A 266359-nucleotide genomic window follows, 5' to 3' on the forward strand; every position below is an offset into this window, starting at 1 on the left:
ATTTGTTTAATTTGAGCGTCAATGGTCTTAATTTTGTCAACCTCAGATGATGTTTTAGTTCATATTTATACAAAAATGTCAAAAATCAACCAACATTAAAGGACTTGATGACTTCCTCTATGATGAATCAGAAATATTTTTTTTTTCTTGCACAGTTTTATTGTTCCTTTTTAACATGTGTGCATCAGATGGTTCACACATGAGCCGCTGCTGATCCGAACCAAATTACTTTACAGATTTTCTGATAATTGCTCACAAGAGAAAGCCGAGTGACAAGGAAACACAAAACCCATTGATGGCGCTTCGGTGCGGTAAAAAAAAGCGCGTTTGTTTGTGTCTTCTGTGCGCCAGCTGAGGATTTACGAGCCAAACAACAAAAGAAAACATTCTCAGGTGCTCCTATTAGCAGTGTTGATTGCAAGGTCTTGAAAAATGGACAATTACTGGAAAAATGTGACCAGATAAATTTAAGCACATGTGATGCACATATGGGACAGCAGTAAGAAAATAAAGGGGGAGGGGACCGGAGCTTAATCAATGGGTTTTAGTGAACAATACTGGAAGGAAAACAATGCAGATTTGGTTTCTTTAAAACAAAGACTGGAAGGCAATCCACAAACATCCAGTAGTTAAAACAACTGAGTTGAGGAAGGAGGGAGAAGATGGGATGGCGTTAGTCCTCAAGGAGGTTCCTGGTATCTCCTGATAGGACTCCCCGCCTACAGGCAGAAAAATAAACTCTGAGTTAGGATGAGAGCAGAAGATAAAAGTCCTCCAGGAAAAATGTTTGGGCTAGATAAATCCAATAAATGATGTATGTAGTGTCAGTGTTTAAACTGTAAATTAAGACTAATTTAATTTGTTTTAATCTGGTGTTTAAAGTGATATTTCAGAAAGACAACATAGATGTAGATAAATGGAAGTGAAAGTGGTTGACATGAATGTTTTGGCTCATATGAACTGGTGATGCAACAGAAGTTCCCAATAAATAACTATTATTTAAGAAAACTGATTAATTGTGGGTAATCCATTGAAAGCACCCCATAAAATTCACATTAACAACAACGACTTTCAAAATATTCTACATTTTGTCACATAACTACAAACTACAATGTATTTTATGGGGATTTTATGAGACCATCAATGTTATGCATAATTATGTAGAAGTAAGATGATACATTGTTTTCATTTTTCACTAATACAAATCTGGACAGTGTGGCATGCATTATAGTCTCCTGATTCATTTGGCTGCAAACAAATGCACAATTATGCAATCGTATATTTTTGAAAAGCAGGAGTAGAGCCTCCTGCACAGGCAGCAACTGGTTTCTGGATGGTAAATCAACAACAAAAAAACTTCTCCTTTCCAGAAACCATTGTACAGTAGTAAAACAAGCTGATCAAATGTGCTGGAGCTCAGCTTTGGTTGCTAGGCAATGGACTGGGCTTTGCTTGGGTTGCTAGGTAACGGGGCTGGGCTCAGGTGAGTTTGCTAGGTAACGGGGCAGGGACGTAACAACTCTAGACACCAGAAAACATGAACTTATTGGCAAAAAATGGTTGGGTGTGTTTTTAAGTACCTGGGCTGTTTTTAGACGCAGTAAAAACCCAAATTGAAGTGTAAAAATGTCCAAAATTTTAATTTTGCATAATAGGTCCCCTTTAAGGCTCTTCTAAAGGAGGAAGGGGGTCTGCAAATGAGCATGTGCTTTCAAAGAAAACGTCCCTACCGCACCTCTTAACCATAAAATATATATTTTAGGCTACGTCTGGGCTGTTCTTAGAAAAGTGATTCAGTCTAATGACTTGAGTCTCGTCCTAATCCTAAAAGTGCATCCAAACAGCTCTGTTAATACTTAAAACAAATCTGTCTGCCTGACAATTCTCAGACACAGTTGAGCTCCATGCATGCCAGACCAGGACTTATTGTGACAGCAGACCTCAAAGATGGCATTGCACAATCTGGCACTGGTAACCAAAACCATCAGGGCTCACATAACTGTCACAGTCGGAGTCAGCAAAATTCTTTAGCCTGGTTGGAGTTTTTAAAAATATTCACTTTCAGGAGCCAAAGAAGTGTGATTGCATGTGGAGGACATCTTATGGAAAAGCACCAGGGGGTAATTCAAACATGACCCCAACAAGTTCAGTTTAATATAAAGCAGCAAATGTCTGAAAGGGGCTTCTGTCATGTCCAGACAATGTGAATCTGTGGTTTCCATAAATCATGTCGAAGCTGGTAATGTGTTTTATCGAGGCTGTTTCCTCCGTGTTTTTGACAGTCACTGCTCCTCCGGAGAAATTTCCGCCCTCGTTCAACTCTGCAGGAATTGAAAGGGGGGGAAAACAGTCTGCATCATCTGCTCTTAATCAGAATAATTATCCTAAGAAATGCAATGCAGAGCCTGAGCGAGGTGAGGGGAATGAAGCACAGAGGCTCTTGGCAAGCGCCTCCTCCAGTCATTATTAGTCATTTCTTTGCTGTTTTGGAAGCGGACTGGGAGGAGGCCCAGCGCATCCAGCAGACAGACAGAGAAAAAGCACAATGAGACTCCGATGCTAAGAGAAGATCAGCCGTCTCTGACGTCTCTGGAAGCCATGAGCATTAGCATTATGTTCAGAATCGCAGGGTTTCTCTTATCCAGGATTTGGTAAAACACTGAACAAATCATATAACCAAGAATAAAGTCATAGTATTATGGAAATAAACTAGTATAAGAATAAAGTAAATTCATGATGAAGTCGCAACGTTATGAGAATAAACTCATATGACAATAAAGTGATAATATTACCAGAATAAAGTCGAAATAGTTAGAGAATAAGGTATAGTTTTACAAGAATACACTTGCATGAGAGCAGTTGTATATTGAGGATAAAGTTGTATTATTATAAGAACATAGTTATAGTGGTACTAGAAAAAACTTGTTTGAGAATAACGCGTCGCGTTTTGTTATTTTGTTAATATTACTGTATTTTGGTAATATGTTTATTCTCTTATTATGACTTCATTCTTGATATATTGACTTTATTCCGTTATTATCATGACTTTATTCTCATACTATTGTAACTTTATTCCTCATTATTTTGTCTTTATTTAATTTCCTTTTGGATCACTACAGTATTTTTAAATTAGATTTTTGTATGACTTTATTCTCGTATGATTTTATTTGTGTAAATTTTATGACTTTATTCTGTAATAGCCCGTCATAAGGAAGATTTGAAGGCTTTTCCCAGAGTTGTCAGAAAACTCCTTTGAATATCAAACCCTGCAGGAGGATGAAGTGTTGAGATCCTGTCAGGATTTGTGAAAACTTCCTGCAAGAGTTTCTTGGACTTTATTTTTTCCGGCTTAATTGCAAAACAGCTTTTAAACTGAACCCTCAAATATTTTACAATGAACAAAAGACAAATAAAAAACTGAAACAATTATGGGCCTCTGTTGCCTATTAAGTTTTCATTTTAAGAGCATTTTGGCAGAAATACAACTCCACTTGGGACTGGAAATCACCCTGAGTGAAAAATGATGTTCTGAATTTCTGGTTCAACCCTGAAACTTTAACTAGTCTGAAAGATCTGGAACGATTAGACTGGCCTGTTTTATAAGGACGAATAGCTGCTGCACGTTCTCCATAAACTATAAACATTGATAGTTGGAAATTAGGTGGAAATATGGTGTGTTTTAGTTTGTCTTTACATACAGGTCATCCGAGTTCTGTTTGCTCACATTTAGAATAATTAAAACGTCTATCAGAATGAACTCACTATTTTGATGGTCTTAGGTCTTAGGTCTTAGCGAGTTGAGTTTATTGATTTGATTTGAATCATCATTATTCTAATTAGGTCCAGATATGACAAACTACTGTCAGTCCAAATTTAAATGAGGTCATAGGCTGATTTTTTTTATCTAAATTGAATTCAAACATGACAGCAACTGTTAACCAGAAAATAAGGAACCAAGTTGAAGCAACCACAGAAAAAAGGCTAATACTCAATTTATTACTTGATTATTACTCAATTTATTTACAAATACAATATGCTTTAGCTGTTTTATAAGCTCAGAAAATGACTCAAATAAGTAAAGCTTCAACTTGTGTATCTGTTAAGATAACCTTTAAGCTATGAAGAAAACATGTTATCATTTCTAACGGTTTGTGATAAACATAAACTAGTAAAATAAATATTATATTATGAATACTTCAGCTTTATTGTATTTGTTTCAGTGGTAAATATTACTTATTTCGTTTTATCTGTGAACTTCACTGGCTTTGATAGAGAGAAGAAAGGCACAACATTGTCTATATAAACTGTTGTCAACTATTTCTTCCTCAAATTCTGCCTATTTGAAGATGTTTTTACTCTAACTCTTAAAAAAGCCATGAAACTGCAGCTGAGTTCGGTTTTGTGTCATTTAAGAAAAATTGTTTTGCTTATGAAAAGATTAAAAATCTCTCCCAGAAAAATAACAGCACGTTAATCAAACAAGATCAGTCCCTGAAATGATATAAAGATACAGTGTATGATCTTCAGATTACCTGTGCAATGAGCTCCTCATACAACATGTTTGAGTTTTCCACCTGGGAACCCAGATCTGTCACCGTGTCTGCATCCAATGATGTTACACTGCATACAAAAACTGATTTTAGATGTGGCTAAAGGGAAAAAAATAATTGCATTTTTTATTAACGGCTTAGTGGATTCATATCCACCCACCTGCCAGGCCTCTCTGCTTCCTCTAGAGGGCGCAGAAGACTTTGTGTTGAACTGACGTCATGTGAGCTCTTCTTCTGTTCCCCAACCTTCTTCTCCAAAGTGCTGACCTGATGCAGCAGAGTTTGTCTCTCCTCCATCAGACAGTCTTTGAATCTGTGGAAGACAAAAACAAAAAAAATCCACCAATCTTTGGTCACTGACCAGATTAACTACTTTTACAATACTTTCCAGAAAGTTAAAGGTCACTTTTGCGAATGCATAGATAACTTTTTTTTTTCTTTCCATGTAGATTTGCTTTTGGTGAAACAAGCAGTGACATGCAGTCAGGGACGGCAGATGAGGCACCTGTAATCCTGATAAGTAAAAATAAGACCATGCAAAGTAAAATAGATGCTAGCAATGAGGAGAGTCCACTTGAATTGTCTATACATTGATTTTATTATTGGTAATTTCAACATTTTTATGGCCAAAATCACTGAATTTACGCACTGGCTGCTGAAATACAAGGCCAGGTTGAAACATTTAGTGCATGTCCATTGCTGTCTGTCTTTATAGCACCAAAGTACTTGTTTAATTACACATTTCCTACATATGTTGACGTTACACAGTCTGTTTGATATATTTAATGAATATGAACGACTTATTTAGTCTTTCTGATTGGCTATAAATGCGCAGTGAAATGGCGGCTGAGACAGAAAGTACCATGCCTCCCTGATAGGGGGCAGTGTAGATACAACAAGTGCTCTTCTTCAATGCATTGAAAAGAATGAAAACAGTCGGGGATGAAAAATACAGACGGAGCAAAACCATTCTGGGTCGTCGCTCTCTTTGGCTGCCAGATTTTTGAAAATTAAAGGAAAATGAGAAACAACAAAATGACAGAGATATTTGTAGAGAAGGATGGGTGCATGAACATCATATGACATAAAGGTAAGATCACACACAATTTTCAATTTTAATCAGAAAAGTGAGAAATCTGCCAAGGGAAACATTGAAAAAAAATTTTAAAATGTGACCTTGTTAAATATTCTTTAATCTTTTCTTGCTGATATAATTAGTTATGGTTAAAATATAGCTTCTATATTAAATTTTGGATTTGTACATCCGACTTTGGTGGAGTCTGTGCCTCACCAGTCATACACGTCACCGTACATCACTGGAAACAAGTCACTTAAAGGAGTACCAGTAAAGTAGGAGATTATAAGTCAATTCATAATAAAGCCCAATCCTTCAGCCCAATCCTTCTGGAATTTTCTACAAAATTCTAGAAAAATGTTCTGTAGGTTCTGCAAAGTTCTATGTACCAGGAAAGATTTGAGAAGCAAAATTTGAAAGAGCGCTTTAAGGTTCTGTTCAGTCCCATGAAAGTTCTAGCATTCTTGTTTTTCTGCAACTTGCAATAAACCAAAGATTGTACCACATCACAGAAATTTATGTAAGCTCTTAATATTTATAAAAAATGTTTGACAAATTACATGTAAAGCTTTATCTTTATTTCACATATTCCAATTTTTTAACTGCGCCTTTAAAGCGCATGAACTCGCCTTTGTTTCCCTCCAGCTCCTTCATTGTTGTGGTTTACTCTCTCCACTGTCATTAATTTTGTTTACAGGCAGCAGGTTTCTGCTTTTATTAGCCAGGAGAGCGCTGCCCAACTCCCAGCTCAGAGGAATGGATTTATTTTCAGAGGTTTGGGAAAGTTAAGAAGGAACACAGTGAAATTAATAACAATCTGAAGGAAATAGAAGGATTTAGTCAGTAATGCTTCTCTAAATCTGCACATTGTTAGCATGTGCTTTTTCAGCATAATGTGTTGTCAAGACCTCTAGTCTTTAAACAAACTAAAGCATGTGTTTGCCCAACAGTTTTTTCTTACGTTAGATACAAATAATATAACATTTGTGAACTGATATTGGAAATAATCATGCTTTTGGCAGCAATTTTACATAAAATAATATGAGAATCGCAGGATTTAATTGTGTTGCCATGTTTGTTTTATTCATGTAAACAATCCCACCTTTTGACACAACGCATCCAGTACTTCTGTTGCTGACAGAGCCACTCGAACTGCTCTGCCGTCTCCTGCAACTTACTCAGGCTCCCTTTATTCTCCTGCTGCAGTTCCTTCACCTTTAAAATACATTTTAAATAAATAAATGAGATCATTTTTATTTCCCCCTGATACCAGGATGTGATCAAAACAATAAACTCAGGAAGCAGTGATTATTGCAAACTGCAAATATAGATTAGAATAACGACTTGTTATGCAGAAAGATGAGTGAGAGCGGCAGAGTCTGACATAATCTTCAATTCCCAGGGCTTTTGCAATATTTCCCTGGCTTGATCCCCTGCTAATAAATGATCTCATTAAGTTTTCACTGACTCTGCGGTCTGCTCCGCTGTTCTCCTGGCCATCTGCAGATGTCTCAAAGGAAAGTTAATTACATAACTGGATTGTTTGCTGCTTGATGGACTGGTTGCAGCCGAGGCCAACATGGGGCCGGTCTTTGAAGCTCACAGTAAATAACAAAAACCATAAATCTTCATGCTCCACAAATATACAGATGCACTAAAGCAAACCCAACACCAGTAAAGTCTGGTAAGTTGACTTTTTTTTTTTTAAATATATGTCTGTGGTATAAATTTGAGTCCTGAGCATACAGGTTTCATTAGAATTACTTCCTCCATAAAACAGTCTAAATTAACTGAAAAATTGTTATTCTGCTAATTTCTGATTGTTTCATGTTGAATAACGTGTCCCTGTTCTGACATCTGCAGGGCAAGAATGGCATTGCAACTCCCACATTGATAATCCAAGATTTTCTTTTCACAAAACGTGGCTTTGTTTATACAGTAAACTATTGAAACTCAATGCACTGCAAAAATACAAAATGTTAGTTTAGTTTAGTGTTTAGTTTCTAGAGAGAATATCAGTGCACTTGAAGACAAAACTAACTTACAAGTAACTTTTAAGATACATCAGGTGGTTTTAAGTTAATAATTTCTTAGTATTAATTTTGAAAAGTATTTGTTCCATTGACAGATTATTTCAGGGAAAATCTTGTTATAAGTGAAATATCTGGCAGTGGGCCTAGTTCTGTTTTAAGAAATTATTAACTTTGTGTCACTTGTAAGCTAGTTTAGTCTTATTTCAACTGTACTAAAATATCTGCACTAGAAATTAGATTAAAAATACTTGGTAGGGTTTCATGTTTTTGCAGTGTGTAAAGACTCCTAGTCTTCCTCTAAGAATCATTTCTTTAGATTTTGTTTCCAAAGATAAAGACTTTTTTGGGGGAAAAACCTCACTGTTTAGAAAGATATACAGAAAGGATCTCACCTCCTCCAGATGAGTTTTGCGGAGGTCCTTCAGCTCTTCTGTCAGACAATCGTTGGTTTCCTGCAGCTCCTTCAGCTGCACCAGCTTACTGCTCATGACAACCACAAAACACAGATATATTTGTTTTTCAGCTATGGTACCGAAGCTTCTTGTTTTCAGTTAAATACAATGAAAAAATAAATTAAATTTAACATACACACTGCTAATGTTCAATAGCTAGGAGCTAGCAGAATTTGATGAAACATAAAAACAGTATTACGTGAACTGAAGTTTATTAACAGTTGCAGGTTTTTATTACTATTTTTATTTAAAGTCAAGTAAATCAATAAGAAAGGTGACAACGGAGAGTGTAAGAAGTCCAAAATGTTTTTCTTAGGGCTGGACAATATGTCTGCAAAACATATTATAATAAAATCGTTTCATATCAATCGACGTTGATAATTATTTATTTGTTTTTTGTTTTAAATATCTGAAATACTGGTGGCGTAACCTCGTTTTCATTCCACGCCATTGTTTTTTTAGTTTTTAAGCAGGTATGAGGCACAGTGGTGAACCCTTAAATTGCTACATGTTACTCAAAAGGTTGTTGCTAGGTAACCAGAGTGAGTGAGTTAGTTGATTCCACCAACCTTAGTTCGCTAGCCGTGAAAGGTTGAGCAGCTAAAGCCTGTCCTCTGCCTACATCTCCCAGAATGCTGTGCAGTTCTTGATCAGTGTTCATTGAAATAATTGAATATTGTATGAAATGTATTATCTTTGGATATCGATCACATATCTACTGTGACTTATGTAGTTATTGATTTATTTTCTAATCCTAGTTTTTCTGAAGGTTTTTTTAAACCTGCAGTCTGGTTTTCAACTTGAATAAAGATGATCCAACCAAATCAGATAAAAGAACAAAACCACTGTGATCAGAAAGCAGTTCTTCAACTTTAAGTTAGGTACTGTTGGATCCCCCATAGAGAAGAAAACAAAGAATTGAACATTTGTATCAAAACATGTGGTCTCTCCATTCCTGTTGGATATCATTACCGATCACATCAAAGGCATTTGAAAACCAGGGATGAACAGTTTGTTTTCAGAATTAAGAATAAATGCTGAAAGGCTGCTGAATAAACTCTTACAGGAGCAGCATTAGAGTTCAACATGAGGCAGCAAAGAAGGCGTAAGCAAAGCAGCCTGAGGTTGAACTAAAAAAAAAACAAAAACAAATCCTGAGGTCAAACTAAAGCCTCAACATCTTGACATCAAACAAGGTTTTTAATTAATGTTTGTTGTGTTTTTAATCAGATTACTTCTACATAAAATTCTTGACCAGAACTTCCTGGCAGGAGAGATACTGCACTATATAGAGATACTGAGATACTGATTTCTGGTTAAATAAAATAAAAAAGGTAAGAAAGACAAGTCAGAAACTGCAAAGAGTTGCAAACACATTTCTGACAGTGTCTGAATGCCTATGACACCCACAGTCTGGGAATAACACGCTCCAGCTAGGGATTTAAGAATCACAATGCATCATTAAAAGCAAAAATAAATCTAAACATTAAACCTTTTGCAGATGATAGTGTCTCTTTCATCTGTATTCCCAAAAATATCATGCTATGAAAAAAATGTGACACAAATCAAACTGCAGGACTTAATTAGACAAAGCAAATGACAGCCATTTTATCTGACAATTTTACATTTTATAGTTTGTTTTAATTTATTTGAAAATTAAAGAGTGTTTTAAAGCCTGTAGTTTTTTAGGGTAGCTGATTTACAGCTTGATTCAGTTTCAGTTTTCACTAAGTGGATGCGTTTTTCTCCAGCTGTTTGATCTTGTTTAGTTAAAACAGCTGGAGAGACACACAGGAATGTGCTGGAATCAAGCTGTGAAAATTCAATATTTGGATGAACAGTAACAAAATGATGAAGTACTGGAGAATATATAAAAGAGAGCCAAATTTACTTTTCTAAAAACAAAATAGCAGCTTTATCTTCTCTTAGCTCTCCTGTAATAAACTCTGGTGTAAAAGTGATTATAGAGCAGATTAAAGGTGATTAAGGGTGTTTTCATCATCCCTGTTAGTACAGAAGTACTAACTGGGGACGTTTGAACCAGCTGCTGTGGTTCACTTTGACACTGCACTGTCAAACCAACCAAACTCTTTGAAAAACCTGTTCATCTCCTCGCCTGTGGCGGCGCTGCACCAACAACCTCTGAAGGAAACAACACAAAAATGTCAGAAGAAGACTTGAGCGTAACTTCTTTTTTTGCAAAATGTAAACAAAAATGGAGTAGTGTCAGATTTTAGAGATTGTAGGATTTCTCTTTTGTCTTTGGCAGAAGACCACGAGTCATTACTCTCGATTTAGTTGTATTTACCCAGAATGCCCTGCGCTGTGTCCATTTCCTGCTTTTGGAGAGGTCTCCGGCCTGCTTGGTGTTCACATATGCATTTGAACTGCTGTAACCGAACACAGACCTCGGTTTTTAGGCTGACCAAAGTTTGCTTTTTTGGTCCGCATCAGAGTTTGGTTGTGCATTGACACTTCCCCAAACAAACTGGTATTTCTAGACAAACGAACCAGAGTTCGGTTAAAACAGACTAAACTAGGCTGGTGTGAATGCACCCTAAGCTTACCTGTGCTTACAACCAAATTTCAGAAGCAAACGGAGCTGAAATGCGTCTACCTGCGCAGCTCTGCATGCAGTCTGTCTGACAGCGCTGCTCGACGCTGGGCCTCAGCATGCAGCTCCTCCACCAGGCCCTCCAGCTGCACCTCGGAGCTTTGCAGACACACCAACTCTAAGTTGACCTGCTGCAGCAGCTCCACATCCCGACGACTCTCCTCTGCCAGCAGGACCATCCGTTGCTGCAGGACGTCCACCAAGATCTGCAGGAGACACTGAAGGACATGAGTAACACTCATTCCTGCAGCGTATTCAGCAGATTTAATTGAGATTCAGTGGAGACTTTGAGATTTCACTAAAATATCATCACAACTAATTAAACAAGTGGCATAGAAGAACCTTAAAGTCTAACTGAATGGGACACGCCTCAACATGATGTAGAGTTTGTTTAGAATGTTATAGTCACACTTTCCAAAGTAAAAGATTTTGTTTTTTCTGCATGACTTCTTCACAAGAATTTTCTATGTATTTAGTGCAAACTTTGATGCTTTGTAGAATGTTACGGATATTTGAAATAATGAGACCAAAACTGTAAGATTTTACTGCATTAACATCCTAATCTACTGTGATAAAATGAAATAAAAATAAAATTCAATTATAAAATTCAAAGAAAGATTTATGCTTAAAACAGTGAGAAAATTTCTTTATAAGGAACTTTTAATTAACGTTGTTGCTAATTTCATTGAAAAAAAAAGCTGATTTCTTCAGTTTCATCTTTTTTTGTCATACTTATATGTTTTAGATCATAAGATTAACTTTAATATTAGACACAGATAACCTAATTAAACTCAAAATGAAGTTTTCAGATGATCTGTTCACATATTCAAGAAAAAACAGCCACCTTGTTCTGTAATTTTTTACCAGGGATGCCAACAAGTGTGAAGGAGACTAAATATCTCTAAAAATACAGGTAGAGTGAATGAATATTTTCTTCAATTAATAAGTTTTTCTTAAAGTTCATCTAGACTTTTATTGTAACTTGATCACAAGTTTGGGCTTCAATAAGAGCAAAGACCCCCCAAACAAACTTAAAAATCAGGGCAATATTTGGTATGAAGGTTTAAAATGAATGCTGCATCATCTAGAACTTCATGAGTCCACCTGCTGCTGACGGATCCTGCAGATGAGCCGGTCCTGGTTTATCCTGAGCTCAAGGTTCAGCTGCTCCTGCTGCAGGAGACGAGAGGTCACAGCTTCCAGTTCATTCTGCAGCTTCCTCTCCTTCTCTCTGGACACCAGAAATTCTCTTTCCAGCACTGCTGCAGCCAAAGAAAGACAAAACCACAGTCAGTTTAACACAGCGAAAGATTCTGCAAGTAAGCAACTTTATTGTTCTTAAAAAGTAGCTCAAGACAAGACAAGGCAAGTTTGTTGCTTTTCAAGGCATTTTACAAAGAGACTGACATTTTATTATGATGAAATGTGAGATGTAGACGTAAATGTGAAAAAATAAGACGCTTGATTCAGTGTAATCCACAGTCGCCACATGCTTATTGAGGAAGAGGAATTCCCTGAAAGGTTAGCAACAACAAAAAAAATGTACAGGTAAACATTTCTAACATTCCTAGAAAATGTTCTTCATTTAAAACTGTAATTTGTTTTAAACTTCTTAATTTGTGTTATCAGATTGTAGTGTGTTGCAAATTTCTGAAAATGGGATCTGGATCTCAGCGGGGGGTTTACCTGCTTAAATAAAGGGGGGGAAAAAACAGCTTTTCAGCTATATATGTTTTAAGTAAATAATCTCTCACTATTGATGAAAAAGTACAGATTATCTCGCTTAGTGAAAAAAATCTACAAGTGCTTTTCCACCAATATTAAGGAATTATTGAGTTAAAATAAGCTCCTATTGCTGAAAAGTTACTTGTAAGTTTGTGTGCTTTATTTCAAGTGTACTAAGATATTTGCAATAGAAACTCGACTAAAAATACGTGGTAAGATTTTGTATTTTTGCATTCTACACTTTACATTGAGGAAACTAAGTAGGCAGTTTTCATCTGAAAGTCTTGACCTGCATGACTTACCCTTGTCATGAGCCAGGCGGGTGCATTTGGCGGTCAGGTACTGGATCTGACTGTAGTCCTCGTCCCTCTGGGCTCTGAAAAACCTCTTCATTGCTTGTCTGTCCGTTCCCGACTGCTCCAGATCTAAAACTCTCCCATTCTGATCCTTTCGGGTTGCGAGATGTGGGTGTGCCGCGTGGTCAGGAAGGACACGGTGTGCACATTTCCAGCAATGTTTAACTCCCTCACAGCTCTTAAAAGAAGCTCGTACCTGCAGCGGACGGGTTGCTGCAAACGCTGTGTTTTGTCTCCGTTAATGCTTGAATCACGAGAAAGCCACACCGTCACTTGTTTCAATCCTACAATTATAGACGTGATTCGATGCTACATGCAAATCTGTGGAGAAACTGTTGCCCCGGGCAGAGAAAGGGCTGAAAGAGTCGGGCAAGTTGTGTCTAGCAGCAGGTTTGAAAGCTGCAGCCTCAGGTCAGAGCGTCATGATATGGGATTTAACAAAAAAAAACTAAACATACACTGAAAAAAAATGTAAAAATGTATTACAGGTAAACATTTGCACCTTCCTGCATATGTCGAGATTTGTTTCTTTTTTCACCATTTTAGCAGCAGATGTTTTGCTATAATTCAAGCCCTGATGTAAATATTTCATACCTTACTGCCACTAAAATATGTCTCTGTGACGTGAATCCTTGTTATCTGCAGTCGGGGAGAACATTTCTAGGAATGGTTTAACCTTCTGGCACTTATTCACTTCAACACCGGGTCATTATAGTGAGAAAATGTGGAGATTTTGGATTTTTCTGAGAAAACACAGAGAAAATCCTGATCAGTCCATTGAAAATAAGTTTTAAAAAAATAATGATATTTATAATGATAAATGTTTTATTTTTCTATACTTTTTTGTAGTCTGTGGACAAAAAATAAGTTTTTATTCAAGATTAATGGTCGTCATTTGAGGTTATTGTGGATTGCAGGCAGGCTGAATACTGAATCGCATAGAAAAGTATTTTTTCTCAGTAATTAAGAGAAACTCATAAATCATAGATAAATTCTTAAAGTGGTTATTTATGTTCATTTTGTTGATTTATGGCTTAAAGATAAGAAAAACATAACATTTAAATTCCCTGAAAAATTTAATATAATATAAAAACAATAAATAAAACCTGTAGTAAAGTAATAACCCCATGCATAATTATTTAAAGGTGTATTATTTTTTACAAAACACATAATTTCGAGGGGCAAAATCTTGAGTCACAGAAAATATGAATAAAACAAATACTGAAATAATACCTGATTTTAACATATGAAGATCACATATTACATACACTTTTTACATACATGTGTTTAAGAGGTTATGGACATTGTTTATTTTTTATTTGTTGGAACATTTTAACATGAAATCTATAAATATTTATTAGACAACTTATGTATTTGCTGGAATGTGATGCTTTTGGGCCCTACATTTCTTAATTTTCTTTTGTGAAGTTCACAAACTTTGCAATATCTTTCTATTTATTGATAAAGCTGCATAACTGTGAATCTCTGCGTATAGGCTGTAGCATAAAACATTGTGAAACTAAATTTACCAGCACAAAAAGTTCATTATTTCAATTTACATGAGTAGTTAGGTTTTGGATTTGCAGTCATAATTTAGTTTTGGTTTGATGAAGTTTAACAAATGTATGAAATCACAATAACTTAAAATTTAAAGTGTCTGGAAAGAATGAAATATGTTGATTTAAGACGCTGAATGCCTGATGTAATTCCTATTTCCTGCCTGTAGAGGGAGACAAAACTCATTCAATGAGAAACTTAACTTCATTATTACTTACGTTTCACTGTCATGTATCTTTTTGAGTGAAATTAATAGGCTTTTTAATATAATTGCCAATTTACTCTGTGAACGTGCAGCTTAATATCATTGATCTAATGGCTCCAACACACCTGTCTCAAATGCCACTGGCTGTCTCAGCTCTAAAGTGTCTGTAGCGATTTAGAAATTATTTCTGACATAAGAAGCTTTGAAACAATAAGAAATCTCTAATCTATCCCTCTAAATGAAGTAATAAACTCTGGTAAGATATGGAAAGCACTCTGTGGTTAGTAGAGCATGAAAACTAGCCAGCTATCCAGTTTCTGTGTCTATATGAGTAAAACTACCGGTAATCACTTTTTCCCTTAAGATTCCATTAAAGGCTGATCAAATCAGAACTTTTCCTCAAATGCTTATAGCTTGTAATGTCACAAAATGTGAGTGAATGTAGCGCATCTGAAATCTTGTGTGATGGTATATTTAGTCGGATTTTCAGATTACTTAGTAATAAATGCTGCAAAGTTGGACGCATTATTAGTCATTCAACAGAGCGGATGTTCAAAAATGGCATTTATTAAAAATAAAAAAAGGAGAAAAAAAAGGAAATCACCATGCAGACCGTCGTTCTTTCAACACAAGTGTTGTAGATAAAAAAAAAAGGAACTGAGCGTTCATTCGACAAAATAAATAAATACAATATCCTCTCATCATCATGAGCAACAGAAACAAACAGAAAAACACAGAAACCCATCCCAGAGCTTCACACCAGCCTCTGTCACATCAAAGGGCTTTCACAGCAGACTATGAAACAAAATGAACTTGAGAACATTTAACTTATTGAGCTTAAAACTGGAAACATACAGATGTTCACACCTCTGGAGGTCATCCTGCAGATGGACTTGCATACAACCAAACATTGTTATAGTCACATAAAAGTCAGTAGCAGCTTTTTTTATTCAATGTTTTTAACAGAAACTATTAAGATTGTGTGAAGTTAAGCTTTTAATATGATCAATGCCTTTGATCGGGTCGTGTAAAAAAACAGAGAAAAAAGCAATACATTTTAATTAGCAGTTCTGAAAATGGAGGCTAAATGTTTTTGGTCAATCATATTTTGATTTCTGTAAAAGCTAAATACCATGTGGCATCTAGTTTTGATTGAAACTGGTTGATTAGTCCTGGCCTTCACTGAATGTATCAAAAATCCCAATTTTACGGATCTGTAAATGCATCAGTGAACATCTGGGTTGTTGATGCGCTTTGTTTTTAATTTAGTAAAAAGTTTATCAATGAAAGTTTTTCATTATTAAATTCAAATTTACACATTTAAGTTTTACAGTCCTTACAACAAAAACCTGAATTGGCAGTTTGGAACAAAAGAAAACAAAAAACTGGTATCAGTCAATAAAATCCAGATCAACTCTAGTAAAAAAAAACAAAAAAAAATGACGTAAAACAAACTCATGTTCTTAATTTGATCTGAGCAAAGTGGATTGGTTGCTAAAATGTACTTTTAACTGAATGACTAAAGATTTAACCTCAAGAAAATATGTAACCCTGTCTTTTTAGAAAGCAAATAAAGCCCTGAAGAGAGAGACAGTGGAAAAATGCAGCTACAGTTTTTATATCTACTGACAAAATGAGGTGATCTAAAAACCAATACATTCTCTGCAAGAACAGAGGAATTAGTTATTATACTGGAGGCTGAAAGAACAGGAATAAAGGTATTTTATACTTCTGCAGCACATCCATCTCATATTTTTCAGACAGCATGCATAAAAAGCATTCTGCCCAGAATAAGAAACAAAAGCTATAATTTTATTCCCTCAGGATGAACACTGTTATTTATCTTTACAGTTTTTAGATTTTGTGCTGTTTTAACTAGTTCTATATAAATCTCCGAGTCTGATAACTAATTCAGAATTTCTGATCAGTTTAGAATTTTTAGAAAGAATAATTAAAATCCGCTGACAGATCTATTATGTTGGTAACCATTAAAATCATTCAGCCCTTTTTATAGCTTGTTTAATCTTCACTATATGAAGTGTCAAGTTGGGGTCCGAGGAATTAAAAATTGTATTATTTAACAGAAACTCCTCCATACATTGTCTGTCTTTTGTGGTAATTTGGTGATTTTGAGTTGCTACGAAAAACATTACAATAAATAATACAACAGTATTAAGTCTGAAGAACAAACTGTGATTGTGAGATAATATGTCTGGGAATCTGCCAGAGGAAGAGGCACCATCAGGGCTCGACACATAATGGAGAAAACGTAAATAAACGATGCAACCTGAAGATCTAAACCTTCCCCTCAGAGAAGAGCTGCATTCAGGCTGCAGCTTAACTCCACGTTTAGATCCTAAAGCAGTTTAACGGCCTCAAGCTGCATGCTAGAGCAAAATGTCGTAGACCTCAGAGACAACCTCCAGAGTTAAAGCAGTGAATGCGCTGGAGTTTTTACCCTGGAAACGGAGCAAATGTGCTTAATTAACACATATGCAGGTTCATTGATACGATTAAGGAGTCAAATTGCAAAGTTTAAAGGCTGTTAATGATAATTAGGCGCCGTTTATGTGATTTTTCTAACAGCGCTGCTGTCCTGAAGCTAAGCTAGCTGCTGAAAAAAGCAAGGTTTTTCTTGCTTTCTGGGCGTTACAGTGTAGATGTCTCACACAGGGTATAATCAGAGCAAATGGATGCTAAGTAAGATGGTAATAAAATCTGATGTCTGGGTGCGTGCCAGCCTGCTGTTTTCTCCTGGTGTTATTTACTAATCAAAAAAAGGTTTAAATGTCATATGTAATCATATTTTACAGGCAGTATGAAACGTTAAGTTTCTGTTGACTTTCAAAGCAAATTTAAAAAGTAATGAGTGTGTTTGCGAGCATAACGTTTATTATGAGGGAAAATACATTGTTAGTAGTTATTTTATCTTTTAATGCCAGTACTGAATATCTGCTGATGCCTGCATATTGCATTAAAACAATCCTCTGAAATGTTTTTCCATGACAATTAGATAAAAGAGTATTGTTTTTTTCCTTGGTGTCTGAGCCAAATGAAGGAGAGAACATCTGTTTGCAGAGATACAAGCCTGAACCCAAGTGAAAAGGAAAAGCCACATATGACTTCTTCAAAAGACGCTCATTATTGATTCCTGCCCTAACAGTCAGGTTCTCACCAAGTGTCGAAGAGCAATGTAGGTCACTTTACATTTACAGAAGATGTCAAAATCTGCGCTATTTTAGCAAAATGTCACCCTTTAATACCAACGGCAACTTGCCATGTTGTTCTTTATGACTTAAGCAGTAGGTCAAATAACGACAAGAAATCTTGTCGTTATTTGAGAACAAAACCTAAAACAAAATTTAAAAAATAAAATCATAGTACAAGTCAGCATTTTCCATCTTTCTTGTGTCAGTTCAACATAAAGCAGGCAATTTAAAAATAAAACAAAGTATTGCACTGGTCTGGTGTAAGTCTATGGATGGGTGGTCATCATATGAATAACAACAACAACCAAACAGTAATACTATAATAATAATTGTAATGCTAATAAAAACAGTTCAGACTAAGGTCCCCCTTCCCCTGCCGCTCTCCTTCATTTGGCCGTTTTACCACTGCTGCCAACTGAAGTCGTCGTTGGAGCCGAAGACCAGGAAGAAGCCCAGGATGGTCCCGAAGATGACTACATTACCTGTTAACACGAGCGCGCACGCCCCCCAGGCGATCTGCAAAAAACCAGCGCATTCACAACTCAGGTCAGACCAGCAGAGCGAATAAACAGAAACATTTAAAGGGACCTATTATGCAAAATTCACCTTTTGCACATTTTTGTACTTCCATTTGGGTTACAAAAAAACACCCAGGTATTTTTTGCCAATACTTTAATGAGAGGAGTGCCTACCTGAACTAAAGTTCGGAGGGTTTTATGCTTCCGTTTGGGTTTCTACTGCTTCTATAAACATTTCAAGCACTTAAATGACACCCAGATGGTTTTTGTTTTTGGTAATAAGTTTATGTTTTTTGGTGTCTGGAAAATGAGCCGTTTCAAAAACCTTCAGAATATAACGTCACAAATCAGCAGGTACTGCACAGTAACCCCAGCAAAACCCAGCCGGTTACCTAGAAACCCAAGCTGAGCTCCAGCACATTTGGTCAGCTGGTTTTACTGCTGTAGGCTCCGTACAAACAAGTGATTTGCTGTTGACCTACCATGCAGAAACAACTTGTTACATTCTTATTGGTTGTGCAGGAGGCTCTACTTCTGCTTTTCAAAGATGCACGGTTGTATAATTGCGTATCTGTTTGGATCCATTTTTATGTGCAAGTGTAAATGTTGAGTTGGGGGCGTGGCCAGCAGCAGTGTATTTGATTTTAAAGTGACAAGATGCCATTTATAGCTCATTCTGAAAGGAACTATAGATTTGTAGAACTGAACAGACTAAAATTATATTATCTAAGAATGATTTTGTGCAAAAAATTTAATGAACACGTTTTTATAGCCCATAGACTAATCCTAACCTGTTTAAGAAAGCATAATAGGTTACCTTTAAAATTATTCTGAGAACCATTTTCTTTCCACTTTACTGTTTTGCAGTACTTTGTATCAAATAAAATCCTTAAGAAATAGACAAAACTGAACAGACTGAAATCTCACTATCAAAGAGTGATTTTGTACAAAAAATGTAATGAACATGTTTTGTGTAGCCCATTATCAAAGAAGCACAATAGGTCACCGCTAAGGTTTATCTCTGGAAGAAAACCAACATGAAAACATTTAGTAACAACCAAGTCTCCATGACTTACCACTTCAGCTCTAGCAAAGACGATGGGCAGGCCAAAGGCTGAGATGACGATGCCCGTTGTGAGGAAGATGGCCAGCTCTTTGCAGGCGTTGCTAGCGGAGTCTGTGTCATCAACCACCCGCCGTGAGATGCAGTAAGGGATGGGCGAGAGGATATAGAAGAAGAGGAGGAACAAAGGCCAGTATTTGCTGCATAAAAAAAGGAAGCGGGACAAATGAAGGCGACATAAATACACACATGCTGTGGTGGTGTAGGTCAGGGATTGAATTACCAATATTTTTCCCTTATTAGAATATTTTAACTTCCTCTGTTAAGAACTGAAGTGTTGTTAAGAGTTTCATCAGTACATGATTTGTGTACATGGTTTGCTATCCAGTTCATGTCAGGACAGTTTGTTGAAAATCCTCAAGTCCAACCTTCTACTACTGCTAGATGAAGAGAGAAAGGCTTTTTATTATTATTCTCTAGCAAACAGCAGACAGATTGAATTACTGGGATGTGCGTCTATTGATAATATTGCACAGATCTGCAGTAAATTCTTTATTGCAGGAACATATTTTAAAATGTGTTCTGTGATCTGTCCTTGGAACTGCAACCTCCAGGGTTTCTGCCCATTTTTCCTGTAAACTCAATTTTTGAGACTTTTTAGTCCTCTATGATCACTTTAAAATATAAAATATCAACATTCATAATTAGTTTGTGGCACATGTTTCCAGAGTGTGCAGACTTTACATATAGCACAGCAAAAACCAGAATGAAAGAAGAGAGGATTAGAAAAAAAGGACAAAAGATAGGGAAGGACCGATAGACAGAAGGAAGGAAATAAAAAAGGACAGAAAGAAGGGAAGCAGAACAAGAAAGGAATAAAGGTAGAAACAATGGGAAAAACAAATAAAAGAAGAAAAAGAATCAAAAAGGAGACAGAAATTAAGGAGGACAAGTGATGAATAAAAGGACACAATGAAGGAAAGAATGAAGAACACAAGTAAGATATGGAAAAGACAAAAAAGAAACAACGACGGCAGACAGGACAGGAGAAAGACTGAAAGAATGCACAAAGGAAAGAAAGAAGACAGACTGAAAACTAAAGGAAAAACAAAAGGAGGGACAGAAGTAAGGCCATGAGGAAGAGAGAAAGGAAAGAAGAAATGTTATAAGGGCGTAAAGAACGGAGACATGAGAAAGGAAGAATTAAGAGGACACAAAGAAGGAAGAAAAGTAGGACTATAGGAAGGAAACAAGAAAGGATTTAATGGAGGGAGAAATGTATAAAGGAAGGACAAAACTTTTAGACAATGGAATAGTGAATAGTCTGGACATAAATATATTCATTCAGACGTGGAAAATGTGAAATCAAAATTTCGAGACTAAATGTCCTCATTCTGTCCGGGGCATCCGGAGGGCATTTACACACAAACTATAAAACGACTGAGTGAGAGTTCATCTATTGAATTGATTGACTGACTTTGTGATATCATATTATTACAGATAAAAAAAATTTTGTGAGTAATTTTTGTCGAGTATAACTGAAAAAGTTACCTATTGCTACGTATTACTTTTCTAATACATTGTTTCTATTATCATTTATATCAGGATATCTTAAAGTGACTTTTGCACTTGGTGACTTATGAAATGTAATGAACTATCCCTTCTAACCACATACAGAAGGAACACTTTAAATATGCAACAATCAAAAGTCTAATTAAGTAAACAGAGTATGATTGAAGTGTTTTCAGGACTGTTACTACTTTATTTGGAAATCAAAATCTGGTCACCCTAACAAAATCAATACTTTTCCAGGCTGAACCCTGACCCTCATTAAAGGCTGCACTGGGATCACACATTGATTCCCACACACCCTAACACAGTGTGTGATGGTTGTACTCACTCATATACTGGTAGGGCACATCCAAGCATGAGGAACATGAGGCCGATGGCCCCTCCGAAGGAGAGGCTGATGAGAGCTGTAAAAGAAACAGAGAATTTCAGACTCAGTTAGCATCATAGTGACACCACAGAACCGGCTGAGGACCGAGGCTTTTATCGAGTGATGGTCCGGCTGATTTCACGTGGAACCGCTTGTCGTGCTATTGGGAGCTGCTGGCTAACAACAGCCGTTAATCCGAGCAACGAAATTAGCAACAAGAGCAGCTCAGGGGAAAACACGGGCTAACAAGAGAGACATTAACTGCGATGTTACACGTTATTTACTACACATCAATAACCGTGGAAGCTGGAAAACAGACGCTTCAAAACACTGCGGGTGATTCAGCTAGATTCAGTGAACGGCGGAACCGTTGCTAATATACACCCTCCGTTAGCTGGATGGGTGTTTTAAACGCACCACTCTTCTCCTGCGCATTTTAAAGCCGCTTCCACTTAAATAAAAAGGAATCGTCAAGGAGAGCTGGGACGTTTTTTATACCTTTGATCCCGGCCATTTCTCCTGGACAAAAGCTCGACACACTGCCCTGACGGATGATAACAGTACCCCCTCTTCTTCTCCTCCCCCTTCCTCCCTCCTCTACGGATGAGGAGTTCCGAATATGGGGCTTTCGCGTGTTACTGCTACAATCGGAATTTTACATTTTCACATGAAAACTAGCGGATCGACCTCTTTATTCTTAAACTTAATTACACTTTTTTTTTTTTTAGAAATATTCAATCAAGCAAGGTTCATTAGCACACTTAAGTCCACGGTTACACATTTATCTTATGTATTTCACGCATCTTAAATTTAATATACAATAAATACAAATATATTATTACACATAGCTAGTGGGTAACTAGTTACATTTACGTGCGTAACTTTGGGGAGAAAATACTTTTAGCAGTAGTTTAACTCCACTGTACTTTTTATTTTTACTTGAGTAGCTTCACTGAATGACTGTAATTTTTTAAAGCACTTTAAAAGTACAAACACCCACATTTGACTGGAATTCACTAATTATACAATCTGTTGAAAAAATATTTACCTTTTGTTCTTATTCATATTTTTTTCTACATTGTGACTACAAACTTTAATATGATATGATATGCCAGCTCTAAGTAGAGTTAACTTTTGTGGTAACACTTTATTTGACCGGTTGTGAATAAGACTGTCATGACACCGTCATAAACATGGCATAACAGCTGTCATGAACATGAGTAAGTCTTCATGACTATTTATGACTGTTGTCATAAATTGTCATTTGGTAAATCATGACACTTTTAATACAAAACTGACATTATTCAAAATGTCTTTGTTATGACAACTTGACATTAACCAAGAAATCATGATCTGACATAAATTTGTTATAAAAGTATTACTGATTAAACTTTAAAAATTAACTTTAAAATAGCTTTATGTTATTAAAGCTAAAGTTTAATCAGTAATACTTTTATAACAAATTTATGTCAGATCATGATTTCTTGGTTAATGTCAAGTTGTCTTAAAGAAGACATTTTGAATGACTACAGACACTTTATGACAACAGTTGTAAATATTCATGAAGACTTACTCATGTTCATGACAGGTGTTATGTCTTGTTTATGACAGTGTCATGACAGTCTTATTCGCAACCCGCCAAATAAGGTGTTACCGATTTTGTTGTTGTAAACAAGCCTTTGTGTTCTGCCTCTTGAGTCAAGAGCTGAACATTAAAAGTTCACATTTGGAGCTCCCTGTTTGAAAGACAGCTCGGCCTGCTGTCTTTTTTCACATTCTGAAATGTGTATTCCGATTTAAATCGGTGGCTATGAAGGCGTCATGTGACTGCGACAATTTCAAATGAAAAATGTTAAAGAAAAATGCTATTTGCTTCACCAAGATGAACCTACATCAAATATCAAGGCCGTATTATGTTCTCTCTTTAATGTGTAAATGTTGATTTTTTTTTTTAATACTTTGTTTCTAGCCCGGAAGTAACACATTCTACTTCCGCCTACCTTGTCGGTCCATTCAGCAAAGATGGCGAGTGGAGGGGTGGCCGTGGCTTCGCTGTGGACCGAAGTGAACCGCTGTGGACAGAATGGCGATTACACCCGAGCTCTGAAGGCGCTTTCCAAGAGTAAGAGTCGATTCTTGGCAGGGCTGTCTTTAAAACCCGAGCCGCGGTCGCTGTTAGCGACATACTGTGCTGGGGATCATTGCTACTTATTAGCATGTTGCTAAGCTAAAACTGACAACTCTGTAAAGAGAGACACAGCTTTCCATTTTTTTGTGGTTTGATATCCTCAGTGTTTTAGTTTATGAAACAGACGAGGAAGATGTGTTATGTATCATGTTAGGTCACTATTGATTTAAATTTTCTCTCTAGATTTTGCACCGGTGTATTCTGACCAATGACGTGTCCCTGACCTACAGTTGAGCTAAGAGGAGTTGATTACCACTTCATCTCTCATATTTTGATTTCAAATCAAAATAGTCAGATCCGTAAAATCTAAAATAATAAATACGCATATTCAACATTGACATTTCGTTGTTTTGCATAAGTAGCAAAAAAACATGATACTGCATTGCATCCATTATATCTCGTAATAGTGAATAAAATAAAATAAAAAATAGTGCACTTATAATTATTAATCAGGTCTTCAGAATATTAGGATATTATGTTGTTGTGATGTAGTGTTCATAGCTGTGCATCCCTAGTTGTTTACAAACTAAAACTGGGTTGATTATTCAGATGTCATTTGATCATTTTCTTGCTTTTATTATTTATTCAATAACTTGTTTACCTTTCTCTGCCTCTGCTATAGTACTGCATGAGAACAGGGACGATGTGACGGCCCTTCACTGTAAGATTGTTTGCCTTGTTCAGAATGGGAGCTTCAAGGAGGCGCTGAACGTCATGAACACTCACACCAAAGTGCTTGGGAGGTAAACAACTACCAAAATATTAAATTGTTTATGTTTCACATGGGCTACAACTAACGATGGTTTTAGTATTCTGTTAATTTAAAAATTAATTGCCACATCTTGCAGATTTTTCATTTAAACACGTAAGCCCTTTTAATACAATATTAGAAATACAATAAAAGATGCAAATAAACATTTTATTAACTAAAATGGAATAAAAATGTGTTTTTTCCACACTTGATCTTTTGTAGCTCCAGTTAAAAAATACTTCAACATGAGAAACTCATCCCACTGTGCTTGACTTAACATCAGTACAGTGTAGGACTAATCTGTGGAACATATTTTCAATTAACTGATTAATAATTTGATAGCAAAAGGTACTTAATCTGAGATTCTTCTTATACATAATTTGAACCAGGTGAAGTTACAACAATGTCACTTGAGGAGCATAACATATTTACAGACGGGGGTTTTTATATCTTAAGAGCAAAATGTATATATTTTGTACAGTTTTGACTTAATTACTGCTCTGATTATGTAATTTCAGCAAATTAACTTTTTTGAGTCTGGGTGCTCCATTTAACGATAAATTAATTACTACATTAGTTGGCGATTATTTCAATAATCAATTCATAGCGATTAACAAAATTAATTGTTTTGTGATGCTTTAAAAAGTAAACATAATCACAAAAACCTTCAGTTTGTGGAACAAAACAAGAAACAATTTGATTAGAGTTTAAACTGAGATTTTGAAACTGTCTGAATCTGGGAAGTGTAATTGTCTCTTTTTTTTCTCTTTTTTTATATATTAGTGAGGTTGTATTTGAGAAGGCGTACTGTGAGTATCGGCTGAACAGAGTGGAAAGTGCACTGAAGACCATTGAAAATGCTCCTGACCAGACAGACAAGCTGAAGGAACTTTATGGTCAAGTGGTGAGACTGTTTAATGTTTCTACTGTTGTCTTTTCTTGGAGAAAATTGTACTTATTGTTGTTGTTCATGTAGTTTGTATTTCTTGTATGCATCATTTTTACATAATTACACCCACTAATGTCCTGGTATAACTTTCTACTAAATCTCAGTAATGGCGTCATGGAGACAGAGATTAAGCTTTTATTGTTCAGTGTAATGACTTTTCCTGGTACAATGTGGCTTCATTCTTCCTGTTCAGATGCTATTAGTGTGTCAGATGATCTGAACTCTTCTCTTTGTGTAGCTGTACAGACTGGAGCGCTACGATGAGTGCAAGACCATCTACACAGACCTAATCAGGAACTCTCAGGATGAGTACGAGGAGGAGAGGAAGACCAACCTGGCTGCCGTAGTGGCTGCGATGAGTCAGTGGGAGAAAGCGCCGATGGTAATGCTCAAACACACACAAAGATCACATTTCATCTTTTTCCCTCTTTTCACTACAAAACATGTAAAATTAACAATTATCTACAATTTTGATGAGTTCAGTATTTTAAAAAACTTTTTTTCATATTGGATCGATTCAGCTTTCTTTTCTCAGTTTATATTTTTATTTATGTTTTATTTTGTTTGTGACACAAGACAAAGCTACGAGAATGCTATATAAAGTGAATAATAGAGAACATACTTATTGTTTATTCAATAAAATATCTTGAAACTAAGAGATTTGGTTAAAGAGATTGTTGCCAATTCATTTACAGAAGTTCTTTGTCTTAAACTCAAGTAACAGAAATAATAGACGGAAGTATGATTTCAAAAATAAAACTGTGTGTACTACTTTAAAACAGTTGTGTATGGAGCGAAATTATGGAATAGTTTGAATGAGAAGTTGAAAAAATGCTCTAGTATGAGCCAATTCAAAACACTTTATAAGAAAAAATAATTAAGTCTTATACACTTTAGAGTCAACAATGAAGGGAATGATATACGGTCTGCAACTTATATTGTTAACTTAATGTGAAATTTTATTTTGTAAATATTGAGAAAGGGCTTATGCAAGATGTTTCTTCTTCCTGCTCACTCGAGCATAGTTAGTGTTGTAAGGTAGTAAAATGTAAATTACTGATGAAATTTGTAAAATTGAGTGAATAAACTCACTATTTGTTTTATAATCATTCATTTTTGAGAAAAGCTGAACACTAAACGTTCATCAATGGTCAGAACCGAATTAAACACCCAAAAATTCACAATAACTGAAATATTGTTGCTGACATCAGAACTTTAAGTTGCATGAGTGTGATTTTATTATTGTTGTTCTTTTGTAAAAACTGATCTAGAGTCAATCTTTATTTCCTTTGTAGGAGGATCTGGGTCTTTCCGAGTCGACGTATGAGCTCTGTTACAACACTGCCTGCGCTCTGATTGGTCAAGGACAGCTGACGGAGGCCTTCAACACACTACGGCAAGCAGAAGGTCAGCATGTTTATCATTACTCACCTAGTCGAACTTTTACGTTTCCATTCATCTTTAAATCAAGTGTTTGATATTAACAGGTTAATATTTTTCTGTTTTTGGCAGAACTTTGTAGAGTCTCATTGGCAGAGGATTCTGTAAGTCATTGCTTTTATTTTGTTTATAAAAAAAAAAAATCCCAGACTCTATCAATGGCTGTTGTTATCCTGTGAGTTTGTAAAGTTGCAGATTATTGAGAAAATAATAGGTGTGAGAAGATTATGAGAGCTGTTGCTCATTATTCTTGAAGAGTTTGTTATTATACTAAAAGTACATGAGAGGGCATATCATGTATTGTAAATTTATAATGTTTGTTTTTGCAAATATATAAAGTATTTTTCAGATAATTGCACACAGAATCTATTTGCTCAAATAAAAGATTTCCAGGCTTTAATTTCTTATTGGAGAATTTTACCCAATTAATTCCTTTCAGTACAGATCATGTGATGAAACATTTGCTTTAGATATATAAATTGATCAAAATAAAAGCAAATGTCAATCATTTGCCATTTGCTTGGAAATGCAATGGAAACATTATTATTAGAAATCAATTGTCAATGTGGACAATTTTTAAATGAGATCTTTGCTTCAACCAGCTTTATTCCTTAATTCCTCTTATTAATCTATTGTTTGGTGTAATTTTAAATCAGATTCCTCCAAGGAAGCTCATTCACTTATATATTTTATTACATTGAAGTTTTGTATTTATTCCACAATCACAAAATAAATTGCACACAAAGATTTGTTTTATCAAACTATGAATTGATTGTATGCAAAATGTTTCACATCCAACAGGACAGAAATAAATAAAATAACATTAAGCTTTTTTTTTGTTTTTACAGGTTTTTAGAATGTGAAATGCAAGTTTAAACTGGAAATTAATAAATTAGACCTCTCTATAATCATTTTACACCCTCAAAATGTTATAACTGTTATAACTGAAACTTTTTGAGCTAACTTTGAAACCTTTGTTCTGTTTAATAACTGTACAATCAAGACTATTACAATATTTGGATTATTTATAAAATTTTGAATTCATTTGGTCATTCGCTTTTGAGGCATTTGACTTAAAACCAGCTATTGTTTTTGTGGTGTTTAGATCATTTAGTTTGCCACCAGACAGCTATCATTTGTCTGTCTGTTTCAGGACGTAACTGAGGAAGACATTGAGTCGGAGCTGGCGGTCATCCATTCTCAGATGGCGTACATCATGCAGCTGCAGGGCCGAACAGATGAGGCTTTGCAACTCTACAACCAGGTCATCAAGCTCAAGTGAGTCCAGACTTTGCACAAGATGTGTTACGGAAATGATAATAGTGTTAAAAATATTTAACTTGGGATGCAAACAATTAATTGACTTACGAGTGTTGATTAATGGTTTATTTGATTAAAATTAGTTCCAAACAATTAGACCTTATTTCGGTGTTGTAGTTTGGCCGCCATCCAGCAGAGGGCGCCGCTGGTCATCCTTAAGCGGCTAACCCTAACCCAGAAACAAGATGGCATCTGCACCAGAATGGGGAAGAGAAACGGAGTCCGGTGTGGGTTTAAAAACTCACTTTATGCGGTTCTGTTTAGAAATATAAAAGCTCAACAAGCTAATTAAGTTTTATCCTAATGGCTCTCTTTCAGCCGACATGAATCAGCAACTTGTCAATAAAAATGACTAATATGAAGATGAGGATGTGATAAAATAAAAGCTGAGGGTTTAGCGGAGAAAATTTGTATCATGATGGAAAAAACATGATTTTGATGGAGCAAAGTTTTAAAATTCCTTCAAGAGCTACAGACGGTACTCCTGTGTGAATATCTGTATGTTCAAGAAGAATTAAGTGTTTCATGCTTTATTCTTTTAATCTTTTGTTTTTCTATTCAGCATCCTGAGAGGTTCCTGTTTTGTTATATCTTTAATGTGTGATAAACAGAATGTTCTGCTTTTTCAGTATTTAACACAGCTGATACAAAATAATGTCAAAAGAAAATGCTTTTTGTTTTTAACTCCACATATTATAAAAACAATTAGCCCTTTATGTAATGAAAATGCAGATTTTTAAGAACATAGCCACTTCAGATCAGCTCATTTTAAACACAGTATTTCTCGTTTTAGGGTTAGGGCTAGAATGGCTAACAAATTGAATGACTGATCCAAGGTAATCTGATCTGGTTCCAGGCCTTCTGACGTCGGGCTTCTGGCTGTGACTGCCAACAACATCATCACAATCAATAAGGTAGGGCAAGAGCTAGCCCTCCTAAAGTGAAACCTCCTCAACTAAAAACGCCTGATGATAATGCCCTTTCTCTTCTTTTAGGATCAAAACGTGTTTGACTCTAAGAAAAAAGTGAAGCTGACAAACGCAGAAGGTGTGGAATACAAACTGGCAAAGAAGCAGCTGCAGGCCATCGAGTTCAACAAAGCGCTGCTGGCCATGTACACTAATCAGGTGAGAAAAATGCTCTGATTTCATCCACTTCTTCTGCATTTTATGGATCTGTTGTAATCCGGTTTGGCTTTGTGGTCTGGATGCAAACAGGCCGACCAGTGCAGGAAACTCTCGTCCAGTCTTCAGTCTCAGAACCCGGGTCACCCTCGACCCGTCCTCATCCAGGCGGCTCAGCTGTGCAGGGAGAAGCAGCACAGCAAGGCGGTGGAGCTCCTGCAGGTGAGCATCCTGATTCACTTCCGTCACGTCTGGATGAAATGCTGCATCATTAAATGCTGCAACATTCAGATCAATAGTAGGCCTGAAACGATTAATGGTGATGAATCAGTTATTGAAATAATTGTAAACTAATTTAGTATATAGACTCAAAAAAGGGAGTTTGCTGAAAAAACACCATCAGAGCAGAAATTAAGTCAAAACAAGATAAAATATATATTTTTTACATCTAAGATAATGAGAAAAACATCTTTGTTTGTAAATATGTTCAACCCAGAACTCCTCAAATGGAAATTTTAGCTTCATCCCCTTCGAATTCTGTAAAAATCTCCTATTTAATACTTAATCAGTTTCTCCGAAAAGTCAGATTACTGATAAATATACTGTTTATTTACACAGAGACGATGTACAATATTTCATTAACTTTTTAAAAAGAGACATGCATGGTACCAGATTTTGGCATAAAAATGCTAATTTCCACCTGTTGTCTCTGGATGGGTTGATGCAACAAAGTATCATTTAACAGATCAATAGTTGATGAAAATCCTGTATAATACTTAATTGCATAATTGTCTGATAATTCATTATTCAGATCCCACTAAAACCAAGAAACTACAAACAGACAATTCCTAAAACTACTTTTTTTTTTGCCTTCATTAATAATGAGTATAAATCGTATTTATTTTTGCCAAATGTGGAAATCATTTAAAACGATGTCATAATCTCACGTGGAAACATTAAGATGACTGTAATTATTTTTCTACTGTTCTTGGAAATATCTGCTTGTGTTTGAGGATCAATGATTTAAACCTTTTTTGTTTGTTTTTGTTTTTGCAGCAATTCTCAGAACAAAACCCAGAAAGTGCATCTGGCATTAAACTAACAATGGCACAACTGTATTTAGTACAAGGTACTGACCCACTCCAGACAAAATTTCCTTTTATTTTACATTTATGTGTTAAACATAGGTATGGTAGTCATTCAGCTTTAATGTGTTTAACTCATAGCAAGAAGACAAACCGCAAAAATCAACCCGTTTTTAATGTTTTTACTGTTCAGGTCACGTTACAAAAGCCTGTGACGTCCTCCGATCCATTGAAGAGTTCAAGCACAAAGCAGGAATGGTGAGAATATTAAATATTTACTCTTTTTGGGACTGCTAGATTATTAAGGGTTTCTGTAAAATCAGAGTAATCTGGTAGTTTTGTATTTCACTTGAAATGTGTTTATTGTTGTAGGTTTCAGCTCTGGTAACCATGTACTCCCATGAAGAGGATATCGACAGCGCTATCGACGTTTTCAAGCAAGCTATAGAGTATTATCAAGCTGAACAGGTTAGTAGGTTTGTTAGCTTTGTTTCCTTAATGTTGCCTCGGAAACACAATCTTACAAAGTATTTTTGTCTAGTTTCTAATACAGATACACTAGTACACTTGAAGTGGGAAAAATTTACATTTCAGCAACATATAGGAGCTTGTTTTAAGTAATTAATAATTCCTTAATATTGATTAAAAAGTATGATAAGAAGACATATCCCTCATGTTGTTGGTGGAAAAATTTCCCAGTGGAACTAATACTTTTTTTAATCAAAACACTGTTAAGTATGAACAGTAGAAGTACCACTAATAATGATGTCTTTAGTATTTATAAAACATTTATTCCATAAAATTGTAATTTATTCAATGTAAAAAAAAATTAAAGGTTGGATTTCTGTCCAGTTTTCAGTGTAATTTTATGTCTGTGATATAAAATGAAATTGTTTAAGGCTTTTCCATAGCTTTTCTATTTCTTTATTTTTTTCCCTTAATATCCCAGTTGTTTCTCTGTGTTACCACTATACTTTTTATATTTATTGAGATATATGTATTTATAATTATTTTATTCAATTATTTAACTTGCCTTCGAGAGTTTCTGTTTTTTAAATTTCACAATGCTTTCCTTCGTGCCCAATGTAATAAAATAAATTCTGATTCTGATCCGATATCGTTGAAGGAGGCTGTAGATATTTGATGTCAGGATCATGTTTGAGTTGGTTTACGGTAAAGTGGTTTTATAAAAGTCTCAGCAGACTTTCTTCTTCTTCTTCACAGCCCGGATCTGCTGCACATCTGGCTCTGGTGCGAGAAGCTGCTAACTTCAAACTGAAGCATGGACGTAAAAAAGAAGCCATCAGCGACCTGGAGCAACTGTGGAAGTGAGTCCTGCAGAAACGCTTCCAGATTTTCTTCCAGATGTAAGTTTTTTACAGCAGCAAAACTTACATTTTCTTCTTTTCAACACAGACAAAACACAAACGACGTTCACACGCTGGCACAACTGATCTCTGCTTATTCTCTGGTGGACACGGATAAAGCCAAATCGTATCCTTTGAAAGTTATTTCACTCATGTTTACTTGATGTTGTAAACAAAAATCTAGCATTCTTGGGTTTTTGCTGCTTAAAATCATTTTTACTGTTTTTTCTGACAAGAATATTTTTTTTAGCTGTAGAGTAGTATAATGAAACAAGTTATTAAAACATTTGAATGATGATTATAGATGATGATTATCCTTGAAATTAAACTCGCCGTTTTCAAGTTTTGGAAAGTGCTTGGTTTCTGGATAAAGTCCTTGAAAGTGCTTGATATTTAAACTGCACAGTTTTGCAATTGAAAGCCCAAATTTGGAAAACGCTAACAGTTTAAACCAGATATTTTTTTAACTGTTAAAAAATATCAGTTATTTTTTTTAACTCTTATTAAAAATAAAATAACTGTGTGTTGATTCACAGTTGAGTAACTTTTTTGAGAAAATTTACTTTTACTGTGCTGTACTTTTTACTTGAGTAATTTTATTATGAAGTATTTCTACTTTTACTTGAGGAAAATTTCTGGATTTTCTACCCACTGAGTGAAAAACAAACATGTTTTAACTAAAGATTCACTCAGACACACACCTGCAGTTTTTGTTAAAGTTTCATAAGTTTTTATTGAAAGAAACTGATTTAAAAATTTTACTTTCGCCTGATTTTATTTTTTGTTACTTATATGAATTATTGACATTTTTGTCAATAATTTCCTCTTAACTTTACATTCTAGATCATCTGATGATGTAATTTTTAAGTAATAGATGAATGATAATTTAACCAATTACCCAGTACTTGACCAGACCTTTTACCTATTACCAATTATGTTTTTACTCTTAAGTAATTTCTCGAATGGATGCTTTTCACCTTTATGTGAGTAAAAATATGTTGAAGTAATGCTACTGTTGAGTAGATTTTTTGGGAACTCTGCCCACCTCTGATTATATTGAATTGAAACTGTCTTTTTTTTTAGTTCATTTGTATTGTTTTTATTTCAAGTGTGGTGCTGGAAAAATTTTAAAACGTCCCTGAAAAGTGCTTGAATTTTACTGGTTGCAGGTCAAACAAGCTGAAGGGTTTTGTTGAGGTTTGCAGTGAGGCACTGCAGCACAGGTTTGTTGAGCGTCTTTAACATTTGTCTCCAGTCTGAGCAAACACCTGCCGTCTGCAGACACCATGTCCTTCAACGTGGACGTGGACGAACTGGAGAACTCTCACGGCGCCACTTATGTCAGGAAAAAAGCCGGCAAAGTGGTCGGAGAAAACCTTCCCAAGGAAATTGGGTAAAGTTTTTACATCAAAGAGTAATGCTTGATTTGTAATAATCAGTAAATACTGATCATTTATTTTTCTTTCAGCCAAGGTGAAGTCAAAAAGAAGAGAAAAAAGAAGAAAGGTATGCCGATGTTCATATTTCCTACTTCTTTTGAAGACAGAACCGATTCCACGTCATTTCTTCTTCGTTTTTTTAAGGTAAACTTCCTAAAAATTGCGATCCCAAAGCGACGCCGGACCTGGAGAGGTGGCTTCCAATGAAGGAGCGCTCCTACTACAGAGGCAAGAAGAAGGGGAAGAAGAAGGAGGCGATAGGAAAAGGCACACAGGGAGCAACGGCAGCAGCTTCAGCCGAGTTGTGAGTGAATGAACCTGCATACGGTTTTATAAAACATCAAAACAGAAACAGAACTGCTGGAGGTTCTGCCTGCTGTTTAGTCCTTTTATAATGTAGATCTGGTCTGAGTCTTCTTACACTAAATAAGAAATTAGCATTAAATAAAACATTTCAGGTAACTTATTCTAGAAGTTCCCCAGGCCTTAAAAAATTATATAAACAAATTTGAAAATATTTTTACTTTTACCCCTCCAGTCCGCATGTTCAGTATCTTTTTGATTTGCTTTGTTTTGGAACATTTAATGGCTTTTGGTCCTTTTTATTAAAAAGGTTACCTAAAACAGAACTAATCTGAGGTGCTGAACCTTAGATTACAGTGCAAAGCCACCAATCCTGTTGTCAGAATGCCATCTGGAGGTCAGACCTTTCAGTCTGTGTGACCTCTGTCTGACTACAGTGCGGTTCTTTTTTTCTTTCCAGTGACGCCAGTAAAACCGCCACTAGCCCCCCGACGTCTCCCAGACCCGGGTCGGCGACCGGCTCATCCACAGTCCCCAGCGGCGTCGTCCCTCCACGACAGCAGAAGCCTTCATCTGGAGCCACACGCAAAAAGGCACCACAGAAGAAGAAGAAGGGCGGCAAAGGAGGCTGGTAGTGTTGTTTGTGAACAACAGAGAGACGTCTGGAGGTTTTCATTTCAAGTTATTTAGTTATCCCCCCACGCCCCTCTTTTCTGGTAATTTATCCAGATGTGCAACCAAAACTTGCTCTTTGCTCTCCTGCAGCTGTATCTTATTTTGATGATAGATGATGAAATTACAGTGAGTAATTAAAGGACACTCAATAAAAATGCTTTTTATTGTTTGGAAACAGTGTTTATGCTTTTGTTTAGCTCAGAACAAGAAAACTACAAACACAGCTGAACTGTATATTTGCATCGACTGCAAAGAATGGTATTTTTCTAACCCTGTAAGAAAGATGAACTGTATTTTACAGCTTCAGAAAAAGTCAGAATGGACCTTTACTGTCACTTTGATAACCTTAAAATTGTCTTTGCTGTTTTTTTTGTTGTTTTTTTTTACTATTACTAAGAGCCATTTTATGACCTGCGCTGTCTGGAAGCTCAAAGAACGATTTATTTCCACACAATAAGTTGTGGTTTTTATTTCACTGTTATCCTTAGGGATTTCACACACACCCACACACAATTTGTTTCTTCATATATCTCTTCAATTTTAGTCTGCTGCAGGGAAGCATGTTTTTTTTTTTAAGTGTTGCAGTGGATAATAACTTATGATTCACTTGCATGCTAAAATACGACTATTTTGGCCCAACAGGCGTCCATTTTGTTAAGTCTTAATAAATCTCTGAACAACGAGTCTGTTTGCTTTTGTTTTAAACATTTTTGTTTTCCATATTTTTAAAAAACCATGAAAAAAGGTTTTTAAAAATCACTTTAAAAAGTGAAACTAAATTTATTTTACATAGTGAAATACTTTTATGACTATGGCTTACAAAGAATGGAAACCCTGAACTCTGTCTCGGAATGTACATATTACATAAAATTGATTTTAAATCACTTTCACTTCTCAATAGTAGATTCACTTCAATTTTTAGGATACGTGTGTATGATTTGTACTTAAAATTATATATATTTAAAGTTGCATAGTGGCTTTATTCCAAATCCAAATGTCTTATCCTGGGTTCCAATTATTCGTTTAAATCCAAGAATTTGTTTTGAAAACTGTACAATATCTTGTGGCCCAAATTCTTTTCGACAATGATCTAAAGTAATTTTCTATTTTAAATTTTTCTGTTAGGAATTTATGTCACTCCAATGAATATTGTCTACCTTAAGGAACTAGATCAGAGAAAATGTTTTTATAGTTGTGTTTTATAATTGTTGACTCTCCCAAAGGGCACACATATTCAATTCATTTCAAAAGTAAGATTCGAGCACTTCAATGGCTATCTTAATAATTAATACAAATATTTAACTACAAGCAAGAGTGATCTGATGGAAATCATAGTAACTTGTGCTTTAATTAAAATCAGATAACTGCAACTGGGAGCTGAGTTTGACGTCAGACCGAGGTGGTCGTTTTAAGATGTCCGAATTTCAACATGGCGATGCCTATAAGCATTTTGTGCAATACATAATTTTAAGCTTTATTTTCCATAAGCAAACCAATTTTAACTTGTTCAGTCAGTTTAAAGTATCATACGTCTTATAAAATACACACCTTGGAACCGTTGATGCGAGTAGCGGCCATATTGAAGCGGGAAGTCCACCTTACTGTGGGTCATATGAATTGCTCCCAGTTTCCCAGTGGAAAATATGACTTAGAACGGCGTTGATGTTTCCCAGTTCCGACTACAACTGGAACGCATAATTAGTGGGTATGAAACGGAAGTAAAAGGTAACAAAATAGTTATTTTAGCCACTAGAGGGCAGTGTTGTTCGATAATTAGTCACTAATAAGAAACACCTGTCTTAAAGCAGGTAACTGCTTTGACGTTTGCCGTGGAGTTTCTCTGGACACTATGCCATCTTCCTACACGGATTTCTTCCACGAACCGCTGACTGAGGACGTGGAGGAGCTGCTGTCCCGCTTCCAGAGCACGGACTCGGTCAGGTATGGCGCTTTCTCGGCCATCTGGAGGGAAATGAAGTTTTCTGACATCTTCCTCGGTATCACCAACAACTCTGAAATGAAGAGGTTCTGCCGGGTCGCTCTGGCCACAGCTGTGAAGTACTTCTTACCTCCCCACAGCTACCATATCCGGGTGGGAGGTTTGTATCTGATGTTCGCCTTCTATCACACGCAGCCGGCCTCCACACCCGTCCGCATCAGGCTAGCGCTGAAGGACTGGCGCTATATTCAGAGGTTTCTCACGGAGTCTAAGGACGCAGAGCACCATGATGTTCTTTACATCTATCACAAGCTTGCTGCGACCAAAGTTTTCCACTACACAGCTATGCCGCATTTTCTGACCTTCCAGAAGCAGAAAGCAAAACCGGAAGTTCAATGCAAGGAGTTCCTAAGCAAGGCGTCGTCACTTCAGGAGCTCCAATCGACAGAGATCTTGGAAGAAATGGCCGACATCCAGAGCCACTATGAGAAGCTGAAGGAGGCCACGCAAGTCCGTGTTCATGTCAATATGACTCATCCGGACTTCAATTCCCGCCTAAAACAGTGTATGAATGAGTTCTTCTCATGGCAGCAGCAGAGGGTTTTACCCAAAGAGAAGAATGTTGGAGGTGAAGTCTATGATCCGGAGGAAGATTGCAGCAGCAGAGCCAGACTTCTCTCCTCTATCAAGCAGAAGAGCTACAGCAATGTCCACACGACATCCAAATCCCGGAGACACAGAGAGGTGGAGAAGGCGGAGTCCTCCAGCTCAGATGGGGAGCAGGTCCAGAAACCTCCAAGAAGGAAGACGCATACCTCTCTGCGGGCCCGGACCTGGAAGAACCTGGGGAAGACAGACGAGAAAAGCAACACCAAGATCTGGCTGCTGAGCACCCCTGAGCAGCGGCATGGAGTTCCTCTGAGGAAGATGAGCCAGGCTGCAGCATACACAGAGTACAAAGTGATGAAGGAAGCGGGATAACCCTGAACTCTAAAAAGGTTCTGTTAGTTTTCAAGGAAGTACTTTAAGAAGTTCGTAGCACTTTGAATTTTTTTCTTTGTTTTTTGGCTAAAGGCTATTAAGAATTGTTGATGAAACGTTGATGAGTTAAAGGCTTTTTGTTTGTTATAAGCAAATAAAACAAGGTTAATAAAGTTGCAAAAAATATGTGATAAAAGTTGTTTATTTACTCTTCAATTGAGCAAAATTGGCTGCAAGAAAAATTGATCAATGAGGAAAATAATTGTAAGTCAACTTTAAACATTTAAGAACTTGATGGCTAGATGTTAAGCTCAAAAATTCTGAGGCACAGCATTATGAAGCTTACCTGGAATTTTAAAACATTTGCACACAACATAATGCAAATTCTTGAATATATCACAATATTGAATTTATGCTAATACTCATGTTTTTTTTAACAGCAGAAGTGTATCAAAGGATTTATAACAAGCTCATGCACTGTTTCAACATAATTGAAATCAGGAACAGCAGCGACCCCCGCTGGTCAGACTTCACTTTATCATCCGCAAACAGATTTGCTCCATCTGGCGGCCACTTCTTGAAACTGCATCAACAGAATCTGTTTCACCCGGATATATGGCATGGAGAAGTTCATCCGGAGCTTCCTGTGACTTAATCCACTTGTTGAGAAGTGTTGCATGGAGTAGCATAGACAAACTCCGTTTTTTTGTTATAATTTAGATAATGTCTTCTTCATACGCTAACCGGCGCCCACTACGCAGCAGTTAAGCTGACAGTTGAGCACCATGGTCGGTCTGAGGAATGCGGGAGTCCTCGGCGCCTCCGCCGTTCTCGCAGGCGGAGTCGCTTATCTTATTTGGAGCTACGGTTCATCCCGGAAGGAGAAGAAGCTCGAAACTCGACCGGGAGAGGATGGCAGAAACGGCAGGGAGGAGGAGGACGAGGTGGAGGTGGGAAGGGAGAAGGAAGCTCCGGTTGAAGAAACTGTTGTTCCCGCTAAGGCTGCGACAACAGCAGCGGTAAGTGAGTTTTTCTAACTGTTCAGGAGTTAGAAATATTCACTCCAGATAACTTCAGGAATATTTTTACTTGTTTAAACGACCTCCAAGATGATAGCGCACTTTTAGTTTTTAATTTTAAACCTCCATATTGTATGTTGGAGCACGTACTCTGGAAGTTACTGAGAGTTGTATTCTGGGAAATGTATTTCATTATTTATCCATGGTTCGTTAACTAGTTACTAAATGCATATCTATCTATTAAAATGTAATATTTATCGGGTCATGGTGGCAGCCTGTTGGAGTAATTAGTTTTTGTAGCCTTTGTTCATATTTTTTTGTTTGTTTTTATTACTTGGAGCAGCTATTTAGCATCCCAAACTCTGAAATAATATCTGAACTTTGACCCCAAATTCCAAAGAAGTTGTTAAAAAAAGTTTTATGGATGCTGAGATAGGTAGAAGTTCAAATCATCTCTTCCATTTCTCATTGTTTATATCCCCTACTCCAACATCTCTCTGTCCAACCTTCTAACAACCAGGGAGAGATTTAATGGAGCGGCTAAAGCAAATGAGTTGGATTAGCAGAGATTGTCAACAACTGATACCCTGTTCCCTGCTGAAATTCACAGCATGACCCACATGAATTTAAATAGCTAGAGGGAGGAGTAAATACTTTTGGGAACATGGTGCAGAAGAAGTAAAAAAATCATGGTAAAAAGCCTTTTTTTACTTTCAAAAATAAGATAAAGACTTTGTATATCTGTCTGCAAGAACCGTAGAATACTAGTGCAGGTTTGTTGTGTAAATGTAAAAAAAAAAAAATCTGTGTAACCTATTTTTTGTGTTTTAAAGAATGAAAAACTTTGCCTTTGTTGAGACTGGGATGCTTGCTATTTCGTTTTACATTATTATACATGTTTTTGAAACAGTTTAAAAGTTTTTTCAAATGAGAGTTCATTCAAAAATGTGAAAAGGAAGGCAGTAAAAATAATTAAGCATGAAAAGAAAAAAGGAAATTAAGCAGGAAAAGAAGAAAGGTCTCAGAGGTCCTGGATTGGGGGGTCCGTCGGATAGTCGAACCTCTGATTCAGGAAGAGCAATGTGTTTTCGTCCTGGTTGTGGAACACTGGACCAGCTCTACACCCTCAGCAGGGGCCTGGAGTTCGCCCAACCGGTCTACATGTGTTTTGTGGACTTGGAGAAGGCATTCAACCGTGTCCCTTGGAGAGCCCTGGCCTGCCCCAAGTGGAGGAGTTCAAGTATCTCGGGATCTTGTTCACGAATGAGGGAAGAAGGGAGCTGGAGATCGACGGGCGGATTGGCACAGCGTCTGGAACAAGTGGCTCAGGAGAGAGAAGTCTGGGCCTCCCTTCTGAAGCTGCTGCCACCGCAACCTGACCCTGGATAAAGCGGAAGAAAATGGATGAATGGATGAAAAGAAAAAAAGGATGACACATTTTGTTAGTGTTTACTAAACAATATCAGCCAAAATGTAACAAATAAGAATAAAAATAATTATTCTGATTCTAATTATAAGATCCATAACTCTGTAATTAACAATTGTTGAAAGTCTTAAACATCTATTTTAATTTTTTCTGCCACACATCCTCCATCTTTCAGCTCATTTTCTCTCCCCACTTGTGCAGATTTGATTTCATTAATAATGCAGAACTCGGCTACAGCTGTGTTTTGTGTTCCAGGCCCGTCCTGTGGAGTCAGAGGGAACCCAGGTTCTGGTCCTGGGTCTGGACGGAGCCGGGAAAACGAGCCTGCTGCACTGTTTTTCCAGCGGCAGTCTGGAGCAGGACGTGGAGCCGACGCAGGGCCTTAACGCCATCTCCATCAGCAAAGATGACATGGACATCGAGTTTCTAGAAAGTGAGTCTGAACTTGTTCTCGGCTTTGCCTCGACGCAGAGATTTAAAATGCCCCGAGACGTTTTCACTGATTTATTGTTCTTGTCTTGGTTCTGTAGAGAGTTTATGGCTGAAGTTATTAATAGCTTAAACATGAAACAACAGTAGAGCAGAATTTTACTCTACATCTTCAAAACATGGTTTTTAAATCTTTTAGGGTTACAACAAATTATTATTTTAGTTATTGATTAATCGGATAAAACAAAATGGCACATCTGGCAGAAATTTCATTTAAACCTTTTTAATACAGTATTAGAAATACATAAAAATATTAAAGTAAACAAATAGTCCAACCCCTTTTTTAACATTTTATTGCCTAAAACAACATAGTATTTTAGTGTTTTTGGTTTAGCTTCTACTGCAAATATCTTGTTGAGATCAACTTAAAAAGTAACTTTTCAGTAAGAAATATGAGCTTGTTAAGTCAATAATTTAATATCGATGAAAAGAACTAGTTCCATTAGCTTATTGTCATTTATTACGTGGGAAAAACAGTGAAATAATCTGTTACTGTAACAAGCACTGTTGTATTTCTTTCTGTAATGTTACTTCTAAGTTAGTTTTTCAAGTGTACCAAGATATTTGAACTAGAAACTAGAACAAAAATACTTGCAAGATTTTGTATTTTTGCAGTGTAATATCTGTTTCCTTGATTATTTTTTGGAATGTTTATCTATTTTGTGCAGCATTTGCTTAATTACTGCTAAGAGTGTATTATCTTTCAGAAAATAGCTTTTTCTTGAGTCTGTTTGCTCTGTGCACTTTCCTGAATGAAAAAGCTGCATTTTGTGTTTAAAACAAAGAAATCAGTATGAGGGCAAATAGGTTTTTGCAGCACAGTACACTTTATCTCACACATGATCAATGAAACACTGTAAACCAAAACTCATTAGCCAAAAATGTTGGTTTGTTTGTTTGTTTGTCTGTTTTAAAGTGGAATTGGTCAAAATAAAACAATTTCTCTGTCATAATTTATTGCTTCATTTTAATTAGTTGTAGTCTCATTGTTGCATTGAATTATATATTTTCATTCCAGTGCCAAGTAGGTGACTTTGTACTTTTATATTTTGAGTCTCTTTTATTTTACTTTAAATGTAAATAATTCAAGACATTTAGATGTTGAAACATTTGAACTAAGGTCGGTTTGTGTCTGTTTCAGTCGGCGGTGGGGAGAATCTGCGGCCATACTGGCAGAAGTACACGCCCAAAGCTCTGCTGCTGGTGTTTGTGGTCGACTCTGCCAACCCAGAGCTTTTTCCAGTCACCAAGAAACATTTACACGAGCTGCTGGTCCTTCACCCCCATCTGCCTTTAATGGTGCTGGCCAACAAACAGGTGAGAAGAAAAAGCAATCCTGGATGTCACAGATTTTAAAGTTGCTTGCTTGAACAGGTTAGAATAGATCTGTGGGCGATACAAAACATGTTCATTACATTTTCTGCACAAAATTATTAGATGATCAGATTTTAGTTACGTCAGTTCTGCCTATTTTGAACTCCTGCTTTAGTATGTCTGCATATCAGGGCCATTGTAGATGGATAAAGGGAGTAAATTTCTGCCAAAAAAAACATAGAAAATTTGATATTAATCTCAGAATTCTTTTTGAAAAAAACTTGAAAATTTCTGAGTTCTAATAGTCAAACATTTACAAGAAAAAAACTCAAATTTTCAATTTTCAACAACTTCAATTTTTGACTTCAACAAGCTCAGAAAAATTCCAAGTATTTTTGAGAAGATTTCTCATATTAATCTCAATTTATACAATTTTTGGCAGCAATTTACAATGGTCCTAATGCGACGTTGTAGTTTTAGGGCCTCTTTAAATCAAAATAAGCTGCTTCTGGACACACCTCCTAACACTTGTATGTGAAAATGGCTGCAAACAGGTGCATTATTATACAACCGTACATCTTTGAATAGCAGAAGTAGAGCCTCCTGTACAACCAATAAGAATGCTACAAGTGGTTTCTGGATTGTAAGTCAACAACAAAACTGTTGGCTTTTCCAGCAGCTATTGCACGGCTCATACGCATACAGCCAGATGAACAAACGTGCTGGAGCTCAGCTTGAGTTACTAGGTAACTTGCTGGACTTAGCTGGGGTTGCTAGGTAACGGACAGTGGCTGCTGCTTTGTTACATTCCGAATGTTTCTAAAACAAGTCATTTTCAACTTATTGTCAAAAAACGGCTAAGTGGTTTTGTTTTTTCAGTGCTTGGGCTGTTTTTAGGAGCTGTAGAAACCCAAATGGTAGTACAAACATGTGGAAACTTTGCATAGAAAGTCCTCTTTTAATAAAAGTTAAAAGCTAACTATGAGTTTTACTGCTAATGAAGTCAAAAGAGTTCCTTTATTTATGTGGAGCCAGGTGTGTCGTCATGATTATTTTCTGTTTCCAGGATCTTCCCACATCCTGTAACATCACTGACCTCCATGACGCTTTGTCACTGTCTGAAGCCGGGGACCGCCGGCTGTTCCTCATCGGTACCCATGTGAGGAAGGGCGACTCGGAGCTCTGCTCAGGGGTCCAGGATGCTCGGGACCTGATCTTCCAGATGGTTTCTGGAGACAGATAAATCATGGAGGTTTAGAAATGATGCAGTGTTGCTGAGCCAATGCAACAAATCCTTTATTTTTTTCATTTGCATTCTTATTTAAAGAAATGGGAGGACATCAAAGGTTTTAAGTTCATGGCGATTTTGTTACATGCTTTAGGTGTTTTAAAGCTTTAAAACATTTATTGTTAATTAATGTGCTTTAAGAAAAGAATAAATAACAGACAGAAAAAAACCCCATTAAAGTCTCTTGGCGGGAAAAAGCAAGTCTGCACTTTTAATTTTATACATGTGAGTAACAAAATTATATTTGGTTATTGGTCAAGTTTAGAGCAGTTACGTTTTTCAGCCACTTGGAGCCGCCAATGAGCCGATTCATTTATATTTAAACTTTTCTGTTAATTTCAAATTAAAAACCTGCAGCAGAAACACTACACACCACTGTTTTATTTTACTGTGCAAAAACAGTTTTCTGTTCCAAATGTTTATTTTGATCGTAAGTTGACAGGATTTTGTTTTTTTAAGCTGTTAAGCAGGTGGATGTTTTTATTTTACCCATTTCATTTTCTGTTTCTTTTCCTTTCTTTATTAAATCTGTGGAAATCTGTTTAGTTCACTTGGCTTACAAATGTTTCATAAAGCTGAGCAAAACTAAAAGTCTCAATAAAAAAAGACAATTATTTGTTCAATATTCTTTTTTGCACTAAAAATAAATTTTTTACAAAACTTTCTGGTTGATTTTTGGATGACTATATGTCATTTGGATGACATATCGGTGACATAAAAATTCCCCACATTATAATGGAAAATAAAGCTGAATAATTCCTGACTTCTACCTCCAGTGTGAAAAAACTATAAGAAAATAACTAACTTTAACCTTTCAGGGAGAAACTAAGTGTTCACATCCTTTATTACCTTTAGATTTCAACATGGGGAATATCGTGGCCTCATTTTGTGATGATTTGGTAGCACATTTTTATTTTTAGCTTATAAAGAGAAGCAAATATTTTGGAGTTATGGTCAAAAAGTTTCACCCAAGATAACACATTTTATTGTTCATTACATAAAATGGACATTTTCAGCAGGTAGCAAGAAAAGATGAAACAAGAGAAAGTCTGTTGTCCCCAAATAGCTTCACTTCTTGAACTTTTATTGGTTTAAAACTGACCTTTTGTACAATCTAATAAGCGCCTTCTATAGAACATAGCACATGTTTGATATTGCTCTAATAATGCTCAGTTTCTGAAATGATTTACCTCAGATTTAACAAGTCACAATTTTTAGAAAGTTTCACTTTTGTCTTGTCAATCAGGAGAATGTTTTGCCAAAAGTCGTCAGGATCATCAAGGTGTTCCTTATAAATAACTTTGTAGACTGAAAAATGTTAAAGACTTTCTCATCTGTTTTTTTTATTTATTTGAATCTTTTACCTGACTTCATGCTTGAGAGATTTCTTAATTCTGCTGTTCTGGTAAAATCAGATCTGGATGTGACTTGTGCAGGCTTCTGGTAAATCAATATGAGTTTTTCATGAGTTTTTTCCCATTACAACCAGGTTGATTTGGATGGCTTTTTTTTCTTTCAGTAAATTAAATCATTTAAAAACTACATTTTGTATTTATTCAAAGTTATCAGACCAGGTGCAGAAAGTATTTATTTTTTATTTGGCATCTTAGTATGGATGCAAACTTTAGGTCCAGATGTTCAGACATGTTCAAATGAAGTCCTGAATCGGTAACAGAAGATCATCCTTCTTTGCTCACTGACCCATTTGTATCACTTTCAACATCCTGAGACGGTAACAAAGCAGACTCCAGTTTCAAGGACTCATCAGCTGGTTGCTAGGGACTCATGGCTCCATAGCAACAGCAGCAGATTATTGTGACATGTCCAGCAGAGACGGTGAAGATGGTGTCTGGAAAACAAGGTAAGTTTTTCCTTGTTGCATCATCAAATCAATTCAGTTTGATAATTCTGATGCATTTAAACCTGCAGGTGTCCGACCAAGATTTGATCCCTCAAAGAGGTGCTGCTGTTCTATCGTTCATGTATCTATGAGTTTGTTATGAGTTATAATATCGGCTGTAGTTATGGTGGTGATTGCATGTTGAATCTGATCCCAGATTTCCTTAAATTCCCCTCATATTTAACGTGGATGCATGTCTTGTGGATTGTGTGTGATTTGGCAGAATCTTGGAACTGGCGCAGCATAAAACCTCAAAAACAGTCTGGGAGACGACTCCTTGGTGAGCAGCTCGAGCTTTTCTTTCCTGAAACCACAGAAAGCCCCACAGTGACCTCTGCAGATCTGGTTAAGAGCTTAAAAATGTTCGGCTTTGAGACATTCAGTCACTGATCCAACCTGAAACTGAATCCAAATAAAGCTAAACTCAGTCTGGTTATTGATACAACTGTTTAACTATTCTTTTAGATTTAAAATATAAAATTTCTTCCTCCTGTTGTGTGTTTATTTTAACTTCACAGCTGTGTTTCATTGCAAAAACTCAAAATCGTAAGTATTTTTGGTCTACTTTTGAGAGTACTCTTGAAATAAGACAAAACTAACTTTTCAACTTTTCATCAACATATAAGAGTTTGTTTTAAGTCAATAACTCAAGTACTCATTGTACTGGCAGATTATTTTATGACTTTTTTTCCCATAAGGGAAATAATCTGCCAGTGGAACTAATACTTTTTCATTCATTTTAAAGGTGACCTATTATGCCTCTTTTCTTGAACAGGTTAAGATGGGTTTATGGTCATGAGTTCAACAGAAGATCTCTAGCAAATCACATTTGATATGCTGTAATCTAAACCACCAACAAAGTAGTTAGTGATTTAGAACTACTAAACCTGTTTATTGCTGTTTTTTGCACAAAATTATTCTTAGAGAGATTTTAGTCTCCTCAGTTCTGCTTATTTTGAGCTCCGTTCTTAATGGGCTGTTTTAGGGCCTCTGTTGCTTTAAATCCAAATAATCAGCAGATGACCACAAACCTCTGACTCAACATTTACATTCACATGTGAAAATGGCTGCAAACAGGTACGCATTTTACAACTACACATCTTTGAAAAGCAGAAATGTAGCCTCCTGCACAACCAACAAAAGTGCAGCAAGTGGTTTCTGGATGTTAAGTCAACAACAAAACACCTACAGTGGTAAAACCAGTTAAAAAATGTGCTGGATTTCCGCTTGGGTTGCTAGGTAATAGGCTGGGCTTTGCTGGGGTTGCTAGGTAACAGCGCTCTGTGACTCAACAATCAGGAGGATTTTGAAAATTGTTTTCAAGACACCAAAAAACATTAACGCATTGCCAAAACTCAACAGTGATTTTTTTTAAGCACTTAGACTGTTTTTAGGAACAGAAATGGAAGTATGAAAATGTATAAAAAGTGATTTTCCATTATAGGTCCCTTTAACTATTTAGGTTTATTGATTTACTTACAAGCTAATATATCTCACTTGCAAGTTAGTTTTATCTAATTCCAAGTGTACTAATATATTTGCACTAGAAACTAGAACAAAAGTACTTTGTAAGATTTTGTGTTTTTGCAGTGTAAAAGTAGTTTTCGATTTCAAATGTCAATTTTCTTCCCCCTTTAGTGCATTTTTGAAACTTTATAGCTGTGTTGGAAACTTTTTGTCCCTTTATTGATCAGTGAGAAGGTGAGCTGGGGCAACCAGGAGCCGATATGGCCCATCTCCACCGCCGCGCTCAAAGCTACTCCGACTGCAAGAATCCAATACCTGGCTCAACACAAAAGAGACTTCTCAGCAAGGGAGGACCCCCGGAGGCAAGAAAAGCACCTGCAGACCTCCAGACAGTCATTATTGATGACTGTCTGGAAAACTATAGAAAGGAAGGACTGCTTGTGATTTGCTGACAGGCTTTCAGTGTTGCAGTAAATCAACATATTTGTGTGGGGAGTTTTTCACAAAGTGGATGTAAGAGGCTGCAAAGTGATGTTCAGGACCGACGCCAGGTCGGAGGCGATCTCCCCGGAGAGCTGTCAGGCTCAGCCGGATGGTGATAAGTGAGGATTGTAGGTAGAGTTTGTTGTTTCTCTGCCTCAGCGATATTCAAGGTAATTTAATCAGAGGCCCACACAGGAAGGACCCCTGATAATGATAATTACACTGGAGCAGAAGATAATAGGAGTCATCAGCTGGTTTGGCTTCAAGTGTGGAGATGAAAACATTTAGAGGGTTTTTTTTCTGTTGAGACTTATTTATAAAACTCTGTTTGCTAAAGGTCAGAGATACAGCCACAATTTCCCCATGTTATAAGTGAAATAATTACTTTTTCATTAATATTAACAAAATATTTACCGAAAACAAGCTCATGTTTCTTGCTGAAAGTTTATTTGTAAGTTATTTTTCTCTTAATTTAAGTGTACTAAGATATTTACACTACAAGCTAGAAAAAAATTACTTGGTATAATTTATGTCTTTGCAGAGTTGTAGCTATTTTATGCATGTATTGCATAAAAACATACATAACAATTGTTTAAACCACCCTTCTTATAAAGTCTTTATGATTAAAATAAGTTCTTTTTTGAGTTAAAGAGAATTTTCACATCATGTGTCATGATATAGTCCTTGGTGTTTATGAAAATGTAAATATTTCCTGCCTTCAGGTGGTTTTCCACTCATGCATCCAACATCCAGGAGTTACATTCCACCATTGTTCTGTCTGCCTCCACCTTCTTCCTTCTCGCTCTTTTGTCTGAGATGTGCAACATATAATGGCTGCCATTTTCCTGCAGGAAACATGAGGAGGAAGAGGCGAGCGTCTTCAGGAAGACCAGGCATCCTTCCTCCAAGACGTCTCAGTACGAAAACACTCTGCGATTGTCAGCGCCCAGAACGAGGAGCCGCGGCCCTCAGGAGCCGGGGTAAAAACTCAAACACAAACATAACGGAATGTTTTTACGATTCGAGGTCATGTGAATGTCACTGATCTGGTTTACATGATGTGATTTGAGGAGCTTTAAAGTAACAGAGAGAGTAAATGAAATAATTGATTTTATATCTTTATTAAAATATAACACATTGACTTTAAAAACCATCAAACTTTGACATATGAGAGTTTTTTTTTACAGAATTAATAACATATTAGAGGATTAGCAGAAATGTTGTTGATGTTTTGAGTCACCCATAGTAAGGAAATAAGGAAGCATGGACCTTTACAAAAAGAGAATATATTTACCAATGAGTAAATATATTGCAGAGTTGTATATATTGAAATATAATGGAATATATTCTAATATATTATTTTCTCTATACATTTTTTAACATACAAAATATGTATTAAAAATGTATGTATCTATATAATCAAGTAATATATTGAAATAAAGGGAAAAATAAACTGCTGCTTTCCATACATTGCAATATATAATATAATAAATCTCAAAACATATGTGCTTTTATTTTTATCAATATCCACTATCATGTATAACAAATTATATGTATTGGTAATGATTAATAATTTTAAGTTTATCAAATAAGCTTGATAAATCCAATTAATATATGCAAAGATGTAGTGTCATTCAATTTATGGTAAATGTATTTTACTTAAAAATGATTTAGAAATGTATTTGTTTATGTTTTCCAAAATCTATCTAGCATTAATATACAACAAATGTAATTTCATGGCACTTTACAAGAAAATAATTTCAGTTCAATCACACAGTAAAAACACAAAATAACAAGTATAGCAACTGTAAATATCTTAATACACCTGAAATAAGGCAAAACCTTTTTTCAAGTAACTTTTCTGCAAAATACAGGAGCCTGTTTTAAGTCAGTAATTCCTTAATATGATAAAATTGTTCCTTTTTCCATTCAAGTTTATTGTATTTTAGTCCTGTGTTTAGGCTGTGTTTGTTCTTTGTTATCGTTCTTCCTTTATTAATTATAATGTATTTTAATTGGGTTTTGCAATCAGTAGTTTTGATTTGTAGTTATTGGTGTGTTGCTGCTTACCCAGGTCTTTCTCAAATATGAGATTTTTAATCTCAACGAGACATTCCTGGTTAAATAAATGTTACATAGATCATCTTAACAGCACATTTAAGCAAAGAGGCAGTTCGAAGTACTTTACATAATAAAAACACAAAAATAAAAAGTTATAAAAACATAATACAGTCTCCAATTGGGAGACCAGTATCTAAATATTATAAAAATATTGCATGTTTAATTAAAAAAAAATTAAGATTTACAATAAAATTGCAAAAGAATATGGACCCTGATTGCTTACAAAAAAAGTTTGGATTAGGTCGTATTGAGGTCATTTTGAAGGGAGCTGTAGAAAATAAACTGTAATCTATAGGTGAAAGGTCAAATTAGCATTTTCTGACGATTAAAGAGCAACGCAGCAGGACATATTTATGACATTTCCTGTTTTATCTTTATATCATGTTCCCTACAGAGTTCATGTATGTCCAAATTGTGGCGGCCACAATCCAAACCAAAGTCTTGATTTTAATCGCAGTCAAACGCAGCATATCATGTTGTTTAAACATATAAAGATGAAGAAAAGGCTCAGGTCCGACACAAGCGTTCGGACATCTGTTATTTCAGTGTCAGGCTGTGGGAGACGAGACAATGGAGCTTATTGTACACAGTTCAGACCCCCGGGATGTTCGTGGAACAACCACGGAAATCTTTTTATAAATCATGAACTCGGTGTTGCTGGATTTGGAGGCTGCGTTCATATTTTCAGTTACAAAAACTTCAGAGGCTCAACTTTAAATGTGATGGGAATGAAAACCCTTAGTTATAATTTAGTCATCCCCAGCGGGGAGATAAATAAAGTGGAAAAATAACTTTGTGCAGAATGGAAATATATACTACAGCCTTAAAGGGAAATATGACTGGAAAAAAGCATATATAGCTTAAATTGGAATAAATAAACTGGATATCATAAACTGCCAGGAGAAATGTCACCAACACTGTAGAGTAGTATGTCATACACAAATTTATGAGAATGGGGGGGAAAAAATCCATTTGAGAAATTACTCAAGTAAGAGTAAAAAGTATTTGGTAAAAAAATAAAATTCTAAGTACTGAGTCATTTCAGATTTAATGTTTTCAAAATATGTAATCAGACAGACTAAAACATAAAGTTAGGTTTTAGGTATTTAAAAGTCCATAATGAAAGTAATTATTGTAGTAATAATTGTAACATAATTACAAAATACAATTCAAGAAGAAGAAACCCTTTTTAAATGCAGCTTTTGTCACTCCATGTAAACAGGCCCTGTACTTTCAAATTAAAAGTTCCCAGAAACGGACCGATGCTAAAAAGTAGCATTTCAAATTAAAAGAAAAATCACTGCAGTAAAAACAAATTAAGTGCTTTCTGTTTGAACTTAATTTCAAATTATGGTATTTTAATTTGGAATTTCTCAAATTATCCATTGGTCAAAGAGGAAGAGTACAAACAGCTTGTGCTGCAAAAACAGAAAATTTTACCAAGTAATTTTCGTTGAGTTTCTAGTGAAAATATCTCAGTACATTTCAAATAACACAAGTAACTTTTCAGTAAGACACAGGAAGTAAATAATTCCTTAATATTAATTTTAAAAAAATACTAGTTCCATTGGCAGATTATTTCACTTATAAAAAGATATTTTTCCCATAAGTGGAACAAATCTGCCAGCAGAACTAATACTTTTTAATTAATATTATGAAAGTTTTGACTTGAAACAATCTCCCATATCTTTTTGAAAAGTTACTTATAAATTAGTCTTGTTTTATTTCAAGTGTAATGCAATATTTGCACTAAAAACTAAACCAAAATTACTTGGTAAGATTTTGTGTTTTTGCAGTGTAGATGATCCCCGGTTTATGAGGTGGAGCGGCTGTTGCAGTGGTGCAGGGAGAACAATCTGCTCCTCAACAACTCAAAGACAAAAGAACTCATAATAGATTACAGGAGGAATAAAACGGACATTACCCCACTAACCATTGGGGGAAAATGTGTGGAGAGGGTAGCTGATTTCCGTTTCCTGGGGGTCCACATTGAGCAGGGCCTCATATGGAACATGAACACCTTCGAGCTGATAAAAAAGGCCCAGCAAAGACTGTACTTCCTGAGGGTTCTCAGGAGGAACAGCATCAAGGAGAAGCTGCTGGTGTCCTTCTACAAGTGCTCCATAGAGAGCATACTGACTTACTGTATCTGCGTATGGTATAACAGCAGCACTACGGCTCAAAGGAAAGCTCTCCAAAGGGTTGTGAATACAGCCCAAAAAATCATTGGCTGCCCTCTCCCCTCACTGGAGGACCTGCACAGCAACCGCTGTCTAAGAAAAGCACAACATATCAGGACACTTCTCACCCCGGACATTCTCTGTTCACACTGCTGCCTTCAGGCAGAAGATACAGAGCAACCAGAACCAGAACCAACCGTCTCAGAGACAGTTTCTACCCGATAGCAATAACAAAACTAAATGCAATCAAAAACAACCATTAATCATCATAAATGATGTATGTGAGAATGTGGCTGTTCTTATTTATTTATTTTTTTGCCAGTTGTTTGTTGATTCTTACGTTGTGTGTGAATTGTGAGACAGTTATTTTTTGTTTTTGGGCATGTGCACTGACTGATGGCACCCTTTGAATTTCGTTGTCCTTGTGACAATGACAATAAAGATTTATCTTATCTTATCTTATCTTATCTTATCTCTATCTTATCTATTCCAGGTAAGATGTTAAAAGTGTCCCTTCATTGTCCCACAGGTCCCTTCACACACCTCTGTGTGAGAACAACTGTCCCATTTGGCACGTTGATCCCCGAGTCAGAAACGTCATCATCACCGCTCGATTGCTGCAGCTCTCACAGCCCAAAAAACCCCATCCTGACTACTGCAGCAACAGGGAGGTACGACACTGGAAAACCTCACATTCAGTTTGGAGAAACTTTACTGGAACAATTGCTAAGCTAAAGCTGCTTAAACTTTGTTTTGTTGTATCATTTGGCTCTGTTAACATAAAGAAAAACAGAACTTTCTCCATTTTTGTCCCACAGAGTGCTGCTTCCATCGTCTCCTTAGCATCCAGAACAGCTCGGATATCTCAGCGACTCGCCCAGTTGTCGCTGCCCAAACTGAAGCAGAGCAACATCTGCTACCAGCTGGGGCGCTTCGAGGAACCAATCTGGATTGTAAGAAAGCAAAATCCGTCTGTAAAGTGTCATCTCATTAAGCTTTTTAAATATTAAGTGGCTGCTTAGGGCCCCCAAGAGCACCAACATATAGGTATGGGAGACCCAAAATGAAAATCTGCTTAGGGCCCCAAAAAGGTTTGGGCCGGCCCTGCTCCAAAGCCTCCTTGGTTCGAACAAACTCAAAGCTATTTGCTAATTATAACAGAAGTTTTATCTCAACTTACTCAGCTGTCTAATTCCAGGTAAATTGTTTTTATTAATCATCAGCTAGAGGTATATTTTTTATGTTCTTTTTTCTTTTGTCTCATGCTAAATTTTAAACAGGTCTCAAGAGCAGCAAAAAAGGGTTCAGCAAGTGTTCGAGTTGAGACGCTGGCAGCACCAAAGCAGCTTCATAAAGACTACATTCCTCCACAAGAGCCAGAGTGGAGCCTGAGAGATGCTAAGACCAATAAGCTTCTGTGGAAATACTAAGAAAATTCTCTATTTCTGAAAATTGTTCCCAAATTGTTTGTTTCTTCAGAGTTTTGCCTTTATTTCTGATTATATAGCACTGTGAAAGTGTTTACCTGATGACAGCCATCTTCTGTTCTTTTGGCTTTTTTGTCACACTTAAATGTTTCACATCATCAAACAAATTGCTAGTATTGGATAAAGTTAAATACAAGTAAATACAAAAGTGTGAAAAAGTAATGCCCCTTTTTTAAAGTCCTAAATTAACTGTGGATAAAGAGGACTTATTATGCAAAATTCACATTTTTCATGTTTTATACTTGGATTTGGATCTCTGCTGCTTCTAAAAACAACCCAAGCACTTAAAAAAATAAAACATCCACCAATTTTTTGGCAATAAGTTAATATTTTTTGGTGACTGGAAACTGAGCCGTTTCCAAAACCTCCCAACTGTTCAGTCACATTCAACAAACACTGTACCGTTACCTAACAACCCCAGAAAATTCCAGCATGTTACCTAGCAACCCAAGCTGAGTTCTACCCCATTTGTTCAGCTGGTTTTCAAAATTCAAATTCCAAACTACTTTATTAATCCCAAAGGGAAATTAAATATCACTGAATGAGGTGTACAATGGCTGCTGGAAAAGACAAGTATTTTATTGTTAATGATTCAGAAATCATAGTTTGTACAGTCAAAAGGTCACCTGTAAATTGTATCAGAGTTTTAGAGTTTTACAATAATTCCCACACAATAAATCTCATGCATCCATTTCTGGGAATGAAACTTTGAATTGCTGTAATTTCATGATTGAAAAATATTGCCGTTTTAAATTTCTGAGCTTCTAGCAGAGAAATCAAACCCCTCAGAAATAAAACATGTCTCTCACTGCAAGCTGGAAGCAGGGATCCACGTGGTTTTCTCTCCGCTGCTGAGTTTTTATTAAAACCATGTGTTTCAGACTTTGCACAATGTCGTGGTTCTTTCTGAGTATGTGATTTAGTCTCGATTGAATGCACAACAGTTTGTGTCGCTTTACATTTTGTTTTTCCTTTCATTTCCTTTTTTTAGCTGTAAAAGTGAGGCTGCACAATTTGAAAAAAAAAAATCCAGTCTGATTTCATCTAGATCTATATTTGTTAATCTATTATACTCATACAACTGAAATTAGTTGCAATTTACACCACATCTAGTTTTTTAGAGTTGTTTATGAATGAACTCTGTTTTTATCCTTCCTTATAATTCAGCAAACCTTTTAAGTTACTATTACAACAACAAACCCAGAACATTTTCACTATCCAGGCCAAACAAAATGAAATCAATACCACCAGGTTGTTGTTGTAGCTGCAGTCACCACAAAGCTGGAAACTTGACTGAGACTCTTAACTTCTTGAGTTATTTAGATTTTGTTCCTTAAAGTTGTGTGTGTGGGCTGCTAGAGATGTTTTCTGGTCATTTCTTAATTACATTTTTCAATGTCTAAAATTAATTTTATTGAAAAGTGTTTTAGCAATCTTTCTTTCATTGCCATCTTGCGTAAGCCAGACAGTATCTGGGTTTAAATTTAATAATAATAAAATTATTATTCATTTTATTATTATTATTATTAAATTTGCATATGCAAATATGCATTTGCATATTTTTGTGCAAACACATTTGCAACTTGTTGGAAGAAATAAGAAAACGGTTTTTTGCTGTGCACAAGTGACAATGATTAGAAGATTGAACAAGCAGTTTTGATCTTTCTAATTGTGAGACAGGAGAAAATCTATGACACAGAATGACATAGATGTGCACCAGAAAGCAGAGCTTTTGAGAAAATAAGTCCCTACATTTGAGGGCATATCAGCTCCGTTAGGGTGGAGAAACAGGAACTTTCTCCCAACAAAAGGGCCTTCAGTAAATTTTCCCAGAGCACTGAGAAACTGGCAGCAGCAGCTCCACATGATGCTGCTGCTGTGAGTTTGGACTAATAAATCTGCCGGGTTTCACCTTCTAAACTCGAGTGAGTTTTTTCAATCAGCCACTGTTTGTGTTGTAAATTAAGGAAGAGTAATTTGATGTAATGGATGTTATGGGAAGATTTCTGAACACAGTAGGTGGGGGATTGCTGGTGATAAAATAAAGCAGGAAAAGTGCCAACTGGGTTGTTAGCAGCTTATTCATCCATTCATTCTCTTCCTGATATCTTGGATGATTTCTTTCGACCTTCCCATTGTGTCAAACAAGAAAGCAGTGAGTATTTCAGGTGTGGCCTTAAAGTACACCCACAAGTGTGACTCAAATTAACTCAAATGTTTTATTTAACCTATCAGGCGTTTGTAAAAGGAAACCAAAAGGTTTGATGTGTGTTTAAAAGTCAGTTATCTCTGTTTCTAAAGAAAATTCTCACTAGGATTTCTGGCATTTCGTAAATAGAAATTAGAAGGAGAATTTGGTCTGATTTAATGTCAATTTTCTGTCTTTTTTTCAGTGTATGTGAATATCTGGTTTAGCCATTAGCATAAACATACAAACCAATCATACTATTGTTTTACAGCCTGTGTTTGTGGAGTTTCTGGTTATCTGATCATAATCAAACTCTGCTCAGCTAAAACAGAACAGTAGCTTTGTTAAGGTCTGAAACCCAACCAGCTGCAGAAAATAACTCGATGAGAAATCAGGAAATTCACAGATTAAATTTAGTCTGTGTACAAAGCGGTCTTTTCTGTGAAGTCAGGCGGAAAGTGGGTGATGCAGGCTGAATTCAGTAGATTCCTTGCTGCTCTGCAGAAATCTCTTAGCAGCAGACAAAAACAATCCATTCCTATTCTGTTCACACTCATCACATCTTAGTCAAGTTGCATGGATATTTTAACATGTTGGACCAAATCTGTCTCAGCTTTATGACCTCTGGTGTTTAGACATTTAAAAAGGGGTTGTCAAAACACAATTACTTTTCATTCATGATACAATTTTAAGTGACTCAGCTCTAAAAACTCCCACTTTAAACAACCCATCACTTCTACGTCTTTTACTTTTGGGTAAATTTATCTTTGAGAGTAAATCTGGAAATTAGTTTCACGTTGTGCCCTGTTTGCTAACTGCATTATAATCTTCACAGGGACATTTGCCTGCTAAATCAATATTCTATTTACAGCGACTTTCTTGAACATTTCAAGTTTGTCACATTACAACTACAAATTTTGTGTATTTTGTTACCATTTAAATAACTCATGCTCAGCCAGGTTGAACCGTGAGCATCTATGAACATTAATATTCAAGTTCTGTCACAGATTTTCTATTGGATTTAGGTCTGAATGGATCTTTCTAATACATAAATACACTTTATTCTGCCAGATGTTAATGTGTCAGAGGAAAAGGTGAAAGGAGGGGAAGGGAAAGTTTAGAGAAGTGCGATGATGAATGTTTTGGAAACAGTGGCGCTACAAAAAGAGAACATGCTCAGAATTGGACATGAGAACACCAGAGGGACGGATAGTGTTGACTCATTTAAAAAATACTCAAGAGAGGCTGAAACAGATTGTGTAGAGGATGGAAATATGTTGTAAAGGAGAAAATAGGAAAGGAGGAAAATCCTTTAAAGATAAGGTGAAATTAATGCGTTCAACTCCACAACAGCAAAATATGTTTGCTGTTGTGGAGAAATGCAGCTGCAGTTTTTATCTGCAGGGCATAATGTGTGTTCACTGCTTTGATTACATGCAGTACACCAAACCTGCAGCATGCTACTGATATACTGTATTGGGCTCTTCTTTATTTCTTCTTAAATTTAAGTGTCAAGGTGAAGCCTAACAGATTTACCTTCACAAGTGGAGCATTACGGCTTTCTCTATAATGTTCCTCTTAATATATATAACTCTACAATAAATTTCTTTTGGTTTATTTCAAATGAAACTGAAAAAAGAGAAAAAAGCAACCTAAAAAGGAAAGAAAGGAAAGGGAACCACAATGACACATAACATACATATAGCATCAACTAAGTCACTGAAAAGCACAAGGTATTAATAAATACAAGATATTTAGCGGCAACCGCAGAAGAAAAATATTCCATTTAACCCTGAAAGCTTTTAGTGATGTTAAGCAATCTAAACTGTGAGATTAAATCTATGATTTATGAGACAGCAGAGGGGTGTGGGGGGTCTTGAGATAAATAATGTGTGTTTTCAGCAGGGAATATAAAAATGTGCTTGTTCTTCAGTGGGTGTGACTTTTCTACACTTGGTTGAAGAGGAAGAATCCCCTGGGCTCACTAAACATCACACTGTGTGTTCTGCATGAGCAAAGAGGGGCTGCAGTCAAAATGAGGAGTAAAAGCCTATATAATATGAGAGCGGATGAGTGCAAATAAGCTCATAACACCTTTGAAAAAGCTGCTCTGTGAACAGATCTGTTACACGTTGGTCGTTTGTTTTATTCAAGCAGTTTCCCACGATCAGCGAGTGCGTGTTTGTTTTTCTGCTTTACTCCAGGCTTGTTCGCTGGAAAGATCATTCTCTCTTACATCACCGCCTGGCTCTTGAGAGAACAGTCGAGGCTTTATAGTGGATTGTCTGCATTTGAAACCTCTAATTTTCTCTTTAAAGTGGACCTATTATGCCAAATTTTACATTTTGCACATTTTTGTACTTACATTTCGGTTTCTTCCGCTGCTAAAAGCAGCTAAAGAGCTTTAAAAACACCCAGCAGTTTTTGCCAATAAGTTAATGTTTTTCCTTTTGGTATCTGGAAAATTAATTGTTTCAAAATCCTCTGGAATGTAATGTCACAAAGCAAAGCCCAGCCCGTTGCCTAGAACCCAAACTGAGCTCCAGAACATTTTGTCAGCTAGTTTTACCTTTGTATTCACTGTACAATGGCTGCTGGAAAACAGTGTTTTGGCTGCATTCTTGTTGATTGTGCAGGAGACTCTACTTCTGCTTTTCAAAGCTGTGTTACTGTATAACTGATCATCTGTTTGCAGTTATTTTCACATGTGATTGTAAATCTTGAGTTGGGGTGGCGTGACCAGCAGCAGCTTATTGGGACTTAAAGTGATATAATGTACATATTTTATTGTATTTTGATTGATATGTATTTTCATGTATAGAAATGTTTTTCAAGGACTGGAGTTGCGAATCAGCTGCAGCTATATGCTCTTGGTGGAATGCATCAGTTACAGACTTATTCTGTCCTGTTTGTGTGCATTGTCCCGGTTAAATAAATGAGTAAATAAAATTAAATGAAACAGCTCAAAATAGGCAGAACTGACCTAAGAATGATAAATATTTAATGAACATTTCCATATCCTTTTTTACAGTATTCAGACTTTTCCATACTTTATTTCTAAAGCACTTAAAATACAACATAGCAATAACATGTACAGCTGACCAAAGAGCTGTACAAAAATAAAAACTAAAAACAGCAATAAAAAAGGAATCAAAACATAACAAATATGAGGAAGGAGTGCAACATTAAGACACAGATGCTAGCTTTAGGGAATAAAGGGAACAAATTACATCACCTGCACTGGTTTAACCCATTGTTTCCCTCACTGTCTCCATGGTAACATTCCAGATTAAACCACATATGTTTCATATCTATTGTAAAGCAGAGATTCTCTGACGTCGTTTTACTGCTGAGACCAACTAAAAAACAAAAGCAAGCACTTCATCCACCCTCCATTGTATAATCTTGCTACATCCTGTCAAATGTAAAAGCAAATTCCTTCCACTTACAATAACATCATGTTTATTTATGTAAACAAGGCAGTTACAATGGCACACCAACAACTTCATATTCTGCAAAGACAAAGGAGCTTCGTAGATACAAAAAGGAGGGATGGACACATGGTGAGGCGAAGAGAAAAGGTTGGTCAGCCCGTTTAGGAGGAAGAAGGTCAGCTAAGAAGAGTTTGTGCATCAGAAGGAGGTCAGAAAATCTCAGTCCAACACTGATCCAATTGTTGGTGGTAGACCCTGCTCTTTCCTCCATTTTGCCATGCGCAGCCTGAACCATTTCTGTGGGAGAGAAACAGAGTGAGGACGTTGTTAAAGCAGGTTGCAGTGTTTTTTCCAAGGGTGCTAAGGCTGCAGAGCCTGAACAGCCAGAACAAGGACGTAACTCTTCACACTGAAATCTATAGCAATGACATGATAGCTACACGATTGGACTTGATGTGCTGCCAACTAATGAATTTAGGTTTTTTCTAAACTGATTTTTATCCAGAGGCCTCATGCTGCTTTTGAACGCAAACAATAATAATCGAACCTGAGAACAAGGTGAATACGATTCCCAAACTGGAAACCTAATCAGTTTGTTTCTGATTCAGCCATTGAAGAAAGTCACATGAACTAAGCAAACACTACACAGGAAACATAAAGCTGCAAAATATTTGTTTAAATGACTGAAAAACATGCCTTTAATTTGAACACGGTTGCCCTTGATTGAAAATAAAACAAAAAGTTTTGATAGCCAGTTTGTGTTTAGTCTTTATTAAGTTATATCATAATTGCAACAATCTGAGTACATTAACATGGTGAGAAATAGCCTATCAACATCTTAGTCATTGCATTTTACGCTCACATTAAAATATTGTTTGTTGAAAATTGCCATTAGGCTAATGCTAAAAATAGCCTCTTTTTAGTACGCTAATGTTAGCATAGTAACATTCATGTTATGGAAAGGTTTTAATTAGCACTTAGGTTTTAGCATGTTAGCACTGTAGAAATAGTCATATTTATGGGCAGCAGGTTCATCCTGTGCATGTTAGCTTGATAACATTTAGATTTATGTTAAGGAAATGAGACAGTTAGCGGTAAAAGTTTGGTATGGTAATATTTGCATTGAATTTGTGGTCAATTTGTTCAAAGATGACATTAAACATTTACATTTTTGCATAACTTAGCATTAACAATTATCACATTTATGTTACAACAATGTAACTTTTTTCTTTTGCATTTTATTTTCCATTTGCTTTAGCTAACAGTACATTTTGTGTTTTTTATGTGTTAGTTTACTGACAAACTGACATCTGCAAAATTTACAGTATTCTGTTAAGGAAATATGATTATTTTTAATGCTTAATACAGTTAATCTTAAAAGATATATGGAACACTCTTATTTTGAACAGGTTTGTGTTAAGCATTTAAAACTAAACCAGATGGGTAAGTATTCAGAGACACAGGAACCAAATGCAGATTAAGGGAGATCTCTCAATGGGACCCCCACTGTGAGGCCGGGCCACAGGCGAAACCATAAAATTAGCATTTTCCTTGGGAGACAGGGACGTTAGATTTCTCAGGTATCTGTGAGGTCTTATCTCAGGATCGTTCTGTACTCAGAATGACCGTGGGAGCCACGGGGGGTCAGAGCGGTCAGAGCGCAGAAATCAGCTATCCGCTCTTTTGTTTTGGTAGAAGGCAGATGGTCCTTTGATCTTTGCGTAGATTGAGGGGAGTGTCCAAGTTTCTCTGGGAGTTTCCAGTTGGCCAACAAGAGGAACGCCTAGAATGCATAAATTAAATAGGAAAACACCCACTCAGTATAAAATTTAGTGTCATCACTAAATTGTCAGAAAGTTGCCATCTTTTTGCTTTTTTGCATTGGCTCTCTCTCCAAAGACGTCTTTGCTGTTTGTCTTTGTTTCGTGTTTGTTTTGTCTCCCCTTGTGTGTCTTTATTTTATGAGAAAAATGCATATCTCTGTTCCTCTGCAGCTTTGTTGTCGATTGCTTTGTATGAGATTAAACTCTGTGATCTGTGACGTCAACGCGCAGTGTGGTGGTTCCACTTTCTAGCGGCTGCCCTGCCCGCTGAGAGGACCTGGGTTTTAAGGAAGAAGACGAGCCAAACGATTTGTCTAAAGTTTTTAATAATTATTCTTCCTTTACAATTCCTACATTTATGTTTTGTTTTGTTTTTTTTACTGAATATTTAACATAGTATGTTCATCAGTATGGCATTAATATTCACAAATGTATACAAATTTAATAGTCGCTTGTACTGAACTCAGGAAACTGGTGTTCCATTTGTTGAATCTAAAATGCGTTGTAAACTGCAGATTGTGAGCTTTAGTCCAACAGTTGTTGCACTCTGACCACTCAGCCAGTAAGTGTCCCATTAAACTCTGACCAGAGGATGATTGTGCAGAGCCTCAACATACACCCTTGACCTACTGCATTGCTATTCTGCAGTTCACGTTGTCAAGGGATTCAAAGCACCGCTGACGTAATCTTGATAACGCCAAGAGGAAAGGAGGGATACAGCTCTCTGACAGAAGACTGGTTGTTTGAGCTGTGCGTCTCACAGGCGGGACATTTTCCACGTTTTGTACTGAAAACACACAAAGTTCTCTTTTGAAAGTCACTTGGGAATAACACTAACGCAAGCCCCCAAAGCAATTCCCGAATAGTCTCCAACTGTGCAGTCCTGCTCTTTCAAGTGCAAATAGCTGCCTTCGCACTTTACTTTACTTTTTATAAACTCCAGCAGCAAACTTTAGCCTTGAAGTAGTGATTTTGGATTTTTTTTTTTTTTTTTTTGCTACATGGTTTGCACTGAATTACATAAGTCAACTCTAATGCTGCAGCAAACAAGAAGATTTGTGCCAGAGTTTAAACATTGCACCACAGAGGCCAGAACACGTAAATATAATTAATGTGAAATGGGAGTGGTGGTTGGGTTGGGTTCCTTTAGCTAAACCTTCCCCAAATGCTTGCTTTGTTAACAAACACAAAACCCTGTACAGGAGGGGTGGCAGGAGGAAAAGAGGAGTTAAGTCGGGTCTTTTGATGACGGGCCAGACCTTTACCTCATCCTGCCTGGACCGGGCTTCCCCGTCAGCTCAGCCTCCCACCTTTGTGTACAGTGAATGGAAACACAGAAAGGGTTGGATTACAAGCCTCCCTGGCCACATAATTAAATGTTTCTGATGTAATAGGTTGAAGATTAGGCCTGGTAGTATTAGTGGTTTTAAGTTTTCCGTGTTATGTTTTTTTAAATTTTCTAAGCTTTTCCTTTCTTACATTTATCTTTTTTTAAAGGGATCGCAGCTAATCAATACCAGACTTTTCATTTATGCAACAGTGATACTGTATTGTAATTGGATAATGGAAATATCCTTCCTTACCTAAATGTATTGATTCATTAGAGAAAAGAGAAAACTGCAACAAAACAAACCTTTATATTTACATTTTTGTGCCAATCCTGCAGCAGTTTTCTTATTAGTGTTTTCCCTAGTGGCTCAAAAATAAAACTAAATGTGTCACAGAGCTGTATTTTTTTCTTAAATTACTTATTTTTATGACTTTAGAAAGATATTCTAGAACACATCATAGGGCATGCTCGTGTAAAAAGGAAGTCAACTGCTGCAATAAAATGTCACAACGATGACCAAACCAGCTCTTGATTTCAAAAACACAAAATCTCACCAAGTATTTTTGGTCTAGTTTCTAGTGAAAATGTCTTAGTACAATAGAAATAAGACAAAACTAACTTACAAGTATTCAGTGAGACATAGCAGTTTGTTTTAAGTCAATAATTCCTTAATATTGAGGAAAACGTATTAGTTCCATTGGCAGATTATTTCACTTATAACATGGGATAAATGTTTTGTTACAGGAGAAATAATCTGCCAGGGGAAGTAAGAAACTGTTTACTTAAAACAAGCTCCTATATCTTGCTGAAAAGCTACTTTTAATTTAGTTTTGTCTTATTTCAAGCATACTAAGATACTTGCACTAAAAAATAGAAAAAAAACTTGCTAAGATTTTGTGTTTTTTAACTTCATCATATAAATACTTCACAGATGCACAACAGCAAAAGACTAAATTAAGATTATTTAGAGCCGAGAAAACTTATTTTTTTACTCTCTCAACCGATCTAGTAGGTTTCCTTGGCAACACAAAACTGATTAAATCAGTGTTTTTTCAACTCATTTATGCAAATTGAGTCTCTGCAGCTGACTTCCTTCAAGGCGTCAGGAAGTGCATTATTTATGCAGGTTTCCAGGATCTCCCTCTGTGGGTCACAGTTTACATTTTATGACTACAGGTGAGGTAAAATATGAATAAAATAAGAAAAAAACGAGTGATGTCAGGAATAATGTCTGTATAAGCAATAAATCAATTAACTACATAATAGATTAAAATGAGCTTGATAATCCCAAAAGTCCTCACTGGAATTTTTGCCTAATCATTCATATTTTTTGAAGAACCTATGAAGCAAATGCTTCATAATCAAACATATTTATGGTTTCATTTGTGTTTGGTTTTGGTTTTTATTTTATTTATTGCTTTTTTAAATTATTATTATTATTATTATTATTTTATTTTGGATATTGCCGCCTTCCTAAAATGACAACTTATGTCATTTTTTTGGCAAATTAGATTTTTTCTTTGGCAAAAAAGAGATGGTGATTTTATTTTTGTTGGAGCTCTGCTTGGTTGCTAGGTGACGGGCTGGGCTTGCCTGGGGTTGCTAGGTAACAATGCAGTTTCCGTTGATTGTGACTTAAAAATCATGAGGTTTTTAAAACGGCACCAAAAAACGCTCACTTATTATAAAAAGAACAGATGGATGTTTTTTAAGGCTTTTTTTTTTGGGCTGTTTTTACAACTTGTTGAGATTCAAATGGATGTTAAAAAAGTGAAAAATGTGAATTTGAATTTAAGCTGTTGGCTGATATTTGATCTTAGGGGCGCACTGTGACCAAACCAAATCTAGACCAAACCAGATGTGGAAAAACAAGCCGTAGCTCCTCCATTATAAAGTCTTTCCAGAACTTTGAATGAACAGAAAAATAACAACATGCTGAAATATGCTTGTTTGTCTTTCTGCTTATATAAACCACACCATAACTAAAGCTGGTGCAACTGGTTTGTTGGGTTGACGTACAAAGACATCACGCCTGAAGTATGCAAGTGATTGTTTGGTGAAACACTCGTTTAGTTGCCATGTCAGAGTTGTGTCTCTTCAACTACAGGCAGAAATTTGCCTGAAACACACCTGAACCTGGGTCAGCTCAATCAGACGGATTCCCAATAGTTATTCTATGATTCATCTGAGGTTTTCTTCACTGTGCTCTAACTGAGGCTCTGAAACTTCACATCTGGGAACTGATAAGACAGATGCAAAGGCTTGACAGAAAGCTGAAGGAATTTCTCAGATGGGTGGGAGATGGGAGGGTTCGCATGTTGGAGAAGGAGGTAATAAAGTGACATGTTATTTCTGATATTCACTTTGTGCCTAACAAACTATTTAAAAAATGTTTCATTCTTTGAATCATCATTTATTCTTTGAATAAATTGCTCTGTTTTTAAAAGTATATCTAGAGATGAATTTGACACTACTGATTTTTTATTATGCTTCTCTGTTGAACAGAAAAATCTATGCCTGCTTACGAATTTTGCGTCAGAGTATATCAGGGTTTAAACTGTTCAAAACCCTGAAAATGTTACTATTCTTATCATGAATGGACTTTGATCTGGCTGTAGGGAGCATTAAGTGACAGCACAGCTACGTTACTGTGTGTGTGATTAATGTACGTCAGCACAGCAGTGGCCTGTGACTGAAAGTCATAATGCAGTCAACCAAAACAATGTAGACACACCCTCAGTGACAGCTAACTCTGTTTGACAAGTTTCTTAAACCCGAATCCACCCTACAAATTAATATGCTTTAGCAGGATATTCAACTCTGCTGTGACCAAATGGCAAACAAATCAACTTGACAAGTGTAGTAGTCTCATTTTATACAAGAAAAACAAAAGTCAAAACTTCTCACGTGAAGCTTTGATATGCTTATGCTTGTCTCAGAATGCTCATCGACTTCACTTCAAAGGTTCAACAACATGACATAGTGACATTAACTCCTTTAAACATTTCAGCTCATATTTAATTTGAAGATCAAATACCAAAAAATGTGATATTAACATCCAGAAATTCTGCCTTTATTTACTCAGTTTTACAGATTTTTTCATGTATTGTATATGTGTGCTAAACTGGTTCAGGTTCTATTTGATAATAATATGTTTTGTCATTATGTTGTAATTTTAACTTAGGGAGAACATTAATCAGTTGTGGAGTTCCTCAAGGGTATGTTCTCGGGTCACTTTGTATTTAGCATATCCACTTAATAAAACAAGTTGACTACATACACTGTATATGCCGATGATACAACTTTATACTACAACAGGCATAGTACCTGCAAAAGGTCAGAATTTCCTCCAGCTTAATCCCAAAAAGTAGAAGTTGTTGCTTCTGTTCCCAACTAGAATCAGGTAGAATTGGAAATCTTGCTATATTGGTCTAAACGTACGGATCTTAGTTTAAAATATATTTCAGAAGTGCTTGGGAAGTGTAAGCCTGGGGTTTAGCATCTAGATCATCAGAGACCTGCTTACTCTCTTTTCTCAGAACCAGAAACAAGGTGTGGCAGCATTTAGTTTCTGTGTTTCTCAGCTCTGAAAGCCTAAGATGTGCAGACACTTTCAGGTTATTTAATTCAGCGCTAAACCAGCTGTTTACTGCAGCTCTCAATCACAGACTTTCCACAAATGAACAACTGGAAGGTGAAGTTAAAGATTACATTTGCATCTTAATATTTGCATCTTAATGTTTCATATGTTTGTCTGCATTTTTAAGGAAAGCTTAAAACTTCCTTAAAAATTAATCTATCAGTCTGAAAACTCTTAGTGCCAACAAAAAAGTACTTAAAAGATACCCTATGAATCAGTAGCACTTTTTTTATTCTGTTGTTATAAAATGGAGATATACACGGTTTAAACAAATAGATTATAATATATTTGCATTGAAGTTGAAACGTAAGTCTCACCTCTACGTCCTCCTCTGACACTCCGACCTCTGCAGCGATCAGCATGAGGCTCGTCCCCTCTGGATGTCTGTTGGTTCTGAAATTTTCCTCCAGTATTCGGAGTTGGTCATCGGACAGTCCAGAGCTCTCTTTATGTTCAGAAGCCATGTTTCTCTCTTTTTCTCCCCGGTTCGTGGTCCCCGGTCAGTTCTGTACCGGCTTTTAAAGGCTCCGGTCCCGGATCAGATGCGAGCGCAGCTGGACGCGCAGCGTGAAGCGGCGTTTCCAGTGACAGCTCAGCGGGAAGCAGCGTGTGGATGTGGGAGTGGATGGTGAGTGTGTGGAGACTTTATTTACAACAGAGGAGGCGAGTCATAAAGCCAATCCCACCAACCAACCAACCCGCCCACAGAAGAGGAGGAGGAGGAGGAGGATGAAGAGTACACAACATTGGAGGGACAAAAAAAGCAACACAACATAATATTTAAATACGTAAATAACTTTTTTGTACATATTATAAAAAATAAAATAAAGTTATGCAAATATTTTTAATAATCTACTAAATATTTATGCAAAAAAGTCATAAAAAGCACAGCTATAGTTAAAATAAGAAATGGTTTCAACATAAGTGCAATTTAGTAATTATTTTATAACCCTTTGTTGCAGCACAACAATAAGTTATTTTATTTATTCATCCCATTTAGATGACATAGCCTCACATCTTATTCCTAGTAAACAATTGTTTGCTGTTTATTATATTTCTGAATAGCTAGCTTTATGGAAGCCGAAGAATATATATAAATAGTAAAATAATACAGGAATATATATTGTGTTTTACTATGTAAGAGGGGTGGAGATTAAAAAAAGTGTAAACTTCTCACTTCTTTCTCAACAAATACAGCAGCTAAATTGACTGATTCTTATGTTGCAAAATATTTTTCAAAATTAATTTTAATTTGTACATGTACGTATGCATTCTCGTTTTTGTTTTCTTTGTTTTGTTCTAAATAAAGAGAGCATATCATGTTTAATTAACTCTAACAATTATCCCATTTGCAGGTTAACCTTCATTCTGTGATTTAAGCTTTTTAATGGATCCTTGTTCATAGTGTTGACCCAAAGGATTTCTTAATAAAGTCACAATAGCTTTGCTCTGCCAAAACGATGCATCCAGAACAATATTAACATCTCATCACAGTCTTTAAAAAGAGCAAGAAAAGACAAAGGTCTAAGCCATCAAATCTGTGGATAGTCAATGTATCCATTTAAATAAATTTATTTGACATACGTAGGTCAAGAACAGTAATTTTTAAGAATATATTTAGTTCTGCTGTAAAGACGTTAATCAGGGAATGTTTCCGTTTATGATCAAGAACAATGCTGATATTGTTCTTCTTTGTCTTGCAGGTAAAGATTTATTAAACTAGCATGTGATAAACTTTTCTGGTTTCATAACTGTGAACTTCTGTTAAATTTGGTCACATTTTATTTAAAAATATCAGTTTTTCAGGGTTAAAATTTGATGAGAAGCAATAAAAAAATGACAAAAGGCATTGCAGCAACATATGCAACAACAGAACAACCTCGGCGAGTTTGTTAGATTTTGCATTTTAGACTCGGTAAATGCAGCCATGAGCACACATGCAGCTTCATGTGATGCTATCTTTGGACTTTGATTAGACCTGTAATTATGGGTACTCTCACTGCAAATGCTTGACTTTAGGCAACTGTAAAGCCATGCTGTCTGATTTTCCTCTTTAGGGCACTAATTCATGTCTCTCTTTATTCTGATTCGAGCTGCAAACCAAGACACGCCTGAACAAATTCAGCTGTAAGACTTTTTGAAATCTTTCTCAATAGCCACATTTTAATGTTGAAGGTTTAAGGTGGAAGGTACACCTAAACTTTAACTTTACTCAGTCCTTTGAAGGGAGGGATTTTGATAGAAGTAGGCAAGGGTGGATGCAACGAGTTTTCATTTTTTGTAAGATTTTGCAAATATTTGTTCATCAGACATGATGCCATACACATAATGAGGCTTGGAAATATGAGGAAAAAAGCCAGAAAACAGTAGAAATATTGGATTAAATTAGATAAATACAATCCTTAAACACTGCAGTAGAAATAAAATGTGACTTTATTTTAAAATCCACTATGAAAGACAACATCCTGCTGCTGCATCTGTTGGGAGAGCAGATAAGCTGCTGGTTTATGGTCTGTAAATACAGCATAATGTTCTCTGGAAACTCCAGCTTACATGATTGTTTTACAGCTGACCGGCTGCTGCTGAGCAGTCAGAGTGATAAAAGAGTAAAATTTAATATGATCCAAAGTTCACTCTATGAATGGTGATATTTACTGTGTGCTGTTGTTAATAACCCAAAGAAAGAACATGTTTGTCTTCACAATATGCACAAGTTAGCAAATTCTATATTCAAACAGCACAGGGCAGGGGTGTCCAAAGTGTGGCCCGGGGGCCATTTGTGTCCTTTGAAAGGATTTTGTTCGGCCCCTGGTTACAAGTCAGGAATAGTAAAAACCGTGCCAACAAAACCGAAAACAATTTGAAATTGTTTGTTTTTCTAACATGGCATACAGTACAGACCAAAGGTTTGGACACACAGTCATGTCCAAACGTTTGGTCTGTACTGTACATATTTCATAAATAAAAAAAAGTTTATTGTTGAGCAGAAAATCACAGTAAACAAATTTTAGCATTTTTTATTTATTGAATTTTGTGGCCCTCCAGAAGCTTATATGTGCCAGTTTTGGCCCCAGAGGCAAAAAGTTTGGATACCACTGGCATCATGCAAATCTTTGATTATTCTTTAATATTTTAAGGTCTTCCATGCAGCATAGAAACTTTTAATTAGTTATCTGTAACTTAATGTTTCCCAGGCACATAAATGTGACACGATTCTTCTTTTGTTCGATTTTATTTTAAGTTTATTTTCTTTGTATAACATTTTTTTGTTTTTAGTCATATCACAGTCAATAAAGTCAGACTAAATCTTATTGGTCTAAAATTAATTTAGACATCATTTAAACTTCTTCTTTAACCCATCAGATTGGGATTAAATGTCTTTTGCCCCCTTATGAGCCAACTTTACTTCTGACTCTGTCTGAATCATGATGACCCTCTGCAACATTCCTGCTGCAGGACATCGGATCACTGCTGCTGCATACAAGTGAGACAGGTAATTTTAACACAGCAGCTCATAAAACAGTTGTTTTTCCGCCTAATGACAGACAGAAGTGCCAAGGTCTCGACATGAGCGCCGGTTGTTTCTCACCATCTGAGTGACTCTTGAACTGGTTACACACGCAGCTGTTTACTGCTGAGTCATGATAAAACCTTCATTAATGCACAATTACAGCATGATGTCACAGTGAAAAAGTGTCCGTAAGAGCAGGAAGCACTTTGCAAAGACATGTAAAACTTGTATTTTGCATTTAATATACCTGCTTAACTTTCAGATTTGCTGCAGTTTCAGTGCCACAGTGCAAAAATCTTATGAACAAGCTTTTTGTTTTAGGAACAATATTAATATTTTCAAATTTATTTAATCAAATTGAATAATCTCCAATTGAGTAATTTGCTAAAATTGAATGTTTAGTTTATAGTTTTTTTAATTGGTTGACAGAGGTTCTGATAACTGCTGATAGAAGTTACTGTAAATAAAAAAGACAAATTATTTAAGAAATACAGCCTTTCTTATTTAGCAGTAAGAAAGGTTTGAAAACATTGGTTTGTGTGTAATTAAACTATATAATGTGTTTCACAATTGAGTTACTGAAAAACATTTTAAATATTCCAATTGATTGAATATGACTATATGTGGTGAGACTTTATTACAGGTGTACCCCAAGGCTTGGTTCTTCTCCCACTTCTGTTCAGTTTATATGAATAAACAATTTGACACATTTATGTCCAAATGCAGGTTTTCAGATGTATGCTGATGACTCTGTTTTATATGTAGCTGGTAAGAACATTAGATATTTTCCAGCACAAGCATTCTGGTATTTGGAGTCTGTTGCAGCATAGTTTTCATAAAAACATTTTTAAAAGGGTTAATTTGGTTTCCCTCTTTTATTGGATATTTGCTAGACAGGAATGATTTAAATATTTAAAAGGCAACTTATTAAAACTATCCAGCATTATCTTTTGATATCTCACATTTGTTCCTGTACAAACAAAACTCAACTTTCTGAAAGTCTTCAAATGTTTATGATTGGGGAGCTTTTAGGAGGCTGTTTCACTGTTTCTGTATGCTCCATATCAGGATATTGTGTGTTTAACAAAATAAAGAAAGCAGAGGTGAAAAGAAGAAGTATTAGGCCTAAAAAAAACTTTCTCTGACACATTATCAGTATTGGAAAGTCATATCTTTATGAAACATAAAAAAAATCCCATAAAGACCCAAAACAGAACCTTAGTTGAGAAAAACAGCAAGGGAAAACTTGGAAAGACAATCGGAGAGGACGGAAACCTTTAATCAAGACCAGCTTAAAAGACTACAGGAAAGTTTAGCTGTGACGAAAGAAAATGTACAGAAATAAGGGTGTGACTCGAGAAATTTGCACAATGGTGATTCATGGAGGAATGAAATCAGGGTATAGAGTATCGGCCTATTTACAGTCTTCCTGTCAACATCAAGCAGCTATTCAAAAGGAGGATGTTTAGGCAACAACCTACTAAAAAGGAAGGAGAAAACCTGGAATCGTACCAAAGCAATCACTGAGTTCAACATCCAGAAAAGAGCCTCCTCCTCCTCTTGAGATAACAAATCTGAGAAAAATCAGATACATATAGCAGCTTTCTATTAATAACTCTCTGCTGGAAGCAAGAAAAACAGATCTGTGGTCTCCTGTAAATCAAAGCGGCTCGTTTTCATCACAGACAGGCTGCAGGTCGTTACTGACGCCTGGAGGAGGCAGTTCGCTGCTGGCCAAGGTTAGCGCTCAACACGTGGCCCTTACATAAGGGAGCCACTCCTTCATCAAACAAAAACATCTGGGGATGAAGAATCTAATTCAAAGTGATCCAGGAGAGGCAGAGACGTGTCTGCTGACTTCCTGGCCGCTTATGATCAATCACTGCATGGATATTAGGTTGTTAGTTGTGAACAATGCATAGATTAGACTATTTCAAACAGCAAATTAGTGAAATATTAAAGCTACAGCATCCAGTCCGAAGCAGTAAGGATTTATTTTGGTATATTTGACTGGATTCAATTCTCTAGAAGTCTGTCTGAAGAATGTGTGGAGGATTAGATTCAGACTTACACAGACTGAGTTTATAATAGACAAAACAGAATTAGCAGGCCAACTAAAATATAAAAATCTGAAACACATGGACAGTATAATGAGAGATTCTCTAATGGAAATTCATTTGTTCAAAAAAATCTCTGGTGTTGGAGCTAAAAGGTTTGACATGGTTCTTAGTCACTTTTTAAACTCAAGACAAAAACTCTGCGACAAATGAACAAGAGAAACATTTCTCCAAATTCCAGGATTTAAATGTGCAACCTGGAAAAAGACTGGACGGACGGACAGACGGACGGATGGATGGTTAATAAATCTAGAATATTTTAAAATCCCTGCAGCTCACCAACTCTGGTTAATGTATAATCTGGGTGGATTCACACCTGCCATGTTTAATTCACTTTAGTTGAACTGTAGTTCATTTGTCTATAAAGTTCGCTTGGGGAGGTGTGAATGTGCAATCAAACTCTGATAGGGACCAAAGAAGTGAAATCTGGTCCGCCTACCGGTCTCTTGGTGCTGTTCAGACATGAACGCCAATCAGACTGGAGACCGCTCCAAAAGCAGGAAGCGGACAACAGCGCAGGGCATTCTGGGTAAATGTAACCAATACAAATGCACAATTCTAGCACTAAAGGGAGAAATGGCTCATGGTTTTTTACCAGAGACAAAAAAGAGAAATCCTACAACCAATAAAATCTGATGCCGCTCCATTTTTGTTTATATTTTGTGAAGAAGGAAGTTGAACTCATGTCATCTTCGCGAGTGTTCATGTTGTTTCCTTCTTGACTTTCTTGGTGCAGCCAAGGTGAGGTGAGGAGGTGAAACAATTTTTCATTAGTTTGGTTTGTTTCACACAGTCCAGTATAAAAGTGAACTGCATTAGCTGAAAATGTAACAAATGTTGCAATTTTGGTTCTCAGTTGACCCGAATCTACCAGGCTACCAGGTGTGAAAACTCCCTAGCACTCCAACAGGAATATGAATAAAGACAAGAAGCCTCAGCATGTTTTTGTTTGGTTCTTTCTGAAACTCATGCAAGTCTCTTTTGAGGGGTTTCTTAAGACAGTTAGGAAGGGGAAACCACAGCTTGTCCACAGGAAACTGAGTCAGTCTGGAGGTCCAACCAACCCAGAGGCTCCAGAAATCTTGCAGGAACTGTATGCCAGGTTCTCTTATGCAACGCTGTGGTTCTGCATGTTTAACTTCAAACACTGAGGCCCCTCACAAGGTAACTACTGTTGGGAAGCAGTAAAACTCCACCGATGCTGCGGGCCAAGTACAACAAACAAAAGATTTTTACTAAACAGCTTATCTGAAGGCTGATAGATGAAAAGACTCCAATCCAGTTTTCTGAACTCTGACCTGAAAAGCAGAATGAAAATTCAATTCGTTGATACCAAAAAGCTTTACAGTGATGAAGTTTTATCCACTTGATTTCTTGTAACATTTCACAACTTTTAGATTACTCTGCACCATGATCAGCTATATATAGAGTACATTGGAAGACTGAGAAATGTTTTTAACAATAATAATATCTCCCTTACACAAAATTATACGCCAGAGTAACTTGTTACATTTACTCAGTTATATCTATTTGAGTAACTTTTTGAAAAAATGTACTTTTAAGAGGCTTTTTTTTCTTTTTTTAGTTTGTCTTTTGCTACTCTTGTTTGAATACAATTTTTGGAGACTCTACTCACTGCGAGTAACTTCACTGAATGAAAAACCAAAAACAAGCTTGGGGTTTCTTTTTAATGAAACAAAACAAAGAGACAAACACCAAAGAAACTACATTAAAGGAATATAACAATGAAAGTGCCACAATCCAGTAAAATGATCATTTATTGCATCACTTATGCAAAACGTTACTCCGAAATATCTAAATATATACAATAATACATTTATTTTTTAATAAATGAAAAAAAATTATAATAATTGTATTATTTACATTTTTAGAAGAAAAAAATTGTATATTAAATAATTTCATTCAGTGTAGAAAGCTACATATTTTTATGAGCTTTCATTTGATGGTTCTTGGTTTTCACCAAACTCTCATTTTGAATGAATAAATAAACCTGCATCTGATTGGTTGATCTGACAGGACGTTAACTGCAGACCAATCATCTGGACTTTAGCAGAGTTAGCCCCGCCCACCAACTTTAAAGCACAAGACTGACAGATATGAAGAACACCATAAAATGATCAATTTGTGAAATAATTAAATGTAATTTTTGTAAATATGAATTGCAGCTAATGTAATTGTTGTATAGACAATAAATTAAGGATGATGTTTTTATTTCAATTTTGATAAATGGCACATTTAAGTACTCATAAACTGAGCCACGTTTGACCCTCCCTGTTATAAAACACAGCAGATGACGTTGAAGGAAACATTTTTAGTATTTACATCCTTTCTGCAGTAGTGTGAGCTTTTCTCCATGAAATAAATTGGCCGAGGCTCTGGGACGATGTGATCTTGGCTTGACTAAAAAGCAGCTTCTATGTTCGTCCAGTAAGCAAACAATGAGGTATTGTTGTACCGGATATACCTCAGATACTTGAGGCCAGAAGTCAAAATAGGGAGAAAAGTTCTTTTTGTAGTTGGGGAGGGAAACTATTTGAGTCTGTGGACAGATAAGAACCTCATGTGCCTTGTTTTTAACCCTGCACTGTTCCTACTGAGCACCAAGACTTGCTGATGAGGGTCTGTGTTTTGTCTTTATTCTGAAGATTCAATTAGCAGAGTACATTTTTCGCGGCTGAACCACAAAGTTTGACATTTCCGTTAGTGCAGACAAAAGCCTGGCTTCCTGACACCTGTCTGCGAAAGCATAATGAATGTCCCCAGCTGTCAGCGTCTCTCTTTGTGACGAACAAACAGTCTCGTTTGTTCAGCTTTCCAGAGAAACACGGCGGCCTCCTCCGACCGTCAGGCTTTTCAACTTTCAGGAAAAAAGGAGTCCAGCTGAGTTTATTTTGAGAAAAATTCCTCAGCTGAAGGATCTTCAACTTGACCCGTGTGAAAAACAACTTCAGAGACTAAATTTAGTCCTTCAGTTGCTTTGATTTCCTCTTTAACTGTTTATAGTGAAAGTCTTAATTTTAACATAACTATACATAAAAAAAGTAAAATAAAAACTAAAAAATGATCTCCTCACACTCCCAAAGAGTCAAGACAGACAAGAATGTCCTGTGCAGGATGGAAACTGCTTTGTCCACCTTTGAATTGTTGAAATGTTCATATTTTGGACCGTATATTGAGTTTATTTTTACAGCGCCAAATCAGAACTGCAACAGGAGCCTGTCATCTTCTTAAACCTTTATACAATCAAACCACATAGTATTTAAATTTCAGTAGGGTCAGATTTGTGCTGTGTGTGTTTAAAAAATGAGGAAGAGGGAGGCCAAAAGAAGAAGAATGGGGGCTAAAAAGTTATCTGCAGCAGATGATAAGTACATGGGAGGTACATTTTTTAAGAAACATGCCTTGGGAATCCAATCCTGTTGATGAAATATTAATGATGTCTCAGTTTCCCAGTAGGAAATCCGACTTCGGAGTACATTCCAGTTGATATTCCACTTTTTTCCACTAATCTTCTACCAAGATTGGTAGAAGGCCTTTTCTACCAATCTTGGTTAGAATAGCTGAGTGTTGCGTTTACAAAGTTGGTTTTTGTGCTTTTTGACTTGAAACTCTTTTATATGTTTTTTTTAAATGTATTTAGTGTTCTTATTGTTTTTTTTAGATAGATATTTCTTTGTTTTCCACATTAAAAATCCCCAAAACAATGGCTCCTTTTGTTGCTTGCTTGTTATACAACAAATCTCTCCTGGTCAAATACAAAGACTAGACTGAGAATAAAAAACATCAAAGGTCCAAAGAGAAAATTTGAAAAGGCCTTAAGAAACCCTAAATAGTTTGTATAAAACATAACAGACAAACAATTGATTTTTTACCATTTATCCGTGGCTGAACTGCAGTTAGGAAAGTGTTTTTGCATTAAAAAATGGCACAAAGGTCCTCAAATATGATAACTTTTCTTAATACAATCATCTAAGATCAGGATTTTGGTGCTATATTTCTGTTTTATTTTAAAACAATGAGTCTCATGGCTAAACTTCAGTAAAATGAGGCAAGTTATAAAAATAAATGTGTGTTTCAATGTTAAATAAGCACATTGAAGGTAGAACTGAATGAAATGCGTCCTGTTTATGTTTGTTTTTGCAGTGACTGAATGTACAGCTGTGACTTCCCAGATCAGATCAGAGGAAGGATCATTTGGGGTGAAGGGTGTGTTTATGGCTGGACCAGTAAAAAACAGTTTAAATTTAGCTGCAAGAACAGTTCTCAATTATTTGCTGTTTAAAATGAGGTTCAAACCAAGTTGTTGATGCATTTAACTCTGAGTTTGGCTTCTGGAATGTCACAATACACATCTGGAAGAAAGTAAATTATGAGCTGACACAACTGGATCTGATCTGATTTTCCCCTTCAACATGTTTACCCATACGTTTATCTGAACTTCATTTCATAAAACACGAACACACACACAGGATTTTCTAGACTGCTGGAAACAATCATAATCATGCCAAATGTCATATTTTTTAATAAAAAAGTAAGAAATCCAGTCAAAACATGAGAAGGATAAATTTCTGTTGCTACCTGATTGTTTTTGCAGAAGCCCTGTGTGAGAACCAACTCTTGTTTCTGTAACTGAGTGTGTTTGCTTCAGAAGGAGCTGCTAAGCCCTGTAAATATAAAAGTCTGCAGTAAACACACAAACAGATCTGGCTCCCATATGGTCTGTCTGCTGCTGTTCGCATGGAAAACTGCTGCCTGGGAATCTCAAATATTTCCTCCAGTCACGCTCTTGGTGCCAGCCCCTGCAGAAGTGGCAGAAGTAGACATTTTGTGAGTGTGTGTATTTTAAAAGGATTTCAGCATTTAAGCAAAAGGTGACATCCTAAAACTCTTCATATTGTATTTGCATTTCATGCTCCGCTTCCTTCCAAAAGCAAAGGATGTCGATATAAGAGCAACATCTGAGGCACTGCGGTCCTCAAACATGAATGTTTGGAATTCATTAAACTCCTGAGTCCCGAGAGATGTTAAGGGTTTCCAACTGTTTCATATTAAACCACAAGATGGAAAATTATGAAAACGGAAGAAGAGCAACGGAAGCCCTTCCACCAGGAAGAGTTTAACCTGCTGCTGCTGGATCGTAAAATTGCTTTATTGCTACCTGGAAGCACCTTGTCGTAGTTCGTTAACACTTTCCTGTCGGGGCGTCACTAAAACCTCGAGTAAAAATAATACAACTTAAATCTGGGGAGTTCAGATGCTCCTGCTGATGTTACATTTCTTTTTAAAGGCGACATATTATGAAAGGTTCACTTTTTTTGGGGGGGAGAAAATTAGCCGTTTCAAACTCCAATGGGAGCTACACCGTTACCTAGCAACTCCAGACGATACCTAGCAACTGAAGCGAAGCTCCAGCATGTTTGGGCAGCTAATTTTGCCTCTGTATGATGAGAGTAAGAGTAGCACTACTTCAACATATTGTTACTCGAGTAAAAGTAAAAAGTAGTTGTCTAAGAAATTAAGAGGAAGAAAGTATTTGGTAAAAAGTCTGCTCAATTACTGAGTAACTGATCAAATTATCAATCATTTAACATTTAAAAATTTCATCATCGGACAGATCAAAATATAAAGTTAAGTGGACATTTTCGGTATTTTAAGGACAAAAATGTCAACAATTCATATAAGCAACAAAATTAACAAAATCAAGCAAAAGAACATTTAGTTCCAAATCAAATCAAATTTCTTTCAATATTTTTTTTATAAACATATGAAACCTTAACAAAAACTGCAGGTGTGTTTCTGTGTCTGGTGAATTTTTGGTTGAAATTTGTTTGTTCTTTATTCAGTGGGTAGAGAACCCAGAAATTTTGCACAAGAGTAGCAATACTTCATAATAATATTCAAGTAAAATTAAAAAGTATAGCATAGTAAAAATAATCCTAAAAGTGACTCAAGTAAATGTAATTGAGTAAATGCAACTTGTTACTAACTCTATGCATGCCTGCACAATGGCTGCTGGATGAGAAATGCTTCCCATTCAGAAACCATAGTCAGCAGCAGCTTATTTGAATTTAGAGGCTAAAAGTTGGAATTGTCTTTAAGCAAATTAAACTTTACTGCAACAAAGTTGATCTACAAAGCTAAATTAGAACAGAACAAATTGGCTCTAGGATTAAATATTTTGGTTTTACAGATTTTGTAAAGCAATTTTTGACTCAAAATACAAACATTGCTTAAAAATGTAGAGCTGGCTGTACACAAAAGATTAACAATATGCAAGGTGTAGCTATTAGATGCAATACTCAATGTCACAATTAACAGCTATAATTATTTATTTTCTGAATTGAATTAAGTTAAGCTAATTTCAAAAATTAGAAAAATGAGAAAAAGTAATTAAAGATCAGAAAGAAACTCATGAGATGAGAAAGAAGACAATGAAAAACTGTTTTCTTTAGTCTGGGATCAACTTTAAGTAATTAAACCTAAATAAGTAATTTTAAAAACTACACATTAAGTCAACGTCTTTTTTTCTTTTTATTTAATAAGCTGGTTCATAAATTATCACACATAAAAGATTCTTTTCAGTAGTTACAAAGTGGATATCGATCTTAGCGCTTTCAAAAATAAAATCAATGAGAAGGAAATTGCAGACGGCTGGAAGATTATGATGTTTGATGTATCCAACGTCCTCTCAGCGGACCAGGCGGACCAAAAGTTTAAGGAAAACTAAACATCCAACCCAGTCATGTTCCCAAGATGGCCGTCGCTTAGCAGCAGACAAAACCAAGACATGCTGTTTGCATTTCTAAGCACATGCCAGATTCTTGTTCTATGTTCTCCAGTGTGTTCAAAACAGGGGAAAGGTAGAACACAGAGGGCGAGTTTCAGGATACATTTCAACCAAAGAACAAAACAAAAATGAAAAAATAGCACGGGCTACATGTGAGGCTCACAAAAACAAACTGAACTAAGGAAGTGGCATCTTCATGGCTCGACTTTGATTCCTCTTCTCTGGATTGAACCGGCTCAATCTTCACCCGGTTGCTCAATCAAATCCATATAACATCTTAAATCTTCTCTTTCTGACAAAACTTTTGATTCACAAACTTCCATGATGGATTTATTCACCGAGTCCGTCTGAAGAATGGAGAGGAAACTCATCTGGCTAAAACTGGCCTAGCACTAGTTCACACTCAACGAGGCCAGAGACCCCTTTCCCATCGGCTTGCGGAACGTCTCAACGTCTTTCTGGGCGATACGGGAGCCTACTTGGACATTTGTTGCTGAATGTGCTGCAGAAACTCGTGGTAGGATGACGCCGACTCAGACCGGTCCTCCACCAGGTGCTGGAACAAGGTGGCCTTCGCTGACGCGTCGTCTCTGCGAGAAAAAAAATTAAAGATTGATTCACGCATATTCATACCATACCAGAATTATTGGCATGCGTTGTTGCAATATTGTACAAAAAGGCTAAAATGAAAAATTTGCTAAATGTGGCAGTTTATCTGATTAATCATCAGAATAATTGCTAGATTATATTGATGATTAAGAATAATTATTCAATTTATTGATCATGAAAGTAATTGTTGGTTGCAGCACTACATTTTGTACAAAAACCCCCCAACAAAGTAACATATACCAGAATTATTAGCATTCTGAATATTTACAATAAAATATTAATGAATGATTTATCAATTCACACTTTAAAGCATTGGTCAGGGTGCTTTGAAACCTTTAATAGGTAATCATGACTTCCTACTTTGCTCTAGAATAGGTATGACATGAAACAGAGGCCCAATACCCAAATAATGATACAAAACATTTAATCAAATCCACAGAGAAATGATTCCCCAGACAGTCAATCCAACGTTCATCCATGTGTGTTGAAGCTAAGTCCTACAGAAAACCTCAGGTTAAAACACATAGATCTATTTTGTTGTATAGTTCAACCTTTTCAAGTGTTATATGAGAGTGCAATATATTTCTGATACACATGATTTCATGTAAATAATCCATATAATGGGACATTTTTTCTGTCTGTATGGACTTGATTTGATCACACAGTTTGTTATTCTTCTCTACTTTATTTGCTGGTATCTAAAGTAAAACATACTTTTGTTTCAAAAGAAGATCTGAGGTGCTTTAAGGTGGGTTTTAATGGGCCTCCATCTGTTTTTGACATTAATTTTAGGGAAATGAATGTCAGCTCTGCTGTCATTTTACATTACCACACAAGCAGCCATTGAAATACCACTCAGCCCATTCGTCCCGACATCAGTGGCGTAAACATGTGGTTGAGTAACAATGCCGCACCACAAGAAGCTTAGGAAATTGAAACAATGCGTTCCCAGTAGATGCCATTACCACGACTCCCAACCAGTGACCTCACTGTGTTTTTACTCTGGAAATAGTCTCCAGTTGACCTCAGACCCGTCTCTTCTACAAGAAACCGTCTCCACCCGGTTTCTGTTTGTCATTCTGTTGTTTCATCATAACAATAAAATGAGGCTGAACATTTCTAACCGAATCCAATTACAACAACTTTTACAACAAAGCTTCATTATCTATAGTTTTGGTTCATTTATTGCTCTGAATATGTTTTTTCATCAAATGAATTATGTTTTTGAGTCTGCATAGATTGATCAACCACCATATTAGTTGATGATTATTTCAATAATCGATTAATTATGATTAATCGTTTCAGTCCTACAATGGAAGGTGGTTCTATACAGTGCAGGGGTCACTTTTTAGAAACAAGATCTTTTCCTTCTACTTTCCAAACATGCATTAATTTTTGTGCATAATGGGATGAGGCTTGTGATTGTAACAAAAACTTTAAGACATTTGAGAGGTATGAATACTTTTGCACTTTGGTCAAGAGGTGATACAAAATACAGTTTGAAATAACAATTAAAAATAAAGCCAAATAAAAACACATTTAATGGAAAAAAAGTTTTTAATAAACACCCTCATTTATGGGGGGCGGACTGTTCAAAAAGTAGCATCAGGTAGAGAGTGGGATGTGAGTCCGGTTCTGCTTACTTGACGATGTGGATCGGAGAGCTGAACGCTCTGTTGTCCTGCAGCCAGTCGAGAAACGCTCGGACTCTTTCCGACAGAGGAGTCTGCAGCTCTGGAATGTGACTCTGAGCGTGACAGGGACAGAAAGAGGACAACTGAAACATCAGCCAACACTGTTCTTACTATGTTTCAGACAATGTGGATTCCCTCTGTCATCCAAGTTACACAATGGAGTCAACAGACACATTCCTGTGGATGGAAGTGCGGGTGTGTAGGTAGCGCTGGGAGTAATCGCTCCATTGTTACAGAAATAAAAAACGCAGCGCAAACAAGAGGCTGACATTTGTTGTTTATTCTGGGTGTTTCCATCACACCCACCATGCAGTGATGGTTGAACTTTCTAGGTAGTTTAAAACAAAATCTGAAAAGCTTCACCAGCTAATCTGTTTTGCTGTATGAGTTGTTTTATTTTACAAGGCAAACAGAAAAAAAGCAAATCAATCATTTTAGAGAAATGATGAATTGCACCAGTGAGCTGCAGAAAGAGTTCATGCGATGCTGATATTCTGCAGTTTTTGTGTGTATTTTGCTTGTCCAGCTCATACTGACCATGTTGGGGGGAATTGAAGCGTAGCTGGAGCAGCCCAGAACATCACAGATAAACGTTTCGTTGCAGCATTTGCTGATCCAGAGATACAAAACCTGGAGAGACAGGAGGTCATCGACAAAAATCAGAACTAATCATAACTAATGTGGAGCTGCAATTAACAGTTATTTAAGTTATTGATTAATCGGTTAGGCTGCACAGTGGCGCAGTTGGTAGCACTGTTGCCTTGCAGCAAGAAGGTCCTGGGTTCGATTCCCGGCCGGGGTCTTTCTGCATGGAGTTTGCATGTTCTCCCTGTGCATGCGTGGGTTCTCTCCGGGTACTCCGGCTTCCTCCCACAGTCCAAAAACTTGACTGTCAGGTCAATTGGTTTCTCTAAATTCTCCCTAGGTGTGAGTGTGTGTGTGCATGGTTGTTTGTCCTGTATGTCTCTGTGTTGCCCTGCGACAGACTGGCGACCTGTCCAGGGTGTACCCCGCCTCTCGCCCGGAACGTAGCTGGAGATGGGCACCAGCAACCCTCCCGACCCCATTAGGGACAAGGGTGAACAGAAAATGGATGGATGGATGGATGGATTAATCGGTTATTCTGATGATTAATCTGATAAAAAAAAAACGGCACATTCTGCAGGCTTTATAAAATATGTGCAAGCAAGAAATGAGAAAATAAGAAAAACTAGAAAAGAAAAGCCAAAACTAGAGAGCCTAACTAAATGTGAGGTGGTTGAAGATACAACTCAGAAGATGGATTCCCATTTGCTGTACAGAGAAACAACCTTTACTTACGTTGCCACAGTCCATGAGGAACGCTCCATCTCTGCTGAGCCTCTCAGCAGAAAGATGCAGCAGGTGAGGCTGAGGAACTACAGTATCATTCAGATGGAGCGCCCCCTGCAGGACACACAAAAAGGTTTCACTCAATGTAACAGAATACAGAGACTACAAGTCTACAATCATAATGACAAATGTATAAGATAAAGACTGACTTCTCTGAGTGAAAACATGTATTTAACAGTTTGTCAACTTTCCACTTTTTGTGTAGCAAACAACCTGAATCACGGGAATACAAATTTTTAAACATGGCGATATGTGAATATGTTTTAGTTAGTTAAACATCCCACCTGGTCAGACATGTTGTCCACCCGGTACAGGTCAGGATGAAGCATCCGCATCAGCTGTGGCAGCGGCTGCGTCTTGAACTCACACATGGCGAAGATGCGCTCATCGAGTCGCGTGCTCGTTCCTGTCCGCAGCGCTTTCTGGAACAAACCCGAAAATATCTTCAGCAATTCATTTCTCTGATGTTGGTAATGTTTAGGATTGATGGAAGGATGATTGGCGAGAAGAGTGGAAAGTCGTCTGGATGGATGAACAGATGTGTGCGTTTAACAAATGGATGGATGGAAGGACTGATTGAAAGATAAGACAGCTGGATCAATGGATGTATTGAAGGATATTGGATTGATAGAGGGGCGTATTGAAAGATGGAGATATTCAATGGATAAATTGAAAAATTTGATAGATTCATCAAGGACTGGACTGACTGATGAAGGGGTTTGTCTGGTTTAAGTGGTGGATCCACAGATTACATATCTGTCATGATGGGTAAATTGATAGATTGATTGACAAAGGAGAAATAAAGACGTTTAATCAGCATCTTGTTGAACATTTTCATTTTAGAAACATAATATGCTACCCATAGCAAAGGGAACAGACTTTTTGATATTTTTTATGACGATGCCGTATGTTTCCAGGCTTGTGTAGGAACCAAATCTGTTTATTATTTGCAAAATTCCACTTTCTCTGTTTTTGTTTTTCTGAATTTCACTTTTTCTATTTTAACCATATTTATTAAAGCAAAAAGCATGTAATTATCATGTGAATCAGGAGCCAAAAAATCCAGATTTACTGTTTAGGTTCTACAGCTATAACAGAGCTGAATGATTTTACAAAAAGTGTTTAAAAGCATTTCCCCATAATTGTTTTAAAGAACTCAAAAATTATCTGCAAAACAAGCTTTTCACGTTTTATAAAAGAAAATCTATCTTTAAATAATGCTCCAGAGTTCAACTACTTTTAATAATTGATTAATCTATCAATTATTTTGATGATTAACCGAATAAAAACAATGGGACATTTTGCAGATTTGTCATTTAACCATTCATATCAGTTATTTAATTTTTAAAGGTTTTGTTGGCTCTAGTGGCCTTTATTTGAAAGTAGTTTGACAGGAAACAAGGTAATCAGAGAGGGGGAAGACATGCGGCAAATATCGCCAGGCTGAGAATCGAACCTGCGACCACCGCCACGAGGACTAAGTCCGCACGATACGTGGATCGTGCTTTGCCCCTGCGTCACCACAGCACCCCTAAATCAGTTTTTATAAAATATTAGAAATACATTAAAAGATGCAAATAAATACTTCAATTCATTTCTAAATAAGAAAAACATTTTCCTTTAGTCAATTTGAACCAGCGGAAGCTAAAACTGTGCTACTTTAGGAGTTCTGGTGAAAACAATGCGAAATGTATATATTTTTGCTTAATTACTGCTCCAGTTATGTTTTTTTCAGCAAATTGCCTTTTCTGAGTCTGTATTGTCCAGTTAATAATTAATTGATTAGTAAATTTGGTGACGGTTACTTCAGTAATCAATTAATCACGATTAATCGTATTAATCGTGATTAATCGTTTCTGCTCTAACTCCCACCTGTTTGAGAAGAGCCAGGATGTAGAGGGGGAAAAGTCGCATGGCTGCAGGGACGACGACCCCAGACTGCTGCAGGTTCGACACGCTGCTTTTGTAGGCGCTCACAAAGTCCACAACGGCGTTCACCAGAGCATCACGAGCATCTGACAGGCTGGAAGATATCGATCGATCGATGGCTGGAACACACAGCAAAGATCACTTATAAAACTGGAGGGGAACAAACACCTGCAATAATGACTGATTGTAACAGAGTTCGTAGAAAATTGCCACTGCAAAATTCGAGCAATTTCAAGTTTTCACACTATGGAGACAAAACATGCAATACAGATCATATAATTTATTACTGTTATTAATAATGTCTTGTGATAAAATTCGAAATTCTACTACGGGACAATGTGAACTAAAATATAGCAAATTTTTGTGTTTCTAACAAATTTAACAAAAAATATTCCACAATTTCAATGACTTTGTTGAACTTCTAAAAAAATAAGGCAATCTTTACTTCAGTTACACAAATGAAAAAGACACTGAGCCATTAGAAATAATAAATATTCAAAAATAAAGTCAAAAATGTTCCTGCTAAGTTTTCTGGCATTTAGCAATTAGAAATAATTTTTGTAATTCTAACTGACCCAAAGCCAGAGAAGTTTAGTCTGATTTCACTTCAGGTAGTGAGAAAAAAAATTAAAGGTGTCTTTTTGTTAAGTGTATAAAATTACCTGGTTTTAACTGTAAATAACACTTTCCAAATTTAGGTTTTAATCAAGTATTAGACTGCACCTTATTATGTAAGTTTATGTAAGTTAAAGTGGTAAAAGTTGTGAACTCACCCATGTTGGCTAGCAGACATGTGATAGCCTGAACATCAGCTCCGGCGTAAACATCGCTCAGCTGACTGACCACTGGCAGACACAGAGTGTGGACTCTGATCCGCCTTTTCCCTACACACCGACAAATTAGAAACATTACTTTTATTTCTATTATTTATTGTATAAGAGAATAATCAGTCTTTTCAGGTGCTGAATTTGGGTTTACCTTTACTGGACGTGTAGAGCAGAGCAGCCTGAAAACAGGCCAGAGACGAATCAGCAAGAGAGTCTTCGATGGACATCTGGACAGCGAAGGCAGAGTCTGGGTTCACATTAGCCAGGGACAGCAGGTCGGTGGAGCGCACAAAGAAGTTACCGTGGAACGTGTGGATGGATAAACCTGAAACCACATTATCCAGGTTTAAGAATGGCTTCAGAGGAACATCTGAAAATACAAAACGAGTGTCACATTTTGTTGAGGATACCTTTAGTGCATCGTATTCTCATGACGGCCTCGAAGCCGACCTTCCTGGTGAGGTAGCGATCAAGGTCCCTTTGAAACTTCTCCAGCTGCGCCGGGTTGTGGATGCAATGAAAGGAGGGGTAGTAAAAGACGCTGCCCGCCGAGTACTTGGAGACACAAGCTGAAAGAAATTATATATTTTTAGGCTTCAAATGTGAAAAGGATTGATTTAAAAAAATAATAAAACTCAAAACATTCTTATAATAAGGGGACTTATTATGCAAAATTCACATTTTCTACTTTCATTTGAGTTTCCACATCTGTAAATAAAAGAAAACACCCAGCTGCTTATTTGGCAATAAGTTAATGTTTTTTCGTGTCTGGAAGATGAGTCATTTCAAAAACCTCAGGAATGTAATGTCGCATACCAGCAGGCACAGCCTGTTACCTAGCAACCCCAACAGAACTCCGCCCATCACCTAGCAACCCAAGTGGAGCTCGAGCATGTTTGGTCAGCTGTGTGCGCTGTACAAAGGCTTTGGGATCAATAAAGTATTCCTGAATTTGAATTGAGTTTGAATTTTTGAAAAAATGATCAAGAATAAAAATAAATTGGTTGCTCAGGTTGAACAGATCTGGAGGAACATTTGAATTTCTTTATAATTGGAAATCCAAAAGCTTTTATCCTATAGAAGAATGAGAACCCAGACGTTTCAAGCCGGTTCTTACCCAGTGATGAAAGGTCGGCGTACTGTGAGCTGAGCAGGAACAGATCCACTCCAATCTGCTGCCCTGAGCAGTCCAGCGCAAGCTTCTTATAGAAATCTGTGGCAGGACCCAGGTGCTGTGCTCCCTGAAGAGTTATCAGTCAAATGTAAAACAAAAAGAGAGAACAATTTGAGAACATTTCCAAAAAGTAGATTATTAATAATTAATTTAGTTTTGCCATTTGAGATTTTTAGAAACCCAAATTCAGAACCTAAGACAGCAACGTGATGTCAAACGTAACTGAAAATATAAATATTACCCATACTGATAATATTATGCTACTTCGTACAATTCTGCAGGTTTCAGCAACTTAAATTTAAAATCTATATCACAGCAGAAATGTACAAAATAAAATTTACCATTTTATATATCATTAGCGCCATGTTTCTTTGGGCACAAAATGCACAAATATTCAACTGATGATGAATTTATAGTTTCCCATGATAGACCCAAAAAAGCTAATTAGCCAGCAAGGATATGTTAGCAGCAAGTTGGTGGTAGCCTCAACTGGCTCAAGTTACAGAACTCAACGAAGACATCTGCACGCAACTCAAATATTTGATAGAAAGTCCCACGATGAAAAATAAACAAATGAGATTTAAAAGTCCTGTCATGAGAAAATTTAAGACATATAGTGAACTTATTTTAGACCAACTAACATTGTTTTTAATGAATTTTAAATACAGGAAATTCCTTTTAGATACAGGAATTTAAGGCTGTCTGTAGTTAAGGCTAGGCTAAATTAATCACAATAAATAAAAATTTGAAATAACATTTCTAATTTTGCTTAACAGAAACACGCCAATTTTGGGAAAAAAAGAAGTTTTTTGATCAAAAGTTTTGTCGCTAGGATGAGGTTTCACATTTTTTGCATCACAAACCGGATGTTGCCACAGCGCAAACCACGAAGAAGACAACGACAGGAAGCAGCTGTTGTATCGTGACGCATGATACAACAACTTTTTGAATGATTTATTCACATGCTTTTAATTGCGACTCTTATTTAATGGAAACTGCCAAATTGTTGCTTTTACATTAGCGGAATACTGACGTAGTTTTGCACACATTTGTAATGGAAGGACAAAGCCATTTTTGGACATGAAAAATGTTTTCAGCCAAAACTGACAGGATCCAAACTCTATGGTGAAGTCTCCAGCCACACTTGAAGTGCTAACTAATAAACAGCTTCATAAGTAGATTAACGCAGCCTTCATTAAGGTCATTCAGTTGTTTCTTAGCACTTCAAATCTTGTCAGTCTCTACGGCATCAGATCCTTTGGTTCCAGAAACGTTTCCAAACTCTTCCATAATCAAAATCTATGAACCTTGGTGCTGGAACGCTGGTTCGGATCCTCTCTTGACTGCAGCTTCCCTGCTCCCAGAGTCGGAAGTTGAGTCTGGAACAGCGTGACGCGACCGCCGGTCGGCGACATGAGCTTGAAGGCGGCCTGTAAGGCGGGACCGAGAGCACTGTGCGTCTCTCTGCTCTGGCTGAACATGGCCGGCAGCGACGTCAACAGCTCCTTCACAAGCTGAGGAAGGAAGATCAATTTTAAAATCCTCACACATGGCGTGAACATTAGTCAAAATGTTCTTATGTTTTATGCCACTGCTAGAAGGCAAGTACCTCTTTACTCTCCTTTAGGTTCACCATCAGACTGTCATGTGACGGTATAAAAACATCTGCAAAAACAGTTATAGTGACATTAAAAGCAAAGAGTTTTACTATTATTTCTCACAAAATAGCATCTGGAAATGTTAAAACTTCTCCTTAAATCAAATCTTGGATCTCAAATTCCTCTTTCCAGGAGAAGTTGGCTGGTAGTAATTTAGCTTTTACCTCAAACTGCATGATAGAATTTAAATTCCAGAAAAGGGGTTATTTTTTTTTCTGTCCATAAAAAAATGTCCAGATATCTAAAATAAATTTAAATACTTTAAACAGATGGAATAACAGAAAAACATTAAAGATTAATCATAAAAATGGATGTAAAATGGGTGAAAATTGATTCAAAACAATAAACAAGTCAGAAAAATGCAGACCAATTACCTTGTTAGAAGCCATTAGCCCCACTCAGGTAATTTTATAAAAGATCAAAAAAATAATAATTTCTGATCTGCTGCAACATAGGATTTAAATATTCTTAAATAAAAATATTTTCTAAAAATCCTGAATTATTTTTTAAAAATCTGATTATTTTAACATGTGATGAATACACTTTGATCCAATTATTTAATTCAGAATTTTATAAAAGTATTGAAAAATGTATACATTTATTTATAACATAAACTTATATATAATTAAGTAAATTATTTTAATATAAATCTAAAATATTTAATCTATGTATTTACAATTTTAATTAAATTGTTACATACATAAATAAGCATATAATAACTTATTTAAGTATTAAAGTATGGAACATTTGGTCTTTATCAACTTAATTCACTAAATTCAACACACATTTTTCTCATCAAGTCAAATAAAAACATTACCAATCTTTTATAAATAAACTATTATTTGCAGTAATTACACAAAACCAACCAGCGGTTAAAACAGAGTTTCTCCACGTTTTTTTTTTTCTAATGGGAGCGAAGAGACGTACCGTCGATGTCTGACACCACCAGCATCTGTGGCTGAGACAGTCCCTCCTGGAGGTTGTAAAAATGGACGGTGTTGTCAAAGGTAAGGAAACCCACCTTGGTGCGCGCGTCTCCGGGCAACCTGAAACGCAAAACAAGCATCTGTCAGTGATCGTTTAGGCGGGAAAACGTCAACAAAACAAATGTTCAGGAAAAAACCTCCAATATGAGCTTTCTATGGTAAGGGTGCATTCACACCAGCCATGTTTAATCCGCTTTAGTTGAACTCTGGTTTGTTTGGGGAGGAGTAAATACATAATTAAACTCTGATGTGGACCAAAAACCAAAATTTTAGTTTGGTCTCGGTTCAGTTGAAGTGAACTTGAATCCATATGTGAACGCCTAGCAGAATGGAAACCGCTTCAAAAGCAGAAAGTAGACTAAAGGGAAATCTGGGTAAATAAAACCAAAATAAAAGTGCTAGATAGAGCTAACTAGCTGGAGAAATGACTCATTATCTTCAACTAAAGACAAAAGAGTACACTTTTGTGTACAAAAACATTCCTGTTTATGTTTTGTGAAAAAGGAAGTTGTCTTCTTCAGAGGTTTTTGTGTCGTTTCCTTCAGTGATTCTTGATGCAGCGCCACCACTGGCAAGGAAGGGAACAAGTTTTGGTTCATTTGACTCAGTGCAGTGTAAAAGCAAACTACACCAGCTGAAAATGTAACAAATGTTGCTATTTTTATCTCCAAATGAACAAGAATGTACCAGACTATGAAGTGGGAGAACACCTCAATGTAATGTTTTTTAAAAGACCACAAAAATAACCTGAGTCAAAGGAAAATGCAGTTTTCAAACTATGATTTCATTTAGTTGTCCAAACTCACTTGTCCAGGTTCTCCAGAAGTGATTCACAGAAGTACTTCAGGTATCCTGCCTCCAAGGCATTGTGAGACACGTCGAGCACAAACAGGTAGACTGCCGGCTGTGGGGGTCGCAGCTGACATCAGAGACAGAGACAGAAAGTAAGGTGTCGCGTCAAATGCTTAGATCCTTCTGTGTTTCCAATGTTATTTAAAGAAAAATACAACACCTCCCTCTAGTGGACAAGCAACCACATTGCAACAACAGGAAGTTGTGGAGAATTTTACCATATAGTCTGAGGAAGCGATGAACTCTACCGTTGAGTTTTGGACCTCTGGTCTCTTGTGAGGCTCTCCATATGACCTCGTTACCGGGTTGTACATAAACTCATCTGGAACTAAACAAAACATTTTTAAAAAGTCTTAGATTTTAATCAAATTATATAAAAGGATGAAGAAATCAGTACTTAAAAGTTTCCTACCATCGTTGACTCGATAACAGAGGTTACACTTCCACCTGCGCTGGTCCAGGAAGGTGACGAACGGGTTGATGTACGTCCGACACGAGCGACACCGCACTATTGTGTTGGATGTGATCACTGGTAGCTGCTGCAGAGAGGAGCAGAGAAAGAGTTAAACTCAAGTTCTGGCCTCTCAACTTGTTTTCTCCATTTTGAATCTTTTAGGAAAACAGTCCCTGATTTCTGCATGAGCAGGCGACCAAAACAGGCTTTTATTTCCACGTCCAATGGAACGTGGATGAATGCATACGGTTCTTAGACCCATTTATTTGTTTCAGGCAAAAGAAGAATTTTTCCAAATCAGTTTCTTTCACTATAAAACTTTAACAAAAACTGCAGGTGTGTGTCTGTATCTGGTGAATTTTTGATTAAAATGTGTTTGGTTTTCATTCAGTATGTAGAAAATCCAGTAAGAGTTGCAATACTTCATAATAAAATAAAAAGTAAAAAGTTAATTTTCTCAAAAAGGTTACTCTGGTAAATGTAACTGAGTAAATGTAACTAATTACTTCCCAGCTCAGAGTAAGAGCGGCTACCTGTAAATCTCTGAAGGGGTGAAGGAGGAGGCCCAGAGGGAGGCGGGCCTTGTTGAGTAGCGCCTGGGTTTGAGGGATGCTCGTCAAGGTGCACCTGAATGTTCTGGAGAGCAGAGGAACAGAAAATCAGGATCATAAGAAGAAAAAGTGTTGCACGACGAAGGCGTGTGACCAACTTACTGTGGGCTGCAGTTGACCTTCTTCAGATCGGGGCTGAGGTTCGGCTCAGGAGCCTCCAAGGGCCTGGAAGGGAGCAGGTTCCTCTCCTGCAGCAGGTTGACCGGCCTCAGGGTCTCCATCTCCAGCTCTGGGACGCCGCTCAACCCACCCAGAGCTGCAGAGAGCTGGGACAGGTTGGGGAAAGGCTGCAGAAGAAGAAATGGTTAGGAAAAAGAAAAAGTTTCTTTCTGCACAGCAGTTCTGTTCTGTTACCTGGGAGTACTGCTGGTAACCCGGCTGACTGTACACGCTGTGGGACGGGGAAGCATCAGGGCGGGAAGCCGGTCCGTGCTGATAGGCCGTCTGCATGCCATGGTAACCAAAGCTACCAAAGGGCGGAGCCTGATTGGTCATGTTGTTGGAGGGCGGCATGGAATCTGTGCAAAAGACATTTCAGCATCGATATCATCATTAAAACAGGAACGTTTCAGTGTTTTGGGATTTTACTTTAACTATGCCACTTTAGGAAGCTGGGATGTTTAATTTAATTTAAAAAGTGTACGGTGTAAATCATTCAATCTGCTCCTTCACAACTACTTAACATTAGGGCTGCTGTAAACAACGTTTTTATTAATCAAGTAATCTGTCAATTATTCGATAAAGTAATCGAATAAAATAAAATATTGATGACCACTGTCATAACAGCAGTATTAACTCAAGTCAAGTTCCTTTTTAAAGTGTATTTCAGCAAAAAGGAAATTCGAAGTACATCATAAAACTACACAAAGCCATCAATTATGAAACAAGCAGTAAACATTACATTTTGTCAAATGTTAAACATGTTGATCAATGTTTAACTTACTATTAATCAAAAGCAGCTCTAAACAGGTGAGGAACTCAGAGTTTCAGCTGTTTTGTAGTTTTCTGTAAGTTTATTCCAATATCAGTTTGTTTAATGTCATTAATAAATATTGGCCTAAATTTTCATATCTGTGCCTCCCTAATAAGCTTAGAAAGTTAACCTGTAGTTAACATGGACAAAACGTATACAAAAATCTGAAATTCTATTTAATAATCATAATAAATTGTGTATTCTCCAATTTTCAGTTTACGTATTCATCTCATTCATATTTCGCTAATGTTGGGGGAAAAAAAACACAATCTCTTATTTGCGATATTTCCATTAAACAAGAAATTATCTTTGTTCACAAAGTAAATCATTAAAAAACACGCTGCACCATCATTATCCTACAACTTCCTGTCATCTTCTTGCTGGTTGTTGATCATGTGACTCGTTTGATGCAAAAAAAAATGTTTCCATTCCAGTTTTGTGAAATAATAAAATAATTTTAATGCAGCTGAAAAACCAGTTCACTCTAGCACAAAAACACGTTTTGTTCTACATTGGTGTGTTTTGATTGAGCAAACTTATTTTCACAATTCCAAGTTGTGTAATTTTAAAGTCAATGGGAATGCAGTTTGTGGTGATGAGGTACCTGGATAGCTGCCGCCTTCGAGGGAATCATAGTTGTTGGGAACTGGAGAGGCGCTGCCGGTACTGGAGGAGGAAGTGTCGCCGCCTGTGAGAGACAAAAAAAAACAAGCAGGAAGGATTTAAACATTTATATAAATATTACTCAGGAGGGACCAAGAATACTGGGTTGAAAGAGAACAAAGAAACAACAAACACGGTTAAAACAAGACATTAAATCCATGTTGAGAGAACATTAAAGAAGAGCTTAAAGTGTCAGTAGTAGGTAGAGGCATATAAAAATCAGTCAATGGGAAGCACAAGTACAAAATCAAAGAAATCAAAGTGTGGATTTTTGTTTGGTGAATGCAATACTTTAACTCCCTCGGGCCTCTGAGAAACAGAATGAGAAGAGCCAGAGGAGCAGCTTGAAGCAAACATGAAAGCCTGTCTTTAAGTCCTGAAGGACTCGTTGTGCTGATGTTGTTTTGTGGGAAGCAGAGGCTTCAGAGGATTGGAAAAATGTAGAGAGAGACAGAAACAGAGATTTTTACCAGCACCAGAACCTTCTGAGCTGAACTGTACCACACTCAGAAGCCCAAGTTAATCAATTTAAGGTGCTAAAAAAAGGCTAATAAATACAGAACTGAAAAATAACCTATACAACATTCAGGGTTAAACCACTTTTTATGGTTTAATCTTCTTAAAAAACAGAAAAATAATAATCCGCAGCAAGTTTGACTCATCATAGACAAACTCTGCCTAGTGAACGCAGACGAGAGTTTCTGATTGGCTTGTATAAAAATCACAATTAGACGCCGATTTTTGACAGAAGAATGAAAATCAAACTCGATTTGCATTGTTATTTTACAGAAAAGCTTTACACTGATCATTTAAATGTATTTAGAATAAGTGGTGTCATTTAATTTTTTCATATTGTTATTTTTTGTGTGTTTCTGGGAAGACTTGGGAACTTTTCTGAATCCTGTTATTCGTTTCTGGATGTGAACTGAACTTGTTTCTGTGTTGTAGAATGTCTTCGGATTATGTTTTTGTGAGCTGGTACTAAATTAATTTAACTGAATTAAAGTAATTAGATGAAACATGGAAGTGGATTAGACATCCACTTCAGACATCCAGGGCTTTTTATGCAGTTTGTAGTGATGATGAAGTGATTTTTCTGGATGAACAAACAGAAAAGTCAGACATGGACAATAAAGTTCTTAATCTGATCAAATTTTAGTCATGAGCCTTATTCTAATCTTTAATCAAGTTAATTGAAGGGTTTGTAAGAAATTATTTGCATTTTAATTGAAAAGCCTACAGTAAACATTTTTAATTAAGCATTTTTGTTGAATAAAATTATTGAACAAATAAGACATATGAGCTCAACAACAAATATGTTTATTGTTTTTAATCTGTTATTCAGGCTATTCAGCCATTAGATTGGTGCAAAGTGCTGCTATGTCCATTCAGCTGTTTGCGAATGTCGCTTGTGCATCAGTCCTCTGGCTACAAATACGCAAGCTTCACATTAGGGCAAAGTGTGAAACTTTGTCTCTAAAAATAGTATGTTGCTTCAGATAAACAAAAACACAGTTTTACAGTGTGCAAAATATATTATTAAATTAACAAATCTGCTCCTGATGGCACTGTTCAAACACTTATAGTAAAATGTTCATGATTTAAAGAATTTGTGATGTAGAGGAAGCAAGTGTATATGTTTTTTTATAATTTAATATTGTTCAGCAAGCTAAATATTAAATATTTGAATATTTTGCTAAAAGTAAAACAAATTGAGCCCATCTTATTTACCAGGAATAATAACAGTAAATTTCCTTTCTTTTTGTCCTCCACTTTAATATTTATAGAGGACAAAATGCTCAAATATAATTTTATTGAGTGCAAACAGAGTACACACGTTTCCCCAACGCATGTCCAACTCTGGGCAGGATTTCCATAAGGATTAGGTGGACAGAATATTTGAATGAAGTCATTAATCCATGTGGGTCAAAGGGAGAGATCAGCAGCAAACCAACACACAGCAGGCCTGAAGCTGGGAGCTCATTGGACAGAACTGGATCCAATTATCTAGCAGTAAATCTGAGCAGCAGACGCCGGGATTATGAGCTCTGAGAGAAGCGGACAGCTAAGCATTCTCAGAGACACTTGTTACACCTTTTCCTACAACGCTCAGCTCAGTGAGAAATCTCTTCTCATGTAGCAAGACTTTACATCAACCTGGTTCCATCACAGATTATTCATGATAAAAACACTTTTCAAAGTGTTTGATGTGCTTTTAAAAGTCACACTAATATTATCTAGTTAGTGCTGAGAAGAAAAGGAAGATTCACAGAATCTGAAATGCAGGAAGCAACATGTGCTAAAGTAGTACAGACTAATAAAAGAAAAATTATATATATTTTTCAAAGTATACAGATTTTGCAAAGAAAGAAACACTGGATTTGGTTTTTAACATGCAAATATGGAAAAAATCTGAAGTTAAATCAAGGAAATCCACATTAGTTTCTTTACATTGCAAACTCAATCTACAATGTATTTTGGTAGGATTTTATGATCAACAGGAAATAATGCAATATTATAAAGAGGGAGGTTAGTAATAGAGATTTTTTTCTGAAAAGTATTGTGCACATCTGGATCCAGTCTCCTGACTGACAAATTAAGGTTTTTTTGGATGTTTCAGCAGCTTTGCGTCATTATTTTAGGAAGGCAATTATTATTATTTTTTACCTTGGCCTCTAAGACTCAATGTTTGAACAACTTTAGAGAAGTTAATTTTCATAGAAACATTTATGAATGGATTTTATTTTATTTTACAAACTCTAAAACTATTTTAGCAAGCAAAACAAAAAGAATATAAGATTATTTTTATATATTTCGTACCAACTTTGTACAAAACAAGTTGTCTAAACTCCCTCAAAATAAAGACTAAAATTATTTTGTCTATAATTTAGCACAAAACAACAATTTCAATGTTTTCTGCTGAGAGCTGTTTTAAAATAAAAAAAAATATTATAATTGTGTAAACAACAGATTTATATGGCAGAATATTTTCCAATCTGTCTAGCTTAATTTAGAGAGATAAATTGATGTTTTGCACAAAGACACAAAGCGTGTTGCACCGAGAGGATCTGAGAAAATCCTACGGGACAAACAGTAAGCTAAAACAAGCCAAGCTTTTTATTAAGGGACATGCTAATGCCTGCTACCCAGACTCTCCAGTGAGGAACAAGACAGTCAGTAAACAAGCTGAGAGAGAGGCTATATTTAAACACATGTTAACCTCTGGCTGATAAAGCTACAGAGGAGTTGCTACAGACAGAACACCAGGAAGACTGACTAACGGCACCATTTACATCCCTAACATGCACAAATTCGGGAATACAACATTATTTCTTAAATGTAATAGGTTGGTACTGATTTTAGGTTTTGCAATCTAGCGGATTTCAGATTAAATATTATATAAACAGGAAAATATATATATAAAAGTAAGAGATTCCCAAATCAAATATTGAGAAAATCATAATAATAATCAATAATCTAGGTCAACTCAAGCACAAGAATAAAAATGTGACACTTTCTTATTCCTTTAAATGCAAATACACGACATTATGGAAATTACAGAAAAACTATCGACTTACTTCTAGCACAAGTTAATTGTTTGCATTTCAAATCCAAATACATAAATGACATTTGAGCATGAATGGAAAACATTAAAATGAAGGATTGCTGTAGCAGCAGCGGCATTTAAACCGCATTTCCAGTGAACCATGAATGATGCAAAACACTGTTAGTTCAGAGGTCAACTGTTGCCTATAAGCTGTAAACATTCTGCATACATAATGCAAAATGATGCAGCTCATGCCTAAAGCTCACTGAAAACACTAATGGACTAAATAATTCGTTTTCCAGTGCGTCTTAGGGACCATCACTTCAGAAGATCTGGGCTAAACATATTTACAGAATTCTTTTCTATATCTTAAATGCAAAATGTAGATTTTTCTTTTTACAATTTTGGCTTAATTCCTGTTCTGAGTGTGTTGTTCTTTCAGCAAAAAACCTTTTTAAAGTCTGTACTCCACTTAACAATCGATTACTAAATTAGTTGACAATTATTACAATAAATGATTCATTATAATTAATTGTTTTACCCAACCTAAATCTTTACATCCCAACAGCATCAAAATGACAGATTTTAATTTTTTTGTGATCTTTCTAAAAGGAAAAACAAGACAAACAACAGAAAGGTTATATTTCAAAGAATACATCTGCATAAAGTATGAGAACTGTTGATTTAGACAAAGAAGGAGGGATCTGATTAGGCAGTAAATTGATTAAAGAGGATTTGCTTGAATAAGATAATTTACTCAACAGGAACAGAACCGTGTACAGGACAGGACATTTCAGGGAATGGTGATGCTTAAAGGAGCTGATGGGGATAAAAAAAGCAGAAACAGGCGGGAGAGGGGTGAAGTTTGGAGGTAAAAGCTAAAGCAGACCTGCTTCCTCATCCTCATCCTCCTCCTCATCATCATCATCAGTGCTGGATGACGAGGGGGCTGCAGCTGCGCCTGAGGTGGTGGCAGAGGCTGAGCTAGCTCCACTATTAGCAACATATCCGTACTGCAGGCCTGTTGGAAGGGGGATTGGGAGAGGATCATCAGAAAACTATCAGGACTGAGCGACTAACAGCACAGTGGCTCGGAGTGTGTGTGTGTGTGTGTGTAATGTTTATGAAAACAATCTGCATTTCCCCTCAGTCTGTTTTCCTTCAGTATGGAACAAAACTGCTTTTACCTTTAGAAGAACATTCATTGTTGTTTTTTTCCTAAATAATATTATCTAAGAACTTTTAAAACGAATAGTAGTCGACCTTTTTTGCTTATATATCTAGGGCTGGACAATACGGCTGAAAATCTTAACAGAGTAAAAGCGTTTCACATCAGTCGATATTCATAATTATTAGTTTATTTGTTTTAAATATCTGAAATAATTTGAAACTTGTGGTGTGGGATTTTCTGCTTTATCCACAGTTTTCACTCCATGGCGTTGCTTTTTTATTTTTAAGCAGTAATAAGGGACAGTGAAACATTCAACTGCTGCTGCAGCAGTTAATCTACAGGTTGTTGCTAGGTAACCAGAGCGTGAGTTGCTAGGTAACCAATGAATGAGCAAGTTTGTTGATTCCACAGTTGGTTTTTTTTGCCCCACATCCTCCAGAATGCTGTGCTGTTAAGGATCGGAGTTCGGTGAATAGTCTATATATTGAATATTCTATCTGATATATTATCTATTGATAATGATCACGCGTCTATTGGAATATACATTGCTATTGATTTATTGTCCAGCCCAACAAAACCAGAGTTAAAAGAACGGCAAAATGACAATTAAAAGAATGAGGTCCTCCCCAATTATGAGGCAAAATACAATTCAAATATCCCAGATGATAAACATGTATTAATTTTCTTTATATATCACAAGCAAGAGGAAAACGTCATGAGCTCCCATGTATTCCTTATTCTTTTATCCAATTTTCTTTTCTAAGGTTGACAGTTTGAATCAGAAGAAAACAATTATTTAAAACAGACAAATAATGTGGAACCAAGCTAACATTAAGCATAAAGAACGGCCCAGACATCAGTGTTGGGGGGGGGGGGGAAATCATATGAAGTTGACAGGAAACCTGCCAAATTAAATGAAGAGTGGGCAAATATGCAGTCAAAAGTATATCAAATATTAAAAACCAGAACTCAATATGATATCCAAGTACCTGATTGTACACACATTGTATTACTGAAACAAACTGAAATGTTTGTGCCAATAAGCAGCCCTCTGTCTAAAGTCTGAGGCTGTGCAGGTGGGGTTTCAGAAACTAAAAAAGAAAATACAAGTGCAACTGGTGCAGGTTTTCTGCTGTACTACTGATAGTATCAGCAGAGAAAATTATGGATCAGACATAAATAAACTAGCAGCACATTTCTGACCCTAAAGATTTGCATCGAGGCTCAGACACCTGCAGATCTGAAAGCGTTTGGTGTGCACAGTAGATTACATGCGTGCTGAACTAAAAGTGCAGCTGTGATCATCTAAACCAGCGGTGTCAAACTCTTTTTCGTTTTGGGCCAAATCAAGATCACGAGTACTCTTAAAGAGCCGGTTGTGCCAGAATCTATTGATAAAACCTGTTCACAAACTGTTAAAATATCAATGAATTCTTAAGATTAAATAATATTATTGAACATCTTTTCAGTCCCTCCAGGATTTCGCAATATTTTTTTTTTTTTGCAATTTTTGCAATAAAAAGTGTTAGTGGCACTAATTTGGAAATATTTGCACTTGTTTATGATGGTAAATTTGACTTTTTATTACTCGCTGTATAGATCATGGACTATAATCTGACATCAATTAGGGTTGAGGCAGCTGTTTAGTACAAGTACAATGTTTTTAACAATTTTTTAGAAAGATCTGCAATAAACTCCCAATAATTAGCTAAGAAAAGTGCTGGGATTTGTTGATTTTGCGTGAATTTCCACAATAATTCTCAAGAAACTGGAGGGATGATTGATATAATTTTGCAGTAAACAGACAATAACTGCATTAATTTGATTGATAACATTATATTTAAGCACACTTAGCGTGTAGTCTAGAATCTAGAGGGCCACACAAAAAACCTACAGCGGGCCGGATTTGGCCCACGGGCCTTGAGTTTGACACATGTGATAAACCTTTCACAACCCTTCCACGTTGGCTTAACGCAGGTTTCACTGTCAGAGCTAAGCTAAAAGAAACAAAACAAAAACGCTAGTCTCTGTGACTTTAAAATAAAGTCTCAGATTTTTTTATACAGATCAGAAAATCTTGATTTTTAACAAATTAAATCTTCAAAACACCAAAAACCTGATTAATCGATTTATTGCTCAGGTCTAAAAGAAAATAAAGAAATGATACGATGCGCAATTCTGTCTGTGAGCAAAAGATCTTCAAACACAAACATGCATCTTGTTTGTGAAGCTCCATTTTTGCACTTTTGTAAATAAACAGGCAGACGTCTACCATTTTTCAATATAAAACAGAAAAAGAAGCATTTATTTACCTTGGTGGCGGCTTGGGGAGGAATGGACTGAAGTGGAGGGGGTTCCTGAGGGCGGGCGGTCTCCATCCGCACCTCCGCTGCTTTGTGTCACCCCACTGTAGGAGTTGTAGTTGTGAGGGGCCTGATTGCTTTGGTCATAGTGTTGGTGGATGTTGTTTTGGACTGCAGCTTATCAAAGACAAACAAAGAATCTGGTTATAGGATGACTAATCTAAGACAGAACCATTAAAGTTTGGAAAATAGAATTAGTTAAGAGTCAGAAATTGGCAAGACACAATCTGTCAGTTAATTGAGTGGGTTTGGCAACAACTGACCAATCAGCGGTCACAATTTGATCCAAAGTGAAACGCCCTTAACCTGGAGGAACTGAACCCGCTTTACCTGCAACAAATTTGTTGCGGTCAAAGAGATTTGGTGAAAAAAATTTAATAAGTCTGAAAAATCGTAAATGTTCACATGCAATTAGAGATCATAAGGAAAACCAAAAGCTTTAGCATTGTGCCATGTTATTTAATAAACAAAAAATAAATATTAAAGTTCAGTATGTAACCTTTATAAAAAATCAGTTTTTTCCACATTGCCATGGCGTCATGTCAATTGGCGAAGAAAAACAACAACAACCCACATGATGGAACTTTCTCCCTACCTGTGCTTCCTTTGCCATTCACTGTCGCTGCCGTTTGATGCCCCGTGCCGTACCCCGGCTGCACAGCCGTCGAGGCTGGAGGCAGGGCGCTGAACTGATGCAAGGGCGCGCCCATCTGGGTGGACATGACTCCAGCTGTGGAGGTGTTGGAGGAAGTGTGGGGAACATACTGGCTGCTCGCTGGGCCAGATGGGTATGAAACATTTGGGTAGACAGGAATGCCAGCTGGCGATGAAACCAAACTAGGATGATGCTGCTGCTGCTGCTGATGGTGATGATGATGATGGCGGGGCTGTGCTGGAGACGCTCTGTATGATTGTTGACCATAGTAGGGCCTGGAAGTGGTGTAGAGTGCTTGCTGCTGCTGGAAAGCCTGTTGGTTGAACTGGGCATTTGAAGGTGGAGGTGCTAAAGATGGGAGGGTGGCATATGGCTGAGAGGGAGGTGGAGCAGAGTATGGAGACAGTGCTACTTGATGCTGAGGGAGTTGTGTTTGCTGCTGCTGCTGTTGGTGGTTGTTTTGGTAGTAGTTCTGACTGTGGGCACTGCTTGCGATTGATGCTTTGCTGGGAGCGGAAGTGGCATGGCTGGGGATGGAGAGGTAGCTCTGTTGTGGAGGCGGGACACCATAGTAACCTGCAGGAGGGTACATGGATGGGTGGGTTGGTAGTGGACCTGTAGAGAAAAAGAACAGATGTCAAAACAAGGCGGTCTACCTTTCAGGCCTGAAATCTGAATGAGCCTTCAGAGCCACATAAAGACAGTTACAAAGTCAGCCTTTTATCACCTGAAGAACATTTCTAGGATTAAATGACTAATGACTCACTAAAACCAGGAGAATATAGCAGTTCTAAAGTCCTTACTCTGGCTCCTTGTAGCTCAAAGAACAGACTTTAAAATACTGTTCTTAGTTTATAAATCACTGAACGGTTTAGCACCATAGTACATAAAAAACTATTGTATCAACCTTTCAGACCACTGAGGTCTACTTTGCATCCCCAGAACCAGAATTAAACATGAAAAAGCAGCATTCAGCTTCCACACACTTCTCAACTTCCATAAAACTGCAAAACTGCTGAAACACTGAGTGTCTTTAAATAAATATTAAAAATCCACTTGTTTGGAGTCGCTTTTAATTTATAGTAAGTAGAACATTGAGTAGCATATTTTATGTGTATTTCGATTATGGCGTTTGACAAAATGTAATGTTTATTGCTTGTTTTATAATTGATGACTGTATGATGTTTTTTATGATGTAAAGCACCTTGTTACTGAAATGTGCTATACAACTAACTTCAGATGTCGTTGTGTATGTAAACAGATTAAAAACTCCCATAATTACATAGAATACCCTTCAAGAAAACATTTAAATTGTCAATCAAATTGAGGTGTCAAGTGCAGCACTAGCCATGTTCAGCTTATTCCTGTTGCCATAAGTTTCCAAATTTTCTTTCATTTTCATATTATTTTTTAATATTGTCCTAATGAAAATATACTGTATTGGAGCATATATTATAACTTTATTCTTTCTGCTCCTTTTCATTCATTATTTACTTAGTTGTTACATGAACTTTTCATATTTATTATTGAACGAATGGAATACAAAAATAAAATGAAGACAAATGAGAAAATCTGTGTTTTTATTTGATCATTTTTAGGGGTTTTAATATTTTAAAGCATTTAGCATCAAGCCACTTTTAATCATGTTATGTTTTTGTGTTATGGCAAGTTTTGAGTTTGGCAGGAAAATTGATTCATCTCACTGTAACTAAGCTACCTAATGGCATCAATAAATTTGATTGATTAATTTGAAATACAGCTATTTAAAAATCAACTTCTGCAATAAGACCTACTTTTATAAAACTACACTATTTTTAGTCTCTAAACAGGAATAATATGTTTTCACAACTGTTACAGCAGAATAAAGACTGGAGAGATTATACAGCATCAGGTTACCAGCAGTGCAACTACCACAGAGAGGAAGAAAGCTCAAATTGATGATTTATTTCTGAATAACCCTGAGGAAAGCCCCGAATCCCACAAGAGATGTTGGTAGCCTTTCTGCTGGTTCGCAGGTTCTCGAGTGAGAGTACTCTCACATCCCTCGGCATCATGGTGCCTCAGCTAGACTACAGCAGACAGGAACGCTCTTCAACTGACATCCCAAATGAACAAACATAAAATCAAATCACCTGGACTGAGGTTGCAGCACTTGGAAGCGCCTCAAGAAACAACCAGACTGCACGCATCAGTACCACCAGGTAGATATTACGAAGCCTGCTGCACACCAACAAATCTGATCTAAACACTAAATTCAATTATACTTAAAACTGCAACTATAATTTACAATAATTACAGCACTCTGCATTTATATATCATGTGTATAGCCGTGATTTATACTCTCATTTCAAATCCCATCTATATTTACAGTGTTAACAACAGGCTAATATAAAACTATAAACTTGCTCAATCATATACAGAAAGGTACGTTGTTACACAAACGTTTATAAACAGACATATTTTTGAACAGTATCGCTGTTTCTCTTGCACAGATCTTTCACCATCTGTCACCGTTTTATCTTACATAAGACCCTCTAAGATTTAATACTTTACCTATTTTTTGGTCCTTAATACTTTATCTTTGTTATTTGTAGAACTTCAAACCTAATGACACTGTATAGTCTTGTGGGTAGCAGAGTTTATTATTTTATCAGAAAAAGGAATACAAAAATCAATTGGACTCAAAAGTATCAAACTTTCTTTATCTTTCATATTTGCAATAAAAGATGAAGCCATAAAGTTAAAGTACATACAATCCTAGGGATTAGGTAGGAAAACTTTAAATGATAATAATCTGTAAACACTGCATAGCGACTGACCTGTAAAATTAGTTAAAGTTTTACCTCATTTTCTTATATCTGCTAAACATTTATACATATTCAACATATTCAACACTCAGGATTTGTCGCATTTTAAATACGCGCTCATCAGACAACATAAAAATACATGTAAAAGCTAGTCGTACCTGCAATTTGAAATTAATAGTTGTTTTCGGGACTTTTGCTATTAAGAGTGAAATGATTGCGCACAATCTGTCTCACTTGCTAACACTTGGCTAACTTCAACCCCGTTATCTCCATTGGACTGCATTAGCTTCGAGTTAGCAGGTCTTAGCATTTAGCTTTACCGCGAGATTGAATCATCACTTCTCTCAAATAAAAAAAAGGGCTTCCTCTTTTAAATCAAATTAAATCCCTTCAAAGTAACAGTGGCGAAATAAAAGGCATAACGAAGAAACAGAAGGCAGAGTACAAACAACAAGCCTCCACGGCGCTAACATGCTAACACCAGCAGGCTGGCTAAGCGCATCCTCCCGGCCTGTTACCGTTCTGACAGGGGGGCGCAGCTCCACCGTTCGGCGTTGGGTTCTGGTTGAATCCCGCAGAACTGTCGAGGTTTGTGAACCCCGACGCAGACATCGCGCGGTCCTCCCGTTTTCACGTCCGGAAACACAAGAGTGAGTAAACACACATGAGCGTCTGTGTCCCGAAGCCTGGGTACCCCCCACCCGCCACAGAAGCGGCAGCCGCTGATGGTCGATGAAGACCCGGGCAGCAAAGCCAGGGAGGTACGCTCAACTAGTGAGGATGCTTAGCGGCTTAGATGACACCTGCTAGCGTTCATGTCACTCCCTCTGCTGGATTTTCTATGCAAGTGTTTATTTTTTCACATAACAGGTTGGGGATTCATTCACTGATCATGTTTAATAAAATATTTAAACATAATAGCGTTAAAATATCCACGAAATTAGACCATGTTAGCAACTTTTTTTCATGTACAATGTCCCATGAATTTTTAATTTCTATTTGCTTAACAAATACTTTCATAAGTCTTGATATGCAAATTGATTTCCAGGAAAAAAGGAGTTTCAAATAACCAGCTGGTGCGCCTCTCAACATAAGAGGTGCACCAGCTGGTGCCCAGCTGTCCAGATTTTTTTTTTTTTTTTGTCTAAATCTGGACAAAAAAAAGGAAGCACATATCAGGTGTCACTGAAATGCTTTTAATTATTTTGGGGTTTTTGCATTATTACTGGGCCACAGTTCTTCTGCATTATTATAATTTTTGATAAACAGTTGCAACATTAAAACATATTAAATGGCCCTATTTACTGAACAAAAGCACCTGCTAGATAAAATCCTTCAGGCCAGTTGGACTATCTAAGCCGAAATAGGTATATGTCAAAATGGCCTAACTCAAGCCATTCTAGTGGATGTAATTCTTGTGGCTGCTGAAGCTGTTCTGATAGTTACAGAAATTGTAAGTCTGAGAACATAATTAAAATGAAAGGTTTAAAACAAATCTGTTTTGTAAATAATGGACCTTTCCTCTGCTTTTTGAGTTTTCGTTAAATACTGAAACAGAAATATTTGTAGCTTTTGCATTTTATATGAATAGTCATAACTTTCCTTTCATTCACTTTTTCTATTTCAACAATGTCTCTTTTCTCCTAAAAGAAAAATATAAACAGTAACCAACTATTATTGTTTTGCATTTTAAAAAGTTCAACCACCTTTAGTTTATTCAAATCAACACAAGTCAGTTTATTTTAGCACTAGTTGCTCAGAAAGGTCATCTCATTCCTCCACATTAAGTTGACAATACACAATATACAAAATTAAGTTCAACACTTCAATAAAAATGTTGTCCCTTACTTGATTTGGCTTTTAAAAAAGTGCATTTCCAAGCTGTATGTCACAATCATGCATTCCTGGTTGTGGTTTGTTTATGAAACACCTGCAGCTTCCCTAACTGACACAATAAGCGACTGCAAGGCTTGCATTACACACAGTGCATGTGAAATATTCTGCATATTCTTTTGTTAAAGAGGCTTATCTGTTACTGGTTTGTACTTAAATATTGTTTATCCAGAGTTTGGAGCTGCAATATGAAAACAAAATGGGGAAAACAAAACAAAACATATCTGAAAATTTTTAATTACCGACTGTACATTCTGAAAATTTACATCATAAAATAAGAATACAATTCATAGATCCAGGAGAGACTTTTATGATTTCTCATTAGATTTTGATTAAAAGGTATCAGTAATTGATACATTTAGTTGTTTCTTATTTAATTTTCAACATTCTTATAATTTTTTGTATAAGTTTGCTCAGAATTTTCCATAGTTTTCATTCTATTAATTAATTAAGACACTTTAAATCCAGATCTTATGTTGTTAAACATCCTGAGGGATTCTGGCCCGTGTGTCGGTGCACTCGCATTCTTCTTTGGGGTGCTGAACATCAGAGGCCTCCTTGTCTTGAGTCTCTCCTTTCCTTTGGCAAGATGGGCAGCAGGCAGTGCATCCTTTCTTTCTGCAGCTGGGACAGGACAACACCAGCTGGCAGCAGAACTGGGTGCTGCAAAGCTCATACTGGTCCCATGGAAGGCCGCAATACCTGCAATCTAATTACAGACACCAAGGCTTAAAAAACTCCAATGGAAAATTACTAACTTCCTGACAGTACAAGCTTTTCTTTAAGTTTGCGCTTAAGGTACAGGTAATGTAGTTTAATTAACACTGCAACCTGAGATGACATCATTGTTGGAGGAGATGGTGTAGCGTTCATCGAACACGAAAAGTTTCCCTCGATAGAAACCTTCAGGGAAACGCTCCAAGTACTTATGGATTCCCCCTTTCAGCTGGTAAACCTCTTTACACACATCCTGCAACACAGTAGATTTACAGGTTAGATAAGAACAAAAATGTATTATAAAACACGGAAAATGTTTAAAACATGAATTTCTACTAAACAGATTATGACTAAACACCTTTTGTAAAGGAGAATAATGAGCTTCATGGGAGTGTTATTATGCACCAAGTCTGCTTGATAACATATTGCTGGACAATCAATTGTCCCAGTAATTATTGCAATAAATGATAATATTATTTTGAGATTATTTTCAAGTAATACATTGATAATTGCATAATAATGAAAGTTAATCCTCTCAAACAAACGCTTAACACTGGGAGACATATCCAATATCCAAAATGAAACACAACAACCAAAAACAATAAATAAAACTCCTAAGGGAAACTTTAAATAAAACTAAGATTTTGCTTACTTTAGAGCAGAGGTAGGCAGATCCACGTTCACAGCGGATCCCTCCTGTGCAGTACATCAGAACCTTTTTGTTCCGGAACAGCTCCAGGTTCTGGTCGATGTAGTCTGGGAAATAACTGAACTTACGGATGTTTGGGGCCAGACATCGAGTGAACTGGCCCTGAGGGAAATAAAAATTCAAATCATTCGCTAGACTTACTTCTACATCTTGCAGATTTAACAACCAGAACAACTGCACATACTTTATTGTTTTCAACTAATTTTCTGCTCAGTATGCCTGGCAATTATAACCATCAATACTTACAATTTTGCTCTCGTAAAAGTTGCGGCAGTCGAGGAGGATGGTATCGTCGCTAGAATCTCCGTTAGCCAAAAGAGCTTCCACTTCCTTATGAAACTCTTCAGGGTCCAGATGAGTTCCTGGGAGGCCAAACAGACATTTAGCAGTTTTCACTCATCTTCCATCCAGTAACCAACTATTTTCAGAATTTTTTTTGTTTGATATTGCAATTAACCTTCAAGTTCGAATTATTCAGGCATAAAAATAGACATAAATTCCAGGGATGAACCAGTGTTCTTTCCACACTAAAGAGAAAACGTAGCAAAGAACCAATTATTATGTTCCAACTGATATGGATGGATATAACTGAAACTGGCAAAGAAAAGACAATTAAAGAACATTATGTTGATGAGAATTTAAAATAATTTTACATGCTTAAATAACATAGCAGGTCGGTTCTGTTTTTACTCTTTTTCATCCTCTCTTTCCTACAATAAAGGTTTTTTTCCCAACTGAAAAAAATGTAAAGATTCGTCAGCCTTTCAACATTTTTTATGACCCGGAGGTTGTAACTCACTCACTCACTGCAAAGTGTTACCATATTTGTCAGCATTTGAGCTTACTTGCCATTCTCTTTGTTGGCATGAAAAACACAATTTAATGCCCTACCGCTGTGTTATTGCACTGGTAAAGAGTTTTATGATGCAATATAAACAGGTATTTGCAAGATTGTTATGATCAGAAATAAATGGTTAGGCCCTCGAGTTCGTCACTTTTTCAGATTTGAATAATTTATAATTTAATAACATTTATAGAAAACTTGTCAGAAAACAATTATGTCACCATCATCAGCTTTATTAAAGACATCAATAGGTCCACATGAGAAAAAAAAGAAAATAATAATAATTAAAGCTGCAAGCAGCCTCGGGCGGCCCTCGCAGCAAGCGCCGCTCCGGCCTATTGGCCACCGCGGGGATTCCGGCCACCGCAGAAGCTCTCGCTCGGTTTCCAGAGCCGCAGCCCGCTCCCCACCGCGGAAGCTCTGCCGCAGTTTCCAGCACCGCCGCCCGCCAGCCGCCGCAGAAGCTGTCGCGCATTTTCCCCGCCCGTCCACCGGGCGATACGCGTGAATGTGTTCGGCGACGCTGCCCGACGACTGTCGAAAAATCTGGCGCAGATCGGTCGATGCGTCGAGGAGATACAACCTATGTATTAACTTAGGGGGCGCAGTGGAGCCAAATTACATTTCAAACCCGTTGGGCTCTTTAGAGGTGAGCAAAGGTCATACATATACAGTTTGGCGCCAATCGGATGATCTATGCCTGAATAAGAGCCAAACGTATGCATATGGCGAGGGACTGATATTCGCCATTTGGCCACGGCCACACGGTTCAGCCAGCAGCGAGCATTGACAGAGTTTATCATCCAAATCATCTTGATTAGGTCAAGAGAGCCATAAACGGAGCTTTCCAAGTAAAAAAACGGCACTTCCTGTTCTGAGGGGGCGGGGCTTAGATGACGTCATAATATGATGACATAGGGTCGTCAAGGATCCCACCAGGGTCACTCGTGCAAAGTTTGGTGCAGAAGCTATCGACCGTTCACAGTAAAATACAAGACTTCCTGTTGTCAGAGGGCGTGGCCTACGTGATGTCATCATTTGACCATTGGATATTATTCTACACAAGAGGATGATCAATAACTCAAACTTTGGTGTCTCTGTGAGTTTTTGTGTTAGAATTACAAATTATTTAATTTTTTCCTCTTTAATTCAACATTGAACTGTCATTCCGTAGGGCAATGCTGCCCTCTGGTGTCGAATTACTGAAATAATGAAACTATTTCAGTAATTTCAGTAATTCGACACCAGAGGGCAGCATTGCCCTACGGAATGACAAAGGATCCCCTTTGTAATTACATATTACACAGTCGATCACAGGGGAACTTTGAGCCCTGCTAACCCTGCTTCAACATGGTCAAGACTCACCATATTGATAACTTTAAATCAAACATGCCTTATGATCAGACTGACCGAGTTTGAAGCCGATCAATCGAAATCCCTAGGAGGAGTTCGATCAAATGCAAAGGCTGTAAACGGCCACAACAGGGCCCAAAATGGACCTTCAATCCAAAATGGCCGACTTCCTGTTGGGTTTAGAGCATGGCTCCAAGAGACTTTTTTGTACGTCCTGACAAGATACACATGTGTACCAAGTTTCGTAATTCTAAGTTAAAGCATGGCTTGGGGCTGATTTTTTAAAATATTCTAGGGGGCAGTATAGAGAAATTAGGCCACGCCCACCAAATATCCTATGGATTCCTGTTGGCGGGTGGATAAGGATCCATCCTAGTGAGTTTGGAGCAGCTCACCCCGAAACTGTGGAATTCAGAGCCAAACGAAATTCGACGGCGTTCGCAACGCCGCCACGCCCACCTGCTTCATCGCAGCCAGTCGGGGTTGGAATCCACAACACACCAACATGTCTTCTGTCTCTGGACACAGTTTCATGTTGATTAGGTCAAAGGGCTAAGATAGCGACCGTTCACAGTAAAACATTACACTTCCTGCTCTCAGGGGGCGTGGCCTACGTAAAAAAAAAATTTCACTGCAGAGTATTATAGGACACCCGATGACGATCAATCACTGAAAGTTTGGTCCCTCTATGTGTTTTTGTATAGGAAATATAAGAGGTTTTTGTTTCATGGCGTATAGGTGAACTTTGACCCCTGGTAACCCCCCTTCAACATGCTCCAAAACTCACCAATTTGATAACTTTAAATCAGACATGCCTTATGATCAGACTGACCGAGTTTGAAGTCGATCAATCGAAATCCCTAGGAGGAGTTTGATCAAATACGAAGGCTGTAAACGTCAAAATCGAGGTAAAAAATGGACCTTCAATACAAAATGGCCGACTTCCTGCGATACTTGCACTATGACATTACTTGTAAATTCTGAGCGTCTTAGTGAGCTCTACAACTGTACCGAATTTCAAGTCTCTACGATGAAGTAAGTGAATAGCAATGGGTCTGTTGAAAATTGCTAGTTGCCGGCGTTGAGCAATTTTTTTTGCGATTTTTGTGGCAACCTTAAAATTCAAAATTTTTAAACCGCCTAGTCGCTTCCGCCAAGTTTGGTGAGTTTTTGAATATGATAAAGCCCCCAAAAAGGCACACGAAGAGGGGGGCAGAATCGTAAGAATAATTAAAGCTGCAAGCAGCCTCGGGCGGCCCTCGCAGCAAGCGCCGCTCCGGCCTATTGGCCACCGCTGGGGTTCCGGCCACCGCAGAAGCTCTCGCACGATTTCCAGAGCCGCAGCCAACTCCCCACCGCAGAAGCTCCGCCGCAGTTTCCGGCACCGCCGCCCGCTAGCCGCCACAGGAGCTGTCGCGCATTTTCCCCGCCCGTCCACCGGGCCACACGCGTGAATGCGTTCGGCGGCGCTCCCCGACGACTGTCAAAAAATCTGGTGCAGATCGGTTGATGCATCGAGGAGATACAGCCGATGTATTAGCTTAGTGGGCGCAGTGGAGTCAAATTACATTTCAAACCCGTTGGGCTCTTTAGAGGTGAACAAAGGTCATACTTATCCAGTTTGGCGTCAATCGGATGATCTATGTGTGAATTAGAGCCGAACGTATGTATATGGCGAGGGACTGATATTCGCCATTTGGCCACGCCCTCACGGTTCAGCCAGCAGCGAGCATTGACAGAGTTTATTATCCGAATCATCTTGATTAGGTCAAAAGAGCCATAAACAGAGCTTTCCAAGGAAAAAAACGGCACTTCCTGTTCCGAGGGGGCGGGGCTTAGATGACGTCATAATATGATGACGTAGGATCGACAGGCATCCCACCAGCATCACTCAAGCCAAGTTTGGTGCAGAAGCTATCGACCGTTCACAGTAAAATATGAGACTTCCTGTTGTCAGGGGGCGTGGCCTAAGTGATGTCATCATTTGACCATTGGATATTATTGGACACCCGATGATGATCCATAACTGAAAGTTTGGTGTCTCTGTGAGTTTTTGTGTTAGAATTACAAATTTTTTATTTTTTCCTCTTTGTTACAAAATTGAACTCTGTCATTCCGTAGGGCAATGCTGCCCTCTGGTGTCGAATTACTGAAATAATGAAACTATTTCAGTGGACAGCAGAGGGCAGCATTGGCCTACAAATGACGAACATGGACTGTTTCATATTTAATTACACAGAAGATCTCTCTCATTCATTCTGAGGGGGCGGGGCTAAGATGACGTCATAATATGATGACATAGTATTGTCGGGCATCACAACAGGATCAATCAGGCCAAGTTTGGTGCAGCTCGGTCGAAACATGTGGAATCTAGAAGCAAACGTATGGCATCGGCGTTGCCGCCATTGAAAAGTCTTGGCACTTTAAAGCAAGTGAGAGCAACTTCCTGTGCCTTTGTTGCCAGGCCTCAGCTTCTCTACTTTTGCACATTTGAGTTTGTCTTTGTTTTTGCACTTCAACTGTTCCATTTGCACTCATACAACACATCCAAGCATCAGCATTACATCACTGATACTGACATCCACAATCCATTGTTGTTTTTGTTAATAAATATTCCTTTTTATGCACTTTTATCACTGCATGGTCTCCTGTTTTCTTTTGACTTTTAGCCAGTCGTGACAGACTGAAAGTGCTGTGAAATTGCATTTATATTAATCACTGAAATTTAGTAGTTTTAACATGAATTTACAGAAAAAAAAGATTAGAGCAAGATTTCTATTTAAAATCATACAAAGTTGCAATGTAGTGTCCAATTCTGGATTTATTCTGTCATGTTTAACCTGCTATGAACATTATTATTATTATTAGTAGTAGTAGTGGTAGTAGTGTTGTAATCACTTATGAGATAGGTGAAGTATAAAACAGTAGATTGTATGACGTGGGTTTTCTTGTAGAAGCCTGAAACATCCAGAAAAGCGGCAGTCACAATTGCATTACACAGTCGAGCTCTCATTTGTAAAGCAATGCTGCGCTCTAGTGTCCAATTACTGAAATAGTTTAATTATTTCAGTAATTCGACAGCAGCATTGCCTTACAAATGACATAGATGTACTATTTAATGTGAAATTAAACAGACAATGTCTCTCATTTGTTGTGAGGGGGCGGGGCTTAGATGATGTCATACTATGATGACATAGGATCGTCCAGCATCCCACCAGCAACACTAAGGCCAATTTTGGTGCAGCTCGATCAAAATATGTGGAATCTAGAGGCAAACGTATGCCAACGGCGTTGCCGCCATTGAAAAGTCTTGGCACTTTAAAGCAAGTGAGAGCAACTTCCTGTGCCTTTGTTCCCAGGCCTCAGCTTCTCTACTTTTGCACATTTGAGTTTGTCTTTGTTTTTGCACTTCAACTGTTCCATATGCACTCATACAACACATCCAAGCATCAGCATTACATCACTGATACTGACATCCACAATCCATTGTTGTTTTTGTTAATAAATATTCCTTTTTATGCACTTTTATCACTGCACTTTTATCGCTGCATGGTCTCCTATTATGGTTCACAGTAAAATACAAGACTTCCTGTTGTTCAGTGGACAGCAGAGGGCAGCATTGCCCTACAAACAAAGAACATGGACTGTTTATTATGTAATTACACAGAAGATCTCTCTAATTCATTCTGAGAGGGCGGGGCTTAGATGATGTCATAATATGATTACATAGCATTGTCAGGCATCACACCAGGATGAGTCAGGCCAAGTTTGGTGCAGCTCGGTCGAAACATGTGGAATCTAGAAGCAAACGTATGGCATCGGCGTTACAGGTCACTTCGCCACGCCGCCACACCCAGCTGCTTCATCGCAGCCGGTCAGGGCTTGGATCCACAACACACCAACATGTCTTCTGTCTCTGGACACAGTTTCATGTTGATTAGGTCAAAGGGCTAAGATAGCGACCGTTCACAGTAAAACATGACACTTCCTGTTCTCAGGGGGCGTGGCCTAAGCGATGTCATAATTTCACCACAGGGTATTTTAGGACACCTATTGATGATCAATCACTGAACGTTTGGTGTCTCTGTGAGTTTCTGTGCAGGATATATAAGAGTTTCGTGTTTCATGGCGAGTAGGTGAACTTTGACCCCTGGTAACCCCCCTTCACCAAGCTCATACAGTCACCAATTTGATAACTTTAAATCAAACATGCCTTATGATCAGACTGACCGAGTTTGAAGCCGATCAATCGAAATCCCTAGGAGGAGTTCGATCAAATGCAAAGGCTGTAAACGTCAAAATCGAGGTCCAAAATGGACCTTCAATCCAAAATGGCCGACTTCCTGTTGGGTTTAGAGCATGGCTCCAAGAGACTTTTTTGTACGTCCTGACAAGATACACATGTGTACCAAGTTTCGTAATTCTAAGTTAAAGCATGGCGTGGGGCTGATTTTTTAAAATATTCTAGGGGGCGATGTAGAGAAATTAGGCCACGCCCACCAAATATCGCTATGGATTTCTGTTGGCGGGTGGACAAGGATCCATCCTAGTGAGTTTGGAGCAGCTCACCCCGAAACTGTGGAATTCAGAGCCAAACGAAATTCGACGGCGTTCGCAACGCCGCCACGCCCACCTGCTTCATCGCAGCCGGTCGGGGTTGGAATCCACAACACACCAATATGTTTTCTGTCTCTGGACACTGTTTCATGTTGATTAGGTCAAAGGGCTAAGATAGCGACCGTTCACAGTAAAACATGACACTTCCTGCTCTCAGGGGGCGTGGCCTACGTAAAAAAAAAATTTCACTGCAGGGTATTATAGGACACCCGATGACGATCAATCACTGAAAGTTTGGTCCCTCTATGTGTTTTTGTATAGGAAATATAAGAGGTTTTTGTTTCATGGCGTGTAGGTGAACTTTGACCCCTGGTAACCCCCCTTCAACATGCTCCAAAACTCACCAATTTGATAACTTTAAATCAGACATGCCTTATGATCAGACTGACCGAGTTTGAAGCCGATCAATCGAAATCCCTAGGAGGAGTTCGATCAAATACGAAGGCTGTAAACGTCAAAATCGAGGTAAAAAATGGACCTTCAATACAAAATGGCCGACTTCCTGCGATACTTGCACTATGACATTACTTGTAAATTCTGAGCGTCTTAGTGAGCTCTACAACTGTACCGAATTTCAAGTCTCTACGATGAAGTAAGTGAATAGCAATGGGTCTGTTGAAAATTGCTAGTTGCCGGCGTTGAGCAATTTTTTTTGCGATTTTTGCAACGACCTTAAAATTCAAAATTTTTAAACCGCCTAGACGCCTCCGCCAAGTTGGTGAGTTTTTGAATATGATAAAGCCCCCAAAAAGGCACACGAAGAGGTGGGAAGAATAATAATAATTAAAGCTGCAAGCAGCCTCGGGCGGCCCTCGCAGCAAGCGCCGCTCCGGCCTATTGGCCACCGCGGGGGTTCCGGCCACCGCAGAAGCTCTCGCTCGGTTTCCAGAGCCGCAGCCCGCTCCCCACCGCGGAAGCTCTGCCGCAGTTTCCAGCACCGCCGCCCTCTAGCCGCCGCAGAAGCTGTCGCGCATTTCCCCCGCCCGTCCACCAGGCGATACGAGTTAATGCGTTCGGCGGCGCTCCCCGACGACTGTCAAAAAATCTGGTGCAGATCGGTCGATGCGTCGAGGAGATACAGCCCATGTATTAACTTAGGGGGCGCAGTGGAGTCAAATTACATTTCAACCTCGTTGGGCTCTTTAGAGGTGAACAAAGGTCGTATATATCCAGTTTGGCGTCAATCGGATGATCCATGTGTGATTTAGAGCCAAACGTATGTATATGGCGAGGGACTGATATTCGCCATTTGGCCACGCCCACACGGTTCAGCCAGCAGCGAGCATTGACAGAGTTTATCATCCGAATCATCTTGATTAGGTCAAGAGAGCCATAAACAGAGCTTTCCAAGGAAAAAAATGGCACTTCCTGTTCCGAGGGGGCGGGGCTTAGATGACGTCATAATATGATGACGTAGGATCGTCAGGAATCCCACCAGAATCACTCATGCCAAGTTTGGTGCAGCTCGGTCAAAACATGTGGAATCTAGAGGCAAACGTATGCCAACGGCGTTGCCGCCATTGAAAACTCTTGGCACTTTAAAACAAGTGAGACCAACTTCCTATCTGTCATCCAACACAGAATCACCTTGATTAGGTCAAGAGAGCCATAAATGGAACTTTACAAGTTAAAAAAATAGCACTTCCTTTTCTGAGGGGGCGGGGCTTAGATGACATCATAATATGCTGACATATGATCGACTGGCATCCCACCAGGATGCCAGTTTTTCTGTTAGAATTACAAATTTTTAATTTTTTCCTCTTCCTCACAAAATTGAACTCTATCATTCCGTAGGGCAATGCTGCCCTCTGGTGTCGAATTACTGAAATTACTGAAATAGTTTCATTATTTCAGTAATTCGACACCAGAGGGCAGCATTGCCCTACACAGGACAAAGGATCCCCTTTGTATTACACAGTCGATCACAGGGGAACTTTGAGCCCTGCTAACCCTGCTTCAACATGGTCAAGACTCACCATATTGATAACTTTGAATCAGACATGCCTTATGATCAGACTGACCGAGTTTGAAGCCGATCAATCGAAATCCCTAGGAGGAGTTCGATCAAATGCAAAGGCTGTAAACGGCCACAACAGGGCCCAAAATGGACCTTCAATACAAAATGGCCGACTTCCTGTTGGGTTTAGAGCATGGCTCCAAGAGACTTTTTTGTACGTCCTGACAAGATACACATGTGTACCAAGTTTCGTAATTCTAAGTTAAAGCATGGCTTGGGGCTGATTTTTTAAAATATTCTAGGGGGCAGTATAGAGAAATTAGGCCACGCCCACCAAATATCGCTATGGATTCCTGTTGGCGGGTGGATAAGGATCCATCCTAGTGAGTTTGGAGCAGCTCACCCTGAAACTGTGGAATTCAGAGCCAAACGAAATTCGACGGCGTTCGCAACGCCGCCACGCCCACCTGCTTCATCGCAGCCGGTCGGGGTTGGAATCCACAACACACCAACATTTCTTCTGTCTCTGGACACAGTTTCATGTTGATTAGGTCAAAGGGCTAAGATAGCGACCGTTCACAGTAAAACATGACACTTCCTGTTCTCAGGGGGCGTGGCCTACGAAAAAATAAAATTTCACCACAGGGTATTTTAGGACACCCGATGACGATCAATAACTGAACGTTTGGTCCCTCTATTTGTTTTTGTATAGGAAATATAAGAGTTTCGTGTTTCATGGCGAGTAGGTGAACTTTGACCCCTGGTAACCCCCCTTCAGCAAGCTCATACAGTCACCAATTTGATAACTTTAAATCAGACATGCCTTATGATCAGACTGACCGAGTTTGAAGCCGATCAATCGAAATCCCTAGGAGGAGTTCGATCAAATGCAAAGGCTGTAAACGTCAAACTCGAGGTCCAAAATGGACCTTCAATACAAAATGGCCGACTTCCTGTTGGGTTCCGACCATGGCTCTAATAGACTTTTTTGTACGTCCTGACAAGATACACATATGTACCAAGTTTCGTAATTCTAGGATAAAGCATGGCCTGGGGCTGTTCATTTAAAATACTCTAGGGGTCGATATAGAGAAATTAGGCCACGCCCACCAAATTTTGTTATGAATTCCTGTCGGAGGGTGGATAAGGATCCATCCTAGTGAGTTTGGAGCAGCTGGGCCCGAAATTGTGGAATTCAGAGCCAAACGAAATTTGACGGCGTTCGCAACGCCGCCACGCCCACCTGCTTCATCGCAGCCGGTCGGGGTTGGAATACTCAACACACCAACATGTCTTCTGTCTCTGGACACAGGTTCATGTTGATTAGGTCAAAGGGCTAAGATAGCGACCGTTCACAGTAAAACATGACACTTCCTGTTCTCAGGGGGCGTGGCCTACGAAAAAATAAAATTTCACCACAGGGTATTTTAGGACACCCGATGACGATCAATAACTGAACGTTTGGTCCCTCTATGTGCTTTTGTATAGGAAATATAAGAGTTTCGTGTTTCATGGCGAGTAGGTGAACTTTGACCCCTGCTAACACCCCTTCAACATGCTCCAAAACTCACCAATTTGATAACTTTAAATCAAACATGCCTTATGATCAGACTGACCAAGTTTGAAGCCGATCAATCGAAATCCCTAGGAGGAGTTCGATCAAATACGACGGCTGTAAACGTCAAAATCGAGGTAAAAAATGGACTTTCAATACAAAATGGCCGACTTCCTGTGATAGTTGGCTTATAACATTAAATGTAAGTTCTGAGTCTTTTGGTGAGCTCTACAAGTCTACCAAATTTCATGTCTCTACGATGAAATACGTTCATACCATTGTGTCAACAAAAAATTGCTAGTTGCCGGCGTTGAGCAATTTTCTTTGCGATTTTTGCGACAACCTTAAAATTCAAAATTTTGAATTTTTCTAGTCGCGACCGCCAAGTTTGGTGAGTTTTTGAATATGATAAAGCCCCCAAAAAGGCGCCTCTTTGGGGGGGCAGAATAATAATAATAATAATAATAATAATAATAATAATAATAATAATAAACACTACAGATACAATAGGCCTTCGCAGCGCTTTGCTGCTCGGGCCTAATAAACAACACAGATACAATAGGCCTTCGCAGCGCTTTGCTGCTCGGGCCTAATAATAAACAGTACAGATACAATAGGCCTTCGCAGCGCTTTGCTGCTCGGGCCTAATAACTAAAAAATAATAATACACTTTTTGAATCTATAAATTATTAAAAAACAAGCAAACAAAATATGCACTTAATGTCCAAAGATAAACTTTGGACATATTCAGAAACCTGAGAGAAATATTGATTAAATCACATAAATGATTAAAAAAAGTCTGGCTACTTTCGTTAAGAAATAATGCATGTGTTATTTATCATACCAGCTCTATTTATAAAGTATTTGAAAGTAATTACTGGAAATAATTGCCTAATAAAAATGTGTATCAACAGTAAAACTAACTATTGGTAATGGTTTAAAGATGAGTTGTAAAAGCTGACAATGAAAAAGCCTCTCTAATGAACAGTAGAGTTTCCTATGATAATTGTAGTTTATATATAGCAGCAGCAGAATTCTAGAAGTAAAATTAGTAGAATGTATCAGTACCTGCCAGCTTGTAGGATACAGCATCAGGATCCATTCCCATTGGGACAATCTCCTTAAAGACTCCAACCTTCAAGTCTGTAAAACACTCAGAACCTCCATCGCTGGTCTAGACAAACGCCAAGGAGAGAAATATTACAAATATTTCTACTAATCTGCAAGGCTAGAGGTTTAATTAGCAAAACAAAGTCCTAAAATACAACTGTTTTTCCATCTGCTTCTGACCTTAAAATCTTCTTTTTCCATCTTGAAGACAGTATGTGAGAGCATTGCACTGATATAAATATCAGTGGCCACATTGGTACCTCCAACTGTCCCATTGATGCCTTCTGCTGCCACCCTAATCTGAAGAAAATGACCAATACATTTAAAAAAAAATTTAATTTCATGAAGTATTTATCTTTTTTCAGTATTTTAACATTCAGCAGTACAGTGATAGAGTTCATTCACCTTGCCTGTTAAGTGAAGCTTTTCACATAAAGCTTTCTGCCAAGCACAGATAACATGGGGATCATCCAGTTGACAGTAATGATAATAAAGGAGAACTTTTCCAGGGCCGCTATATGTAAACAAAAGATAAACATGGATAAAATCTAAAATGACAGATAGCATAAAAACTGCCGCAAACAGGAGAATATCTAATATCTGTTTACTTTCTCAGGTTCTCCTCAGAGACTTGGCTGATATCTGGTATCCATACAGAAATGTCTGCTACTTCAGCTTTGCATTCCTTTGGTGGCTCAGCCTCTTGCTCCAGCTGTTTTAGTAGATGCTCATACGCAGCCTCAGTGAGCTGCTGTACTTCAGAATTATGACTTTTAGCCACGTGTTTGTGGATGGCAGAGTGTTCGCTGAAGGTCTGGCCACAGCAGCACCAGGACGCTCTTCCTTTAACTTGACAACCATTCTGCACGGATGCTACGAAGGCGGCAAATGACTGCGAAGAAGAGAAAAATGTGACATGGGAAATGTTTTTAAAAATGTAATCCTTGAAGATCAGTGTGGTTAATTAGCTGGTAACTGGATCTAGACTCAGGGGTAAAAGTTTTATAGTGATCCAAATGTGGTTTTTGCCTTTTTCTTTAAAAAGTTAATCATAATAATAACAAACAAAACCATTTTATACATTTTAAAAGATATGAATAAGTACATCAATTAAATGCATGAGGATAAGCCTTCATAATGTCGGTAATTCTTCAACATTTGGACCAAATGTTGAAAGACTGTATAAGATATATTAAGATCCATACATATTTCAGATTATTAACGTTATTGACTTTAACATTTTTTATTTCATACAATTCATACATGACTTCCAATACAATTTTCTGTCTATAATTTTAGATAATTATACATTTAATTCCTCAATACAATACAATCCAGTTCTGTTCCCAAAGGGTAAAAAGTATTTTTTCAATAGCAAATTATTTTTAGTCAGTATACTCTAATATTTACATTTATATAGTAGAGAATCCACTAATTTTACTTGACAAAATTTGGGATCAATTGGGTACACAATAATGTATTGTGTATAAGGTTATTTGTAGATTTAGCACAACTTTGCGAGATCTTTCAAAGTAAAAGCTGTATTTTTTACAGCTATATTTTAATGTCCGCCCGCTAATAGGTAGATACAACATTCTAGTATTTGTCACTGTTTTATGTCTAAAACTCATCGAGATCTGATGCGGAATTTCAAAATTAAAGCTCCTCAAAATTAAACATTTTAATGTGTTGACAAATTTCACTTCAGATCTTAAAGAAATTTGCCAAGTGTTATCTAGAGGTATTCCTTTATCATTCTTAAATGGGAGGAATAACTAGAAGCAGAGTTTTGTAGCAATAAGCACAACAAATAACACCAAGAAGCCGCAGACAGTATATTCTCACCTTCCTCCTACAGAAGCTGTAGCATCTTCTTTGCGAGGCAGACAGCTGTTTCTCTTGTTTTAATTCATTACAAACTGAACTTTCAACCTCCCAGTTCAGGAACTCCGAGCAAGATGTTTCCACTGCCGCCGCCATTGTTGTTTCTTGGCCCTTAAAAACAGCTTCGAGACAAGACTATATAGCATCTAGCGTCTTCTTAATTCAGCATTTTTAAATCATCGTGGTTTAAATATGTTATATTATTGTTATGGCATCCCAAAAGATGACAGAGGACACATTTATTACAAACGTGCCGCTCTGTAGGTCGGACGAGAAAAGACGGTGGACGTTCCGTTTGAACCCAGAAAATCCCGGATGTGCTTCACTCGAATCAGACTTGCTATTTCCCTGCTGCGCTAGCATCGGTGCTCAGAGCTGAACGAACAGAAAAGCAGCTTGTTTAATCGACTTTTTGCTTGTTTATCGTCGCCGTTTTCCGTGGAGTATTTTTGCCTTTATAATAGGTATTACAAATAATGTCCAGGAGGCGACATAGCGATGAGAACGACGGTAAGTCTGGACGTTCAATGCAGCCGTTAGGCTAATAACGACAGCGCGTTTTCGCTTCATTCACGCATGCTGCAGGGTTGCATGTTATGTGATTCTATCTGTGGGTTTTCATTGATATGTCGAGCGATTAAAACGCATTTAAACAAATATCAGTTTGTCTACTCAGTGATATTGAATTATGAGTTGCTAGCTCATACTAAGAGCCGCGGCGGTTTTAACTGGTTTTCGGACCGTTAGCTAGCTAACTGCTGAAATAGCTGTATTTAATATAGGGGCGGTAACTCTAATCAGTTGTATAGTAATCTGTGTTTTTGTGTGATTTAATGTGTAGTCACAAATTCAAATGGTTCAAAGACAAAAGATTTCTCAGTACAAAATTATAAACATTAATGTTAGCTAAATTGTTAATATGAAATGAAATGCTTGTTTGTGTTAAATGTATCCTTTCCTCGTAGTTTTAGTGAATGAAACAATATTCGGAAGCTGCTCAAATAACTTATTGTTTGCTGTTCTGACACATAACAATATAAATACATTTAAAAAATAAATACTCCGTTAAAACCCTAGGCATCGTTTGTGAAGTTATTCGCAAAAGTTGTAAATTATTTTTTAGAAATTGCGTTTAAATTTTATTTATTTACGTACATCTCCACAACTTTGATTTAGGTTCAAGACTTAAATAAATCAGTAAGTTTTTAACAGCTTACATGCACAAGTCGAACACAAAGTGTTTTAAATAAAATAAAATCTAGAAAACAAATAGGCAAAGCATTGAAACATAGACACTATTAAGAGTCTCAACTAAAATACTATTTCTAACATTTATTATTGAAACAATCATTACAGCAAAATAAGATAGTTTACAATTTTTTTTTTATCTCCATCTAATAGATAAAAATCTGAATTTTTTGAAATATCCAATGTGTTTTTCATTGATTTATATTTTGATGTGTGGCAGTGCAGAGTCATTGACAGTCTGCTACACTATTCCAGGAATTTAAGACTCAAGAGTTTTCCAGAGATATTATTAGTTTGTAAGATTCTTCAGGAATGCTTAAGGTTATGCCCTGAATCAGCCGATGTAGCCACATGGCAGTAAAGGAAATAGGCGCAGTATAATGATACAAAGACCCAGAAAATATTTAAATTTACATACGAACAATACAATATATGTTCCCCACATAAAGATGTGGGGATTGAATATAGTAATAATTCAATTAGTGACGTTTATCCAGTTTAACTAAACATGATCTTTTTGATTATTATTTGATTTGTGAAGAAAATTGTGAGATGTGAACACATCTCTCCTGCTTGTCAAATTAGTGAATAATAGTTTTTCCTTTGGGTTCCTTTGACTTACCAGGAGGTCAAGCTCATAAGAGGAGAAGAACATCTGAGCCCATTGAAATTGAAGATCGCCTGGAGTCGTTGATATGTCGCGTAGGAGAAAAAGTAAGAGGGCTGCTCAAAGTATTTTTAACCTTTATCGCATGAACATATAAAAATATGATTCAGAGTTCTGTGTCATTGTTCTGCTATGTTATTAAATATGAAAACATTTAGTTTTTTTTTATATTTTTAGAGCACTTCTTCCCTCGAGAGCAACCTTGAGGGCCTCGCAGGTGTCCTGGAGGCTGACCTTCCCAACTACAAAAACAAAATCCTGCGTATTTTATGTTCTGTGTAAGTTTGTAAGCGTTATTTGTCTTTGTTGAATATAGTTAGTTTTAGACGGTTGTTTCACTGTTGTGCCATTTGTCAACAGCGCTCGCCTGCTGCCAGAGAAGCTCACCGTCTACACGACTTTAGTCGGTCTCCTCAATGCCAGAAACTACAACTTTGGTGGCGAGTTTGTGGAGGCGATGATCAGGCAGCTGAAGGAGACTTTAAAAAACAACCTGTATAATGAAGCAGTTTACCTGGTACTGTGACTTTTATCATTAAAATGAAAATCGAAAAGCACATCAGTTTTTTTTTAAGATAATTTATTTACTTCCCTTTTTCAGGTACGCTTTCTGTCAGATTTGGTTAACTGCCATGTCATCGCCGCTCCATCTATGGTGGTAATGTTTGAAAATTTTGTCAGTGTTACTCAAGAGGAAGATGTGCCACAGGTAAAGTTTAAACATGTGGATAACTTTGCATTTCATATTAATGCATTTTAAAAATTTGTCATGGAAAATGATACATTTTCGTGACAAATGTGAATAAATGTTATTTTGTTTTTGTTTAATAAACAAATATAAAAGTGTTCAAATAAGATTTTTGTATAAATGTTTTGAGGTTCTGATTGTGGAACAGATTATAAGTTGCTGCTGCTGTGACCCTGCTGTGTTGTGCTCCTTTTTTCTTCCCAGGATTTGTAAACTGGTCTCATTTCCTTCCACAGGTTCGATCGGACTGGTTTGTGTATGTCGTTCTGTCCTGTCTTCCCTGGGTTGGGAAGGAACTTTATGAGAAGAAGGATGTTGAAATGGACCGACTCCTCAGTCAGATTGAAGGCTACCTCAAGTGTGTTTTCCATCTTTAGATTTTTTTCATGCTGTTCCTGATGTAGTTTTCTAGTTTTTTTGTAGTCTGAAGCTGCTTCACACTGTGCCCTCCATATCTTTAGGAGGAGAGTGAAGACTCATGTTCCCATGCTGCAGGTGTGGACAGCAGAGAAACCCCATCCACAAGAAGAGGTGAGAGTCCTGCAATCCGGAGTGATGTGCGCTTGTATCTGGTCAGCTGTGATGGCAAACATGCTAGAGATTAAACAGTCTCCATTTATAATGATTACTGATTAAAATTTTGAACAACACAAAAGAACAACTTTAAAACTATTTGCTTCAACATCCTGCAAACCTTCACAATAAGAGCCTGAAGCATACGAGGCACATATAATATCATATTTAGCATATATTGTCCTCCTGACTAAGACAGTCTGAATGCTGTATTCTCTCAATGAGCTTCAGATTGTAGGACAAGTAAAGTCCTACAGTCTGACAGATGTCAGGTTAGTTTTTTTTAATGATTACTTGTAAAAACTCTTAATGCTGAGTACAGCAAGTGATGATCTGGAGAGAGAAATTTAAATCTACCACTGGAAAAAAAATCTGAAAATGAAACTAAATGGAACTTTATGTAAATCGATTAATTTCATACAGAGATACTCTAAAGAATTTATTTTTGTTTACGTTTGTGACAACTAATGAGAATCCAGCATTCAGTTACTCAGAAAATTCAGTATTATGTATTTAAACACATGAGAATCTGATGGCTACATTGTGGGCTACATGATAATGTGGAAAACTGCTGACTTGACCATTTTTTGTATTGATTCTGTTAGAATAATTATGTTTTGTTATCATTCTTACATAAGTAGTTACCAGTTTGTTTTTCATTTAAAGGTTTAGTATTCACATCCCAGAGAGGAGGAATTTGTTAAACCGTGTGAAAGACAAAACTGCTTTTTCCCTAAACCTTGAAGCTGCAGCTTCTTCTTATCTTGGGTTACTCCTTAAACTGCTTGTGTGTAGAATGTAGTTCTTCCTTGTTTCAGAATAGCCACCCCTTTATTTATAACTCTCCCACATTCCAATCTGACTCCATTTCTTTCTCCTGCTTAATAAAAAGACAGGCTCTGCTACAGGAAATCAGAACGCATGGTAAACACCTTGGAGAAGTGGTTTGCTATGCTTTCTCCTTCTGCAGAAGTTTGGTTGAAAACTCATAAACTTTGTCTGCGGTTCCTTCTTGTTATTTAGGTAAACAAAATACCTATCAGATTCCATATTAATGTTTAAAAATATTACCTTACAGTGAATGTTGTTAAATAGTAATTAGGCTGTTTCTCGTCCCCGTTCCTGTTCTCTGGAGCCTTGCATGCTGTTAGAATAACCTCTCCTCCTGTTCTTGTCAGTATCTGGACTGTCTGTGGGCCCAGATCCAGAAGCTGAAGAAAGACCGCTGGCAGGAGCGCCACATCCTTCGTCCATACATCGCTTTCGACAGCGTTCTCTGTGAGGCGCTGCAGCACAACCTGCCCCCGTTCACCCCGCCGGGGCACATGCCTGACGCCCTGTACCCCATCCCCCGGGTCATTTTCCGCGTTTTCGACTACACCGACGCCCCAGAGGTTCGTCCATCTCTTCTGAAGGACGGATAAGTTTAGCTTCAGAGGCTTTAATTAAATTTTTTCTCTTTAGGGTCCCGTTATGCCGGGCAGCCATTCTGTGGAGCGGTTTGTGATTGAAGAAAACCTGCACTGTATCATCAAAACCCACTGGAAAGAGAGGAAAACATGGTGGGTGGAGTGCATGAGGAAATGGTTACATAGCAGCCATCCTGTCACAATAAGCAATAAATTAACCTCATGATAAATTAAAATGAGCGCGATAATTTCCATTTGAACAACAATAGTCAAAGAGATTCTCCCCTTTAATATCGTTGAAAAGCTGCAAATATTTGAACCCTGTAGAAAGTAGTCAGTCTGCACTACCTGCCCCTTTTGCCTGTTTTCCCAGTCAAAGCTGAGTGACTATTTTGTGAAGAAAAAAAAATTGGATACAGAGATTTCATAAGCCGTTTTAATTATGGTTTGATTTTTTTATTTAAAATGTTTTCCAGTGTTAAATACTCTTTAGAAATATATTTTTTTTATCTTTGAGTGGTTGTTCACACGTTATTGTGCCATTATTATTATATTAGTTGAAAACTGTCTGAAAATGACAATATTAGTGTTTGTTGCAAAATTTCTGGGACAATTTATCGTCTAGCAAAATTTATTGTGACATGCCTACATAGCATCGCTCTGAACATCACTAAAGTTGTGCTGCTGTTTTCTCCTTCCAGTGCTGCCCAGTTGCTCAGTTACCCTGGAAAAAACAAGATCCCACTGAACTACCACATCGTGGAGGTATTTCTCTCTTTCAGGGTTCTTCCACACAAACTGGTACAATCAAATCCTTGTGATTTACCAGTTGAGTTTTCTTTGTTTCAGGTGATCTTTGGAGAACTTTTCCAGCTGCCATTACCGCCCCACATCGACGTCATGTACACTACGCTTCTCATCGAGCTCTGCAAGCTGCAGCCAGGGTCACTCCCTCAAGTTGTATCCTTTACTGTTTCCATGGCAAGAAAAAATGGAGAGACATTAACAATAATTGAGAATCATGGTCATCCAGCATGAGTCTCAAGTCTCTAACAGCACAGTTGGGTTTTTTTCTCCTTTTTTAGAGGAATAATTAATGGTTTGATTGGCATCCTGAGTTCATTCTGTTGCATTTAGTGGATAGAAACTTGTAGAATTAGTCATTTTGTTTCAGGAGTTGCATAATGAGAACTTTTTTTAAGAGAATTTTTTGTACATTCATTGAGTAACCAGGCTGCTGCTGTTGAGTTGTTTACCTTAATATCTGCCTGACAGCTGGCCCAGGCCACAGAGATGCTTTACATGAGGCTGGACACAATGAACACCGCCTGCATAGACAGGTAATAATACTTCATGCTAGTGGTGGTACTTGATTAAACATTTTAACTGAGTTAATTATGGGGTCTGTAATTTAATTAATTGCAGTTAATCAAACTATGGGAGCAGAAAAAGCAACATTTTCATTTCAAAACCCGTTTTTGCTGTTAAATTATTGAATAAATAGATATGAGCTCAACAACAAAGATATTTATTGCTTTTAATCTGTTCTTTAGGTTATTCAGCCATCAGATCAGTGCAAAATGTTATTAAACCCAGTTAACTTTTAAATATTTCAGGAACTCCTGATCATTCATGGAATGTCTTTGGACCACTAGAGCTGTAAATGTCTGTGCTGCTGTTTAGCATAGAGATGCTATTTAGGCTTCTGTGATTGGCCAACTCCTCTGGTAGTCCCATCAGATCATTTTAAAGCAAATATGATCCTCCTAAGATCTCATTTATAAAAGAGATCTGTTTTGATAAATCAAACAAACTAACAAAATAACCTAATTTCTCAATTCCCTCTTGTAGATTCATCAACTGGTTTTCCCATCATTTGAGCAACTTCCAGTTTCGATGGAGTTGGGATGACTGGTGAGCAATATGTGGTAGATAATCTTTTTTAAAAATAAAGTAACTCAGAGTTTAGTTTACTCTTGTCCATATTTCATCTGTAAAGGGCGGACTGTTTGACAATGGATTTAGAGAAACCAAAGCCCAAGTTTGTCAAAGAGGTTCTGGAGAAATCGATGAGGTATAAAACATTTCCACATATCAGTTAGAGATAATTAATATGAATTAACACAAAACTAAAGGAAAACATTAATTCTAATGTATGGTTTGTTGTGTAAATCTGTTTGCAGTGTAATATCCAGTTTTTGCTGCTTTAATTACAGACTTTCATACCATCAGAGGATTGTGGACATCGTCCCTCCAACTTTCTCCGCCCTCATCCCTGCTGAGCCCATCTTTTCTTTCAAATACGGAGACGAGAGTGGCAGTAAGACTCCCCTCCACTGTTTTTTTTGTCCTTACCTGCATCAGAATAATACAAACTGCACTAAAAGAGCAAAATATAATATTTACTTCTCTGTTCCCTCACAGCCTCGTTGCCAGGTTACCCAGTTTCCATTACAGTTTCCAACGCCATAAAGAACCGAGCGTCCAACGAGGAAATCCTCGCCATCCTGAAAGAAGTCCCCAACCCAAACCAGGAGGATGATGATGGTTTGTTTGAGGTTTTATTCGTCGTTTGAGACCAGATTTTTTTTTCTGTAACAGTTTGGTAGTAAAGCTTTTCTCTTCTCTGTTACTAACTCCACCTTCTCTCAGTTTATACGGTCATCTCTTTAATGTTGTATCTGCACAGCATGTTTCATTACTTTCATTAAACTTTAGTTTGCTTGCTTTCCATCATGGCTGCTAATTATTTCTCTGTATTTTCGGTCGCATATCTTCCTTTTCCTGTTGTGCTGATGCAGATGAGGGTGAAAGCTTCAACCCACTGAAGATTGATGTGTTTCTTCAGACTCTTCTCCATCTGGCAGCGAAGTCCTTCAGCCATTCCTTCAGCGCGCTTGGCAAGTAGGTTTCCAACTGCGATACGCCACATTTTACAAACATGAAAATGACGTGATTCAAGTTGAGTTGGGAATGTCACGTTGTCTGGAGTGAAGTCAAACGGTTTTTGTTTTGGGGACTTCTGAAACCAGATTTTAGTTTTACAGTGTACTAAGATTGGGCAATAAATATATTTTTATAAAAAAAAAGAAAAAATCAAATTTTTGGTTTTTGAAGGTTTAGCAGATGGAAAATCAGATTTATTTATTTTTTCTCTATCATTGCTCTCTTTGGGTTTCCATAGTTCAGGGTCGGCATGTTTTACAACTCTTATTTATTGGTGCTAAAATAAATATAACTAACAGGCTAAGATTTTTTTTAATTTATTTTTAAGTTTTTATGAATAAAGTCATAATAATAGACGAATAAAGTGGCAATATTGTCAGAATAATAGGACTAAATAATAGTCACAAAAAATAACCAAAACTTAAAATGAGGAATGTTGAGCATCATGTGAAGTTAAACTTCACATAATGCTCATGCTTTGGTATAATGTCTACACATAATAGAAATAGAAGAACTACATGAACTGAACGGTTCATGTTGTAATGCATGACAACTTTATCGAAGATGATTGGAATAAAAGCCGCTTTTTCAAAATGTCTGTCATTTGCAGTTCCTTTTTTAAAAAAAGAGAGAAAAAAATTTATTTAAAATCAGAAGCGATATGAAGAAATCTAACTTTATTTTTAAACTATATTGCTCAGCTCTAGGATATGCAATATAAGGAGTCTAAGAAGTCCTGATGATTGTTTTAGATATCTAGTAATGACCAGTCAGTTTAAATTCTTGTTTGACTCAATGAATCCTACGGATCTTGCTGTGTTGAATCCTTCCAGATTCCACGAGATCCTTAAAAACCTGACGGAAAGCGACGATGGGAAACTGCACATCCTGAAAGTGATTTATGAGGTGTGGAGGAACCACCCTCAGGTAAAAACTGCTCAAATGGAGATGAGGGATGTATGTGCTGGAACCAGAACAGGAACAGACATTTGTGTTTCAGATGATCGCCGTGTTGGTGGATAAAATGATTCGGACGCAGATCGTGGATTGTGCCGCTGTCGCTAACTGGCTCTTCTCTCAGGACATGGCTCACGAGTTCACAAGGTGACATGCACAGCATTGTTTTTAATAAAGATATTTTCTCCTTTCATCTATAATATAAAATACTTTAACTCATTTAGACTTTTCACCTGGGAGATTCTGCACTCAACCATCCGAAAGATGAATAAACATGTGCAGAAGATCCAGAAGGAGCTGGAGGAAGCTAAAGATAAGCTGGAGAAACAGCAGCACAAGAGGGTAGCCCCACTTATTATTTATTTATTTTTATTTTTTATTAAACTTTGTTGCTGTGGACTATTTTAATACCCAACAAATGTGACTACAGTTAGGCAGATTTATTAGAGCCTTAAAGATAAAAAAGTAAAAATGCACAACTGCTGTTCAGACATGACAGGGTGGACCTGACCTTAAACTTCGTCTGTCTGTGTCCTGACAGAGGGACAGCGGGGACGACGAGGACATGGAGAAGAACAGTGAGGAGGACGAGGAGGGTCAGCTGGAGGAGCAGATTGAGAGGTTGCAGGAAAAGGTGGAGTCGGCTCAGAGCGAGCAGAAAAACCTCTTCCTCGTCATCTTCCAGGTACGACTGCTCAAAAACATTTCCAAAGCCCAGTCCACAGGTAAATATCTAGAAAAACAAGCACATTGTTATGTGTTTTGCCCTTTCATCCACACCAAAACTGTTTTATACCACTAAAAAATGATTATTTATGAAAACTCCAACCAAAGTGGAGATTTGAGAAAGATCTCTAATTATGTTTGTGTGTGAACATGGAAAAACGAAGATTTAACGTCTTGCACGTTCCTGTCTGTGACAAATAACGGTTCTTTGATTCAGTTTACTTTAATCTTGTCTTGTTAACAAAACAAGACATCGTTATCGTCTAAATAACATCGAATATGTTCGATGCTATTTAAAAACACTTCAACCTGTCCACACAAATAAACGGCCTCGCACCATGTTTTCTTCCTAACAGGAAGTCGTGCTTGTTTTGAAGCAATCTGATTGCCTTCAGTAGGTTTCAACTTTGCGCTACACTGGCCCCTATGGGTTTGGCATGATTAAAACAATTCTCAGTGGTGTATTTGTGTCGGTTCATGTGGATGAAAACTTTTCTGAAATCAATCTCCTGTACAATATATATTTTTAAAAATGTACCTGAGATATTTGTAGTTGTAAAGATTAAGTTTTGTATGTTCAAACCCTAAATTTAATAATTTATGCCATAAAATTGTAGAACTTACTAATATTAGGTAGTTAATTATCAGATCAACCACCTGCAAATTTAAAACAGTGTAAATGTAACTTTTTTAGTTTCCACGTCACAATTTGAAATGGGAAAAATGTATTATTTATATTAATAGACTGACACTGCCTTCTAGTTTACGTAGTTGGAATTAGTGGAACTTTCCATAGGAGTAGTGACTACATGTCACATCAAGACGTTTTTATGACTTCAATTTCATGACTTCGACAAATGTAATTTGTTTTTTTAATGGTAAAGCTGATATGAAAATAGTTCAGAACAGGTTAAGGATTGTCTGTCTCTTCCTTAGCGCTTCATCATGCTGCTGACAGAGCATCTGGTTCGCTGCGAGACGGGCAGCGTTGACATCAGCACACCCTGGTATAAAAACTGCATCGAGCGGCTGCAGCAGGTCTTCCTCATGGTAAACATCACTCGCCAATCTGGCAACTTGTTAGTTAGAAGAATAAATCTTCCAGATGTTTGGTATCATTTTAACTTTTCTGATCCAGTAGTTCCATCCTTTACTATAAAACTAACATTTAAAATACCTTACTGGGTTTTGGATCTGACTGTATGTTTTGTCCCACAGCACCATGGAACCATCCAGCAGTATATGGGAACTCTGGAGAACCTGCTTTTCACCGCTGAGCTCGACCATCACATCCTGGCTGTCTACCAGCAGTTCTGCGCGCTGCAGCTCTGAGAGAAAACAACTATCTGAGGAAATTCTTTGTTCACGCTTAATGTGACACAGTGAGGCATTAGGAATTGTCAGCTCTTGCATCAAGAATCTCTTCAGATGTTTTTTTTTATTTTTATTTTTATTTATCCATTTTGTGTTCTGTGCCAATGTGGTCAGTCACATGCAGCCATAGCTGAATACATTTTTCAGAATATGAATCCAGCTGTACTCATTCATTAGTTTACAGTAACGGTCCTTTTATTTTGTTTTTCATGCTCTTTGGGTTTAGTTGACTTTTATCTCCTGCTTGTATTCTTATTGAATGGATATTTTTTAAAACTACATGAACTGTCTGGGTCCAGACAGAGTGGGAGAAACGTATGCAGGAGAGATGACCGAATCCAGAGAATGCTCTACTTTTTTATATTTGTCTTATGTCAAATTAGGAAGTAAATAAAATTCTCCAAAGTCTTTATCCACCTGCTGCTTTGTGTGTTTATTTTTAAATAGAAACTAGGTGCTGCAAGGCCTAGTTTCTTGTACAAACGGCTCTGGTTCGGGGTTCTATGCTTCTTATCCCCGCTGTTGCTAGGAAACGGGTGATGCATGCTGGGATAGCTCAGGCCAGAAGCTAGGGGAGGGTAATAATCACATCTAATGTGGTGATAAATGGGCTAAAACGTTTTTAATCAAAGTCAATTCATCATCATTAGTAAGTAAGATGATCAAAGTTCAGCTCTGATTTCTAATAACATGAGAAAGAAAGTTGATAATTCCTCAAATGTTATGAACAAAAACGAATATTGGGCTGAAATAATTGATTCGCTGTTTTGATTACAAAGGTCGGGATTTACGCCGTTGTGGAAGAAGTCATGCTGGCGAGGACACGGAAAGGCTTTATGTAAGTTTCAGTAAGTAAACCTCATCTCCTATTACAAATATACAGGAAGGAAAACTTAAATCAAACTGTCGCTGTACCGTACAAAGATCTTCTATAAAAACGATGAGCCACTCTACAGTTTTCAGGTACTGTGGAGACATTGAAAATACCTCATTCAAATGTCCTAAAACATACAATAAAAATGACATTCACGTGAGAGAAATATTTACGTACAGTTGTCAGATTTAAAATTATAATATAACTCAGAAAAAAATTACTAAATCGCATAAAAATTCCCCTTGTTTTATCTAATAAAAAATGTTTCAAGCTGAGAAAAAAGTTTAAAAAAAAACTCCACAAACAAGTAAGCATTTAAATTACATTTTTAAATCATGACAGCAATCCAAAAGAAACATTTTTATTAAGTGGTTACAAGTTGTACAATTATAAAACAGTTTCATTTTACATTTTAATTTGTACATTAATGCTCAGTTGGATTTTAACATCAAATATTGGCAAACAGGTACAAGTATCATTTGTTTACCATGATGCTAAGTTAACCAAAGCTAGTCAAATGTATTTTTGTATTTTGTAAGCTCTGAGATGGAAACACATTTTTTTTACATGTTTAAATTGTATGACTAACAGTTGAGGTTAAGAAAGTTGTTAAGGACTGTTTTCCTGGGCAGGTTTAGTTTAGTTCAACAACCCTGCAAATGTTTCTAATACTTTTTTGTTTTTCTACTTTAGCACATAATCAATGAGGTATTTTATCTATGTTAAAAAGTACCCTGATTTCTTCTGTCAGTAAGACAGGTGAGAGTTTTCTCTCCGTAATAAGTTAAAAATATGAAACATGTTGTACATACGTACCTGGAAGATTTATTACCAAAGGCTTCCTTCACACCAGACCCTGGATGGTCTTAGTTCAGTGTGAGGGAAGCCAAAATAAACACAGGATGAAAACAGAGACAGTAGTGATTAAATTATTGCACAAAATTAGCAGTTTATGTATTTAAATTATGTACATTAATTATAAAATGAGTAACAGACAACTAAAATGCCCCAGTGGTGCAAAAACACAAAATATTACCAAATATTTTTGAACTAGTTTCTAGTGCAAATATCATAGATAAGCAAAACTTTTCATGAAGATATAGGAGCTTGTTTTAAGCAAATAAATCCTTAATATTGATGAAAAATGAATTTGCAGATTAATTCATTTGTAACTTATGAAAATTGTCTTGTTATAAGTGACATAATGTGCCAGTACATTTTCATCCATATTAAGAAATTATTTACTTAAAAGTTACTTGTAAGTTAAGTTTTATCTTATTTCAAGTGGTAAGATATTTTGCGTTACAGTGCAGAAAATTGTAAATTACTTCATTTCTCTTTTGAAGCAACAGAATGCATGAATAAATTGTTCCTGGTTCTGTTTATAGAATCATTAATCATTATCAGAGAATCTTATTGCACAGGAATGTCTGGATTCGACAGGCATAACATTTCATAGAGGCTGGATCCAACCCGTAAATGTCTTTTGTTTCCATTTCCTTCAGTTCTCGACTATTTGGTAGGAAGTGGTCGTGTCGTTATTCTCTCTGGTCCCGTAAGCAGCTTGTTCTTCCGCCTCCAGCCGTCTGTAGCGGGTTTGGAAGAAGACAAGGAAGCAGCAGGTGAAAACACTGGACAGTCCTGCCATCACCATCATGGGCACTGAAGAGAGGAGAAGCAAACATCTCATGAAAAAATAAAACTAAAAAAGGATTAATTAATTAAATTATATTAAACACTTTCCTACTGTTATTTTTTATTCTTTAGATGGTTTGTTATTCTTATTTAAACACTTTATTCCTGAAAAACGTTGTTCCCCATTCATCTCCATTACAGAAAAGGTTATTTGTATTGCAAATTTTAGCAACAATGCAGCTCAAAGTGCTTTACATCCCAAAAATATCATACAGTCACCAATTGTGAAACAAGCAATAAACATTGCAATTTGTCAAAATGCATAATTAAAATTATCGATTTCAATTTGCCTTTTTTTGAGAAGAAAAAATTCACTTAATTCAACCAGAGGTTCATCATTATTGTGAAAAACGGCTTATCATGATAAAAGTTTTGATTTATTGTTGTCGATTAATTTCAATTAATGATGTCAAATAAAAAGCAAAATTGATAGCATTATCAAGTCTAAAAGTATTTTTTTTATATTTTCTTCATGTTTTGTTGCATGAGAGCATCAATAATTATCAGTACATTTAAAAAATATGATTAAATTATATAAATTGCTATTCTTTTAAATAAGTAGTGTCGTGAATAAACCTGTTTCAACTGAGAATATTTGTCAAGAACAGCAATTGCATTTGTGGTGCTATGAAAGCTCTGCCATACAGCTACATAAAAAAGAAATAATACATTGTTTTTTAATCATAATCTTTATCGTTATCACAATAGCAACCCAAACACCTTGGTAAAATTCTAACTCCATATTGAGTTAGAATATGGATTAGATTAGACTTTATTTTGTAATTTTTAGTGCAACATTATGTTGCTACTACAAGAAAGATTTATATATTTTAAGGATTTTTACACATTTTTGCCAGAGTTTCCAATAAATCTGTACTTTCTGGTAACCTCATATGAATATTTAATAATTTTATATTGAATAACTATTGTTTATATGTTTGTTTTACTATATTTTTTGGGAAGTTTTATGCATTTATATGTATTTTCCAGCAGAATGTACCATTTAAATACATTTAAATTTCAGAATGTAGTTGTAAACATCCCTGCGTTTGAATCCTACTTTGTGTGAAGCTTTACTCTGAACAAAGTGAAACAGGTGTGGCATCATTTGACCGACCTTTCCAGCTCAGCACTGCATCTCCACAGGTGGAGAGCGGAGATTCGGTGATCGGTTTGGTCAAAGCCTGCAGCAGGACGATGTAAACAACCGACTGCACCTGCCTGCAAGAAGGAAACAGGAATCACTTTCACCTCAATACGAAACTCACAGACGCTAATCAGGGCTCATTTCAATAAAACAAAATAAAGTTGTATAATTTATCATTTTGTATTTAGTTAAACCAGCTGTAAAACATCTGATGCTGTATAATTTCAACCAACTGGATAAGAAGTGAAAGTAAATTCAGGTTTATGCAGGATGACAGCTTTTCTAGAAAGAAACTTTTGATCTGAATATAAATAATTGAATAAATAAAGAAATCTGTTTTCTGGTTAATATGGTATAAATCAGATTATAACTACATAATGTCTAACTTGGTATAAGTTACATTAGTGGTTCAGGACATTAAAGGTGGCAGAAGCACAAAATGTGATCAATGTGCCGCATTTTAACTACAATTAAATAATTTTAGTGTGCAATATCAGTGACTATTTGTTTATTTATTCATGGAAGCCTAATGTATTTTTTAAATGAATGTTGTTTGTTTTCTGTGTGTCCATTTTATCTTACTTGTTATTTTTATCCTTTCATAAACATTGATTATCCTGGAGAAAATCCAATATAATGTTTATGTGCAAATGGCAATAAACAATATTACTATTCTATTCTATTCTATTGTCTGTACAGAACTTTTTGTTCACTCTAAAAACAAATCAAAGTATTTTTGTTCTAGTTTCTAGAGCAAATATCTCTGTACACTTGAAATAAGATAAAATAAAATAACCTTTTGACAAGATATAGGAGCTTGTTGTAAGTTAATAATTACTTAATATTGATGAAAAAGAAGCAGGTTATTGGGAACGTGGGAAAATGTAATGCTTTAAGAAATAATCTGCCAATGGAACCAGCACTTTTCATCAATACTTAGGAATTACTGACTTAAAACAAGGTCTTACATCATGCTAAAAAGTTACTTGTAAGTTACTTTTATCTTAAAAATAAAACTAAAACCAAAAATACTTGGTAAGATTTGGTGTTTGTAGAATTTTTTTTTTTTTCTTTTTTTCAATCAGCAACAACCTTCAATGTTTAAAGGCTTCAGCCATGTCATATCATGCAAAGCATTTTATACCCTGAAACAAAGATGAGTCCAGCCGAGGTGGCCTCTCCGACCGGGTACGAACTCTCCACAGACAGCTCCATGGCAACAGGGTAGATGGAGAAACCGAAGAAGCCAAAGAGAGAGCAGACGGCTGCGACAGCGACCTTCTGATGAGGCATCAGACTCACCTGAGACGCAGACAAATATCATCTCAGCTGAATTCACTGTAACAGATGTTTTCTTCTTTCAGTTTCTCACCACTGAGAAGGCGATGCACGACAGAGTGGAGAGGCTCAGGCTGATCTTTGTGACCTCTGTGAACTTCTTCGTCTTGTCAACGTAGACGCCGACGGCACCGGCGCCAACGATGCCGAAGACGATGAAGAGAGCCCCGCAAAGGCCAGCGAAGTCCTGCAGAGGTCAGATTTCACAACCTGAATATTAATGCTGATTGCACTTTGATGCAGAGGCTGGGAAGCTGTTTAACCTTTTGACATCTTTTGTCTGATTTATGCACAAAGTAATGTGTAACTGTGAAAGGAAGGAAAGTGTAAAATAGTTTGGGAAAATCTGGCCTTAATGGAAAAAGAAAGTCACTGCTGGAAGAAAGTCGCTCTCCTAAGGTTTGCTACAATTCATACAGTGGATGCAAAAAACTAGGGCTGAAATGATTAATTAAATTAATTAAAATAATCATCAAGTAATTTAGTAATTGATTAACTGTTAACTGAAGTATATAGACACAAAATAAAGTGAATTGCTTAAGGAACATCAAACTCAGAGCAGTAATTAACTCAAAACTCCAAAGAAATATGCATATAAGATGAAAACAAAATCTGTAAGTTCAATCAGTTAAAATTCTGGGGGAAAAAAATGTCAACAGATCACCTTGATCTGTTCTGTTCTTGATCTGAGCCAATAAGCGGCATGCCGCACTTTTCAGATTTTTTGTTTTAAAATAAACAAAAAATATTAATTCTTTTTTTTCAGCTGCACAATAATTCACTGCTTGGTATCATGGGTGGGCAGTCATTATATAGTTTATCACTTATTGTAATAAATTTCTAATCCAGATAAGAATTTTAGATTTACAGTTTCACAATAAATTCCAATTAATGATGCTTAAACCCCCCAAAAAACTGTCCGTATTGCCATTTTTTTACTTTTCCACTGCTTGTTTAGTGAAATCAATAAATTAAATTTAGTTCCTGTGTGGAGCTTAATCACGCTTCTTTGACTGGTATCCTGAAGAAGAATATTAGAAATAAATATGCTTTTCAAGAGCAGCATTTATGTTTTTGTCGCTATGACTCCTGAAACCCAAAAAAGAAGTAATAAATTGTTCTTTTCATCACTTTTATCATCAAAATAGTACCAAGACATGATAAAACTTTAAGTCCATATCACCCACCCCTGCTTTGTAACACATATAAATGCCCAAAAAGACAAAGTTTTATGCAGTTTTCCCAAAACAGATCTTCATATAACAACTACTATGCATCGAATGATAAAACACAAGCACTGATCTGCAGCTTGAATCTGTTCTTACGTTGCTGTATCCCTTCAAACACAGGATCTGGTCCAGCAGCGTGGAGAAGCAGGTGAAGACAGCGATGCCGGAGCCGAAGCACAGCAGCAGGATGAGGTACGGTTTGTTCTTCAGTAACTGCAGAAGAAGAACGGCGAAGGACTTTAGCAGTTACTAATCATTTTTATTAATTAACATTTTTTAGAAAATATAATTTGTACCTCTTTAAAACAACAACAATAACAACCTTTATGTATGTATTAAACATACTTTCCATTAACTCCACATTTCTGTGGTTTTTTAATTTATTTTAATGTTAAATGTCGTGTGTTAATTTGTTGGAAGTGAAAAATAATAATTAACAGAAATAAATACTTGAAAACATCTGTCTTGATTAATCTATATAATCCGTTTCACTCAGTGAGTTACTGAAATAAAAGAACATTTAAATATTAACCTAATTTATTCCAATTCACTTGCATTATGATCTACAAAGATAAAATGTTTTAGTCCAGCAAGGAGCAATATGATAATTTTATACCATTAAATTACATTAAAACATGTAACAGTGAGGCTGGGACTTTTAAACAACTTTTAAAAGTTTTAAATGTTCAGAGCCTACACAGTTTATGGACTCAATGTTAAAATTAAATTTCAATCAGGCAGCTCACTGAACACCTTAGTTCTCTGCAGCTTACTGTTTTTTTTTTATTGGTTTTCTCTGGTTTGTTCTGATGTCAATTTTTTTTTTAACTTTAAATTCAGTTTATTTATGCCTGTATGTATTGATGAATGAAAAACTGTTCATTTATAAATCTTTTTTTATGAAACTAGTGCAGTCATAAAACTTTAATCTCAAATCAAAGCGGATTAGGGTCAAAATTAAACATTTGTAGGCATAAAATGCCTTTTTTTGTTTAAGACGACCAAACTGGTAAAAGAGGTTATTAGAGAGGTCTTTTGACTTCTTCAGTAATCATATTGATATCTATAAATCTGCAGCTTGAAAACCCTGGTTTTAGTGAAATTAATTAAATTAGAGGTTTGATTCTGCTGAGAAATCTCTTATCAAATTTCTGCTGAAGGAAAGATTTAACAGCTTAATTTGCTGACGAGCAAAAAAAAAGAAAGACGTATTTATGTTCAGCCGTTCTCTACCAGTTTTTAATTTTTCCAGGACGCTGGTAGGTCGGAGAGGCAGAGCTTTCAAGGTCTTGATCTCCAGCTGCTCAATATCTTGAGTCACAACCATCGTTGCAATATTACAGCCTCAAACGATTGCATGGATACAATATTTGGTGAGACATATTTCAGGTGCCATGCATTCATGTTCGCCATGCCAACATTATGTTGGACTGACTCTTAATGAAAGAAAAGAGCAGGTTGAGCACATTTCTAGCATTGGTTTCCATGGAAATGAACCCAGATAAGAAGTGACCCAGCTTTGTGATACAGTAGAAACTGCTTTCTTTTTGTTCGACTTTCTAACATTTGTAACACATCTGTTTATTGAAACATCTACTTTTAAAGTTCAAAGTGAATTAAGATGCTATTTTTTTTCCAATAATAAACTTAAGGAGCAGAGTTTAAAGGGAAATTTGGACAATTATTTTGTTGTTTTTTCTAAGTTTAATATAAAAATCAGCCTGATGCTGCTTTACATTCCTGCCTTTTTTCTCTGTGGTTAATTTTTCTGCATTTTTACCAGTTTCAGGCCCTGAATGAACGGCTCTGATCCGGAAGTCTCGGCGCCGGCTGACGGTGGCGATGGGGGTTTTCCGCTCCGTATCCCCAGTGTTGCTAGGAGACAGGTGATGCATGCTGGGACAGCATAGGCCAGCAGCTAGAGGAGGGCAATAATCACACATAATGTGGTGATGAATGGGCCAAAATACAGCAAATAAAAAACAATTCATCATCATTAGCAGATGGGACGATCATATTTCTAGTAACGTGAGAAGAATACTGTTAAACATGATTCCCAGAATAAAACTGCTTGTCTGAACGGATTGAGGAATTCGGTTGTTTGATAACTTAAACTCACCAGTTTTGGGATTTGAGCCGATGTTTCGGCGATCACAGGAGAAACAATGTTGGCGAGCAGAATGCCCAGGGGATTCGCTGAGGAGTGAGAGCAGAATGAGCAGCCAATTTACCAGTTTCTGTTCCCAGTTTCAAAGTCTGAGTGACTGAATCAAAACATTCGCATGTCAGAGAAATAAATCTTTCCCTAAACAATTATCCTTAATATCTGCTTATTTTACCAAACAGGTTTTAACTTATTTTTTTAAGACTTTGAAGGATCTTTCTTTGTGTTTGCATTTCTGTGAGAAATGAAGGACATGGGTGACTTCCTTTAAGTTTTGATCACATGTTGAAACTGACCCAGTTCCCCTTTTCACCCAGGAGAAATGAGACACATGGTTTTAGACTAGTTTCTTATTTTCCAAACATAAACTCCTCTAATGGTTATTAAAATACCTTCAAGCTGATTGTAACAAATGCAGGTTTGAGCATTTTTTAGGTTTCTGATGTAATAACTGTAGTAAATTTACACAAATAATGACTCTGAAAGAGCCAGGAATTTAGTTTTATTTTATTTATTTATTTTTAAGTTGGAAACTTTGGATGTTTTCAGAATGAGTAATCAGCTTTATAGGACAAAATTGTGCATGCTAACAAAAAATGTTTCTCCAATTTCAAGAGCTCACAGTGTACAGACATTATTTCCTTTAAACAAACTTTAGAGAAATTAAAATCGTTCATAGATTTTTCACAGGAGCCAAAGAAAATATATCTGTCCATTTTATTGAAAATTTTTTGTCTTTCTTTATTTAAAAATAAATAAAGACAGACGAAAGCTTATTTCTGTTTTTATAAAAACAGAAATAAAATGATGGTTCTTTAAACAGAATTAAAATGATATTTTCAATATATTTATCAAAAATTATAAGCACCTTTTAACATTTTCAGCTCTAAACAAGATTTATTTAGCTGGAATGGACTGATGGCGAAATGGCTTTTTCGATTATAAAGATTGTCAACCCTGGAACTAATACTTTCATTTTAGTCCTTCAGAGAAAATTAAACCCCAGTGAAAGCTGATACAGTTTGGTATAACCTGTATTTTGTTATAATTGGTTTTTATAGATTTCTCATTATGTTGGAGTTTTAACATTGTTGCTCCAGATCAAGTATTGTTATAATCCTGTTGTGTCTTTAACCCTCAATTTGGGCTGGTTTTTATTACTGGTTCCAGTATTTTAAAATGGTAATCCTCTCATTTCCAGGCTAATTGGACAGACTGATAGATGCATAAATGGACCCAAATCTAATAAAAGCATCAACATTTACATAATTTACCTAATGTCCAGTTTCCAGTACCGACAGATCGCTACTCTTTAACTTTTAGTGAGTCAGATCTACAGCTGAAGACAACAGTTGCTCAAATAAGCAAGCTTTGTCGGTCAATTATTCTGAAATATTTTACAGCTATAGAAAACAACAAGCTCAATATTAATTTTTTATTTTTTACAATGGCTTGCAAAATTATTCAAGTATTAAACAGAGATGTTCAAAGCCCAATCCTGCTTTCAATTCTCCATAACTTTATCCTGAGCTGTCTGGTGTGTTCCTTGGACTTTATGATGCTGCCTCAGTACCGTCTACCCATGTCTTATGTTGTTTGTTTTGCTCTCTTGGAGCTGTACACAGTAAATTCCAATGTAAATGATAAACTGCAGAAGCTTTACGTGTAGGAGTCCCTTACACATGGAGGCGATCATGTTGGCTGTAGCTCGCTGGCTGTCGGGGAACCAGAGGGCAGCCAATTTGGTGGGGGTGAAGATGATGAGGGGCTGGGCGAGGGCGCCGAGCGTCTGACCCAGCATCACTGCTGGAAACTGGAGCTTAAATCGAGCCGGCGGCAGCGTGCCAAGGAAACGCAGCAGAGCTCCAAGCATGTTCAGCCAGGATCCCAGGATGAGCTGTAGAGATGTCAAAGGTCAAAGGGCCACAGCAGATTAAAAAGCTCATCTTAGCTTCTTCTTAATTTTTCAGAAATGTTATCTGCTCTCATACCGTGATCCGTAAATCGAGGGTGTCCAACATCCAGGTAGTCCCGAAGCTGAGCGGTATGGCAACCACCATGAAAACCAGTGACAACCAGTTAATGTCCTCCAGACTGACCTTTAGGTACTGGCCTGACTGGTTTGCAACTGGTGCAAAGGTAAGCCATATCTAAGAGGAAATAAAGCATTTTATTTAGATATTTTGATGAGAATACTTGACTGATAAAATACATGTGACAGAATTATTTGGAGTATTTTAAATACATTTAGGAGTGCAACTTAATTATTATTTTAGTAATAACTCATACTATCAATTCTTATGATTAAGCGGATACTTTAACACTCAGGGTTATTTTATGAAATATTAAAAATATATAGAAGTGAAAATAAACAAATAATTAATTTTATATATATATATATATATATATATATATATATATATATATATATATATTGTTGCCTAACTAGTAATAACACAGGATTTCTTTAGTGAACACTTGATCGTTTGTAGCAAAGAAAAAAAATACATCAACATGTGTAAAGGTCAGTCCTTTCTGCTTTAATTGACATCAGTACAGTGTGGGGCTGATCTGAGTTGTTTCTAGAACTTTTGTTTTTTACATAAGAAATCAGGTGAAACTAAAACTATGTCATTTGAGGAATTCTGATTTAAACCATTTTACAAAAAAATTGGGATTTTTTCCATCTTAAAAACAAAATGTACAGTACAGACCAAAAGTTTGGACACACCTTCTAATTCAATTTATAAGGCAATAAATCCCACTTATTAACCTGACAGGGCAGGTTGACCTATGAAGTGAAAACCATTTCAGGTGACGACCTCTTGAAGCTCATCAAGAAAATGCAGAGTGTGTGCAAAGCAGTAATCACAGCAAAAGGTTGCTACTTTGAAGAAACTAGAATATAAGGAGTATTTTCAGTTGTTTTACACTTTTTTGTTTAGTGCATATTTCCACATGTGTTATTCATAGTTTTGATGCCTTCAGTGTGAATCTACAATGTCAATAGTCATGAAAATAAAGGAAACTCATTGAATTAAAAGGTGTGTCCAAACTTTTGGTCTGTACTGTAGATAGCTTTTGTACAGTTTCACCTTAACTCCTTTGTTTACGTTGTTTCAGAAAATGCCGTTTTTTGGGTCTATATAATCTTAATGGCTAATTGATTACTAAATTAGTTGATTGTTTCAGCCCCAAATGCATTTTATCAGGGCTATATTTGAAAGCATTTCCATTGTTTTTCTTCCATTGGTGTTGGTCTGTTGCATAAAATCTCAATAAAATACATAAAACTTTATAATTATGTGAAAACGTTTACAAGGTACTCTGGGGTTCACCTGTTTAACATTGAGGCAACAAAAGAAGAATCTGCACTTGTCTATTCTGGGTACAATAAACAAGTTTGTAAGCAGATTTGGACGAACAATGTCACCATTGTTCACTGCAGGGTGAAAGGTTTTTTAGGTGTTTTTACTTTTTGACACTTTGCTTTGTTTCCTCAGTGTTTTAGGAATCATCTTTCAGCTCATTTTACATGTTTTGTTACAATCCTATTGAAATCTTACAAATACAACCCTAAAGCACAGTAATATTCAGATTGATCCTTAATCAAGCTAATTCTTTTCGATGGCGTTCATCATGAGCAATAATACACTTCCTATGAATGACCCTACCTGTGGGCCTGCAGGTTTTTATAAATCCTGACCCCTATGGGACTCTTAATGTCACACTGATTAATGTCTAACTGGCTCTTCAGCTGTTATTTGCCACATCATGAATGCCTCTCCTCCAGCTGGGCTTCTTTTGTGAGCGAAAACACCAGCTCCCTGGAAACAATAACTCCCAACGCGAGCACGAATCCCGTGGGGGCTGCAGATATGTGAGGGAGGGGCTCAGATTGTGTGACTGAGGGCGGCACACTTGCCTCCAGGCACACTCAGCTGCACAAAGACAACGTCCCCTGGGAGTGATATCAAGTTATGCAAACACTAGAAGGAACCACGTGTCACAGTAAGTCAATGAATTTGCCTCTACAATGTCTGTATGGGTAGAAAATAATGGCGAAGTATAAAGATAAAAAAAAATCTTACATATTTATTCCAGCCCTGAAACTACAAATTAAAAGTAGCAAGAAAGCAGTAGTTTACGAGAGATGGACCAATCAGTTGGCCAGATTTTAAAAATTGGCATCAAACCAACAATTCTCACCATTTTTGATCTAGAAATGAACCACCAACATGATGTCTTTCAAATCCAAAAATGCTTTACTGATCCCAAAGGGTTCAGTTGTAACTCATATTAATTCAGATTTTCCAGAGTTATTTTAGATGGAGACGGCTGTGGGCAAGAAGGGTCTCCTGTAGCTGTCTGTATTACAGCGAATTTGAAGAAGCCTCTGATTGAAGACACTGTTTCAATGCACACTGTATCACTAGGCTACCTTTTGCACCCAAGTTTTCGACCGTATGGTATTTAACATCACAGCTTTACAGGTCCACTTTGGTTTTTAAATCACTATCCATAGAGGCAGTACTGAATTGTAAATGATAGATTGTAGTGAAAAAGTGTTTAAAGAACTTTAACAAGCTGAAATGTTGTGTTTTCCATTTGTAATCAGAACTGAGAAATTCCCACTTCCCAGTCAGAAAAATCAACAGGAACGCCCACAGAAGTCAGATTTTCCACTGAGAAAGTGGGAGAAACAACTAGCCCCAGTTAAGACTTATAAGACCAACTTCGCCTGTCAAAATGGCTGCCCCTCAACAATAGTACGCTGGGTTGGAAACATGTATTTTACAAGACGTTTGCCTTGTAAAATGCATTTTACAAGGCAAATGTATTGTTAATGCATTGCTGTGTTATAAACACAACAATACAAATGTATTGTTGTAAACAATACATTAACATTGTTATAAACGCCACATTTATGTTACATGTAGCTCTAAACTAAACAAATTAAAAGTAGTGTATTATTTTAAAAAGTAAAGCTTAAAACGATGTTAAGAAGAACGTTCCATTTAATTTTCATGACTGGAACTTGTAATTTCCAAGTGACTACAAATGGACTGCACTATTGAATCTCTTACACTCTTTGATGGATAACTGTAGAGTTCAATGACAAAGAAAATTTTATAATTTTAATGTATGTCTGTAAAACTTGATCAAAGTCTTAATCAATTAAGCAGCATTGTGATGGGGTCTGGCTTTAAAGTGTGGTATAAAAATATTATTACACAATAACTTTTTTTTGTTCAAGATATAAAACCCTCAACCTTAAGTAATTCTCAGTAATATTCAGCATTATCACAACTACTACAATAAGCATTATTGACACTACTATGCTGCCATACAAACCCTGAATTTGGCAAAGTTGTCCTCCATAGACACAGAAAGTCATAAAGACAGTGGATAAAATGACTCACCGTGGCGTTGGAGCAGTTCAACAGACACAGCACTAGCAGCACAAACCACCTCCTCTTGTAAACTTTAAAACACAGCAGCCTCGTCGGCTCTAGGTTCGGATTCCCAGAAACAGCCGCGTAAACGGTCCGAATGTCGCTGGTCGTCTCTCCTCCGGCGTCCATGACAACTTCCACAGTTATTAACTTATCATTGATAAGTTATTTATGCTAGCTAGCTACGAGCTCGTATGTTTGGGACATATCCCGAAGTTTAACCTGTTGATGTTTGTCAACATGTCCGTAAATGTTCGAAGAACAAAAAAATAACGACGGCAAATCAGTTCTGTGGTTTTCTGATAGACTTTAAAGTCATTTTAACTCACAACGAGGACGCCGGTTTGACAGTTGGAAAAGACAGGGAAAAAAACATCGCTCCAACAGTCAGAGAATGTCATTGTATTGTACAAAGATCGTCTAAAAGAACGAAGAGTCACTCTGTAGTTTAACGACAATCTGAAATTTCCCACAATTTAATTAATTTCAGGATTGAGACATGCAATTGAAGTAACAGAAAAATCAAGCGACACATTTTTCTAAATGTTTTTTTTTCTTTTTATTAAATATACTCTTTAATAAAATAGTTTGAACTTTGATAGTCAAAATCAATTTACAGTTTTACATATTCTGTAAAGAATGTGGTTTCCATTTGTCATAACAAAGGTGAAGAAGATGTGTTCTTTTTGGGTTGAGGTTTACGTCTAGGGCTAAAGTGTGAATTGAGTTTAGATTAGGTTTGGGGTTAAGTACGAAGTGGTAATGGTTGCTTTAAATTAATGAAAAATGGATGGAAGTCAATGAAAAGTCATTGTGAAGATATAAGGACATACTGTGAGTGAGTGTTTAACAATAATCTTTTTTTAAAGCACAACTTGTTTATAAAATACGTTAGGATGTTATCATGTTTAGTCTGTTACTACGTGTTACCTAATATATTCCTGGTAAGAAGCTGATCGAGAGACACATACAATTTTGATTAAATCTGTACAGCAATACATTTGTGTAAATGGAAAAAACCCAAAATAAAATTTAACAAAACTAAAAATGTATTAAATAAATAATGAAGATGTCAACTGGTCAAATGAAGATAATCAAATAAGGATAAGCAGTATATATTTCCCCATCAGCCCACAATTTAATTTCTAGTTAGTAAGGTGACTGCATTCAATTATGCAAAACAAATGTTATGTTCGAAACAAAGAAACAAAGAAACAAATAAACAAATAAATAAATAAATAAAAACAAAAAAACAAACAAAAAATGTATACTGCTTTTTGTATGAGGGTCAAAAACAAAATTTAACTCCACAGAAATAATTTTATCAAAAAATTCAAAACTGACTAACCAGAAAATATAAAGTCTGGTTAAGTTGCTTATATCGGAAAAATATGCTAATTTAATAATTAATTGTTCATTTAGCCGATCAATTAAAAAAAATTCCACAACTCTTGAACCCACTCACCCTGCCGTCGCACAGTCTGCGCATGCTCAACTTTTCTCCCCAGAGTTTCGGCCTGTTCCGCCACCACTCGGTGATTTTCGTCTCTTTGTTACACTGATAGTGGATTTAACTCGGATTCAACCCAAACATCCAGCGGACTGTGCGGCTCTCAAACAGGTTAGTTCGCCCACTTCTCCCCCTCCCCCTGGTCTACGTGTCCCCGTCCTCTGTGACTCGCTCTTCGGTTTCACGGTACCGGTTCGCTCCCCGTCTCCGTCCGCTCCGGAGCATGCTGTACGTGTTGTTTTATGCGCCTGTGTGGTAGTGTATGGCGGCGCCGGGCCCTGCAGTTGCACACCGGGGATGAGGTGGTAGTGGGGGGGTTGATAAGAGGAAAAGTGTGCCGTTCAGACGGCTGTAAAGCTAACCGGGCTGGCCACCGCTAGCCCGGTCCGAGTGGAGCCTCTTGTGTGTCTGGTTGTGTTTAAATGCCGATGTTCCTCCTAACCAAGCACCAGTTCTTGGTTCCTATTAAGATGGAATGTTCTTGAAACCTCATGCTCCTCCATTAAGCTAACCTCTTTCTCCCCCCATGTCTAAAGTTCAGGCTAACATGTGGAGGAAGAGCTGTTTTGGGGTTTGGATCAAATCAAAAGTTGGTGCATATTTTTGTACCTTGTCTTGTGGGTGGTTGTCGTCCCTCTCCAGGCTGCAGCAGCAGCGAGAGCAGCCTGACATTGTGGGGAGGAAGGCGTGCAGAGAGCAACCAACAAGTCTGTGCAGTTTTCTGAGAAGAGATGTAGATACATTGTCACCTTCATGCAAACACAGCTTTCTCTGTGTGCGATGGAGTCATTTGGACCTAATGAGGAATTAGATTGAAGGATAAACTTTTCCATTTCTTGGAGTTTTGCAACCAGTGCCTCAAGCTTCAAATCATTCACATGTCCATAGATGTCTAGAAGAATCTCAAAGCTGTGTTGTATTTTGCACTTGAATATGAAGGTGCAGATCTGAGAAGCGTGTGGTACTTACTGGTTCTCTATGACATCAAAGTATTTTATATTATGTGAGCCTGAATTTCCAGATTCTATTCCTTTTTCTTAACCTCTATGATGTTTCCATCCATTTTCTCACAAACTTGTTTTTTTTTGCATTTTGCATATTTTCTATATTCTGCAATAAATTCATAACAAGACCCAATGTTTGAATCTTGAAAAGCATACAAGTTTTTGACATGAACATTTACATGTTCTCCTCACTTTGAGGGGAAAAAACAGCGTTCGATTAGATCAGTCTTTCCTCCAGGGCTGGTATGCTACATGTTTCAGTTCTTTCTCTGTTTCAACACATCTGGATCAAATGATAGTTTGTCTTTAGTGGGTTTCTGCAGAACTTTATGACAATCTGAGGATGTTGTTGGACTATTTAAATCAGCTGTTCTGGAACAGAGACACATCAAAAACTAGGAGATCCAGACCCTTGAGGATTGGTGCTGGACTCCTATGGGTATTTCTCCAGGACATAAACCCGTTGAGATTATTAATCTCTTTAACAAGGACATCCTGGCTAAGATAAAAGGAGTACAAGATCCAAGAAAAGTAATACTAACACAACAAAATTGATAAATTACGTTTGTTACAGTCACAACAAGGTGACTCTGTGCGCACCAATGTTACCTTAAAGTGTAGCCAGACGTTAGCTCCGAGGTTCACTGTAGTTAACTTGAAGAACGTATATGATGGCAGTTTTCCTAAAATCACTTTGTGTATGAAAATATACAAATACTTCACCCTGTGAGTAGAGTTTGAGGTACTTCCAACTAAGGATCAAACCTTGAAGTGAAAGAGTGACTCCAAATAAATTCTGGTCAGTTTGAGTCTTAAGGCTTGTGTTTTTTATTTTTGTCAACCATAAGTGAACGGTGGTTAAATTGGACCTTCAATTTATATTCAATTTATGTCAATCTGAAAGTCTAACTTTGCCAAAAGACTATTTTTAGGGTGCCTTCACACCAGCCCTGTTTAGTCTGCTTTAATCGAACTCTACTTCGTTTGTCTAGAATGTCCAGTTCATTTGTTGAGGTGTGAATGAATCGAACTCTGAAAAGGGAACTCTGGACGGCATAAAGACATTGGTCTCAGTTAAAGACAGGACAGTACTATAACGGAGGGCATTCTGGGTAAAACCACCAAAACAAACACGTTAACTTAGCGCTAGCAGGAGAAATGGTTGCTGCTAAAGTCTGAGCTATTCCATTTGTGTTTTGCAAAGAAGGAAGTTGCGCTAATGTCTTCTTCAAAGGTTTTTGTGTCGTTTCCTTCAGTGGTTCTTTGTGCAGCGCCACCACAGGCGATTTGGGTAACAGGTTTATCAAAGAGTTTGGTTCATTTGACAGTGCTGTGTGAAAGCAAACCGCACAAACTGAAAATGTAGCAAATGTTACAACTTTGGTTCCCAACTAAATGAGCTTACTGGACTATCAGGTGTAAAACATCAAACAATCAGGTCTTCAAAAGCTTTGATTGATTGATCAATTTAAAGCACAATCTTACAGCCAATCAGTCTGTAACAAAACCTGGACAGTAGCTTAACCATAGGCTCAAAACTAAAATGATCATTTATTATGAGTTAAATAAGTCATCACCTCCTATTTAAGAATCAGCATTAGTCAGATTTGATGCCTACTTTGTGTTAAAACATCCACATTATCTGCTGCTGTTTTTAGCACCCACTCTGCCCTGAGATATCATGTCCCAATCATCATTTTTTGATGTTCTAGCATTATGTCTGCATGTTAATCAGTGTGTAATGATTACAAATGACCTAAGAATCATCTATTCTACCAGAAAACATGCCTCTCTGTCTGGTAAAACAATGTTAATGGTCCCTCTGGGCAGCCTGATAAAACTGCATGACAGGCGAGCAGGATATGGCCTCTTAAGACTCAGCACTGCTTGATAATGAGAAAACTCAATAGAAACTGAAGCGCCGGAAGATGGATTTGTCTTTTTCTTGGACAGGAAATGAGATCAGACAGCTCCCTAAATGAGCACTGAGCAACTGTAGAGGACCCCCCATTTACAAGTAAAGCTACAGTTGGAGGAGGCGTTCACATAATCCGTCCCTTTTTTTTGTTTCTCAACTAAGTTTTTCTGAGAATGAAGGAATAAATCACATCTTGACTTTTATATAGAAGTGCTAATTCTATACTGCACTAATGTGGGTGGAAGATGAAAGCAGAAATTGTTAAATATAAAATACAATTTTCCTTATGTTGCAGAGGAACTTAGCAGGAATGTACTCTTGCATAAAACTGATTAATGCATCAGTCTCACACACTAGTTTTTGTGACAGAGAAAAGCCCTGCAGCCTTCTGTTACATCACTACAACAAACATGGATGCATTTAGGGCTGCTTTGTCTAGAAATGACCTGCAGGTCTGGTCACACCACCAGCCACACCAACAAAGTTCTTTCTTTTCTAATTGAGGGAAACATTAGGAAACCTGCTTTCACGTCCATGTGACTTTTGGACTCACGCGTCTTGATTCTGCTGACTTACAAGGGAACTGAGTCTTTTTATGTTGTGAAATATCATAAAACGCTGAAAAGAGAAATGCTAAACAGGGTAATAGATGACAGAAAGGACAGTAAATTATATCTGACAGTTTTTTTTACATGTCTATTTTTGTTAGCTTTGAGACTACATGAAACATTTTTTATTATTGATCACTGAAGTATATGTTTCACACAGCTATTTCCCTCTACTTCACAAATATGTGCTACTTCTTATTCATCTGTCACATAAAATTACAGCAATATAGATTGAAGTTTTTGCTTATGTGACAAAATGGGAGAGGCATGACAGGATGGAAATATTTTCACATGTCAAAAGTTTAATTGGTGAACCTTTATATTATGTTGTGTTGTATGTAATTTATGTTTTTTGGACAAATTATGTTGACAGTTGCTTACAAAAATGAAGCTAAATTAAGCCTGGTTTACGAAGAAAGAATATTTTGACCCAATCTTCCCCTTCCAGCAATATTAAGGATGGTCTGATTATCATGATGGCTGTAAAGATAATCTTAGGAGGTATTCCTACCGTGTGTGGTGTGTCCAAGTGATCTACTGTGCTTGGAAGGACGTCGGGAACACTCCGACCTCAACTGGGGATATTCAACATGTTGGAATGTCTTGGCCTGATATCCCACTGTGTGGGGTTTTCCAGAAACAGACAGAAACATGGAGGGGAATCCAAAATACAGAAGACACAACAACCACTATGGTGCACCAGAAAGTCTGGTGCATTGTTTTTTTACCTGTTCAAAAATAGTCCACAAACTATTGTTATTGCTTCTTCGTCCCATTTGAGCACCAGAGGTTTTGCCAGATTTTCCATCTGATATCTGAATGTTCATGAGTGAAATCTGTTTGTGTGTAGAACCAAACTTGATATACCTGCACAGGGTTTCCCCCAGAAAACTTTCTAAGTCTGTAGATAAGTGCGCTAGGGCAGTCAACCAGCTGCCTATTGTGTTTTTGAGTTAAATTTTCTTTTAAATTGACAGGAAATTGTTAAATATAACTAGGTAATTAAAATAAATATATCTATATTTTGTGTTTCAGGTGTTCATCCTGATTAAAGGGATTTTGTTTCTTTTATCAGTGACTTGTCACTTTATTTGCTGAAGTTGTTAGCATGTTGACCACTAAAGACAGGCAGTGGGTGCCTATGGAGGTCTAGACAAAATGTTAGATATCCAAAAGAAACAAAACAACAAATAAAGTGAATTATGGAGTCGCTGTAAACAAAATTGTCCTTTTTTTTTTTTTTTTTTTTTTTAAAAGTGTTATTTGAGGCCAAAGCAGCAGACTGGAGACTTTTATCTAATTTTTGGTAGAAAGAGAGAGAGAAAAGACAAAAAAACCCCTGATAAATTATGCATCTAAAAATGATTGAACTCCTTTTAATTTACTGATTTATTGCGACAGGCCCAGTTGTTGGTGAATAAAAAACCCATACAATAAATAAACAAAGCTTAGACTGGTGGGAGTGCAAGTAAAGCCTGGTGGTCCGCCAGGCTTATAATACACTAGGGGAAACCTTTCTATGATTTTTTTAATTGTGTGAGGTCTCTTATGTTTTGAAAATCTACAGATAACTGCCATGTGAACTAGACATTATCAGTCATTGGATCTGTACCATAATGAAACTGGTAAAGAGAGCTGTCAAAGCTCTAAGTTTAGGTAAATGAATCTACCTGCAGGTGCTTAGAGGTAACTAAACATGACCATCCTTGTCCTGGTTGCATGAATGTTATTATCTTACGAAACTCAAGTCCCTGCTTGTGCGCCATCTGATTCCATCTCTTGGTGTGTCAACATCTGAAATAGCTGCTTGCCAACAGGTTTGGTGAATTCCAATACTTTCTTTATTTGTGTTGACATTATAAACTCTGACAGAAACCATAGACGGTCGATCTCTTTCACATCCAACCGCTTACTTTGTCTGTTGTTGGAAATTATTTGCATTGCTCACCTGGTACAGTTCTCTGTAAAGCAGCAACAGAAAACAAGATTTTCTCTCCCTTTTCTCTCAGCTGTTGGAGATAAAACAGTGGAGGGTCAGCGATGGTCTGTATCGCATCAAGAGCAAGAAACTCCACAGATTTTAGCCTCTTTGTCAGCTTATTAAAAGCTTTGGGAAATGAATGTCACCGTGCCAAATGAGGAATTAATCGCTTACCCGCCTTATACTGCAGACCATCTGTACGGTAAATGGCTAATAACTGTCATCTCAGACCTTGCGGGTTACTCTAGCAGACGCTTGTGGTTAAAACTGAGAAAATGAGAACAATAGAAATCCATGTGACGTTTCACTGAACCCTCCTTACCTCAATATTTTACTTTCAATTTAATCTGCGTAATGGAAACAGGAACTTTACTGGTTGTTTGGTCTGAAATTAAGGTTATTTGATGCACTGATTTTCAGTTTCTTCCATGAGAACTGCAGTAATCCTGCAAAACAGATATCATTTCTAATACATAGGACTAATAAGTGTATTACTCCTCAGTGATGCTTCAGAATGACCTGTACTCGTGTCCAAGTAGAGTTTAGCTGGATTAAACTCATCTGGTTCTCTGATATTTGTTTGATATTTGATGTGAACCTTTTATTGAAGAATGTGTTTGGTTTTCTGAACAGAGTCAGTTCTGTCAGTTCTCTTCAGTCTCCAGAATCAACACTTATTTATTTAAAAAAGACAAATGTAAAAATCTGTGTGTTAAAAAACAAAAAAGAAAACACCCCATGAAAGGTTACACCTTTTTTTTTTTTACCAAGTTCTGAAGGACTGATGTCTTCAAAGTTAACTCCAGAATAGTGTTGCGTTAATGATGGGTAACATACCCAGGTTCCAAATCATCACATCTCCACCACCGTGCTTTACAAGTGGCTGTAATGCTTTAAAGTTTTCTCCAAAAATGTTTATCACTAATCACCAAACCTCTAGACTGACTGATCTGACCAAAGGACATTGTTCTTGGAGTCTTGATCATTCAGACTTAAAATGCTTTTTTTCTGGCACCTTTGGATAAAAATGAGCCCTTCTTGTTTAGTCTTTATCTCTTGTGTAAGTTTATTATGGTCACTTCAGACTTTGACTCTTGCTGGTTATAATATTCTGCACTACACACCATGTAACGGTACGTAAATCTTACAAGACAAGTTGCAATTGTTAGTTCATGAGAACTAAATACTTTCAAGATAATTTATGTTGCAAAAATAACTTTATTCTGCATTTTAATAGAATTTATTTCTCATAAACTCAACCTTTTTGTTCACTTGAGACCAACTATTAATGGTCTTCAGTACATTTCCCATTTCCAGTTACTAATGCTGGGATTATGATAGCTCAACGTAACCCTTGACAACCACTAATCGGTTGCTATAGCGATTCTTTCTGACTGCTTCAGGATTGGAACAACTTGCAGTATTTGCATATTGTTTGTGCCTCGTCTGTCACTGTTGCCATTTTTCATTCCTTATGGAAATCCAAGCTGCAACTAACTAGCACTCGCCAGACAGCAGTCGAATCCACAAGATTTATTGTGATGCTTTAATGTCTTGAGATCTTGTGCGATGATCTCTTGGTACATCCCTAACAAAATGTGAAAATGTATTAATCTGGTTGGAGATGGACTGTAAGCCCTATCCTGGATAATTGGATGGCTAATTTGCTACTTATTGGTGATATTTGTATTAGAGCTATCTCTAATGACTGTGAATCAACCTAATGTTTTGATCAACAGATTTTTGTAATGGTGAATATTGTACCGCCAGCTAAGCTACTTCGTTGTTATATCTAGATACTTTTCAGACAAAACTAAATCTGAACAGACTAAAATCTGAATCGGCAGGTGAGGCTTTTTAAAGATTGGTAATCGGACAGAAAACTGTCCGTTCGGTGCGCCTCTACTTTTAACATTTAAAACCACTAATTCAGGCCTGTAAAGCCTGACATGGAGCTTTTTCAATTTTGCAGCAATGCATGTTCTGGACCTGGGGTGAATTTGCTGGGTCATCCACTCCTGGGATGCTTAGCACCTGCCTTAAATGGTTTCTATGTGTGAATAATCTATTATCGCTGCAGAATTATGGATTTTAAAAACTTTACCCGCCCCATAACCTCTCTCAGATTGATGGGCAGAAACGGTTGCTTTTCTCAATTCTTTAATGATGTCTCTCTGCTTTGACATTATGTTAAGAAACACCTTTATGCTTTAGAGTAACAAATAATCAAAGCTTTAGTTTTTATGGAGTGAGAATAATTGTACAATCAATTAAATTTGGCATCTGCTATTTGTGTTTAAGATTAAAAATAAATAATTTTAGAATCTCATAAGGATCAGGGCATTTTTATTATGTCACAACATATAAAACTCGTGACCGTGAAGGGTACTGAGATTTAGTTTTCACCTGTGATTGCAAAATGTAGCTGATCATCAGTCGCCTAATTTAATTTTGTTTTCATTACTTTCAATAAGTCTCTGGCAGTCCTTCAGTGGCCTTTATATTCAATTCTTACTACTATCAAGCTTTCTTTTCACCTCTGGAAGTAAATATCTTTATGAAAGTTGTAATTTAATGTAGAGGACTGCTGCTCAGAGGATAAAACTTTCCAGTTTATCAATTGAAACATTCAGTATAAGATTTATTAACTCATGTTTGGCAGTCGGTTGACCTGTTTGTGTATACCGTACAACAGCGGCTGATGATTTCAGTGGAAACAGGGAATATGTGAAAATGACAGAAAAGTAGAAGCTCCTTTTAGTGAAAAACTGTTTGAAAAATATAAAAGTGAGGCTGCGGGAGAATAAGTGGGAGGCAGAGGACTCCTGGAGCCTGTCAGCTCTGAGGTTGGCTAAGTGCTGACATTTCTCACTGTGACCTGCCGACAGACGCGTTAAGTGAAGTTTGACATTTGAGTGCTGACAGATGTGAAATGTAATTCTGCTGTTAAAGCCTGCAAAACTAAAGACGGATTCATACCTCTGCTGATAACTGATAGTCATAGCCTAAACTCTTTATACTTTATTATGGCTGTCTGTTTAAACTGGTTATTGCTTCTCTTGTTTGTAGCAGCAATAATTGAACTCCTATGTGATGATACACAATTCTCCCATTTGTAGATGATGGTACGTCATCTACCATCCAGAAACGTACCATCATATCAGACCTAATCTTAGTTTAGGAGCCAAGTCAAACTAAGAGTCTGTTACTGAAGTGTGTGTTTGTGATAGGGGTCAGAGTTGGAGATTCTGACCTTTTAACCACAGTTATTTCATTCGTGTGGCAACTACTGTAAATACTGTTGTTTTAACTCCCCACATCTGCCTTTCTGGGGTAAATAACACTTCTGTGTTTTGGTGTAGCAGCCAACTGGGGATTAATTTAGATTTTTACTGTGGTTGGTGTATGTTTTTCTTATATGCCGTATTAAATCTGCCATAGGTTCTTGATAGAAATATTTGGGCCTCTGTTTAAAAACGAGTGAAACATGTTTGGTCGTTTTTACACCTGATAGTCGGGTAGACTCAGTTTGATTTGGGCACGAACGTCAAACTGAATCTGAACATGCAGTGAGACTGATTGGAGCGCATATGTCTATGTAAACAAACAATAATCTGTGATGTGTTTGTTTAAATCTCACAAATATTTACTAAATATGTACTCTGGCACGCACTCAGTTCTGATGAACTCTTGCTCTGTTCGTTGCTCGACTCTGTCTTTCATGCTCCTCATGTATGGAAAGCCATCAATGCCAGAAAACGCACAACATTTTATCTCTCCTTCACATGCAAAGTATGTTTTTCACTGAAGAAAATCACACAAAGACCTCAAGAAGACACTGAGCACAACTTCCTTTGTCACAAAATGTAAACAAAACTTAGTAAAACCAAGAAGATGCTATTTGTTGAACTGCTTGCAGGATGTAGATCTCAGTTTTTGGTGCATTTAATTTATAGAATTGTATTTGAAGTAAAAGTTGTGGAAAGAATGGCCGTATTGTTTTAATCACTGGCTTAATAATTATTTATCACTAGTCATAACATCCGTGCGGGTGACTGGTGTGTTGCTGCTTTCCTTAAAAACCTTTAATATCCTGCGTCAAGCTTGTCTGTAAATTGTCCCAGATACAGATGCTTCCTGTTTATGTCTGCTTTGTTCTTCAGTTTGACAGATTTAGTATCCATTAGAGCGCCAAAGCAATAGAAGGGGTATCTATTGGCTCCCTGATGTGATTTGCAGTTGTGAATTAATAATCACTAATCAGAAAAGGGTGGAGGATGGTTTCTGGCTTCCTTCTTTGAAAAGTTGTTTTGGAGTTGTCACAATGGACAGACCCAAGACTTGAGTTATGAAAGATCAAAACATTTTCTGATGGGTGTATTGAATTTTCTAATAATCTTCCATTTGACCCACTCAACATAAATTGCTGTGTGCAGTTCAGTAATGTAGCCGACCTCGTTTCATTTATCCTTTCAAGCTGCTCTTTAGTTAATTCTATCAGTCATGTGCTAGAACAGATTTTCTAATAAATGAACTGTTGTAAATCAGTTTGTGTCACTTGAAATATGACTCTTTATTATGATTAATTTGATCAATTATTGAAATAATTGTCAACTAATTTACTAATTGAGTAATCTCTAACTGGACTATACAGATTTAAAGAAGGCTGTTTACTGAAAAAAAACAACACATTTAGAACTGCAATTAAACTGAAGGTGATTTAATTGCAGCAAAATGTATAAATATACATATATTTTGCATTTAAGATAAATATCTATAAATATGTTTTAGCTAAAACACCTCAAGCGGCAGTTTTTTCTTCAAATTCATGATATTTATGCCTTTTAAATAAGAAAATAAGTCTTATTTAAAAAAAATATTTCAATTATTTGTTTCTATTCATCTTTTAATGTATTTCTTTTATTGTAGGTTAATTTTTGAAAAATCTGTAAAATGTGTCAATTTTTTAGCATTTAATTGACAGAATAAATCAATAGAATAATTGATAATTGTAAGTTGCAGTCCTGAAACACTCAATAAGAAATCTTGATTTATTAGTTGCTGTTTCTTTTAATCTTTTGTAATTATTGGATCATTTTATACATTGTTCTCTTTGGTTACAGCAAGGTGGTTCAGCAGGAGAAATCAGTTAGAAAACTGCTGCTGTCAGTGGGTGTGGTTGACCCAGAAAACTGCTGTTATCATCAAACCAACATAGCGGTGAAGTCGAATCTCCAACAGTTTGGCACAATGTGAGAAATTGGGACACCCTACAGCCAACTTGTGTGAGTTTTAAAAAGAATATTTTTTAAATGGTTGAAAGTTCCAGTAAACAAATGTAAAATGAAGACATACACATAGTAAAATGTGCTTTAAAAATGCAATTTATGATGAGGAATGAATTTGGACACACCTGCATTTATTCCCACTCAACTTGCCTAAAATTACAGTGAATGCCCAGTTAGGGATTGCAAACTCCCACAGATAGTTGAAATCCACGACTACTTTGGAAACCCTCTAAAAAAGCTTGTAACTGTCTATTTTAAAAGTTCAAACACCAAGTATATCTTATTATGCATTAATATACAGAGTAGAAATAGTCTTAGCTTTACTAGCTGACGTCATCTCGGCTCTTTGGAGTTACAGCCAATCAGAGCCAAGGAAAATGAATGCCACTCCGGGATTGGTTGGTCTGTAAATGCCAGCCAAAACTGTCAAATAGCTTTGCATCAAGCTTCAGCTTTCCAAGCTGCATTTTCTTTGGGATATTATAGATATGCTTTATGAAAAAAATCTGAATAAATTGGAATTTTGTTCCACAGAAAAAATTTGGGAACAGCTAACTTCGCAAATACTGAACCGTGAAAAGCGACATGATAATTCTTTGAAAATAATCGGATATGTATCTGATTTAGTATCACACATCATGTTTTTTTGTTTTGGCAAAAAAAATTGGAATTTGAGAAAAATGATAAATCACACAACTGCAAATTATTGAGTTTGTTTTAATTTAGCATGTGTTTAATTGATTTATTGCTTAACAACCCAACGTTCAGCCCAGAATAAAGATAATGTCTTGTTGCTGAAGAGTAATCTCCTCTTTCTAATATTTCGGTTCTAGGAAGAGGATAAATCCCATGTTAACTAATGTATTTGTTACTGGGAACTCCCTGGTTGTTGGTTTATTGTGTGATGTTTCTCCTCGTTTGCCTCGCCGTGTGTCTGCACAGCAGGAACATTGCTTCTGTGTTTGATTTCTCCAAGAGTCCGCATAACAAGCTCATTTGCTGCCTCTAATGACACATGCCACTTAGGAGGAAATATTTGTGCAAAGCCTCTTAGAGTATTGGAACTCTTTCATTTTTGTGTAAGCTGTTTTTAAAGGGAATCATTTACCCCTTTTCACATGAAGGCAGAGATGGTCTTACTGCAGTAATCTACCCAATTCCCCCTCAGGGACCAATTTAACTGCAGGCACACATGACTGTAGCAGATATATTTAGTCAGGCCGCACAAGTTAGTTGTGCTGTTGTTACTCCACAGTAGGAAATGTTACAGAAAGATGTTTTATAATGTTTTTTGTCTCAAATAAGTTCACAAATGTATGTTTTTTGTGTTTTTATTTTTGGACTGTAATGGGTTATGCGCATATATGCTTGCCTGTGGGCCTGTTGAAATAAGCAATAAATCAATTGCATGATAAATTAAAAATACTGCAATAATTTGATTTAATAATGATTTATTGTTTTTCTCTTTTCTCTCTCTTTCTATCAAAACTGGATGATAAAACTCTTAAGTCTGCTGCTCTGTAAACGAAATGGTCCTTCAAAAAAGGCAAGTTGAGACCAAAACACCAGACTAAAGATCTTAATCATTCAGTTTTTGGTAGAAAGGGAGAAAAAAAAGAGGAAAATGATAAATCTTACAAATGTAAATTATTGAGTTTGTTTTAATTTATCATGCAGTTGATTGATTTATTGTGTCTTATTGTGTTTCCATTAAGAGAATTTATTTTCAAAATGTCAAATTGTGCATTTATACTGTCAGTGGAAACACATCTGACCTATTTGTTTGTCTGCTTAATTTTAAACATCTGTGCCCTAGATTACACTTAAATTCAATGATTTTCTGTGTGACCCAACACTGTTGGCAATATAACCTCTGATATTGTAGCAATTCTGCATTGTTTTACCAGTGGACTTAAATATTTAGACTGGAGTCCTTCAGAAGCAGTTTCTGTTTTAAGTTATCTTCCTTTTCTCTTTGGGATAAGTGACACTTTAGCTTGAAAAACCGCTCCGCCTCAACTCAAAGCTCGATTATTCCAGCGCCGCTGCCTCTTGGCAGCTCGTCCAGCCTCCTGGCTGGCTGCAGTCTGGTTCTGTTTGGATCGCCTCTATTGTCTGAATGATTTCCCCAGGCACAGAGTCGTGCTGGGGGGATTGAGGGCCATCAGAAAGAATTAAGCAGGAACAATAACTGTGTGTGTGACGGGGAAAGTGTGAGGGAATCTGTGGGCTTTTCTCGTGTTTTTCTGTGGACTCTAAGTTTTGGTTTGAGTGTTTGTGTGTGTGGTCCTGGGCTGTGTGTTTTGAATTGAAGCCAAAGTTTCCACAACAAGCAGAGGCCTCTCCTCCTGGCTCCGGGCGCTGATGCAGGCCTTCGCTGTCCGTCGCTCCAGCTGGCGGCCAATTTATGCTGGATCCAAACACTCCAGCGGCCCAACAGGGGCTCTTTGTGGAGCCGGAGTGTTTGTCTGTCTATTCTGTTTGTGCTTAACACCTTTTGGGACTTGTAGTCCAGTAAATGATTGACTGCAGATGTTAGTTTTAAAGAGGTTTCTGTACCATTTTAGACATAAATCATTCAAATGACAAACTAGTTTTTCTGAGGCGTTCGGGGTAGCAACTGTTTCAGTCTTTGTTGTGGCAAAATTTTCTGCTGAATGTTTAGAGAAACACCTGGAGGACGCTCACTGACGGGAAGAAATTACAAAACTTTTGCTTGAGCATAATTCATCTTTTTTCATAAAACGCTGCATGACATAACATAAACCACGGCAGACTTTAAACTGCAGCGTTTTTATTGTTTCGATACATTTAGTTTAGATTTGTTTTTGGGAATCCATTTCTTCTGTTGTTTAAAATCAAATCAAATTTTATTTGTGTAGCACATTTCAGCAGCAAGGCATTTCAAAGTGCTTTACATCATTACAAACACAGAAACACAATGCAAGATAGATTCAACAATCAAAACACAGCATTATGTCAAGTTCCATCAATAAATTTGTAATTGATTGCATTTCAAATACAATTCTAAACAGGTGGGTTTTTAGTCGAGATTTAAAGGAAGTCAGTGTTTCAGCTGTTTTAACAGTTTTCTGGAAGTTTGTTCCAAATTTGTGGTGCATAGATGCTGAAAGCTGCTTCTCCTCGTTTGGTTCTGGTTCTGGGGATGCAGAGCAGACCAGAACCGGAAGACCTGAGAGGTCTGGAGGGTTGATACAACAGCAGCAGATCTTTAATGTATTGTGGTGCTAAGCCATTCAGTGATTTGTAAACTAACAACAGTATTTTAAAGTCTATTCTTTGAGCTACAGGGAGCCAGTGGAGGGACTTTAAAACTGGTGTTATGTGCTCTATCTTCCTGGTTTTAGTGAGAACGCGAGCAGCAGCATTCTGGATCAGCTGCAGCTGTTTGATTGATTTGTTGGACAGACCTGTGAAGACGCTGTTGCAATAATCAATGCGACTGATGATGAACGCATGGATGAGTTTCTCTAGATTTTGCTGAGACATTAGTCCTTTAATCCTGGAAATGTTCTTCAGGTGATAGAAGGCCGACTTTTTAACTGTCTTTATGTGGCTCTGGAGGTTCAGGTCAGAGTCCATCACTACTCCCAGGTTTCGGGCTGATCGCTGGTTTTCAGATGTAATAACTGAAGCTGTGCATTGACTCTAGATCGTTCCTCTTTAGGTCCAAAAATAATAACTTCAGTTTTGTTTAACTGTAAAGTATCTTAATTATTAGACAATGAAGTAACATTGCCTATTCAAATATGGTTTAAATATTATAAAAAAGATGTTAACAGACTAGGTCTAAGACATTTGGTCATCTAATAAATATTTTAATAATTTTACATTTTATAATCTAATTTGTGATTATTTTTTATTTGATTCAACACTTTTTAATTTAATTAATTAAAAAAATAATTAATAATTTAGATTGATAATTTAATAAAACAATTTTACTGGAATTTTGCATTTTATAAATGTTAAAGTAATCTTTTAACAATTATTGAATAATATTTTCTATAAGTGATAATTGTATCTGTTTTTTTGAGGAGCTGGAAAAATTCTTTGTGGATCGTAAAGCTGTGAAACATAATTTGAGAAGCTTAATTTTCCCCTGTCAGTCAGTAAAACATCTTATTTTAGGAAACTTTTACTTAAATTGCTTCCTGTGCTGCTCTTCTCCTCTAACAGGCCACTTGGCTCCACTTTGAAACCGCTTAACAAGAGCACCGACAATTAAATCAGCCGAAAATTAAATCAAGACTTTTAACTTCTCCTCTTAATCTAATTGTTTGTCATTTAACACAAGTGATTCAAATTGTTTTGATGCAAATCCTAAACATCATAACCTGATGTTTTCATAAATCTTTGGCAATAATTTAATGTTTGTTGGCCTAATTTTGCAGTATGTTTGTATTTTCACCAGTTTATTGTAATGTGAAAATCAGATTGATATGGTGATGGATTTAAAAGATAATATTGCACTGTGAAGGATCAGATTTATCACAAATAAACCTGCAGTTTTAAGTGCTTTTGCAGCAACATGCAGTGCAATATACTGATTGAGTTTGGTTGTTTATAAAAGCAACTTTATATTTTGGATTTAACAGAAGCTAAAGTTGGGAAAATATGATGGAGATGTAAAATTTTGGATCAGCTGATTTTTTTTACACACTATTTTGCATCGGACTTTTTAATGCATAAAGTAGATTTTCTTCACCATTTTTTGGAAAATATGTAAAATAAAGCTCTCTGATATGGGATTAAAGGTATATTTTTTAGTCAAACAATACACCACAGGTGTTTCACATTACTACTAGTGGAGTATTATCAACATAACAAAGGAAATGTATTTCATGCTATTTAATATTTCTATATTTTATCATAATGAAATTAGACTTTACTTAGCACATGAGAGTATCATCATCCACTTAAACAAACTGGAGTCCATGAAAAAACAGTCTAAACCAATAAAAGATTGTTCCTGGGATCCATACAAAATGTTCTGGATTCAGTAATATAATCTTATGATTAAGACAATGCACCACTGAGCTCCAACAGCACCAGTATAGACTCCAGTCCACCATCTGAAGCCATCTTTAGATTATTCACATTTCTACAATCTCTACTGTAAGATTTCATTTTTAATGACCTGAACTGTAAATGTTTGGGTGGAATCTGACTAACGAAGAAATCCAGCAGCTATGACGAGGCTGAGTGGCTTCTGAAACCAGAGGGACTGGTTTCAGGGATGTAAATTAGTTTCTTCTTTTTTTTTTTTGAGACAAACAGTTGGACAGGTTTCAGTGGGAGGATGAAGGATGGTGATTAACTCCATTATGAATCACTACAGCATGTCAAGAGCAGTTTATTTAAATCTTTTACTCATTTTCACCTTTTCTATAACCAGATTCATGTCTAAGGTTTTACACCAACCCCACATCTCAAGAATTTATGAGAGTTTCTTTAAAATTTATATTTATTGCTGTCGGATCCTTTACCATTTGATACTAAACTCTTTTATAGAAACTCCAACATATTCAGAGCAATAATTGAACCACAACTGTACAAAAATATACACTACATTTTTCATTTAAGTAAAAAAAAAAAAGAATCTCTGCCTATAAATATGTTACATTGAGCTCCTCAAGTTGTAATATTTTAGCCTCATCTGGTTCAAATTCTGTAAAAAAATAAATGTATTAAGCATATTTTACAATCCAATTCTTAATCCAAAAATAAACAACAGATTAACTCTAGTATTTTAGCTGCAGATTCATTCTTTGCTACAAATCGTCAAGCGTACACAAAAGGGATAAAATGTTTAAATGATTTTAATTGTTTATGCATATTTTAATGTATTTCTAACATGGTATAAAAGAAGCTTAAATGGTTGAAGGAAAAATCTGCCGAATTTGATCAAATAATCTATTTATAGTCTGAATAACCAATAGAAACATTTATATGTAAAATAATTACTCTGAAGTTATAAGAGAGAAAAAACCTGCTAGAGAAGCTACCAATATCTGTATTGGTCCTGATATTGAAAACAATTCTAGATAGTTTATCAGTGATGATGTCTCTTCAGTCTGAACCTTTTGAAAGGTTTGTTGCAGTTTATCTTTACGTTTGACCAAGACAGTCACCCTGTTGTTTCTTTATTTCTTTATTTATTTTACATTGACTGTTATTCTTCTAATTGCAATGATTGAACAAATTAAAGTTGTGTTGTTTTTACATCTTGCTATCTTGTGAAGCTGTTGGTGTATTTTAAGTGTGCTGTAGTGGTGCAGAGTTATCAAATAAATTTATAATTCAAATACATTTATGTCAGTGTTTGAAAAAAGAAACATTTTGAGTCAATTCACCACGGTTTCTCTGTACTGGATTGACTGATACTAAAGCTTAAATTTGGTATTAGAAGTGAAAAAAGTGGATTCTATTCATGTGTTGTTATAAACCTCTATTTGTTAGATTTAGATAAATTTAAATTCAGCAGGATTGATGTTCTGTTTTCTGTTTGTCTCCTGAGTCATGCTGATATTTTTCATCTGATTTGACTTTTTAATGAGTTGAATAACAAAAGGAGTCAGAGGTGCTCTGTTTGACCGCAGCTTGACCGCATTACATCACTGAGACACTGCAGGTGTAAAGTTACAGTAACATCCACGTTAAGGCGCTGTGACCGGCAGTAGTACAGTGTGTGTGTGTCCTCAGCAGCCCTCTCCATGTTTCATCTCGGCCGACTAACCGGGATAATTTCACAGTCTGATGAGCTGGCAGAGACCGGCCGGCGCGCCGGACACTTTAAAGACTTTCTTTTTCTAATGCGTGTGGCCGAGGATGAAGGATCGGTGGGTGTTCTTCGCCTCAGATTTCCCCTCTCATCGTGACTAGAGAGGTCGACTCCTACGATTAAGCGATGAATCACGCCTTATGATGGCATAACTAGTCACTGCTGTGCTGGACATCTTCTTCCCTTCAGCAGAGGGCGGATTCAGCAGGACAGAGGGCGGTTGGACTTGGTTCAAAGTCATTGTCTTTCTCTGCTGAACTCACAAACTTTAGTGAATTTGACAGTTTGTTTCTTTAAGGATCCCCATTAGTCTCTACCGTAATGTTCACACCAAACATTACAATAAAAATCCTTTACAAACATTATAAAAATACAAAAACAAAATTAAACACAAAATTCAAAATCAACCGCTTCAGCGACTTACAGATATTACAAAAAGACAACAAAAACTATTTAGATCAAAACATAACTAAATTAAAAACAAAGATAAATTAAACAAACAATAAGAAACTATAAATATAAATTTAAACTTTCCATCAAGTCAATGTTAAATCACTCTTAATTTTATTTTAAATTTACATGATTAGCCATCAGTGTAATTTCAGAAGGCAACATATTCCAAAAGGAAATTACTGCGTACATATCTGTTTTACTTTTCAGTGCGTTGGTTTGAGGCAGACGTAATGTAAAAGTGATAATAAAGGTTAGTCAGGTATTAAATACATGTTTATTACAGATGGGTAACAACTGTGAGAAAAGGCTAAACGGTTTACATGAAGTCCAGATTTTATGGAAAGAGAAATGAAGACCACAACCCTGTTAAAGAAGTATAAAATATACTTAAAATGATTGTTTATTACTTTGTTTTTTTATATATGTTTTGGATAGAGGTGCACCAATTGCAGTTTTCTGGCTGATCACGATTACCGATCTTTAAAAAGTCTGACTTGCAAATTCCGATTTTGACCGACACCAATTTTTTTGTCTGAAATGTTGCTAAATATTGCAAGAAAGTCTCTGAGTTGGTAACAGTGGGGCAACGTCAAACTTTCTCACAGGAGAGCAGGAGAGGACGGTGGTCGACCTTTAGACCTTTGTTCAGGTAGATAATGTTGGTGGATAAGATTGGCTTCACATGGAAGTAACGGCCGATCACCTTTTCAAAACATTAAGGAAATTGGCGCTAATAAATCAACTTGCAGATAAATAGGTCCACCCCTAATTTTGGTTCATTATTGTGCTGAAAAACCCAGTAATTAGTGCCCTATAAAGTTTTACCATATTCCTTTTTTCCATATTCTACTTTTTCCGTCTTAATTTTTCTAAATTACTTTTTAAATATAGTCATTAACCCAGAAAGTCTGAAATTATGGTGTGAATGAAAACAAATTTACAAATCAATAGCTAGAGGTCAACCTCGCTGTGGTTTAACAAAACATCAGCTTTATAAAGTGCTAAAGTGTTTCCACCTCTTTGTTGAAAAACTCAACCATTATGTGCAAAAGTCATAATCATGAGTTTATGTGTCACACCTGCGCAGTTTGAAATTACAACTTTTAAAACTTGAAATTTGTAATTCTGACTTTAAAACTCAAAATTGCAAGTTTTATTCTTGTAGTTTTGACTTTAAACCTTGTAATTATGGCTTATTCTCATGATCATGATTTTATAACTCATAATTACAACTTCCTCTTGAGCTTTTCTCCTTCCTTTCATGGCAGTAATGGGCTTCCAAATGTAATAAAGTTTGGATGTTTAAAAATTTGTAAGCTTGAGGTAAATTTGCTGCAATAAAAATTACCATAGTTTACTTTTAGGCTTCTTATTCGTTCTTAGTTCCTGAGGAGACTAAGAATGCTAGATGCTAATATGTTTAAAAAGGTTTTTTATTTGACATTTTCCCTGATAGTTTTTTTCCTGGTGTGTACAAACGTAATAAAAACTTGTTCCATCACTTTTCAGGTGTGAATCTGTAAATATAAAAGCAGAAAACCACCAAACTTCCTTGTTGTCCTCCTCATTTATCCCTCTACCTTCACCTCCTTATTATTTAACAGCTCCTCAGCAAATTCTTGGTAAAGCTTATTTTCTTTTGCTCGTTTCCAGGCTTTGATGAGAGGCACTCCATGATGAGCAGCTAACGCCGTCGGCCGCACAACCACAGGAAGAGACGTGGCTGCTGCTCCACCCACAGTCGACGCATGGCGGTATTAGGGGTAAGATGTGCTCTCCTTTTCAATGTTTTTATCTCCTGCTTTGGGAAAAATCTCCTAAATGGACTTGAAACATTGCCTAACTCAAAAGCAAAAGGTTTCTTTGTTGCATTTTTCCTTGCCTTGCCTTCTGGATGTCTGCACAGTTCTTGTAGTTGAGGAGGATTCCTGGAGATGTTTCAGCCTCTAAATAATGGATGCTGGGTGTCTCAGAGTCTGATTCACTGAGCATAACCCGCCATTAGCTGAGCGATCCACGCTGCTCAGCTCACACCAGGTCGCCTGGTGGTCAGCTGGATGAAGAATTAGATAAAAAAAATCACAGAAACAAGATCCAGAAACATTTTCTACACAATTTAAAGATTAACTCAGTAGGAGCGAGACCAGCTATGACTGCTCCAACATGCCTGAATCAAACCTGAACATTTAATTAATTTATAATGGTACAGGGATGCATCCAGTTCATGCAAAACCAACAGATACCTGCATTTTTTTTTTACAATGAACAATTGAAATGTTTGGGGTTTTTTTGCTAATTTTTCATAAAAATGGTGAAATGGGTCGGGTGCACTGTGTGATGGGTGGCGGCCAAGGGAGGGGACCCTGGCGGTCCGATCCTCGGTTGCAGAAACTGGCTCTTGGGACGTGGAATGTCACCTCTCTGGTGGGGAAGGAGCCGGAGCTAGTGCGTGAGGTTGAGAGGTTCCGGCTAGAAATAGTCGGTCTCACCTCGGCGCATGGCTCTGGTTCTGGAACCAGTCTCCTTGAGAGGGGCTGGACATACTTCCACTCTGGAGTTGCCCAGGGTGAGAGACGTCGGGCAGGAGTGGGCATACTTGTTGCTCCCCATCTCAGCGCCTGTACGTTGGGGTTTACCCCGGTGAACGAGAGGGTAGCATCCCTCCGCCTACGGGTGGGGGGACGGGTTCTGACTGTCGTTTGTGCTTACGGGCCGAACGACAGTTCAGATTACCCACCCTTTTTGGAGTCCTTAGGGGGGGAACTGGAGAGTGCTCCTCCTGGGGACTCCCTTGTTCTGCTGGGGGACTTCAACGCTCACGTGGGCAACGACAGTGAGACCTGGAGGGGCGTGGTTGGAAGGAACGGCCCGCCCGACCTGAACTCGAGCGGTGTTCTGTTGCTGGACTTCTGTGCTCGCCATGGATTGTCTATAACGAACACCATGTTCAAGCATAAGGGTGTCCATATGTGCACTTGGCACCAGGACACCCTAGGCCGCAGTTCGATGATCGACTTTGTCATCGTTTCATCGGATCTGCGGCCGTATGTCTTGGACACTCGGGTGAAGAGAGGTGCGGAGCTGTCCACTGACCACTACCTGGTGGTGAGTTTGCTCCTGTGGTGGGGGCGAAAGCCGGTCAGACCTGGCAGGCCCAAACGTGTTGTGAGGGTCTGCTGGGAACGTCTGGCGGAATCCCCTGTGAGACGGAGCTTTAACTCCCATCTCCGGCAAAACTTCGAACACGTCCCGGAGGAGGTGGTGGACATGGAGTCTGAGTGGACCATGTTCCGTGCCTCCATTGTCGAGGCGGCCGATCAGAGCTGTGGCCGCAAGGTTGTCGGTGCCTGTCGCGGCGGCAACCCTCGAACCCGTTGGTGGACTCCTTCGGTGAGGGATGCCGTCAGGCTGAAGAAGGAGTCCTATCGGGCCTTTTTGGCCTGTGGGACTCCGGAAGCAGCTGATGGGTACCGCCGGGCGAAGCGGGGATGCGGCTCGGGCGGTTGCTGAGGCAAAAACTCGGGCGTGGGAGGAGTTTGGAGAGGCCATGGAGAAAGACTTCCGTACGGCTTCGAGGCGATTCTGGTCCATCATCCGGCGTCTCAGGGGGGGGAAGCGGTGCAGCACCAACACTGTTTATAGTGGGGGTGGTGTGCTGCTGACCTCTACTCGGGACGTTGTGGGCCGGTGGGCAGAGTACTTCGAAGACCTCCTCAATCCCACCAACATGCCTTCCACTGAGGAAGCGGAGCCTGGGGACTCTGGGCTGGGCTCTCCAATCTCTGGGGGCAAGGTCGCCGAGGTGGTTAAAAAGCTCCTTGGTGGCAGGGCCCCGGGGGTGGATGAGATCCGCCCGGAGTTCCTTAAGGCTCTGGATGTTGTAGGGTTGTGTTGGTTGACGCGACTCTGCAATATCGCATGGACATCGGGGGCAGTTCCCCTGGATTGGCAGACTGGGGTGGTGGTCCCCCTGTTCAAAAAGGGGGACCGGAGGGTGTGCTCCAATTATAGAGGGGTCACACTCTTAAGCCTCCCTGGCAAGGTCTATTCAGGGGTCCTGGAGAGGAGGGTCCGTCGGATAGTCGAACCTCGGATTCAGGAAGAGCAGTGTGGTTTTCGTCCTGGGCGTGGAACACTGGACCAGCTCTACACCCTCGGCAGGGTCCTGGAGGGTGCATGGGAGTTCGCCCAACCAGTCTACATGTGTTTTGTGGACTTGGAGAAGGCGTTCGACCGTGTCCCTCGGGGAGCCCTGTGGGGGGTTCTCCGGGAGTATGGGGTACCGGGCCCTTTGATACGGGCTGTCAGGTCCCTGTATGACCGGTGTCAGAGTCTGGTCCGCATTGCCGGCAGTAAGTCGGGCTCGTTTCCGGTGAGAGTTGGATTCCGCCAGGGCTGCCCTTTGTCACCGATTCTGTTCATTACTTTCATGGACAGAATTTCTAGGCGCAGCCAAGGTGTTGAGGGGATCCGATTTGGTGGCCTTAGGATCTCATCTCTGCTTTTCGCAGACGATGTGGTCCTTTTGGCTTCATCAGATCGTGATCTGCAGCTCTCGCTGGAGCGGTTCGCAGCCGAGTGTGAAGCGGCCGGGATGGGGATCAGTGCCTCCAAATCTGAGGCCATGGTCTTGAGCCGGAAAAGGGTAGAGTGCCTTCTCCGGGTCAAGGGGGGTGTCCTGCCCCAAGTGGAGGAATTTAAGTATCTCGGGATCTTGTTCACGAATGGGGGAAGAAGGGAGCGGGAGGTCGACAGGCGGATTGGTGCAGCGTCTGCCGTTAAGCGGGTGTTGTACCGGTCCGTCGTGGTGAAGAGAGAGCTGAGCCAAAAAGCGAAGCTCTCGATTTACCGGTCGATCTACGTTCCCACCCTCATCTATGGTCATGAGCTTTGGGTCATGACCGAAAGAACGAGATCGCGGATACAAGCGGCCGAAATGGGTTTTCTCCGTAGGGTGGCTGGGCTCTCCCTTAGAGATAGGGTGAGAAGCTCAGTCATCCGGGAGGGACTCAGAGTAGAGCCGCTGCTCCTTCACATCGAGAGGAGCCAGTTGAGGTGGCTTGGGCATCTGGTCAGGATGCCTCCTGGACGCCTCCCTGGTGAGGTGTTCCGGGCACGTCCCACCGGGAGGAGGCCCCGGGGAAGACCCAGGACACGCTGGAGAGACTATGTCTCTCGGCGGGCCTGGGAACGCCTCGGGATTCCCCCGGAAGAGCTGGAAGAAGTGGCCGGGGAGAGGGAAGTCTGGGCCTCCCTTCTGAAGCTGCTACCCCCGCGACCCGACCTCGGATAAGCGGAAGAAGATGGATGGATGGATGGATGGTGAAAAACTTTGGGTTAACTCCCACCTGCATGTGTCAGTATTTCTTACTTCAACTAATCAGCCTTCCTTTATGTCAAGTTTTTTAATAAGAACAGGATTTGAGTCTCTTTGTTTCAAAAATGTAGTTAAGTTTAAAAGAAAATTAAAGCTGACTTGGATGCAGCAAATTTGGCTTTTCAAGAAAGTTTGACCTATTCCTAACTGTTGATTATAAAAAGAGGAAAAAAGATGAATGTTTTGTGTTGTAGTTTCTTGTGTAAGGAAATTATACAGGTAATAATTTTTACCTTGATTGCAAAATAAACGTCTCCATCTGTATCTTCGGGCCAAATTTGTATCATTTTTGAATTAGTTGGAGGCCGCACAAGATAAATCCAGGGGCCACAAATGGCCCCCGAGCCACACTTTGGACACCTCTGACCTAATAAATGCTGTGAGCATTCACACGTGCACCGAGTTTCTACAAGTAAACTCCCAGGGATTTGTTAACAATGAAACCACAGTGTGTCACGCTGTTGCTCAACTCGACTGGAGCTTCCTCTCTATCAGAGCGTGATTCGCCCTCGGAGCGGCGAGTTGCGGCGCGTTCGTCTGCGTTGCTGCACAGCAGCTGTGCTCACTTGTGGATAAAAATCGGTAATGAGTTGTTTCCGCCGGCAATAAATGACTCTCCTGGCTCCTTGCTGATGTTGTCAGGTTGGAGGTGGATTGAAGGGAGCAGCAGGTTATTAGCAGGGAATAAACGAAGATGCAAGTTGGCATAGAAAACAATGATGCTCTGTGATTTAATATAAAAAGCTGCAGTAATATCCAACTCATGTGAGAGTTTAGTCACCGAGGCTTACAAAGTATTAACCAATTACCCTCAGAGCAGATCCAGCAGCAGCACTTCACTTCTAGGAAGCTGTCGGGTCATTTATCTTTATAAAAAGTTGATGAAACAAACTTGGTTTGAGGAAAAAGAAAAACTAAAGCGATTATTTCAAATTATGTTGCAGATTCAGTTTATTTTCCCTTTTCAGAGACAGTTCTTACTGTTTTCTAACTGGATTCTTTTTTTTTTTTTTTTTTTACCCCTCCAGGGGGTCTTTTTGTGGGCTCTAGTGTCCCTTATATGATAGTGGGCTGACAGGAAACGGGGAAGGAGAGGGGGGAAGACATGCGGCAAATGTCGTCGGGTCCGGGAGTCAAACCCGCGACGACTGCGTCGAGGACTCAAGGCCTCCAAATATGGGTCGCGCCAACCGCTACGCCACCACAGCACGCCCCTTCTAACTGGATTCTTAATGGGCGAAAAGAGAAGCTTAAAGGTTAATGACATATAGTGTTGTGAAAAAGTATTTGCCCCTTTAAATCATCACTTAGTGAATTTAAAATGCAATTTTTAAGTTATGATTTAACTTCTTATTAGAACAAATTATCTCAACCAATTTCACCCTATGTGAAAAAAGTATCACGTATTTCTGAATCCTGGCAACGACTGTTTTGCTTAATTTCAAGCAAAAATTACTACCTAAATTATATGTAACGACAGACTTTGACTAGGCCCCACTGAAACCTTAATTTTTGTGTTCTTATGAGTAATTCATCAGTAAACCTCCTGGTGTACTTTGGCTAAATTTAAACTTCTGTGCATTGAAACCATTCCTTCAAACAAAAACGGCAGATTTAAGGTCATGCCACAGCATCTCAATTGGATGTAGGGCCAGACTTTGACTAGGCCACGCTGGAAATAGTTGGACATTGTAGTTCAGGATTTGCTCATTTTAGTTTTCCTAACGCAGCCTGAAACCATCACTTTGCCTCCACCATGTTTTTCTGAAATGCTGAGTTAGTTTTACACCAGATGTAATGAGACAAACACCTTCAAATAAGTGCAGTTTTTGTCTCGCGTGTCCACAGAGTGATTCACCAAACGTTTCTGGGACCATCAAGATGTGTTTTGATAAATATATATATGGCGATTATTTTAGTAATCAATTATTTTGGCGATTAATCAGTTAATTGAATGAAATAACTTGGCACATTCTGGGGATTTTTCATTAAATGCTTTTTTATTCCATATTGAAAATGCATTAAAATATGCAAATTGAATTCAATTTATTTTGTAAATAAGAAAATACACATTTTGTTGCCTAAAATGCAACAAAGTAGTGAATTTGAACATAGTGAAATTCTGTCATATTTACTTGTGACATATTTACAGATACATTTTTTTCTACTTAATTGTCAAATGTATACATTTTATGAACAGGTTGCTGCTTTGAATATGTTGTTCTTTTACCAAATGGGCTTTTTGAGTCTGTATGCTCCAGTTAATGATAAATTGATTACTTAATTAGTTGACGATTATTTTAATAATCGATCAATACGGTTAATCGTTTCAAAGAATTCATGGTTCCATGCACTCTAACAGGATTTTCATGTGTCTTTCAAGAGAAACAGACCCAAAGCACCGCAGATTTTCCTCTATATCCAGTAATAAACATGATTATTATAATCTAATCTAATCTTCTTCATTGCCATCAGTGTGAGCGGTGTTGTTTTGTGTCATTGTGGTACAGCTAACCGAGGTCATGTGATGCTTGTTTTGATCTTCAGCCCGTTTCTTTGTGTCCCTGTTCCTCCCCAGAACCCCGACATGCTGACGAGGAAGATAAAGCTGTGTCACATCAACGCCCACATCACATGTCGCCTGTGTGAGGGCTACCTGATCGACGCCACCACCGTCACCGAGTGCTTACACACCTGTAGGTCCTTCCTCCCACGCTTTCCTCATCCGCTCAGTCTTCATCCGTCTCGACCTGTTTCCTGTTTTCTACCTTCTTCTTTTTGTTCTCTTTTATTCTAAAAAACAGAATCGGAGAAATAAACATCTTGTTTTTTTAGCAGAAAACTGAAGCAGTTTATAGATATTTCCCTGTTAAACGCTGATCTAAGTCAACATTTTGAGGTAATTTTGTGCACACACGATCACAGAGCGTGTAATCTGCACATTATATCTCACAAGAAGGGGGGAAATAACGTCGCATCTCGTTCACACTGAGGTGCTTCATTATCTGGGTTCAGCAAAGTCGAATTACACCATCTGTTGCTTTCTGCAGTTTGTTACTATTTTGTTGGATCAGAGTTTGACACAAAATTACCCTCCTTGAGTCAGAAGAGATCTTCATTAGTCGAGATTAATGTTTAGGCTGCATCATTAAAACACAATAGAAAATGTTGAATTAAAGTCTAAGCGGTATAAAGATAAAGGGAACACATGGCGTTATATGCAAGATGAAAATATTTACGCTAAAGTAGAAAATTGTTCTTGATTTCTGATTTTAAATAATATTTTTTCATCTCACTGAAAATTACAAATGACAGAAAATATATTAAAATATCTTAAAACTGTGTTTTATTATTTTACTTTTATTGATTTTACAAAAAACACAGTCACTATCATAATGCACAATGCAAAAAAGATAAGTAGGTTTGTACATCATGATAAATAAAACAATCATTTCAACTCTTATTTCCCAGGGAAAGATTACAATGTTTCAAATACAGAATGGAGAAATGCAAAAGAAAATTAAAATTAAAGAGTAAGAAATACAAATAAATAGAAGTACACGATCTAAAAACATTAAATAATGATAAAGTGTATTTATAAGTTTATAAGTAATTTATAAGATAAGTGTAGTTTTATCAACATATTAACAGAATGAAGTAGAGACTTTATGACAACTAAATGAGGAAAGTTATACATCTTGTGAAGTTATATTTTGGTATCAGTTTTACAGATAAGAAAATATTTAATCTTTTGACAAATCAGCATCAAATTATTATCAGTAGCAGAAATTTGAAACAATTATACAAACTACTTGCGACAGTTCCTGACAACTCTATCAAAGCTTTATTCCCATTAAAACAATTTTTTCTTGTAATATTATATCTCTATTTTGCTAATATTATGATTTTATTCTTGTAATTCCAAAAAACAATCCTAATTCTCCATCATCGATGCTTAATCCTTTTTTCCTGTTTTCGGGTTCTGTGTGGGTTTTTAAAAATGTTTTGAAATCTTTTTCATGTCTTTTATTAGTTCATGTGCATGTTTTTATAGTTTGTAGTTCTTTTGTGAATCATTTTTAAAGCCCACCTTCCTCTTTGTTTCTTCACCTCAACACTTCCTGTGTAACCAGTGAGGCCTCTGCTGGCCTGCAGACTCTTTAAATGAAATCATCCAGTTTCTGGTTGAACTCTTTTTCTAGTTCCTGCTCAGATGAAGCCTTCTGCAATTCACTCTGTGTTTTTCTGAAAAGAAACCAGCTTGTTTGTGAATTCAGGGATCCCTGTGGGGTCACAGAGTTTACAAGTGTGCGTCCTGTTTACTTCATCTGCCGTCTGAGGCTCACATGAGAGCTGAGCCAGTGTAGAAAGCTTAGCAAGCAGCGCGCTGACACAAAGCTGATACTTATCCTGCAGGAATTCTGGATTGTTTTTAGCTACAGGCTGCTGATAGCACTTGAAGGGAAACATTTATGATATTTGCAACATGAAAGAACAACGAAAAGGTCAGAGAAACCTGGATTAAATTCATAAAACAAACCCAGATGCTTCAGTACAGTTAGTCTCCACTAGAGAGAGTCCGATCACCACAGATGGGAGCCTTCTTGGCCACTTCAAACATGAAGCGTCCAGACGTGAGGCTTTGATTTTTGCCTCTCAGTGTGGAAAAAAGGGGGCTCCACCATCGGAGAGCCGAAACAACAAAGACATTCGCATCACGTCATCGGCGCAGCTGCTCTGCTGCAATAAAAATGTCAAGAAGAGATGGATTTCACGGCACAATGGGTTCCGCAAATTACACCACAGGATTCCACAATACGTTTATTGTATCCAACAAACGGTGGCTGTAGTTGAAAGTAAAATTCCCTGAAGTCTGAATGTATATTGAGGAGATTTATACCTTGATCCAAAGTTGCTTTATGATTTTGAATGAATCATAAAACAAGGCACATTTGGTTCTTTTTAATTGAGACTTTGTTTTTTCTTTCACACTGATGTGTTTAATACTGAAGAGACTCTTTGCATGTTCCTGAGCAACACAAAATGCAGCATTCAGTAAAGAAACACTGGGGTGTTAGCTTGTTGTTTGGAGCTGCTGGTCATGCAGAGGTGTGCGTTTATCTTGAAGAGTTTCTTAACATAATAAGAATTTTGATTCATCATTTTCATGATAATAAATTTCACACAAAACTAACAGTATTATTGGAAATTTTATGTTTGCACATGAGTGTCAATAAACATCAGTCAATTCTGCAATATGATCAAATGCAGTTACATGTGTTGCAGTAAGCAACAAATTAATTGATAAGATAAATTAAAACAAGTTCAATAATTTGTCTTTTCTCTCTCTTTTTGCCAAAAACTAGATGAAAGAAGTCTTCAGTCTGGTTCTTTGGTCTCAGCTATCCCTTTTTTGGAAGGATAATTTAGTTTACAGAGACTTTATAGTTCATTTTATTTGTTTTTCCTGTTCTAGTGTTAAGGGTTTGTTAGAATTTAAAGTTTATTTATCTCTGAGAATGTTTTATTACATTATTATGGCCAGAACATACCATTATATTACTTGAAAATGTTCTCAAAGCATCAATGACAGCCCTAACTGTGTGCAGCTTAGTGACATAAATCACATTTTTGTATTTATTTTTTTTCCTGAAGAAGTCTGTTTCAAGTTGGAATGAACAGTATTTGTGTTTGTGGAACTATGAATGGAGTCACAACTATACAATTACCTAAAAAAGAGCAATATGTAGTTTTTTTTCTTATCATATTCACGCTAGTTGTTTAATTTCAGAACCATGGACGAGTTTGAGGTTTGCAACTTTTAAAAGCAAAGGAAAGCTGGGAGGGTAATGGAGGATGTACACTGCGTTGTAACGCTTCATCTGCTGTGTGTGTCTGCAGTCTGCAGAAGCTGCCTTGTAAAGTATCTGGAGGAGAACAACACGTGCCCCACGTGTAGGATTGTTATTCATCAGAGCCATCCACTGCAGTATATCGGGTGAGTGGGGGACCGCCGCAGAGCAGCACGAACGCACACACACACACACACAGACAGTCTGCAATCAGCAGCACGCCGCCACTACCACGATAAACTGCCGAGGACAGAGGAGCCGATGGATCCATTTTATTCCAGCTCTGCTGCAGGGAGCAGCGGCACGGCCTCGAGCTGCTGAGGCGCTCTGTGTGTTTTTCTAATAGATGATGCATCTAACCCCAACTCATTCACAACCTGGCTCTACATAAACACTTCAGTGCTCTGCAGTTAATATTACACCGTGTGTGTAAAACACCAGAGTCAGAATGCTGGTGATTCGGTTATGTTTTATTTAAAAGCAGCCAGCGTTTCACTGTAATCTTTTATAAAAGGGATTCCTGTAGTATTCAGTCTTCCTTCCTTCCTTACTAACTAACAAACTCAGTCACTATTAAGTAACTAATGTAACTAAGAGGTGCACCGATTTCTTTAGTCTTGCGATATTGGTGATCCGCCGATACTTCCATGTGAAGCTGACCTTATCCCCTGATCTTATTTACCTGAGCAAAGGTCTAAAAATCAACCACTGTCCTCTCCTCTGAGACAGGTTTGACTGTAGACCGTCCCACCAGGTCATTCTGCACATTTGCATTAAGAATAGTCAACCCACTGTTACCAAGTCAGAGACTTTCAAACAAACAAAAAAAAAACTGGTATTGGCCCAAATCGGAATCAGCATGTCAGACTTTTAGATATCGGTAACCTAGGATTTTTAGAAATCGGTAATCTAGGATCAGCCAAAAAACTGCAATCGGTGCATCCCTATTGTCCACATGTAGCCAGGTATTTGATAAACAATATATTTTCATGCGATTGGCCTTTCATTCACACGTAACCTCCATTTAATATTAGGGATGTACAATATATCAGCACTAACATCGGTATTGGTCGATATTTGTCATTTTCTTAACATATTGATTTTGGTCCGATAAATAAACCTGAGTCAATATGAGCAACTCATATTTATTTTTCTCTTGTTAAGTTTTTGCTCTACACTGCCCCCTATTGGTCTAGCATCTTTAAAACAACGCTCAGTGGATGAACACTTTTCTTAAACTAATCAGATGTTAGTATCCTGTTTGTCATTGTTTTAAAAAGGAATTAATGCTCAATTCAGATTTTTAAATTTGATTTTTTTTCTTTTTTTTGCGACTTGTATTTCACCTTCTCTCTGACCTGCAAATGCTGTATTGGGTATCGTGATAATGTGCCTAATCAATAAGAGCAGATCTATTCAGTCTAATTCTCTGCTTCTTGCTCTGACTTATTTATTCTAATTTATATTTAGAATTACTAATTGCACTTTCTGAACCATTTGGAAGAAGATTCGCTGCCTATTTAGGAAGTCAACCTTTTGTTTTTGTCAGTTTCTGTTTCTTTAATTCTTTAAATCAATATTACATTTATTTAGAGCTGCCTTTGATTATAATCAACTGGAACATTGATTATTATATTTGATGATTTTTATGATAGCAGTTGACAAAATGTAATGTTTATGGCTTATTTTATAATTGGTAATTGTGTTGTTTTTACCATTTAAAGCACTTTGAACTCCCTTGTTGTACAAATAAAACTGACCTTTTACCAGCAGCATCTTAAAAACAAAATTAGTTCCTGTTTATTTAGGTGTAAAATACCAAAAAAAACCCAACAGTTTAGCAGACAGAAAATAGTGTTTGAACTCCTATAAAGTCATGTATAATTCATCTTATAATTAATCTTGAATTTTATAATTTAGGATGAATTGTGCAGAATTTTATTGATTATTTAAGTGGAAGAACTGAAAGTGGGTGGGAGAAAAGGTGCGTAGGAACCTTGGAGGGCTATTGATCAAGAGCGCTTTAAAGGATTGATTGAGTGTCTCGCTTGAAACGGAAATGAAAAGAAAAGAGGGAGTGGGAGAAGACTTCAGCACAATGCCCAACTTTTAAAGCTTTATTACTTTTTCACAGAGAGCCGGGGGAGTGCAGATTTGCATTCTAATGAAACACTAATGTAATTTCCCTGATTAGTCTGATCTGTAATCTGTGGCTGCAGCGACGCGCAGTTCAGTGTCAGCTCTGCATGCGTTCAGCAGGAGCAGCAGAAATAACCTCTGGCCTTCTGAGATTCAGCTTATTGTTTGTAAACTTTTCACCTGCTCGACATTTTTTACTTTTTTAATGTAGACATACTTATTTCTATTGACCTTTGTCATTTTTTGTGACATTTCAGCAACAAAGTTTAAGGTATTTTCTTAGATTTTCCTGAGTTAAAATTCCCCAAACTGGCAATGTGCGTCTTATATTTGATTTATCTCAGGGGTGTCCAAAGCGTGGCGCAGGGGCCTTTTATGGCCCTTGGACTGATTTTGTGTGGCCCTCAACTGCAATTAAAAAATTATACAGTGAAGGTTGAGAGTTTGAATTTGTGAGCAGGATAAAATTACTCCCAATATAATTTTCCTACAAAGTATTTGGTTTTTTATAACCAAGTTTAAATTTTTAATTAATCTTGCTTACATAACAAGTGTTTTGAAAGAAAGTAACCAAAACCTGCTATTATTACTGAAAATAAAGTTTTCCTATAGAGCTCTTTAGAAACTGAAAACTAGATGCCTTTCTTTTAACAGCAAACATGCAAAATCTACAATGTCATATTAAAGATGTTGTACAGAAAAAAGGAGTAAAACTCCGAAATTGTTAGATTAATTTCAGAAATTTTCTGCAAAAAAACGTAAAAATCTTTGAAACTCAGAAAGTTTTCACTTTTGTTTCAGAAAATTTGTGAAATGAATCACTAAATTTCTGAAGTTTCTGGTGGAAATTTATGTTGAGTTGAGCATAACATTCCAACAAGTTATTTTAGAATAGAATAAAAATATAATTTATTGTTCTGCAGTGGGGAAATTCAAGTGCAAAAGCAGAATTAAGGTGTGTAGGTTCACACAAAAGATAAAAAAATATCAAAAACATATAAAAAAGATTATTAATAATGAAACACTAAAATTATAACATGAAAACTACAGTGCTGTTTTCAGAAATAGAAAAAGTGTATGATATATAACTGAGTATGATTTTATTTTTTACTTATTTTACCAGCTTATATTTTATTACAGTGATTTAAAAACTAATTTAATTTTATGATACTAATAATTAAAAATGTATCATTTAAACACATTTGATTAATTTTTTTTAATTTTTGCTTTTTGTTGTGGTTTTCCCTAACCCTAACCCTCCCTTTAAATCTGGGACTCATAGAAGACATTATTAGATGGTCGGATGGTCTCAATTTTGCTCTAATAAAACATGTTTGATCAGACGGGGTGTTAACTTCACCTCCTTTTTTAAATCACTTTCATCACAAACAGTTTCATCTGTTTCTGTTTGGATGCATGGCTGAGTTTTAGTGTATTTAGTGGTGAAACCTCTGCTACTCAGCGATGCACATTTTAAGAAACTAATCCTTCATGACTTTAGAGATGTAGTTTCCGATGAAAGCTGCACAGCTGGTGCAGAAAGACAGGCGTTGCAGCACTGCTGTTGGATATAAGTTTCATTTCTTTATGTCTTGTTGAGAGATTTTATGTTTTTTAATCAGAATGTTTTAGGAAATGAACCAACACAGATGCTTCAGAAGCTTTAGGAAAACTAATCCACATCCAGGCTTCATGTTTGGTTCTTAAATGGAAACTCTTGAAAAACACATTTCTGAGCTTTTTTATTTTGAACAGATTTCCCAAAAAAGATAAAAAATGTGTTTTAATAGAATTTGACAGAATTATATTTATTTTTAGTCCATACTTTGTTTCTCTCTCTGTTTTAAAGAGGTTGTGTTTCTATGTTTTGGACCTCAGGTTATTATGATTACTAGCTCTTTTGAAGTCATTTTTATTCTAGTTAATGATTTCCATTACAACTGATTTACATTTATATTAAAAAAATACTATTAATGTGAATGTGTGACAACAGTATTTGACAGAATTAAGGTTTAATAAGCCCCTGAATTGATTTTCCAGCATTATTTTTGTGATTAGTGCAGAATCAAAATGTTGCAGTTTTAGTTATCATCAAATAAACGGAGCTGGCTGCAGGTTAATTATTTCACAGGAAATTTTACATAGCTGGAAATTACACTTGACAACAAACATCACAAGTGATTTAGAGCCAAAATGTCAAACAGATGGTAAACAAAACTCTTCGGCTTATTTATATTGATCAAACTTGACACGGATATCTGAATCTCTCTTTAAGAAAACAACCTGTTTACACACTTTTCTGAATTTCCAAGTGAATTAGGAAATTATTGTTTTCTTATCTGCTATTTTTCAAAAATAGAACATAAAATTTTACCCCAAAAAAGTCCAATAGAACCAGAAGTGGGTAGATTATCCAAAAATTGCACTCAAGAGAAACACTACTTCAAAATATTTTTACTCAAGTAAAAGTAAAAAGTAGCCATCCAAGAAATTACTCAAGTAAGAGTAAAAAAGTATTTGGTAAAAAGTCTACTCAAGTATTGAGTAACTAATCAGATTATCGTTCCTTTAATACTTAAAAATTACACAATCAGACAGACAAGAATTTAACGTTAAGTGCAATTTTAGTATTTCAAGGACAGAAATTACAATAATTCACAAGAGTAACAAAAAATAGCAAAATCAGGCAAAGGAAAATTTATCCAAATAATCTTTTTTAAAAATAAAACTTAATGTTTTATTTTAAAATTTATTATTATTATAAAATTATTAAATTATTGATGTTTCAGTTAACAAAAACTGCAGGTTTGTGTCTGGTGAATTTTTTGGTTTAAACATGTTTGTTTTTCATTCAGTAGGCAGAGAATCCAGACATTTTCTCAAATAAGAGTAGAAATACTTAATACTCAATAAAATTGCTCAAGTAAAAGTAAAAAGTAGAGCTTTGTAAAATACTTCTAAATAATTGTAATTGGGTAAATGTATCTAGTTACTACCAAACTGAATGTAACCAAGAAAAACAACTAGTAAATTCTTCAGTTACCAGAAACATATTGGAAGTACTACCATCTTTTGTCCAGCAGGGGTCACTGTTTTGCTGCTCACAGCTCGTTTTCTTTTGACCCTCAATGTGCCGCAGCGTTGACAAACATGCCACGCTTTCTGGATCTTTCCTCCATAACTCTGCTGCAAACCCGACACGCCGTGTCCGTTATCCGGCTGTCAGAACCAGGTGTCAAAAAGCACCGTCAGACCCAAGCCGCCCCCCACCGTGCCGCCGTGTCACAAGCACAGGAAAAAAACAACAAAAAAAGAGGCTACTTCACAGCCAGACTGGGAAGAGCATATGCTCCACACCAAATTCAAAGTGTCAATGTTACAACACATTTGACATTTTTCCATAAATGTCATCTTGAGCTTTGGGTTTTTTTATGAACCAGAGTTTACAGAGATGCAGGAGGGCAAAGAGGTGAGCATTTTTGGTTTGACATGCTGCATAAATCAACTGGTGGGTTGAAGAGTGAGGACTGTAGCTGCAGTCATTTCACATGGTTTCAAAAAATAAAAGCCTGCTCTCTACATGAGAAGAGCTTTTACTCTCATTTCTCCTCTTGGGAATCTCAGAAGAGTTGATGGAGTTCCAGTTAAGGTGACAAGTTCAGAGCAAAAACAGGAAATCCAATAGATTTATTTTCTAGATGTGGAATAATATCTATATGCCCACACGTTATTCCCTATCCAACTGTCTTATAATTGTGCACTATAAAAACACAAAATCAAAGTGTTTTCAGTTTAGTTTCCAGTTTTTTAAAAGTCAATAATCAATGATTTTGATGAAAACTGACTAGTTACGCTGGAAGATTGTCTCACTTATAACATGGGGAAAATGTCCTGCAAGTGATTTTTTTTTTTATCAATAGAAAGGAACAATTTATTTCAAACAAGCTCCTATATCTTTCTAAAAAGTTTCATCTAAGTTAGTTTTGTCATTTCAAGTGTAAGGTAACTAGGCCAAAATACTTCATATGATTTTATGTTTTTGCAGTGCATTCTCATGTGTTAGAATGGCCCAGTCAAAGTTCAGACCTAAATCCATTCTCAGATCTTCTCCATGTAATCAGACTGAGCTACAGCTGCTATAAAGAGAGGGAACTTTAATGGCAAAAAAAGTCAATTTTTTTACAGATTGATTCTTATTTGTAAATATTTAAAATATTTTTCTTCCATTTCACAATTATCTACTAATTTCTGTTGGTTCATCAAACTAAATACCAAGGAAATGTTTGGGAATTAATCATCTTGCAATGCAGGGTACTTTAAATTTTAACTAGAGACTGAATAATTTTGGTTCTCAAATGTAGAAATGAACATGTTGGATTAATATTTTGTGTACAACTCTTTGGGTTAGGTTTGCTAACCATCTCCTTCATCTGTTTTAGCCATGACCGAACAATGCAAGACATCGTCTACAAGCTGGTACCGGGACTTCAAGAGGGTAAGAGTCACCCTCTTTTATCAGAAACGGTTTTTAGCTTCATCCATGTTGTTTATCTCTATCTGGCTGGTTTTACATCGTTAAAATATGCACGCACTTTGACAGCTCATCCTTCATTTATGGATTGTTTTCTAGACCCGAGCAGCTTTTAGCACAGATGTAATCAGACACTTGAGAAATCCCCTTTTGTCGTGTTTGCCTCTTGTGCAGCGGAGATAAAGAAGCAGAGGGATTTCTATCAGAAGTTGGGCATGGAGGTGCCTGGGGACATTAAAGGAGAGCTGTGCAACATGAAGACTCATCTAGATCAGCGAAACGGTACAAACACACGCTTCATGCACAGGCTTCAGAAATACAGCTACCATTTTGCATACACTATTTCATGCAGTTGCTGGCTGTTAAACTTTTTCCCCACTGGGACTGAAAGCAGCAATGGCATTGAGTCGGTTGTTTCCAGTTTTGAAGGTTTTGTTTGTTTATTCAGGAGATGCTTTTTTTCAATTTAGGCTGATAAACACTCAAACATTTTGGATTTTTTTTATTGCAAAGGTAGGGTTGCAAGAAAAATTCATCAATTTCAATGTGTCTCCACACAAAAGCAGCAACAAATGGTAATAATAAGCTGCACCATTCAGGCAGCCAGTGATTGAAATAGGCCATTTTCCCCTGAATGGCTCTGACAGCTGGTTTTCCAGTTCAGATACTTCCTTTTCTGTTTACTTAATGCACCAAAACCAAAAATGATAACTTGTTTACTTTGGAGATGCATCATAAAAACATCATCTGTCTATACTTAGAAATGGAGGACAGAAACTCACAAACTGTCCCAACTGGCCTGCAACAATAAATCAATAAACCAATTGATTGCATGATTATTTTTTTTCTTGTCTCTCTCTTTTTACCAAAGACTGGATGACAGAAGTCTCATCTAAAGGACAATTTTTAAAGGACAATTTTGTTTGTTGTTTTGTTTATTTATTTTGGATATTTAAAATGTCTTTTCAGTGTTAAACCTTTGTAAGAAATTAAAGTTTATGGAACTTTGAGAAAGTGTTCTCAGATTACTATTATATCCTTTTAAATGGTCTCAAAACCACAACGTTATAATTCATTGCAATAAGTTCTGGGACAATTTATCGTTCAGCAAAATTTATTATTGTGACAGACCTAATCCCATCTCCAGCAGGCGAATTCGACCCAAATCGGATGTTTTTGGCCCATATGCGACCCGCTGCAGTCTAAACTGAGCAATTCTGATCTTTTCACCCAAATAAATATCCAATTTGAGCCACATCCAGATGTGGTACTAAATCGGATATGTATCTTGTTTTCCCACATTCATCATGCCACATTTAATTCAGTTTTTACATCACTGACTTGGTACATATGTCATAATTCTGCACCAGAAAAAGCCAAATGCGGAAATCCAACAGCTGAAAAATCATAATTACGAAGAAAGTCTGTTCCATTGAAGAACATCAAATTGCAATCCCTTGTTAAAGCATATATGACATTTATTTTTATTAATTGTACTGAAGTAAATGACTGAGACTCAGTCAGTATGTGACACAATCTGAATTAAAAAGCTAATTGTGTTTTCAAGGTCGGAAAAAACAGAAAAATGTATATTATTCATCAGCTGCCTGAGTTGTGCATCTTGAGGTAGCAGTCCCTTTGTTAAAAGTTAAAACACAACATTGTCAATAATGCAATTTGTCCATGTTTTTAAGCCTGAAAGTGAACAGATTTATGCTGTAAATTAGAGAACTGAGCAGAGTGAAACTTGGAAATAACTTTCTGTTTAGTTAGCAGCCACTGATCAGGTCTTCTGATTTATTTTAAAGGGGGAGTATTATGTAAAATCAATATGTTTCATTGCATCAAAAGCACACCTGAAGTGTTATCTTCTTTCATGCATGTTTGAAAACCCCTTTAATCTCCCAGGGCAATAAAATAAAAACACAGTTTTTAAAGGTTTTAATGTTTAAAGGCTTTAAATGCCCTTCATCTCAGCAGTGTGTCACTGCTCTTATTAGCCTATGTAAAGAATGAACCCCTCTCAAACAGTAATGACTAACATTAGCAACACAACCACGAGGAACAGCAGAAGCCATTAAACAGTACAGATGAAGGCAATTTAGCCAACCAGAGTGAGTTGATGGTTTGGTTTTTGTGCACAGTCGTTTTTCTAAACCGGCTCTCTGCTGCGTGTTGGTGTGAATGTGTGTCCAGAGGGCTGTCATGCTGGCAGACCTAATCGTTCGCTTAATCCCCCTCTCTGATTTTGGTAATTAAGGCTCAAATGGGAGAGGAACTGCTCTGGTTCTGTTCCTCGAAGTCACTTTTGACTGAAGCGAGAACGGAGAGAAACCCATTCAGAAAGGAAATTAAAACAAAGGAAGTTCTGAACTTTAATCCAGCATCATCTGCATGCAGGAGATTAAAACTTAAATATTATTCCTCTGCCTCAGGCGGTGATAATATCTGTAGATTTATGCAAATATGGCCGATATCTGATTTAGCAGCACTGGGTTAATTTTAGGTTGATTTTTCAGATCATGAAGGATATTTTTCTAACTACACAGTCGTGCAAAGTTCAGTGTTTGAGAGGAACTTGAAGTCGCAGCAGGTTTAAATAAATTGCTCTGATTGCTGATACTTGAGTTAGCTAATGGGTGTTTAGAACATGTTTTCTTTTAAAATCAATATATATTTGCTGCATCATCCTGATTTGATCTGCTGTAAGTTCAGAAAACGTTACATTTTTTTATTCATCAGCGTATTTACATTCACTTTGCAGGGCCTTCACATTTATTGTTGCCACTAAAAAAGTTTTTAAAAATTAAAAGAGGACAGCTTTAAACCACAACTGTTCACATCTGGTTCAATACTTTTTTTTACACTCACACATGAAAATTACTGCAAATAGATGCACAAATATACAACCGTACACCTTTGAAAAAAGCAAAAGTGGAACCTCCTGCACAACCAGCAACAATTCAGCCACTGGTTTCCTGTTGTCGACAGGAAGTCGACAACAAAACACTTGTCCTTTCCAGCAGCCACTGTTCAGCAGTAAAAACCAAACATGCTGGAGCTCTGCTTCGGTCGCTAGGTAACGGCTCAGTGCCTGTTGATTGTGGCTTAACATTAAAGAGGTTTTTGAAGCGACTAATTTTTCAGACACCAAAGACATGGGTGGGTTTTTTAAGCACGTCAGCTAATTTTAGAAGCCATTGAGACCGAACTGGAAGCATAAAAATGTGCCAAACATGACTTTCGCATAATAGATCCCCTTTAACGCGTTAAATCTGTTTGCTTTTAAATGGAAACACTAAGTTCTGGAGGACTGCTTGACACCAGCCAAAACAAAAGCTGCTTCCACTGGCACATAGACTCATTTTTCTAAATTACCAGCTTTTCTGAGCACTTAACCCAAGAAGACTGGGTCACATGGGGACGCATCGAGTCTGCAGAGTACACTTTTGCTTTCACGACAATCTAAACTCCCACACCAACACACACAGATGGCTCACTCCGTCTCTCACACACTAGCCTGAAAACGTCATTGTGCACGCCTGTGGGACTTTAGTGTTGGGAAGATGTCCCATAAATCATAAAAAAGACAGAAGATCATTTGCTGACGGTAACAGGTGAGATGAAAAGACACGGCGTACGACGCAGGAAGCGGTGCGATATGAGACTTAACTAAAGCAAGGCCCTCCTGATGAACAATAAGTGAGGCTAACGCTGGAGACAAACACTGTTGACAAGCTTAATATTCCACAGAGGGATGGCGACAGTTGGCCCAGATGGAAAATACTCACAGAGGACTGAGCGCATCTACAGTCTGAGACATAGACTCACATAAACACAGTTATTACCTCCACTGAATCCTGGAACAGACTGAATTTCTTTGTTTCTAAAGGTTACCGGAAAGCAAAACCCATCTGCGCTGCTGTTCTGTCACTGCAACGCAATTTAGACTTCGATAACCAAGTTTTACAGCTAAAAATTCAATACTGCAACAATATCACAGGCAACAGAAAAATTCATAAAAGATGTGTACTCTAACTTGATCAGCTGTTGCTGCTTGTTCGTAGAGCTTTTATCAGATGGCTGAGGAGTCTTTCCTGCGGTGAGGCAGCGCACTTGGACTGAACTTTCTCTGGTCGGCTTTCTCCTCAGCTCAGATGAATTATATATAAAAAGCTGGAGACGGATGGTTTCTTTGCCATCTGTCTTGTCAGGTTGTGAGGAGGCAACATTTACATCACCAGATAAAGTAACTATATCATTCACTCAAAAACAAACAGATCCTGTGAATTCTAGCAACTTAAAACTGATCCATCTCACATTTTTCCATCTCAAAAATATTTATATATTTATTTAAATATATAATGCAGAAAATGAAATCTTTTAGCTACATTAAAACTTAAAGTACATTTCAGCATATCATATTCAAATATCCGCCTTATAACTTATAATATATCATTGCAACATTGGAGCGGTGCCTCGTGCACTGCAACAACACAAAAACTTACCAAATATTTTTGTTCTAGTTACTAGAACCTCCTCTTATTTATCCATCCGTCCATCCATCTTTCCCTCCTTCCTTCCTTCCTGTTGACTCCTGTCAATCTGTCCATTTTTCATCCATTGTTCATCCATCTCCAATCAACCTCATATATTTAAAGACAGACCTCAAAATGATCTTCTAATGTCTTGTACTAAATACAAAAAGGAAAAATCTATTAATTTAACTCTGGATAATTATGAAATGTGTTGAAGAACCCTGTGGCTCATACACTTTGCACTTATTTGTAGTTTTTGTACTTTTTATATCTGCATTTATGTAGTAATGTAATGTATTATTTTTTTTAGATTATCATAGTTTTTTCTTCTTCTCAAACAGGCGACACAAAATCAGAAGACACGGCAAATAAGGAGGCCGGAGAGGAGAAGCCAGAGGAGGACAACGACTATCACCGTAGTGACGAGCAGGTTATTATTCTGCTTTTTAATCCTGAACAAATGGACATAATATTGATATTTGGGGTTTTTTGTAACTTTTAAGGAGAAATTGGTTCTGTTTCCTGTCAAAACTTCAATTTCTGGTAACAGTCATAAAGGCATGAACAACACAACCAGTCAGGCTAAATAACGCTGTGGAGAGTTGAGTTGTTATTGTTGCAAGACAGACTCTCTCTGCAGCATGAAGCATCTCTCCTGCATACTGATGCACAGGCGGAAAAATCTTTTGTCATAACAGGAAAAAAAGCGAAAATCAAGTTCTTCATCTCCAAAGAAGCTCTCCCTCCCCTGGATGTGGGAGGGGTAGCTTGCCCCGACGTGGGTGAAGGTCTTGCCCTTTTGTAAATTCAGCAGCGATGCAGAAATGCCCACAGAATAGCTAATACTGCAGTCTGAATGCAGTGATGTGAAATGTCACCGAGAGGTGGAGAGGGAGAGAGCCGGGAAATACAAGATGACATATAAAAGAGGGAGAAATTGCAGGAAATTGCAGGATTGAGAGGCCAAAATGGCTGCTGACAGTAACAAGGGTGATGAGGTGATCATGAAATTACAGAATTTCATTCGCAGGATTTTTGTGTTTGAGGGTAGCTCGTCGGAGAAAAGGTAAAGCTCGTCGGAGGAGAAGAAAAGAGAGGAGGAGCAGCGGGGGTTGGGAGTGATGGGAGAAGATGAGGAAGGTGTTTTAGAGCTTTCAGGAAAAAACAGAAATAAAAGCTGCCATTAAATGATGTTTCTTCCAGACTGTTGAAGTATTTTGTTTACTACATATACCTTTAGAGACAGAAGGGTGTCAAATGCTTCTTTATTTTAGACTTTTTCCACAAACCGTTGCTGTTTATTTTTCAGTAAATTTTAACCATTTTATATACAAATCAAAATAGAAAAAGAAACACACTGGCCCTCAATTACTTTCAACTTGACAGTCTTTTTGGGGACAAAAAAGTTCAAGCTAATTATAACTTCACTGTGTTATACATAAAACATCATCAAAATCAAATCAGCTCAACCTTTCCTGTATATTTTTATAAATTATATGTCCAAGAAATTACATTCAAGTCTGTAGACACACTCATAAATGAAAACATAATCAAATATTATTGTATTTATTTAGCAAATTATTTCACATTTATTTATTTTTAAAAAATGTTTTTGTAATTTAAGGCGTTTTAGCTCATCACAATAATTTCCACTCTTAAATCTCTCTAACTGAAGTACAGTTGTTTTTATTATTCTTCATGACCTTTAGTTTTAATTCACAGTTTTTCTTTAATTTCAAATCACTTTTATATACACTTTATAAAGAGTTTATTATATATTGTGTACATAGAGCTGTTCTGAGCTCTACTAAATCATAAAATCTTAACGTATTCAATGTAAGAAATAATTGATTAGTTGAATGAAAACAGCCAGACGCAGTTACAGTTTGGATAATGTTCTGCTTCAGGTTTTGTGTTGGTTTTATACAAGTTTCCTCAAATCTCTACACAGTAATTTATGTATGGATTGGTTTTAAAATGTGAATGTTTCAAAACCTCCAAAAGCAGCTCACCAAATGTGCTGGGTTGTTAGGCGACGGGCAGGGTTTGGCTGTGGTTGCTAGGTAACCAAAGAAGATCAACTTAATGCCAAAAGGTTTCTTTAAGAAGCAACTGAGACTCAAATGGAAGGACAAAAATGTCCAAAATGTGAATTTTTCCCTTTATAACACCAGCAGTATATGTATTTTTTCATTTAATAAATTAAATTGCAATTTTGTTTCTGTTTACTCAGATTTTTGCGAGTTTAAAAAACAGAGTTTAGAAAAAGTTACAGAGCAGAACTTCAGAAGATTCACGGCAGCAGTTCTAGGCAGGTAGGATGAGGAAGACAAACCCCTCTTCCTCTCCTGGTTCAGTCAGGTGTAAGAATCGACAGGTGAGCCGCCACGCATGGCCGACCTGCAGAACTCTTCGCAGCTGCCTCCTGGACGACCTTTCAGAGCGTAACCTTGCGGCGCAGGGCACTGCCGGAGAAAACTAATAAAACTTCTGACCAGAGTTGGGTAGTAACCAGTTACATTTACTCAATTACATTTACAGGAGTAATTTTTAGGAGTATTTTTACTTTACTGTACTTTGAGTAATTTTATTGCTACTCTTAGTTGAGTAAAATTTCTGGATTCTCTATTCACTGAATGAAAAACAAAATGTTTTAACCAAAAATTCACCATAAAAAGACATGCACATGCAGGTTGTTAAAGTTTTATATTGAAAGAAACTGATTTGGAAATGTTTTCTTTTGCCTGATTTTATTATTTTTTGTTAGTTACATGAATTACTGTGAGTTTGGTCCTTAAAATACCAAAATTTTCATTTCATTTAATATTTTGGTCCTTCTGATGATGTAACTTTTTAATATTGAATGATTGATAATTTAATCAGTTACTCAGTACTTGAGTAGACTCTTTACCAAATACTTCTTACTCTTGCTTGAGTACAATTACCTCTGCTACCGATGCACACAAACAAAACTCAAGAAATCAAGATTTCTCAAGATATTGCTTAGATTTGAGGTCAAGAACTTTTATCGGTTTATGCAGAAAGAATTGCATTTGTGTGTTTAAAAAAATAGCTATAAATTTTCTCATTGACGCCACTTGAGGCCTCAGATGTCCAGAGTCGAAGCTTGAGCAAATATTCAAAATGAAAAAGTTGCGTCAGAGCTCTGCAACAGCTCTGTAATGAGCCTGAAGCTTTTTATGCGCGCCTCACAAAGCACACACAGTGTTTTCTTTGCTCTCCTCTCTCTTGCATCAGTGCATTTGTGTGTTTAGCTGCAGGAGCCCTCCTTGGCTCCGCGGACCCGTCGGTAATGTACTATAATGTTATAAAAGTGCCTCGCAGGCCGCCATCGAGCCGCCGCAGAGTCCAGATCACCAGCAAGGCTTTTATTTTACATTACGAGCTTCCCCTCACTGCCAGCGCCACTGGAAACCAGACACACTGAGATGTTGGTCTTTGCTTATTGAAGGGCAGGCTGTTCGGCAAAGCACTGCCACTGTTTATTTGAGGATGTTTAAACAGGGGTCGTTGTCGCCTCCTGTCTCCAAAAAAGGAATAAAAAAAGACAGAAGGACAGTGGCACATGAAGAGCTTCGTTTCTCTCCTGTTTTGTCTCTTGATGTGTGAGGCCCAGTCATGATAATGGTTTCTGACCACGCTCCGTTTCACCTGAGGGGGCAAAACAAATTCACAGGCCGGTGGCAGGGAAAACCGGTGACATTCAGGAAACCAATAGCAGATTAACATCACTGATTTAGCCAGCTTTGCTTATGAAAGCAGAATAGAGCATCTGTCTCATGTAGGGCTGCAACTAACAATTATTTTATTAATCGATTAATCAATGTTCTGATGATTAATCAATTAATCAGATAAAAAAATGGCACTATTAGGATTTTTCACTTAACTACATATACCTTTTTGTATACAATATTAGAAATACCTTAAAATGTGCAAATAAAAAAATCATTTTTTTAAACGTAGAAAATACACTTCTTTGCCTAAAATGTATATATTTATATATAGTTTTGACTTAATTACTGCTTTGACTGCATTCTCTTGCATACTCCAGTTAATGATTATCAAATTATGTTGGCAATTATTTGACAATTATTTTAATTACTCTGATTAATCACGATTAATCGTTTCATCCCTATATGCAACTTCTGCCTACAGTAGATCTACACCGTTGTGCAGTACTGATGGTACTGGAACGATAGTGTTTGTTCTTTTAGCAGATGGTCTTTTTTAGAGATTTTAGAATTAATTGTGTACTCTAGGTAATGATTAATAGATAACTAAGTTAGTTGATTAACAATCGATTAGTCATAATTTATCAGATTATTTCAGTCTTACTTCCACGGATTCTAAAAGCTATCTCTCCCAGCAATGATCACAACTCTGCAACGCTTTCAGCACTTCTGTAAATTGATTGATTGAACATTTATGTCCGTGGAGTTAGCGCAGGTCCTATAATCATCATTTTTCTTTTGTGCAACAGGTCAGCATCTGCCTGGAGTGCAACAGCAGCAAACTTCGAGGTCTGAAACGTAAATGGATCCGCTGCTCAGCACAAGCCACCGTCCTCCACCTCAAAAAGTTCATCGCCAAAAAGCTCAACCTGACATCGTTTAACGAGGTACAGAAAATGACACACTCCAGGCTGCATGGCTAATTCTCACAGAGTCACAAAATCACCGAAAAGTCTATTTATTTCTGCACTTCTTCCATAGTAACTAAATTATATATCTTTGTCATACACACAGCGGTACATTGCTAGAAAATAATATATTTTTACAGGCTGCTGGGTCTAAGCATATTAGTGGAAAGTTGAATAGAAGGAAAGCGTGAGACTGCCTTGTTTTAACTTATTTGGATTGTTTTATGTCCAAAGTTTGATGCTGGAAAGGTTTGGAAACTTACCTTGAAAATGCTTGAAAAGGGCTTGAATTTTTCTGTAGGACAGATTTGGGTAATTTGGGTAATTCTTTTAATTTATCAATTTAAGGATATGCTTTGTCATTATGTATAGTTTTACATGCATTTGTATTATCAAACAATTACTAAAATAATCATCGACTAAGTTAGTAATCGATTAATTATTAAGTGGAGTACACAGACTCTTGAAAGGACAAATTGCTGAAAAATTAACATATTCAGATCAGTAAACCATACAAAAAATATAAATATATATTTGTCTGCAAATATTTTCTACCCAAAACTCCTCAAGCGACAGCATTACCTTCACCTGGTTCAAATTGTGTAAAATAAATTCCTATTAATTCATATATTCCTCCAAAAATAATCAACAAATTAGTAGATAGTTTGTGCTTTTTTAGCTGCAGATGCATCCTTTGCTACAAATAATCAAGCGTTCATTAAAGGAATGCTATGTTGTAGCATTTTAGGCAATGAAATTGTTGTTTTCTGATTAAAAAAGTATTTGAATTATTTGCTCATTGCATAGTTAAAAAAACTGTGCAAAAAATGGTAAATCTCTTAAACGATTAGTCGATTAATCGTGAAGTTTAGAGGAAATTTCTTGAATCTCCATGCTTGTTTTACATGATTAAAATAAAGTTTTTCCTTTTTATGCTGTGACTCATTCGTGCCCTTTGTGTTTGGTATAATTTGCATGAAAACAAGCCCTCATGATATCTAATTTTTCTATTTATTGTCTTTGCCGCCCCGTTCAGAGCAGCAGGGGGGAGGCGAGAGTGGGCGATAATCTGACAGTTGGATTTTTAGATGGCCGTGAGAAATCGCCACAATCGCCTTCTTGTTGCCTATTTTTCCCATTTTTCCTTCGCGTCTTTTAATATTTTGGCTGTCACACAGATGAGTGGGTCGGCTCCATTAGATCGTCGGCTTGCGTCGCGCAGCTCTGAAGCGTCGACCGCGCTTTACCCCTCCGGCTATTGTTGTGGCGTTCACTGACTGTGAAAAGATGCTTGAAACGACTCTGGGTTTTAAAACCGAGAGCATAAACACACCCGTTTAAATTTATCTGCAGGAAGTCTGATGCTTAATAATTCAAGAAGAATAGGAACGTTAAAGGTTAGATAGAAAGCAAGAAGGGAGATGCTCAAAAATAATCCTACCAGATGATTCAATTTAAATTAAAACTACAAATGTATCATATAGATCAGTGCTGAAAGTCATTGAGAAACAACCAGAACTTTGTCGCATTTATCCTTGTAATGAAGTGAAATTTTGTGTAGGGAGCAACTCTCCAGAACTTCTTCATTTTCCTCAATCAGAACTGTTAATAACTCTGAAGTTTATGTGTAATATGTCAATAATATTTCAATATTTATTCTGTTTTTAAGTGTAAGAAGAAATGCATTCATGCAATATTTTATGTGAAATTTTGTCCCAGTTTTCAGTAACTGTATTGCTTATCATTAATCAACATTAATTTTGTAATGAACTCTTAACACTGGAACTGAAAAACATTTTAAATATCCAAAATAAATTGCAACAGCCAAAAACTTAAATAAAATGAATGATGATGAACCTGTAAAGAAAATTGCCCTTCAAACATTTTTAGCATTTTAATTTATCATGTGTTTAATTTATTGATTAATTGCTTACCTTGTCAGGCTTAGTTATTCTTGCTATTCTCTCCCATTTGTCCCATAAGAGAATCAATAATAAACAATTAAAACTCAAAAATATGATTAAATTAAGACTTTGTGTAGTTTAATTAAATAAATCACAATTTTTTAAATTAGCTTAATTAAAATATTAATGTTTATCAAGAGCAGCATTTGCCGTACTATGATTGCTGTTAGCTTAAAAAGAAATAATAAATAATTTTTTATCATAATTTTCATCGTTATCACAAGATATTGTGATACAATTTGAAGTCCATATCGCCTACAAAAATGACCAGTTGTTGAAATTTACTGTTGATAATTTGTGTAATTTCTTGGTAGTTTGCAGCTTAAACTCTCTACATTGTTGCAAAAACAATTTTTAAAAGCAGATTTTAATATTTTCAAGTCAACATGAAGAAATGCAAACATTTAAAATATGTAATTCTGAATAATTGTGACAGTGATTTATCTTATATTTTAGTTTTGTTTTGACCTGACCAGTGTGCAGCAGTGAACCAGCAGGTGGCGCTGTGACGCACGGCCTCCCTCTCTGTCTCAGTATTGACCTGCAGATGGCGCTCTGTAGAATATCAATGCTGCTTCACGGTGGGAATAGATTCATCGAGCCAGCCGCGTGTTCGCTATCGAACCTCGGCCGTCCGGTTTCTTCTGTCGTTCACTGAGAGTTCACCATAAACTTCATCATCATCATCATCATTCTGCACAGATAAAACCAGCAGCAGAAATCCTCTCACTTCACTCACTGAGCTCATCCAGTCTGCTTTCTGTGGGGAAAAACATTTTATTTTTATTTTTGCTTCTTTTCACAGCTGGACATTTTATGCAACGAGGAAATCCTGGGAAAGGACCACACTTTGAAATTTGTTGTTGTGACAAGATGGAGATTTAAGGTAACAAATTCTGGCAGTTTTGTGGAAATAAATAGGAATTCCAGCTGAGCTATCATAAAGACAAGAACACGATTAATTTGAATTTTATCACCTGCAGGTTATGAAATCTTTTTATAGACTTAATCCTGTTGCATGTTGTTAAACTAAACCCTATTCTAATCAATAATTGGTTTTCGTCTCCTCTCATTAGTCGTGTTTCCATTGTTCAAATAACTGCACAGATTGAAATTACGAAAATAAATGTTCTTAATTGAAACGCAACAGTTCTGAAGAGAAAAAAATAAAGTTTTTCCACGAGGATGAGGTGTTTTTTTTGGCCATATCAGAATTTGTGTATTTGGCAAAACTGCAATGGAAACACTTTTTATGCGTCGCACGAGTCACATGATCAACAACGTAAGAGAGTCCAGCACTTCAAAAACACAAAATCTTACTAAGTTTTTTAGCCTGGTTTCTAGAGCAAATATCTTTTTACTGCTTAAATTAGACAAAACTAACTCAAAAGTGCCTTTTAAGCAAGATATGAGAGCTTGTTTTAAGTAAATAATAATAATTTTGCTGAAAAAATGTAAGTAAATGTAAGATTATCTTTTTTGCACAAAGATATTTGCACAAGAGACTAGAAAAAAAATACTTGGTAAAACTTTCAAAATGTTGTTGTCCATTCCAGAAATCTCCACTCCTGCTCCATTACAGACCGAAGATGGACCTGCTGTAGCTACAACGGACACAATGGTTGTTTTATTTGGATCCTTTTGGTCGGCTCCTTTGCCGCAGTGAAACTTTCTTCTTCTTTTTTTTATTTTTTATTATTATTTATGCAAAGACGATCAATCAACACCAAGCAAACACCTGACGTCAACAAAAGCCAGCAATTCGACATCTAATGACAAAAACTGGCACAGGACCTGCAACACCGGCGCGGTTTTACAAACTAAAACAACCTTTTTCTTCGTCTGCTACATCCTACATATGTGAACAAAAAGAGAAAAATGGAAAAAAAGGAGAGAAAAGCATATATTTATACTTTTGTACAGAAAAGACATGAACCAAGACACTACTGGTGCTCTGTTTACAAACAAACAAGATGTCGGGAGTCATCTGAACATGTTTTTGAGCTTCATCCTCCTCAGACGACGACTGACGGGAGAGGAAGGTCTTTTTTATATATAAATAAGAATATACATAAAAAGGCGTCTTTTCACAACACAACATGTTCTGGGAGCACAGAAAGTTTATGGAAAAGTTATATAACATCCATCAATTTTAGGCTGATAAATCAATTTCCTCTGAATTGTTTTTTTATTATTTTATTTCCATTATGTCTGATTTGAATTCCTGATGATTGTCAATTGTGAATAGACTTTTTTTTTGTGTGTAGTAATTTATGTTCGATATGCTGATATTGTACATAAAATGTCATTACAGAGAGATTGAAGAGAGACTTTAGACTGTTAAATAGAAAAGAGAGAGTGGATCCCTGAAGTGCTATCTATATGGTGATAAAGACAGACTTGCTATCAGTATCAGATTATATGAAAGCATCTTTATGTTGTCTGACAAGGACACAAAACGGCTTATATCAAATCTGCAACCATTTATGTGTTTGTGGGGTCTGAATATGTTAACTGACTTTGAGGAGGAAAACTGTCCCCAGCTTCAAGCTCATGTAGAGAATAAGACTTTTAAGATGTCGTGGTTTAGGCAGATTGAAGCCATTTGAATTTAGTTTTCCTCACACTAAGCAGTCCTTAACATCCGTCCTCGTGCTCCTGCACTTTTTTTAGCAGCAGAAACTTACGGAGGAGGACTAGGGCCACTGAATAAAAAAATTTATAATTCTGATTTATGATCTTAGAAGGTTGAAGTCATAAATCCAAAGGGGAAAATAAAAATCAGAAATCTGATGAAAAAGTCAGAGAAAGAAGCCAGGATTATGAGATTAAAGTCCAAAACATGCTGAAAGAAAAGTAAAAAATCTGAGAGGAAAAATAAAAAACATCTAAAATCTAAGAAGAAAGTCAAAGATCTTAGATGTTTGACTTTTTACATAGATAGATAAAATAATAATATAGATATTTGATTCTATGTAACTTTAGATTAAAGTCAAAAATGTGGTAAGAAAATTCTCATGTTAATATCAAAATTAAAATTAAAGTCAGAATTCTAAGTAAAACATCTCAATTCTGAGATTAAAGTTGAAATTCTGATATTAAAGTTGGGATTTTGAAGAAAAAAACAAGACCAGATTTTGAGGAAGGAAATTCACAAATTTGAACTGAAATTCAGAATTCTGAGGAAAAAAGTCAGAATTATTTTTTGTTTCTTCAGTTTCCCTAACCCTCTTCTGTAGAAACTTCATTTCTAAGGATTTTTAAAATCTGGACTCATCAGCTCCACTTTCAGCTTTTGGTGTTTAAATGTGGACAAATTTGGAGGACAGGCATTTAAAATAAGAAACACGTCAGAATGGTCGTCTCGCTGTCGCATCTTTTATTCTCACTCCCAGCTGGAGAAGCTGCACAGTCTTCAAGTTCATTCCGGAAACATTTATTTGACATTTCAGTTTTTGTTTCTGCCACAAGTATTTGGATTTTATTTTATTTTTTTGCAGGACAGCCAGCGTTCAAGAACGTAAATTCAGGTTTTAACAGGGGCTGAGGCGTCACTTAGAGCATTTTAATATTGAAATTGCGAATAAAATGACCACAGCTGGGTCGTTTGGTGCTTTTTAAATGTGCGTTTGTAATATTAAGGAGGTTTGTTCTGTAACCACATGCTGTTCTTAACTGTGTGATGCAGCAAATTTGCTAAAGCTCTTCTCTTACATCCCTAGATCTTAGAAAAGTTTCTTACTTTTCTGTTTTTCCCAAGCAAATGCAGAACTGTCACCTTTTCACATGTGAAATGTTCTATTTAGATGCTTCTTCATGATGTGGAATAACTGAAACGTTATTTAAAATCATTCAAGAAGTGAAACTGATATTTGTTTTTAAAGATTACAACTTACACAATATTTTCACTTTCTGAAAGTGGAAATATATTCATTCATACATGAATGAATGTAAAAAATACATTCATTCATGTAAAAATATATGAATGAATGTATTTTTTATCATTTTTATAATAATTCCACTTACTGACATTCACTGTGTCTCCGTGGCAACAAATCCAGACAAACGCAGCTGAAACATCTGCACCATTAAAGCACTCACAGCATGGCTGCTCATTGTTTTTGGTTTCTGTGAAGCCATTTTATTAGAAATGCATCAATTTACTTTTATTATTATAGTTATTAAAATATGTTGTAAAACAATATTTAGGAGCTTTGACTGTGAAAAAATAAGGAACTACAACTCTTTTGTGCATCTTCTTCTGCCACACTTTTTCCTTCCACTTCAATTTCCATTAACGTCCGTCCAGGTGCATCTCAATAAATAAGTCTATCTATGTAACTTTAGATTAATTACATCTGTACTGATGTTTTCAAGCCTTTATTTCTGTTAATTATGATCTTTTTTAATTTACAACTCATGAAAACTCATTTAATTCCTTAAGCTTTTCTAGCAATAATTTTCTGTGGCATTTCTTCTTAAACCTGTTCTGATTTTTTACTAAACACAGAATATAACATCAGAGAACAATCGATCATTTTATTTACCATAAAAAAATTAATTTTGATCAATTTTTATGAACATATTTCTTTTTTAAATTGCACAATTTTTGGCGGCTTTACTAACTACAAAACATAATCAAGAAAAACTAGGACCTAAGCATCAAATAATTACCATAAATAAACAAAAATGTAAAAAATTTTACAGTAAAAATTCAGTATTTAAAGGTTCTTTATTTGCCGTTTTTCACTTTTTGGCAAATTTGATTAAATTTAAGAACAGCGACAAACTTTATATTTTATGGGGGGTTTTTGTGCGAAACTCGGTTATGAAATTAGGTTTCAAATATTTTTAATAGACTTGGAGGAATATTTTTAACCAGAAAAAATTATTCTTAAAATGGCTTAAAAACCAAAAGCAATGAGCTAACAGGACTATTTTTCTTTTTATTGATAAAACACTTAAATTGACATTTTCTGTACTGTAAATCTCTTTTTAAAGGGTTTTTTCTTTTCCCCAACTTTAATAGAAACTTGATCACAGCTGCTTGATTTACATTCAGTTTGTTAAACAGTAAAACTCTGCAGTTCGTCGACTCTGGGCTTTTAAATATTTGTTTTGTTTATTCCAGCTTCTCCTCATCTTTGTTGGTTTCTGCTGAACGTTTTCTGTTTTCTTTAAGGTACATCAGCTCTAAAACACTCAACATGGTGCTGCTGTGACTAGAAAACAAGAACAATCTCACAAACACTGCAAGAATGCAAAATAATAATAACTGTTTCTTTCTAGTTTCTAGTGCAAATATCTTGACTCACTTGAAATAAGACAAAATTAGCTTACAGTTAATTATACCAAGATATAAGAGCTTGTTTCAGGTCAATAATGACTAAATATTGATGAAAAAGTTATATTTCCTCTGACAAATTATTTCATTTGTAACAAGACATTTTCCCACGTTTCAAGTGAAATAATCTTCCAGTGCGACTGTTTTTTTTAATTTTATTTGCTTAAATCAAGCTCATAGTTTTAGTTTTCTTATTTCAAGTGTACTAAGATATTTGTATGACAGCGTTTTAAAGCTGTAAAAGATAGAAAAATAGAGGAATACATTTCCATCCAAAATTTCAGAAATTCTTAAATTAATTTCAGATGTTTTCTAGAAAAAACCTGGAAATATCTGAGCTCTGAAAGACACAAATTTGCAGCAGAAAAAAAAACACACACATATATATATATGTTGTAAAAAAATTGAGTTTATAGAATTGAACATTTTTGACTTTCAGAAATTTTATGAGTTTCAAAACTTGAAAGTCCTTGACTTTTGAAGCTCAGAAATTTCCAAATTGTTTCTAGAAAACTTCTGATATTAATCTTAAAATGTTAGTTTTTTGGCTGAAAATTTCTCTCTCTCTTATCTACAGTTGCCCTTGGACACCATCATATATTTGCACTAGAAACTAGACCAAAACTACTTGGGTCAATTTTGTGTGTATGCAGTGGTAATGAACCACAAATGCCTCACTTGCCCGTTTATTCCTGCTGTTTCTGCTGTAGTTGAGGGAACTCGGTTTGAGAAGTTAACGATTGTGGTATAATTTTTCAATGTGGTGCATCTGAAATATTTAAGATTAAACAGCTTTAGGTTATGCAGTAGATTGAAAAATTGTGGACAAATACCAACACTGTTTTTTTGTTCAATGCTGATGGAAAAGGTAGAGTTTTCCCTCGCAGTGACGGTCAGATTTCATCTCTGGTGCTTTCTATGGTGCTAACATTCCCTCATCTCCAGGTTTTCCTGCACAAATCTAGTCCGCGACGAAAAGGCGCTGTGCGAAACGTCGCCTATTGGTTTTTGTTTCTGGTGTTGTTTCTCGTCGGTTCTGCCTCTCTGTGCAGATAAAGGTGCTGTTCCCCTCCCTCGTTCCTCCTTATTGATTTGTCTGCTTTATCCAGCTGCTGCGACTGAAAACCAAGGGAATTTTAAACAAGTTGAGGCCCGATGAGGCGGATTCTGTGAGAACTAAAAGTAAAGTGGTGAGAAATTGGATGTGCTGGCACCAATTTCATAGCTCAAATAGAAATCACACTTATTATGGGATTCTTTGGTGAGATATTTGCGCCTCTCAGTCAGATTGAGACTTGCTTGGTTTAAAATCAGCTGGTTTTGTTTTAATATCCCAGACTTTCTGCGGCGCTCTGGGGGAGATCTGAATTATCATTTTTTTATGGATTCTGCTGCATAAGGTTTTCACTCCCAGCTCACTGGAACAGATCGATGTTTAGCTCTTTATTGGGACCAACATTAAGACATGCTGCTTGTCAGAGGTTCATGGTAGAGCTAGCTCAGCTGCAGATAAAGGTTTTAATAGAAGGTCTTCTATAAGGTTATTCTGCTGTCGCGCTTGCATTAAACAACATTTCCTCAATGATTCTGGCTGCAGACGGAACTCTTAAACAGACTCTGCTGTGAAATACTGCAAGTGTCCACTTTGAAAGTGTGGAAGGTTTTGTTTAGCTGATGCTGAGAAAATGCAAAAATCAGTTTTCAAACTATGATTTATTATTTTAAAAATCCTATCTAAAGCTGACTGACTCACCATAAACCTTTAGTTTCCTCATTACCAGAAAGCATTGCAGTAACTAGCTTACATTTCATAAATCATTTCATTTAGCCACGTTGCCATATTTCAGTTTCTTTGAAGTCCACACTTTGACTAGGACACTCCAACCCCCCCTGTTTTGTAATCATTACTATTTTTTTTTTTTTTTTGTTACTGTTGTTTCATCAGTCACTCTGATCTGGACTTTCTGGTGTGTCACAGACTGATTGCCAGAAAAGTTCCTCTACCACACTGCAAAAAGCAAACAAAAAATGGTTTTACATCTTAGTACGCTTAAAATTATACACAAATAACTTTTCAGCAAGATACATGAGCTTGTTTTAGGTACTAATTCATTAATATTTATTTAAAAAGACAGGATATTAGGACCATAACAAGAATAAATAAAAAAAAATACAATTCCGAGAGTGAAGTTGAAATAATGAGAATAAAGTCATAATATTTTAAGAGTAGTTTAATATTTCAAGGATAAATTCATGAAAATAAACTTGTAATACTATGACTTTATTCTTGCATTATTTTGAATTCTTGTAGTTTTAGTACCTTTTTTTTTACATTACTTTGACTTTATTGTTGTAATATTAAAACTTTATTATTGAAATATTACAATTTAATTCTCGTTATGTTTTTTTTTGTGTGGTCCTAATACTTCATGATAGCTTGGTTTTTCTACTCAATAAAGGAGATCGTAATTTGAAAACTGCATTTTGTATTAACTTTTTTGTCAGATATTTAAACTGGTTTGATTTTCTGAAACATTTAAGTCAAAAACAAAATAAATCTTTGAGATTTGTCATTTTCACATCACTACAAGTTATTGCTATATATTCCTGGTCAAAGGTGAACTATGCAGCAGTTTTGTTGTTTTTAAATTAAACAAAAATCCTCCCAGATCTGTGGAGGTTTTCTCTAAATTTGATCAATTTTAAAATGTTTCCATCTCTGCTGAAGGAGAAATTTCTAACTTGACATGTTTTGTTTGTTTCTTTGCGACTGAATTTTCCTGTAGTGTTTTGTGTTTTAATGTTAACTAAATTTTCCCGCAGAAAAAGAACATGTGGTTTATTCTGTTTGCAAACAAAGTGTGCAATATACCTTTTCCAGACTGTTTCAGCCCCACTGTCTGTTTTTTGTTTCGTTTTTCTGCAGCCAGCTCCTCAGGTCTCTAAATGCCTTCTGGTTCCTCACGTTGATCAGGAAATCTCACACTAATCCACCCAATACACAAACATAGATTTGGACTGGATTTTATTTCACTCTCGTTTCCTTTTCCTCCTGCAGGTTAACTCAGGCACTTATTTGGTGTCCTTGTCCTTGTATTATTTATTGCACATTTTATGATCTGGTTTACACTTAAACACAAGATGTATCGCGGTTTAGGATTGGGCTGGAATTTCTTACATACAAATCTACAGAAGCTTTTGTCAAACCATAAATGTGTATTTCATCAATAAATGCCTTTTAAAAGTATATCTTCTGATTTATTTTCTTATTTAACTGGTTGTAGGAAATGTCTGCTGCAAATTGTATGATAATATTTTGGGGATATTGGACTTTTTTATTTACTTGTAATAGTGAAAAAAATGATTTGCAAGTCAACAGTAGTAGACATGTCTCTTCATTGTACAGTGCATGCAGCAGTAAAACCAGCTGACCAAACATGCTGAAGCTCAGCTGGGGTTGCTAGGTAACGGTGCAGTGTGCAGGTCTTTGAAACAACTCATTTCCTAAACATTAACTTACTGCCAAAAAAACAGCTGGGTGTTTTTCTAAGCTCTTGGGCTGGTTTTAGAAGCAATAGCAACCAAAATAGAAGAAAAAACATTTTAAAAATGTGAATTTTGCATATTAGGTTTGCTTTAAGATGCCCGATGTCTCCAGAAAAGCCGATCTTTTGTCCGCTAAAAGTCTTGCTCTCTCTCGCTCCCTCCCAGCCTACATAAAGTTTCGACATAGAAATACAGTTTCTTTTTACATGCCCTCTTAAACCTCTGACTTAAATTTTTAAACACTCCATTGATACTTGAAGTGAAAGCTTAAATCGTAGAACATATTTTATTGACAGTGTGACCCGGATAAAATTTACTCTATTTAATAAATTAGATAATTATCACAATATGGCTTAAAATTAAAATAGTGTTGATATATGTTTGCTTTAATGAGCCAAATTTGAGTCTGGATCTGACTCAAAACGTTTTTGTGCTTCCAACCTGTCATCCTATTTATATCAAATTGTAAGGAAGGAATAATCCCAGAATAAAATGATGGTGAACATACTCCCACTAGGCAGCTGTTGTGTGGCAGTAAGTTTTTATTTTACCAAAAAAAAAACAGTTAGACCTGTATCAGCTTAAAGGAGCATTTGTCACCAGCAGATGCCTTCCAGCACAGCGACAGATGTTAAATGTCAGGCGTTTGGTGGCAAAGCCTCCAGTTTCCATCTGCTCACACTGCCGCTGCAGATGCATCATATGCTGGACTTCATCCTGCCTCATATGAGCTAAAATAATAAAAGACAAACAATGGTGAAGTTTTTTATTAGAAATATGATGCCAACTTAGTCAATGTAGGGGAAACACTTTAAAAACAGCAGAGAAGTGTTTAAATTTGGCAAAAACTTTAGATATAAACAATTCATTACTTATGGAAGTAAAAGAAAGAGATTTAAAATAGCAGATTTAATCCAAATGTCTTAAATCAGTAAGCACATTTTGCAAATTTTTTAAAATTCCACTTGGGTCTCAACTGCTTCTATAAACAGCCCAAGTGCTTTAAAAAACACCCAGCTGTCATTTTGGCAATGTTGATGTTTTTGGAGGTCAGAAAAATTAACCGTTTCAAAAGCCTAAAGGGGCATTGCGCGTTACCTAGCAACCCCAGTGGAGCTCAGCCCATCACCTAGCAACCCAAACTGAGTTCCACCGTCTATGATCAGTTGGGAGAAAACTGGTTTTACTGTTTTGTTGACTTACCATCTAGAAACCACTTGCAAGATTCTTGTTGGTTGTGCAGGACGCTCCACTTCTGCTTTTCAAGGATGTACGGTTGTATAATTGTCTGCAGTTATTTTTACGTGCGAGTGCAAATGTTGAGCATGGCGACAAGAGGCCCTAAAACAGCTTGAAATGTGCAGAACTGAGCAGAAAAGTCTCAAAAGTCTCATTTTCTAAGAATAATTTTGTGCAAAAAATGTAATGAACATGTTTTGTATAGACCATATACCTATCCTAACATAAATTGTGAAAATTCTTAGTCTTTGGTACTGGTTTGCTACACTGTGCAGAATATCAAGCTTTTTGTCTTCTTTAAAAGTGTTATTAAGGTTTTAAATATTTCACTTTTTATTCTTACAAATGTCCCAGTGATCCTTCTCATGAAAAGATAGACATTATTTAATAGTTTCTGATGAGAAGAACAAAGGTAAAATGAAAATTGGTTAAAAACGACCATATGTACTTGGACTCCAGAGGTTTAAGAACAATACCAATTTCCTAAATAAAGAATTAAATATGTATATTTTGTCCAGCTTGACCAAGAAAATAAAGTTAGTTAGTAAAACTGGTTCTGAAACTGCTTGGTTTGGATCACAAACAAAAGTTTAACCCCCAAAAAGACATCCTTGAACAGTCAATTCTAGAATTATGTTAAATAATCACAATGTCTTGGTTAGATTATTCAGAAATAATAAAAATTTGTATTTATAAAAATACACAGGGTGTTTTAAAAAAGGAACTAGCTTAGATAAGAGGAGCCTTCAGGCATTAATGGATCAAGTCCATATATCTGTCCCAGAAGAGACTATATTTCTGAAATTAATCCCTCCTCTCACCTTTATGGTCACATTTTATCATATCGCTGAGTATAAAATTACCATTTTAAATTTAAAATGTTATCAGGCTGATTCTGCAGTGACAGCTCATTCATTCTGGGCTGCCACCTTTTAGCTAAACATAGAGCAAATCTCTGGCCTGAATTACTCCTGTGACAGGTGATGGAGGCGTTTTCTGTGCCACTCCGTCAACGAGAATCCCACTGAGAGAGCATCCTTTTATTTCACACAATAGGTGTGCTCCACTTGATGTGCACCCCTCTTTCAGGTGTAAACTAAAATACATAGATGCTGCTGCTGAAAATTATCTCTGCAGCTGAATTTGAACCTCAAACTTCCACGTTTTGGTCAGAAAGTTAATTTTTATACATAATTGTATTTGTAATTTTAATGTAGTTCCTCACTTATTGCTGTAAAAGCAGGTTTGTACTTATATAGTTTATTTAAATTAAGATATATTTTTTAAATTATTATTATAGTCAGACTCAGTCTGGTCACTAATTTACTCATTTTCTAGTTTGGTTTGGTTTGCCATTAAAAATACCTGCTGCAAAGTGACACTTTTATTTATCTTGTCATTACACCTCAAAGATAAACCTTTACAGTTGTTAACATGTAAATAATTTCAAAGAGTTGAATAATAGTGTTAAAAAATGTGTTTTATTTTATAGGAATTGTTTTAATAACAAAGTAGGTAAGCCAAGCCAATTTTGTATAACAAATTTCAGCAAGTTCAAAATGATTTTACATCAGAAAAACATCAGAATTATGAACATCATTAATTATGAAACAATAAAATAATAAACATTACATTTTATTCAGAGTCACCTGATGACATCATAATGTAGAGCTGTGTATCATCTGCATAGTTATGGTAAAAGATATTATTACTTTTTATAGTCTGAGACAGTGAGTGCATATACTGTAGATATTAAATAATAGGGATCCTATGATTGAGCCTTGACATGTGACATGTAATATACATTTAAAAAAAGCCATTTGGGTAAAACTTATTGTAAAAACCACCTCAGGTGATATAAACAACCATCTCTGATCACAAGAGAAACAAACTCTAGTCGGTAGCTGCGTTTCCATCGCAAATGAGCGCAAAATTTGACTAAATAAAAGAAAACAATCTCGCAATCACAGTGTTTCCTTTAAATAAGAAACACAATTAAATTCAGACATGAATAAGTTTGTTCACACAATAATCATTAAAAATTACATCCTAAGCCTAACCCTAAGTCTTCTTTGTCATTTCCACCAGTAGTAACATCCAGTTGTTGATAATGTGGCTAAACTTGGTTAAATATAGCAAACATGTTGACAGAAATCCTGTTTTTACAACAAAATTTTTTTAAAATTGAATAAAAAAGAATTTGAAACTAGATGCAAACATTCAAAATCCTTTTAAAGATAAACAAAATGAATTTGAATACTTTATTTACTTGGTTTGATGATTTTGGTCCAAATTACAAAAAGGTTTTGACACCCCCGATATAGAGGAATGCAGACTTATTTGTATCTAAACAATAACTAGGATGGTGAAAAATTTAAAATCTTCTATGTGCAAATACCTTTTTATTCTGATTTATCTAAACCAGAATAAAACTCCCATCAATTCTTGGTAAATTTGTATGTTAATGCTGCAAAATATTCAACAATATCTGTGCTGAAAGATGTATTTTACGAGGCAATGCTTCACCTCAATGTGTGAGCCTATAGCACACGTAATTATCATGGAAGCAGAGTTTACCACGGGTGGGGATGGCCGTGACTTCAAAGGCTTTGTATGCATGCATGCAGAGCTGCTCCATCTTATGCAAATCACCAGGCAGGGGTTTTACATTTCCAAGACACATGCAGCAAAAATCAAAGAATCCCGAGGAGTGGACGGATGCGAGTGGAATCACTGATTTTGTTTCAAGTAAACTGCTGTGTTTTTGTTATCTGAATCCAGAAGATGTGGAGCAAAAACATAAAAATAAATCTACAGATAAACAATGCAGATGAAGTGAGGAGTGACCTAGTTTATTTAAAGTCTAGGTAGCAGCTTTGATCAAAGATTGACAGTCAAAGTCTGTGTTTCCAGGCTGCGCTTGGTACTTCAGGGAGGTGATGCAACCATAAGGACTTACTGTGGATGCTGTCAACTTCTGAAGAAACGACCGTGAAATCGGCGCTGTGCACGGCTTTTTGTTCTTTGCTCACCATGAAGAACATTTCCACTTTCTGCTGCATGAAACAAAACTGATTCTGATATTTGGGATTTTCTGGCAGCTTATTTAGACAGCCTACAAGAGGAATAAAAGTTTTGTTTGTTTCTTTTATAACATTTCTTTCCTGGGTAGTCTTCCATAAGTCAGAGATTCAAAAATACTTAAATCCAGCTTTTTGATAATTCAAAAGATGACACAGCAGCGAGGAACATGATGAGGTGAAAGCACAGCAGAGCAGAGCTATAAAAAATAACATTTAAAAAATGAAATGCGGAGTAATTACCTCCCTGGCGTTTGTTTTTTAGACTGCGCTGTAAATTAGTTTTGTTGGTTCACTGCTCCTGGGAAAGACCCATGAAGTAATTTAATTGAACTGCTGCTGGCTAATAACCAAGAAATAGTTTCTTTCTATGGTGTATCACCTTCTGATAGCTTTTTCTGTTTCTATTTTAAAAACTGCATAACAAATGCTACCAGGAAGAAGTAACCTATTTGGTGTGATAATCTATTTATTAGATGCACCAACTGCATGTGGATATAAAAAAAAGCAAATCAGACAATGGCATGTTTGCAATTTTACACCTTTAGTACAGAAGCTGAGTGTGGACAAACTTTGTTTGGTCATGATAAACTTATTATGAGAAACCACCGGGAAAAGAATATGCAAAAAGTGCGAAATGAGCTCATTATCTTGAGAAATCCATCGGGAAATTAACTCGTTATATTGAGAAAACAGGAAATTAAGACGCTATTGTAAAAAAAGTAAATCTTGTATTTAAGTCTGTGTCTCTAGAAAACAGACATTTTCTTTAGAAACCATCATGAAATGAGTTTATGTCGAGAAATCCACATAACTTGTCGTGTTAACTAGCAGAGAAAACTGAGCAGCCGTTTTGCTCCTGAGAGGTTTTAATCTGACATTTTGACATCCTGCAGAAACAGCAATATTTCTTTTTATCCAGTGTCCAATGTGCAGCTCTTTATGCCAAATGCACCGATTTTATCAGTTATATATGTATATTACTATTCTGCCACAAAACAAGATTAAATGTGGTTTTACAAAATCTGGAAGAGTTGTGCAGCCATGACAACAGAGGAGCAGACGAAGCTTTCCATCAGCTGGATTTCTTCTCTCTGATTGGCTGACTGGACAGACATGGGATCCTGGTAAAATTTCTAAATGCAAACCTTAACATTTGAGCATTTCCCACAAAAGAAGCCTGCATTTTGAAGCAAGAATATTGATTATTCCTGAAAAAAAGAACGTGTCTATACTGACTTGACAAAATCACATACCTGTAATCCAGCTATCAGCTGGGTTAGCTGTCTTCATAATGAGACAGACACAATCAGCATCAAACCTCAGGGAGGCTGTGACGATTAGAGAATGCTTCATCAAACATGGCAACATTTTTCCCATTTGTTGCTGTTCAGTTTTGCTGTGCCTGTTCAAATTGTAGAAAACATTTACTTCATTTTGTCTTTTTGAAAATCCTTTTCAATCAAGTAAATTTTATGGACTTGCATTTTTATAGAGTGCTTTAACTTTTTTTTTACATGCATTTTAAAACATATTTATGTTTATGTGTATGTTTGCAATTAAAATCACTTGTGAATAAGTTTCTTCATGCAATCAGTCATTAAAAATCATGCTGCGCCTCACACTCCAACCACTTCCTGTTGCCTTCTTTGTCGTTTCTGCCAGTAGTAACATCTGGTTGTTGGTCATGTGACTTTTATGATGCAAAAAAGGGCTTCCATTGCAGCTGAAAACATTTTAATGAAAAATATGTTTTCTTTTTAATTGTTGTGTTTTCATTAAACAAATTTATTATCGTAATTCCAAATTTATTGTCTAATAATTTTTTATTAGAAATGTTTGAAAAGCTTGTGCAAGATGTCAAGAATTCATCAATGCATTAAACTGGTTTACTATCAAAACGTTTCTGAATGTATTATAGTAAACAACATTTAAACAAATGCAGAGCAAGTGGGAGATTCTTTTCTAGTAAATAACATTTTCATAACACCAGAAAGTATGTTTCTAGCAGTTTTAAGATTAGGAACATTTTTAATTATAGTAACTTCAGAAACTGCTGTAATTATAGTTTTTCTTCTTCAAATTGCAGACAATTTTCTTCTGAGAATTGTAAATATTAGATTTGCTTTTCTTTGGAAAAAGCAGCTGTCACAACCAGTGGCATAAAAACTGAAGGTTTAAATGGAACATCAACATTTAGCATGATTGATCATTTTTCTTTTGTGTTTGCTGAATTATACAAACACAGATAAACACATTTTTCATGCACTGTAAACTTATTTCAGTAATTTCTTAAAAACTGGAGATTTACATCCGTATATTAGGGATATTAAAATAACTGGAGTTGTTTGTTTGATTCTAACATGTGTAGACTGGTGTTTATTCACTGAAATATGTAATTCCCTCCTCAATTTGAGAAAAAAAGATGTTGACTGGAAGCTGTTAAGGCGAATCAAGTGATAAATGCTGTCATTTTCTGCCATTTTGAGACTGTAATTTATGCTCTGAGTCACTGCTGCTTCTGTTTTCTGGAGAATCCAGCTCAATCTCCCAACTTATGTCTGTCATGTGGTACAACTAAAAACTGCTCATCAAAATGGTTGATAAGCGGAACATTTGTTGGTCCAGTCAACCACAACTCTATGTTGGCACTCACACATAAAAATGGCTGCAAACCTGTGCATTTATACAACTGTACAACTTTGAAAAGCAGAAGTGGAGCCTCCTGAACAACCAACAAGAATTGTTTCTGGATGGTATGCCAGCCATGGTACAGCGCATATAGCGGTAAAATCAGCTGACCAAACAACCTGGAGTGCTGCTTGGGTTGCTAGGTTACCATGCAGTGCCCATCAATTGTGTCAATCGGGAGATTTTTGAATCTAGCAAAATGGCTCATTTTCTAGAATAAGTTAAAAATCATTAACTTACTCCCAAAAAACAGCTGGATGTTTTCTTAAGTGCTTGGGCTGTTTTTAGAAACAGTTGGGAGAAAACCGGAAGAAAAAGAAAAATGTGCAAAATGTGATTTTATTTAATACGTCCGTTAATGGTACTTTAGTGGGAACCTGAGGTACCAATTCCTCAAAAGGTGTTGTGCAAAAAGAGACTAATTTTTATTTTTATAAAGTTTCCAGGGTTAGTCATTCATGTTTTGAATAACAGAAAAGGAGGAAGTTCAAATAGTCTTTTCTGTCCATCATGACAGGCAAGAATCCCCTACTCCAACATCTTTCTCCCCAGTTTCTCCCCCCATGGCCAAACTGAGATTTAAAAAGTAGCATCAAACGAAGTGCTCGCCAATAGTAGTCCGGATATTGAGCCAAAAGTAGCATGTAACAACTGTGATATAGCAACAAAGCCTCAGAGGCTTCATTAGATTTGTTGAAAGACTGACTGCTACTGGAGATCCTTCCTGCAGCATTACGATCCACAACAACGCTTTGAGTATTTTAGAATGGACGCGAACAGAATTTATAAAGGAGATTTTGAGCAGTAGCAGAGGTCAAAGGGTGAAATCTCCTGGACTCCTGGGATGATGCCTGAGCAGCAGAGACTTTGAGTGAAAATCCTGCTGTGTTGGTCGATGGCTCCTGCGGTCGGTGCCGTTAGAGGTTGGTTTGCTCATGTTCTGTCGACATCAGCCTCAGGGGAAATACTAATGTTTACACAGATTCACACAGCTTTGCTCCTATGAACAACTCAGTGCTGCTGATAATTGGTTCAAAGGCAAACAAAGCTATCCTTTCCTTCATAATATGTGTGTAAATACATGTTTTTCGTTGGGATTGAGGTCAACAGGATGTGGTCTGCCCCTCTGACTCTTATTACTTCCAGGTCAATGTTTTTCACCATCTGCAGTCTCTCATGGATCAAAGCCAGTTGATTTTGGATGTCTGCATGACAAGGTTATTATAGTTAACAAAAACAAACAAAATAATAAAACAGTTTCATTAGCTGAAATAAATAAAATATATTCAAAATGTATACTGACAATACATGTAATATCCTTCCTTTTTGTGTTTATTAATCTGTTTATTAGCCTTTCAAACTGATGTGAGATTTATTTTCTTTTCCCCACACAATCAGGTTACGTCAGCTGTCAGCAAATTACGACATAATCCACCTGATTTATGTTAGTCCACAAAATGGCGACTGCAAAAAAACAGGAGAAAACACCATAATCAGTTGGTTGTCTTATCAATAATCAAATTAATTTTTTGAAAATGGTATCTTCTGTTTACTATTCATTACAATACTTTGACCAATACTTCCGTTTTAATTCTGCACCTAAAAATTAACCATAGCATAAAAATAAAACTACTACAAACTAGAATTAAGCAATATTTAACTAATAAAATCTAGCCAACACACTCTCAAAACTAACTAAAACTAACTGTAATGAAAAACTCAAACCTATTATAATCCTGCTGCACACAGCTGGTTCTTCCGTTTGCTTTTTCATAAGATTCTCAAAGTTTGAGAGGAAAAGTCTTATTTCTTAAGTTCAACTAATCTGATGAGTCACAGCATTACATGGGAGTCTGTATGTTTTTTCTTTGAAAACCGCATGAAGCAGAGTATGCAGCTGCATAACGTCAAGCTCAAGCTTCATGAGCTAAACTGCAAATAAAAGAAAAATGGTAATAAAACAGAAAAGCATGAATAAAGAAACCCTCCATAAAGCTCAATAACAAACCTCTCCCACACACCTTCACTATCGTAGCCCTCTTAGGTTTTATCTTAGCAGACAGACAAATAACTACGATGATCTAGTCTTCAATATGACACATTTAACAAATGAAGCCATGTCTGTACTGCCCAGTTTTTTGAAAACCAATGCAGTTAGGACATGATCTACAGTTAAGCTAAAAAATGTCACATTCGTAACAGATTGAGACTTATAGTTATTTCCAAAGTTGTAATTTTATGACTTTATTCTCACAATTTTATTCATTATTTTGATTTTCTTAATGTGTCCCTAATACTTTTTGCAAGTTTCTACTAACAATTTGATCAATTATCTTTGATTATGAGCTCCAAGTGTTTGAGGTAGACAAGCCATCACCCTAATCTTTAACTCCCCGCATCAGATTTACATTTTTGTTTGTTTGTTCGAGACATTCAATTTCTGACTGATGGTGAAATAAAAATCTTACTTTAAACCTACACAATATAAAATTAATATAATATAATATAAAAACATGCAATGCAATCAAACTATGTGATAAATACACATGTAGTAGAATTTAGATTTAAGTTTAATTATCTCCACTCGAACCCGTCAAAGTCTACTATAAGTAGCAGATTAATGAGAGGGAAGTAGACGACAAACCCAGAGCTGAGACTCAACAGGGGAAACATTTAAACTAGATTTTATGAACCAAAATTAAATGCAAAATGTCAAAATTACTGAAAAATTTACTTGCACGTTATAAACTCCAACATTTGCTTTTCTGTATGGCTTAATGTTTGAAATAACAATGGAAAGTCACCCAGTGTAGCTATAGTTTCAATTGCATATAAAATTCAAACCATATATTTTTTAAATGGCTAAAAGAAAAAACTTCCTTCTTCATGTCATATTTGTTTTTCTGGGCTCCAGAAGAGCTTTCTCTCTATAAGAAAAAAAAACTATTTTTATTGCCACATTTGTGTCACAGCTGATGAGTTATTGACCTTTATTTCCCCGCTGCTTTCTCTGACCTGCATTACAGAGGAGTAATAACCTGAAGCAACAGTATCAGCAAACCCAGGAAGGGTGCGGATTGGAAGTAAAAGAAAAGAAATAAATAAGAAGAAATGCATCAATAAAAGTCAGGAGGATTACACCTCTGCAGCTCTGCAATGCTTTTCAGCTCTTTCTATAATTCAAAGGCCCCATTTGGAGGTAGAATATATTTTCAAAGGCTTAGACTCATACACATAAATGTCTTATATATATATATATATATATATATAAATGTATACCTCAAGTTTAACTTCCCAGCTTAGTGTCTATTGTTAACAGACTTAGTTTAGTTTAATAAAAAAATACAGATCAAAGATATTAAGAAAAATAATAATAGCAGTGCAGGAAGAGGCAAGAATTCACCAAATGTTATTGTTTACATCCGGACATTTCGCGCATGCGTACAACGCTGGAGGGCAAAAAGACGATTTTCTTCCCATCCATAGCCGCGCTGCCGCGATAGATCAACAACGGTTAACAAAACATAAACTATAAAGGCATTATTAGTTTAGCTAATTTAGCCACAGAAAAACCAATAAGAACAACTTAAAACCACTCCTATTTTTCGTTTTCCCCTCCCCCCTCCCTCGCTCACTGCGTCGCTATGATACTCACAGACGAGTTGTCATAGCAACTTACTGACAACAGCTGATATAATAAATATAATCCAGAGTACAATCCTTCATCGGCTGGTCATAAACTTGTAAAACAGAATCATATAGAAATAATAAAAAATGCATCTATCTATAAATAAATACAATATGAAACAATGAAAAAAAAAAAAAAGATTTACGTTCATGGCATAAATTCAAAATTTAAGCTTAACTGAGAAAAAGACAGGGCTTTCTTTTACAAAAAATAATGATTTTGTAAAATAAATTTACAAACAATTATTAATATTTATTAAATGTTAAATTAATCATTATTAATAAACCATTAATAAATCATTCTTCCACATTGATGTGAATCAGCTCACATTACATGACAATTGTTATTTATTAAAGGTTCATATGTGTGCAACATGTTATTACTGCCAGTGCCACAAAGACGGATTTTTATTCAGCAATACCCTGAACTGGTTTGAAATCACACCATTACATCATCCAAGCACCATTATTGCAGCATCACATGTTGATGAACAGCAGTGAATCTGATTCCTGTGGCCCCTGCTGTGTAATAACTACACCATGTGGCAAAACACCAGCAACAAACACCAAAAACACCAGCCCCTCCGTCTGCACGGCCGACTCGGTTAATGAGCCGACAATGTGATTTTCCCTCTTCTCATTTTACACATGTGAACACGCCGCCCACAGATGACGACTGAAATAGCTGCAATCTAATGGTCCTGAGAAAACAAACATCTCGCCGCTTCCCGTCGTATCCTGAGAATAATTCCTCTACGAGCGAAAAAAAAACTGCAAAGGAGCAGCCTCTGATTTTAATGTTGCTTTTGTGGTTAACTTTGTGTTTTTACTCTTATATTTTGGATTTACTGTTACTGCATATTAGACCTTTAGTCACATAAAAACAGTTGGAAAAATGTTAATTATTTTTCACTGTGAAAACCACAAATATTTACAACAAACAACTTTTATAATTTAAAACACCAATGTGTACAGTATATTTCTAAAACTAACGTGAAACATCTTGCAAGTAACAGTTTTATAAAATTATTAGCATAAAAATGAAGGCAATTCCTCCTTTGTTTGTTTACAACTATTCACAAAACATCGCAGGTCAAAACAAGATGCCAAAAAATGTATAATTGTGCCAAATAAATTATGACGCTGGTATTTCCTTATCAATATTTGGACAATTTTTGCATTGTAGTCTCTCAAATAGTCCTTAAAAATGACATTTTAAAGGCAGACTTGTTCTTAAATTATGATTTTTTTGCACGTTGTTTATTTAGTAAAATCACTTTAATATTATTTAAGTGTTTTGTCAGCACCTAGAAACTTTGTCCAAATTCTGTCCTACTTTTGAACAAAATAATTCAAAATAAAAACCACAAAAACACCTTGAGTCAGAAGTTAGATGATATATCAAGCTCAAATGAAAAGTATTGTTATCAGTATTGTATTTACTTGGTATCAGATTGATATAATGAGATAGATTATTCATTATATGATTTAAAATCTTTAAGTGTGGATTTCCCAGCAGATTCACCTCCATGCAAAAAGCCATTCGCAACTGAAGTTGTAAAAATATAAAATAAGCTAAAATGATAAACCTGGCTGGGAAATTGTTTTCATTCTGATGTAATTATAAGTTTTACTTTAAAAACTGGAATCAGGATGAAACTGAATATCAAAAATAACCAGATTATTTAAGATAAGTTTTTTTTTTAAAACATCAGCTTTGTGCACAAATTTATAAACTCACAGAGCAACAGACGCATATTTGTGTTTTGGTTTTTGAGTCACGTTTTATCTCAGTGTGTGTCAAAGCGTTATCTGTGTGTCTCTGGCAGGTCCAGCACATGTAGCATCCGTCCAACCAGCCGCCGCCATGCAGGGCCGTAATGAAGCAACACACTGACTCAGACACGCTGTACTCAGTCTGTCAGTAAGACATATCAACAGTTTTTTTGATTATTTTTGCTACTTTCCAGTGTCTTAGAAACAAAGAAGACGTCTGTGTTTCCTGAGTCAGAATTTCAACATTTATTGATGGTGGCGTCCAATTGATCAGGAATAAGGCTGCGTAATTGAGCTTTCCTTTCATGTCGGGTCTGTTTGGATTCTGAAACCAGGGAGGATTACTCCGCCTCCAGCTAACGCCCACGCTTGGAAGGTTCACTTGATGCATAAAAAAACAAAAACCTCCACTACTTCAAACACTGTACTCGGCTGTGAAAAGGAGAAACAATGCCAAGGAAGGCTGGGGGATTTAGGGTTATTAAAAATAAGTAATTCCATCTTCACGCTTCAACAACAACTTACAAGATGTCTGCTGCACTGACCACGCCAACAAGTGTTGTTAGGGATGTTTGGCTCTAATTGGAGAGTGTTTCTTTAAAGAAAATGTATGTATAAATCATTAAAGGGAAAACCAAGGGACTTAAGATTTATCTCAATATCCGACGAATAAATCCAGAACAAACAACTAGAGACAATTATTTCAGTTTTATTTCATGAAAAATAAAACGCAAAACTTCTCGTATTTAAATTTTTTAAAACGAATTGAGATCGACTGGGAGGGGCGGAATGAGATTCATATGATTCAAGATTTTTCTGAATACTTTAAGCATCTTTTTGTGATCATATCAGATCTATTATATATTTCCCTACATATTAAACCAAAACAGATTCTTCCCTCCCATTTTGAGCTCATTTCAGGAATTTGAGAAATGTCCAAACTAATCTGTTATTTTTTACTTTACAGTTCAAAGTGTCACAATCTGTAGATGTTTGGACTTTTAATTTAATCTGTATTTGATTATTTTCTTATCTTGTTAGTTCTTTTCTGCTTTCTCATGTGTACATCTTGTTCACAGCAGAATAATCCGACCCAAACACATTGGTTTTCTTGCTTATATCTGACTTTGTCACTGAAGTCTGAATGGTCCAATTCAATCTTTTAACCCCCCAAAAATCCATGTCAAATCATTCAACTATATGGTCAATGGAAACTTAGTTTTTCCCTACTGTTCTTTTCTTCTTCCCAGCTGTTTTCCATTTCCTAATTTCCTCTGCCTGCCTTACCCAACCCTACTCACCTCTGGTTAGCTCTTTAGGTTTCTTTGTCACTTCTTTCCATCTCTTCCTCAGTATTTAAGATCTTCTTTCTTTTTCACTCATCCATTGCTTCCTGTCACTCTGCTTTGGTTTTTTGTACGTTTTATATTTTGTTTCAATTTCTTAAATTTACCTTTAACTTCATCTGCATCTTGGGTCCCAATTGAAAACTTAAATTATGATTTATCAGATATTTGTCTGGTGTTTGTCTTTAGGATATTTACATTAAATTAAAAAAAGAGTAACTAGGAGTAATGTCTTGTACTCACACCTCGAGTATTCTACTGGGATCTTAAGACAAAAACAAAGCAGTCGATAATTGTAAAGTGGAAATAATTTAATACAATGTTGTCAAGGTTCTTCACAAATAATCTGAAAAGTGTGGCGTGCATTTGTATATCAGCCCTCTTTACTCTAATAACTATAATTACAATCCAGTGCAATCATTTGCTTTCAGAAGTCACCAATTCAGACTGCAATTTAATCTGAATAAAGCACTGATATAAAGGCCTGAGAGGAACATTAGAGAACAAACAGCATCCAGAAGAACAACAAATCTGGAGATATATTATTATTAAAATAGCTGCTATAGCTACATATTTATGTCAACAGATTTGCTCACCTGTAATATTTAAAGTAAAGCTCAAATCAAAACATTTTCATTGAGGTGACCAAACCAGGTCACTATTAATACAAGAACTATTTTTCACCAAACAATATGTTTTAGATATTTATATTTAAAATGTCTTTATTGAAAAAAAAGTGGACCTGAAGTCAAATTTCTTATTTGTGTGAAAACCTCCACACAAATAAGAAATTGTGTGGATACACAAATTGGTGAATAAGGCTTTTTTTTTTTTTGTTATTGCAGCCCATCGAGGCCATTGTAGACAAAAGTAAAAAAGTAAATTTTCTCCAAAAAACTCATACATTTTTAGATTAATCTTATCATAACAGAAATTTCTAGATAGAGATTGAAAATGTTTGAGTTTGAGAAATTGAAAATTTGCTAGAAAAATCTGACATTTTGAGGCTAATGTCAGAGGTTTTGTAATAAGAAGGTGGAACATTTGCAACATTTGAGACCCAGAAATTTTTAAGATAAAAACAACTTGGAAATTTCAGAGGTTTTTACTTCCTAAACTCAGACATTTCCATGTTCTTTTTTTTCTAGAACATTTCTGACCTTATTCTTCAGATGTGTGCGTTTTTTTGATGTGAATTTACTACTCCTTCTCTTTTTCTATGTACAGTGGCCTTAATTCGCCACCAAAGATTTAATTCTGTCTTTTCCTCTTGAGAAATTAGATTACCACAATGTATAAAAACACAAGTGCTCTGTCGCAGCATGAATTCAACCTTGAATCATTCTCTGCACCATTTATTTACATCCGAGCAGCAGCTGACGCCATGCGGCAAAGTCTCTCTCTTGCAGATCAGTCGAGTGTCTTTTCAAGGAGCACACGCCTGTTGAGGAAGGCCAGATGGTGCGATCAGCTGGCCTCTTCTCAGCGCAGCGTGCATGTGGCGTGTCCTCACTCAGATCCCTTTGTCGTCTAATGCCTGCTTGGATCTCCGTCAACCTGCGCCAGGCTGGCTGGATCAAAGAGAATATTTACAAGCCTCTCCCATGTTTTCTTCAGCTTTAAAAAGAATCGGGCAGGTTTCTGCTTCTTCTGCTCTATTTTTTCCTTTTTCAAAAGAGATGAGAGCTGCAGGCTAACCTTGCACTGCTAAGAGGGAGGATGATGATTCTGAGCCTTCATGTTGGCATGGTTTCTATCTCTACTTTGGCTTGATTTAGTAAGAGCCTGCAGTGTTGGGTAGTAACTAATTACACTGCAAAAACACAATCTTACTTTCTAGTGCAAATATCTTAGTACACTTGAAATAAGACAAAACTAACTTACAAGTGACTTTTTGGCAAATATGAGCTTGTTTTAAGTCAATAATTTTGTAATATTGATGAAAAAATACTTGTTCTATTGGAATATTATTTAGTTTATAACAAGACATTTTTCCATGTTGTATGTGAAGTAATCTGCCAATAGAACAAGTGGTTTTTCATCAGTTTTAATGACTTGTTGACTTAAAACAAGCTCCTGTATCTTGCTGAAAAGTTTATTGAAAGTTAATTTAGTCTTATTTCAAGTGTTCCAAGATATTTGCACTTCAAACAAGATTAAAAAAAAATACTTGGTAAGTATCTGTCTAGGTTTGTCAGACTGAATTAAATTTGTGTTTGGTGTATACCAATGAAATGGCAGCAAAAGGTGTCTGCATATTAGATATTTTTCTAATGCTTTACACATTAAGTTGATCATGTGTAGTATTTATTCACCAAAGATACTAGTTTGTTTTGATTTAAACTGAATGTGTGTCACACTAACAAAAGTGAAAATAAAATCTGAAGTTATTAAATGAATTATTATGACCTTAATTACATCATATTACATACACATTTTTCCAGGGGTTTGTGCACTTTAGGATGAACTATTTACCTCACGTCATTGTCTAATCAAAATATACATGCTTCATTTTCGTCCTGTCAATTCTAACAAATTTGATGGAAAACATCCCTGTAAAGAAAGTAAAAGTCTCTTATTCACCAGTGATGCATGCAAGTGATGATTTAAAGAGCTAGAAGCATATTGGCAACTGTTTTTAGGGTTACAGCTTTAATTGAACAACATTGTATCTGATGCGGCGTGCTTGTGAACGTACACGTTAAGCCTCTTGATGTTTTCCCTGAACGCCCTTTTTACAGGTCACTTCCTCAAAGCAGGCGGCATCAGCAACATTATGATTCAGCATCAAGGACATAAATACTCACAGATTAGAATGTTCTACATTTAAATATTCAAGCTTAAATATGCAAAGATATGCACAGGCTTATTTCTTACCTGCAAGCTGTGGCTCGGGAATCTGAGTAATCAACGCAGCACCGTTTAATCTTATAACAAAAAGAAGATATTCCCATCTGACTGTGGGATACGTAACAGAAAAACATCCGTTCTGACACCTTTATTCTCTGTCTGGTGATCACAAAGTCAATAAAAACATCTCACACCTGCTTAACTTTCAGAGGACCTAATTAAATGCACTACCAAGAGGCATTAATCAAAAGCTCCTCTAGAAGGATGAATTTGCTAGAATTTTCTGTTTGCGGAATACGTATCCAATAGATGTTATTGATCCTGGAAGCAGAAGTAAACAAATTTGTGCATGACTTAAGATTACTGGAATATGCTGTGGAAGTTCTCTGGAAAGGAAAGCTGGAGGCCTGATGAGGTTACAATTAAAAATACATTTCACCATCCAAATTTTATAGTTTAATCATTTATGAACAAGTGAGCTGTATGTATTACCCTGAAATTAATAAAGCATTCTGTAAAAAACTAAACTCTGATTGTGGTTTTTTTTAATTTTATTTTTATTCACACTTTATTCAATTTTTATGGAATGAGGGTGACTCTTCTGAATAGCATTATAAGACCAATTGGTATGCTTGGTAAGAGTTTGTGTTTTTACAATTTACCTTGATAAGCTCAAAGTCTCTCATGTTGAAACACCTCTTTACCATCACCCTAATCTTTAGCTCCCTCCACAGACTCTCAAACATAGTCAAGTTGGGACTTTTACTGGGCCTCTACAAAAAGTTAATGTCACATCGACGTAGGAAACAAATGTTGACAAAACCTAAAGACACCAAGAAATCTGCTGAAATGAGTGACCAATAATTTCTCCAAACCAACATGATTTAGATGTATTTCTTAACTATAACTTATTAATGTCATTTCATGAACTGTGTACCCTAACATTTAATAAATCCTGACATTTATTTCTTTGCTGCTGTCAGAGAATCTATTCAAAGCTGCCACCTGTTAAGAAAAATCATTTTAATGCCATATTGTAGTGAAAAAATAAAACAAGAGGACTTTGATGACAGCTGCACACTTCTTCCACGCTTTGCACTGGAAGATTAAACAAAGTCATGTCAGTTTTGGATGAGTTTGTGGATGTTTTATGGTTTGTGGATCTCAGCCTGCTAATCTCTAAAGGTCAACCACTTACAACTGTTAAGTACAAGTCCTCTGATACCTCTCTGTCTTCAGACAGAATAATGACTTTGTCACATTGTGACGGCCCTGCGGTGCTGTTGTATGTGTGTGCTGTATAGTGCAGGCTGCTTTTCCATTAGGTCCTTGATTGTGAATAAATGACAGACTGGTCTTTGTAGCGCATCGTTGGGTATAATAAGCACTGACCATGATGATGTTATCTCACTGTGTAGAAGCTGCTTGGGAGTTAAAACATCCTGGTCTGGGCACCTTCTGCCCTTTTTTATCCTGACTGATGACTAATTAAGTCCCACAGGTCCAGGAATTACCGGCGATATGTGAGGAAATCAAACCTTGGTGTAAAACAATCAGTGTTGCTATGGACACTTTCCTGACCTTTATCAGTTGTTATTTAGAGTTTTGCACACCTTTCTATGCATCTAATTTCTTTATGAAGGAAATAGATGTGCAATTTTCCTCCTCACACACATACAAACACACACACACACAAATGTTCTCCCTCATTATCTCTATTCCTGCAAACCCTAATTAGCTTGCAGAAGGTCAGCTCACCTTTGTGGTATGAAACAAAGCAGGGACACACTTCATCGGCACAGTTTTAACACACTCAACACACAGGGAGCCTTAAATGGAACAAGAAACTAAGCAAACAGTTCTGCTTGTCCAATAAATATCTCACATCAGACGTTGCTCATGTTGCTTTTTCAACAGAATTTTGCCTTAAAAGTTATTCCTAACTGTTCGTGGAATTTAATTTATTATAATAAAGCATTATATTCTCAAATAGTGTAGATTAGCTTATAGTCGAAATGAGATACATCAATAAGCTGGCAGTGGAGTTCATAACTGGCAAATTGTATTAGCAAACCATTGTGCTACCTAGCCTAGCACCATGGTGAGTGCTAAGCTAGGTCAATAGCATAGCTCACGATGTTGCTAACTTCGAGTTGGTGTGTTAGCAGAACTAGTGTTTATGATTAGTGCCTTCAAGTCAAATTAAGTTTTTCTACATTTTTGAGTGTAATAATATGCTAATACAATTAATATCTTTTGACAATGTTTTGTACTAGTAGTTACCTGGTGTGCCAATAAGGGAGAAGGGTGTTGTACTTCTGTGAATTTTTATTTAAACAATCCATCAGAGAAAAATAGATATATTTGTTAAAAAAAATAGAGCAGAAAGTTGTCTGGATGGAAAGCAACAACCTCCTAAGGAGAAATTATTAATGCCAAACCGGCACAACATCCCCACTGCTGTTTGGATGTCTGAACCTCTGGTGTTTTCCTGTCAAAAACCAAAAGAAATGCTTCATTGGAGTGAATCAGACATGTTTTTTGTCCCACAGGGATGCCTTTACGGTTGAGAACTTCTTAATTGGATCAGAATTTCTGCATTGAGGTGAGACATTTTGAATAGAAACAGAAAAGACTGGGGCCGCTAAGTGACTCAGCTGCTTCCATGCTAATGACATTTTAATGAAGTGATGGGATGATGGGACACATGGGAAGGTTGACGCAAATTTTAAATACCTGGGAGTTTTTAATGAAAGAGTGTAGTTTTATTGTGGGTTTCATTTATTCTTGCTGGAATCTGAAAAACTAATTGAATACAGTCCTACAATTGCTATTCTGTATGTCCTTGCCTCACAGGACAGCTGTATTTATGGAAGCGGTAGTATGATAAAAAGTGGGACCACACTAATACAAATTGAATTAAAAAGCCTTTTTTTGTTTTAAAGTAAGCTTGTTAAGATTGTTGAGATACACTTTGCTTCAATGATTAATACTTGGCCAGAGCAAAGTGAGCAGGATGATAAATGGTTCTACATATCAGAATCACAACCTCATCATGGGTCTGTGTTAGCAAAGATAATATAAGTACTTCATGACTTATGGCTGTGAAGATAGCACACGATGGTAGGAAAAAGGAGTGAAAAAATGATGAACTTTCTAAAGGAAAAGCTGATTTTAAATATCAGCCTCAATTAGTGTTTTCTTTCCAGAAAAAAAGAAGTGCTTTAATCTTAACTGGTAGCAATTCCCTTTAGTTTTTCTGTCAATATCTGCTTTCAGCAACCTGAATTAATGACGAATTAATTATATTTCTGCTTACTGTTGAATTTAGTCTTTGGTTTGAAACCTTAAACAACATTATCAGGGTTTCAAAGACCTTTTGTGTGTTTAGTGCCAGAAAAAAAACAATAAATCTTGGTAGTAGTACAATTAGTTACCTCAAGCAGAACCAACTAAAATGTATTTATTATTGTTAAATAATATTATACTTTATGTGTTAAATGGGATACATTGACATAAAAGTATTAAATAAGTAGCTGTAAGTATTAGTGGTAACTTTCAAACGTTCATCCTGCAGAATATACCTCTGCCACTCTACCCTTTAAGATTAACACAAATATAAAAATCTGATATTACCTGGTTAGTTAGTCAGGCTATCTGCTCCAGTAGCCAGTTGTCTAACAAAGATGCTGTTTGTAGCTTGCCAATTTGTTTTCAAACTGTTTTACAATAATAAAAAATTCATCTGCAACATATTTACAATTTAAAAATAAATCCAGACAACCATATTTAACTTTTTGTAATGAAGGAAAAGTGTTGCTGTCTTATTTCAGCCAGCTGACTGGCAGGATGAAGCAATATCTGGAGAAGAAGCAAAATGTTACTCCATCCAGTAATTTAAAATACCTTAATCCATTAACATTTTATATTCTCATAGACTGTTTTTTTGCAAAGAAAATAATCTACTGTGTGATTACTCTTCCTGTTTCCTTCCTATCTCAGTGGCCATGGTCTATAGAGCCATGGCCACTGAGTCATGTGCTCTCTATAGTCTATGTGCTATAGACAGCACATAGACTGTCTATAGCACATAGACTGTCTACATAGCACAGTCTACATGCTATAGACTGCCGAAGGTATATCCACAAATTACGTGTGCTTCCATAATAATGAAAAGGTTAAGTGGGATGTATTTGTGTTTCATACTAAAAGACCTGTGAAATACTGTGATAATTGCTCTTTCACATTTTAACACTTTCTCTGTTATTCTAAATTTAAACCCAACAACAAGAATATGATTCAGCGTTTGATCGAGGCATTCAGGAATGTTTGGGAAATTGGAACAGACATCAGACATTGTGTGATTGAAGACCAGAATCAAGACCAGGGTGTATCTTGAGGAAGGAGCAGAGAAAAAGGGTTTGAACAATACCTAACACTGAGCCGTCCATCCATTGTCATTACCCACTTATCCATGCGGGGACTGGTGGTCATCTCCAGCAGGTTAATGGGCAAGACGACAGTTTGTCATTCGAATGAGCTTCAACCGAACTGAGATCTAGGTTTTTAGGCAGACCAAAGTTTGCCTCTTTGGTCTGTATCAGAGTTTGATAACATTCACACCTCCCCGAACGAACTGGACTTTCTAGGCAAACAAATTAGAGTTCAAATAAAGCAGACCAAACCGGTCTGTGAATCCTGTGAATGCACCTTAAGTTTAGTATCTGAACTGTGATCCAGTTACTTCATTCCTCAACATATCAGTAGTGAAGCAGGGAGTGAAAATGAAAATTACCTTTTTTTTCCAGCACCTAAGAAAACAAAAGCAGGATGTGTGATGATGTTCTGGGCAAGATAATTTGAAACTTACGGTCTCGTCTTTTAAAACACAATTGTTTTACTTTTTAAACCACAAACACGTGGAGGAGCAGCAGGGTTTCAGAACATTGGAATGAGCTTGGAATGTCTTATTAGCCAGCCCACAGCTCTCCTTGGGGAACAAACAGTAAATTAAAGCTGCTTGTTTAGAGACAAAAACTTGCATGTGTCGCATGGGCTTCCCAGGCAGTCTTGACGAAATGTGATCTATTTTCCCAATTTAAAGGACCAGAGTCGGTGAATGTGCTGTATATAATCCTTAAATCCTCTTAATGTTTTCGCTCTGACAGCAGAACTGCACTGAGTGTTTCCCTGCAATAAAAAATTCATATAAAAAACCATTAGATGCTGCTGGAGAAACCATGCAGCACAGAGGATTTAGCTGCTAGTTATTCATAGAGGGCAAGTTTATCAGAGAATTTGTTGGTGTTAGCATGTTTTATTTCATTGTCAAGCAGAAAAAAAAATCTATTTTTGGGTAAAACCATTTCTAGAAAACTGGAGGTCTTAAATTGAATTTAACTGCTTGACTTCAGAGATTTTTTCTGACATCTGGTATATCCTCTTGTCGGCACCTGTTTATTTCTCATTAATTTGACTGCAGCCATTTTGCTTCATACATTTATTTGGTGCTTTTCTTCTTTAGGAATGTTTTTAAGCACCTTTTATTTATTAAATGAATGCTATTTATTAGCTTGTTGTTTTAATATTTTGGTTTGGTATAGAAGCTTTCTGTCTGTATTTTACAGCATTCATGTAATTACTGTCCAGAACAGTCATTTTGACTGTCCTTATTTTGCCTGGCTTGTAAAAGCACATTGTGGGTTTATTTTACAAACGTGTTGCCTCCACTGTGTTGAAGGCGATTCAATAGAATAGAAAGGGAACCATATTTTTGCTTGACTGTTGTTCATTCTTTGATTGTTACCGGTCACTGTCGCACACCTGCAGTGATTTATGTCTTTTCCTGGAAAGCCCACGCTGTTTTCATGCTTCCACGTCAGTTTGTTGACCCTGAATCCTGAAATATCTTAGTACACTTGAAATAAGACAAAACTGGCTAACAAGTAACTTTTCAGAAAGACATAGGAGTTTGTTTTAAGACAATAAATCCCTAATATTGATTAAAAAAAGTATTAGTTCTACCGACAGATTGTTTAACATATGGGGAAAATGTCCTTTTCAAAATGTTTTAATTTCCATCCATCCATTGCTTTCTTCACAGTTTTTGACGCTTCAAACAGTCATTGGGCGAGAGACGAGGTACATCTTGTACTGGTCTACAGAGCTTTCAAAAGTCTTTTATGACATTTGTGATAAGTTGGCAGATGGAGTCTTTGTGCTTCACAGGGGGTCATGCAAAGTTACAGAGAACAATTAACACACTTTTACAACCCACATTTACTGCAAGGCAGCAATTACTGATGATGAGCACAACAGGTTGAAAGGCTGGATCCGGAATTATAATTTGGTCTTTCCACAGCGTGCGTTGATCTTTAAGGTCATGAACGTAGCAATCTCAGGTTTTCACATTCACAGCTGGTGAAGCAGAATGGTTGTGTTACCATCAAAACACTGAGATGATAATGCGACAAGAAAAATACAGGCTTGTGTGACACAGCTGTGCCCTTCAGCCATAAAAAGTAATATACATGTAGGCGCGGTAATTAAAGATGTGTCTGACATATGTGAAGATCAACAAGAGATTGATTACAAAAAACTAGATTTCTCTTAAACCTGTCTTTGAAATTATAACTACAGGAGTTTCAATGAAACATACTTATCTATAAAAACAGTTTGATTTTAGTTAAACTTTCAGTTTTTCTGTTTTTACTTATTTTTGTTTTATGGTGATTGGCATTCAGCTTAATTATTCTCTACTGCCACAGAAAACAGATTATAATCTAATAAATGAAGCGACACAAGTACACTTCTTCCATTTTCAATGTATGACTATGTTATATACTATAAAGGTTCCCACACCAGATCTCTCTGTAAACCACACCTAATAACCCATTTAAAATTAATCCCTTTATACTTGGCTCCCACATCCTAACTCTCTGGAAACTAATGAAACTCTTGTTATTCTTACTGTTTTGTTTGATGCACACCTCCGCCTCAACCTAGAAAGTATTATTTCTTTTCTTGTGTGCCCAGCTGCTGGTCTAACTTACACATTTGGACGAATATAACAGGAAAAGTTTCACTTTTGATCTTCATCCCAGTCATGTTGCCAGAGTTGAATACTGCTGTCTGTACATGATACTTCAACCTTTGCTTTATTAATTTATTAATGTTGACTTGCTTTTTTGCTTTATTTTCTTATAAGTCTGACACTTAGCTGAAATATCTTTCTCATTTCTTTTGACTTCTGCTGGGAACGATTGAAACAGAATCTTGCAGATTAAGAATAGAACTGCATCGATGATCTTTATTTTCATCCACTCCCCTCAGAGGTGCCACTTTCGTCCACATTTCTCTAATCCTAAAATGACTGTCTGCTCGAAGTTCTTCCATTTCTACCAAGCAGACTGATTCAGGTAAATCCCTAAATCTCGATTGCATTCTCTCAAAGCTTGTATCTGCATAATATCTAATTTGTGTAACAGTGATTTGACTGCTGATCCATAACCTACACTATAATAATGCAGAACACATCTAATCAGGGCCGACTTTCTCCAAGTTAACTGAGCTGAAGATGAACTCATCCTCCCACTTGCCTCTACCCGCCGAGTCTCATTTTCATTGTTCATTGTCAGACATACTGTATGTGCCATAATATAGCTCCAGGTTTCATTTTTTCCCTTTAGTGATAAGGCATACTGTCACAAGACACCCTATGGATTTATGCATATCCATTTGCATCTTGTCTTTTTTTAAAATCTCTGATCAGTCCTTGACGTAGACCATAAAGTTACATAAATTATCATTCCCTTCAGAGTCTATGTTTCCTGTCAAAACCTGTGATTAGAGATGCATGGATCAAAATTTTATGGCCCTTTATGGCCCAACTTCACAAATGTTAAAAGCTGAAAATGGTAAAACAGACCAACCTTGCTTTACTTTCTCACTGTAGTGGTCAGAGTTATGCCAAACTATGCCTGATTTAGTTCATTTGCTTTTATTAATTAACCACATTTTCATGTTTTGTTAGCACTGTCTTCAAATTCACGAAGTCTACTAAAGTCAGAAAACTTTAAAATGGCTTCTCAGATCCGTTAGTTTTTTTTTAAACATCTCAGTGACATTGATAATAGCTCATTTTGAGTCTTTTTTTAACCCAGCAATAGCTTCCACACCAAATTTTCTTGCTAGCTGATTTCTCTGTGATTTTCTACTTGCTGACCATAAATAAATTTTATTTCATTGCTTTTGGACCCAACAGTGTTCCACAGAAAGTCAGTCTGTGGCAGTGTTTGCTTGATGGCACATTTGAATTCACTAGTTGAGTTTGGTAAAATTTCAGACACCAAGACCAGTTTATGTCACAAGTCGAGTCTTGGAGTTATAATTTATCTTACAAGTAACGTTTCAGCATGATATAAAAGCTTATTTTAAGTAAATAATTTGTTAATATTGATGAAGAAATGCTAGTTCCACTGGCAGATTATTTAATTTTTATTTAAATTTAGCACATGTTATAAAATAATTAGAACTGGAACTAGTGCTTTTTCATCAATATTACAGAATTACTGACTTAAAACAAGCTCCTATATCTAAAAGTTACTTGTAAGTTTGATTCATCTAATTTCAAATGTACTAAAACATTTGCACTAGAAACGAGACCAAAAACACTTCAGATTTGTGTTTTTGCAGTTGTAACAAGGCAGCCTTTTGCAGTTGGATTTTACAGTGAGGATGAAGCTTTGAGGCAGAGTCAGGTGGAAACAGCAGTGGTTTATTCTTCACACAAAATCAACAACACTTCACAGGTGAAACTGCAGCCTTAAATAGTCCCAGTTGTGACGGACCAAACCACCTTTAATTCACAGGGGAATCTCAATTCATCAATCTCAACCTATTTAATTAAAATACCTTTTACTAAATACAAACATTTCCATTTACTTTTTATAAATATTTTATGTTTTATCATTACACCATAATGAAACACCACAAAACCCCAAAACAATTCCCCCCCACACATTTTCAATGGCCTCTCCCGGAGACTATATATGGTGTCTGGACCCCAGGACAGTATTTGTCCAAACACCCTGGAGAGGACACAGAAAAGACAGGTGAGTCACTCTACATTAGCACTCCACACCTAACAGATTATGCACAAACATTTGCTCAGTTTTACCCACCAGTAGCTCATTGCTCTGAGTAACAATTATCCTCCCTTCACAGGCAACTACCTCACTCATCAATGAGGAGCAGCTGTGCAGAGCCCAGAACAAATGGTTACATGATAATCTCTAAAAATACTCAATAAATACAATTAAAACTTCTTGTGTGCAAATTGTTATTGATGTGCAAATCTATGCTTAAAGTGCAGTGCTAAATAAAGTGCTTGATAATAAAGTGCAATAGTCCCAATAATGAAGATCTCTTCATTACAACCTAACTGGCTAAAACATACAACATATCTAGAAGTAGGTGTTTCTCAAGCCAATTCTTCTTCATATTACTGGTAATTACATAAAAAAAATTTTTAAAAATGAAGGAGAAAATACAGGAAACCATAACAGTTTCCAACCTAAATGTTCACCTTTTAAATGTTGAACTTCAACTCCAATGTAATCTGATGATCTTTATGCTGTTCACCAACTAAAGTTTGGGCCATTAGCAAGTGTATTTGGGGGGTTGTGCTGACTGTGAGGAGGAAGTGAAGGCTTTTTCTCAACATCCATCTGTCTCTAGTTTGGGTCATCCAAAAAATCTGAAAGTTGGAGGATGTGCTGACAAGATGGGAGGAAAAGGAGGCTCAAATCGCAGCCAACTGGACTCACACAGCAGTACTGCAGAAAACATCTGTGCATCTGTGTGATCACTTTTTCCAGTTTTACTCTGCAGAAGAAGCAGTTGTCAGGGTTTGAAGTTTTTTTTTTTTTTGTGGTAACTTTTTTCCCCCTGGAGTTGCATCAGTGATTAGTAAAGCATCTGAATATCAAATATACATGAGATGATTATTGCATATGCTTGATGTTTCCAAGTGAGGGCTTCATTAATTAACCCTCACCCCCATTTCTGTGCAGCACGTGTGTTGGCGGCTGGTGGGTGTTGAGCTGCAGATGGCAGGGGAGCCTTTGGGAATCCGGTGTGGGCTATTTGGAGCTGCTGCGTTGGCGAGCTTACACTCCAGTCCGGTTCCCCAGGTCTGCATGTGAGCAGTGGATTTTCTCAGGAATAACAAGGTGCGAGAAAGACGGTGAGAGCAAACAGGGTTCATAGTCACTGTAGTAACTAGTATTCTTTTAAGAAAATGTGCATTAGTGTCAAAGGGAAGTTTCCAATAGTACTGAGCTTTGATAAAGGCAGATTACTGTAATGTTTTCTTAAATGTGCCCTATTATGGTTCCTTGGACAGGTGAGGTTAGGATAGCTCTATGGGCTATACAAAACATGTTCATTGTATTTTTTGCACAAAATCATTCTTAGATAATCAGAATCCAAATAAGCTGCTGCTTGCTTTGCCCCCAACTCAATGCTTACATTTGCATGTGAAAATGGCTGCAAACAGATGCGCAATTATACAACCGTACATCTTTGAAAAGCAGTAGTAGAGCCTCCTGCATAACCAAAAAGAATGCAGCTGACCAAATCTGCTGGAGCTCCATTTGGCTTGCTAGGTAAGGGCACGGTGCTTGTCGATTGTGACTTAACAATCGGGAGGTTTTTGAACAACTCATTTTTGAAACACCAAAAAACACAAACTTATTGGCAAAAATGGCCAGGTGTTTTTCTTTAAACGCTTGGGCTGTTTTTAGAAGCACTTGAGATCCAAATGGAAGTGCAAACCCAAATTTGAGTTTTCCATAATAAGTCCCCATTAAAGACCAATTCATGAAGTTTATCTGCAATAAAAAAAAATAAAAAAAATAATTTGGCGTTTCCCTTAAAAAATGGAACTTCTGCGTAGAAGAATAGAATATAACAACATGCAAAACGTGAGTTATAAGAACAATACATCCCCCTTTTTTTTTTTTTTTTTTTTTTTTTTTACATAAAAAGCATTTATCTAACAACATCATTACCTTCAGTTGTAATGATACCTTCAGAAAATTGCACTATGCAGCTGTAAAATACTGGGTCTTTAAATTAAGGAAAAAACATTTAGAATGCAAAATGTTTGTGACTTAATCACATATAAATAGTTTTTCTTTGCAGTCGTGGTTCTGAAGCCTATTAGATGCTTTAAAAGAGGCTGAACTGAAAACGAACACTGGGTTGCTGCTAAGTAAGAGCTGGAGAAGCTTCATTATGACAGAACAAATCAACGTTTCACACCCCAGCACAGACTTTCACGTTGTCAGAAACAGGAACATTCAGAGTTGTGACTGAGGCATGGAGATGACTGGATCAGAGCAGCATGCATTTATTACCGATACGAACAGCCACCTGAAAATGTCACATTAGACAGTTTTCTACTTTGCCCTCTGATCTGTTTTTGGCTAAGAGAAATGCAGAACTGATGTAAACTGTCCGTCTGCGCTCAAAAACTAATGGTCAAAAACTAAAAACTGGAGTGATTTTGTAATTTTCTCCAGTCCATTGGGCTAATATTCATTTAATTTTTACTGTGAACTACAAACTTCAACCACTAATTTATATTTCATCCATCATTCTTGCTTCCAAAATTAGGATTATGATTTAGTACTTATTTTTAAATTCAGTATTCAGTATTACTTGTAACCAAACTTGTAACTTAAGAAAGTTAAGCAAAGGTTGATGCTGATTAGTAGTTAGACTTATGAAGGTTATTCAGATTTTTGCACTGGATTTTATCTAGGGGTATCAGAGTAAAGAGGGCTGAATACACACTTTTCAGATCTATTTAATATTTGAAAAAAAAAAAAAAAATTAAAACCATGTATCATTTTTCTTCCTGCTCTTAAGACTTACAGTTTAATTATATTTTGTGGTACCGATAAGGACTATGATTAAAAAAACAAAATTTTTTCCACAAAAAAAGTTTTTTTGTGGACAAACCCCTTTTTTTTCATCCTAAATATATTACATTTAATGTGCCAAACACAAAAATTCTTGAAAACCATTCCCATTTACAACATTCCTCTACAGGATGCGACTTATCTTCACGACTTATTTTTATCACTGAACTGCTCACAGGAACTGCATTTAATCATATTTATTGTTGCTCTTGTGGAACAAACAGTGGAGAAAATATCAAAAATAACATTTCCTATCATACTGTCAGTTTTGTTTTTTATTTTCCTTCAATAACAGAAATTTATCATTCAAAATCAAAATTCTCATCATGAAAAATGCCCAGCCCCACTCCTGTACAATGGAATTTGTGTTACAGGAGTGGGGCTAAGATGTTATAAGCCCCAACATCTTTAAATTTTAGGCCAATATGTTTTTAAAGGTACTACAACATCCTAAATATATTACATTTAATGTGCCAAAACAACTCAACAGAACTTCTCTAATGCAGTCAGAGAACTGTGATATTTCCTTCTGTGTGGTCATGCAAATGAAAGGAAGCATCTTCCAGCATTTTGTGGCTTCGCAAAATGCAATTAGAGGCAAGGATGCTAAACATAATTGTGTGTGACACATTTTAATTGTCTTTCATTTAGACAATTCTGGATCCACGGCGTAGAGCCGGACGGAAGGGCAGAAATAGGAGAGGACGCTCTTGGAAGGCAACAAGTCATTATATTGCTCCGAGAGCCCAGGATGCCAAATGTGTGAAGTCATAGCCAAAGAATATCACAGCCTGATTTATTCTTCTCAAAAATAAAAACCCCGACGCTGTTTTCGGTGCACCTGCATCTCTGAAATCTGAAATACACACATTTTCCTCATAATGTAGTGTGTCCAGGAAGTATCCTGATAGAGATTTGGCAAATGAGAAAAAAGTGGGCAAAAGAGAAACAAAACAAGCAAATTGATCAACATTTGAACAAAAATAATTGTCTTTGATGGCAGGGTTAAAAAAAAAGTCAGATTCACAAAAACTGGAGAAAAAGCATGTAGGGAGCTGAAAGAGTGCAATCTTTTCCCTCATTCAAGCTTCAGCAGTGATTCATCTCCATTCACGCTGAGCTGGAAAATAATATATCTGACCCGGAGAGACTCCCTGCAAGGAAAGCAACAATGAAGGCAACTGGTCCTTCCTGCAGCCTGAACTCTCATGGCAGATAAATCTCTACACAGAAACCCCAACACGCTCACATCTGCTGGGTGCTCTGGACATTAAAGGGGCAGTATTATATAAAATTGGCTTTTTTAGCTTTACATCATGCTATAACGTAATTTCCACATACCTGGAGTGTTACCGTGATTCTTTCTTGCATGTTAGAGAAATCCTTTAATCTCCATGGCAACCATTCAGCTGCGCAAAACACCTTAGTGGATCTAGCCCCGCCTTCCAGATTAAGGTCCTCCTGCTGTTCAAAAGCTTGCCCTCCCACTCAATTCCCCCATTCAACTCCTTCAGACTAGCCAGCAACAATTAGCAAACACCTGGTGGAGCTGCACATCTGCTGAGCTCATTGTCTGAGCTACTTCTTAGTGAAACAATGGTAAAAATATTGTTAATGTCAATGTACTACTTACAGAATATAGGTTACGATTTTTCACTATAAAGATTTTAATCATGAAATCCAACATGTATGAGCTGCTAAACCCACATTTTTAATTTTCTGCTATAGGAACTGCTCAAATAAAACTACATTCAATCTTTTGCAAGTCTGGAACTGGATAATTAACCATAGGCTGCATTATTTATGACTTTTTAAAAAATATATGTCAACATGTCAGGGACATAATTAGACCTTAGCCTTTTATTCTTAAAGGAAGTGTGTTAAAATTCAGAAGCTTTTTCTGGAGAAATATTAGAGCCTAATGATCAGAATGAGTCACTGCTTCATGCATTGATGCTCTACCACACATTTGCTTCTTGATCAGTTCTAACACACAACCCTAATTGAATATAATGAGGTTTGGGCAGAGCCCGTATAGCGCTAATAAGCTGTCATAATCAAGTTCTCAATGCAGGTCCCATGTTTATGACTCAGGGATGGAGGCCAAATTGGATTTTCTCTCCACAGGAAAATAAAATATTACTACAACTCAATGTGGACCTGGACTAACATAACTCAATAACCAAAACTGTCCACAGCTGGAAAAAATAAAATAAATACACAATCATTAAAGTGTGCACAACTTATGCAAGTAAGCAGTTTCTTCGATTAAACATATATTTTTAGAATTAAAACCATACCAACTTTCACTTTAAGATTTAACTAAATTTATATTTCAAGAATTACAAATAAATACAAATAAAAACATAGCATTGGCCAATTGAAAGCTTTGCTGGCATAAATATAAGCAAGATTTATGGACATAAATTCAGAGAAGCTTTGTTTTAATGTAAAACATCTATGCTTAATATTTGGCAAATTTCTGTCTGTTAGGCTATGTTCACACATAAAGCAAATGTGACACAAATCTTTGGATCTTCTTACTAACTGAATTTGACAAACAGTCACAACAAAATTAAACTAAGCTACAATGAAAGCCCCAAAGCTATTATAGCTCTGCTCCAAACAATGTGAGTTGTTGTGAACCAAAAACATAGGAAAGAGCTGGGTTTTAAAAAAAATAATACTTACATCTTGCTTGTAGATTTCTATGCCAATTCTCCCAGTTCTCTGATCTTTTTTAAATTATACTGTCACATCCTTTTAAAAGAATGTTGGCATTCTGCAGCAGGACTAACATGGATTCCCTTCAGTGTTTTCTGTTCAACAAGAGCTTCTGTTGCTCCAATTAGCTATCTTCCTCATGCTCAAGACTTCTCCATAAATGACTCCTGCAGGTCCAATGGAGGTCACAGATCACCAAATGACCTTTTAACGCTGCAGCTGCTCTTTGTATTTACAGCTGCAGCCAGCAGAACAACATGTTCTTCTGGGCACACATAAAACTAACTTGTTTTCTCCACGGTTTGTTGCTCTTTGTTATAAAAGGAGATAATTACCAGTTGTTATTTTCTGCTGTTTTATTTAGCCTGAAGGTTAGCTGAGCAGGTGCAATGTTTGGCTTTGTGTTAAAGATTTAAATTCTGTTTGTTGTTGTAGTTTATGGAAATCAGTTTTTCAAGCTGTCATGATTATGAGGGGTTGATCTGATATTTTGTTTCTAAATATGAAGATTTTAGTCATAAAATCCAAAATGACCCAGAAAAATGTTCACCCCTAAAGCACCATCCACATCCCGAAACCCAGTGGTGGCCGAGTCAGTCATGCTGTGGGTAGAGATGGACTGATATTGTTTCAGTTTCTTTAAAATTGATTAAAATTCAAGTTGTGCTGTTTTTGCATTTTGGTGTATCTAAGGATGCAGTACTTGAGCTGTGTTATCAAATTAATTTGTAATTCAATACATTTTATATCTGTTTTCTTAAAAAATAAATATTTTAAGTCTATTCACGCTGGTTTTCTGTATCAGATTGATACTAACCCTCAGATATTGGTATCTTATCAAAAGTGATATGAGTGAATATTTGCGTAGTTAAATCACTAAAAAATACAAACCTGATACAAAAGACACTTAACTTATTTGGCTGCTGTTGTGCAATTTAAGATTTTTCTCCCAGATATAACATGTAATTCAGAGTCTGACACTAATAACAGAAAATATATGGACAAATGCCAGAGTATCACCCACACTGTTTGAGTCACAACTGACCTTTACAAAATGCAAACCACACTACAAAGGCTTCCAACACACAACTGGTAGATATAGAAATAACAGCTTTCTACCCTTATTTCACAGCCGTAGAGCTTCACCACCATCATGATGATGTTAAAATGTGGAAAAACAAGCTGAAATTTTTCTTCTCGACACATTTGAAACACAAACTGATCCTCTAATTGTGGGTGAAACTCTGTGGGGACCGTTTTCCTCGTGCTGGGTGGCGTTCTGATTCTAGGGTGTAATAATGGAGGCAATCAGAGGCTCACGCCGTTTCTCCCACTGAGCTCACAACCCATTTGTGACATGTTTACCCTCCGCTATGAAAGCCTCCACCTTTCAGTTTGGCTTTTTGCCCAAGCAGGAATCGTTCACCATCAGTTTGATTAAAAGAAACTCAGAAATCATGCAGGGGACATTTTCCCCGCTATCAATTTAGAACAAAATGATTAAACATCTGATTGTGTTATTTGATCAAGAGCATGCAGCAGAGATTCATCTAAGTTGCTAAAAGGTGCTATTTATCCATCGATTGTCCTTTGAGGCAGCAACCCAGATCATATAATTTATCCCAATGTACCTGGGACTTTTAAATGATCAGCTTCATTTTTTTAACACTGTTTTAAACCAGTGGTGTTTATGAAAGGCTGCCAAGGGTTAAACACAAGAGCAAAATGTATAGATGATAAAAAATCAACTTAGTTGCAAATGGTGATTTTTCAAAGGTAATCAATTGTTAGCTGAACATTTTCTAAATGAAATTAAAAATATATTAAAATCACTTCATTGTTCTGTAATACTTTGCTTTTCTTTACCACATAAATTCCAAATGTATTAGGGCTGTTGTAGAAAACAAACAAAAAAGAAAAGGAAAATCCAATAAACTAAGAAACTTTTAGATTAATCTCAGAAATTTTCTAGAAATTTCAGTTTGAAAAGTAAAGGATTTGGTGGAAAAAAATAGAAATTTAGATATTAATTTGAGAAAATGTCAAGACAAAAACAATGACATTTCTGAGTTTAACAAGTCAAAAATATGCTTGAAAAAACAGAGAAATGTTGAGATTAATATCAGAAAATTCCAATTTTTGTCTTAAATTTCTGAGTTTTAAAAGTAAAAAATAATTAACTTATGAAACGTTTTTGTTTCTTTCATAAAAGTACTCCTTTTTATATTTCTATCTATCATGGTCCAAATATGCTGTGATAGATAAATAGTATTTCAAGGCACTGTTTAAGCACACCTGCAGCAGAGATTTTGAATCACAAAGAAGGCTACGATGATAATAAACAAACATTCAGAGTCAAAGACTGAATAAAAAACAACATTTGAAGTATCTGACAGCTTGGTTGTTGAATTTATCTGGGCTGAGGAGAAAGACTGAATCAAATAAAAGAAACTAAGTTTTGGGTTGTGGGCATCATGAAAGAGCAGCTTTCATTGGTAATATGTTCCCTAAAACCAAGTTTTATTGATTATTGTGGATGCAGTATGATGACTTAATTTTGTTTTAACTTGTGGATGTAATTAAAGTCGTGCAGCAACAATAAAAAAAGAACAGTCTGTAAATTGTGCTTCTTTAAGGGCCAAAATATATTAATAACAGTTTGCAAATATTTTTCATGCAGAGCAGCCTGCATGAAGGAAACAAATGTATTTAATATGCTGGCCTTCCAGTTGTTCCCCAGAGGTTTGGAGGGGCTCTTACTATGAAATGACTCAACTTGTAATAGGGGTGTTTCTCGCTCCTGCTGTTGTGCACAAAAACTCCCTTAAAGAGGCTTTTAAATGTTATGAGTTTTAATAAAACACAAGAAACCTAAAGTCTGCAAAGTTCTTAAGATTGATATGGTCCTCTTCACCTTTATAAATCACTTGAGCTGGTTTGGTTAGGATACATTGGTTGACTTTATAGTATAAGTCTTTAGATCATGAAATGTATTTATTAAGATTTTTATATTTAAATGTCAATGGATATCTACTTATTTCTGCAATTAATATCGCTTGTTGGAATGACTGGGGTTTATTTGAATGGACCAAATGTACATTTACTGGTAGAATTTTGTTTCTTTCTTTTGCCGATGGACAATTATGAGCTACTTTGTACCGGATCAGTTTCCAGCACCACACATTGGAGATAAAAACTGTATAAATAAACTATTATATGTCATCATTTATTACTGTCATTAATAATATTCTGTGATAGTATTCTACATAGCAGGGACAAAGTAAACTTAAAATATAACAACATTTTATGTTTTGAAATGCCTCTCTTACACACACGCCATATACCTGACTGGTCCAAGAACAAAATCTTAATAAAAAATTCCCCAAATTTCAATAACTTTGTTTAAAGTATAAAATATAAAACAGTTTAGCAATCCAAACAAGTTGGTTTGTGTGAAAGTAAATGAGCTTCCTGCTCAAATGAAAAGCTTAAACACATTATGTCTAACTAAAAGATTAATTATCGAATACTCCAATGACGTGCACCATTCTGCATTTTTTACAGTTTCTTTATGTTTGCTGAATATTTTCTTCTCTGTACTTGTTCTCTGTGGCCTGTAGTTGTGGCAGATTGAATCACATGCAGCGCAACAAATGTCATCTACATCAATTTAGAGTCAAAGATAATTGAGGCGCCATGAGAAACAAGAAACTGTATGGCATTTATCTTGCCTCCATAGCAAACTGTTGCACAGACTCAATTGTGAAATGATGGATTGATTAATTCTCTGTGAGATGTTTAACACTGAGGTTATTGTTTTTTAACCTAACCATTTTTAGACTTGTTCATAACTTTATATTTGATCTAACTGCTGTGGTTCTTGGCCTTCATAGTACTGTGATTATTCTCTGAGTTTAGAATCTGTTTACTAATCGGTGACGTCTGAATGAAAGTGATTTCACAGAATTTAATTGAGAGGTACCTAAGAAAATGAGAAGTAAAAATTAACTTCACATCTCAGATTTTTATCATTATAAATCAATTTGTATCTTTTTTCCTTAGCAATTTTCAGATCTTTTTTTTAAGTCCTAACAGAAAATGCTCCTAAAAGTCAAAAAGGATTATCATTTTGTACACATGCTGATTACAATAAAATTGACATTTTACAATCCAATACGATATATTTTGTATAACTATACTGTTCCTTTTGTGCTGTTGCACTTCGGTTGCTGCAGAGGTGAAAGAATGCAAATATTTGGAGCCACAGTTCGGAAGCACTTCAGCGCGACAGGCATTCTGGCTCCAAAGGCTCAGACAGCACATCTTCTTCTGAAAGTTTTCCACGATACTTTAAGCACTTGACACTGACAACTCAACCAGAATACTGAGCAGTTTTCTTTTTTACATCCCCAAGCCTTTTACTTTTAAGTGTAAGGCACTTCACAAAAGGCCTGATTCAGACTGAAGTTATGTGTAACAAAGCAGTGGCAATGCCTGGACTGTACTCTTATCAAATATTTTTATCTGGTTTCATCATGCAGAAAGGCTTCAGAGGTAGACTAGACATAGAGGAAGCGGTGTCTGCCCTCTTGGAGACCCCAGATTCCCATTAAACACAGAAAGTTCTCTACTTTCTGCTTTTACAACCCAGGTCTCATCTGAACCATTTAAGTTGTTTTCACATCAGGTTTGATTGGAGACCAAAATTGCAACACTTGTTACATTTTCAGCTTTCACATTGCACTGTGCCAAATGAGCCAAACTAATTGAAGAAACATATTCTCCCGCTCCCCTGTGGTGGTGCTGCACCAAGAACCCCTGGTAGAAACAACACCAAAACCTCTGAAGAAGACACTAGCTGTGTTTCATTAACCATAAAATTGCAAAAATTGAAATTCTAAATAGAAACATGCCAGTTTCCATAAAACTCACGTTTTTTGATGAAAAGTTTTTGAGCTAGGATGAGGTGATTTTTCAGCTGTATGGAAATGGACATATTTTGCAAAACTGCAACTGAAACACTTTCTCCGCATCACAAGAGTCAGATGATCAACATCCAGATGTTACTACTGAAGTAAACAAAGACTATGACAAGAAGTAGGGGGAGGATGATATTTTGTTTTTGTTTTGTTTTTCAGACAATGTGCAGCTGGCTCCACCAGAGCCCTCTCAGCATCACACAGTTCATAAAACGTTGGGTGTCATTCAAACATGTTGAATCCATAGCTCTATAGCTGCTCCTCTGTACCAGAGGTAGTCACTCCAACGCCTGAGTAAGACGCTGATGTCTCCTCTGATGGCTGATAGATGATGGGGCCATAAGCTATTTCTCCCAATAGTGCTAGACTTTTGCATTTGTTTTGGTTGCATTTTCCCAGAATGCCCTGTGCCATACTCTGCTCCCTGCTCCAGTTGACTTGAATCCACATGCATTCGAGCCGCACCAGAGCTCGAAATGCCGTGAAAGAGGTGTACGGAGCCCCGTGCAGGAAGAAAAACGGCGAGTGACTGAGGGTCATTGTGCATAATGGAAAACCTGTAAATTCTAGACACTAACAGGTACCATAGAATTGCACAAAAATCCGTGAGGGACGGCGGAGTCCCGGCTCGAAATTCTGTAAAAGAGGTGTAGGGAGCCTTGTGCCAGAAGCCCATTAAAATGCTGCCTACATCGTTTTAAACTGTGTGATTGTGAGCGTGAATAAAAATAGCAATAGGTATTTTGTTCCATATAACACAGTAGGAGTGTAACAGGTAAACTTTTTATGGATACAAACTCGACTAAAAACCCAACTGTTTAAGATTGTATTTGAAACGTAATCAATTACAAATTTATCGATGGAACCTGACTTAATGTCGTGTTTTGATTGTTGCATTGCGCTTCTGTGTTTGATATGATGTAAAGCACTTTGAAATGCCTTGCTGCTGAAATGTGCTATACAAATAAAATTTGATTGACTGATTGATTGACCAGAGGTCACTTTAATTGAACCAAGACCTGGGTTTGCAGGCGGACCAGAATTTTCTTTTTTGGTCTGATTGTGCCTTCACACCTCCCCAAACCAACTGGACTTTGATTAGAGCAGACCAAACAGGGCTGGTGTGACTGCACACTTAATCTTCACATGTGTATGAATTACCCCAAACTGCAACAACACTACGTCATTGCTCATTCAATTTTGAATATTTAACCACTTTGAATGAAGGGTTTGTCTGCTTTAGCAACCTGTAAAATTTTACAAATTTGTTCTGTCAGCTTCAGAGATTTGGGACACACTGGAGTTCCCGCTGGTGCTTTTCTGCAGCACCCACAATGCACATGAATCTTTAAAGAGGACGGTTTGCTTTGATGTTCATCAGCGACAGTCGGATGACTCCTCTATGCATTTCCCTCAGGAATGGATTTATTCTTCTCATCCAGATATGGCTGTAACCTGAAACAACCCCATTCTTTCATGTGATTGCAGGCAGCAGATCAGGATAAAACTGCAGTCCAAGTTCATTATGTATGTTTCTCAAATCTAAATTGATTGAAATCTGTGCAAATAAAAGCTTGGCTTATTACGTGGATTATATTTTCCATTGTAATCAAAGATGATATCTTTGTGTTTCAGTAAAACACAAAGATCGTCATGATTTTGGTTAAAATCATGACGATTTTAATCAAAATCTAATTTTTGAAATTGTTTTGTCAAATTACAGTACTTCCCTCTGCTCCCCAACTCAACGCTTACATTTGCATGTGAAAATGGCTGCAAACAGATGCACAATTATGCAACTGCACATCTTTGAAAAGCAGAAGTGGAGTCTCCTGCACAACCAACAAGAATGCAGCCAGTGGGTTCTGAATAGTAAGTCATCAAGAAAACACTTGTCTTTTCCAGCAGCCATTGTACAGCACATACAGCCAAGCCTAGGTGACCAAACGTGTCACCATCTGACCAAACATGCTGGCGCACCACTTGGGTTACTGGGTAACTGGCTGAGCTTCACTGGCATTGCTAGGTAATGGAATGGGTTCCCCGACATTAGGTGAAGGGCAGTACCTTCTGATTTTTGACGATGCATTCTGGAGGTTTTTGAAACGGCTTTGTGTTTTTCAGACACGAAGAAACATTAAATTATTGCCAAAAAATGGCTGGATGGTTATCTATGTGCTTGAAATGTTTTTAGACTCAGTAGAAACCCAAATCAAAGTACAAAAACATGCAAAATGCTAGTTTTAAGTTTTGTTGTAAATGTGAAAGAAAAATTATTTCTCCCTGTTGCACATGTTGTTTTTTCTTAAAGATAAAACCTGAAACCTTTCCTACTGACAGTGAAATACAAGCCTGTTTATTTAACGCCGCTTGGCAGAATCTAGCACTTACTACTTAAAGCGAGTCTCACACACTCCAATCTGCACATATTTGCCTTTTCTGATGAAATGTCACATGTCTTTCCAAGTTGAAATAATCTGTCTTTTTCTTTAGCACAAAAAGACGCTCTGACCCGTCGTTTTCCATTTCTGCCTTCGCTGCAGTTTCTCTAAGCTCCTTATGTGGTGGACAGGAGGAGCTGTCTGCTGCAGTTCAGCTTTGGGAAGGACAGATTACTAAACTACTAATGCAAGTGAAAGTTGTTCTTCACATACTGACCCAAAAAGAGGATATGTAATAACACTGAGGCCAATATTAAACATAGAGATTCAGCCTGGAGCCCAGTGGGGCTGTAGCATTCTTCAGGAAAACATGAGCTGGATTACTAGTGAAAAACAGGTTATTTACCAATGTGTCAGCTTATACCTTTAGTTTCAATGCAAATAATACCAAGGAACACACTATGTGCTGTGTGCAGTTTTTCTCTGCTACTACAGCTCTTTCTGCATGAAATAATATTCAGTCAAAGGTTGGCAAAAGAACAAAGCGAGCAGCGATAGGACCTTTTTAGACCTCCCACTAATATCCCTCCTGAGCAATCAGACTGTAGTTACTCGCTTTTTATGCAGATATGTCCATGAATCATTTCTGACTACACAAATTGATTTGACCCAACAGAAAGCAGTGACTTTAACTCTATAGAACATTAAGAGAGGCATGTTCTGTACATTCAGTACTGAAAAGAAGCAGATAAGAAATCAGACTTCCAGGTGACAAAATTACAAAAATATAGCATTTTTTGCACTAAAATGTAAAAGTTTAAATGTGTAGTGGATGCACATACCTCAGATTTCATTCATTTTTCCTTCCTCTGTCTCAAAATAATTTTTTCACTCCACATTATGATTTCATTTCATAACTCAATTATCCCTCAAGCCCTTTTTTAAACTGCAGAAACAGGTCAAGAAAACTTTTGATTAAAAGTTTGACCTTTAATCACATTAGACAATATTTTGGATGTATAATTCCACTCACAGAAATTCAATAAAAAATTCTGCATATTTTTCATTGGAGGATATATCCTTGATATTAATGATAAATGGAATCCATCAATAATCATTCATTTTTTCATAAATCTACACAAATTACATTATTCTTTACTTGCTTCAAATATTTGACAACGCAACTCGTTAATGAGATTAGTCTTTTGAAAAATCTCAAATTTTTGATTTGAGATTGATACATTTTTAAGGGTGCATTCACACCAGTTTTATTTAATTTTCTTTGGTTAAACTCTAGTTTGTTTGCCTAGAAAGTCCAGTTTGTTTGTGGATGTTTGAATGTGTAATCAAACACATTCAAACTCTAGTTTGACAAACTAGCACTGACAACTAGGCAAACTCTGGTCCACCTAAGAACCTAGGTCTTGTTTCAAATTAACTCTGGTCCGGTTTGAATGTACATGTGAAACCAAGTGGATTCACATGAGATTACTTCAAAAGTAGGAACCGAACTACAGTGCAGAGCATTCTGGGTAAATGCAACCAAAACAATTGTGAGAGTGTAAGGCTAGTGGGAAAAATAGCTCATGTTCTTTTAGCAAAGACCAAAGAGAAATTCTACAATCACTAAAATCTGACGCCACTCCATTTTTGTTTACAATTTCTGAAGAAGGAAGTTGCACTCATGTCTTCTTCAGAGGTTTTCGTGTCTTTTTGTGTTCCTTTCCTTGCTCCCGCAGGCAAGGAAAGGAACAATCTAAACAAATTTTTTCAAGTAGTTAAGATTGTTTGACACAATGCAGTGTGAAAGTCAACCACAATAGCTTAAAATTGTAACAATGTTGCAATTTTGGTCCCCAACAGAACCGAATTTATCGGACTATCAGGTGTGAAAACACCTTGCAATAAAGAGTATTACAATAGGAGCTTGCTTTAAGTCAATAAATAATTCCTTAATATCGATGAAAAAGTACTAGTTCCATTGGCAGATTATTTCACTTGTGACTAAAGTGGGAAAAATCTCTTACTATAAGTGAAATTACCTACCAATGGCACAACTGCTTTTTAAAATCAATATTAAGGAATTATAGACTTAAACAAGCTCCTACAGCTTCCTGAAAAGCTACTTGTAAGTTAGTTTTCTCTTCAAGTGTACTGACATATTTGCAGTAGAAACTAGACCAAAAATACTTAGATTGTGTTTTTGTGTAAAGTTTCTGAAGAATTCTTGATACATTATTTTAGTTAAACATTGCGTGCTGACATTACAAATAAATGAACCAAAGAAGCTGAATTGTCTCTGGTTCTTGGTCCTGTCATGAGAAATGCAGGTGCATCATGGCAGCGATATCGCTCTCTTCTCAGTCGCTGGCAGTAGATCCAATAGTTGGGTGCCAGAAAGCGAGGCAGCAGAGGAGAGACGGTGGAATCACACAAAAAAGAAACAAGGTTTATTGTGGCGCTGTGACAATTTAATCGGAACACATTTTTGGAAACAAGCCTCTCATGGTCCACGCAGCGGCTGTGTTTAGTGGTCCCTTTGTAAATGTCAGGGATGAAGCTGAAATGCCAGGCTTCTGTGTTCTTCTGGCATTCATGTGTCCTGCAGCAGAACAACAGCAGATTTTTACATAAACACGGTACCAAATGTCTGCCCTGAACAAAGCTTGGCAGCATCAACTTCAAACAGTAAAGTCCAAATCTCTCTGATCACATCCTGCTTAGATGTTACTTTGATCTATTTGGAAAATTTATGCTTTTCTTCACTGTTTCTGTATTTGAAATAGGAGAAATTTCTTAGTTTGTACATAAATATTTCAATAAAGTGATTTTGGATTGGAGTACATTTGTTTTTAGCTCTGTTTCCCTTGACCTTAAAATGCATTTGCTTAATAGTCCATGTCAATCAAAAAAACCCCTCAAATTTCTTGATAACAAATTGTATTGTAATTAGTGTATTTCACAAAACTGCACTAGAAACACTTTTTTTTTTGCACATCATGAGCCATGTAATCAACCATCTAGATGTCACTACTGGCAGAAAAGACAAAGACAACAGGTGGTGGTCGAAGGATGATGGTGCTGCATGTTTTTTAATGATTTATTGCATGAACAAACATACTTATGTGTGATTTTGAGTTTCTTATTTAATGGAAACACCACAAAAATTTCACTTTTCATTACATTAGCGGAATATAGACAAAGTTTTGTGCACATTTGTATTGGAATCAGATATTAATTACATTTATTGCCAGCTTTCTAACATCAGTCTATTTTAGTGAGTTTTACATCTCAGACGTTTGAATTACAAAAGATAAACAGAATGTTTAGTTTTTATTTATTTATATGGAATCCATATGTTACGTGATAAAACTAGGTGGCCAAATATGCTGGAGCTCTACTTGGGTTGCTAGGTGATGGACAGTGCCTGATTTGTGACGTTACATTTGGGAGGCTTTTAAAAAACGTATTTCCAAAAAACATTGTTTTTTAAGTGCTTGGACTGTTTGTAGATGTGAATTTTACATAAAGATCTCATACGTTTCTATACTTCCGTTTTTGTCATTCTTCATTGTTTGGTATTATTAAACTTTCCTAACAAACTTAATTTGGAGTTTTATCACCTGTGCAGCATAATCACCTAAATTACCAGAAATAAACACTTCAAATATTTGTGTGGAATGAATCCAAGTGTGTTTAATTTTTTTAAACTGAATTACTGAAATAAATTAACTCAGAATGTTCCAATCTGTGTGTGATTCTGCTTAAGTCCACAATCAGACTTGGCAACAGCTAACAACTAGTGTTTACTTTCTGCTAAATAAATGGCACTTTCTTCTGATAAAATAAACCTGTTTTTATACAGACACTTGTCTTTCCTAAAGCTTTTCTTGGTAGAAATACTAGATGTTAAGACCTTTCAATTAGTGAAAGGTCCTATCCAGCTTCTTCTTCACACTTGTTGGAAACATTTTCTTTTTTGGGATTCCTTATGATAGAAAAAAGCCTTAATAGGTTGGAACAACAATGACCCAAATGGAGAAAGGTTTAGAAAACATTTAATTAATTCCTCCTTTTCGACAGTCTATACAGGTTGAAGAGTTGGCTTTCAATTGTCACCTCTAATTAAAATGTTGCAGGAGTTTCCAAACACCTCAAGAAAAGCACCATTTCAATTCCTCTCAGATAGTAAAACTTTGCACGTTTAAAAGATGCTTTTGTCTCTTGCAAACTTTCAGTTTGAATATTTTGACAGGTGCTGAAACTCAGGAGTTAAAGAACTGAAATCCTCTTAACAATTTTCACAGCAGCAACCTCTACCTAGTCCCATTGGATTTCAATTATTTCGACTGTGAAGTGATAAAATTGGTGACCCTGATCATTGGTATTTGACTATATGTGGAACAATTACAGGCCCAACCAATTACAGAGCAAAGACAAACATAAATGGAGATGATTCTCCTAATGGGAGGCAGAAATGAGCATTATTAAGATTTTCGTTTGGTATATATTTAGTATTTTATAATCTGGGCCACTCTGTTGCTGCAGAGGAAACCAAAGTGATAGATATTGATGGGCATGTATTTTACATACCCTGCACTGTGTGCAGTATCACAAAACATTCACACCCAAAGCCTGAGGGGGTTTTGTGTCGTGGTGACATGTTGATTAATTTAGTTCAGAGTTCAGGTTGCTGAACTAACTGTATGGAATTGATTGATATAGATTTTTACAAAAAATATTCATACCTTTTGAAGTTCCCCACATTGTACTACAGTTATTGGTGCTGTTGACCTATTATGTCATAAAAGGTGACCTATTAGCTAGAGGGAGCTCACTAGCTAATCAACCACTGCTTGTGTCCAAACGATCTCTTATTAATAATCACAAAATAAACATCAAGCCTAAAAACATAAACCTATAATGGACTGATTGTTCTGTATATAATCTCTTATCTATCGGATTGCGGAGCTGTTGCCAGCCAGTTGCCATGACAACAAGAGTGCGTTGCCGACACAGAGAACGAGGAAAAATTAAGAATTTCAGTCATTTTGAGTTGTTCTTTACCTGTTTTTCAGTGAAGAAAAACACTGAAGAAGTTCAGTAAGTAATAAAAACTAAACTAATTGCCTCATTGGTAGCCATATTGAATAAAAAATATTTCATAAAGTTTTTAACAGATTATCTCCCACAGCGGCAAATATGTAAAATTAAATTAATTGTCTGAAATAAATAAATAAATACATTAGTCCTCTTTTGCATCTTGAAAGAACTGATAGAAACTGAAACTGTTTATTGATTTAAATGTACAAAGAATACATGCTTTAGATATAAAAACATCAAGGCTTCTCAGCTTTAATTTAAGCCACAGAAAAAGGGCACTATGAGCATTTTTGTGACAAATTCATGCACATTCTGCTCTCTGTAACAGTATAATTTTGTTGACATGACTGAATGCACAGTAAACCCGCCTGCAGGAGTGTCACTAGCTATACCAGCTAATTGGCGATGTCTTATCCATCAAATTATATCAAATAATTACAAATTATATGTAAGCTCAACATGCTTACATGACTGCATGACCCCATGCAGTCATCAGTGCCTATGGTTACAATACATTATTACCACAAATTGTAACGTATTTTAGTGGAATTTTATCCAGTAGACCAGCCCCAAAGAAGCAGATAATCAAGTTTTTATTTAGTTTCTGTGCCTCAAAACTGAATACATCTAAGGGAAATACATCTCTCAGAAGGTTGTTATCCAGTATCATTATTCTTAAAACATTCAGGTATTCTTGCGCAATTACTTTTTATTGCTGCTAAGATAATGTTAAGATCCACATCTTCTTTATCTCTGGCTCTATCATCTTGCTTCACCATTGAAGTGCAGAGAGTGGGCTTTTTTGTTTGAATAGCCAGAAGAAAGCCAGGCACGCTATTGTGATTATTTTTCTCCGTTCCATCTGAGAGACATCAGAGGAAGAGACCAGAGAGGTAAAAGTTGAACCATAAACAAAAAAACTAAATATGACCCATAGAGACCTGTTAAGGCTTTGATCAACAACATGAGAGCAGATTTAAGGACATGGAATGAAATAAAGCCAAATCCTACAATTTCATTTTAGCAATTCTGAATTATAGGAATGTCCATTAGGTTTACCACTAAATAAAAAATTGGACATGTTTATAGAAAAACATGTTACCTAGTGACTTGTGTCCTATCATCAAAACATGAGTTTTTCACAGTTAAGATGTTTACTTAGAATTTCCTTCCTTTTTCTGTTATTTGTACTCTACAGTACTATATGGCTGAAGAGTAAACTATAAGCCTCCAATAGAGAGCTCACTCTATATAATCCACCTCATTTGCTTTTTTCTCCAAGTTTCCAGGCTCATGTGGGTCATGTGGGAATTTATTTGAATCATGGCAAGCCAATGCTATCAATATAGACTCAAGCTTCTAGCCATCAGTAACTTTCTATCCTCTTTAAGAAACACATTGTCACTGTAACAGTGGAGACAATTTATTTCCCACATACCGTGATAAATAAAGTGTTGGCTCACCCACTCCCACTGTTCCTGTTCATCATCAGCTACTTTTCTCAGTGAATCCATGGATATGAGCTATCCATCATGTCCTCCACTCAGATTAATTATCCTGTGAAAAATTTAGCTTTGCAGTTGATCCCTCATACTAGAGCAGCCTTATCCTCTGAATCTCTGTGTTGCATTACCTTGGAAAAACAACAGCATTCCCTAAATCTAAACGTGTGTGCTCCAATCCGAAGAGAATATGTTTTCATCCACAGTGTGTGTTTCTGAGTCTGTGTCTTTGTATAATATCTCATTGTTCTCAGTCTTTTGTCTGCGGTAATGAGCCGTTTTGTTTTCCGTGGGTTTTTTCCCCCCCTTCATCCATCCATCAGCTCTGCCTCTTACCTAATAATTCATCTGTGGGTTTGTTTTCATCAGAAACAGACAGCAGTACCCACTGATTTGTACGCTTTTAATTAAAAACATCAGGCAGCTTCAGAGGTAATGTCGTGATAGTTAATCTAAAACTAATCTATTAGAAAGTGTCTTGTTCTGTTTAATAGACTCTCAGAAATTATTCTGCTATACTTGGAAAATATTTACCCAAATAAATTTGTTTTAGTGTCTGAGAATAACTTTAAGAGTGAGCCATTATGTTTCCTTGAATATGTTAGTATAGGTCTACAGGAAATACAACACATGTTCATTACATTTTTTTCACAAAATCGTTCTTAGATAATGGGATTTTACAGCTATTTTTGAGTGTCTGCAAACATATGCAATTATACAATCGTGCATCTTTGAAAAACAGAAGTGGAACCTGCTGCACAACCAACAAGAGATTTCTGGATAGGCAACAATAAAACACTTGTCTTTTCCAGCAGCCATTTTACAGCGCATAAAGTGGTAAGACCAGCTGACCAAATGTGCTGGAACTCTGCTTGGGTTGCTAGGTGATGGGTTGGTGTTGCTAGGTAACGGACTGGGCTTCGCTGGGGTTACTAAGTGAGGGACATTTCAGAGGTTTTTGAAATGGCTCATTTACCAGATACCAAAAAACATTAACTTATCGCCAAAAAGGAGCTGAGTTTTTTTCTTTTCTTTTTAAGTGCTTGGGATGTCTTAGAAGCAGAAGAAACCAAAATGGAAGCACAAAAATATGCAACATGTGAATTTTGCATAATACGTCTCCTTTACGTTTGTTTTTTGGCTACAAGTCTCTTATATTTATAATTTTTCCACCAAACCTCAGTGGTATCGTCATGGAGGTGGTTGTGGGCAGAAACAGGAAGCTCGGCACTCTCAGCACGGAGGTGGCAGATAGGCAGGGAGCCGTTTGGCAAGAACAGAACACCTCTGAGTGAGCTTCATTTTCCTCTGTTACCAGGAGCCTTCAGTTGTCTGGAACAAGAGGAAAGACTTTCTTTCAGTCTTTTTCCTCAATGCACACCACACTGGGTAAGGCAGTTTATTTCCACATCACTGTCAAGCAGTCGGGGCACTGAAAAATCCAGCACTTTTCTGAACAGGGCATTGTGGCAGGATATGGAGGGCACTTAACGTAAGATGAAATGAAAATGTTTCAGAGGAATAAATCTTTAGCTTTCATTTCAACACCTGGAAATCCTTGTGTGGTTTTAATTCAGCTGTCAGGAAGTCAAATACTAAAGAATGTAAATTAATTTCAGTTTCCAGATTTAAATAGTGTCGTTCTAATGACATTTTCTTAGAATTTGGGATGCTATAATCTGAGCTCACGTGTCGCCTATAGGGGTATAATCAAAGTTCAAAACCAGTGCAGCTGACTACCAGGAAATTTTAAAGCTCTTCATGCTTCCCTCTGCCATCAAGCTTCATGGAGATGCTGATTTTGCTTTAATGGTATTTATTAAAGATCCAACCACAAAAACACCAGAAGCAGAAGATAAAGAGTGGAGTATTTAATAAATAATCAAATTGGAAATAAAACTTAGAAACAAGCCACGTACAATGAGCAGCAGGTCACCCAGAAGAGCTAATCAGAGGTAGGAAGAGGCAGCTGGTGAAAGCAAATGTTTAACAGTGGGGAGGGAAGTAAACTGGTAAGCTGAAGAAAAGAGAAAGAAACAAAGCTGAGAAAAGAAGAACATAAAATGGAACTGGGAAAAAAACGCTAGTTAGCATAAACAGTAAACAACGAAACACTAATCTAAAGAACGTTAATCTAAATGCACAAATTAAAAGAACTAGCACAGGAATAAACTAGGAAAAAAACAGATTTAAGGAAATTAGAAATGAGCAAAAGCAGAAACACAAATGAAACTAAAAGTATAAACACCTACGGATCATGACAGATTTCATTGTCCAGCAGGACTCGGTATCGGCCCGTGCTACCAACAGTACCGATACCTGATTTCATAATAGTCATGGTAACTCTGTAGTTGATTAAACTAACCAGTCAATAATATAAAGGATCAATGGAGTTTTTTTTTAAAGGAAGATAAAAGAAACTAGAGACAACAATTTACTCAACAATTAATGTTATGGAATGGGCAGCCATATTGGATTTTGAAGTTGAGGTTGGTAGTAAAGCTGTTATTTCAGTTTCTTGGTTTTAATGAAAATTCTGGCCATTTTCCTATCATCTGTCATGTTTGGTGACATTTCAGCAGTGACATAAAGTTTCCTAACAGTTTTTTATTCTACAGTATTCACAGAAAATGTATTAAGTTAATAATTCATAGTTTGCAATATTTTAGCTATTTAAATGCTCTGTGATAACCACATTCTAAATGACTTAGTGTGCTCATGTAGAACAAAGCAGAGAAGTGCCAGAGTCCATGTAATTATCTGCATTTTTTGTGATTCATAATGTAAACCATTTTCAAGTATTCCCTAAACACTATAGATTTAAAGACATATACTTAATGAAGGGTACACAAATTAAACACAGCACATACATTAAATAACAACTCTAGTTATTCTACATCTGCAAGTTAATTAAATACATCTTCTCTGAAGCATGCTCTTTGCTTTTCCTCTTTGTTCAGCTCATTTTCATGCAGAGTTTCTTCATAAATGTTTTCCTACAGAACAATCACTTTTATCTCAGCACAGCAAAAACATCAAAGTCGCTCTAAATGCAATTCCCACTCCTATAGTTGTTCCTTATTTTAGCTTAGCTAAATCTCTTAAGAGCAGCTGCTGCTTCAAATATGTAAAGTAAAAAAAAAACCCCTCAAGTCTGCAAATTGAATTGAGAAAGCATCCATCAACCTTCAACTGGTACATCCTGAGAATTCTTTTAATTCAACGTTTTAATTAAAAACACTAACAAAGTAAAAAAATGTCTGAAATTATTTGTTTTGATTTGCAGATGTTGATTATGTAAAAATTAAAGGTACTTTCAAGCCTCGAAAACAAAACACAGACAGAAGCTGCAGCATAGGAATGGGCATTTATTGTATTACTGTGATAAATTTCTTTTCCTGATAAGAATTTCGATTTATTTTTATCATGATAAGTTACATTTAAGAATGTTTAAAAAAAACCTGTCCATACTATTGGAATTGTTAACTTTCGTACTTGTTCAGTAAACGGGTATTGATACTTACCAATACTTACATGTGATGCCAATCTTGTCCCCTGATCTTATCTATTTCAGTAAAGGATCTTAAAACTAAGCACAGTTTTCTGCTTTTCTTTTCTTTTTCTTTTCTGCTCTCCATTGAGAGGTTTGACTGACAGATCAGCCTACCAGGTCATGTCTGCACATTTGCAGTTAACTAACATTACTCAGCTGTTACCAACTCAGTGACTTTCTTGCTATGTTTAGTGACATTTCAGACAAAATAATTAGTATTGGCCAAAATCAGAATTGGCAGGTCAGGCTTTTTAAAGATTGTAATCGGCGAATGGCCAGAAAACTGCAATCGCCCCACCCCTTGTGTACTTCATAAAACTGCAATGGAAACATTTTTCGCATCATGCAAGTCATGTGATCAACAATCGGGCGTTACTACTGGCGGAAAAGACAAAGAAAACGTCAGGAAGTAGTAGGAGGATCATGGCACCACATGTTTAATGAATTGTTGCATGAAAAAAATTATTCATGTGTGATTTTAATTGTGTGTCAAATTGTAAATTGTGTTTTTTTGACATTAGCAGAATATTGCCAAAGTCTTGCATCCATTTGTAATGGAAATGCAGCCAATATTCAATATGCATTTGTATATCTGTCCTCAGACATCAAAAAGCATGCACATGTGCTGCTGGTGGCATGAACATTATTTGACACGCTGCAGGAATCGGTTGGTCGATCGAGGGTAATGGCTTTAGCAGCTTACAGATTCGGAGGAACCACTGGTGGAAATCCCGTGGGGAATTGGAGCCATTATGAAGATGTGGCCGGCAGCTCCACTGGTCACCTCTGTAATGTGGTGTGTGACCTCTAAGAGCAGGGGAGACAGTTAACAGCAAATGAAAACTGTGGAGAAGAGCTGATTGGATTACTCTGCTGCCTCTGCACTGAGTGTTCTTCTTTTTTATATTTTGGCAGGAGAAAATGAGGGGGGAGATATGGCTTAGAGGGAGAGACCTATTTTTGCCTCAATTACTGCTCCATTGCTGTTCATCTGGTGCTGGCGTGATGAGGGAGTGTACCTGGCAGGCCTACTACAGAGCACATTTCAGGCTCTGAGGGGCTAAAACATCAGATCGGGATTAGACTTCAAAGGTTTTTGTCATCATCACAGAGAACCCCGGACCAGGTGCATCACCTGCAAAGACCAAAGCATAGGGAGTGTGAATATTTTCTTTGTGTTCCTCTCCTGTGGTTCTTTATAAAAAAAATTTCTTTGTTGAAATACTGTGAATTAGACATATTTTTCCCATAAAATGGGTATTGAAACCCATGTGGATAAGCACATTTATCTCTGTAGCTCTGACAGTGATCAAACTTTACACAAACGTTTCTTTTCCATGACCAGTAAAATAAACCAAAAAGCATAATAAATTAATAAATTACAAGGCTTTGGTCTGTTGGAAGGCATCTTTTCTCTGTTAAGTCACTTTCTGTGGCTGCATTTCCATTACAAATGTGTGCAAAACTTTGTTGATAATCCGCTAATATAAAAAAAACACAATTTGGCAATTTTGGTGTTTCCATTATGTAAGAAACATAATTAAAATCACGCATGAAAAAGTTCCTTCATGTCATAAGTTGTCGAAAAACGTACCGTGCCATTCTCCTCCTATCACTTCCTGTTTTATGGTCAATGGAAACACAGCTTGTGATTGAGGTCTTACAGTAAGGGTGGGCAATATGGACATAAGATTTATTGCAATTTCAAGTGTAGTAATTTGGTTGAAAAAGTATTGTGAACAGACATTTGTACAAGATTCTGGAAATTTACAGTACAGACCAAAAGTTTGGACACACCTTTTAATTCAATGAGTTTCCTTTATTTTCATGACTATTGACATTGTAGATTCACACTGAAGGCATCAAAACTATGAATAACACATGTGGAAATATGCACTAAACAAAAAAGTGTAAAACAACTGAAAATATCCCTTATATTCTAGTTCCTTCAAAGTAGCAACCTTTTGCTGTGATTACTGCTTTGCACACAGTCTGCATTTTCTTGATGAGCTTCAAGAGGTAGTCACCTGAAATGGTTTTCACTTCATAGGTCAACCTGCCCTGTCAGGTTAATAAGTGGGATTTCTTGCCTTATAAATAGTCATGAAAATAAAGAAAACCCATTGAATTAGAAAGGTGTGTCCAAACTTTTGGTCTGTACTGTATATAAAGTGAAAACCCATTTAAAAGCCTGTTTTTTATTGCTCTGGTTTGAAGGTGGAGTGAACTAAGCAGGAAGGTCAAAAGTACATGCAGTGAGTAATTCATCGCTTGAACGCTCATGCAAATGTGGATTGTTTATCTTTTTTTAGGATCAAACACAAACACATCTGTGCAAACTTGCAGAGCCAGAACAATTTGCTATATGGTAACCTGTAAATAATTGATATCAATCAAAAACATTTTCCAAACTTTCACACCACAGTTTTGTAAAATTATTATGCTTATAAATACTTTAAACATTTATGTTAATAGGATTTTTTTAAGTTTATGAAGATTGAAATATCAAAGAATGCCACATAAAATTAAAGCAGATTGGAAAATCTCACAGATCATTGTATATTTATTTCTTATTACAAGCCAACACTGCAAAACCACAAACCGGTACCATATGTCTTTGGTGTAGTTTAGTCCACCTGAAAAAAGACAAAACTAAATTATAGTAACTTTTCAGGAAGGTATTACAGCATTTTAAGTAAATAATTCCTTAATATAGATTTTAAAAAAGTACTTTTTCAGATTATTTTACTATAGCAATAAATTGTTTCCCATGTTATAAGACTTATAACAAACATGAGTTAAATGATAAAAGTGGAACCAATACTTTTTCCACAAATATTAAGAAATTATTAACTTACAAGCTCTTATCTTGCTGAAAAGTTACTTGTAAGTTAGTTTTGTCTTATTTCAAATGTACTACGCTATTTGAAGTAGAAACGTACCAACAAACTGACAAAGTTGACAGTTATTAGCACTAACCTGCAACCCTTAATCAGTTTAATTCTCCCATATGAACACAGAAATACTGAAACATATAAATAGACTCATAAGGCAAAATCTCTTAAAAAGCTCTGAAGTTGACCCTTAAATGAACTGCTTGTCACCCAATAAGTGAAAATTGCTTCTGAAAGACGCAGAGTGATATGAAGAGAAGCTAATTGCCATCATTGACTGTAATTTCTCTTTCTCCTCCTGGTGGCTGGGTAAGAATTGAGAGGCAGAGAGCCATAAATCAATCCACCGGGACTGTGCCTCAAGACAATACTTTTAGGGCGCACTGCAGTCACAGTGCTAAACTGGTTGGATAAGGATAAAGACACAAGATTCAATACTTTTCATGAAGCCTGGAGTCTCAAGCAGTGACAGGGACACATGCCTGTGCCGAATAAAACTCCTCTCAGTCATTGTGCAGTGAGTAAACTGGCAGTCCTGTCCAAATAAAAGGATCTTGAAAGTTTAACTACATCTTGTTGAGCCATGAGAAAAGAGCGTGGAAGCTGGAAGCTGCTTCATGTTCTTTTCCCAAGAGGCAATTTTGTTCTTGGAAAGCAAAAGCAACTAATTAATCCAATAACAGACTGTTCTGGTGGACAGGAGCGGACATTTACTGCAGTCACAGAATCCTGGAGAGCATAACGTCCAGATGTAAATCAGTTCTTATTTTGTGCGTCTCGTAAGCATCAAAAGTATTAAAAGGGAACAAAAGGTGCACATGTTTTCTTATTAAAAGTGGTAAACTTACGGAGTTTTCTGTGCATTGTAAAAAATATTCACACTCTTTCAACTTTTTTAGGTTTTGTTACATGATACCTACAATGTAACATGTATTCAGTTTGGATTTCATGTGATAGTTGAACACAAAGCTACTATTTTTATGTTGGAGGAAAATCTTCAGCATCTCAATTCACTCAATTCACTCACTGATGTTTCCAAGCCTTTTATTTCTGTTAATTATGATGATTAAAGTTAATGAAAACATGATATTTATTTTCTGAGGTTAGAAAATGAAATCAGACTAACAACAAAACTTCTTTTAATCATAAATAGCCTAATGTGTAAAAAGGAAATGTATCATTAGTAAAATCAAATATTGATGTTACAATATGAAATATCTCCAGTTTTTCCTTGGTGGCTGGAAACTCCATGCTTCTGTGCTTAATACCTTCTGTTATTGTTATTTTCATAATAATTTCAATCTAAACAAATGAGCTTCATTAGAATGCTTATGTGAATTTATTAAGATGTACATCTTTATGGCACAGATATGAATAAAACTGTAAAATAGCATTTAAAACCCAACATAATTTGGTGCATAGAAATACTGAATTACCTCCTGTATTATCAATGCAGGTGAAATCTCCTCCATTTAGGTTTGGAAACAAAGCTCATTGCATTGCACTGCTGCTTCTTTGTCCACAGTTGTTCACATCGGGGATTGACTCAACACGATACGATTTGCATTTCTGCCTCTATGGAATGAGGGGAAAGATTTTAAATATCTTTTTTTAAAGCATAAAGCTGTAAATGAGGTATTTCATGTTCATGTCTGTCTGCACTCTTTCTCTGTATTCATAAAATGAGAGCAATACACTTTGAGTAGATGGAGCGTGCACAAACAGCAGACTATTACAATGTGCACCAGACCGAAAAATGTGTTTCTTGCCATGACTTATCATGAAAAAGTTGTTTGTCTTATCATTCTACCTAAGCCTTGGGGCGAAAGACTATTCCCATCTGAATCCCTGGTTAGAAAGACTCAGTATATGTGCCTGAGGAAGGAACTGGTTCTTAAAGATTAAAAAACAAGCTAGTGTTATAAAATACTGCTGGAAACTGTATAAAACTAGTAGGTGGATGAAATCTGGGATGTTGTCCCATTACAAACCCATGTCATTAGGTAGAATTTAAGATTTTACACAGCAAAAATTAGTCTTAACCACTTTAATATTTACATTTTTGACGCCACTTTAGTTTTAAAATCATACACTGTGACAAGAAAAGCTTTGGATGTTCCCTGCAGACATTTTCCAGAATTTGCATCACATAAACTGCCTCAGAAGAAGGTAGAAATTTGCTTTAGGTTTAGTTCTTATCATACTTTATGTTTATCATCCCTGGGGACCAAGTGATTTAGTTTTATAGTGAGATTTATAAATATAAATGAAGAAACTTTTTATAAAACCCATAATGCAGTCTAAAAGTTAGAATTAATCAGTCTCATAATCTACCACTTCTGCTTTTCAAAGAAGTGGTAGATGTTCAGTTGTAAAATTGCATGACAACAGGCACCAAAAACGTTTCAAAATAGGGAGAACTGAGCAACCTAAAATCAAATGAAATGCAAAAAATTTAATGAAAAATTTTTTTTAGCCCACTGACCTATCCTAACTGGTTCAAGGAAGCATAAAGATCACATTTAATGATTAAGTTCAATAATAAATCAGTTATTGAACTTATTAAGTTCTATGCTATTGGTTTGTGCTTATTTTATGCACAACTAAGGTTTGACTCAAAGAAAATGTTGCACATCTGAAGTTTCAGTCACATAAAAGCAAAGCTGAACCTATTGGTGAGTCTGGTGGGAGCGAAATGTTTGGACACAGATGGGGTGCTGCCTGATCCAGCTGCACTCATACCGACTGGCAGTAATAACCCTGTAAGAGTGCTCTAGTGGACTTAATCTTGCCAGGTGCAGCTGTAAATTTAGGTTAAAAATAAGTCAGTGGAGGTCCATTTGATTCTTTCCAGCTAATGATCTCACAAGGCTTTTCTCCCTTCAGGCTTTGACATGACAGTCAGCAGCAATGGGACCACTGATGTATGTAGCCCTCCACTCCATCTTTTAAGGGCCATGAAAAAAAAAAAAAGTAGAGCTTGTCTCTAACTATTGCTTTGGGAAATTTTGTGCCTGCTTTTTATTTGAACCCAGAGGAGGCTAATTCTAATTTTAAACCTTATGAATCTTTACAGATCATTAGGAGCCTTTTTTCAGATCGATGCCAATATAGAGGAAGTCTGAAATTTCCCCTGATGGTATCTGGCTAGGATTTAACAGACTACATTCAAAGTCTGTTAAATCCCTGACTTGTGGTTGTGTTTTTGGATGTTGTTTGGGATGAAAAAAGAAATCTCATGACATGTTAAAACCATTAAAAGTTGGGATCTGGAATTTGGGATTATAATGGAAACAAATATGCATTGATAAAACGCACGATAAAATACTTTGTGACTGGATATATAAAACAGCCCAAGCACTTAAAGAATCACTAAGGTTTTTGACTTGTTTCAAAAACTTTTGGAATGTAATGTCACAAATCAGAAGGCACTACCCGTCACCTAGCAACAGCGGCCAAGCCCAGCCTGTCACCTAGCAACACAAGTTGATCTCTGGAACTCGTGCTCCAATAAATACCCTCGCAAGATGATCCCAGCTTTGTGTAAGATTATAAATCGATGGATATACGACACATTTTCTCTGAACTTTTGAACAATATAAGGTGTTTATGTGTTTGAATTTTGGAGGATGTCTACATCTTGAAATAAAGAGTCACTTTTTTAATGAATCCTCTCTTCTGATCATATCATTTACATTTGCGGGAGACTGGGGTCATCAAAGGAGAAGATCAGCCATAAATGAATTAGTAATCAAAACACCTCTGCGCTTCCACATCAAGCGTTGCACAACTAATTGGGTACCTTAAAGGCAATGAACAGACACTGTTAGGTGAAAGCTGTCTCGACGTTATTGAAATGCAAAACAGTAACCCCATGGGGGCAATCTCCACCTGAATATTTTCCTGGTATTTTTATTAACCTTTATCAACTCAACAGATGAGGACCATGAACTTTTTCAGTGACCTTTTGGTGTCATTTGTTAACAGTAGAGCAGGAAGTGTGAGCGTTTGCCAACAGTTTTCAATTTGTCTCACTTTCTGAGAAGGTCAGGAGTTGAATGTCAGGAAAGTTAGAAACTTTTAAGGTTCTTGAGAAATGGCACAATAATTATTCCCGTGCTCCCACTGTGTTTTCACTCTTTACATGATTCCCTCCCTCACAAGTCTGATCATCTCATTAAAAGCAGAGCTGGAGAACGAATCCCTGATTTTATGATTGGACACAATTCATCTGTTGCTAAGATTTTGATGCCAACAGCGTCTGTTAGTCTGATGAAGTAACACATAGCTGTCTGTTCCCATTTTTATGCTTTCTTCAAATGACTCGAAGAGGCATCAATGCACTTTATGGCACAGCTCTGAAAATAATCAAAACATGACATCACTTTCATGAACAAATCAACAGAGACTCACAGCTTACAACAGCTGCTGCCAATGCTTCACTAAACAAAGTTTGGAATTACTGAATTGAAAACAGAACACGCCTTTTTTCCTTCAAGAAAAACTAACTGATCTACAGACAAATTAAGCTAATTTCTCTCTTTTTTTAAATTAAATGTTTCCTTTTCGTTTAATAAACAAAGACATTTTATAATCTCTTTTTTCTTTTTGTTAGAGGGATAAAACCTCACCCAGCGGCCTGGGGGACACTACAACAATGAAAGATGCATTTTAAGAAACCTGCGACATTAATTTCCATTTTTCTCTCAATCACATCTCAGTGCGTGTGTTTGGAGCGACTGTGCTTCACGGGGAATCGATTAAATTATGCATGGGAACAAATTGATACTCTGAGCTAAAGGTGGTCTTTGTCATTAATTCCTCTGCTCTTCATTAGCTTGTTATGATTCAAATGAATAATTGAAAGGTCTATAGTGTTACTTGAACCAAAAATGCTTCTATACACACACTGTCAGCCCTTTTACTTTACCATTTATACTAAAAGTACTCAAAAGAAAGTTGGATTTAGAAATCATCTCTATCGTAAACCAGCAACATAAGCAGGCTGCATCATTTCAAATAGTTTAGTAATTGATTAAGTTGTGTACACACAAATCTCGGTTATTGCTATGCTTCTTTAATTCTGTGATTATTTATGAGTACTGGTCATAAAATCAGCAAAAACAACAAAATGTTTTCATCTTTTCTGGAGCTGGATCTGTTGTTTTCAAAGATCTGGTGTGCAGCATATCTGCAAAGAAAAAAGCAGAGGGCGTTTGTCAGGGAGGAAGTAGCAAGCTTCACTGCGTCACTCCATCAATTTGGGTTTCCAGTCTTTACCACACCCTCTGCATATTGACACAACCGCTGATTACATGGTCACAAGGCTCTCAGGATGTTTGATTCAGAGCAAAATGTATGGATTTTTACTTCACAGACAGCAAGGGGCATTCTTAGTACCACTCCACTGGTTTTGTAAATAATTTATTTACTGTCTTTCCTGTGACAGTGCAGCTATATGTAGGTCAACATGTCTGCCAGCATCAAGAAAACCTTCCCTGTGTTTCACTGTGGTAATGAAGTTGATAAATTTCATTAGCTTTCACAGTATTGCTGTGACTTCCACTAATTTTTATTAACATTTGTTACAAAAAAAAGGAAAACAAAACGGGTGAATGTTTATCTATTTGTTTTGGATCCGTATCTGATGTTGATGTGACTTGGTGACACCAAGATACAAAAACATCTTGCTGTTTTACCTCCTTAATGAAACCCATCTAGTAGAAAGACCATAATCCTTAAAAATTATTGCTCTGACTGTAGAAATGTATAGGTTGAGATTAGGGGTGTCCAAACTTCATCATATATGCCGAAAGCATCAAGTCAAAAGCTTTTGTAGGCAAAGAAAAACAAAAATCAAACATGTCAAGTAGTCTGATCTATTTATCTGTTGTTGTTTTTTGTAGGAAACTGATGTTATTCATCATAGATCAAAAATATAAAAGGGGTTTTGACATTTGCTTTATTAAAGGCATCTAGTTGTAACATTTTTGGGGTACTCAAAAGGATTTGGGTCATTTTCTTTCAAAGCGTTTTCTACATTTAGCCACGTTTGATTTAATAGAATTGATTTGAGGGTTTTACAGTAAAAGTGTCTCTATAGATGTGGTTCTGCTTATTATAAAAACTTATTATAAAATTAATTTAGTTAGTTTTTTACATTTTAGCCAGCAATTTGATAATTGACAATAAGTATTATTAAGCATTAATAAGTAGTTTTTGGAAAGCAGCTAAATAATTTTTTTTTGTTGTGCTGTCTCAAGAAAATATCAGATTTTGATAATTCTGCCCTAAATATACTTAAACTGTTCTTTTCCTGGTTGTCTAAGACATTATTATCAAAATAGTTTGTATATCGTAATCCACAGGTAATTGTATTTGTTTACTTAATACTTCTGAGTTTATATATATTAGTAATGTCTTGCCATATTCAGTTGATTGCTTGTGTTGAGATTATTTCTTGTGTTCTGTTTTGGTTTATTCTCCTACATTAAGGTAGATTGATTATTTCTTTTTTTTTATCTAGTTAAGCTTCCTTTGTGTTTCTGTATGTTTTCTGTTTTTATATTACATTTTGAAGTTGCAACAATGTGGCTTAAATTTTGTCTCTTTCCTCCATGCTTCTGTGGCAGCCTCACACTTAATGACACAATGTGTCTCCTCTGTTATGGTTTGATTATTATTCAATCTGTGTGACAGAATCAAATATATTTGGCAGCTTTTGCACATCATCAGGGACAGAGAACAGAAAGATCTTAAGGGTCCGTGTTAGAAAAATTAATGAGATCTCTCCAGTTTTGTCACAGCTGGACTCGGACTGCTTCAGTGCTCTCACTGGGGATCCGACTCCATAAAAGTTATTTGTGCATTTGTGGATAACTATGGCACACCACGCTACTGAGATTAACCATATGCTTTGTTTAATAGAGTGGAATTCAAGCAAAACTCTTGCAAAAACTGAAATCCAAATATTTCACTCTCGTCCTATGAGGAGCGATAGGGAATCATGAAAAGCTCAGACTTATTCAGCATGACGGATCCTCCCTGCGGTGAACTCCACCATGAAAGTCTTTGCTGGAGGTGCCTGGCATTCCAGCTAAGGGACGAGAACACGGATGCCTTCTGCATCAATGTTTCAGGATCTGTTCATTGCGCTGCTCCCTACAGAGACAAGAGCACTTCTGATTTCGCTTCAGGCCGCCAGCAAACAGATCAACAGCTCCGGAGGTGAACTAAATGTAGTTTTCTGTAAACTGATTTGTACTACAAATGGTCTTTTAGCAATGAACTCATGAAGTAATGAAGGAAAGCAAAACATAAAGATGGATATTCAATATCTAAGGTCCTGATTTCTGCAAAAAGAACCCAGGAAAGTGTCAAAATTTGAGCTGCTATGTCAGTTTTTGGGACATTTTGTGTTATTTCCCTGAGTGCAGAAGTATAAATCTGTCCATTCACAAACTTTAATGTATTTTAATGGAATGATTTATTGCAGACCAGCTCAACTAACCAAGTGAACAGGGATCTATACTAACTGCTTTTTTATACCTTTGTTCTGTATATCAGTTCATTTAAAAACATTTGCATGGCTATGTATCCTTCCTAGAGAAAAACTTGACACTAAAAAGATGGATGAAGTCGTCTGTAACAGGATTAAAGTGTCTTATTTTCTTCTCTACAGTGTATTTTCAAAAATATGACAAGCATTTTAATAAATAAAATTATTATTATTATTAAAAGTGTATAACATTTAACACTCATTAAACTATTGTATGTCAAGTTGGTAACATTTGTTGATAACTTTCTGAACTGTATTAAAACAGAAAAGATTTGACGACTCGCCTGTCATTTAATTACGGTTGGTGTTTAAACGCTCAAGTTTAATCAGGATAATGAAGAATAAACTGAATATTTATGAAGCCGAAGGACAGGTAATATGAAATTATGCAAGTACCAAATGAAATTTAAATGAGCACACTAATTAAATATATGAGGACTTCCTTCATGAGGGCAAGAAATGCCCCAAGAACTGGAAAATATTTTTTTCTGAATGTAATAATGCTGTGCTGAGAGATCTGCTTCACTGCCATTACATTATTTACTTTTAGTTTGCAGTATGATGTAATTAAAGGGCCTAAAACAACAAATGTCTCTGTTTTTGTATCATCAAAAGAAGTCCTTTAATTTCCAGATTCTTTGCCAAATCCCTTGTGACTTCACAACACTTGTTGTTTGCAAAACTGGAATCAATCAGCGCAGGTCTAGACATGACGACCAGCAGCTCCCAGAAACAAGATGCAATTTAATCAGCTTCACAGATGGGAAGCTATTCGCTGGGTCACAACCAGAGCCTGAGACCTCTGGAGTTTAATCTGAACTTTAGAAGAAATCCAATTAAGAGCAGCCACTAAAGAGACTAACGAGAGATGGAAATATCCTATGCTACACCTTCTTGGTACAATAAAAACTATATCGTGTTTTCTCACTGTGGCACCTGGGGAAATAAGAGCCATTTGCAGCTGCTATTATCAAAGCTGGGAGTCTCTTTTGTGTGGAGGAAATATGGATCTCTCCCTCGGTACAAAGACTCTTTGTTTATGTGCTTAGTTTGTTTTTCTCAGGTCATATTTGGCTGTTTTCTTTCTCTGGAGGGAGCAGGAGAAAGGTAAGTGTAACAAAGAGATGCTATGGACTAAGAGTGTTTCTGTTTTATACGGTCTGTTGTTGTGAGCGGAGAGCAATTTAAACCTTCACTACAGTTCCCCTTATGACCTTAAATATGGATGTGCAGCCACTTTAGGCTTTATGCCAGAGTGACACTAAAACTTACTGAAAATAACAGCTGGCCTCAAGAATGTTAGGGGTTTGCTACAAAACGAAACAACATGTTCACAAAATTACAATCTACTGGTGTATAAGTAGTTCTGCCTTTTGCTATTGGGCATAATCTGTGTGAAAGATTTAAGATAAAATTCACTCAAATGCTTATAATTACCTTTTAACTGAGATAAACACAACATAGAAACATTAAAATTCAAAAACTGCACATTTACCTTCTAATTTCTTTACACTTAATTTGGTAGCAAATACAAGTCTATATTGATGATTTATAAGTTAAATTCCTTACCTCCAGCATTGTTTTAGGGACAGATATATTATGAATCATAACATAACTGAGCTAGTTCAAAGTTGTGAAAAATGTTTAAAGCATTTTTGATTTATAAAGCAACATCCAAAGCTATGAACTCTGCACTGATTTTGTTTTTCCCCATGCAAATTAAGATATGAGCAGTTTTTGAAAGTCACATCATCAACACCATCTGGGCTTTCACAAATTGGTTAAAGCCACAGAGCGTATCATTATTAATGCTTGCAAACGTCTGAATAAGAAGGAACTTTTAAATACAACTAAAATAATCTCTTTTTCTCTGTTTTTGGCATCTAAGGAATACAAAAAGATTTGGTAATTCTTACTGACCGGAAACCGAAACAGGTTTAATCTTGGACAGTGAAAATATACGTATTTAGTCAATATGTAATTTTAAGTAAATATCTTTTTTCTAATGTTTAGAAACTACATTTAGAAATGTTCTACATTTCTACATTTAGAAATGTTTTTCTAAATGTATGTTTGCATTTTTTAAAGAAATGTAATCACTATATCATCAAATATTCATCACTGTATTGGAATTACACATCATGAAAGCCCCACAGGTTTCTGAACATAGTTTCTGTGCGTGAACCTTGGTCCATCTCAACATTGTGCATCACTGAGTGTCTTAAATTAGATTGAGACAGTTAGGTAGCTTGCTAAATTTGAATTGTTTTCCGAATGGATCCAAAAACTAAATCTCAAGCCAGGATAAAAGGGCATGTGGGTGGATTAAGGGCTGCAGCTGCAGAGATGGGCTAAGGAGTCCCATATGTTTCAGCTAACAGGCTCAATAAGAGCCAGTGCAATTTTAATAACATGTTTTATTACATTTTTCGAGCCTGCCTTTGCTGCATGGTAAACCTTTCCATCCATAAGTTGATTTAATTTATACCACTCAGTGCCAAAGCTGCTTCAGAATCAAAATTCAGACATCAGGCTTGGAGCGCTACTGTCTGTTATATCAAATTTCCATACATGGTGCCAGTTCAATTTTGCAGCTCAGCAGAGCTTAATGCAGAAAGAGCACCTTCTAGGGAAGCAGAGCTTAGATTTAGCTGAATGAACTCCTTTTACATGCAACATATCATGTTTGAAGGGGGAAAAACAAATCTGTAACGTTAAACCAGAAGCGTTTTTTTTTTAAACATACAACACTGAGCAAAGGTTTCCGGAAAGGCAGTCAACCAATACTAAAGTTAAAGTTTTTATGGTAATGCATAATTGTGAGTTTATCACAAAGTTTCTGCAAAAGTAGCCCATACCGTTAGTTTTTAAATGACTGCTAACTCCGACCAGAAGGTGGCAGTATTTCTAACTTCTGCTACACTGCTCTCGCTGCCTCACTTGATATTGTTACGATTTGTGATCGAGTATCACAGATCGAGTATCAAAACGTCACTTTCATACATGAAAGGACAGAGCAAACGTGAACTCACTGTTCTTCATGAGAGTCTGGGAAATTATTTTGCACATTTTACAAGAAGGAAGAGAAAAGAATGGAAAACCTCTTGCAAATACTTCTACAGTTGCTCCACAAATGATGATTTTGATTGCAACAAATCACAGAAACAATCACAAAATCCCAGAGGGACTGATCAAACACTGTTGTTTCACCTTGACAAAATGTCAAAAATCCAACAAGCACAAATGATTTTTCAAAGAACTGTTTAATAAAGTAGTTTATGGTTTGGAGATGACTTATGCATGGATTTTCTCTGCACACATTATTTAATCTTTTGATGCCTACAGCATGATGAGCTGTCACAGTAATAAGGTTTTTCCTATTATTTCTCAGCATAAGTATGAAAAACAAGTGGAAACAACAGTTTCAACAATTTTAATGCTTTTTATTCAGATCTACTCTACACCTAGTTTCCTGGTGACAAGCATAGCAGTGCATGGCTGACAGCTTCACACAACAAAGAGTGTTTAACGCAGATAAGTATTTATAGACTGTACAGAACGTTCTGTTTACATCTTCATGAGCTTCACCTACAATATTCATACCTTCAGTCTGTGAGGATTTATTTGCAGACAGATAAAGCCAAATTCTTGGCATCATCATGCAGCAGCTAGAAGCTAAGACCCAGGGGAGGAAAGCTCACTAATTGAGGTCAGGAGTTTTCCTTACTGGACATTTAAAATCCGTTTTCAGCTCATTTTGTCTGCACTTTCTAACACGGCGAAATGGAGGACTGTCCCCTTGGAGAGCTGTGTTTAAATTAAATGCCTTACATTACGTCAAACCTCTTGTCACCAAGGTGGATGGAGAAACAGCTCCCATGCCAATTGCTGATGTGGGTGAGCAACGTCTCAGCTCTACTTTATTCATTAAATAGACCTATAATAGCTTCATCTGAGCTGCTGCGGCTGCTGAGATTTTAAGGCAATGGACTTGTCAATCAGAGTCTCTCTGGGATGTGGTGATAGCTATTCAGGTCCCGTAGATTCGGAGATGGAGGGCGGAGGAAGAAGCATTTCAAGAGTCAGAGCAGTCCAGCAGCTGTCTGATGGAGTTGACATGACTCAGAATATCACACAAAACTTCATTTGAATAACAACATATGCAAATAAGAGCAGAATCAGCATTCATAGAAAAACACATGTAATGCAGCAATATGTAATAATGTAATAAAACTGGCTTTAAAAATAAAATACTTGATCACATTTTGAATCATTTTGCATTATCTGAAAAAGAAACTAAAGGACTACAAGTTTGCCATTTAATGACCAAAATTTCATCTACAACATTATCTTTATTAGAAGTCTAATAATTAGGATGAACACGTAAAGTTAGTCATTGTTTATCTCCACATTATTAAATTATCATTTCTAGAACGTCAAATTAATCAGCGCTAAATTTAATAATGTTATTACATATTTGGCAGAAACTATTGCAAAATATGTCCAAGGATTTTATTGCATTTTTCATCATTACATAATGTGAATTAATGGTTTATTACATTTTGAAGCCTGATTCTACTATATTATTACATATTGTGGCATTAGCCTCTGTGTATCAATTTTCTAATAAAGATATATGACAGCACTGGAGTTATTATGCACATCGTTTTTTTTTTGTGTGATTTTACCCATGAATCTTAAACCAAAAATTAAAAAAATTAAAAAGACTACATAAATGTTGGAAAAAAGATTTACTTGTTACTTGTAACATTTCATAAACATACAAATATTTCTGTATTGCTTTTGGACCTATCAAAGCTTTAGCTTATTCTTCTGATTTTTAGTAGGGTTCAGGTCTTCAGACTGGGATGTATCCATTACAAATGTGCAAAAACATTTGTCACTATTTCATTAATGTTGAAAAACAAAATTTCTCAATTGCTGTTTTCTTTGAGTAAAAAACCGGACTAAAATCACACCTAAATAAGTTTGTTCATGCTATAAGTCATTAAAAAACATGCTGAGCCATCGTCCTCTACTTTCTGTTGTCTTCTTTGTCGTTTCTGCTAGTAGTCAATGGAAAAGGCAGCTACTAACAATCCGTTCCTTGAACGGATAGTTCTGGCTGAAGACATTGTGTCTATTTAAAGCGAAAACTCAAAACTGAGGCTTCAAAGTGATCGAAATCTAATAAGTAAGATTTTACTGCCAAAATCTGATCACCAAATCCTGTCATCTCAACACAAAAAGAGCAAAATAAGACATTAACAAAAAAGTCTAAATTAACGATTGTGATTGTAATCAACTTTCTCAGCTCCAAAGATAAATTAGTGTCTGGATGGTGCCTACCAGCTGGGGTATATGACTGGGAGCCAGTGCCCAGTGGAGAGTGATTAATTGACAGTGACTGTTTCATGTCTACAGGACAGCAATAGAGCTGTGACTTTCCTGCAGCCAGAGTGCTGTTCAGAGAGCACAAAGGCAGCCTGGTCTGAAAAGGCTACCTCAAAGCATGAATACTAATGGAATTGATTTATACCTCCATTTCCTGCTGGGAGACTTGAGGAGGCGGCGCTCTCGTGTGTGTTCAACAGCCTGAAGTGGCGGAAAGGCAGCGGCGCAGTAAAACCACCAGATATATCGCAGTCCTACTGCAGAACGAGCAGCCAGGTCCTGAGCCATTAACAGTGTTCAGTGGAGGTGGATTAGGTGAAAATCAGGGCAATCAGATGGAGAAATGTTGAACTGGAAATGTTGCTGCGTCAACTGGTGTCAAAATGTAAAATGTATGAGAGAAAACTGGTTGCAAATCAGATCATAGTTTAACGTTTTATCTGTCAGTAGATGATAAAAATGCTCCTTTTGTTGTTTCACAACCACTATTAAAAACCTTTGTTCATTGTTTGAAATGAGATACATATTAATGTTTACCTACAAATACATGATATTATAGCAAAGTAGCAAAGCAGAATAATTAATCTCTAGTCTATAATGGTTCAATAATTTTCACTTTAAGTTGATAAGATGAATAGATTTAGCATAACAGCTCTAAAAATAGCTACAGTTAAGCTATGCTAAGCTAAACAGCATAACGACTAGAAACATTAGCCTGGGTCCTAAACCACTGTAACTAACAAATCTACTGCAAAGTTTGCACATCCTGAACAGAGCCATGTGTTTTGTTGGTTCATTAAATAGTTTTGTTGTTCAAATTTCACCTAGTGTTGTGCATTTAGATTAAATTGCAATTTTAGAGAGCAGTTTGTGTTTCTGCTGTCCCCCAAAACAAAATAAATCTAGTCACGCTCCTGGTATCACAACACATTCTGACACCTGCTTCATTGCTGTTCCCTTTAGTGCCACATAAGCAGCACCTATAGCATTTTTTAATGCTTTGAACTGTTTTCAAACATCTGGATTTTGGAGTGGTTGACACTCTTAGTTTATTGCAATAAAAGCATCCAGTGGTGCCACTAAGAGGCTACGATCAGGGGCAAAAGTCCACCTTAAAGATCCCCAAACTACTCATACCCCAGGCACAATTACACTCAAAATAATCTTTTAATTCTGCAAACATTATTTGCGATGTGAGAGTGACCCAACTAGATGTCCAGGATTTATAGAAAATGTGTGAAAGGAGATAAAGATTAGGATGATGACAAAGACACCGTCTTGCCTCAAAGACCTAAAGCTCATCACCGAGGATATTTCACCAAAACAGTTTGGCACAGTTATTTTCACATCTATACCTGCAGATGTGAAAAGAATATAACAGAATGCTCCCTCCTCACAATTAGCAATAAAACCAAGTTTAACCTAGAATAAAAAAAACAAAACATTTTGAAGCAAGAACATTATAATACTCTAGTTTTAGTTCATTGGCTAATCTTAATTAAAGTTAGATTAATAAGATAAAGAAGAATAATTTGCAAGGTTATAGCTCAAATTAAAACTGCTTATGGTTTATTTTCACAAATATTAAAACTCATATTAATTTGCTAGACATATTTCTGTTTAATTTTGCATAAGTGCAAATAACAGCCTTCCCATTTTACAAATCTATTTTGCATATGGGGAG

At 36.6% G+C, this 266359-nt stretch overlaps 11 protein-coding genes and 2 long non-coding RNA genes across 18 annotated transcripts; 7 read left to right on the plus strand and 6 right to left on the minus strand.

Annotated features, from left to right (window-relative positions):
• Positions 1-529: 529 nt before the first annotated feature.
• LOC114139298 (shootin-1) lies at positions 530-13250 on the minus strand. Of its 3 annotated transcripts, none has more exons than XM_028009154.1 (8): positions 12752-13250; positions 11829-11983; positions 10728-10942; positions 8051-8138; positions 6728-6840; positions 4711-4863; positions 4533-4620; positions 530-719 (listed from the first exon to the last, which is right to left on the minus strand). In XM_028009154.1, the coding sequence occupies exons 1-8, from the start codon at positions 12840-12842 to the stop codon at positions 681-683; spliced, it is 942 nt and encodes a 313-aa protein (XP_027864955.1). In that variant the 5' UTR covers positions 12843-13250; the 3' UTR covers positions 530-680. The 3 variants fall into 3 exon arrangements, with proteins under 3 accessions (XP_027864955.1, XP_027864954.1, XP_027864956.1); XM_028009153.1 differs by having other exon boundaries at positions 11829-11986; positions 12752-13247; XM_028009155.1 differs by having other exon boundaries at positions 10728-10930; positions 11829-11986; positions 12752-13241.
• Positions 13251-15113: 1863 nt separating this feature from the next.
• LOC114139299 (leptin receptor overlapping transcript-like 1) lies at positions 15114-21920 on the minus strand. The gene is made up of 4 exons (XM_028009156.1): positions 21795-21920; positions 21258-21333; positions 19371-19557; positions 15114-18292 (listed from the first exon to the last, which is right to left on the minus strand). Exons 1-4 carry the CDS (start codon positions 21808-21810, stop codon positions 18176-18178), a joined length of 396 nt encoding a protein of 131 aa, XP_027864957.1. The 5' UTR covers positions 21811-21920; the 3' UTR covers positions 15114-18175.
• A 1351-nt stretch (positions 21921-23271) lies between these two features.
• On the plus strand, positions 23272-34620 carry srp72 (signal recognition particle 72). Its single transcript, XM_028009357.1, has 19 exons — positions 23272-23418; positions 24107-24227; positions 25019-25139; positions 25423-25566; positions 26480-26591; positions 26697-26728; positions 27778-27902; positions 28801-28858; positions 28940-29071; positions 29162-29290; positions 30125-30197; positions 30347-30411; positions 30526-30621; positions 31378-31481; positions 31570-31647; positions 32776-32913; positions 32989-33026; positions 33104-33263; positions 33723-34620. Exons 1-19 carry the CDS (start codon positions 23319-23321, stop codon positions 33895-33897), a joined length of 2001 nt encoding a protein of 666 aa, XP_027865158.1. The 5' UTR covers positions 23272-23318; the 3' UTR covers positions 33898-34620.
• A 1084-nt stretch (positions 34621-35704) lies between these two features.
• Positions 35705-37045, plus strand: LOC114139677 (snRNA-activating protein complex subunit 1-like). The gene has a single exon (XM_028009725.1). The coding sequence runs from the start codon at positions 35787-35789 to the stop codon at positions 36855-36857; it is 1071 nt and encodes a 356-aa protein (XP_027865526.1). The 5' UTR covers positions 35705-35786; the 3' UTR covers positions 36858-37045.
• A 387-nt stretch (positions 37046-37432) lies between these two features.
• arl9 (ADP-ribosylation factor-like 9) lies at positions 37433-43054 on the plus strand. The gene is made up of 4 exons (XM_028009726.1): positions 37433-37876; positions 39558-39735; positions 40933-41108; positions 42172-43054. Exons 1-4 carry the CDS (start codon positions 37643-37645, stop codon positions 42346-42348), a joined length of 765 nt encoding a protein of 254 aa, XP_027865527.1. The 5' UTR covers positions 37433-37642; the 3' UTR covers positions 42349-43054.
• Positions 43055-46771: 3717 nt separating this feature from the next.
• On the plus strand, positions 46772-52918 carry LOC114139310 (uncharacterized). Its single transcript, XR_003594420.1, has 4 exons — positions 46772-47223; positions 51074-51215; positions 51363-51497; positions 51825-52918. It is a non-coding gene; the product is annotated as an uncharacterized LOC114139310 (long non-coding RNA).
• Positions 52919-57198: 4280 nt separating this feature from the next.
• On the minus strand, positions 57199-65079 carry hopx (HOP homeobox). The gene is made up of 2 exons (XM_028009170.1): positions 64764-65079; positions 57199-57950 (listed from the first exon to the last, which is right to left on the minus strand). Exons 1-2 carry the CDS (start codon positions 64908-64910, stop codon positions 57873-57875), a joined length of 225 nt encoding a protein of 74 aa, XP_027864971.1. The 5' UTR covers positions 64911-65079; the 3' UTR covers positions 57199-57872.
• Positions 65080-76607: 11528 nt separating this feature from the next.
• Positions 76608-102038, minus strand: sec24b (SEC24 homolog B, COPII coat complex component). Of its 3 annotated transcripts, none has more exons than XM_028009314.1 (24): positions 101745-102038; positions 98360-99034; positions 97714-97875; positions 95120-95251; positions 90625-90708; positions 89402-89565; positions 89150-89334; positions 88970-89072; positions 88395-88521; positions 88201-88310; positions 87937-88049; positions 87072-87190; positions 86096-86151; positions 85794-86000; positions 84430-84553; positions 83723-83881; positions 83464-83637; positions 83259-83369; positions 82429-82604; positions 80841-80978; positions 80506-80610; positions 79723-79815; positions 79135-79238; positions 76608-77472 (listed from the first exon to the last, which is right to left on the minus strand). In XM_028009314.1, exons 1-24 carry the CDS (start codon positions 101836-101838, stop codon positions 77358-77360), a joined length of 3630 nt encoding a protein of 1209 aa, XP_027865115.1. In that variant the 5' UTR covers positions 101839-102038; the 3' UTR covers positions 76608-77357. The 3 variants fall into 3 exon arrangements, with proteins under 3 accessions (XP_027865115.1, XP_027865114.1, XP_027865116.1); XM_028009313.1 differs by having other exon boundaries at positions 97714-97881; XM_028009315.1 differs by lacking the exon at positions 95120-95251 and having other exon boundaries at positions 97714-97881.
• A 904-nt stretch (positions 102039-102942) lies between these two features.
• tstd2 (thiosulfate sulfurtransferase like domain containing 2) lies at positions 102943-118150 on the minus strand. Its single transcript, XM_028009163.1, has 9 exons — positions 117827-118150; positions 116590-116873; positions 116387-116495; positions 116162-116281; positions 115940-116045; positions 104792-104907; positions 104489-104647; positions 103951-104089; positions 102943-103828 (listed from the first exon to the last, which is right to left on the minus strand). Exons 1-9 carry the CDS (start codon positions 117959-117961, stop codon positions 103599-103601), a joined length of 1398 nt encoding a protein of 465 aa, XP_027864964.1. The 5' UTR covers positions 117962-118150; the 3' UTR covers positions 102943-103598.
• Positions 118151-118195: 45 nt separating this feature from the next.
• Positions 118196-128929, plus strand: ncbp1 (nuclear cap binding protein subunit 1). The gene is made up of 23 exons (XM_028009162.1): positions 118196-118375; positions 119739-119827; positions 119958-120058; positions 120141-120297; positions 120382-120489; positions 120765-120886; positions 120990-121059; positions 122280-122495; positions 122566-122663; positions 123212-123275; positions 123360-123470; positions 123786-123850; positions 124362-124424; positions 124510-124584; positions 124727-124830; positions 124935-125057; positions 125312-125414; positions 126290-126383; positions 126457-126560; positions 126638-126755; positions 126955-127098; positions 128076-128189; positions 128358-128929. The coding sequence occupies exons 1-23, from the start codon at positions 118342-118344 to the stop codon at positions 128469-128471; spliced, it is 2391 nt and encodes a 796-aa protein (XP_027864963.1). The 5' UTR covers positions 118196-118341; the 3' UTR covers positions 128472-128929.
• Positions 128930-129040: 111 nt separating this feature from the next.
• Positions 129041-131367, plus strand: LOC114139557 (uncharacterized). The gene is made up of 3 exons (XR_003594472.1): positions 129041-129162; positions 129293-129361; positions 130893-131367. It is a non-coding gene; the product is annotated as an uncharacterized LOC114139557 (long non-coding RNA).
• slc49a3 (solute carrier family 49 member 3) lies at positions 129733-142838 on the minus strand. The gene is made up of 10 exons (XM_028009569.1): positions 142384-142838; positions 138952-139110; positions 138641-138857; positions 136916-136992; positions 136577-136714; positions 134893-135009; positions 133602-133754; positions 133374-133531; positions 132200-132303; positions 129733-131049 (listed from the first exon to the last, which is right to left on the minus strand). Exons 1-10 carry the CDS (start codon positions 142543-142545, stop codon positions 130889-130891), a joined length of 1446 nt encoding a protein of 481 aa, XP_027865370.1. The 5' UTR covers positions 142546-142838; the 3' UTR covers positions 129733-130888.
• Positions 142839-143810: 972 nt separating this feature from the next.
• On the plus strand, positions 143811-196134 carry pcgf3 (polycomb group ring finger 3). Of its 2 annotated transcripts, none has more exons than XM_028009690.1 (10): positions 143811-144037; positions 163634-163743; positions 169936-170053; positions 173259-173355; positions 179788-179843; positions 180054-180161; positions 184759-184847; positions 188919-189056; positions 191847-191927; positions 192598-196134. In XM_028009690.1, the coding sequence occupies exons 2-10, from the start codon at positions 163729-163731 to the stop codon at positions 192643-192645; spliced, it is 750 nt and encodes a 249-aa protein (XP_027865491.1). In that variant the 5' UTR covers positions 143811-144037; positions 163634-163728; the 3' UTR covers positions 192646-196134. The 2 variants fall into 2 exon arrangements, with proteins under 2 accessions (XP_027865491.1, XP_027865492.1); XM_028009691.1 differs by lacking the exon at positions 143811-144037 and adding an exon at positions 154598-154722.
• The last annotated feature ends 70225 nt before the right edge of the window (positions 196135-266359 follow it).

This window comes from Xiphophorus couchianus, chromosome 23 (assembly GCF_001444195.1).
Source record: "Xiphophorus couchianus chromosome 23, X_couchianus-1.0, whole genome shotgun sequence".
NCBI classification, from domain to species: Eukaryota; Metazoa; Chordata; class Actinopteri; order Cyprinodontiformes; family Poeciliidae; genus Xiphophorus; species Xiphophorus couchianus.

Coding starts and splice junctions, on each gene's coding strand:
- LOC114139298 (XM_028009153.1), bottom strand. CDS start 12,842: ATGAAGAGGTTTTTCAGAGCCCAGAGGGACGAGGACTACAGTCAGATC. Junction 10,943..11,828: donor GCAGGATCCGTCAGCAGCAG/GTGGACTCATGA, acceptor CATGTCCTTCAG/TGTCTCCTGCAGATCTTGGT. Junction 6,841..8,050: donor GCAAAACTCATCTGGAGGAG/GTGAGATCCTTT, acceptor TGTATTTTAAAG/GTGAAGGAACTGCAGCAGGA.
- LOC114139299 (XM_028009156.1), bottom strand. Junction 19,558..21,257: donor TGTGCCCTACCAGTATATGA/GTGAGTACAACC, acceptor TTTTTTATGCAG/CAAATACTGGCCTTTGTTCC. Junction 18,293..19,370: donor TCTTTGCTAGAGCTGAAGTG/GTAAGTCATGGA, acceptor GGTTTTTTGCAG/ATCGCCTGGGGGGCGTGCGC.
- srp72 (XM_028009357.1), top strand. CDS start 23,319: ATGGCGAGTGGAGGGGTGGCCGTGGCTTCGCTGTGGACCGAAGTGAAC. Junction 28,859..28,939: donor ACATCATCACAATCAATAAG/GTAGGGCAAGAG, acceptor CTCTTCTTTTAG/GATCAAAACGTGTTTGACTC. Junction 31,648..32,775: donor GACACGGATAAAGCCAAATC/GTATCCTTTGAA, acceptor ATTTGTCTCCAG/TCTGAGCAAACACCTGCCGT.
- LOC114139677 (XM_028009725.1), top strand. CDS start 35,787: ATGCCATCTTCCTACACGGATTTCTTCCACGAACCGCTGACTGAGGAC.
- arl9 (XM_028009726.1), top strand. CDS start 37,643: ATGGTCGGTCTGAGGAATGCGGGAGTCCTCGGCGCCTCCGCCGTTCTC. Junction 39,736..40,932: donor GGACATCGAGTTTCTAGAAA/GTGAGTCTGAAC, acceptor TGTCTGTTTCAG/TCGGCGGTGGGGAGAATCTG. Junction 41,109..42,171: donor TGGTGCTGGCCAACAAACAG/GTGAGAAGAAAA, acceptor TTCTGTTTCCAG/GATCTTCCCACATCCTGTAA.
- hopx (XM_028009170.1), bottom strand. CDS start 64,910: ATGGCTTCTGAACATAAAGAGAGCTCTGGACTGTCCGATGACCAACTC. Junction 57,951..64,763: donor TGTCAGAGGAGGACGTAGAG/GTGAGACTTACG, acceptor TCTCTCCCACAG/AAATGGTTCAGGCTGCGCAT.
- sec24b (XM_028009313.1), bottom strand. CDS start 101,838: ATGTCTGCGTCGGGGTTCACAAACCTCGACAGTTCTGCGGGATTCAAC. Junction 99,035..101,744: donor TGCGCCCCCCTGTCAGAACG/GTAACAGGCCGG, acceptor TTTTCTCTACAG/GTCCACTACCAACCCACCCA. Junction 89,566..90,624: donor CGAAGGCGGCAGCTATCCAG/GTACCTCATCAC, acceptor TCTTTTGCACAG/ATTCCATGCCGCCCTCCAAC.
- tstd2 (XM_028009163.1), bottom strand. CDS start 117,961: ATGGCGGCGGCAGTGGAAACATCTTGCTCGGAGTTCCTGAACTGGGAG. Junction 116,282..116,386: donor AGCTTCACTTAACAGGCAAG/GTGAATGAACTC, acceptor CATTTTCTTCAG/ATTAGGGTGGCAGCAGAAGG. Junction 104,908..115,939: donor TGTATCCTACAAGCTGGCAG/GTACTGATACAT, acceptor TTGGCCTCCCAG/GAACTCATCTGGACCCTGAA.
- ncbp1 (XM_028009162.1), top strand. CDS start 118,342: ATGTCCAGGAGGCGACATAGCGATGAGAACGACG. Junction 123,276..123,359: donor TGAACTACCACATCGTGGAG/GTATTTCTCTCT, acceptor TCTTTGTTTCAG/GTGATCTTTGGAGAACTTTT. Junction 127,099..128,075: donor TCTTCCTCGTCATCTTCCAG/GTACGACTGCTC, acceptor TCTCTTCCTTAG/CGCTTCATCATGCTGCTGAC.
- slc49a3 (XM_028009569.1), bottom strand. CDS start 142,545: ATGGACGCCGGAGGAGAGACGACCAGCGACATTCGGACCGTTTACGCG. Junction 133,755..134,892: donor GTTTGAAGGGATACAGCAAC/GTAAGAACAGAT, acceptor TGACCTCTGCAG/GACTTCGCTGGCCTTTGCGG. Junction 131,050..132,199: donor TGCAGTGCTGAGCTGGAAAG/GTCGGTCAAATG, acceptor TCCTCTCTTCAG/TGCCCATGATGGTGATGGCA.
- pcgf3 (XM_028009690.1), top strand. Junction 179,844..180,053: donor GGTACCGGGACTTCAAGAGG/GTAAGAGTCACC, acceptor CCTCTTGTGCAG/CGGAGATAAAGAAGCAGAGG. Junction 184,848..188,918: donor ATCACCGTAGTGACGAGCAG/GTTATTATTCTG, acceptor TTTGTGCAACAG/GTCAGCATCTGCCTGGAGTG.